This window comes from Lampetra planeri, chromosome 9 (genome assembly GCF_965212315.1).
Source record: "Lampetra planeri chromosome 9, kcLamPlan1.2.h2, whole genome shotgun sequence".
In the NCBI taxonomy this organism is placed as follows: domain Eukaryota; kingdom Metazoa; phylum Chordata; class Hyperoartia; order Petromyzontiformes; family Petromyzontidae; genus Lampetra; species Lampetra planeri.
In genome coordinates, this window is record NC_136115.1 from 5,894,447 (window position 1) to 6,118,732 (window position 224,286).

A 224,286-nucleotide genomic window follows, 5' to 3' on the forward strand; every position below is an offset into this window, starting at 1 on the left:
TGTGCCGCTGTACTCTGATGTTCAGAGGCATAGCTAGGATATTTTGCGCCCAGGGACGAACTATAAAATTGGCGCCCCCCCCCCCCCCCGTTTTATCACATTTTCCTATTACATCGAATAAGGAATAACAATTTAAATTTTAATGAAACATTGTATTTAAAGAAGCAAATTTATATAAATTATATTACATGGCTCACTCAGTCACTGTCGTAGACTCGTTGACATAGTCTACAAAAGATTAATTTTTCTTGATTTCACTGTCGCAAACTGGTCAATCACGTAATCAAAATCAGTTTTTTACAATGTTTCTCTTTCAACGCTAAGAAGAGCAAGATCGCTGAGACGATCTTGTCCCATTGAAGCACGTAAATGCGACAAAATAAGTTTCAATTTGCTGAACGACCGCTCACAGCTTGCAATTGAAACTGCTATTGCAGTGAAATTCGGAAATATGTCGTCTCCATAAAACACAATAAAACCAAGAAGATCCAAAGTAGTTTCTGGTAGAACTTCATTCAGGTTACTGAGCAGCATTTTTCAATCTCCAATTTCTGTGAAAAGTTCGTGGTCATTGATGTCGGTGTCATAGAAATTTACAAAATCTGTGCAATTTCGACGAATTGCAACGACATCTGTGTCAGATAGAAGAGTTTTGACGTCCAGCAGAAATCCAAATTTTGTGTTCAGGTCTTTTAGTCGTAAAAACCGTGTTGACATCTCCTGTTGAAGTCGATAAAATACGCTCTTCATAACGTGCACAATTTCTTCTTCTGCTGAAAGTCCTGCATCTCTTGCCAGTTCTCCTAGCATCTTCCGACGTCGCCTAATTCTTCTGTCCACATCGATCCCCCAGGCTGTGCTTCTTGTTTTGGCGTTTTCTACAGCAACTTGGCTCAAATCATCATGAAGCTTGACAAATTCATGCTCCAAAGATTCAAGATCAGTTGCTGCTTCCGTGAAATTCATAGTAGGATCCTGTAAGCACTTCTGAACACGATACATTTTTCCAAGAATGACGTTCCAGAAATGTAGTAAAACTATCAAGTTAAAATTTAATATGCATGCCTGTAACTGTTCTGCATCCCTTCTGGTTTCAGGCGTCATAGTTATATCCTCCGATAATTTGTCTAGCAGCCCTACTAGTTCATCCAGTTCTTCATAGATAGCTTTAACAGCTTCTGATCGTGCACTCCAGTGTGTTTCAGGCCGTCGTAGTTTCTGCCACCAAAAAACAGGCCAGTGACTAAGGCTGAAAGACTGCACCTGTCTGTTGTTTGGGACGTTCTTCCATGTAAGTTCTTAATAGGCGCGCGTACCAAAATGTAATTACATGACATGTAGGCTGTGTGTGGCGGGATATATAAACTTTTGGGTTGAGGTGTAGATTTGTGCAGTAGTTTCAGGCTGCCGCGCCCGCCGCAATAAGTTATAATGTAACATTGTAAGCCTCATTTTGGCGCCCCTTTACCTTGGCGCCCGGGGACATATGTACCCCCCTGCCCCCCCCCCTAGCTACGCCTCTGCTGATGTTGTAGGAGAAAACATTTAGTTAAAAGTCTAGTTAATTAAGTAGAACGTGTTGTCTATATATATTTAAAGTTGCGCATTTTGATGTGACGTCACATTTCTCAACCCCCCCCCCTCATCACACATCGTCACAAATGTCTGAACCCCCCCCCCCCCTAGGTGCGTGACGTCATTTATGGACGGCCCCTTATCTGCACAGATACGCCATCGATCTACAGGCTTAGCATTTTTCTTGCTGGCCTCATAGCCTCTCGGGTGAGTGTCCCTACATGATCTGTATGTGGTCCACTATGTTACGTACTGTGCGTTGAACCTCTTTCACACCGTACGTAGCCAACCATGCTAATCAGAGACACGGGAGAAGGACAACAAACTCAAGACAAAAAATAAGTTCTCAAGATATGAGTTTGTGGCTACCTAATATCGGAAGGGAGAGCGTTCCAGACGGCCGCAGAAGCGCATCCAAAAGCGCCCGATGTAGTGAACCGTCTTCGTTTGATGGCAAGCCAAAAAGCCTCTGCTGGTGAGGATGACCGGAGTTCACGTGATGATGATTTATTGCTCCAGCCCCGGCTACGCCACTATACGAGGCTGTTGGGAATGCTTCCATCGTTGGTGCCAAATCCTAGCAGTTAATTGTTGTTGTTTGTTTATATATGTGGCTCAGGGCAGCCGCTGGAGTCGAGCCGTGGATTGTTTACAGCTTGCGGCGAATTTTGCTCCCCCTGAGGCCAGGTCACCGCCCCAATAGCGTTTGCATCGAAAGTGAGTGCCTGCATGAGCGGCTAACATGCGCAACATGTTTAGAGGCTACAAACCTCCCGGAGCTATGTGGTGGGGCAGCCAAGGGCAGTGGAGCAAAATCTATTATCCTGCACTGCTCTGTGGCTCACTTTCACCGACCCGCACTGACCAGCGTGATGAATCATCACCTGTACGGTGACATGGCCCTCACGAACCGCATGGCGTGTGGAGGAGGGCTCCCATCTATAGATAGTACAATTGCCCACGGATGCCTTGGTGCACGTGGAATTATATCGTGCCTGCCGCAAACAGTATTTCCATTTCGAACATGCTGTCCAATTTAATTGCGCAAATGAAAACTTTATTTAGGAAGAATGCATGTGTTGTTTTCTTCCGAATTCGTAATGCAAATGTAATTAATCTTTGACTTATTGAAGGTAGTCAGATGGTGGTCGGATGGCATTTTAATTGTTGAACCTTTGAAATTGTGTGGAATAGTATTTCCAGCAGTTGATTAAAAATCGATCTTCACGCACATCGCTGTTCCTTTCATTATCAAGTTCATCTATTCTAAAGAACTCGAACCTGCTATCCCTTTTTTCATTATTTTCATTCTGATCCGCCTTCAATATGTTAGGTATAAATATTGTGCTGTTTGCAGTTGTATCCCTCCGACAGATATCTATAAATGTTTCCCGAATGTGTGATACAGTACATGACGTTCGCATTGCTCATATTTATCCAGAGCCCAACTTGCGGCCTTTTTTTAAATTAATTCCTTCAAACAATTTCCTGCAGTAAATTCCAATTGACGTCATTACCATCAACATATCTGAGACGGTTAATAAATCTCGTGGTTCATATTTTCTCCATTAACATTCGTGTTTTTGTTTCATATCATATCGTACTCCAGCACGTAGGTCAGTGCGGGCTGTCGCATATCATGATTTGCAACAAAGCCAAACAATAATAGCTGAAATGTATTTTTATATTGTTATATATTTGTATTTTACTGATGCACGCTCTTCCTGATTTTTTTTTACTTTTCATGTTTTGCAATCAGATTTTGGAGGATCTCCCTTTGCTTGCCTTAAAAACAATGCTTCTGAAAGTATGTTCTCCCAGAGGGCCGTGCGGGTTGATGGATAGTGTAGTAATGAAATTTGTATGTGGAGGCCTATTGTCTGCTTATTTATTTTGTTATTTATGTTCTCCACAACGACACGAATGATTATTCAAGACGAGATATCCAGCTGGAAATATTTGAGGCAACAACGCCTTGTTTGCTAGGCTGGTTTGGTTTAAGTGTAGAGTTCACTAAATTTAGAGATTAACAAAATCTAGTTCGCCAATTAGCCAAAAGGTTTGTATCCCTTGGATTTGGTAATCCTCATTCCCACGTGTGCTACATGACCCCCCAGGTGAATGATTATGCGGATTGAGAAGCGGCCCTTACGTAACTCCCGTGGGGGTAATTGGGGCTTGTTTTTTTAAATGCGATTTTTTTCCCTTCCGGTCATGGTGTACGTGGATTAAGTATTAACACCAGTAATACTAGTAGTCTTATGGTCGGAGAACACTCAAGAAATCCTCATGGAAAGTTTATTTTTAATAATTAAAATTTTCAATTATCGATGTCCTTTAATTAGCGAGCTTAGTGCATTTGCAAGGGAAGCGAAATACCGTATACGTTTGGAAATTAGTAAGTATAAGGCTCTCTCACTTCTCGCAATAACATTTAACTGATGTTCACATTTAATTTCCTCCAAGGTACTGTATAACAGAACAACCGAATATTGGGTTGAATTGACCGGCTTTGCAAAGTAAAGCCACTGTAGTACCGAATTTGTAGCTTTCAAGTGTGTACACGAAATCAAGATGCTTCAACGGAAATTCAAATTCAGTACATTTGATGTGCTGCTACTCAACGGACAGCACGTTTGTCTCAACGCAAAAATGTTCGATATGCCAATTACTAATTTTCTTTGGATTGTTCGCTTTTGGCGTTTTCTGTTCTGACACTGGTGAGACAAGACGATAAAAAAGGCTGTCTCTGGTCTAGACCAATCAGTTGCAAATATAATGCATATATTACAATATGTAACATGATTTTTGTTCCTGGGTAGTGTTATTTCGTAATTGCTTCTGCCTAAAAAGTATAGAATATGAACGATTGCTTTTGTGACCAGAACAGTGAAATTTTGAAATGTACCCCTTTTTTCAATGAGAAAACTAGCGAATTTGTGTTTTCGTTCAGTCAGAAAAAACACATGAATCAAAATTAACATGTATTTATACTATAGTAATACTAAAGTAATAATTGCCCTTTTCCTGAAGACGACCGCTTCTGTTGCGATCGAAACGTCAGTTTTGTTATTTTCTTTGAACCTATCTCCGTGACTTTACCGAAAGACCCAAAGAATATGAATTCCTGTAGTCACGAAAGCTTTAAGTCAAGATTTAACCATAAACTCACTGAGTTGTGAATCCGGTTTTAATCATAGGTTGCTGCATTCGAACACAGGGGGAACACTCAGTGGGTGCCTATTCAGTGGCGAGCTCAAGAAGCGATGCGCACATCTAAACGCAAAACATCTTCCAAGGGTAATGCCTAAAATGCTTTACTGTGAAATGCTATAACATTAGGTTTTTGGTTGTGATAATACCATTACCAGTTTAACACGTAGGCTTTCGTGACTAATACTATCCATTATGATAGCGCACTATTGCCCACGTGAAATTTTGGCATGTTTAAGGTCTCCTTTATAAAAATGTAATGCAAGTGTGCATTATTCAAATCACATCCTCTGGCATTTCTCATATAAAAGATTGCCAATATTGTAGGTTCCCTTAACTAACGTAACACAAAGAACAGCAAGATTCCATGCACAAAAAATTTATTCATACGGTTTATAAAATGCCGGTTCAAAATACCATGCAATTTAAAACACAAAACAAGAGTTATGTACATGCAGTGCTGGATGGTGTTCAAATTTTCCAAGACTTGGGGAAATGATAAATGACCATTAAGTCATCTTCCTTGATGAATATCGTTTATGAAATTGATTCTTAGCAACCATCAACAAAATTAGTATTCTATAAATACATCTGGAGAAGACACATTACACCTCAACGTATATAACATGCCTATTCCACAGAAAATAATTGAAACCATTGATGGAAGTTTAAATTCAGTTTCACACTGAATTTTATATCGACATGCAATATTCTTCACAAATTTGGAGAAGCTGTCCATAATACTGTTTCAGCCATGCCTTCATCTACATGTGTGCATTTGCATTTTCCTCAACATGTTGACATTCCAGATACATCTGTACATCATCAGCACTCAGCGAATATAAACATTATGAAGCATAAAGCAACAAAGTGTTAACAAAGGCTTTTTGTATATATATAGCATTCATTCAGCTATATCCCATAGCACTTTGTGTATCTGAAAATGACATGCAGTTAAACTTTTTTTTTTCACTTTTAGGGCAGGTAAAAATACCTGCATTTTCCATAACATATATAAAATGCAACTTTAAACATAAAATGCTTGGGTTGTGTAGGACATGGGATTTCATTTGCTAAGCATAAAGTATATCATTCCACAAAATAATGGGAAGGTGTTTGAAATCATAATAGCAAAATTAGATATGACCTCTATTTTTTACACAAAACCCTTAAAAAAGTTTCTACACAATAAAATTATAAACAAAAAGAAAACCAACTATAATACAGACTTGGCAACAACCAATTACAATAATACACCTGAGGCGAGCATACATTTACACAACAGATTTTTTTAATCCATTTTGGCATTTTAAAACAAAAACTTAAGACCATTTGAAACCTACATGGCATAAAGCATTACAAAATATATGGGGGAAAAAAACACATTAAAAGGGTCTGTAAATAATTCAGTTGCATTTTTCTATACCATCAACACTATGCGTATAGGATGAGGAACGTTGGTACAGCATTTTCTATTCATGGGAAATTCCAAGTTTGAAAACTTTTATTTTGGTAAATCTGTATGCTCTTTAGTGAAGAAGTAAAAATCACATTTACCATTGTCTGTTATATCTTAAGTGTAAAAAAATGGATATGTTACAGTTTAGAAATGTTTGCTTTTAAAATTTAATTAGCAACTGTAGAACTGCCAATACATTTAAAGTGTTTCATATATATACTGTATATATTAACTTAAACATCTCAAAGAACAATAAGCATAATTTAGCATTTGAAAGTTTGACAATATTTTTTTATTTTATGTAAAGTGCGATGCCACCATAAACATATGAAAACATTAAATTAGATATTTTATATCAGCATCATTTAAACATTCTAATATTTGTTTACTTTTTTACACCTGATACACTCCGAAGGCTTAATGGGCACTATGTATGAAGAAAATGTTTATACATTACAGTAGTTATACTATTTTGAATTAGATGTTAAGATGTTTTTCTATTCAAATAGCATTGCACAGAAAAATGCAACCAATGGTAAGTGCATTTCACACAAATGCCTTACGTGGTGGGTGTTTGAATAAAGAAAAAAAAATTCTGTACGTGAATGTTTTGTGACTAGAATTTTTCCGTCTTCAAATGGGCCTACAGTACATTGTAAACATAAATTTAAAGTAATGAGTCTGCACTGGCTGTTTACCCAAAATGCATTGCACAAAAACACATGTCACAGACCGAACTCTGCCTACTACACTGGAGTGTTTGGAGCAGTTTTGGGACACTTTTGGGACACGTTTGGTCCAGACTCGAGATGATCTATCCCCATACGCTTTGTGTCAATGCACCAGGGTGGGTACTGTTCACAACATGTTATGCCAGAGATCCTGAAAAACAGAAATAAATGTGGTCTAGCACCATTTCCAAGGTGGCTGGGGACTCCCATACAGGTATATTCCTAGCCAAAAGAATGCCGAGACCTACAGTCCACTTCACTTACGAGTAAACCACAGGGCTCTTTGACGGGGACATGTCGATGGTTGCATGCGAGTGCGAGATCACACGGATTTTTTTTCCTGAACCAAAATGCAAAGCAGCAGAACGCCCATCGTTTGCATTACTCTGCATTCCATTTACAATGCACTTTGTTTCATTTATAAAAACCTGCACGATCACACACACTGGCATATTTATTCTGAAATAAAAGACCATGGGTAAAAGTGCCTTGTGCAGACACCATATTAGTGGTACAATGCTCACCTCCTCTTCAAGATGATGCTCAGAGCTACAGCTTGCATTCCTACATCTCCACAGGCTGCGGCAGCAAGTGCCTCCCACAGCTGCACTTGAAGCAAAAATTACAGCATATACCAAACACTCACTAGCATAACAAGTTAATACAAATTTGATTAATTGAATTGACTTTCATTTGAGTTATTTTTGCTATACGTCCATACATTCCGTTTATCCCATGCCAATTCAAATCCCATTCATCTCATGCTAGTTAAAAAGCCCTTTACACATTCCCCCATCCTAGCCAACATTTAGAGAAATATAGTTTATTTCTGATTAACGCAAATATGGCTTGTTTGTTTGAAGTAATATACTTGCTACAAAGATCTTAAAAAGCAATTATCGACTGATGCTATTTTAGAAAAAGCCAGGATGTCGGCACTAAAGTGGGATTTACATGGAAAATGGGGCAGCAAAGGCTCCAATGGCAGGATTTGGATTCAGATATGGCAGGACGAAGCCAAAAGAGGTACCATGGAGTAAATCAAGGGAAGTCATTCGGTTAACATTAAAAAAAGGGGAATAAATAATGTGGGCATTTCAGCTAACTCATAAACAGCCTATCCTGGATAGGATGATATCTTCCAGTAATACCTATATTGTATAGGTCCATGCACATCCACTGTTTGCCAGCTGGTTAGTTCATTACTATTACAATGTTTTGGTGACAAAAGCTAACAAAATCTGCGCTTTTACTGAGCACAAAGAGTAACCATCATCAGTGACAACTTCCTAATTATACAAACCACCTGTGTGAAGTATATTTTGGAAAGATAATTTTGACTCAATGGACTAATTTCATAAGCAAGATTATGTAATGATATAAAACGTATTCTTTGGCTCTTTCGGTAAAGCCACGTATATAGAAAAAATAAAACAAAAATATCACGACACAGTCGTCCTCAGGTGAGGACGACTGTTTGTGTTGCGATTGAAACGTCGTGATATTTTTTATATTTTTTTTCTATCTACGTGGCTTCACCGAAAGACCCAAAGAATATGAATTCCTGCAGTCACGAAAGCTTTAAGTCAAGATATAAAACCTGATAACATTACCTTACTTTCCCAGGATGTCCTTTTGTTAGTGTAGTATCTCAACATATGAAACTCATGCTCTGTCTGAACATGGTAGAAACAATGCAGAACACTAGCACTGAGCATCATTCGTAAAAGGCAGTTTGTATAAATAGAAGACTTGTTTCCCCCGGAAAATCCCATAGCATAGGTGCCACATACGTAATGCCCCATTGTTTTGACATTTCCTGGTGTTGCCCTTTGTTGAGCTGGGGCCGCCTGCCCCAGATCAGCTCCTGCACTTTCAGACAGAGCAGCAACGGAAGGGCATTAAATGGGGAGAGTGCAGAAAGGGGATGACGGCTGGAGTGGGATAAGGGAAAGGGGCAGAGGTAAGGAATAAAGGGGCAGAGGTGGGAATAGCAAAGCTGTGCCATCAAAGAGGCCTAACTGCACAATCCTGACATACAGAGGGTGAATGAGCTGAGTGAGCTTAGCGGTCTGACATTAGCCCCCTGCGACATCACTGGCCATTGCGGCCGCCTGTGCTGTTGCCGTCTGTGATGCTGCTGTTGTTGACAATGCTGGGGCTGCCGTCGGGAGACACGCCATCCTTGCGTGGCGGCATCCGCTCGTTGATTCGGTCCAAGCCCTTGGCCTCTGCAAAGCTGGTGATCTTCTGCTGAGGCGTAAAGCCTTTAATGGCTGTCCAACACAAAGCACAGCCAACAAGAAACAGAGCATTACTACAGCATTTAACAAGTTGTCTATTGCAAAATACTTTCAATAGTCTGAGCAATGTTTTACATATCCTGGTTTAATAAAATTAGTTTTTCTAAACTTAAGACTACTGAGTATGCACCAATAATTACGTTTGCATGAAAATAGCATATTTCAAGGATTTCATTATGTACGTAAAATTGTAAAAATATATACTGGATTACAGTTTACAATGTATATAATATACAACTTATCATTACTTTTCAAAGGCAAAATATGTAATTAACATTTTATAATGAAATACGGCACACTGTCTACTAAATATCCAGGGTATGGCTCTTAAGAGTCCAGTAGAAACTCAGACCTTACCATATTTTCAGTGGATAATTTTGGACATGAAACAAGATTCTAATAATTTTCTTAAAATTATGATTTGGGTAATATACAGGAATACAAAACAAATTCTTGTATGCCCTCTGCTAGACTAATAATCTTATGAGAAAACATTTTACGATTATAATACTTATTTGTTTTATTGGCATCAATTCAGCAAGGGCAGTGGGGGTGGCTGGTATGGTCTGGATGAAAAGTTTGCAGCAGGACCTTCCATTCGATAGATTTTTTTTCTTAAAAAAAAACTGCTTCAGGTTATACTTGACCCCTCAATGTTACAGTACCCTGGATATTTAATGTACAAATTCTCAATAGCCACAAACGTTTGGTAACACCCATGCTACATTGAACCTTGTAAATAACGGTGACTTTCTCATGAAGAAATGCACTATTGCCACATTAAGGTGTTTGCGCATTGGAACCAAATACCCACAATCTAGCAGCATTACAGGACTATTGCTGTCAGTTCCATAGATGTGTATAAAATAGGAAACGGCAATACATTACTGAAAATATATTTTTTATGTTAGAATATGCATGTAGATTTGTTCTTGTGATAAGAGTTTATGCGCAAATGAGATATCTTTTGAAAATATATTATTATGATGCCGTTTAAACCAGTGGTGAGTGAATGCCCAAATTAAAGCTCTTTATGCATGTATGGTATGGGCATGCACAACACTGTGCACCAAATTCTGCTGCCGGGTTCATCTAAGCCGAGATTTTATATTATGCTGAATGTCGATGCAATTTACATATATAGCCGCAATCACCAAAAAATAGGTGCCCTTGAGACACCAAACCAAAATGTCAATAGGCATTTTTTGAAATGTTACATGTGGATAAAACAGTCATCACAATACATATTTGAGTAAACACTTGTAAATTACAGCAGAACACCAAAAAGTCCCAAGAATGCAGCCAGCCTATATATGTTCATTAAAAGTACCCAACTTCGAATGCAAGTGAATGCTATTATTGTAGACATCTTGCAAGAAATGTAATTTCAATATATTTGAAATAAATACTATACTTAAATATATGAATGTATTGTTTTCAAGAACATAGTTTTGCAACATTTGCTTATACTTAAAAAAAATTTGTAATGTAAATAGATGGCGTACTAAACTTGGATGAATGCATTTTTGAAACTATATATGGCATTAATGTTGGCTTTATGCAATTATATTTCCAAATACACTGCATACAGCATATATCCATACATTTTGCTGTTCTGCTTTCCTGAAATAATTTAAATATCAAAAAGCAGTCTACAAGCAAGGCATTCTGCAGGCAACAAGCATGCATTGTATAAACTATATTAAGTTCTAATACACATGCTATACGTGCAAACACTACTGCATGACATGCAACACAATTCTAAAAAAGTGATCAATTTTTAAAACAAAAAAGCAACGTGTTTTGCAATATTTTTCAGATACTCAAAAACGTCTATATTAACACATGCAATATGTGCACAGCCATGCACAAAGTGGCCATGCAACAAGGTTGAATGACTGAATGTATAGGTAAACATGTTATGCATTTCGAAGTGTTCATTTAAAACCAGTATCTCATGAAAAAATAAACAAGTAAGACCACCAACAATAACACAGAACTGGAAACGGGTTAAAACAATCGAGTCACAGCAAATAATTTATATCAAAAACACCCTCTCGATTATTTTATTAAATGTCGCTCTTCCCCCAAGCCTACACCCCCCGCCCCCTCCCCCCCAAATGTGAAACCTCCCCCATACCTTTGTGAGCCTCAACAGCCTCAAAGGCAGCTAAAGAGAAGTCAGCGATCACATGCAATGTAAATGAGAGACAATTAATTTAGCAACAAATTACACCATACACGTATGATGCGTAGAAAATGCAGACCAAGACCAAGAAATAAGACTTTCAGAGGTAAAACCTACAGCATAATTCTGAAAATATCTTAAAATACTCTCTGCATATGTCAAATACAAAACAATACACAATAATTTATACAGAAATAAAATAGCATTTACAACATGCTGAAATAAATCATGAGGAAAAGGGGGAGGGGGATTTAATTGTTTTCATTTTATTTTTTGAACTATTTTCAGGAGGGTCCTGGTAAGTTTCTGCAGTATGAGGGGGCAAAGTTGCTGTGTAATCCAAATTCAGTAATTTTTAGGTATTTTTCTAACATTCGGATGTTTGGCCAAAACCAGTTACATTGTATGTTTTTTATTAGCTGAGGGAGGAAACTGGAAAACCTGAGAACACACAAACTCCACACAGAAAGGTGTCCAGAGTTGGGAATGGAGCCCAGGGCCTTCTTGCTGTGAAGGAACTGCAACACCACCCCTGCTATCCAAACTTTGTAAATGTGCATTCTTCATAAGTTTAGATTTTGTGGCAATTTAGGGCGTTCAATGGATTTACAAATGAGAACATAAGACTTTGTCCCACAGCGATGTATCTTATGCTCCAAATTTTTACTTAAATCTACCACACTTTTAGAAACAGGCAATTTGCTCGAAATAAAAAATACAGTAGAAACCTGTAAAAAACAGAAAATATATCATATTCTAATCATGTAAAGTATTATTTTCCTTAGAAAATAACACAACTGTCATGTGATCTTATCATGTTAGTTATTATAGGCCTCTACTGTATTTTAAATCGGAATTAAATTACACATTAAACTGCACAAAAACATAATATATGTTTGCATATATTTAAAAAACAATCCACATAGACATACACAGGTCAGAGTATCAGCTGGGAAAGAAAGGTAGAATCAGATACAGCATAGAGTATGCAGCTGAAATACAAAACTTAAATATTGGACAAGCTACTTGTGAAAAAAGATTAAACATGAGCATTTATGAAAAAAGACAAAAGTTCAACTTGTTTACACCAGGTATGACAGCATAAAAAGTGTGTTTCTCAATTCTAAACTTAAGTGAAATAAATTTAGTTCACTAGTCAGTTCTATTTAGTATCAACACCCTAGTTCACTTATTTGGCAGCCAGTATGTGAAGCATTAAAATACATTTTTTTAAAATAAGGTGACAGTAACATACCTGTAAACAGTTAAATTCAATGAGTAGCACGAAATACCAAACTATTCCACGTACAGGAATTCTCTCATTTTTGTTGGAGTGGATGAATCAAACTACAGCAACACTTTATTGCAAACAGATTTAACGAGTGTAATCATAAACACTCTTTATAGGGCCATGTCCTGGTGTTGCTGTTATCAGTGCATAGGCAGCAAAAAGGCTTGGGAACACATGCGATGCTCATTGTGGCAAAGGGCGTCAAAGGCACATGGGGGGGGGGGCACAACATCTGCTCTCACAGACTGAGTTTCACGTCAGGTATATTTTACCTCAAAACAATTGCTTGGGAGTTGTAAAAACTAAATAAAACTCGATGTAGTATTTTCAAATGATTTATTTGAATTTAAAGACACCTGAAGACTGCTTTTTGCACTCACAATATACAATGGAAACTACTTCGTTTGAACTTCGTTTGTATCACCAATTGCAACAAAAAATATTGTAGGGCACCCTCTGTATAGAATGCTCATCGATTGCAGTTCTCTTTGAAGTGAATTCTGCTCATTTCATAATACAGTTTTAGACAAACGTGATATAAAGCAGGTTCCAATGAATACATTTAACAGGAATGCATTAGACATGTTCTGTAGCAAAAAGCAGCCTGGAATATGCAAAAGAAAGATGTGTTAGACAAAGTCAAAACCATAGGCACTTGCCAATTATTATTTTGTTAAGGCAAGAGGAAGCGGAGTTCTCAGAGTAGCTTGAATGGCTCAGAATCAAGTGTGGCAGTCATGTCCAATGGTCGAAAAGGATGTTCTCATTCTGACTCCAGAAATGGACGGTGGCAATCGTGAAACTTGTCGTGTGAGAGCAATTGACACAAGATACAAGCATCAGTTTACGTACCGCTCTGCAAGGTCTGGCGTCCTCCAGCCAGTACTCCAGAGGGCAGCATGCCAGTCGGGGTCAAGCCTTTCAGGGTCAACACGCTCTCGCTCTCCTCTCTGCAGGCACAAGAATCAACATGAGCCTAAGCCAACATATTAAAAACTTGGGACTAAGTGATAATTTAATATAATTTTAATGGGTCCATTGTAGGGGAAGAAAAGAATACCCAAGGACAGGTACGATTTTATAAAAAAAAGTATTTGCAGCTCATAAATACCACAAGTCGATATGTATCGTTACATGTACGTATTGTTATGCCTGGTCAGCACAGGCATAAGGGATATCATCATACACAAGGGACACCTATGGTGTTTATAATTAACAGAGGCCGGTCTATACACTGTTAGTTATTGTGCTGTGAAATGTTCAGCCTATCTGGAACAAAGGCTTAACAGACACTGCAAGGAATATCATCGAATAAATGTGCTTAAGTGGAGTGAAGAGATACATCAAGACAATTCTCAGTAAGTGCTGGGAACGTTTACATTGTAGACAATCAATCAATATGGAACGGAGTGAAAATTTGTACTTATGAGGTGTTTTTCCAAGGGCTATTTGCCATAAAACTCAGAAGGTGCATTTCTTTGAAAAGTGTAAAAATTGTGCCCTAAATTTTCATTCAAATAATTGTGCCAAATCTTATACACGTATAATAGTCAACTAAAGTACCATGTTTTCTAAGGTAAATCGTATAACCATGCAAAATGCTCTTTATGGGACTTGAGGGAAACCACCCTGTGCAAAATGTACATAGGTACGAACTTCCACCACAAAACTAGACACTTGGCTCGCATCAAAAGCAATAGCATAAGAACTTACCGGAGAACGGAAAACATTTTTGCCATTTTTCCAATTGCGCGGATTTTGTTCCTGATGACCTCTTTGCGTGCCGCGGTTGCAGTTGCTTAACGACAGAAACACAATGAGAAAGAATTTCAGAAGTTGTGCATCAAACTCGCTTTTCAAGTGAAGGGATGAGTTTGGATTAGTGGACGGTATGAGCTTCAGTCACCAGCACGACATTTCAGCCTCCTGTCAGTGAGGGCAGCAGAGCTATTGGGTAATCCAGAGGTCGCCAAACACACAGCCAGCACACACATTAGTAATACATTTTCAAGCACAGATGTCATGCTATATTGGTTAGATGGAAACATAAACATGAAGCCTAAAATGGAGAAAAGCTGTAAAAAAATTAAGCATATGTTTCAAAGCCAAAATAAGTCAATGGGTTATGGCTTGTCTTGAAAATCCACGTGTAAGGAGGAAGGGGGTGCTGCATTTTGAAACCATGCACTGTTTTCCCGAGTCGACAGAGATATTCTGGAAATAAAATAGGAAACGTTAGAAGTGAGTCAAGTTTGAGACAGCCCAGAGCTGTGCAAAGAATGATGGTGTGCGATGGTTAGCCCTGTAACGTACAGCAGCGGCAAGAGATTCAGCGCTAGCTGGGGGGAAAAAAAAGAGGCATCAAAAGCGTCACTCAGCCAGACAAAGCTGTGAATGCAGCCAAAAAGTCTGGGTTCCTCTCGTACAGCTAATTTATATTGTTAAAAACCCCCCACGAAAATTACCATTTGTATCTCCAGGTTCACTTTACATTACTTAACTATAACGGTGTAAAACTTGATTGCTCCAATTTTTTTTTTAAAGATGCAGAGGTTTATATTTTCTATATTTGAAAGGTTACCTTTTCACTAAAATATATTATTTCTATTTACATTTTTTTACAGAAGAAACTGCTTAATACCATGCTGTTGAAATTCTAAAAATAAAAAAACCCATCATGGTCATTGAAAGATAGTACAGGAATATCGGGACATACGATTCCTTTAAAATATAACGTTGAAATTAAGCAGGTTCCTTTGTGAGAAGGAGGGCCAGATTAGATCTGCCCAAGTCTGGCACATGCAGGTTGCCGTTGGTAGTCATTTGATGTCTTCTTGGCTGCTGTGTCAAAAGGGCACCCATCTTACCATGATGATATGGCAGTAAATGTCTGGCCGGTCTGACCAGCCTGCAGTTACACACACCATTCCAGTCTGAGGAGATGAGCTTCCTGCCAGCACCTTAAACCAGCACGCAAGATCAAACACACACACGCGTAGTGTGTGGTTTGTCGGAGCCACAGCAATCAGGCAGCGCTGAGCCTGCGCACTTGTCCAACACATAAGGGGCCCTTGGTTGCCAAATCGTTGGCCTTCCTAAAAAGTTCTGTCCACTGTAACCAATGAGTGGCTGGAACACTGAGGTAGAACATAATGTTTGGTATTATTGTAATAAGAATTCTGTCCATGGCTTCATAAACATTTTATTTCGCAGTCTTCATAGAATGGATGTTTTCTCATTTGCAAAAACAACTGAAATGGCAACCAAATTAAGTTAATTTTGGCACTTCCACTTTTTAAATTATCTCTTTCCTTTCCTACGTTTTCTTTGGGGGGGGGGATAGAGGTGAAAGTGTGGAGTTAATGACAGATGTTTCCTTGCTTCCATAAAAGTAATAAAGGTTCTAAACTGAATTCAATCCTACATAATGTGTGCCTGATAACAATATAAGTTTCCTTCCAAATGTTTTTTTACATAATTTTACTGCTGCACAAAATTTGGAGTTTAGATTAAAAACAAATGTTTTAAGGAAATAAAAGTGAAGAATATTTCATAACTGTTAACTCCTTGGCCAACAACATGATGATTACAGCATTATATTAAATTTGCCCCTCCAGTGTATGAATTACTAATGTTTAAATCATCAGAAGCTGCAACACGCAAGGATGTTAGCTAATTTGCCATACACAGCCATTTAAGAGAAGGGTAAAAAGCGGTTAGTGAAGAAAACTAGAGCAAAGGGATGTTTTGATATAAAATCAGTGTTTTCAATTTACGTCCTCTTTGGAATATTAACGTTTGACACAAATGATGCAAGGCTATGTTAAAATTCATTGCCATCTTAAAATGTGCAATATTTACGAAAGCTGTTTTTAATTACATTATGTATTAATTCAACCAGAAAAAAAACAATTATGGCCCAGTCACCTGATTAAGTTAGAACTTGTTTAATGTTCATTGTTTATTACACGCATACTTTAGTTATACAAAACATGATATAGGGTCCCTGTTGCCCATGTACATATGAAACAAACAGAAAATGGTGATTCTGGAAACTGCCAAATACAGTGACCCACTTTTATGCAAAGGCGCTTCGTTTACGTTCCATTTAGGGTTGTACAAGGTGCACATCACCTGAGTGAAAACCCTGTGCACATTACTTTAACTCACGTGGAATATTGCATCAACGTCCATTTTCGTGTGTGAAACCACGTGATTCATTGTACACATCCTTCCATCCAAGCTCAGCGCAGTGGATAACAGACTGCCCTCCACTGCACACGACTCCAGATCACTGCAGGGTATTACAGCTCAATGGGGACAACTGCGGAGTAGCAGCATTGGTAACTGAAAAACATTTTGATGCCATGGTGGCGAGGTGTTTTCTTCCTCGCCTGGTATGCAGGGCATGGGTTCGATCCCGACCCTGACATATGTATATTTCGAGTTTGCCTGTTCTCCCCATGGTTACGTGGATTTTACTCCGGAACTACGATTTTTTCCCTCTACATTATTTGGCTACTATAATATTCCTACGTATGACAAAGCCACTTCGATTAGCTATCATATGGGTGGCCAGGGCGCCTCTAAAAAATAGCTCATAGCTCTCTATGGGCCTTACCTGGAAATATAAAACATAGTTTAAATCGAATATATGAAGGGTCTAAATGAACACTACAGGACAACCCTAAAACCTGAATTTAAAAGATTAACCTTGCCAAAGCAGCAGTACATGCAAACTTCACCTCAACAAAACTCAAGGTTAATAATCAACTGTTTAAACTACTGCCCAGAGATTAAGTGTACATAAATTAGGGACAATTCGTGCATTTATATGTATGCAAGAACGTGTGATGGATGAATTTAAAATGAAGCAACGAAAAATATCTGTAATTTGCATATTTAAAATATTTGTGGAATTTGTAAGATTTATAACTATGAAAATGAGATTAAATAAAAATCTTGCTATTACATAGATATTGGCAGCAACATTGTGTGTATGTTAAGATTAATGATGTGGTGCAGGCATGTTCAAACATTTATTAAAAAAATTATGATCTTGAATAGTAAGTAAATTCCCAATGCTCAGTGTAAATGTTTGATTGGCAGGAAAAAACTCACGAAAGGATACATGCCAACTACTTCTCCTGAACATGTAAATGATAGTCTCACATATTACTTACTTGTTTAAGTGACAATCTTGCATTTAGGAATGCATTTCAGTTACGTTTTGGTGTAGTTTAAGAACCCATGTTAAAACCAAAAATAGTTAAGGCTTATAACCACCAAGCTTTTAAGAGACTGTTGCTTCAATGAAACATGGACAGAGATAAGGAAGGCCTGGACTGCGTGTGCATTCAATAAAAAAGGCTGCAGGCCTACTTAAAGCGAAAGTGAAAATCTCCAGTTAAAATCAAGCCCATGAGGCACTCTTGACATGTACCTTTTGTACAGATGAGATCAAGGACTTCTTCTCACCAAGCACACAGAAAGACATGACGAAAATTCAAGAACCCAACCAAACAGCACAGGAAAGAATAAGTGCAGTTCACGAAAAGCAAAAACGGATGTTGAATAATCAGGAAAAGCCAAGCACCAAGAACGCAATAAAATGGAGATGCAATCAGTTATTGAAGGGACACAAGAAGATTAAGTTCACCAAAATTTGAAAACAAATAAAAAGCAAATCTGTTTGCATAGGCTTTTATGTTGAAATACTGCAATCATTCTTCAAGTAAACGCGACTGGGGTAATCCAGATATTCAAAAGACATCATTGCACTTCTATTTAGCTCATACAATTGCATTATAATAAAAGGCACCAAACAATACAGGAATCCAAGAAATAGATTAATGTTGGGGGGGGGGGTCCTCTGCTTCTTGTCACAATCCAAAAATTCTGCCCAAAATCCACAGATGACATCTGTGAAACCATAACAAATAAGCACAAGAACCTATGAAGAAAAAGCAAGGTCGTTCCTACTGGGAAACTGGTGTTGGTTAGTGGTTAATATGACAATGCATGGTGATATTACGATGACAATAAAACATCCATTACCACATTCAGAAAGAAAGACACTGCTGCAGTTCCATGCACAACCAGTCTTCATGCTTATGTTACTGCACATTGTAAAGTAATGTGTTGCTCAAAGACTTAACTGGTTAGCAGGATGGAAACACATTAATTTGGTCCAAGAAAACACTTTACAAAACTGATACTTATAAAAAGCAATGGGAAGAAATGTAACTTGTGCTGCAGGCGTGAGGTTGTAATAAGTATTTGCAGCAACACAAAGATACTTTACTTTCAAGGCTCAAAACTCATTTGTAAGTTGAGGCTTCAGGCCACTGCAATTCACAGCAGGGTCTGTCTCAGTGACTCTCACTTGGTTATAAATAAAGTTTACATCACACCTGACATAAGCATGCGGTTACTTCTCAGAACATCACTAGCTAAGCCAACGAAAGCTCCTGATGTTCACAAATATCAAAATCTAAGTGTCTTGATAATCAAGTCTCCTTGTCTGCTCCAAGTATTTTTCAAGCCTCTGACTTTTAAGAAGGGTTTGGTGTTAATATAGTCATAAATCATACCTTATTAAAGTATATTTTTCAGTAAAGAAAATTTGGTTAGTATGAAAAAACAATAAATTAATAAAAGCAACGTCAAAACATGTAAAGTAAAACAATGCATCCACACTCTCACACACACTTATACTTGGAGAATGTCAGTTGATAGATTCATGCAAAATATGAAATAACTTTAAAAGAATTAATTGCATGGCCTAAGAGACATTCTACAATTTATTGCAGCATTGGTTCAGCATTCGGTGTCTCATCAAGAGTCCGTCTTGCTTCCACAGTCTTGCTTCATGTTATAACTACTCAAGCATATTTCAATCAGATTCATTTATGCAGATGACACAAAAAGGTGAAGAAAAAAAGGGAGTTGTCTTACCATCAAACGCTTCTTCACCTTCCGTCGTGAGTTCGTCATCAGAACAGATGTTAAGAACATTCACCAGCATCTCTGTCACTGAGTCAACAAATTGAGAGCTTGATTAGAAACACGATTCTACCATACAAGTCACTGTGCCTGCCAATTGTTAATTTTGTATTTCATGCAGTGCATATGGATCTACTCTGGATGGCCATGCAAGCGCGAGCTCAGCTCTTCAGATTTTGACTTCACAATTATTATGATCAATTTAGGATTAAGCAAGGAACCAAACATAACCTTCTAATTAACCCTCTTACCTATAAAAGTAATTGTTTGTCTGTCTGTGTGTGGACGCCAACTTGCGACGGATTTAACTCACAAACTGTGGGGTTTATGTTTATAAAGAAGTACCTAGATACCATGCCATAAACCCCGGGGTGAACCAGCGCTATTTGTATTTCACATCCATCAACTTTAAAGTAGTACATTTACAATTTAATTCTATTCATTATTATGTTACTACGCTGAGCGTGCGCCAAAGCACGCATCTGCGCATGCGCGAGAGAGCTGACCCGTGGTTGCCCTAGCAACACACACGCGATCGGTGGGGGTAATTTTTCTTTCGCGTTCAAAATGCAAAAAAAACACAGGACTGAGGTTAAATTTTCACACTGTGATGTCCTCTTCTCCGCCCCACAACCCCAATGTGTGCAGTTACTACTATAGAGTTGGTCGATGCGACTACTATAGTCCGTAGATACGACTGTAGAGCGGGCGGGGGGATGGTGGGGGGGTAATAGCGGCCCAGCCCCAGCCTGCCAAGGTGCCACCTCGGCCGGCTGGGCAATCGAGGAGAGGCCGGGGGCTCTGCACGGGACTAGGCCTCACAACGGTACTTTGTAAACTTACTAGATACTATTATAGAGTCGATATATACTATTATAAAGTCGGTAGATACGACTATAGAGTCGGTAGATACTACTTTCGTCAGTAGATAATACTAGTCAGTAGATTCCCCTACAGTCAGTATATACTGCTGCAGTGTCAGTAGTAACGACGACAGAGTCAGTAGATACTGCTATAGTCAGCAGATACTGCTATAGAGTCAGCAGATACTACTGTAGAGTCAGTAGTTACTACAATAGAGTCAGTAGATTCTACTGTAGGGTCAGTAGAAACTACTACGGTCAATAGATGCCTATAGATTCCGTAGATACTACTACAGTCACTAGATACTACTATAGAGTCAATAGATACTGCTTTCGAGTCAGTAGATGCTACTGTAGAGCCAGATACTACTGTAGAGTCAGATACTATGATAGAGTCACTACATACTACTCTATTGTATGTAGGGTGTTTAGGTATATATGTCTACTTGGGGGTAAAAACATTTTTTCAAGGGGGGGTCATCAATTTTCAGAAACCTTTGAGATCAACTATTTACCCCCCACTTTCTATAACTTTTTGGACTTCTTCAAGCCTCTTATAATTTTGTTGACGGACAAATGGACAAACGGTACGCCGGGCTTTCACAATAGCTTAGTATTTGTGTCAATTTTATGTTTTTAAGGAGAAGTTTTTAAATATATTTTCCCCTGGGCAACGCCAGGTACTTCCCGCTAGTAATACACAAGTAGGTATTACTGCATTACATGTACCTAATACGTAAACAGAAATACAAATAGACAAGCACTACAATAACATAATACCTATATTGAAAGGTTCTGAGTTCAAATGGTCTTGATTTCATTCAGGTTGACTGTTATAGAAAAATATTAATGAACATATAAAAAGCCCTGATACAACCGTTTTTTTACTCCAGTTATTATACTCAGGATATGCAATATGAAGTGCAATTAATACATCAACAAATTTTGAAAAATATACCTTTTTCCCCAACAAATGGCAAAGACCACGTGAAGACATCCATGAAATTGGGCAGCCAGTATGGGTGTGGGGAGCAGTTAAACTGCCGGATGTTCATCACGTTGTTTTCATATTTTAATACCGCCGCTGTGGATTTAGGACACGTAAACATCACATGTTATGTTCAGAGTATCACAAACTCAGCCGATATTAAAATTAGCAACACATCAATTCCATTTACATTGTAGATGTATACCATCTTTCAGAATAATAAAATGAAACATTCTTAAATTATCTTTTTTATTAACTCCACAAATAGACCAGTTAAATTTACAAAAAAAAACTGTCTTGGATGGTCTGCTGTTTTCTCTTAGGCTGTTGGTGCAACAATTATTGACAGGAAATTGTTTGCGGAAAAACATGTTCATGTAAATCAATTTCTATAATGACATTTTCAAAATTTCCCAATTTACATTGCCCTTTTTGTGTATTATAATCAGTTGTAAGTGCATTGTTTTCATTGGTGTACACAGAAAAGCTGCAAATATAACGTTTGGAAACATGGAAATATGCAATTTGCCATGCACAATAAATCACAAATTATATCAACAACAGCCAACCTGCTTCAGAACACTTGATTTATTTGAAACATTGAAGTGTGTTGTATTTTTCTGGAACACAATCCTATTCGAGGAATCCCATTCCATTGGAAATTCTATTCTATTGGGAATCCACCAACGAAAATTCTCTAATGGAGCCTGTGGTCTGAATACTGAATAGTCATGCCAGTCTTTTACAGCGTCTCTCTCATATCAGGTAGCAGGTATAATGAAATGGTAGAATGTTTTGTCCACACGAGATAATGACACTTGCCATTTTCATACCAAGCAGTGGACATAACAGAAAACAGAATATTGGTATCTAAATATGTAAAATTTGAAATATTAATCGTGACACTGTGTATTTCAAATGCTATTTTTGTTTCTTTCTAAAACGAATGTTGCTACTATCCATTTCTGCCTGCTAGTAAAATTATGTCTGCGCACTGCTGCAGAATGCAGCAACTCATAACAAATGTGATAACTGTTTATATCCATCGCAGAACTGGCTGTGCTGGGTATTGAAAGGCTGACACTGATGTCATCCTGAAAGTATAACGCTGTTCAAAAGGCTTGCACAGTGCGAACGTGTATTGCATGAAAATAAAGCCATCACACAAGAACCTTCGCCGGATCAAACAGTAGCATGAAGCCATCTTGATGATTCCAAGATGTTAAAACCGTAATTGTGACAAGTTGTGTTTTTCAGTGACCCCATTGTAATTAAAATCTGTACAACTGTTGATGTAAGTTTAGTCTTTGCAAGTAAGTTTTATATACAGCTTATAGCATTAAAAACAACTAGTTCAATCCTAGAATTATACTGGATGCACTGCATCCAGCATATATATCTTGGCTCGTGCCAGAAAATAATGCTCTTAGGTTGATGCCAGAAAATAATGCTCTTAGTATAAACTTATGTGTGTATGCAAAATTTAGGGGGGGAAACCCTACTTACCCTTGTTATTGTAAACATCTAAGTAGTTTGGTGCAGAGAAAATTGTAATAAGTGATGGAAATCCTGTTGTTTGGCTTTTCCTGTACATTCGATACCTGTTGATAAACATTTACCACGGTAATAAAAACACAATTACAATTTTTTTTTATGTTAGATGTGGAATACCAAATAATTACCTCCTACAATTATACATGAAGTTCACTGGTTATCTTAAACAAAACACAAAAAGGCTTTAAAAGGTTACTTTCCACTCTAAAGAGCATTCAAGCTGTGCTCATCTCATGTTTTTAGCCCTAAGTCAGTGGTATAATTTCCACATTGCTATCACAGGGACAAGTGACAAGAGCGATAATGGGTCAAGCCCCAACTAGAATTTGAATTCACAATTTTTTTTTTTATTGTGAGCCACTTGCTCGACAGCCAATCCACTAGGACGGTACTCCTTAACCGAGTTCAGTATTATATAGACAATCAGTAACTGAAGACTGGTAAGTGACCAAAATGCATAAATGCAGATCATGGTTTCGAAGCCTAAGCTTCTAAAAATTCCAATCCTTAAAAGCAAGGAGTATATTGAGCTCCTTATAAATTCAGAAGTGCATTGTTGCCAAAGAACTAAAATCATTCAAACAAAAGTGCATTTTGTCGTCAAAAAGTACAAATTTGCTGATTTTTTTTTTTAAAGTACTTGCCATATTTTCCTTCTATATATACAAATGTGGCCGTGCCTTGGCAGTTCAAGCACTCGGGGAATGGCTTCTCGCAGCAGTGTGTGAATAACATAACTACCCCTCTATCAGCTGCAAATACTATTACATACTATGAGCCAAGAATGTATGTGTCCTGTGCATGACGTCACTCCACGAGGCCCACCCCCCACATGACGTCACTCCACATGAGGCTAGCCCCGTGTGACGTCACTCCACATGAGCACCTCCCCTGCGTGACGTCACTCCACATAAGGCCCACCCCCCTCATTATTATTCATGAGTGGGTGGATTTTTACACTCACGCAGAGGAAGGTCGAGCTGAAGTAAAGACGTTTATTACGCAAAGTCGCTTCAAATGACGTTTCTTTACATAAAGTGACGGTAAAAAATACATCTACGCAGCACACTGCTACATTCGTACGTGACGTCACTGCAAAAGAGGCCCCCCCCACCCCTCTTCATTAATATTCATGCCCGCGTGGAAATTTACACCAACGCACAAGAAGGTCGCGCACTCCACATGCCGCACCCCTCCCCTCATTAATAATCATGAGCGGGTGACGTCATTCCACATGCCACACCCCTCCCCAATAACCATTAGTGGGTGACGTCACTTCACATGGGGCAACCCGCCCTTATTAATAATCATGAGCTGAACAATTTTTCTATTGAATATTTCAGATTTACTGCAATATACACCCATCCTTGGACAGGCAAAAAAGCTAGTAATTTATAGTGCTGTAATATATCACAACTTACCCTGCATCTTGTGCTTCATGTGCTCTTATAACTGACAACAAGTTGTTGTTTTGCAGGAAATCGCAGACTGCCGGATAGCTGAAAGATATTAAAATGCACATTGAACATTACTTTTAAAGAAACCCATATCATGATTCAACTTTATCACAAGCTATATTCTACACTTAGAATAATGCTACCTTCAAAAATCAAATCTTTTTATTTTTCCAAATGTAAGAAAACCACAGCGTTTAGATCTCAATTATCCATGGACAGATAATCTAGGTTGGTAAGTGTGCTTGCAAATAACTAAATTAAATATGTTATGCATACTGTATTAATTTTAACCTGAACAGAATTAAATAATTTGCAAGTAATGGTCAAGCGACTGGTCTTTTTGGTGTCCATTGCAACAGTTTTTGTCAAACTATGCTAGAACATTGGAATGCAATAAATATATAAACTCTATCCATAAAATATGAACCCTTTAAACTTAGATAAATAGTTCAAGATTTCACAAGCTGCTTGCACGAAACACCTCATTGATCAATACGCATTATGCTGAACGAGCTCCAAAACGATGCGACATTATGAAACACTTGCCCTGAGGATCGTACCTGTAGAAGTAGGAGCAGCCTCGCACGGTGTTGTGGCAGAAGTACTCCTGGGTCTTTTCATTGCCGAAGTCCTCGGATGGGTCTGACCACAGCAGGTCACACATTGGGCCAAATGCAGGCGGTTCCTTGAATCTATCCAACTGGGAAGGCAAAGTACAATCCAATTATATCAGTATATATTTTATAATGTATACGAGTAAACGAATATATGAGGACACACTTGGATTGAACATCCTCAAAAAACCTATGTAAAAAACTATGGGATGGAACCAAGTGACTACATCTTAAATTTATTCCAAAGAACCTGTTGAAGTATAAAGGATCCAGTTACTATTTAAAAGTACACGAGTAAGTATTTAAAACATGCTACAATTAACATATTTAACATCAACAAGAAAAATGTAATCCTATTAAGACAGTATTGTTCATAACAAATTATGAACTGCAAACTAAAGCAGTAATTGACAATTTGACTCATCATTGAGCCCATGAGGTGTAGCCAGTACGTGAAGCCACCGGCATAGCAATGTAAGCACTGGTTGGGCCTAAAACGTAGAATACATGCATGAGCCTCATCCAAAAGTACATTTATGTTATGCAACCATGTAACAATATCCATTATGGAGGAGCATTCTGAACAAATGTGTTGAGTGTTATTGACAAATGTGTTGATTTGTTTATTCTTTATGCTTGTGCACCACTGCCAGTATCAAATTGTTTTTTTTTATAAATTGCAGCTTCCAATTGTCTAAACTTTAAACACCAAAAAATGTAACAGATAAACACAAAGTTGATTTTAAAAGCTACATATAACAAACAATTTTAATAGCTTCAAACAGCACTGAGAGTTTAAGTCATTACATTATTAATAAATACTCCTTTGACATGCTTCACCGTCTTATTTTAAGGCTACACACATAACATACAAAAGTTATATTTTTGCCATGTATTTGTTTTTATTCTTCTATCCTACCATTAATGGTTCAATAGAACAATGTGAAAACTACTATTGACCTTTGGATTCATATAGCGGGTGACCTTAAAATGTATGTATAATGCTTCCAATCCAAATCGATTTATAAGCACGAGCAAATCGAAAACACTTAACATGCTATAATATACAGCACAAAACATAGTAATCCGGACTTACATTTTAAATTTGACCTACTACCCTAGAGAAATAGGCCAATGACGTAGAAGTTCCAATATTTATTTACAAAGCAAAAATGTATAAATTGTACACCGTGACTAAATTTAATTGTACCATCCTTGTTTATAATAAGAAGCTTTCTACATATGGTGAGGTGGTTTGAGGGTCATGGCATGTGTCTTGCATATCCCAGATGTATTGCCAACTCCAAACTTGCAGTTTATATATTGTGCAGGTTAAAACATAACCAGTTACTTAGCTACACTCTCCTCCTACCCTCCAAGGAATGATTGTGGAAGCTTAACTTTGTTAGAATATAGCACACAGTATCCTACTCTATAAATGGTCTTCTCCAGTGTCTGTAAATGGAGATGACAGGTTTCCCAGAGGACAGACAGACGTGCTTAGTGTAACTGTGTCTACCACGGGATTGGGTTTGTAACTGGCAAACTCTGAACTGTCAAGATGTATACTGCCCTTGTGACAACCCTGCAAATCCTGCGATTAACCTCAATGGTACCCCGATTAGATAAATGAGCTTACACTTGCTTTTACAAGTAGCCACACACCAGGTGAAACTATTTTAAGGCTGTAGATTACTCCATCCAGTCGAGTAAAGAGAAATTACGTGTTCTAAATAAATTAAAATTTGAGCTAATTGGGGAGGAAAGGGTATATCTAATGATTCACATTATGCAGAACAAACTAGAGAGAAATTGCTAGATCAATTCTGCAACAATACACAAGAGACTGAAACAGTTTACGTTCATCACATCAAGGAAGCTGTACATTTCCTTACAAGCAAACTATAAATTTATTTGATGAAAAACAAAACAAAATGCTCAACAAGTCATAACCTATTAAAAATGAACTTTTGATGCATCTTCAGCAAACATAAACCCTCAGCAGTATGTCTTGTCAGACTGTAAATATCAGTGCATGCATGTTAAAGTGGCACACACCATTGTAAAAAAAATACCATAAATTCCATGCCGAGGTCACACTTGAAAGCTTGTGTTAACATTAACTTGGTATTGGCACTTAAAGGGGGTTCACTACTTCAAAACCGCCAAAAAACACAGAAAGCAGGAAATATACCTTCCTGATATCTTCCAGGTTGTGTACTTCTGGAGAGAGGCCTCCATGCACACACAGGAACTGCTGGTTCATGAGCGCTGCTAGGGGGAGGCAGTCGAAGGCGTCCATGCAGGCATCATACACGGTCTCTGTGTATTTAATCTTGCCTGAACAGGGGACACACACATCAGTTACGAAACCTGTCCACGCAGTTGCATGGATAATGAGGCAACGTCTTTTGCAAACACACAATGTCAAGTACAAACAATATGCAATACTTTGATATAGTTCTAATTATAGCATACTAACAAATTGCTTCAAGTGCTGTTATAACCAAATACTTTCATTATTGCTGCAGATATATTTATGGGCCCTTAAATGAAACATTACAGTTAATTGTATGGCATTAACATAGGCTACTTTTTATAATGTATTAGGAAAATAAAATTCTGAGCACAATGAAAAACGTGCTCAGACACACTAAACAAACACAAGCATGCATATAGCCACTGACAAAATGAAATGTTTTCTGCACATGAAATACATCGTTTATATTTAAAGTAAGATATACTATATTTACATTCAAATACAGAATGTATAATTATTTAAACTACTATTTCCTCTAGAACATATTTTAACATTGATGACTCATGTAACCTTGATGTTTGTACGCTTACACTCCTGTTTGAAAGTGAAGTACTCCGTCAGGTGTCGGCATTCGTGATTTCCTCTTAACAGGAACAAGGTGGTGGGGTATAGAATCTTCAGGGCCCAGAGGTACAAGACACACTGAACACAAAGCAAAACGACAACACACCAATGTCAGCACTCAAACTGTGACGACAAAAGCTGTTCTTATCAAGTGAATGGAGATTTAAATTAAGTTTTGTACCTCCGTAAAAAAAAACCTGATTTGAGTCATTGTCACCACAGGAGGCTACTTATTATGCACATTAGCATAATCCCACAGGGCTATGAGAACGTTTGCAGAGTAGGCTTTTGAGGCAGGCACCAAATGTTGCCCCTGCAACCTGGTATACCCCCCCCACTCTCTAACCACAATCCCTGACTGCTCATTAGCGGAGCAAGATTTCAGCAAAGAAAAAACAATCATGAAATAATAATGCTCCTCCCCCGAGAACAAAAATGGAATCTGAAGGGGGAGAGTAAAAGGGAATGTCCGAAACTCAAATGCAACGGTGCCAATTTTTCCAAAAAATGAGTTGAAAAAAAAAACACATGACATGGACATGAACAAAAATAACGCATATCCCTTGAAAAACATTTGAAGAAGGAAACCTTGAAAAAAATCGCCTTAAATTTAGATTCCCGTCACAGGGATGGATGGGTGGGAGTCAAGTGGAAGGCGCATTGACTCAAATAACAAGTTTTTTACGGAGGTACAAAACCTATTTTTTCTACGTTAATGGCACCATCCAAGAACCTTACTATGTACATTTGGAAATATATCACCGATAACAACACAGAATAGGGACAGCTGCGGACACAACTGCCCTCCCAAAGAGGCATCCTGCCAAGACAGGGTATAGAAATAACATCTCACAAATGTATGAGACTACTTTGATGTTGCCACTTTGTAAATGGTCTCAAACCGCACGCTGGAAGCCCTTGCCAAGGAGGCTGCCACTGCCCTGTTTGGAATGTGTCCTAAGATTTTGAAGAGGGACCTTCTATGCATTGGATAATGCAGTCTAAAATAAACTATTTTTATTTTACTAGGTAAGGCCCATTCAGCTTTTTAGCTCCTTTGCAGACACGACCTGATCACCAATGATAGCCCAAGGAAGTGACTTATCATATGGAAATTGATAGCAGCCAAATACTCTAAATGCATGTTGATTCTAAATGCATGTTGATTCTAAATGTGGAGGTAAAAATATAGAGGACCCAGATAGAAAAATCCACGTGACCACAGGGATAATGTACCAACTCCAAATAAACAAGTGTCAGGGTTGGGATTTAACCTAGGGACGTGCGGTCAGGGGAGGCAAAGCCTCACCTGTCATACTCCAATGAAAATAGCTGTTACAAAAAGTAAAAAATAAAGAATAATCAAATCAAATAAATATAAAGATTTTTCCACTGATCTGTGTTATAAATGTCATTTCTGTACGATTACAATATTTTTTATAGTCAAAATCGCCAAATTTGTGGAGCTCCGCTGAAAATACAAGAAGAGACGAGAGGTGAGGCAGCGACGAAGTCAGCCTCCCCCCCCTCTGATTGCGCAACCCCTCAGTAACTGGATGGAGCGCGGGCAATAAGCGCGTGTCTGTTGCTAGCTCAGCATTTCACCAATGTAATGTTTGTAGACCCCTTCATTTCATGTCCTCGCCTTCCATACTCCAGGTAACTTATTTCACGTATGTGTATAAAGATATTTAGGCTCGCTGGTCTTGTCATGAAACTGCAATGAAAAAGCACCAGGGGAGGCAGCCATCACATCTGCCTCACTGAGGGGGACGTGTCTAACACGCCCCACTCAGTGAGGACACGCCCCTCCATGAGAACACGCCCCCCTCAGTGTGTGAATCTGGCTCTCACACTCGCCAGTGCCTCCCCAGTCATTGATCTCACCGCACGTCACTGATTGAGCCCACCACCTCCTGTATACCAGGTGAGGCAGTTTACATCTCTGAGAGACTAAAATTCACGCTTTAAAGGCAGTGTTGACCCTCATGACCTGACTATATACAGCTATACAGCAGAAACAGCTGCCTAGAATTATGCCAACTGGTGGTTCTTTGAAGATAGAAGTAGAACTCTGGCCACATCAAGTGTGCGCAGAGCTCTCTGTCGTTTCAGAGATGCAGATCCTACTGTAGGTGGAATGCGGATACCCCCTTTGGCACCGTGTCATGTTTGAAGCCTACAAAGGGATGGTGACCAAGTAATTGCCTGGGAGCTTTTTCGTTTAAATATGTTTGACATTAGATTAAAATAAGACAGAGCTTCATGTGGGTGCTTGAACAAGATTGGGATATCTAATATATTGACAAGTCGTGAATTAAATAAATTCTAAATATGTATGGGAATGAGCAAAAGGATGACATTTAGCATAAATATAGTCAGGTCTATGCCAATAAATATGAAATGTGAATCCAACAGCAATAAATAACGAGGCAAAACATGTATAATACATTTAGTTAAATGATGACCTCTGGGTGTTGATAACCAGTCATTTAAAATCATAGATCATCCCCTATTAAGTGGTGCAGTAAATAAGCACGAGCCACCTTGAATTAATTCATAATTAGGGAGGCGTTGTAACTGCATATACATTGCAAATGTTTTTGTCCATTTTAGGTAACTGTTGAAAGTTAAACTGAGAAACAGTATACACGACTAAAAAGTGTGATTAAATGTGGCTATATGCCACTCAAATTGTGTTTGATAAATAACCAAAGATGTAGAATTATGCCATTAAACATCAAGACATTGGAGAATTGAGCGTAGGTCCAAGAATCAAACTTCATTAATTCATAAATATGCAGCTAGTGTCAAACAATAGAAAACACCCCTGCCATGATTTTAGATTTTTATTAATTCCTTTATTAAATACATATTTGCGTATAATCCACAAGTACAGAAACATAAAATGGTCTTAATTATGTAGCACTTTAGTTATTTAAACAGTAACAATTTCAGTAACCTTTTCTATTTGTTTAGTATCTGCAACTCCATTTTAACTCTCTTCGCACAATGCGCTGATGTGTGTACTGAGGCTCTGAATGTATTAGGTAACCTACTCAGAGAAATTACATTACAGAATGCAGCAGTAAAGACTTAGTTTGGACTTAAGTGCGATTTATAAAGTAAAAACAATAATCATGTTCTTTGCTCGTATTTAAATGTCTCAAGTCACATTTTTTTATGTTATGAAATTCAAAGAAAAAAGTAGAGCAATCTTAATTGATTACTACCTTGGGTTTTTTTCAAGCGAAATAAAACTAATGCAATTTGAGTTGGTAAATTGTCAATGTGACCAAATTTCAACATTTCGATTTAAAGCGTTCATGACTGCAGGGATTCATCTTTTTGGTTCTTTCGGTAAAGTCACGTAACTTAACCGAAAGACTTTACCGAAAGAACCAAGAAGACAAATTTCAACATGTTGTGCACTAAAGGAATCGAAGGTAAATCATTTATACCACAGCGTAGGTTGCTTTAGGATCACAAAACAACAGTCCACAGTACTTCAACTTTGTTTGCACATCTATGTGGTATTTTCTTTGCAGGACACTGTCAACGCCAATTCTGAGCACTATACTGTGCAGCACACAGAGTATGACAACTTGTACAGCACAACCAAACACAATCCACCACGGATGAAAAGTAACAGAAATCACTCAAAGCATTTACAGTTTCTTGGAAACCAATTCTACTTTAATAGCAAATCTTGATGACAATTCCTTGACCCTAAGCCCTGTGATGATGGGCATGATGGATTGTTAGCTGCTTTATTGTTGCTGTGCCTAATTGATCCAATTTGTCTTCTTTCCAACAAATTACTCTAGAGCTATATTGCCCTGCTGGGAGTACCATGGCTTTAAAATAATCAATGGTTGAGATTAGCATGCAGCTAGTATAGTCCAAACTTATAAGCAACTAATTTGTGTAAAACAAATATGGAAGAGGATATTTGTTTACGTATGCATTTGGTTAAAATGATTTTTTTATGTATATTCTATTCAGGACCCTAATTGAAGTTATAATTTTTCTAACGAAGTGTGTTTCTGTGCATGATATATTCAATGACACAAGAAAGATATAAGGAGCACGTTGCAATGCAAGAAAGTGACTTTCCAATATTTTGTTTGAAAATATGACACAACGCTAATAACAGTCAGATAAAATGCAAAAAATGTGACATCGGTGACCAATGCGTACAACACATTCGTGTTGGAGAAGCAAAATGTTGAGACTGAAGGCCTAATCTTTTTCAACCTAAGTTGGCTACTGACTGAAAGAGTCCTGCCCTTCAGAAACCATCCAACTATACAGATAAAACAATATTTGGAAGAACATAATGTAATTTTCATGAGGGCACATCATTCTATATCTAAGGACAGAATATTAGTGGATGTGCAGTGACCTTTCACCCTCTGATGTAGAAGGATCTGTAACCCTAGGAAGACGGCCAATCCAATTAAATAACATTGTGCAACATTTAACGATGGCGTGGTTTCCCTATCTAGTCCTTCCAAATGCATGTAACAGCGATTGATAGTCGTTGGATGATTAATGGAGAGCTGTGGTTGGTTGGTTTGTTCCTGCAGGGCAGTGCGATAAACTGTCACATGAGATTAAAATAGGAAATGAGGTGGCGGTGCTTTTTACTTCGATTAAGGTAAGTGTTGCCGTGTGTGGATTATAAGTGTTATAAGTATTATTCATGGTTGCACAAACCCATCTTATGGCAGAGGCTAAGGTTACAATGCTTGTCGCCCATGGCAACACAGCATGTCTCATTGTGCCATAGATTGTGGCATAGTCTGTGCCATGTTAAATGTTCAAAATGTGAGAAATTATGTATATATAAAATGCCTGAATTACCTGTTGACATCAATAGCTGCCTCAAGTGGCAATTCACTCAAACAAATGTATTCAGGACTTAATTAATCGATCAAGCAACTATTCAAAAATGAATCCCCAAAAAATGTCTTGCTAAGTGCCAACGAGTCACACCATTTACACATACCAATAAAGAGGACCTGTTTGACTGCAAGTGATGTACACTAAATCGCTGAAAATCTTCAGTGAGTGAATTTTGTTCTCCTTACTCAGTGCTGTCCTTGTGTGCATCTTTACAGACATGCATCTCATTCTAAGAGTACACTAATTTGTAATGGTGGCTCTTAAATGTACAGAAAAGTGCTTCCACAGGCCTTTCCTTATGAAATCACCAGTGGGGGTTAGGTGAAACAATTTGCCGGAGGTCACGATGCATTTCTTGTGTCTGAAACCACGAGAAATGATGGTGACTTCATTTTGACTTCCAAAGGAATATTACAAAGCTAGCAGTTGAAGCATTTATGACAGCTGGGAACATTACTGAGAGAGCTCAGCTTATGAAAGTCAAGAAAGTTTTGTTGCAAAGTGAATTCATTTGACTCTAAGGACCCTTCCTATTGAAAAGTAAATTATATAAATTTATTTTTTGCAACTTGCAGTGGAAAAACACTTTTGATGAAATTTTAAACTCATTAAAATCATGCCATATCTTAAAACACAATTAACAGACTAGAGCATGAATAATCCACTTTGAAAAATCCAACAATATTAGATGTCAATATAAAAAAAAACATTTGAGCGACTGACAGTCCATCAGCAAATTCCATTGTTTCCATCAACCCATTGTTGATTATATTATTACTGTTATAGATTTCTGAGATTAGGAACAAGGTTTTAAGATGGAGCTAAAATGACTAAATATGCTTGCTTTACCATGTTATTTTATTTTTTCTAGTTACATGTACATTTCAATATGATACACAATCATGATAGTATGCAGCTAAGTATTAATCATAGTTTTAAAAAAAGTTTGGCACTTTTTAGTGGAAATTGGAAATTCAATATGCTTAACTTTTGTAGGTATGAGGATAGTTGTGGCGAGTAAATCATGTTACATCTTCAATGAGACACTGCTATGAATTTATTTATTGAAGAGAAGGTTGAAAGGGATGGAGAATGGGTTCATGGGCGGGGACAGCACCATTAACTATCCTACTCCACCTGTCAGCTAAATTAATATTCATACATGTGTGTGCCTACTCATGCCTATGAAGCAGAGCTTGAGACCGATGTAGGAGCATGCAAGCCACTGCCTACACATTCATTAATATACATGAAATGGGATTCATAACAAACATCTATACAACTTCCTTAAGTTTCGGTGGCAGCAACCAAGATTTGTGGGAGCCAAAAAAAAGTTAAATTAGCTGTATAAACATTGTGCACCACCGGCCTGATCATCTGCCTTGTTTAAAATCCTATTTTGGTACATTTATTTATGTTGATTAAGGTATTACAGAATGACAATTTCCATGAGAGTGATAGTTAGAATACCCCAGCCTTCGATTGCTATTAACTGCTTTAAAAGCATGTGAGAAATTGGTGTCCAGGTTCACAGACTGAACTAGTTTCCCACATCTGCTTGGTTCTTTCGGTGAAGTCACGTAGAAGAGAAATAATAAAACAATCAAAGTAAAACATAATAAAATACACTTCTCACTATATAAAACATAATTTTATTACGTTTAATTTTTATTATTTTATTATTTCCCTTCTACGTGACTTTACCGAAAGAACCAAGAAGATGAATCCCTGCAGTCACGAAAGCTTTAAATCAAAATTTAGTCTCCCACAGTGTGGATATTTAAGCATATATGTCACAAAACCACCACGGATGATGTTACCACAATTTTCATAGTTTGTAATTGCAGAAGTAGACATTTCCGAGTTTCATGCAAACGGATTTGTAAATTATCAGCAATATACCATCGGTCAAGCTTTAATCAGGTAACTCATATTACTACAGATTTAAAATAAATAAATTAGTAAACTCACCTCTATGCTAAAATATCCTCTGTCGACATAGTCTCCCAGGAAGAGATAGCGTGTGTTGGCAGGCGAACCACCAACCTCAAACAGCTTCATCAGGTCAAAGAACTGACCGTGAATGTCTCCACACACTGGAACAAAAGCACAGCTAAAGTTAATACAAAACTTAAACTCGAATACACGTCATAAAAATGCAAAGTATGAAGCTACTTATGTCCAGGTACAGTGCCAATGAAAATTATACCGCTGGACACTTTGAAATTGTACGCATTACTCCTTGCTTAATTAGAGAACGGCACGTGAATTATGTGCACTCCTATTTACATGCTCAGATTAAATTCCACAGTGTGGGACAAACATGGGGTCAACCAGATTTTATTTAGTCTGGCAAGCCTAATAGAATTAATGGGATATTCATGTGAAACTATCAACAACTAATTTCAATGTATTGCACAGGTACAACATTCCCCTCTAGGAAAACCCCAAGTAACTCATTTTTATAGCATGTGACCTTGTGAATATAGTTACAAAATTAAAAATTCAATCAAAATAGGATGGCTGCATGCTTTGGAGATAATGATTTGAAAAGTGCTTTAACCTCAGTGGTTCTGGGTTCAAGCATTGATGGTGGGTACAGAAAACAGTGTTGCCTTCTTAGATTCATATACGATTCCCAATTATTGCAAGTTTGATGACCTGGGACTCGCCACTATACAAAAATGTATTAAAGTCTTAATTTTCCAACCCATTTGCTGATGTTGAAAAGGTCAAAGAAAGCATTTATAAGTGTTGTTTGTTTAAAGATAAAAATAAAAAATTAAACCAATGTAGCTTTAAAAGTTTCAAATACAGCAGGTCCTGGGATCTCTATGCCCAGCTCTAAGATGTGAACCTTGCCCTTTCAACAGCTGGTCTTATTGGGAGTTACACCAGGGGCTTCGCTCTGGAGCAACGCCAATAAGTCTGGGAAACACGACCTCCGGGGGCCAATTGGGGGTGATGAGCACTTCCGAGCGCTCCCTCACTGCTGATCATTTATAGGACCTTGGGAATCAAGGGGAAATAGGGGGGAGTAGGTAACCGAGGCCGCCGGCCCAATTGCCCGATAGGTCATTGGTCACTCGGGCACCTTGCTGCCGGCATTTGGACGCGAACAACTTCAGCTTGGTATTTCCCCCCCCCACCCCAGAGGAGAACCAATCCAACTCCAGCCTCCTGAATCTCCAAGGGATGCAGAGCCCAATCACTGGGATCGAGCCTTTCCCGGCCCAGCCAGTCCACTGTCTGGTTGTCGATTCCAAGTTGATACAGTAGTGTAAGACCTACTGTATCAATTTATTGAATCTTGTCGATCCCTGTCTGTTTACGATGGCGAATGCTGTGATGTTGTCAAGTAGATTATAATCTTTCCCGAACACTAGGCCCTTGAGCCGCTCAAGTGCCAGCCCAATGGCCATGAGTTCAAGGAGATTTATGCTCTCCCATTCTTCTGCTCGGCACCACTGTCCTTGTAGGGTTTGCCTCTGGCAGCATGCTCGACAGCCCCATAGGCTGGCATCTGTCTCCAGTACAATCTGTTCCCATAAGAATCCTAGGAGGGACCCCGCTTTCCAGCTGGGTCAAATTCAACCACCACTGGAGATCCCGTTCCGGCTGGTCCGGACAACAGAACCCATTGAAACATTTCCCCTCGTAAGGCCCCCCCACCCCCCAGTTGTCTAACAGGCAGCACTGAAGTGCCCGCATGTGTAACCTAGCTCAGTTTAACTCAGCTATTGCAGCCATGTGGCCTAGGATTACCCGGCATCTGCTTGCTTGGCCTCCCTTTTCCTGATGCCAGCAATGCTGCCTCGCTTCTGAGAAGGGACAAGGTTTCTGGCCGTTTAACACAAAGCCGTGCTCCTGGCGTACTCGCACCACGTCGGAGACACTTTACTAGTGCGTTCTCTGAGTCCGTCCGTATCAGTAGGTAATCTAGGTAAGGATACACATGGTTGTCTCTGGCTGTTAGGTGGGCAACTATTACTATGACAATATTTGTGAAGACCCTTGGGGAGGTCCATAGACTGAACAGTAAGACCTGGAATTCCCAGTGGTCTCCCTACATTAAACTAAACATTTTTATTCTAACGGGTAAGGCACACTGAGCTATATAGCGCTTTTTCAGAAGCGACCTGGCCACAAATGATAGCTCAACAAAGCGGCTTATCACGTGGAAACTTATAGTAGCCAAATACTCAGGAACCTGTGGTCTTGCTTTCTTACTGGCCCACACCTCAGGGTGTCTAACCAAGAACAAGGGTCCAATGCTTGTAAGATTGCTAAGGGGGAGGGGGATAAGGAGGGGAGCACCTATGCCTAAAGGTGTAAATCAAATGAAAGCATACGCAAAAATGAATGCATTTCCCGTGTTCCATTTTATTAATACTCTGACTTTCCTGTGATATTGAATATACAAGCAAAATTAAGGATTGTAAGTGATTGCAGGAAAGCAGCTGTTGAAAGCTTAGTTTAAGATATATCGTCAGCACAGATCTTATTAGTCTTACAACATGTTTCTACAGTTTAGCAAGATGAGATAGATTGTAGCAGTTGAATCTAAAAAGCGATTAAGGCGAGGCACAAAAATGTCCTTCGCGGTTGGGTTGACTGCTAATGAGAATCTTATGCTTGTGACATGTTCAGTCTCTAATTGGTGTTCACATGACATCCTCATCAATCTGCAAAGCTATAGAAGCAGTCTACAGGATTGCACATTGCTTTTATGGCATTCAGCTACAGTGCACAGCTCATGTGCACTGTAATTTAATCTCGGCTTCCAGAAATCGCAATCCGTTATCCAGCCGCTGGCAATGTTGCACTCAAAGAGGCCATGGGTTTTAACGCCTTTAAAATGTTGAGTCATGATTATAATCGTCCTTGAAGGCTAAAGAGAACGACAAGACAGCATTTAGAGCATTAAGGAGTTAACTAATGCTTATAATAGATTGCCATCACAGGCAACATTGGTATTTATCAACATACGCGGCTTTCATCTTAATTTTCATCCCACATGTAACACGCAATGTAAAAAGCCTATGAGCAATGCTCACAATACATATAGAAAACTACATACAGTATTCAATCAAAACCTTGAAATGTGAAGCACAATGGTCAAATAAAACTCCAGAAAGGCTCCTTCATCTTCAACGGTTAGACTGAGCCAGCAAAGGGATTTGAAAATTGGAGTTGTGGTAATATGCATGTGCAAATGATAAATCTGGTGGTGGAACTCTGCTGCGAGGGAATAAAGGAGAGAGAGAGTTGCAATAGCCAGGGTGGAACATGACAAAAACATGAATGAAAATCTCAGCACGAGAGGGGGTCAAAAAGTGACCTATGTGGGAGACGTTGCATAGGTACAGGTCCTGCAGAGTTGAGAGATGTGAAGAGAAAATGAAAGCTTAGGATCAAAGATAACACAAAGGTTTTAGACACGGTGAGTTTGATGTCCAAGCACAGCGGGAAAACAATCCATTCAACTCGACTACCTGCTCAAAACTCGACATTGTAAATGCTTATCTTAAAATACACATTTGTAGTAAAATATCCTTTTAAAATACAAATACCTATAACTTTTGGATGCCGAAGACTCAATGGGGCTCGACCCTCCTCGACCAGAGTCGATGGAGAGTAGATAAAAAATCAGAATAAACAGCAAGCCAGCAGTTGAACAAAAAGCAGGAGATCTATGAAGCAGATGTAGTACACTTCTGGACATTGCTGCCGAGTCTCAAGGGGCGTGTGTTTATCTCTTAAGAGAATGAAGATCTATATATATAAAAGGGAAATTTGTGAATGTCTGTTCGAAATGTTTAGCATACTTCCCGACATGCAACAAACTTGAAATTTGGCATGTGGGTAGCTTCTAGATGGTACACAATGCATAAAGTATAAAAATAGACTTTGTATTTTGGGCAGGGGGCGCAATAATGGATATGAGCAGTGACATCACATCTGTGATGTCACCCGCATGCGGCAGCCATGTATTAATCCAAGACAAGAATCCAAGTCACAGGCGAAGCCGGGTAGTAAAGTTAGTGTAGTATAAAGGAATATTGGTTGTTTCGTGTTTTGCTTTATAATGGCTAAATTAAATATATTACTCAATTTTTGTACTATTTCAGATTTACCAAAATGTACACCTTCCTAAATTCATTGTCATATAATTTACATTACATATATGTAATTTTTTTGCAATCCTAACTCTTTAAGAGGTGGCAAGTGGATTACATCAATGTGCAACAGAATATATAACAATGAATATAGTTTAAAGTATGCCAGTCACAATGTTCAAAGTAATGAAAATGTATAAACATGTCACCCGACAAGTTCCAGCAGCATGCCCAAGTAAGGTATGGCTAATAGGCTACATATAAGCTGCAATGTTAAAGTGAGTTGACACATTACCTTACGAGTATATTTTCTCATAAAAATGTTTATAAACTTTACACTCACATTGTAAGCAAAGCATTACACTTGTGTCACTTGAGAGGATCAACGCAGTTCTTATTTTTAACAAAGCTAATACGAGTGATGGTTTGTCACAAATCTAATCTTCGCTAATTAAAACCTGCCCGATAAAAAGCCAAATCAATACGGTCAAATTCGCCTTTCAAGTGTCCTACGCTGTTACCTTTCTCCTCTTACCTCCACGCTTCCTTGCATTCATATTAACCCATTTACCTTCAGGCACACTAATTCCCTTCCTGGCCATCGTTTTCATTCTCATCGTTTTCATCTCATGCATCAAGCTGACCTTTTTTTTGAGTCGGCGTGCTCCCTTTGTTTCTCTACGAGACGCCAAGCTGCAACGTCCGACCACCACACATTAACGATTCCCTTTGCTTTGTGATGCCCTTGCAACTGAAGCCTCCATGTGTGGCACACAACAGGTGACAATGGATTTGATGGATCCTTTTAAGTTTAAAAGAGATTTTTATGGTTCTAATCAAGTTGTCAATTCCAGGCTGTTCCCATAACATTGTTACGGGGCAAAAAAGGTCAGCGCACATTTCCAGCGTGTCCATGTAAGGTATGGGTAAAAGACTACATAGAAGCTGAAATGGAAACGTCAGTAACTCCGTTATCTCTGTTGGTTTGAGGTTCATATTTGTGGAAACGTTGTGTTCTAGCGTCTGTCTGGAGCGTGTTGGTGACCACCGTGTTAATTATTGTCATTCAGTTTGCATTAACTAGTCCATGATGCTTATATTTTCCAAAAAAAGAAAAACCCTGAGTGAATGGTTTAACTGAAAAAAAATACCCACGGGTTGTTCATTTCTTACAAACAGCTGTGATGATAAACGTTACAATTTACAGAAATATATACATCCATGCAATGAGAAAAACACAACAGGCATTTTAGACTACATTTAGGTAATCATACCAACATTTACAGCGTGAAATATAATCACGTCGATAAATCCATTTGTAAACATTTACTAAACATGAAACACTGCTGGATGCGTCTGCGTGACAATAGTGACTTCATAATGGATGACACACTTGTCAGGTCATTCATTTTAATGGTCACATGGCTTGCCTCAAGGGTTTGGGGGAGTAAATCTAATTTAAAAATTCATGTAATCAAATATTTCAGTCAGATAAGTGTGTCGGTATCCAGTGAGCATGTAACAATTCACTGCCCCCCAGCAATTTAGGATTGTGATTTAAAATTGTATTTATTTGTCAAATTTGTACTGCCTTGTTTGTGCCGTTTCTGATTTTTGTCTATATTGTTTGTAGTTTTGTGTACACTATCAGCCAAAAAAATGTGTCTTAGTAAAGGGGCATAATTGGGAAAATTATGGTTGTATGTGTGGAACAAACGTTGCTTGAGGAGTGGTGTAAAATGATGCAATAATCCAAGCTCTAAAAAACAAAGGCCAACATTTTTAAAATATACAAATGAAAAAAAACTAAGATGAAAAGCTTCACTCTGAACAAAATATATATCAGAAGACAAATCAGGCAAGGAGATATATTTTTAACAAAGTTATTAAGAGGGACATTAGAAAATGTTGTCAGAAAATTGCATTGCGGAAATAACAGTAAAACATACACTATAAAATATTAATGTTATTCATATTTTCACAACGCATGGAAATGAATTCGACAATCGGTTTGAAAACTCAGGAGGGAGGACTACCAATATGGGCTCCAGATAAAACAAACCTGATTTTGGAAACAAATTCAGATGTTTGCTAGAGGAACACAGCAGGAATACATATCCGAGTAGGTTAATTGGGATCATAAATATGTAAAACAAAGGCAGGTAAGTAGAAAACTGAACTTAATATTGAAACACAACATAACAATGTAAAAAAAAATATTTCTATATGTGCATATTACTCTCAATGACATGCACTATTTTTTTCTATTACATCTAAAAACTACGAGGAATAGAAAGATGACCGCAGAAATAATAGAACACATGCAAGTTAGAAATTAACTGTGAAGAAATGTGGGCTTGGGAAGGGCATGTCACTAAGTGATGATGGAGGCAGGTTGAGACTGGCGAGGAAACTGCAGCCACTGGAATAGGCACTCCAGAGAGGATGATCACCACAGAGAAGCGAGAAAATGTAGCTCGTGTGCAGGAAGCTTGATGAATAGTTGCATCCAGACTATGGGATGGGAATGACTTGGGGAGGTCTTTTTTCCAGCAGTAGAAGTTGACTGATGGGAATTTTACTTTGTAGATAGTTCTGTTTGACAAACATTTACCACCTTAAGACAGTTTACGTGACTGACGCTTGACACTGTGGCCTTAAAGTTAACTTAATAAAAATGTAAATTGATCGCTATGATTATGCAGTTAACTCTTAACAATCCGTGGACGGATTACCCATGATTGTAAAATAAATTTAAATCGTGAATATGGTATTCCACACTAATTGAGCCTGATGGTTCTATTTTTAGCTGCTACTAACTGACTCATTTATCGATTACTTCAACAAGCGAAAAAACACATCTTTACAATTCTACATGAGAAAAAAAACATATTTTAGAGCCTATTTTGTATTGTCTAATCCGTATTTGGTAAATCTGGGACGACGCCACCCCCCACCATTACTCCACATAAAAAACACAACTCCTCAATTTGCAAAAGTATACAATTGTATGTTAGTGCAAATACACACATTTTGAACAACTGCACCATCATACATTGACACAGTGATTTGTTTACATTAATTTTCAAGATGTATAATCCTCTAAGCTTAAAATACAAAGTAGAATGTTAGGCGTGAAATGTGCTAAGTATATTACATTAATTGTATTTTACGTCTAGAGACGGATTATGACACAAATGCCTGTGGCTACATCATGCAGGTTTATCCATTGAGAACTCCAAGCTGGGTCCCTGAGATCACAATCCATTGTGCTAGCTCCTTTGCATATACTACATATTACCCAACTAACGCCTACATCCATGTGTACAAAGATAAATAGACATTTCTAGGACATCAGTGAAAATAACTAGTGCGGAAGTTCTGAGTGTGTGCTACATTGCCATCTTTCTAAAATAAACATGTTGACACAACCTAGCTTTATTGTGAATATTTTCACCCCAGGAAATGTATTTCATTTCGGGATGTTTAATACAAATGTTGTAAGGACGTGCAAAGAGCAGGCAAAATAAATGTTGCTGGAGTAAACTAGTATTTGAGTAGTGCTATAATGCATCAAAAGAGGGCTGTGCAACAAAATCCATAGTTTTACTGGACAGTATTCCCCAATGTCTGTGGCTCCTCCGTTCCTTCACTAACCCACACAGACCAGCATGGTGGAAAAAAAAACACACCATGACCACGCGGGTGTGGGAAAGCTTTCATCTAGCAGTGGAATGACAAAAAACGGCTGTATATGTACTGGTATGGAATTACAAGTACATATATATTTAACAAACAGCTAAAGTTATTCTTTTTCAGGTTGCCGAGTAATAATGTCTATTTCTCAGGTGCTTTTTGAGCAACTATGTATGCCGATAAGATACTGCCAGTTGTATATTGACTAATAACACATTGTAAATTTGCAGGAAGGTCATTATACATCACACTTTTGGATTATGCAATATTTATTTTTAAAGATGTGTTAAAACATATAAAACCCAAGGTTATGCTGCATGTAATACTCCAAAAGCAATTTTTTATTTTTTTATTTATAGAGAATTAATAATCAAGTCAACCACTTACTTAGGGTGCTGTGCCAAAAAAACATCCACAATCTCAGAATAAGCAGGAATGATTGGTAACAAAAACACTCATGCTGTTGCCCTCATCTGTAACTGTTCTCTCGTTGGATGACCTTGGTCTAGTCAGGATGACCGCAGAAGGAAAGAAGTGTCATCGTGAAATACTTCAGCTTGCATTTCCATTGGCAAGACTGGGCCACAAGCATATGGTAAACAACAACAGGTGTGAGGGCAAAAGTTGTTTGCTGCTTCATTCAGTGCTCTGAAATATTGGGCGAGACAAGTTGACTTGGTACAATGTCTTAGTATAACTTCCACCTACGTTCAACTTCACCGAGTACCCATTGCTGCAACTAAAACCTTGACAAGAATAACTATTGTTCCTCTGCTACCACTGTATTGTATCATAACACTCCTGCTGGCCATAACTCATCCACCCTCACTGTACTTCAGCTATAACTCACTCAACAAATGAATTATTTAATATGGCTCACAGCCAAAGAGGTGGTATTTATTACGTGTATTGCTTGGAGCAAGGACTTCACAACTGTCATGGTTTTTTTTCTTCCATTCTCACCTCATAAAACAGAAAAACATTTCTTAGCAAAAGGCAAAAAAAACGGAACACACCTGTGACAGGAGCTTCAATGTCAATCATGGTTTTCTCTCTGCGTAGGATGGAAGCACCATCATTGATGATCCTCAGTGCCACATCCTCCTCCACACGGCCCTCTTTGACGAGATGATTTTTGAGGACATCCACACGCGGCTTACCGTCGCTGTCAAACACCTCCTTCATGGTGAGCCGGTGGCTCGGGGGGAATGGTACCGCTGAGAGGAAGAAAAAAACAAAAAATAAGCAATCATTAACATTCCTTCCCCCTTTGAAAAAAGCTGATATGTAATTCAGTAGCAAATTCTCTGCACTATCATCTCAGCAGGAAATCCCTGAAATTGCATGAACAATAAAGTCAGTAAGTATGATACAGAGTAATATAGCGTAACAATGTTATAAATTTTGATTTAAAGCTTTCGTGACTGCAGGGATTCATCTTCTTGGTTCTTTCGGTAAAGTCACGTAGAAGGGAAGTAATAAAATAATAAAATAATAAAAATAAAACAATAAAATTATTCTCACGACGTTTCGGCCACAACGCAAGCAGCCGTCCTCAGGTGAAAACCAGGTCCGCCAGCTTCGACGGACCTGGTTTTCACCTGAGGACGGCTGCTTGCGTTGTGGCCGAAACGTCGTGAGAATAATTTTATTATGTTTATTTTTATTATTTTATTACTTCCCTTCTACGTGACTTTACCGAAAGAACCAAGAACAATGTTATATTTATCATTATTTTTCAAAACTCTTACACGAGGGCATCAGTGTAGTTAAAAAATCCTTCATTATAAAATAAAATACGGAATTGATTATTAATTTCATTTTCCAACACGTCAGGCTCCCTGATATCACCACGTGAACAGGTCTACGAGTCACACAATGGCAGACAATTATAGATTTTAAGTTATTGCAGAAAAATGACAGGTGTAGTTGGACAAGGTGATAAAGCTCCCCAATGCAATGACTAAAGATGGTTTAGTCTCCTCCTGATGCTTTATTTTTCCAATTCCAGTTGTGGCTAAAGAATCATGTCACATTGTACCAATTCTGTGAACCTATTTTAAAAATTACAATTGCTAACATTGCGGAGCTCTGTCATCAAATGCAACCTCACCATTACCATCTTCACTACTGCACTGTTGACAAGTGGCAGAATAATGACTTGCATAGACTTCCGATACTTGAAAATGAAACAATTTGGCTCACAATTGCTTCAAGAATGGAAACATAAGTGGAAACTAGAGAGTTGAAGTGTTATTCCTATAATTCATGTGTCTAATACAAAGTCGTGCTTAAATATAAGCCTAACTCCAGAACTACTAACAGAAATGATAACCACTATCTTCTCGTTGATAATTGTTTTTTTACCCTTCTATCTGGCAACAAAACTGACACCTTTTTTACAAGGAGTCATGTTTACATAAACCACAATACCTACAGTCATAATGCAAACAAAAAACATAACTCTGATAATGTGCACTGTCTTTGAAGTTGATTGGTCCACACCCGAGACAGCTTTCCTTAGAGCCTAATCTCACATGGGTTGGACCAGATGACGCCAAAAGGCGCACAACTCAAAGACAATGCACCATCAGAGTATGAGAGCTCTGGGATAAGCATTTACACCATTGGAACCTCATTTGCCAGTAAAAAATATGATAATTGGTTTTTTACCCTTCTATCTGGCAACAAAACTGACACCTTTTTTACAAGGAATCATGTTTACATAGACCACAATACCTGCGGTCGTAATGCAAAATTAAACGCCTTGTATGATACGCACATAAAAAATGGCCAAATTCTTGGCTGCCAGTGTGAAAAACCTCTAGCCCTGAGTCCTCTGACTGCCCGCATCGCATCCTCAATTGAGTATCTCATATTTTTCTGTCCCGATTCCACATAACGCTGCTGCTGCAACACCCACTGAAGGCACTTGGCTTCCATATACAGTGATCTTAGTGAGCCGCACCACAACTTGTCCATTGTCTTCACCTCCTTTGCAATTCTACTATCGCTATCTGTGATATTCGACATGACTCGGGGCCACCGCTGGGGCATAACCTACGCGAGGTCTGCCCGGAAAACACCTCGGCCAGCATCTGAGTCGACCGGTGGAACGTACGCCAACTTCTGAGAATGCCATTACTTTACTAGCAGGTATCCAATCTCCAAGACTAATTAAGGATTGATTCTCCGGCCCAGCCTAACCTATTCAATGAAGATTACTTCTTTCCGTTACCCATGAAATCATAACGACAATGCTCGCACAACCACCAAGCGGCTGTGGTAAGCAGTCCCAACTCCACATCCACATGACTAAAAACCACCATTGTAAATGTAACCATCAATAACCATAAAATGTGGTTAACATTCACCGCTGCTCCTGGGGCTGCCCTACAAGGCGCCACCAAACCATTCAAACAGCTGTAATATTAACGTTAATTCACAAACAATGATTGTGCCACCGAGCCACAAAAACAAACTAGCTAATGATCCAATTAATTAAAGAGGAAACGCAATGAATGTGATCATGCAGCAATAGCATCGACACATGTCGCTGTTGGTCCGCAGCAAAGATACAGCCGCCCTCGAGCTCGCACGAGTGTATTTCCTCTCGCTGTCTTCACACCACGAGGCCACCTCGAAGGCAGTGAACCATTCCGACATGGATGCACAGCCTGCAACTGCTTACCGCATGTACGGTACGTGTAGGACACTGCCTGTGATCTCTGGGGCAGAATGTTATTTACTTTATTCTATTATTCACCTTCTTTGTATCGTGCAACTGAAAGATTGTTTTTGGACTCTCAGAAATACACAAGTCCAGCTGGACTCACTGGAGATCACAGAGAGACTGTTGGTGTTCAAATCCATCTTTGCACGTTGCTGGGGGGCGCTTATAGGAAGATGATGTGTACCACTTTAAGTTAGATTAAGCCACAAATACCTGTTATGTCATTCATATGTTGTTGGGTTTGTCACATGCCTGTGGTGATTGTATAGGGTATTATATAAGCAAATTGCTCGGATATTGCCCTTTCTTAATGTCTGCAGGTGGACAGAGCTCATTAAATGGAATGGTGAGTGATAACACGTAGACAAGTTTGAGAGTGCCAGTTCAAAGTGTAAATGAAAATAATAGATAAGCTTCCTTTGATTGAAATTTTCGTTGCATTAAAAATTTGTGCTGCACGTGCCACTTGCATTTTCACCAATGTTAATGGTAACATAAGACATGTGATATGTAGACTGTAGAGGTCAGACATTGCATTCGAAGCACTAGCACAATGGAGAAATGGTCAATTCCCTCCCAGGCCATTTAAAACCACCAAGCATTACTCCTGGTGAATTGATCCAAAGCTCAGTGGATCAAGTGTCTGTTTTCCATTACAAAGAAGCAAAATGGGCCAGTGGCCAAAAGAAAAAAAACATATTCTGGGTAGATGTGGTAAAATCATTCAGGAGAAATGACAAGAATTATGGATTATCAATTTTAAGACCCTACTTAAGGCCAGAGTTGGCTGTGGTCTGAGCATGTTGTCAAACTGACACCATTACACACAAGTTAGTTGTTTGGTTTATTACAATTGCGTCTCATGACTGATCCAAGCACAATTTTACCAACCTGGTACCAACAACATTCTAGGAATATGAAAAAAGTAAGAATTGCTTTGATCAAAATGTGAGTTTCACCGACGTGCCAACCATGCATTTGTGGGTACATGGCAGCCACGTGCACGGTACATAATCTCACCAGCCTCTAGGGTGTTAGTATTGCCCTTTCTTAATGTCAGCATCAGCTTATTGCTGTAGCTTTAGAACCAGTCAACAAGTGACTTGCCCCACTGCTACCCAAATAGAAGAACTTTAGTCATGTAATTTACTCACAATTCAGTTTCTCCGACACGCACACAAGACTACATTCGATCACAAGTTTACTTATGTATTTATTAATCTATACCACTATACCACAGGATCTGCAATTAGAAGGCCTATCAAGGTAATCTTGGCACATCTTAGTTACCATCATCAAGGTGCTGCCCTGCAATTATTTGCTCACACCCTAGCAGGAAGTTTGCCCGACTCTTCCACACTGGCCAGATGCCTTGCAAGAGGAGGGTGTTGTCCACATTTCACCCCACAAGGGACCTGCTGATAGACTGTGATTGTGGTGCACTGATTTCCACTGCTGGGCGGTTAAGAGGGGGCGATTTAGGAAACTTGCCCAATGTTCCAACTGCCGCGCCGTGAGATCAAATCAAACTGGTATTGCATCCTTAGAATCTCAGTCAGGAAGGTTGATTTTTTTTATTGAAAGACATGTGCAGTAAACTGGTAACACCTTTATTCAAGTGATTACCAGAAATACCAAACATTTTAAATCAGAATTCAATTATCTTGTAGAGAGTTCAGTATTATTTATGAGCATGCACCGGTTCATATATAGGGGGCGGAGCTTGAAAGTGCATCATTTTTACATCAAACAAACCATCTCCCACATGCTCATTAATATTTATGCCATGTATGTGCATGACTAGTATATTAATGAGCAAGCCATATACAGCTAACAGCGTTCATTTCATTTTCATTATTAGGTCTTGATGGCAGGGTCCAAAACTGGAGAATCCAAAATAAGGTAAAATTGGTTGGAATATCATTGGAAACTTGCCTGCTGGACTGCCTGGTTTAATTATGTGAATATCCTTTTTTTTATTGTCAAATACCATTGGCAGAGCAGTAAGTGAAATGGTGCTTTTATTCAGCATTAAACATTTAATTTCAAATACGTAACTTCAGCATATTTCCCCAGTGAATAATATCTGCATTCATTAATCAATGTACATTATCACCTGTTAGACTATTAACCTAATTTGTATATCATTAAGGCAAGGTTGAAAAGGTTGATGGGTCCACAACTTCCGTAGGCGGTGCGCGTCTCTCTAAATCAAACTGGATGAAGCTGACATTTAAATAAAAACGTCCCCCAATTATACATTAAGCACTGATGAAAATGCTAATAGCTTGTAATGACAAACATAATAAGCTAGCTCAATAAAATGTTTTTTAATTCAATCGCACAATGCATGTAAAGAGTTGCACAAATAACTGCTAATCGACTAAAGTATTGTTGTTGACATTTTTTTTATTCATAGAATATTTCTTATATATGTTATTTGCTGTTGGAACTTAACTTTTCCAAGGGATTATATAACATCCCCTTTTCGGAATTATTGGTGCGACCAAAAAAAACACATTACAAGTATCACTGCCATCACGCACATGCTCACTACACGTTTGGCTACGACTTGCCACAAAAATTCCAGGAGAAACCCATGCAGATCAGGGGGAAAACACAGAAAGGTGCAAGAGTTGGTTATAGAACACAGGCACACCTTGCTGTGAGGCACGAGTGTGACCACTGCGCCACTATGTTACATTACACAGTACAGTAACTTATATAAAGGTTATTGAGCATTCAAACGTGTACAATCATTTTCGTAATGAAAATAAATTCTGCAGTGTTATACTCATGTACAAACTGGGAAGGCTTAATTCAGGAAGTTTAACTGCATTTGTGTACAAAGATGGAAGACAACATATTGTAGAACTCTGAACTTTATATTATACATTACCAACACTAAATTTTGCCTGGACACACATGGGCAAGCATAAATACACATATTACCAAATGAGTCATTTATGTTTTACTCTTTCTGCAAAACTTGAATGAGAGCTTAAAATGTGAGCCAAGTTATAACCCGATAGTGTTAGCTAAGGGTCCCCTGGCTAAAATAAACAAATAGCTGCACTTAAAACTGGTAGAAAGAACCCTCAGAAAAAGCCACCATGCCTCTAGAAATATCTCTGCCTGCACACGCAGTACAATACAGTGGTATATTTATAAATCCAGTATCAACCAAACATGCAGCCATAATCAAATAAAGGGAACTGATCAATTTAATAAATACGGTGCTGAGGAGAACTTTATACCATTTTAAACACAGAATGTATCAGCACATAAATGCATATTTCAGAATGTTTGCAAACACTGCTCTCAAACAGTTAATTCATAAAAGGCATACTATTACATTTCAAGGCATTCATCTCTCCCAGGAATCAAGTATCCAAGCAAATTGTGACGATGGCAATAGGACACCTGCAGTATGCAAGCATAAAGAGTCACCTGAAATTCAATTCCAGAATTTCATTCCAAAACTATATGGTACAGAAGCTATAGGTGGCACACTCTAGATGTAGTTCCATTTGCAATGATCAATATCTCAGGATATTTTAGGAGTGAGAAAACATCACTGCCCTGGTGCCTGCATTCAAATATCATATAAAATTATTCAATTGTCCAATATCCATACAGAACATTTATGAAGGATGTAGCATCTTAACATTGTCTATTAGACATATTTGGTTTGGAAATACCCTTGTATAATACAGGATTTACCAATCATATTTACAGAATTCTGGTTTAGTCTGCCCAAAACAAGTTAATCAAGAGAAATCCGAATACAGGAGCTTTATGGTTTACACACTGTGCCCAGTATTTAGTGGTAATGTATACTCACATCATGAGCATTATGTACAAAATATGGGAAACATTTTACCACAAGACTCCACATGAAATGTTTCAACAGTGTCTTGCCATTTGTTGTTAAGTATTCTCAGGTCAACACTGTCAGGTCAAACTAATAGCATGGACGATGAACTTAACAATACCCTTCAGAAAACCTAAGCAAGAATTAATTTGTTTTAAAGACACAAGCACTTCCTCAAAATAACCAAAGAAAGACAACCGAACCTAGCAAGCCCGTGTACTGATAAATTGCACTGTATTGAGATTTGTAGATGTAATGGAAGAGAACATTTCTAATCAAGGGGACATGCTTAAAATTTGTAATGGATGTCAAAATGAAAGTAATAAAAATAATTGGTGAATTAGTGATCATTTTATAAAACACCTAATCCACACGTGAATTACGTAATATTTGGTAAGCAAAGGCCATAACAAGTTTTTAGAAATAATTGGGCACGCATGTGATAGATCCATTAAGCATAAATAACCAAAAGCACCGATATACTGAGCAAATCTTAAACGCATGTCCAGCATAAAATATGAATTCTAAAGTTGAAGAAATGGGAAAGGATACTAAATCTTTCATGGCTTTTAATGTTGCATTTACATTTAGGAATACCTTATGTTTATTGACATTTTGCCATGTAAACACGTTATTTAATATTGCAATCGCTGTTCATAAATGGATTCATATTTTCGGCTTGAACGATTACAATTAAGTCATGAAAATAGTGTACAGATTAATTTACATATTGTGCAAAAGAAAATGCAGTACAAAACCTGACAACTTATTCATATTTAATGTGGAAATATATAACAAAGTAAAAAGCACAGATTTAACTTGGTAAGTTATGACGTTACTTATTATATGCAGAATATTAAAATGTTACTCAACCATTCTACTTTGAACCATTTTAACTTTTAACTCATAATTTTGGCAACAAATTTAGAAGAATGCAAACCTAAGCCAATAACTGTCCATAGTTTCTGAAGATAACTACAATGCCAAGTAATTTGCTTGCATATGCCACAGTGTAAAAAAATTATTCAGTGGGATATAGCAACAATGTTTCAGAGACATTCGATTGAGCCATCTTTACAAACAATACTTTGGAAATCACAGCTAAAGAAATTGGTAAATACACAATGGTGAATGTTTCCAAAATCCTGTAAACCACCTTTCAAAATATTAAATTGTACTTCTATATATGCATGAGCAAGCATCAATTGTTCGAAGTATAATTTGCTTTTTTTTAATGAATACACATTTCAGAGTAATGCAAAAACTGGATTATACCAGGGGTGAAAAACATTACGTGATGCTTTTAAACAGTAAAATATTGCTGTGTAAATAAATGTCATGGAACATATTGTATTTCACAGCGGTAAAAGATATCCAATAAATAAAATGAAAAACCTCGCATGGTATCAAAATACTCATAAACATGTCACAGCTGACTAAACTAAACTTGGGGGACACGAAATGGAATGGTTAAAAACTAGGCTAGTCTATTTAGCAAAGTCTAACTGCTTTAATAAAAAATATACAATTTTAGAAAGTTACAGTTAATCACCAAAAGCTGTAGGCACTTTCACTTTATAATTAAGTAAATGAAAAAGTATCCAGTAATACACTGCTTATTTTAATTAAAGTAAAAACATTATGACGCAACACAATTGATAAACAAAGCACAAATAAACTGTAATCATGTATGCCAACTCAATGTGACTTCTAAAAATGTTGAGTTCCTTTATAAAACAACTCATAGTTTTGCCAATTGGGCCCAAAGATCAATTTTAAGTTGTAGGTATTGGCACTATTTTCATGGAGAACATGAAAAGTTGCCACCATTTATATGAAGAGGCAGCATCATTTCAAAAATGGCACAGTTGTTGCTAAGATTAATCATTAGTTATATTTAAAAAAACTTTATTAAAGGTGCCACTAATCAATGATGCAATTCACCTCTACTATAATACAATACACAACAAATGGCCGTTTAAAAGACTGGGAAATACGAGAGGCAATTAATTCAATACAGCTGCCCAAGTCGTAAAATTTGTTTATTGAATAGAAATCTCACATGACATGTCTTGTTTGCAGTACTGTGTCAGTGGCGGTGTACACATTATAAGATTAAATGAACGGAGCTGAAATAAATAGCAATGGGTAAACACCAAAGACATGAGCACATGTTGGAGACACACAGTACCATGTATTACAAGTGGTTGTTCTACATTTGCATCAGCTTCAGTCATTATTACCGACCATGCAAATCTCCATATCAGGCTGAAGGGGGACCAAACAATGGTTGATCTATAAGAGGCCGTTATATAATTAGGACCTCACTGATGGTCATTAAAACTGACGACTATCCATAAGTCTCGAAATACATCAGCAGCACCACCTTGTACACCACCACTATCACAATGTTACTACCTTCATCCCACCATAGTGGGTACTTGGTGAAAATCCAGGCAGAACACTGCAATTACCAATGCAAATCTCTAATCCCCCATGAAGGGACAAGGCTGATCGTGGCATTTCCGATAAAGCTCGAGTCAAATACCGCACGGATTTTGAGTGACGTGTGAAGAGATGTAGAGGAGAGGACATCATAGGTTTAAGGGACCATGTGCAATCCACAGGCTCGGTGACCAACACTGGACAACCAGTGACGTACAAGGCATAAGAGCAAGGGTGCTGGCCCTTATTGCCTTGATCGAACCCAACTACTCAGTTCATGCCATTTGGGGTCATGCCTCAACATCTACAATTTGTATGAGGACATTAACAAATTTCTACATTACTTGTTAGGAACATGCGTTCTCGTCTATCCATACGAGCCCATACGGGCATTTGTCCCACATCGATCTCAGTCTCACATGGTACTCAACTGAGAATTCCCTTCAGTGACCTTAAGACTCCTGCAATTGAAGAAATGGAATACTCATGAAGTACTTGCTTTTGAGCACTGGCTGAATCTGATGCACGTGCTATCCACTCTTGAACATCTTGGGGCTCTGTTGTAGGGCTTGCTAATTCCTTCCTGTACTTTCCATCAACCATTCTCTTTCCTTCCCATTTTTCATCTCGTCATAGCCTTCATTTTCTCCCCTTTTTCTTTATCTTGCTCTTCTTTTGTGTCCGAGATCATAACTAGAGGTCCTTCTGTTAGATATGTTCATGCCAGTCCATTTCATTCCATCTACCATTTTCCTGTACTTAACAGAATGTTGTTCGTCGTTTCGTAAGTGGTACCCAAAGGTGACCAAGAAGATATACATGCACAATTCAACCACCTGATTGTATAACGGACGCATAACCACTTTATTATCAAGAGCTGTAGAGGTAAAAGGGAATGTGATGGTGGTAGAAGACCTCAGTGGGTGTGTGGCTGAGATAGCAAATGACAACCAAGGAGTGGGTGGACATGATGGGTGATCAGGATGTGTAGGTGTTGGTAATCAGGGAATGAAGGGGGTGGGTATACTGCAAGTTAACATGATTCATGCTTGTGATAATGAAGGGTTATCTGTCCGAGTTGAGCTCTAAGTGCAGTGTGTGAGTATAGAGGTGATAGGTGCCAGGAGGTGGTTAAGAATGTTGGTTGTCAATGGCAAAGATCGATTATGTGTTTGGTGAGTGACGAGCTGGTGACTGGTTTTTTTAATTTTGTGATCCTAATGGGAGGCCAGAATGGTGATTGTGATCCGTGAATGGTGGTGGGTGGATGAATGTTGCGAGCATGATGACCAGAATGGGTTGGTTGGGTGGATGACAAGTGGTGGTGGGCTCCGAGGATGGCGACTGGCGTCGACCACGACAGGCTCGCGCATAACCATGATGAAAGATGGTGTAAGCAACATTTCCTTCTGTACGTTTTATTTAAATACAATATCGCATACGCGTTTATGTTGTTGACCCTGACGGGGGGGAGGTGACCGGACAGGCGTTATACACGGTATGCGGCACGGCCACCCTCCTGAGCTACGTTTGCTCACTAACCCACGCAGGACAATCCACGCCACACGCAGCACAAGCCACACGCAGCACAAGCCACACGAAGCACAAGCCACACGCAGCACAAGCCACACGAAGCACAAGCCACACGCAGCACAAGCCACACGCAGCACCGTCTGTAGCGAGCGAGAGACGGAGACACACAGAGTGTGCGGGCGTGGGCGGGACACGCGTGCTGTCCCCAGGCTCCGGGCTGCAAACGGATTAAGGGGGGGACGGGGGACACGGCGTAGGCGGCCGAGTGCCGCAACACAACACCAACAATGACAGGCGAGGAGGGCTGCGCACACACGATTCCCACAGTCGGCCCTAAAGACTGTAGGGGGCAAGTGCTACTGGGCGAGCGAATATTAAAGGGCAGCATTGTACACCAAGGGCGGTGGTGTGATCAGCAACACACACACAGCCCGACTGCATTTGTATACTCAAGTGTTTGACGTTTTATACCCCACGCGAGGTACTTACTCATTTGCAGCCGAGTCTACCTAGACGAGTCTAAATACGTCTTTCTGCTAACATCGACTGACGGCTATCCGTGGATCCTAATTCAAAAACCGAGCTGACGGGATATCACCACAGCTCCCCTTCTTTCCACCACAAACGAACAAATGCCCCCGCAAAAGGTGCACGCACACACAACAGGGCACGAGCGAGCGCAGTCGAACACCACCGCGACCATCATCATCATCATCTCTTTTTTGTGTTGTCAGCAACGAAAACCCAAGGACGCCAAAACGTCGAGCAGCAAATGAGTATGAAGGACCTCGACGCTATCACGGCAATTAAAACGCGAAGGAAAGCGAGGGAGGGGGTGGTGGTGGCGAGCAAAACACCGCGCGGCGCTCCATAAACAACGGTGGGCACCGCTCCCGTCCGCCCTGAGGCTCAGGGACGCCGACCACATTCCGCGTAGCGCATAGGCGCCTCGCTCCGTGTTGGCGCTCCCCATTGGCCGAGGGCGGCGGCCACGCGGGCGTCGCAGCCAATCACGCGCGACGAGACGGCTCGCGTCGCCCCGTGCGCGCTACGATTTTCACCCCGAGGCGAAAAAGGCGAAGATGGGAAAAAAAACAGCGCGCGCGGACGACGACGATAACGGCGCCGCCACTCACATTTCACCACCCGGTCGGTGGGGGACAGCTTGCCGCCGTCCTTGGTGGACATGATGTAGGGGTGGGGTGGGGGAGGAAAGTTGCGCTCTGCGCTTTAACAATTCTCTCCGCTTCGCACCGCTCTCCGAAAGCGACGCCGCCGCCGCCGCCTCGCCAATTCAAAATGGCGACGCGACGACCACAGTGCGCGGCCGCGCGGTGACGTCACGCGCCGGCGGGATGTACCACCACGACACGCGGCGCGGGGGGGAGATAGATAGGGGGTGGTGGGGGGGGATAGGGTGGGTGGGGGGGGATAGGGGGTGGTGTGGAAGGGTGGTGGGGGGGGTAGGGGGTGGTGGGGGGGGATAGATAGGGGTGGTGGGGGGATAAGGGGTGGTGGGGGGATAGGAGGGTGGTGGGGGGGATAGGGGGGTGGTGGGGGGGATAGGAGGGTGGTGGGGGGGATAGGGGGGTGGTGGGGGGGATATGAAGGTGGTGGGGAGATAGGGGGTGGTGGGGGGGATAAGGGGTGGTGGGGGGTCGATAGGGTGGTGGTGGGGGGGATAGGGGGTGGTGGGGGGGATAGGGGGTGGTGGGGGGATGGGGTGGTGGTGGGGGGGAGAGGGGGGTGGTGAGGTCACACACAAACTCTGAGAGTCACAAACCACAGTTGGACACCCTTAAAGAAGCGGCTTGTCCGGTGCGCGTGCTACAAAGGCATAAAGGAGGCACTCAGTATAATAATATCCGGCATTTATAAAGCGTCTAAATGTAACGCCATCTAAAGGCGCTGCACAAGTGCTACTTCATGTGATAAAGGTTAAGCACTGGGAAATCACCAGTGAAGAAGAGTAATTTCCCGAAACGTTGCCTTTTGACACGTGTGTTGAGTTTGCTGTTTGTACTCGTGCAAAATTGCAAACGCAGTATCGCAAAAATAAGTGATGTGGACGGTCTAGCACCTACCATGGGAATGTTGCATTTCCTCCCCCTGAGTCGGGGCCACCAGGTGAGATGAAGTAAGTGAAATCACGATGATTTTTATTGAGACTTGACCCAAGCCCAGTGGTGTAGAACACTACATTATCAGCTCAGGGGGTGCGGTAATAATCGCCCAGGTGCTGTCCCCTAATATTTTATTCATCTCGCACGGTCACATCCTAGGCTATTATATATATCGCGTCTTCCTCTCGCCTGATCACATCTTTACGCTCACGGTCTCGAACAGTTAGCGCTGTAGAGGCGGCTCTATCTTAGCAAAATGTATCCAACTGCAGCTTCGTTGTACGGTGATTGTCAGGGGGGGGCCCAACTCGTACCTTTGGCCACCAGGCGGAGCCAAGGCCCCCCCCCTGCCCCCACGCTCGTTACGTTGCTGCCGAAGCCATCCTCCGTACGTTTCAAACAAAAAAGACGAAGATCCCCCGTGTAGCCTTAGTATATTGTAGGGGCAAGTGCTGTTAGCGAGCACACGAGGGGGTGGGTGGTCAACACCACGCCCGGCCGCCTTTGTCTCCCAAGTGGCGATGTTTACACATCGCACCAGGTAGTCATTTGAGGCTGAGACGACCTAGGGGAGGGCCAGGACCGGAATCGAACCTGGGTCGTCAGGTTCGTAGCGCTAACCGCTGCGCCACCGCTCCCCACTCAACCTTTGTGCATTATGGCAAACATACGTCAGCAGTCAGTTCCCTAAGTGCATCATCATCTCTTGTCTTGGGTCACCATTACAGTGGCGTTTGAGCAAATGTGACCGACCGAGAGCAGCTGCAGTGATAGAGAGACAGACAACTGTTGACCGCGTTCGTCCTTATTAGGACTCATCAGTACAGAGTCGTCTCCAATAACACTGCCTCAAACATTAACACAGATTTCATAGGTAACTTTTCTGATAATGGCCCTTCGCAGCATACATGAACGAATGTGTTAAGTTTGTTTTGTTAATTATGCTTGTACACCACTTTGCAATGCAGATATCATCACATATATTTGTATAGTCAACATTGAATGGTCACTGCTGCAAAGTTTGCCCCTGGACATCATATGTAAACTAACCCATTTTTTTGTTTTACCAGGTAAGACCGACTGAGGTATACAAATCTTTTTCAGAAGCGACCTGACCATAAATGATAGCTTAACGAAGTGGCTTATTGCGTGAAAATTTCTAGCAGCCAAATTGTCTCTAAACGCACGTTGATTTTAAATGTGGAGTGAAAAACGGAGGACACGGAGACAAATCCACGCGACTACGGGGAGAACATGCAAACTCCAACTATACAGGCGTCAAGGTCGGGACATCTGTGAAAAAAAGCTTCATAGCTCATCACATTCCTCCAGTATAATTACATATTATGGAAATATAACCCACGGCCTCCTGCATACCAGACGGGGGCGTTAGCATCTCCCCACTCGCACACTATTTTGCACTCCTATAGTACCGTATATGATGGGTTTGTCATGTCGTTCACAGCTTTGATTTACAGATTTCATCCATGCCAGCCATCAATTCCCCATAACCCCTTCCAATACCTCCTCTTTGCAGGTGGGGGCGGGCAATTGTGGGCGTGGTCTGCCGGGGAGGAGGGCGGGGCTTGACGGGGGGAGGAGGGCGGGGCTTGACGAATGGGGTTCGATGCAGTTGCCTGCCCGTCGGCACCTACCATGTGGCGCGAGTTTTGCGAGGGGTGTTAGTAATTGTTAAAGAAACCTTCGAACGCTCGCTCGCCGGAGTGGAGTTGGAGGAGGAGCTTGTCCGCGGTGTCAAGGAGCGAGCGCGCTCGCCGTGTCCCCCACGTGCCAGCAGGGGCCAGCGCGGTGTGGACACGCTGGGTGCACGCACGTGTTGTGTAACGAAGCAGTACACGGGGGACTGGGCCCCCCACCCACACCCACCCCGCCCCCCCCGTTTAAGAGTACACGCTTACACAGATTTAGTACACGTGGTTTGCTAGTGGTCACTTTGACTTTTTGTTTTTTTTTGCTGAAAGGAAATTATGAACGTGGTTATATTTTAACGTGAAATGCAGTGTTAGATATTGGGGTTTTATTATAGAGTTGGAATTCTTTTTTTCGTTTTAGTTACAAATTTGATCGTGAGGTTTTTTCCCGCAAACAGCAGTGATTTTTTTTTGCACATTTTTGTTGGCCTATACTTTACATTTAAATGTGACCAAAACCAGGAAGTTGGCATTCCACCAATGCACTTGGCTAAAAACTTGCCAACCAACTCGTCGTGAGCGGGGAATTTCCCGACGTTTGCGCTTAATGACACAATTAAGCTCATGGTTACAGAGTACACATATCTAAGCGCCGTGGTGTTTGTTTTAATACTTCAAGAGATTAAGGGGGAGATTGAGAAATAACTACGGCAAGAACCAACAAGAACCAGGAACAACCAGACGAATGCGAGAATGGAAGGTACCGGTTGCAGTCTTATCGAGTGTGCGACTTTCTAAATGGAATGTTTTAATTATTGAAAGTAATTAATTAAGAGTATGGTTCGGTATTGACATTTTGTGTAAAGGGTTCGCATGAATCACCGGGGTCTTGTAGGTTAAAATAAAAGTATTGAAACGGAAACGTCACGTAAAGATGCTTCAGTCTACAGTAATAGCCAAGGCACGACTGCATTTCAAGCGAACTCGTTAATAACTTATCTTTAAAGTGAGATACTCTGTGACGTGTGTTGCCAATACTCGCACGTAATTGTATGAAACGTAAAAAAAATGTTTTTTTCCCCTCTTAAGAGTTTGTAATGTTACGTCTATGCGGATCGATACATACAGCAGCAGACAACATTGTCCATCAATATCAGACGCAACCATCTATCATCAGAGTAGAATCTACAGATGTACGAAGTATAATGGAACATTTGTCAATGTGGTGATGCAAAGCGTGCTGCCCTTTTTAATGAAACCATAAGTGATAGGTGTCAACTAAGTTTGCTTGGTGTTTTAGCATTCCAAAAAACACGATCGTTAACAATGGGTTTTCCCCCTTTACGCTGCGATACAATGTACATCACTCACATCATTTGTATTGATCTGTTTTGGAGGTTGAGTTGCCACATTTTTCACCTTTGGGGTGGTAGGTCGTAAGGGTTTTTTTGAAGGCTCAAATCTCGCCCACTCATAACGCAACACCAATTACTGGTGGCAATTACAGCACAGTCAGAAAATGCCACTTACTATACTTAAAAAAACAAAGTTTACTGGCTCCACGCTCTTTTGAGCATTGATTTGTGCTGTTGCACCGAGTGAAAATTCCAATGTCCACATGGCCATTGCCAATCCATTACACTGTGTAACAAAAACATATCTTTTTTTCGTTCCTGGGTAGTAAGTGTTATTTTCTAATTGCTTATGCCTAGTACAGAAAATGGTTATTATTTCCCACAAACTTTACATGTGACCAGAACAGTGATATTTTTTAAATGTACCTATTTTCAATGATAAAACTTGAATTTGTGTCATTGTCATAAAAAAAAATTATCCAGCAGTGGAATTGCTGAACCAGCTGATCCAGCAGGACGACCGCTTGTGTTGCGATCGAAACGTCGTGATACATTATTTTTCGTTTTATTTTTCTACCGATGTGACTTTACCGAAAGAACCAAAGAGTATGGATTCCTGCAGTTACGATAGCTTCCAATCAAGATTGATGAGGAGTACTTATGGTTTGCCAACTTTTATATGGAGAGTTGAGTATCATCAATTTTTTAAGCGGTGGTTCATTTTGAAGGTGGCTATTATGTTGTGTTAAAGGTGGATGTTATTTTTCCAATTGGTTATATGTTTAAAAGAGCAGTGGGCTCAGAATGGAGGCTTGTGGGACACCATAGTACAGGAGTTTCTGAGATGACAATCCAGATATGGAAACATAGACGAAGCGATTTGAGAGGCAGGAGTAGAACCAGGAGAGAAGTGTTCTGCAGATCGCTACAATGTTTTGGAGGCACTCCAGTGGGATGGAATGGTCACTGGTGCTGGAATCAGCAGTGAAGTCTAGGATAATCAGAAGTGAAAAGTTTCCACAATGAAGAGGATAGATTAACAGTGAAATTGAGTAATGTAAGATTAATGATCATTATAATCAGCCATGGTCAATCCACTGCTTGACGGAACTGTCACCATGTTTCACAATCTTGTAATATAATAGTCCACCTAGTACCTGCACACGTGCTGAATTTATCGCTCCATATCCACAGCGGACTGCCACTACATCATGATTCTTGACCATCGGTCATTATACCTTCTAGCGTTGTGTCCTGCCAAAGTCCACTTATTTTTATTAACAGTTTGCATGATGCTGATAACCTGCATATGTTTTGTCATACAGTACACGTTACTCTTTCTTGCTTGTCAATTGCATTCCAAGAATGCATGTCTCCACGCTTCTTTGGGCAATTTGCATTTAGAATTCCATTTTTGTCAATAATGACCATGTTTCTAAACAGAATCTCAAGAGATATGTTGTACTGCTGTAATGTTGCTTCCTTTGGTAGAGTTTCAACTCACTGTGCTGATCTGCATGTGTCCATCCATTGCCCATATTGTTGTTAGGCAACCAACATGATGGGATGTTTTATTGTCAGTAGAATACTCAGTGATTTTTTTTTATTCCAGCAGATTCATAATAAAACAAAGCTTTTACAGGACATTCCGTTTTTTTTAAGTGACACACTGCTGGCACATTTGTGGGATACGGCACGCCTCTAAGAATGTGCAACTGTTTCAAATGTAATTTAATTGAATATAACGGGAATCAAAAAATGTAACGTGACGCACAAAATGTTGGCAAATATGAAACTGTCCTTTTTTACCATAATGCTGTCCTTGACTAAATTTGAAGTGAAATGCAGATTTGTGTTTATCTCAGGAATCTAAACATTTTTTGAAAACATTGTAAGGTATATTTGTGATATGGATCACAGCATTAAATTATTGGAGCGTTTAACACATGGTGTTTGTGTACTGATAATAAAATATTAGCAAGAGGAACCCTTCATTTGGTGGCAACTTTATTTCTGCAGATAGAGGAAATACTGCACTGTATTTTAAGAAGGAAGCATTTTTGTCTCCAACTTCCCATGGGGTATATATATACTTTTTTGTACAACCTCTAGACTTCCATTTTACTATCCATATGTCATTGATGTATGATGCTCTTCTTCTCAGGTATGATTCATATAGGTAATTGAAGAAGTGATACGTTGATGTACACCAACATATGTCTGCTGTGGAAATCTCCAGAATGAAAATTGACAGCCCATGGCAGATCACTCGATCTCAAAAACAGTAGTGTGAAGATGGCCTGTCACTTAGGGGGTGCAACAGCCGTTAATGAATCAATCAAATCCTTTAGAACACAACCAGCCCTAACTGTCCACTGACCCCTACCAGCATATACTTTGAATAATTCGTGAAAAACGTACATCTTAATTCCACGTATTGAACACGTAAGACATTTGTCTAACACTATAATGTAATGACGGTTTACTAAATATTATGCAATTTAGCGTAGCACTGCATGAGCCTACCCCACGTCACGCCGTGATTGTCTCGCATAGCCCCTGGGGTATGCACGGCGTGTGCCACGTGTGTGAGGGGCACCCGCGAGGTGTCCTTGGGGACGTGTCGCTATCGTCATGGGGGGTAAACGACACGTAAAAAGTAAGCACGTTCTTTTAGTAAATTGTGAAAAATCAAACTGTGCAGTAATCGTAAACACACATTGCCTATAATATATCGTTTTATCCCGATTCGTAATGGGGGGCAGGGGGTACGAAGCAAAGAGTTGAACCACTGTTCTAAAGGACTGGTGGCGTGGCACAGATTCGTGTAATGAACCAGGTACCTGAGTTCAATTCCTGGCCATGGCTAACATCCAATCCCAGACATAGAGCTGGTTCTGACCCTGCTCTTTACCAACTCAAAATGACCTGTGTGGTGAAGTATGGTCGAACAGCCCCTGTAAACGACATTTGCAAAACACACATTGTTACATCACCTGGTTATGCATTACTGTCGAGCAAAAAAAAGAGATGTAACGAGTACATATTCAGTGCAGATATCAGTCCACCGAGCAGCTCCAAGGAAACACTATGTTTGCTTCAAGCATTCACCATAAAATCCTGCTTATCTGAGTTACAGGAAGTTGTCTCTCTTTTCTGTCTCCGTGTTGACAGGGACAGGCAGCTCTTCCGTGGTCATCCTGTTTGACGAGAATGGATACCAGTGGGGCGACTACATGGTCCAGTTATTAAAAGCGAAAGAAACATGCCTTCGCTGCCGCAAAATATCGCTCGATGGCACGCCGCTGTCACGCGGCGACTCATCCGCCATCGGAACCGCTTCCTGCCGTCTGCTAATACTCACGGACGGCCTGATGGAGGGCCTCACAGACTGGCCCATGAGCAGGTACGGCATTACCGTTTGCGGCATCTCTCCCTTTGCCTCTTCCCTGACGGCCGCTGATTGATGTTCTCCTTATTTTGGTGCCATCAACTTCTGGTCACGTACAATTGTTCTCCATTTTGTCCCCGGTGGTGGTAATTGCCTAAGTTGCCAGTTGCTTCATGCAGACCTGGTTCGCGCTCCCCTCGGATGGGGTGGACCAGTAGAGCGGCAGAGTGGGCCAACAGAGCAGTGATATACCGCTAAGGAGAGGCTGGGCCAAATGGACATTTGGTTTGGCAGTGCCCACCCAAGCACCCCCTAGCCCCAGCCCTGGCTATAAATGTAACCAACAGTTTCAGCTGAAACTAGGGTTGTCACCCGTGTATGGCTAACCATCGAACAAAGAAGGTCACTGCATCACGCGCTTTCAGATGCACTTCTGCGGCCCTTTGGAATGCTCTTCATTCCGATATTAGGAATCTGCTGGAGCTATACACTTTTCAATCTAGATCGAAAACTCATTTCTTGAGAGCTGCATTTTGTGTTAAGTTTGTTGCCCTACCCCCGCACCTCCGATTAGCATGGTTGGCTACGTACGGTGCAAAAGAAGTTCAACATAAATAGAGTACTGTAGTATAGACAGTTAATATATCAGATGGTTCTCCTCAGCATTGTTTTGACTTGTCTCTTTAAATATCTTGCGAGACATTGACGCCATTGTCCCAAACGTGTATTTATGACTTTGAAGTACAATTCATTCGTTCATGTTTTATTAAATTTAAAAGCCTAGGTGCAACCCACAGGTGGTTTAACTGATGTGTGGAATATGGAGGCAAAATGTAATGTGCACCATAGCTGGGCTCCCTAGCAGAGATATGTTGAATCTAAGCACCACCTGGTTGGGGATGCTACCTTGAAGTCAATGACTCAGGTTTCCACTTATACTGTACCAATAATCTCCAATGTGTGTAACAAAATACATAAGCCTGACAATGCGGCTCCTTCGCATATCTGTCTCTCCACATGAGTGCATAATTTCAACAGTGGTTCAACACAATCAAACACTGGGCTGGCTTTGACATAGTGTCTCATCAACAGACTCTAGCTTGCTTGAACCAATGTAGCTGAGATTATTGAAATGATGCACTCCCAGAAGGTTATGTGGCTGATGGGTTTGTGTAAAAAGTATTGGATTTTCACGTGGAGGGCCAGATATATGCGAATAAGGCATATTGTCTGCTTATTTATTCTTACATATATTCCCCACAACGATGCATAAGGTTATTCTGCGTTACATATACGAATGTGTGCAGTCTGAGACTGATAAACTCAAGGTAAAGCTTGAAGCAATTGTTCATAATCAACGATTTTTGGGTTTAGATCGCGTTATTTATAAATGTGTCGTAACCCTCCACCACCCGACACGGCCAATCAGTAAAAAAAGTGTCACGTTGACAAAAGACAAATAGTTCACTGCTTTAGCCCACCGGTGTGTTGAAGCGTGAAACCACAACATTTACAATTTGAGTACGACGTTTCGCTGGTAATTGCATCCAGCATCATCGGGCAATTCGCCAGAATGGTGAGGCTCTGCTGTGTCTCCCGTTCTTATATAGAGCAGCAGCAGGGTGACGTCATCATTAACTCATTAACTCATCAGGTGCAAAGATTTGAGGGGGGGGGTTATTGTAATTATATACTTGATTAGTAATAAGGCTATTGTTACGATGCGAGTTGTAGATTAGTAATCATTTGGAATGTGTTCTATTGTGATTATGCTACATTAATAATCAGTTAGTGCTTGTTTCCCTTATAAGGAATTGTAATGCATCTTATTTAATAATACGCTTCCAGGCCGCACTAAGCCTGTAGCTGTCTGAGCGATTAAAGTTATTTCTGTTTCTCTCAATCTCAATGGATTCTCTAATTAGTCTTTGCCAGTAGTAACTAGTTTTACACAACACTTCAACGTTGTCAAAATCAATTGAGTGTCCCTGTTGACAAGCATGTTCTGCCACTGCCGACAGTTGTGTTTGCGATAGTTTAATATTTCTCTGGTGTTCTTTTAGTCTTACACTAACGTTACGCCCTGTCTGTCCAATATAGCATCTGCCACATACACAATTAATCCGATATACACCTTCTGTTGATAATTTAGGTAATTCGTCTTTAGTGCACGTTACTAATTGTTGAATTTTGTGTACTGTACCAAATCTTACTGTAATGTTTTGCTTTTGCAAAACACGGGCTAATTTGTCAGTTACTCCTGAGATAAATGGTATTTTTATTGTTTTAATAATCTGATCGCTTTCAGCAGTGTTGCTTTGCGATCGTGATTTGGCATTTAGTGCTCAAAGCAACACTGCTGAAAGCGATCAGATTATTAAAACAATAAAAATACCATTTATCTCAGGAGTAACTGACAAATTAGCCCGTGTTTTGCAAAAGCAAAACATTACAGTAAGATTTGGTACAGTACACAAAATTCAACAATTAGTAACGTGCACTAAAGACGAATTACCTAAATTATCAACAGAAGGTGTATATCGGATTAATTGTGTATGTGGCAGATGCTATATTGGACAGACAGGGCGTAACGTTAGTGTAAGACTAAAAGAACACCAGAGAAATATTAAACTATCGCAAACACAACTGTCGGCAGTGGCAGAACATGCTTGTCAACAGGGACACTCAATTGATTTTGACAACGTTGAAGTGTTGTGTAAAACTAGTTACTACTGGCAAAGACTAATTAGAGAATCCATTGAGATTGAGAGAAACAGAAATAACTTTAATCGCTCAGACAGCTACAGGCTTAGTGCGGCCTGGAAGCGTATTATTAAATAAGATGCATTACAATTCCTTATAAGGGAAACAAGCACTAACTGATTATTAATGTAGCATAATCACAATAGAACACATTCCAAATGATTACTAATCTACAACTCGCATCGTAACAATAGCCTTATTACTAATCAAGTATATAATTACAATAACCCCCCCCCTCAAATCTTTGCACCTGATGAGTTAATGAGTTAATGATGACGTCACCCTGCTGCTGCTCTATATAAGAACGGGAGACACAGCAGAGCCTCACCATTCTGGCGAATTGCCCGATGATGCTGGATGCAATTACCAGCGAAACGTCGTACTCAAATTGTAAATGTTGTGGTTTCACGCTTCAACACACCGGTGGGCTAAAGCAGTGAACTATTTGTCTTTTGTCAACGTGACACTTTTTTTACTGATTGGCCGTGTCGGGTGGTGGAGGGTTACGACACATTTATAAATAACGCGATCTAAACCCAAAAATCGTTGATTATGAACAATATTGGTCGCGAAAGCCTACGTGTTAAATTGAAGCAATTGGTTCATCTGAAGATCTAATTGCTTTACCTTACCCTTGATTGACCGCTTGAGAATATCCCTTCTTCCTCATAGCTACTATTCTAGTCCTCTTTCGATCAGAGCTGTTTGCCAGTTTTAACTTCATCACTCTCACTTGAAAATGCTCTTTTGTTAGAATTGACCAGCACGATACCCTTCATGAAGGAGTCATGTTCGCGTGAGAGGCAGTTTAAATCGGCTTTCAAATGTAACTGGGACAAGAGCACTTCAGATTAAAATTTTCAGGAAATATATCAATGACTGGACTAAATGGAAATTCGTTTTTTTTACAATAAAATGGAATCCTTTCACTTTTGAGTTATTTACTACTAAGAATGTGTTTTTCTCTGCCACAATGGAAGCTCAGATTTGAAATTGAAATACTGTCATCGTTTTTAAATAATCCACTCATGGTTACAGCACACAACTGTTCAGTATTGCCATACATGCCTGGTGTGCATATGAAATACAAAGGCAAATATCTCCCATATAGCCTTAACAGACTGTAAGAGCAAGTGCTGTTTGCGAGCACCTATAAAGGCCGGCGCTGCGGCATACGAGGAGCTGGGTGGTCAGCACCAGCCTTTGTCTCCCAAGTTGCGATGTTTACACACTACGCCAGGTACTCATTTGAGGCTGAGTCAACCCAATTTAGGGGAGGCCCAGGAGCGGTTCAAATAATCGCCAATGGTGTTGACTGTGGGCAGGAATCGAACCCAGGTTAGCGGGTTCGTAGCGCAGCACGCTAACTGCTGCACTACCACGCATGAAATAACACACATACACAGACTGTGCAGTCGCAAGGCTCCCACCAGACTGATTTATACACACATTTAATATGAAAATAGAATAAAATCTAATTTTCAATAATTGGCTTACCTTATATGCAATAACATTATACGTTTGCATGTGAAGGTCTGATTATGGAATTACGTTCGGTACATGAACTAGGTGGTGGAAGTGTTATGATGAAGGTATTTTATCGTACTTTGTTGTGCTACTGATAGCATACACAAGATGTATTAGTCACCAAATGCTGTTAATTTTCTCCCTAATGCAGCCACATCGGGCGTTTTCCTCTGTTTTCATTTAAATAAGAGGAATGATTTAAATATCGGTCAAGTCGCCTTTATGTTCATTTACAGTGTCACATTGTGAAATAAACTTCTTGTGCCATCTGTTTTTACGCTTACACGATACACAGACACCACAACTACACATCTGTTTAGCACTGTTGGCTACATACGGTGCGAGAGAAGTTCAACATACATACAAACATAGCATTGTTGCACTCATCACTGACATTTACAAAATAAAGATCTGAAATTAAAAGTTTACATTTCGAAATGTTCACGACAGAAGATAAATGGTGGACAGGGAAGAAGCCAACACGATTGCAGGCATGACGCGTTGGAACTTCCCTGATCTCGGAAATCACGGCGGTAATAAAACGTAGTTCCTGGAAATGTCACTCCAACGCGAACCCGGACCTTTAGTGTTTGACCCTCGGCAATAATGGTTGCATAATTGTTAGCTCTTTTCCTATATATTTACAGTTTGAAACGTGATAGTTGGGTTTTTTTTTATTACGTGATAGTTGTTGTTTTGCTTTTCTATGATCTCCAGAGGCTAGTTAGTGTGCAGGTGCAGTGCTCGGTCCATTAGTCACTTGGCCTCTGTCCAACGTGATAATTAATGCGAATTAGGCTTCCACACTCTAGTCCAGCATGATATCATGGCTTATACACATATGACGACGATGATGACATAGCTGATGAAGGTGATAAATGAAGACGACGATACTGTAAACAACGTGTCCTTGATATTGATTTTGCTTCTCCCAACGATGAAAAATATGTAGATGATGCAAAAGAGGTAGTGTTCCTGGAACAGGCACGCCGAGTCCTAAGACAAATTTGTGAAGTGTGTTTTTTGCACGTGGGAGGAAGCACGGAACACCCCTAATACAAAACAGGCATAAAATGGAGCAACACTCGGAAGCACAGATACATTCAAGCATCCATTTGTATGCAGAATTACCTCCCCCCGGGCTATCCAGCAACCCAGGGGGTTGAGATGTTTTATACATCTCCAGAATATCCACCAACCCATTCCTCAAAAATATGAGGGGATTGTAAGGAGCACTGCACCAGCGACTCAATGAGGACTGAGTCGGCCTAGGAGATGTTCAGAGCAGATTCTGAATGCGCTCAAAATGGCCGGCAGTGAAACCCAAGTCGTGGGATTCGTAGTGCGGTGTACGAACCACTAGATCTCACACGTTACACACACAAACACCTCTACACCCATGCACAGGTGCACATATACATGCACACACGCACGAGTATAATCTTAGACAGGTTCAGACATGCAATGCACGCACACGCAAACAGTTCCCCGTGTAACCTCACAGACATAAGCCACAGGTGGTGGACTTGGATGGTGGGACGAGGAGGGGAGAACTATGCTTCGAAGCTGGCACTCTTGAGTTTGATTCCCAGATGCAGTTTACATAAGTCGTGAGTGATAACTGATCTTGTCCTTTGACACCCCCTCCCCTTTTACGAACCCACATTGGTCAGCATGGCGAAGTATGGTCAAGCAACATACACACAATTTATATTGTGTAGGGAGGCTTTCTTCCAGCAGTTGATTTGGAACAAAGCTGTACATTTGTCCTCGAGTTGTTTTTGCTTTGACCAAAGGGGTAAACAGCCGTTGGCTGTCAGTATGTTGACTATCGATTTAGGCATTTCTGTTATCCAGGCGTGCCGTCCTTGTAGGCTCTATTACTGTCCGTTTTCATCATTGAAAATGTAATTTACACCACTTTATCAAGACAGTGCCTTTGATCTCTGTATATGTGGCGAATGGTGGCGCAGTGGCTCTTACACTGTGGTACGAACCTGGTCACCTCCAAGTTTGTTTGATTCCTGGCCCTGACAAAAATCAGTAGTTGCCTGCACAGTACTGAGCATCTTCCTACGGATACTCCATCTGAACTTCCGAAATGGTTCGTGGTGCGGTGTGCGCTTGGGAGGATAAGGATGGGTGGATCAGGATGGGAGCACGATTGGCTTTCCTGGCGCGTTAGTGAGGCGAACATGCAGACATCAATACGGCCCCCGATACTGATTAGCTGTGTGAATCGGGCCAAAAACTACTTAATGAATGATGTGGGAACACGCATGTGGAAATTCCGACGGAATGTCGAAATTTCCACCTTATGTTATGAATTCTGAAGGGAAAAAACGTTAAAGTAAAAATGCACCGTGAATCAGGCCTTGTGTGTTCCTCCATCTGCATTAAAAGCAGTTGCTTTCATGATACCCTCAAAACACATCATTTGACTGCGGTTATTACAAACTAATTGTGTTTACAATGAGGTCTGAATTGAATTTGATGTTGTATCACATTTCAATTAAAACGCTTCTGGAAATAAAATGTATTTTTATTCACTGATGTGTATTGGAATACAGTACAGTCATTTGTTGATGTACTGGCTTATCAGTAATTCCACTCGTTGCCAGATTGCTTCTATTTTCAACAACGTATATCACTGATCTGTGCTTGAGCACACTTTTATAATCCATCCTCTGCAATGACAGTGACCATTAGCCAACCACAGTGCAGTGTTAAGATTACATTTTTCATAGGATGACAGACTCCCATCATGTTGTGATACTAACTAACAAAGTGCTGATTGTAGTAACAAAGGATTACAGAAACCAAGAGAGATGAAATGGTGCTTTGTCAGACAGAGGCTCTTTTCTGCATTGATTTTCATTTACAATTGAAATACTTTGATATGGGAAATAATGATACAATGAGATGTTCCTGCCCAAACGATTAATATAATAAATGTGAAATTTTGAACAATGCAACATTCAAAGTGTACTTTCAGTTACCTGTTGTGAAGTTACTACGTTATATTAAACACCCTCACCATAATAGAGGTTTTTGGGTTAGATCGCGTAAGTATAAATGTGTCGTTAAACCCGCCACCACCCGACACAGCCAATTAGTAAGGTTTGTCACGTAAACAAAACGTGCCAATTCGTTACCTACGGCACTACACTAGTACAGCACACCGGTGTGTTGGAGAGTAAACCCACAACATTTGCAATTTGAGTAAGGTGACGTTTCGCCAGTAATTAGAACCAGCATCATCAGGTGACAGCCAGAGTTGTGTTGGTGGCAGGTTTAACGGTGGTGGCGGGTTTGACACATTTATCTATTTACGGGATCTAACCCAAAAAAACGTCTTATGGATAATATTGGTCGCGAAAGCGTGTGTGATGATTGCTTGTGTTGCAGTCGAAACGTCGTGATAATTTGTTTTTGTTTTATATTAATATTATTTTATTATTTCCCTTCTACGTGACTTTACCGAAAGAACCAAGAATATGAATCCCTGCAGTCACGAAAGCTTTAAATCAAGATTAAAACACCCTTGTTTTTTTATTTTGCTGTTCAAATTAGAAGAGTGTTATTTACAACCAAAACAGGAGGATTGCTCAACTCTGGCTGTAGCCTGACGATGCTGCTTGTAATTATTGGCGAAACGTCGTACTCAAATTGTAAATGTTGATTTTGTGTATCCTTGTTAAGCCTAACCAGACGTGAGGATAACTCTTTGTGGTTTTGGGATTATCCGGTCAGTAGGAATGAGGTTATAGTCGCATGGTTCAGTTGTTGGTCACTTAAAACTTTTGACTTTCCTCTAAAATCATGGTACGGAATGTATTAAAAATACATTAATAAAACGTTAAGGGATCGTGTTGGTGCACAAATGAAAACATTCGGTAACATTCGATGGGCTCACATTTTGGGCAATGGTCATTCTTTACAGGGCCATTGCGATTGTTTTATTCAAATAGTTTTTTTGGTAAGATGCACGTCACACATTTAATCACATTTTCATGGTGACTGATATTTGTGTACTTCATTGTGGCTTTTCGATATGATCGCCAATGCCATTTAAAGCCTGGTACCCGTTTAAGCACGATTGGTTGGGTTCATATCTTGAAAGTGGCACCATTGTGGGTGTTCTAATCTATCTGAGCCATGTGTTTGTAAAAAAAAGCCATAGCGTTCAGTAGGTTTTTTTTGCGTGTCACCGTTCACATAAGGTAACACTGTTAAAGTGAGATACAACATTAAAGATTGTATCTGTAAGTGTAAATAATTTCAGATGCTCCTCCAATTTTGATTATTGTAAAATTAGTCGATGGTGGCCTCTCTAGTTCTGTACAGTATTTTTCATTTGTTGCAATAACGTGCCTTCCTTTAACCTATTCTACGATTCACTTTAATCATTTACAGCAAAAAAAAAACAGGAGCAGATTGTTTTCCTTAAGCGTGATAATCTAAACCGGTTAACTCGTGTTGCTGGTGGTGCGGAGGGGAGCAGCTGCTAATCTCCCAGTCGCAGTTGTTTTTTTTTATGAAGGGTTGAGAGGGTTCTGCAGTGCACTTCAAAAAAAAGAATCGAGTAGCATTAGTTAATTATTTCCATTTTTATTTTATTTTAAATATAGTCCGGTATATACAGTACATTACTCATCTCATTTTTCCACCAGTGTAGAAGGACCTTCAGTATCTCAACGGACTGTAATGTTACCGTAATTACATTTGTCAAATGAAATCACAAATCAGTTGCTGTACTTTTCAACCTTTTGGTATTCGGTGTACGTGGCCTGCCACGACCATCGGATCATTTATTGGCATTCATTTACCGGCCATTGTGGATGGAGGCGGCCACATATTGAAACCATAACTGGTTTTGTGTTGCTGCATTCCCCTTAGATTTTTGGTCATCTTCCAGACGTTGTTCACTCTCTTGGCTTGGTATTCGATTGCAAGTCGTAGATTCAGGGATTATCACCCCCTTCTTCTGACAGCAGTGCATTTTCAGCCACCTGTTTGCCTTTCACGATACAGCCGTAGTTCGTGCGCCGTCTTGGATTACAGTTTTTCTCGTCCAATTCTTTTCTTGTCCCCTTTGAATTTCAGTGCTTAACATGTACACATTTGCATGCTTCACTTACCATATGGCAACAAAGTTCCTCATTTATATTTCCTGCCATTAAGTTGATACGGCCTTTGGAGAGGCATGCGTATGTTGAAGCGCTTATGTTGTGCATTGAGGGGTACTTTTATTGATACAATTTTTACTCTTTCAAATTTTAACTATCATTAATAATTGCACAATGTTTAAATGTGCTTCTGCCTTCGTGTTTTATGAATTCGTTCAGGAAACACAGTGCTTTCCTAACTCTATGGCCAAGATAAAAACAAATATATTGCTTTTAGAAGGACCACGGTGTATCCAGAAGAGCATGTATCGTTGGAGCTTAGCAGAATTGTACTGTGCTAAGGAAAATAACGACAATGCTGTAAATTAAATCGATTTATAGCCAAACGGTCGTGTACCTAGCACGGCCATTTCAGGCGGACCAGAATAAAAATGACATTTATATAAGAGGTGGTTTAGAGCACGTCCGAGTGCTTTTATATAGAGTTGAACTTGATAATTAATGAAAAGTAACTTACAAATGTGCCCTGAGAATAACGTTTGAAATCTGCGTACGACATGCGTGCTTGAATTTACACTGACACAGAAAGAGGAACACACGGTTTAGGGAACATACACAGGTTAAATATATAGTTTAAATTGTTGAGAAAAATAAGTGGGCTCGGCAGGACACATCAACTAGAAAGGTTAATGGACGACAGTAATTAGCCAAGGAACGGAACGTGTCTGAGAGCACAATGAGGAAGTGGAGTGATGAAAACGGCTTGTGTTGCAAGTGGTAGGTGTATTGATACATTTCAGAACTGCGAGACATTGGCAATGGTTTTGGGGAAGGCCTTTATCCACCAGTGGATTCATCACCGATGCTCATAATGGTAGCGCCGCATTCGTCGCTGAGGCAGTTTGTTGTGGGTTCACCGGTTTAAGTTCCACGGCTGCCTTGTCACCACGGTAAAGTTTGAACAAGTTGGGCTGCGAAACCAGAAGTTAAAGACTTGGTGACATCCGTTGAAGGTGTGGGACTGCTGTATGGAAATGCAACACCCTGAATATCAAACGTGAAAATTAGCAGAAATTAATGGTCTTATACACTGTAATAGCAGCTCCTTGTGTGCATTGACCAGAATATTGACCGTGTTTTATTGGACATTCACATGATTATAAAGAAATAAAGTCGCTTGAAGTACTGCAATAGCAACTTATGCAGGAGTTGCACTCTGTTTCCATATCTTTTTAATGCATACATTTGTAAATAATCCGTTATTTTCTTGGCGTTTAATTTGTCGTTGTGTCTAGGCAGCACAACATATCGCACGAGTGCTGACTTCAGCTTTACATCACCATCACAGAAAACACAAGAATGCAAACAACACGCTCAGTGCAGGGGATGTTCATGTCAGACGCCATGGTTATATTCGGTCATGTTCACCTCAAGTCAGATTGTTTTTGTTTGCCCCTTTTATTCACTGTTGTTGTTTGGTTGTGTACACCGCTGCACTGGAGATGTCTGAGAAAAAAATGGCAAAACTTGAAAACAAACGAAAAGCAGTAAATATAATATTTTTTTGTGTATACTTTTTTCATTTGCTGTGCCTTTTTATTTATCTGTGGGCACCCCTCTCGGATTTCATGAAAGGTGACTCAATTGCCCTATTATATATGCCTTCATTATTTCTTTCTGAAATTGAGTTTATAATTTACACTTAGGCAACAAGATATTATTTCAGAGCATATACACTTCATGACTACAGAAGCTGTGAATATTTTCATAGCCTAGAAAGGCGCATTTTGATTTGTTGATCAATGTCTGGATGCAACAAAAAAATCACCAAGTTGTTATTCAAGATACTTTATTTATTTCACCTTTATTTTACAGGTAAAACAACCCTTGAGGTGAAAAACCTCTTCCAGAAGGAATTGGGTTGAAAAAAATATTGCACGGTAGAAATGTTAACACAGCTGATCTTGTTTCTTCAACAGCTGTTTTATGTTGTGAAGCGTTCAAGGGAGGAGTGGATGTTGCAGTGTGCCTGATCACCTATCACTCACTTTGATCAAAACATGACCTTGATGTAGCAAATGTTAAAACACTCCAAACGCTACCAGCCTCTGTATAAATGACAACAATCAGGACTCAAAAAGAGGAGTTGGCCCTTTGTCATGGACCTTCTGCAAAATAGATAGAGAACATAAATCCAAAACCCAGCACTCAGTTCATCTATCTTAGAACAGGAAAACAGACAGTGACCATTGTTCGGAATAGAAACATAGAGAGATGGCAGCAACGTCAACTGAGTGTCGGGAGAAATGACCGGACTTGTGCCTTAAATCAAATTGAAGAAGCTGAAATAAGAGCGTTTTTTTAAAGAGAAAGTGTCAAATAAATTAGCAAAAATCCAAGACGGATACACACGCTGATTTAAATTAAAACATATTTCTAAATTGACAAACTGCAGAACTGCATTGTGGAAGGTAAACGTGCGTTTTTTTGTGTCACTGTTGCCATGAGTTCAGGCCCAAAGGCCCAACATGCCGAGAGGTCAGCCAGAAACATCACTTGTTGAAGGTGCATGAGATAATAATGAATGATTTTCTCCAATTGTGCACGGTTATAAGAGCCTGGGGAAAAGGGGCAATGGGAGGAAATTCCATACTCGGTCAGTGTGAGGAAAGAACGATCAAGAGGAGTCATTTTGACCTCTATAATGGTGATCGAACACAGAGTTATTGAGATGATAAAGTCAGTCTGATATGTATGTCGAACTTATACTGGTAGGAACCTCCTGGTTACACCAGCCCACAGGGGATTATTGTGTCCGTCAGTCGTGTAGGGAGGGGCTGGGTAGGGTGGGGAGGGGCTGGGTGGGGAAGGTGGGGCTGGGTGGGGAGGGGCTGGGTGGGGAGGGTGGGGGTGGGAGGGGTGGGGCTGGGTGGGGAGGGGAGGGGCTGGTCACCCCGTGGTGCCCTTATAAAACTCAACGTTTAACCTACTCACGCCGGCTTGTGCCCGCCCTCGCAGTCGGCCATATTTGTGGAATACACCACGCCGCCGTTGACCCTGGCCATTGACCGAGCAACCCAACGTTCCTACCAGCTCCCTCCGCAGGAATGTGTTTTTGCAGCATACGTAGCCAACCATGCTAATCGATGGTACGGAGGAAGGACAACAAATTAAACACAAAAAAGCAGTTCTAAAGAAATGCATTTTCAATCTAACTTTAAAAGGACATAGCTCCGGTGGTTTTCTAATCTCAGTAGGAAGAGCATTCCAGACGGCTGCAGAAGGGCATCTGATAGCAAGCGATGCCAGTGATGGTTTATGCTCTTTGACGAGATACCTAATCCTCAACATGGGTGGAGGAATCCACTTAGCATAGAAATGTCATTGTTAAGTTAAGCCCCGTTAGTCACGTTCCTTAACGGTGTTAAGAATGCATTTGCATCAGGGTGTAAACCCAAATTAATTACTAGTCAACCAACATGCTCCTGCATATATATTTTAAATGATTTGTTTACCTTTCCTATACTTTACACTCCTATCGTGTTTTCGTATCGTTGGTTGTTGCAACGTTCTGACTCACCCCTACTGGACATCTGCGACAAAGAGCTTTAGAACTCATCGGATTCCCCCAGGAAAGATAAATACAGATTATGAGATTCTGACCTTGAGTGCTGAGACGCCATGCCTTTGCTGTCCCCATCAGGGACCTGCTCAAGTTGCTGGTGCCCCCCAAGAGCGTGCTGCTGCTGCTGTGCGGGGTGAGTGAAGAGGACGCCCAAGGCCTGCTCGCCACCCTGCACGTGTCTCACCGGTGGACGATACTGTCCTGCGAGAGCGCCCCAGAGAGCTTCGTTGCCACCATCACCGACATCGTCACCGAAGGTAAGGGCCCTCCCCCCCCTCCACCCCTCTCTTCTCACGATTATGCCCCCGATTGTCACCCACCCACACGCAATTTGATGATTTGATTTCGTGAAAAACCTTTTGCAGGCAGGTAAACGTACGATAGAGCCGCTTTTTGTGTTTAGTTTGTTGTCCTTCCCCTGCACCTCTGATTAGCGCAGTTGGCTACGTACGGTTTCTTCACTTCTCACTACTGAGTAAAAGTTTTCATCCATTCCTTCCTCTCTCTGAGTTGTTCCTGTCCAGTAATTCCCTCCAAAATTATTCCTCTCGCCATCTCTTTCGCTGCCATCCTCTGCTTTGGCCTCCTCCCATTAGCCATAAGATTCATTCCAATTATTTTCAAGGAAACCGACTACAAAATAAGATTGAATCATTTTCAATTTATAATTTACAATGAATAAAGATAGGGATATGTATTAGCACGAATATTATACAATAATAGTCTTTTTACAGTGTATGCTTGTGGTCAGATGCAGTTTCCTATATTGTCTAATTTATTGGGACCGATGCATTGTTTTAATGGTTGAATTTGTTTAAATTAACGGCACTTGCCAGTAATAGTGTGTGGTCTTGGACTAAAGGTCACCGGATCGATCTCTTGTCGTGGCATTTTAAACGATTGACAAGTTCCACCGGGCAATATAAATGGATACACCACAGTTATAGTCAGTCGGAAGCTTGCATGTGGTGGGGTAAAGCGTGGGTATTCACATCTTCCAAGAGCTCCCTGTGGTGGAGACCCTTCGAGCAGTAGTCTAAGCAGGCGATTGCAGGGCTGCACTTATACCTCTGAGAAGAGTAACCCAATGAATGTATTCTGCTATCCAGAGCCATGGTATCACAGATAATGCATTGGGAATAAGAGTATTTTTTAAAAATCATAATTATAAATCATTTGCTTCTGCCCGACATGGTTACTCCTCTTTGGTCACAGATCAGAGAAGTTCCACTGCATATGAAAGTGTGAACACAGTGCAGTGTAGCTATACAACGCGCATGTCCCTACCTATTACTCGAGGGTGGTCTTGTGCAAAGTTAGGCAATTATTACACGCTAATTAATACTGGTAGGAACCTCCTGGTTACACCAGCCCACAGGGGATTATTGTGTCCGTCATGCAGGGAGGGGCTGGGTGGGGAGGGAGGGGCTGGGTGGGGATGGGAGGGTGGGGAGGGGCTGGGTGGGGAGGGCAGGGTGGGGAGGGGCTGGGTGGGGAGGGTGGGGAGGGGCTGGGTGGGGAGGGGCTGGTTGGGGAGGGTGGGGCTGGGTGGGGGGTGGGAGGGTTGGGAGGGGAGGGGCTGGTCACCCCATGGTGCCCTTATAAAACTCAACGTTTAACCCACTCACGCCGGCTTGTGCCCGCCCTCACAGTCGGGCATATTTGCGGAATACACCACGCCGCCGTTGCCCTGGCCATTGACCGAGCAACCCAACGTTCCTACCAGCTCCCTCCGCAGGAATGTGTTACATAGCAGCATATGCAAATAATGTTGTTATTCTGATAATTTGTTAAACGACTGTTCATTTATCACAGTACTCTACTATAATTTTTCAATCATTGTTGGTTTGTTAATTTACTTTTTGTTTTAGATTCCAATATATTTTTTACATGTTTTAGTCATTTACATTATAAGGAATTGTTTAATCATACATTCATTAAAAAGTAAACATGCTTTGAAAGTATCTTATGAACCAAGTTGCACAGAGGGACTTTGCATGGATGACAGCTGCTTCTCATGTGGCTTCCAACAACAGGCTCTGTGTAGAAGACATTTGCACTCATTCCACACAAAGGGCTTGCCACAAATTAACCACAATACCTTGCTAATCTCCTAAAGGAGCATAAACCATCACGTGAACTCTGGTCATCCTTGGCTTGCCATCAAACAAAGATGGTCACTGTAGCCTGTGCTTTCAGGTGCACTTCTGCGGCCGTCCGGAACGCTTTTCCTTCGGATATTAGGAATCCACTGAAGCTGTGCACTTTTAAATCTACATTGAAACTAATTTCTTTAGAACCACTTTTTGTGTTTAGTGTTTTTGTCCTTTCCCCGCACTTCTGATTCGTATGGTTGGCTATGTACAGTACGAAAGAAGTTCAACATATATACAAGCAGAACTGTCCGAATAATTACTTAGGAATTAAATGTGAATTACTATACGGTAAATTAAAAGTCGGGAGGAGCGGTGGTGCTGTGCAGTGCACTGCGCTATGAACCCAGCGAACTGAGTTGGATTCCTGGTCACGGCTAACATCAGTGGCGAGCAATGATATCTGGATCTATCCTGGGTCCGCCCACCTTCACCAACAAATACTGACCAGTACGGCGAAATATTGTCAAAAAACTTCCATAACTGACATAACATTTAAAGGCCTTCATCCAACAATATGTTGACAAATGGCTGAAAATTATTATCTTCATTATATGGCAAATTGCACGTGCCCATCCGTCTGTCACACTCTGCATCTCCAAAATGGTACATCAGAGGAAAAATTTTATTAAGGGTATTCCCAGGAAGTTGTAAACTTTCAGCTGACAACATGTTGTCCCTAAACTTTCCAAAAAACAACTTGGTACATCTAATAACCTGCCATATGAACATGATAATAGCACTGGAACGCACCTTGCACTTCAATGCTCAAACCGTGTGCAATGAACAATGAACAATGGTTACGTACCCAGAGAGTGTCATTGACATCTATTACAGATTTCACTATACAATGTCAGGTTTAATATGCCATTCTGTAATGCATTCCGTTCAATAACGGAGAACATGACAAAGGTACTATGATCTTATTCTTGGATTTTTCGGTAAGTCACGTAGGAGGAAAATAATAAAAATAAAACATAATGAAATAAAATTCTCACGACGTTTCGGCCACAACACAAGCAGCCGGCCTCAGGTGAAGAACAGAGCTGTCGGAAAGACAGCGTCCTAATGAACACTGCTAAGCTTGGCACTATGGTACTATAATCTTTTTTACCTATTTCCCAAATCAGATCCTACAACATACAACATTTCCTGTAGAGATGTTTTGGCCTATTTGAACCAGATTTTGTAGGAGACTTCAAATATAACCAGAATTCTTCAAAGCTCTGAGTTGGACCTCCACAATACTAGTTCCAAGCAGATTCCCAGTACACTTTCAAATCAGTGCTGTTGCAGACACGTTTCTGAGCGAGAGGGTGACTTCACTTAAATTTTATCTGGCGCAAATGCACAGGCAGTGCTAGTTATTAATTTTATGATAAAATAAATGTTATGAAATTAATGTGTGTGTAGGGATTTTATATTAAAAAAATCGATTGCATTAAGCTTTGTCCAAATCCATAACAAACTTAACTGCAGCACTTAATAACCCATATATTTCAATACAGTACTGCAACACAATTTCAACCAGCCTCTATATCTTCTCCCGCTGCATGCGTATGAACACACACTTTAGCACGAGGTAAATATAGCAATCACGTAAATGTTTGATAGTATTTATGATTAATTCATTTGCATTTCCCTGGGGGTGTTGGAGGGAGGTGAATGAGTTGAGGTTCAGCTCCTTGCAGGTTTCCTGTTTGCTTTGAAAAATGTTGTTTCCCCATACTCCCTGAGTAAACCACGGGTCACGTGGTACGTGGCAATGACTTGCAATTGTAGGTCAGACGAACGCAATCTCAGCTACCAATTTCAGTGTTTTGGGAAAATAACGATTTTTTTTAACTAACACATGAGCTGCTCCTCTGTGCCATTTGGGTTACTGAAATATAATTAAACAAATATATATAATATGATTAAACTGCATTTACATTTATCCACGTTTATATTTTACATTTGAGACACACACCATTGTTCTGATGTTGACGGGGTGAAAGACAGTTACTGTCGTGCCATCTGCATCTTGCATATCGTAGATGTGGCACAGGCAGTTAATAATCCAGGGGGGTGTTGCTTTGTGCAATGTGATCAGTATTGGTGGCTTTTGAAACAGTTTGGTTCGACTGGTGGACATAAGTGCTTAAATGATGATTTGATTTATAAATTGTATAAACATTTATATTTTCAAAATAATCGTTTCATCGACTCAAAAAAATAACCTGTAATGCACCCGATCTTGTCAGATCTTGGCAGCTAAGCAGATTTTGGGCCTGGATAATTTCTTGAATGGTCGACCACCATGTACGTAATGTGATTATAGGCTATAGTGCTCTGTGGTGAGTAGCAGAGGACAGTGCATTAAAATACACTGTTGTAATGTACTTCTAAGTTCCCCTATCTATGCTCCCCACCTTCACCAACCTGCGTGGTGAAATATGGTCAAGTGACTCTGCACGGCCTGCACAGCAATGATACCCACATCCAGCAGTGGATTGGCACGTTAAATCCATTCTTCGGTATCCTTTCAGAAATAGAGGACATCAATCATCGGCCTCCAAAATGCAGGAAACTCACTGGAGTGCACACCCAGCGTGACGAGGTGACAGCAAGTGATAATGATGACATCATCAGTTCTTGCCTACCTCTACTTGAGATGTTTAAAATGCACGTGTCGATCCTTGTGTGTGGAATTTATGTTTGCACACGATGCCACTGTATTCAGACACCACTCGCCACCCATATTCGCCATGGCTGGGAATGAATCTGAGTTTGACACGGTTCAATGCAAAAGCGCAGTGCCTACTGCTCCCCCAAGACGTTCATTACCAGTGAAAGAAAATATATTTTCAGTTCACAAAAAAATGCTTAAATAACAAACTCTAGTTATTCACGGCATTTTCTTTTCATGAAATTGCATCCGTGCGTACGGGAGTTTGATGCAATGCTTTATTTGCGGGAGCAATGCGCACGGTGAAACATAATGGTTGTTCAGAATAAATTTGGCCTGACAAGTTCACGTTCGCAACATTGCACTGTGTTTCATTTAATGCATCCATGGTGCTTCAGCTAAAAAAAACATTCTCTAAAAGGTTGCTCAGCTCACTTCGGCTAGAAGTGTAAAGCCGTGTGCACTATCAAATCTAGGGCATGTTGGGCCAGCTGTCCTGTCAAGCGGATGTTAAAGATCGCGTGACACATTTCGCATGAGTGCGTCTTAGCGTGTCAGTGAGCGTAGAGTTAACCACCTCCTGCACAATTAGTCATTCTCTAAAAATAACAAGGTCTGCCTGCAACACGTTGATAAAACTGCACCGTGTTTAATAGCCAATGCTGCATTTAATGCAAACTGTGTGTTTTAGTGGGTACCTTATATAGTACAGTAATGCACTACTTTCTCTTGATACGATTGCACGCCTGAGCAGATGGACAATAATTCAGCTGCACTCTAACACAATTAAAATTGCATGAAAATACACACAGTCGTGCAAGTATCAACGCAACGAGACTCTTGGAAATCTGTCTTGGGAGTGAGCGTGGCCACGATTATTTACGTAGCTTGCAAAATGCAGCTTGCATGTAAACTGCATTTCATTGATGAAGAACATCCATTCTCAGCCATCTGTAGGAGCAATATTACGAGGCCGCCTTCTCTCCAGATGGTAAAACTAGTACTTATGCTTTGTGGGAAGCCCGCTTGTTTTCGCTATGAAGGAAAAACCCATCTGCCACTTTCTCATTAGTGGTACCTTAAAAAAAGATCATAAAATAGTTGAGTATTTCAGTAGTGAATAAAAAAGTGGCCATATTAAAAAAAGAATGCAACATTCATGCCATTAGTATTTTATTTCACAGTGATTCTCCTAACTGATTTGCTCTGTGCATGCAATGTGCTATTATTTGGGTTTATCCGTGCATATGCTAATTTTATATGAGCGTTAGAGCAAAGATAAACACAGGAGGTAGGGTTGCCACCTATCTGGGCTTTTTCCAAGATTGTCCTCTTTATTTAAGGCAGCTCTCCTGGGATACTGTAATTCTTGCCGAGCCATTTTGTAAGTTGCGTAAAAATGCATCATTTAAATCAATGCATTTATGCGTACTGTTCCCCTCTTTCGGTGCTGTGACACTTTCTTCTTGCCACAATATGTTCCAGTTGATTTGGTTGCCAGAGTTGGCAACACTAATAGTTTTAGTAGGATGAAGTTTCCACCATTTTCAAGCCACTCCTCTTATTTGACCAAAGGTCAAATAATGGGAGGCTTGTAACACTTCTGGGAAACCACTTTCAGGGGACTCGTCTTCACAAATGGATTCAGGTAATGGGATGAATATTCTGACACTTCGGAAGGCACTCCTCTTATGTATGCGGCGATGGCTTGGCTAATATAATGAATGTAGCGAATGTTATTATAGCAGTTGTGTGGATGGTTTAAGGCCAAGGTACACCATGCCATATTTTTGTAATTACTGGGGTGCACTCGAACTGATGACTATTTATTGCATCACTGTCAAGACGCATTTAGGACGCTGTCTTCCCGACAGCCATGTTCTTCACCTGTTTTATTTTTATTATTTTTTTATTTCCCTTCTATGTGACTTTACCGAAAGAACCAAGAATATGTCAATACGCTGTTGCGTCATTATGGTCATGATGCCACTGCATACTGTCGCACGGGATTGAGCTGGATTTTTATTATTTTTTAATTTTGCAATCGTGTGCGATGGCAATGCATCATCCAATCAGTAGCTTAGTCTTGTAGCCACGTCATGTACATTTCAGTGTGTATGTGGGTTTGACTTGGTCTGTTGTAATATTGTATGTGTGGGAAGTGGTCGTGTAGTGGTTAGCTCGCTTCGCTACAAATCCAGCGAACCAACCCGAATTAGATTCCTGCTCATAGCCAACATCAGTAATAAATATCGGAACCGGTACCGGGCTTCCCCTAGGTCGACTCAGCTTCGAATGAGTACTTGGTGTGATGTGTAAACATCGGCACTGGAGAAACCAAGACGACTGGGCGTGGTACTTGCCACATCACCTACTCGTGTGCCGTAAGTGCTCGCTAACGGCCACTTTCAAATATGAAACTTTCAACGTTTGTGTGTTTCTAAAATCATTATTCGAAGACATTCTTCTCCAGCTCAGCGGTTGAGCGAGCGGCTTGCCATCCAAAGGTTTGCGAGTTCAAATCCTGGTTGTGGTTTGACTCGGGTCTTCCGGAGTCAATAAAATGAGAACTCATTTGTGGTCAAGTCAAGGGTGATTGTCCTATATAGAGACTTGCTTACACCATAGGAATGTGGAATTTCCACCACTGGCCCAGATCTACAAACAGGAGGTGAGCATCACATCGATGCTCATTCGAGCGGGAAATCACTTTGACCTTTTTAAAGGCTTGAAAGTGTATTTAGAGTATATTTGTGCACACTACATGCACTTGTAATGCGAACCATGTGGTAGTGAACTGAGGGAAACAATGGGTGTACAGTATATGTGAAAGATATTGGTCTTGAATAATGATCAGTGGGACATTTGCATACAGACTTCCTTGTTATTGTGGAACTTAAGCAACATGAAAACTGTACACCATTCTACCAAGGCTGCCTTTTTTTTGTTCCATGAAAACTGCTGCGTAATAATACGCATTTTGGAGAGGAAAAACAGAGCCTTCTTATTATTGGGAAATCGTGTTCTTGGGTCGTTACTTTAATCAAATAGTGTAACTGCAGTGTTGTGCCTTCCTATCGCAAGATGAGCGGCACAAAAAGACGCACGATGGCACTTCACCGAAATCTCACGGTAAATTATTTATCAGGGGGGCTGGAATTAGGTTTGCAGTTCGTTGAACTTTGGACGCAGAGTTGAGCCGGGCTATCTTTGCCTGCATGCAACCAAATGAGGAAGTGTGCTTACGGAGACTATAGATCGTGAACTTTATTTCACCCACAAAATGGTGTGGTGCAGAACCCCTGCATTCCAAACTGGCTTCCTGCCGTGAGATTATGTCCACCAATGGACACGTGATGCAAAATGTATTACACTTGAAAGCCTTTGAAAGCATATTGTGCGCACTTTGCTAAATGGATTCCCTTAGTAATTTGTGGCCTAGGAAATGACAATGGGTTGGTTAATTGTTTGATATTAACTCTCGCTTTAAATGTAAATCATTCGCGCAACTGATATCTTTACAGTTTGTAGTAAACTGTATCCTCTATATATATCAACACATTGTAACGCTGCCCTAAAAGGAAACAATAGGTGACGTTTCAGGCAATGGCTCTCTTTCATAGAACATAAAGAAGGGCCTTTGCCCATAACGTAACCTATTATAGGGCCCATCTTTATGCCGAAAGTGGCACATTTTATTTATATTTCTTTTGAGGCAATGTGTCACCGACGAATGTGTTGAGGAGTTTTGTTAATTATGCTTGTGCATCACCGCCAACGTAGCATCACCAATTAATGCATATACCGTGCTATACATATACACACAAGCGTACATTATGTAGGATTTCGGTAAATATTGCAGCGTACAACACAGCCTTCGTTCGTAAAACATGGACATGCATCACTGCATTCTATTGTCAGCACTTGCACAACACAGGTGCAGTGGCTACACATGACCTCCACGCTCCATTAATAAACCCGGCAGCCGACGCGGCCACTGCACGTGCACACACTGTGTATGGCGCTCGAATTTAAGTCGCACTGGGTGACCCAAACGTGCAATACGAAAGGACAACGTGACAGCACCGGGGTTTCAGCGAGAGGTCACGCGTGATGGATGAATGAACACTCTTATCCACCGCACTCGTGTTGTGTGATACAAGGAGCTCAACCGATTCCACGGTCCTTCCCATTTTCTGTGGGCCCTGCACTTTTGTTGCGTTGCGGTTGTTGCGGATAAGAGGAAGGGGTCGTGCATGGGTGCTACATTCAACAGTAAACACGAGGGGTGTAGGTGGGGGGATGAAAATGATGATGAATAGGAAGACAATGATGGATAAATACGATGAAGTGGATGCAGAGGATGATGACGACAGTGCAGTGATGATGAAGAAGATGGTAATGATGATAAGGAAGACAATGTTGCGTGAGGATGTTTGACGATGTTACATTCAGCCATGAGATACAGGCCTCTGCACATTTATACGTTACACTACACTGTGCCGCACAGTAGTAATCCTATTAACCTTGGTGAGAGAGTGTTTTCTTGCCTGACTCTTAAGATTTACTTTCTGCACTCTGCGTCCATTATTAATGTAGCAGTTTCTTCTTTGTAAAATGGTTTAGAAAAATGTTAATATACACTACATTATTTATATTTAGGGCTTTGGTTTGTGGAACCCTGTGGTAAATAGCAGATTTACAGTTGCAGCACTTTGCTACGTGCAAAATGAATTCCACTCTCCGTGGTTAACCACAAAGTGTATTGCGGATAAGGGCACCACGGTGGCAAGATGTTGACTACCTCGCCTGGTATACAGGAGGTCGTGGGTTCAATCTCTACCCTGATGCCTGCATATTTAGAGTTTTCGTGTTCTCCCTGTGGTCTCGTGGATCTTTCTCGGGGTCCTCTGGTTTTTCCCTCCAAATTTAGGATCAATGTGCGTTTAGAGTATTTGGCTACTGCTATACATTGCCGGATGATAAGCCACTTCGTTGGGCTATCATTTGTCGCCAGGTCGCTTCTGAAAAAGGGCTCTATAGCTCAGTGGGCCTTACCTGGTAAAATAAACCAAAAATCGTCTTGAGCCTTAGCATAATTTTCATGAGTCATAGGATGAACGCTTTTCTTTTCCAAGAATGTGCTTATCCATGACGGGGTACCCTCCCCCTGGCTGTCACAGAAGAGGGAGGAAGCTGCTAGCCGTGGACAAGTGCTGTGTTGACATGACGGTCACTGGGGGGAGTGGCAGCTGTTGTTGTATTTCTCTGGTCGTGATGTGACGTACAGCTGCCGCGGTTTATGAAAACGCCCACCATTGCACACATGCTGATTTACGGATCTCCAGTACCCTGCATGTCAAAATCAGAATCACTTGTTTAGAACTGAAGGAGGAATCCGATGAGCTATGAAGCTCTTTTTCAACAGATGTCCAGTCACGGGCAGATCAGCAAGTTACAACATCAAACAATACAAAAAACACGATCGGAGTGCAAAAATAGAGAAAAGGTAAACAAGCCACTACAAATAAATTAATATAAATATTACTATAAAGTATACAATTTAAATATGAATATAAAGTATATTAATACGTAAAGTATATACGTACAAATTTCATAAGCACATACATTCCTGCAGATTATTCAACACTTTGACAAGGCTACAAAGACAACAACAAAAGCAGTCCCAGACCACACTGAGACAACACACGGTGCCTCAATAAAACGGCACATATGTTGTTATACTTCACAGTTCAGAACTTTAATGATGGTCTTCACGTGCTGTCTTGCTAAACTTGGCTGCAATGTCCCATTTCCAAACAAAGAAGAACAAGAGGGGTCAATTTAAGGCCTGCTCGTGCTGTGTATTTCTCTTTAGAGTACGTGGCATACTGACACTGAGAATACATTCTTGCGGAGGGAGCTGGTAGAAACGTTGGGTTGCTCGGTCAATGGCCAGGGTCAACGGCGGCGTGGTGTATTCCGCAAATATGCCCGACTGTGAGGGCGGGCACAAGCCGGCGTGAGTAGGTTAAACGTTGAGTTTGATAAGGGCACCACGGGGTGACCAGCCCCTCCCCACCCAGCCCCACCCCCCACCCAGCCCCACCCTCCCCACCCAGCCCCTCCCCACCCTCCTCACCCAGCCCCTCCCCACCCTCCCCTCTCCACCCAGCCCGACTCCTCCCATTTTTGGATGCACGACGGACGGACACAATAATCCCCTGTGGGCTGGTGGAACCAGGTGGTTCCTACCAGTAACATGCAACCGTGTCAGACTTCCTTCTTGTGAATTCACATCAATCAGGCGCTTTGCAGCCCATGTGCAAATTCGATGGCATTTTAGATCGAAACACGAGGTCACGATCTGTTTAGCACCTGTGTGCTAAACAAACTACAGCAACAAGCATCTAGAACACAACAAAAATGCATACAATATGTTTTTGCATATTGCTAATCACATGTTTTGCATCAGAGCAGATATGTGTAAAAAAATGGATAGCACAGATGTGCTGATTTGTGAGATTGTTTAAATTCTGTAGATTGCAATGTCATGATATATACCCAGCATTAGAGATGGAAGATGCCTATGATTCCACCCTGCATGATTCCTGCAGGAAATCTACTTTGGAAGACTCATGCATTACAATGGGATTCTATTGTGAATCCAGCTTAGCTAAGCTTTGGCAATGCTTGGCTTAGCTAAGCATGGCCGATTTCAGATGGTGAGAAAATCTATTCTTACTGATTCCAAATAGGCAGATTTGCCTTGAAATGCATAGCCGATGCCATCTAAACTCTGGCATGGAGTTCAGACGAGAAAGAAGGGCCCTCAGGGCCTGTGTGGCGAGTAGAGGCCTGCCCGGATACGGTAATTACCCGCACCCATGCACGGCTGTGATGCATGGACCAGCTAATTATATAACCAAGGCTACACATGCAGCTGCCCCATGTTTATGCTGCGCTATACAGTTAGCAGCTCTGTGCAAAGCACCTCCGATTAGCATGGTTGGCTGCCTACGTGCGGTGCGAAAGAAGTTCAACAACATACTACAAGTTCGCAAAGCCTAATAAATATATTTGTTGGGAGGTACTCAACTATTAAACATATTCTTTGGGTCTTTCGGTAAAGCCACGTAGATAGAAAAAATAATAAAATCAAAATCACGACGAAGAATATGAATTCCTGCAGTCACGAAAGCTTTAAGTCAAGATTTAACTATTAAACACTTCAGAATATGTATACTTAGGGCAATTATTGAAAGAGGGCCAGGAACAATTAGACATTGTATAGAGATTGGTAGGGGAATTGTGTGTGAGTGATGTGTGATATTTGCAGTGAGGGACACTTTGCAAAGAAAGTCACAATTTTTTGTGACTTCCAGTTATTAAATTATAATAACGTTTCATTTCTGAGACTATGCTTTCAAATACCAACTTGAAAACCTCGGTAAAAGTTTTTAAAAATGAAATGACAGGAAAGAAAATGTTATTTCATTTTTTTGTAGACTCAATATTTGGTGAAATGTTTGGTGAAAATATGAAATTGTGGAACTAAAACATGGTATATACATGATTACCTTCAGTTTAGATAGTAAAATATTGTAATTTAAACTCTTTTTTTTTAAGATCACAGGTGCCGTATTGTTATTGACTTTTTGAATCTCACACAGCTCCACATGAACTCAACGTGGGTGGTCTTGAGCAATTATTCGTAACAATTTACCAGAATTACCTGCATCTCAGATTATCAAACGATTTCACTTCATGTTGCTCGCTCAAGTACGCATGATATAATTCACGTACGAAACGTTTTCGTGTGAAATTGTCAGAAATGTGCTCGCGTTTCAACATTCCCGGTTTGCTCAAAAACCGAATCATAACGTCATATTTTCCAATGTGACAACTTGATGTGATTGGCTATGTCGAGTGGTGGTGGGTTATAGTTAAAAAAAATTGTTCTTGCAAAGTCGACCTTCAACAAGGTCCGCTCCTGCAGAATATATACAACTACTGTACTTTATCTCTCTTTAGGTATTCCCTATGGTCTGTTGTTATGCTACATTCAGCTGTACGATGGGTGGTCAAAATGTTTTGAGAATGATACGTTAAGATCACGTGTTCAATTACTTATTACTCCACTGGTCTTATTACGACTCAGCATTGAGATTCAATGTGTCCTGTAGCAAAACATAATTGCATGGTGCAAACTTCTTATTTGTAAGGATTCAATTACGGTAATTGAAGGCTTTCAAATAAGTCGACACCAACGTTGATGAGGCATTTTCTCAGCGCTGCACCACACACTTCCTTTTAACAAACTGTTCTGCCCGTCCTTCTTGCAGTGACAGCCTCGTGTGCGGCGACACGGACAGTCGCTTGCTGTTACTCTGGCTGACAATGTGAAGCATTTGCTTAAGTGTGCACAATTTTTAAATACCGATTTAAATCTGTTTTCGTGCAGTGTGCACTTTTGCACGCCCGTAATGCGCAGCCACCGAGACTGCCCTTGGTCAGTTGCTTCTCTCCGGCATCGTTTACACCGTCGCTCGTGCCGTGTTCAAGAGCAAAAATATTAAAAAGCAAAAGAAAAATTCAATATCAGCTTTAGCGTCAAAAATATTTGATTTCATAACTGTTTTCTAAAATGGCTTAGTTTGGTTTATGTTCTTATGCCTTATATGAATAACGTACTTCACAATAACACGTTAATATATTTCATTCTTGGCAACTGATATGAATAAAAAAGTAAAGATTTACCAAAAAAAATACTGTATACAATGCATCATTGGAAATGTTGCTGCTGAAGCTGCACTAAACAATATAGTGCATTCAATGAATTTCCGTACAAATACTATCTTGTTTTTTACACCAGTAATTAAAGTTTTACACTGACATTAAATTACGTGAACTGATTACCCATTATTTATTTAAAGTTAAAAAGTAAACCCACCATCAATGATTCATAATAATTTTTTTGGTTAGGCCACCTAATGATCTGACCAAATATGTGTCATTAATACCCCTCCACCACCCAACAAAGCCAAACAAAGTAATTGTCACGTGGTGTACAAGCGTTTAACAATGCAACAATTATTATCGTTTTAGCTCACCCGTAAGTTGAAATTCTCACATTTGAGTGTAACAATTATATATGTTTCAGTTGAAACTATTGCAAACATCATCAGGACCAGACCCAGAAAGTCAGAGGAACAATCCTGGAAGTCAGAATCACTGTGTCACCTGGCCCGGCTTGCTCAATAATAATTACTGTATTATACTGGTAGGAACCTCCTGGTTACACCAGCCTACAGGGGATTATTGTGTCCGTCCGTCGTGCATCCAAAAATGGGAGGGGTGGGGCTGGGTGGAGAGGGGAGGGTGGGGAGGGGCTGGGTGGGGAGGGGAGGGTGGGGAGGGGCTGGGTGGGGGGTGGGAGTGGTGGGGCTGGGTGGGGAGGGGCTGGTCACCCCGTGGTGCCCTTATAAAACTCAACGTTTAACCTCCTCACGCTGGCTTGTGCCCGCCCTCACAGTCGGGCATATTTGCGGAATACACCACGCCGCCGTTGACCCTGGCCATTGACCGAGCAACCCAACGTTCCTACCAGCTCCCTCCGCAGGAATGTGTTGAATGAAGTCAAGGCTCTAAGGTACTGAGCCAAGCTCAGTGTTACTCAAAAGTTCCTACCGGCTCCCTCCGCAGGAATGTGTTGAATGAAGTCAAGGCTCTACGGTACTGAGCCAAGCTCAGTGTTACTCAAAAGTTCGGCGAAAGAAGTGGGCCCTTAAGTGTCTCTTGAAAAGTAAGTGTAGTTTGAATGCTGTGAATATGCAGAGGGGCGATGGCATTCCAGATGCCAGGGGCTGCCGACGAGAAATGACGCCTCACAGTGATGGTCAGGTTTTTCGCATAGAGGAGGAGATTGTGAGTTGCGCTGCAGAGAGTTCTACCATGAGCTGTCGTGCAGGGTGAAGAAAGATTCGGTGGACGACCAAACGTAGAGGTGCGATCTTACAGCAGACCCTACTGGCGATGTGGAAGCCAGTGGTGGATGAGTAGAGTGAGGTGGAGAAATCTAGCTGAGGATGACAGGCACCGAGGATGATGCGGGCGAGATAGTTTCTTGAGATTATTCGATTAAAATCGAACATGGACGGAGTTGCCGAAGTCGAGGCAGGACTCGCTATGCTGCAGGCCAGCGTGTTGGCGATCTCGGTGGTGATGGGCTAACGTAAATGACAGAGCCCTCTGAGGTGGTCGTTGCAAGATCTGATGATGTGGTTGGTGTTGCTGCCGGAAGGATAAGGTGGAGTCGAGAGTGACGCCGAGAAACGTGATGTGATTCAAAGAAATGGATAGTGGAGCCAGCGATTCAAATGCTAGAAATGAGTGTGGAATAGGCAATCAGATGTTAAACTAGATATTAGGCATTGCAAATTAATGTATTATTAAATGCCAAGTGAATGTAATTAGAGCATTATACAGTGACATTTATGAGCCATGAATTTAATATCTCTATGACTCATACTATTTGTGGAATTTGGCCAGATATCCTATGTTTCCCATTATTTTGTGATCGGCCTTCCTATTATCCACCTTTTTGTGGAAAATATGAAGAGTACGGAAGGGCCATGAACATTTGCTGAATTCACCTAGGTATCTGTGATATTTCCATGAATCAGAGAGATACATGTACGTATGTTGAACTTCTTTCGCATCGTACGTAGCCAACCGTGATAATCCGGAGGTGCGAGATGACAATGACGATTCACGAATATAACCCGTCCCCAGCCGCCATTGGCAGGCCATCAATGATAGATGACGGTGAAGAAGACGAAGATGGAGCGATGATCCTCTGTCACTGCCGCCTGTCACTGCCGCTAAGATGGCTTATTGGGTGAGATAAGTATTGGAGTGGCATCCATAGGTCAGTGACTATGTGGGAGATAAACACTGTCGTAAACTGTACTGTACCCACATGGTGGGAGGATATATTCAAGGATGATTGCGCAAACAGCTGTGGGACAATGATGATTGTGATGAAGGCAGTGATGGAAGAAAATGGATGATGATGAAGACATTGATGATGATGAATGATGATGAAATTAATGCTGTTTGGGGCCGTCAATAAATGACGTCACACGATTTTTGACGATTTTTGACCCCCCCCCCTCGTCACACGGCGTCACAAAAGTCAGACCCCCCCTCATATATGACGTCACAAAGCTCTGCCCCCCCCCCCCCCCAAAAAAAACATGCTTCAAATCGCTTTAAACTATTGTCATTGTAGTGCGTATTTAATGTGCCGCTGCACTTTGATGTTGTAGGAGAAAACATTTATTAAAAAGTCTATTTAATTAAGTAGAACGTGTTGTCTATATTTATTTAAAGTTGCGCATTTTGATGTGACATCAAATTTCTCAAACCCCTCGTCACACATCGTCACAAATGACTGACCCCCCCCCCCCCCTAGGTGTGTGATGTCATTTATGGACGGCCCCTTTGGCTATGTTTGACACCCTCGAGGGTGTCAGATCCACTGTCATCTCCAGTTAGCACTGATGCTGCCGGAGATGCAAGATACAACGCATGATGCCGTACATTGCAATAAAGTAACCCCCTGTCCATGATTACTGTGGCATGGCAAATTCATTCCATTTGTGGATAAGAGGATTGTTTTTTTGCGGATATTATGAAGAAAACTCCTCGAGTGCACATTTATGAATCTTCAGCAGGGCTCCTGCCCAAGTCTTCGTAGATTACAGGAATAATAAGTAAATAAGGGCCTTCAAAATACAGTACCGTGCTGTAACAAAATAACGGGAAGTTAGTGTGACATTTTTCTCGATACGTGCAATATTTTATTTTAAAAGACCTTCACCACTACCCCCTATAGCAGCAGCATCGTGATACATCAGTGTCCATTGCGTCACCTTGCCTGTGTCGCACCTGCGATCCTCATCCAGTGGCGTCTGCAACCTCAACTGGGGATGGAGCGGCGGTGTTCCCACAGCTGCCCGCTAGCTGCCCGCTAGCTGCCAAGCGGACATGTGCGGGGCCGATGAGGGCATGCTCGCCGGCAAGCGGTGTTGTCACTCCATTCACGTCTTCGGATCTGTGCAAAAAAAGTCCCAAAAATCAATACTAGTGCACATACGGTACTGTACTTACCCGCTGAACACGAAATGTTTTGATAACTTGAAATCCTTTTAGGCTCTTCATTTTTACCTTATTTTTCCAGCACTGACCTGCATGTACAGTTTGAGATAGTGCACTGTGCCGATATATTGGTAGACTCTCTTGCCTCGGGTTTTTAAATTTAATTATCGTTGCTTATTCATTTTTTGCCCAAAGTCGTTGTTGCAAAAAGCGGTAGTTTTTTAAATAACCTCTGCTCTCTTGCGGTCCTTAAGCTTTTACCGTGCATTTAAAGAGACCTGCCTAGGTGTTATAAGGCATGGACCCAATTCGCAGTGGACAAATGTATCATGCGATCGAAGTTACAGCAGGGATGGCTTTTCAGCTGTGACGAAAGTGCACAATACCGTTCAGGCATATTTACAACCAACATTTGTCCTTTCGTGCCTTTATTTGCTCATATACAACGTTCATTTGACTGGCCTCGGAAACTGTGCATGTCGATGACATCATACTTATCGAGGATTTCTGTATTGATGTTCGTAATTACTTCCTGCTAGCCAGATATTTGTATTTATTACTTACTGTTATGGGAACTCATTGCATCTGCCGCTTGATCACAATGCACCTTTCGTTGCAGCCTCTGCAGCACTTGATCCACACGAGCCACGTTGTTGACGTGTGCGTGATATTGCATTACATTCGCTGGGTCACACCGTGTATTGTGTTCCCAGTAATGTGTGATTCTCAGCCAAGGTTTTATGTACGGAGGTGTATAGAATGAAAATGGATGAGTGTGCACGAGTGTTGTGACTGGCGAGCACAGGCATATTTATTTCAACGCACTTGTAATGACTTGCCATGTTATGGCGCTATAGAAATTGTCATTGTACTTGGTTATTTTAAAAAGTTTTGCTGGCTGGCTGGTACGTGGGTGGGCACGTGCTCGGTGGTGACGTCACCTGCATGCCACAGCGTTGAGCCGGGTTCGTGCGTGCTGACGTGATGCCTCAACCGCAGCCTTGTATTCCACGCAGTGTTAGTTATTATTAATAATACTACTACATTAGTAGACCCATACAGCCTGGCTCTTCCCAAGCTGCATGAAGGCACGATTTTGGCTGTACATAAAGTATAGTGCTTACCCTTTTTCTTGCTTTTGTATGGTAACACACAAGTTGTTTGCCTCTCAGAATGCTTTTTGGATGTGTCCATTTAATATCTGTGACCTATAAACCATATATGTTCATGGCTTTGTGTGAATGCACTTTTTTTTTTCGTAAAACGTATTGAAGTGCTTTCCAGCATCTTCAGTTGTGCTTAACTTGAAGTTGCTGCCACTGAATGTACTGTATTAAAGTCCTCAAAGCTGACTAGGTAGCCACCGAAATGTGTGTCGCATTTCCCCTTGGATCTGACATTGTCTGCTCTCATCCGCCCAACAGCCCACTGATAATGTGCTACATAAACACCGTACAATTGCAGTGGCGTGCAATGTGTGAGCCAAGTAAAATATCCTGTGACATCGTGAGCACGATTAATCGATTTTGCGATGCCAGTGTGGTCAAATTTGGAGAATTTCCTGCTATCACTGTCCTAAATTACTCAATTTCCCTTTCCTTGGCACTTGCCAAAGTTCACTGCAATACTACTATACACGGTTTGGAAATATTTTGTCTGGGCCAAACTGTGTACCAAGTGAATGATAACAACGTTCACATTTTTTAATGCGTTACTTGTGGTGGCGTGTTTAAGTGTTGTGTGCGGTGAGGTTGTAATATGAGTGCGTAGGGTGTGTGGGTCGCACGGATGGGTGATTCAAAGTGGTTTCCTTGTTATGGGTGAGATGGTGTCGGGTGGCTAATGGCACGTGTAAACTGAATCAGCGATTGCATAAAAGCATTATTGCACAGAACTGTACGGTATCTGGGAAATCCACTTCTCAAATATTTTCCTGGTCACCCTAACAGTAACACAAAACAATCATTTAGCGTCATGATGGGGAACATAAGTGACAACATAAATAAGCAGACAATAAGTCTCCGGCCCCACATCTGTCCATCCACATTTAAAAATTACGTATATTTATACACATTTCATTAGCCACATGGCATTTGAGCCTATATAAATATCTGGCAGTTCCTCACCATTTGTTCAAGCAAGCATGACTCTGCCAGGTGAGACATTGAATGTTTAAGGCCGTCGAGAGGTGTCATTTAATTAATTGGTTTTGTTATTTCGGTGATATGTCACTCTTGCAATTGAGACTATCCTGCGCTCTTGAGCTGTCACCTGGTTTAACAAAATACATTTGAACTTGGAAAAAAAAATCTTTGAACGTGAGATATGCACTGCCAGAAGGCCATGTAGTTGAGAGGATGTATATAAAATACTTACATTTTTAATGTTTGAGGGGCATAAAAAGGAAGGAGGCCCACTGTCTATCCTAAAAGTAATCTTTCAAGTTTGGTGTTCAAGATGGGTAATTATCTCATTCAACTGGACTTTAATTTACAGTGCAGTACTCTACATGTTCTCACACCATGTGAATTAAGGGTCAATATGGGATGGGTGTGTGTGTGTAGACTGACACTTGAACAATGTGGATTGACAAACACACATCTACAAATACCCAAACTCATTGCTGACTTTACAACCCAGTGAGCCAACATCCAAGTCAGGGGTTCTCAACTGGGATAACATATTTATTTAGGGGGGGTGCAAGTATTATCAGGGGGTCAGTGCATCATAACTCTACGCTTCGGGTTGTCCCGTCCAGGTGTTGGCATCTGTGCTTGGGTGGCAGGAATTGATTTATACCGAGATCTGGTGGTGGTATTGTGTTGAACTCGATTACAGTTTACTGCATAGTTGTGATAGACTTAGGCCAGGGGTTGGCAACAAAACAAGAAGAAGAGCCATTTACTTTCGAATTCGGTAAAAATATATATATATTTCAAGATGCGGTGAATACGAGACGGTCCTTCGTAAATAATGTCACAAAACAGTCCTTAAAGAGGCGCACACGGCTCCGGAGCCACGTGTTGCTGACCCCTGCCCATGGTAATCTGGACTTCCATTGTGAACCGGACTTCCATGGTGAACTGGACCTCCGTGGTCAGGGGTCAGCAACCAAAATAACAAGAAAATAAAATTTTCCCGAATTTCAAGAGCCGCACTGCAGTCCCTAAAATAGCTGCATGCAGCTCTGGAGCCGCAAGTTTTATGACCCCTGACCTAGGCCGACTGAAAAATATGCGGGTTTAGTGGAAAAGGTGGCAGCCTTACCCACCACACCCTACTTCCCAATGCCCCAGCTGGGCTGATTTTATCGAAGGCGCAGGCAGAACTATGTTTGAGTTACTTCTGCATTTACTTAAATATACAACTCGACTCACATATAACAAATGGTAATGGAATTTGACACAGGTCTAAGTTTATAATACAGGTTTTTTTGGGTTAGATCGCATAAATATATAAATGTGTCGTTAAACCCGCCACCACCCGATACAGCCAATTAGTAAGGTTCACGTAAACAGAACATGCCAATTCGTCACTAGTACAGCACACCGGTGTGTTGGAGAGCCAAGCCACAACATTTACAGTTGGAGTATGCCGTTTCTCCAGTAATTACAACTAGCTTCATCAGGCGACAGCCAGATTTGTGGAGAAGTCCACCTGTTTCGTTCCTTATATAGAGACGTAGATGTGATGACAACACTTGTGCGCGCTTCTTGCTCAAAGTTGGGGGGGGGGGTGATTAATGAAGCAACGTACATTATGCATGTGGATTATGCGAGCTCATTGATCTTGTACTTACTTCCTGTCCATTGTGTGTACTGAAATAGCCGTACCAACGGTAATTCCTATTAAACTATGGTGGCCTGTATAGGCGTGCATTTAAACAATGTATTATTTGATGGTAAAATGACGCACAGCGTTTACCTAAAGAAAACGGACACTGATGCCTATCTGAATGCAGAGTCACACCATCACCCCGCACAGAAATTCGCTCTCATCAAAACGCTCATTTATCGGGCTAAGAAAGTGTCAGATGGTGATCGTCTGAGAAGTTAAATTAAACATGTTAAAGAAGCGTTGATATTGAACGGTGGCAATGATTTACAAATCAACAGGGCATTGAATGCCAAAACCAAATCAAATAACACGAGCATTGAAACTGCCCAAGTAATTAAAACGATCAGAATACCGTACATTGCGGGAGTAACTGATAAACTATCCAGATGCTTGGAAAAACAAAACATCCGAGTCAGATTTGGCACGGTACATAAAATACAGAAATTAATATATGGTACAAAATATGTATTACCGAAGCTATCAACAGAATGTGCGTACAGGATTAACTGCACGTGTGGCAAATGCTTTGTTGGGCAAATAGGACGAATGGTCAGCACGAGACTAAAATAACACCAACGAAATATTAAATACTCCCAAATACAACTGTCAGCAGTAGCAGAACATGCATGCCAACAAGGACACTCAATTGATTTTGATAATGTTAAAGTTCTGTGCAAAACAAGTTCCTACTGGCCAACTGTAATTAGAGAATCTATCGAAATTGAAAGTAATAAAAATAATTTTAACCGTTCGGATAGCTACCGACTTAGTGCTGCTTGGAAGCGAATCATCAAATAATACATTGTTTAAATGCATGCCTATACAGGTCACCATACTTCAATAGGAATTACTATTGGTACGGCTATTTTAGTACACACAATAGACAGGAAGGACAAGATCAAAGGGCTTGCATAATGCACATGCATAATGTACGTTGATTAATTAATCCCCCCCCCCCCCACCATGAAACGAAACAGGTGGACTTCTCTCCAAATCTGGCTGTTGCCTGATGAAGCTAGTTGTAATTACTGCAGAAACGTCGTACTCAGATTGTAAATGTTGTGGCTTGGCTCTCCAACACACCGGTGTGCTGTACTAGTGATGAATTGGCATGTTCCATTTACGTAACAACCCTTACGAGTTGGCTGTGTCGGGTGGTGGCGGGTTTAATGAGACATTTATATATGTACGCGATCTAACCCAAAAAACTTGTATTATGGATGATATTGGTCGCGAAAGCCTACGTGTTGAAGGTCTAAGTTTACTTACCACACCTTTAAACAGTTTAGGATAATTTACACCATCAAATAGCACAGGTCAATGGGTACCGCATTACATACATTTAATTTTCAGATTCTATAAATTATTATAGAATGTGCATATTTGTAGTTATATTTTACAAACAAGCCTTGACTTATTGTTGCATACTTCATTTCAGGGACGCTGCCCCGGTGTAATAATTAGCAGACTGGACTTACAATCCAGAGGTTCGCAGATTGTTCTCTCAGTACTGCAGTTGAAACAATGGTGAAAGTTGTTTTTCGAAAATCCTCCCACCTCTGTCCACTTAGCAATATAAATTGACATGCCACGTTATATTTGTGTGGTGGGATGAAGCGTGGCTACTTCTATCTGGCCAGTGTGGAGGAGAGGGCTAAAATCCCTGCTCGAGGGCTTCTCTTGAGCCCGCTTGCGTGAACACCTCTCCGTCCGCAGTGGTGTGAGCAAGCAATTGCAGGTCTGCACCTCTATATTTCATTATTATGTAACATTGCAATGCAGTGGAGAAATGCACTTTGCAGGAAAACAAAACAAATAAGATTCACAATGACACATTTCGAGGTGCCGTTTTCCAATGTGTTATTTATTTCTAGAATATATATTAATGCACCCAAGACATGCATCGCAATGTGTTTTGGCCAATTACACCAATTAAGTGGATATCAGGTTGCATTGTTGTAAAACAAAGACGCGAAGAACGCACACACGCACACTTTAATGCCATTTGTTGACGTAATTTGACTTTGGCGTGTGGGGTTGTGTGTGGGAGTAGAGGAGGATGTTGAGTAATGACCCTGTGAGTCTTTGGCCCAGCCGCCAGAATTTTAACGGGGAGAGAGTGTGATGAAAAAACAACGAGCCACAATGGGTCGTATGCCATCGTGGTGTGGGTGTCTGTGTGCGAGCACATATGCAACACGCGCATCAGTGTGTGCACGTATTTCATGAGCGCATTGTTTGCACATATTTCAGCATGTCCTCTTGTATTCTAGGGTGAATTCAGTGGGTGGGGGTGGTATTTTCGCTAAAGTAAGTTTTTGTTTCCAGTGATAAATGCTACTATCAGTCTGCTATTTTCCTTGCGTGTACCTTACTTTAGAAGATGATGTTGGCCCTATTGAAACACCAGGCAGTCATGAACAGGGCCATTTTCCAATTGCCTAGTACGGTGGGGTGAACTGCGTACAGTGGACTTAGATGGAATCAATAATGTAAATATAAGCTTCATTGGGTACAATATATAATATATATAGTTTTCAATTATGCAAACACATTTTATGAAAGCTGCAGTTAAGAGGTTTAAAGAAAGCAGATGATGTAAGGTTATGCTGATCGTTTTATAAACGATTAACAGTCTGATCCATTTCCACAGTGGCTGAGATTTTAGAATTTTAGAACAGTCGACATTACTGCAGAATGCCTGATGAAACCATAAACTAGCTCCAATGGCCACCACAAAGACACGTGTGATCTTCATCCTACAAACAACTTGGACATTTTAGTTATATCCTCAAAACTCTCGTCCCTCCGTCATTGCTGTATCCCCTTACCACAATGATCATCTGCTCTGCTCAATCCAGGCCGAATATTCTCTCCAGTGCTCCCTCCGCCACTGTCTGCAGACTAATCATCACCTTCATCCCACGTCATTATAGATTACCTGCTTCCATATTCAGATCAGTGCCTTATCATTGTCCCTCTCCCTATCTCCCATATATCCATCTCTAGCTAGCCATGATTTTGGAGTCTCACATCTATGGACGAGTTGATTTCAAATGGACTCTTTATGCATAGATCGTCAGTGATGGTTTATATTGATAGAAGGCCCCGTGCATGGCTCCAAATTTTCTCTGGTAAATATTTGCAACCCGCCCCCTCTCCTGTTGGCATTGCCATTCTAAAAGAAATCACTCGCCTCCTCCATCAACACTCGCGAGACAACTTAATCATTGGAGGGGACTGGAATTTGTTCATTTCCCCATTATTTTAATCAAGATTCCAAGCCAAAAAAGAGCAATGGAATGTTTGCTCAGAGATCAATTAACACAATTCCCCGGCAAATTCAATTACATATCCCTTGAGAACACTTTATCCCAACGAGTATGGATTTCACACACACTTCTCCAGAGCCCACAGAACAGTTTCCAGAATAGGTATTTTCAGATCCCTTAAATCTGATTGAGAATCCTATTCAAACTAATACAAATATCAATAATAATACAAATATCATGCACAGATTGCATTAAATATCTTCCCGAATTCGGAATTTCTTCCGCTTCAATTGTGCCAATTGGATTGCTGTTCACCGCAGAAGCCAGAGGTACTTGATCTCATTATGGAAGAAACCTAAAACATTTTTGTGAGATCTCCCGGACTTCAAATTCCCCAGTTCCGCAGAATATTGTTTGGGATACTCTCAAGCCCCCCTCCCCCCTGAGGGGGAGGTTTAAATCAATTGGGGTACAGTCAAAAAAAGAGAATGGGCAATGGACACGATGGCAACTGGACTCCAGGGAATACATGAGTGATGCAAAACACATCCGGTGAAGTAATGCTAAGAGAGGTCAGGAAATTGAAACTTTGATTGGATCAATTGCTGACTTAAGGCTCCTTGGTGGCCACCCGGAGATTTAGAGGATGACATAACCGCTCTGACTGGCAGAGGTCTTCCATGTTGGATCCAAAATTGTAGACTAAATGACCTTCTTGAGGAACCAGACTCGACAAATATTTGCGAAATCATCCAAAAAGAAATCTTCAGTTCCAGAAATATTAACAAAAACATGTACCATTCGAAGAACTCTGACATAAAGCAAATTTGAGAAATGTGATGTAAGGCGAGCCACCGACCATCACCTTCCACTCTAATGAAGACATTCATGGAATTAGCCTTAATGTCTCTACATCGATGATCTCCTCATGGCAGTTACAGAGCCAGAGATGCCTAGATGTTAACGCCCTCACCTGGTATGCAGGAGGTCGTGGGTTCAATCCCAACCCTGAGACCTATATATTTGTAGTTTGCATGATCTCCCTGTGGTCATGTGGATTTCTCTCTGGTTTTTCCTTCCACATCTATAAACATGCGTTTAGAGTATTTGGCTGCTGTTAATTTACACGTGATAAGCTACTTCTTTCAGCTATCATTTGTGGCCAGGTAGCTTCTGAAAACATTATATATAGCTCAGTGAGTCTTACCTGGTAAAATAATTAAACATAGTGTGAATAAGTCAGAATAAAAGACCTCTGACCCCTTTATCTCCTCAGCTTAACCCCAACTTACGACCCTTATTGTGGTGAATGTGGTGTAAAATAAATTGGTTTCGAATTACTAAAAAACCTTTACAGATTTATAACAATATTTATCAGTCTTAATGGAAATCAAGAGGACTCCTGCCTGGAACTCATTTCCACTTACATGAATTAGTCACATTAATGTCATAATGATGAATATTTTGCCGTAACTACTGTTGATTTCTCCGACGATCCCAGTTCAGATAACAGACTGCTTTTGTAGGCAGCTCAAGTCTAAGGTATCTTCTTTTTTAGGGTACCCTAAGCTCCCACGGGGCAAAGTTATGATATTACCTAATTCTAAAGCTCGTCAGGACTGGCACTGCCAGATCTTAATACCGATTTTCATTACGTGAGAACTATACCCAATTGGGCTTAACGCCACTGAGAGTCAGGGTCTAATGTCGACTGGGTTTTTGGATTATTCCTCACTCACTGGCTTCCAAACACATGTTTGTTACCGGGAGGGAAACTGATGGGGGAATCTCCCTCATTAAACCGACAGATTTTAACCTCGCTAAACAAATTAATGCTATTTTACCAAATGTTATTAGTGAGAGCACTTCCTTTAAATAAAGCGGCCCTAGAAAACAAAACAAACTCCATTGTATCAAAACTCAATATGCAGTGAAGTGGAGAATAACGTGTATGGCTACATGATAATACAAGGCAGAAGCCAATTTATTAATTTAATTACACAGAATGCTGTACTACAGAGCAGAATGCATGATAAGAAAATATCCTTCATTTAACCAGCAGATGAAATACACCCATTGAGACAGAATCAGAATCTTTATTTATACTGGAGGAACCCGATGAGCTAAAAAGCTCTTTTCACTGTAGTTTCACAGATGTACAGTAGTTTCACAGATGTCCAGGAGACACGTGAAACATTGCTTCTTTTTCAGGAGCAACCTGGATTACATCAAGATATGGGGCAGGTTCTATGATGCATCGTTTTGAAAACAACATTGCAGGATAGCAAAGACCTAGATTGTTTACTTTGCGTGTTTGTTCCTGTTATGCATAACATGATTATTATTATAGTTACGCAAAGATGGAGACTGGCATCAGCCTGGCAAATCCAGCACCCATCACTAAACTGAGAATTGATCATTATTATTGGGGATGCTGCTACCATGGTGTAACCCCTTGCACACTGAACTTGCAATCCATTGCTCGCCGGTCAATCTCCCGGTGCGGCAGGCAAAACAAAAACCCCACCTCTGTCCACCCAGCAGTGTCAATGGGCACACTACGGTAAGTGGACCGGCAGGTTGCCTGTGGTGGGGCAAAGCGTGGGTACTCCCACCTCTTTCCAAGATGTCTGACTAGTGTGGAAGAGCAGGCCAGACACTCTCTAGAGTGGAGGGCCTCTAGTGAAAGGCCTTCCGCCAGCAAAGGCATGAGCGAGCAATTGCAGATCATTAGATTATTTCAAGTCTGCATTGGCTTGGAAGTATTAAGCCAAAATACCCTCTAGACGTGCTCTCAAATCTTGCTGTAGCGGTGGGCTTTTTGCCAGCAGCAGCGTGAGCGAGCAAATTACCTTTTGCGACGATTCACGACGATTGGCTTTGGTGTGTGGGATGTCTTACAAAAATGTGGGGGGGGGGGGGATGACCGTAAATCCTCAGGTGGCACTGCCGATGAGCTGGACTCGGGGATGGACTCGAAGACGGACACCGACACGGACACGGCAGCGGGGGACGCGGGGGAGTCAAGCGCCTCGCCCCGAGGCAATGCCACTCTCGTGCTTCCCTCCCGCATCATGTGTGGGGTGAGTGTTGCATCAACCCCCTGCTCCCCTCCGCACTGTCGACAAACATGCATGTGTGTATCCACAATACCTATCGTTGCCTGGATCAGCCATTTATATATAGACGTCGGCAGTCCGTCACGTGGTGGGTAAATGCTTGACTAAAAAAGGTGTTGACTCCACGGGAACTATCTGCAAATAATAATTGAGTGTGGTAGATTGATGGCGAGTAATTTAGTCCGTGTAGGCCAAGCGTTTCAATTTTATTCTTGGCTTCTTTCAAACACAGTGGCTTCGTAATGCCAAAATCTACATAATGTATAGATATGCCTATTTTAAAGAAAATCTGTATTGTATATTTAGCACAATAAATAGCCAAATAAAATGTTCATGAAGAAATTGCCATCGGACCACTACAGTTTCACCTAAGACATTAACATCATCTTAATGGGATGGTTTTGAGGCACAGATGTGCATTTAAGATTACAGGAGAACTCTTATTCTGTGGCCATGTTACCATCCCCAACTGCTATTATCTACAGCACCTAAAGGGTCCGTGAAAACGCCTATCATTTATACCTCTATTCTTCCTATTATCCGTGACGATCTGCATGTTTTTTCCCCATCCGGTATTGCGGAACGAATTCCTGTTATTTTACGGACACTGATGCGGATAAAATTACGTGACCTCCTCCTTCTCATGAGCATTTCGACATTTAACGAGAACACTCCTTGACCCATGGGGAAGGGGCGGCAGTATAGAAGTACAGTCCAATCATGGATTTATTTTTACACTGCCCCCTGCTCCCCATTATATAACCCACAGTTTAAAACACCAGTTGTGCATTGTGGCCACCCATCTAAGCACATTCCCAGCCTCAAACCTGCTTACCTTGCGATATATGACGATATCAGGCACATTTTGGGTGATTTGGCTATTAGGTTAAGTATAGTACAGTATTTAAATACTGTCGTGTTTTTTTCACTGAAGTTATTTATTTGGTCAGATATTTCTCAACATTGCCAATTTGTACCGTGAGATGTGAATGGGTGGGTATTGCATGTACACCGCCGAGCGTAGGTCAATTTGTCTTGCAGCTTTGCTGCAGAGTTTTCCAGCCTTGTCTTCCCCGAATGCATTCTGTGCAAGTGTATTTGTGTTGAATACGAACAAAACATTGCGCACCGTAAAATTATTACAGGAATCAGCATGGCAGCTCTCCCGTAAGAATATGGTGAAACAAAATCAACAATATGTAAAGAAAATGTGTTTATAACGAGCCTCAGCAATTTTATTTTTTTTAAAGCCGAAAGTAATAATCTCTTATACTCTCAACAGCTACCTTTTGGGGGAGAGGAAGTCAAGTCGGCGGAGCTGATTGTTGCTGTTAAGATCCCACATTGCTCTAAATAGCATTGAGGATGTTGTTGGCGTGCTGATTAAACTATGCCAACAGTTATAATGTAGGGTTCCATATTCACTTACATTATTAACAATGCTTGTGGCAATCTTTTCCGAGGTTTACCAACACATCGATTTTACCAACATGTTGTTTGTTATGATGAAGAACGAGCAACTAGTATAACCTTAAAAACATATTGGTTTTATCGATGAGACCATTACGTATTCATTAAAAAGTATGCGACTGTGGTCATCCAGAACAGACCATACAACATATAACGCAATTCCCCCGATCCACAAATACGAAAGAGACAATACAGCGATACACTCCGCTGCTCTTGACACGGTTATCTAGGCTTGACCACCTGAATGTGGCATTGTAGTCGTTACTCTGCATCTACATCAGCAGCCGTACGAAAGAAGAAGTGTCACACTCTACATTTACGAGCAAAAGACACATTTGAACAAGGGGCACAGTGTTGTACTCCAGGCAAAGAGCAATATGGTTCAAATAAATCCACACTTTTCCTTTTTAGACCTTCCACACACACAGCACGAAGCAACGTGTGGCTCGATTCAATTTAAATAACCAAATTAGAGGATTTTTTTTGTCATGCTAAATCAATACGCTTCTTAGTTAACCCAGTTTTCCAGACTGGACCCGGCAGTACATTTGTGACCCGATTTCTTTAACGGCCACTTAGCCACAGCACATTAATTAATCAGAGACTATCAGATGTGCATTTAGAGAAAAGCGAAAGGGGCAGCCGTTATTTATTTATTTAGCTGCACAACACCCACACCTACTTGACTTAAAGCTTTCGTGACTGCAGGAATTCATATTATTGGGTCTTTCGGTAAAGTCACGTAGATAGGTTCAAAGAAAATAAAAAAAAATAACAACAAAAAACTACGAAATTTCGACGGCAACACAAGTGATGACGATCGCTTGTGTTGTGATCGAAACGTCGTATTTTTGTGTAATTTTTTTGTTATTTTATTTGAACCTATCTACGTGACTTTACCGAAAGACCCAAGAATGCCACACCCACTGTTTAGCATTTCACGAGATCCTTGCTTAGCCACTATTCCTCATTTGCTGCAATGAGTATAATCGTTCGTCCTTTGTTTCAACTGTAGCCCATCAGCCGTTTAGATGGATGGACGATGGTAAGGTCACTTAAAATAAATTAGATTCGGTTGTGGCGATGAGTCAGCGAAATTTCCGCCTCCCGCTGCCGTGAAACACTCCCCATCTGCATTTATGTTTTACGGTGGATAAGTGTGACAAGTGCTGTCTCTCTTTGCATCAAGATAACTGCTGCCACAATATTATGATGAATGGCGGCACTTTTTTTGGGCTAAAGTAGTTGCTGGGGGTGGATGGAATGAGTGCAGATGTAAGCGTCACATAAACCCCCAAACGCGGTTTAGCTCAGTGGGTGGGATGCTGTAACACATTCCTGCGGAGGGAGCTGGTAGGAACGTTGGGTTGCTCGGTCAATGGCCAGGGTCAACGGCTGCGTGGTGTATTCCGCAAATATGCCCGACTGTGAGGGCGGGCACAAGCCGGCGTGAGTAGGTTAAACGTTGAGCTTTATAAGGGCACCACGGGGTGACCAGCCCCTCCACACCCAGCCCCACCCCTCCCACCCCAACCCTGCCCACCCAGCCCCTCCCCACCCTCCCCTCCCAGCCCCACCCTCCCCACCCAGCCCCCCACCCAGCCGCTCCCCACCCTCCCCTCCCCACCCAGGCCCACCCTCCCCACCCAGCCCCTCCCTGCACGATGGACACAATAATCCCCTGTGGGCTGGTGTAACCAGGAGGTTCCTACCAGTATGAAGTTTCTGCTGTATTTGCTAACACAAAAGCCACACCTCGCTACTGGCCATTTAGTCACAGCAAGGGAATTAAGAGAAGTGACGTCAATTTTAATAACCACGTTATTCTGCTCAATGAAGTACTGTACAAAGGCTTAACTTACGTTTTATTCAAATGAGAAATGCTTATACCTCCAGTAAGCCTCACGTAAAGTTTATAATGACACAATAGCAGTGGTAAAAAAAAATCTCCTACCCATAAAAAAACTAGCTATGTACAGACAGGAAATTCAGGCCCATAACTAAATTATTTGCTCATCCATCATCGTGGCACACAATGTATCGTTCAGAATTTAGTTCCCACACGCTGACTGGCACACTTACCACAGAAACGTCATTATAGTTTTGTATTTGTAAAGTGTGTGCTTATATATATATGCAATATAGTACTGTCGTAGTTTTATTTTAAAATGGACTTGTAACAAAGATTGCATTTTCCCATCTATCTGTATTCATTCATTATTCCCAGTTATAGGTAAACAGTTGTACTTAGGTTTAGAATTATTTCACATCAAAGAGGGGTATTCCTGCCCAAATTAGTGTCACTCTCGTTCCCTCTGGAGCCCTGAGCAAGTATGAGAAGTTCCACATTGCTATGGCAGGACTCAGTCTACCCCATGGGACAACTACTCTTGCCATAAAGTGGTCCCTATTTTGTTTACCCTGGAGGAACAAAGCGCTGAGTTCTCCCTTGGCTGGAATTTGCATTTCCATCCTTGCAATGACAAGTCGCACGCTTTACCCATATCCCATACAATGTTCCGCATAGAGTATACGACTTAATTCTACATGCACTGCGCAGCAGCGAGGACGAATGCGCAGAAGAAACAGAACTTTGAAACTTTGATAAGCGCATCGTGAAGAGCTCGTCGAGAGGAATAAATTGCCGTATTGTTCGCCTTCAACAGACATAAAATGACGTCGCAACGCAGTTTATGCGAGAGCCGGGGGCTTATGAGACCACGGTGTCCCGCCATAAGGTTAATTTATAGCACCAATATAATCTAAATAATCTCACCTACCAAGGCAGTGAGGTTAACAACCCGGGCTGGTGGTGGTGATGCCCTGAAAGCTACGGAGAAGTCCTGTAAAATGAACGCACCTATTTTTCAATGAGGGCCAACGTCTCTTCACAGGCATTTTTCTGGTAGATAAGTAACTCAAGTACTCGTTTTATTACCGTAGCAACCACTCTCCATACATACATTATGTAAACATGTTTCTACATGGTTTACGGTAGTTTGTTAAAGGCTTGTATTTATGGGAGTTGAGAAACAAAGTTTCATACTTCGATTTAAAGCTTTTGTGACTGCAGGGATTCATATTCTTGGTTCTTTCGGTAAAGTCACGTAGAAGGGAAAAAAAAATCATAAAAATATAAAACAATAAAATTCTCACGACATTTCGATTGCAACACAAGCAATCATCATCAGGTGTGAAAACCACACACATTTTCTTGCTGTGGTTTTCACACCTGATGATGATTGCTTGTTTCAATCGAAACGTCGTGAGAATTTTATTGTTTTCTTTGTATTATTATAAAAAAAAAAATTCTCCCTTCTACGTGACTTTACCAAAAGAACCAATAATATAAAGGTTAATACATTAGAGACTTTAAAAAGGATTATATTTTGTCAGTGAAAACTGATATCCCATCCACCGCATGGATGGAGCAATGCAATAAGCTGATGCAACAGGTGCTGGATGGATCGTTGCATCACAACACTGTGAGGGATGGTGATGGCTCGGGAAACATTTATCCAGCAGTGGATTGAACACAGCTGCTGAGGAAGTATCATTATTGGTGTCATACTATTCTTCACTTCGAGAATATGTATACTTCCTGGCAGTGGCACGAGGCATTAAGTTGTATCCTGTCACTCCCCCAGCATGCAATGTTTACATAAGCCTGCTTTGAGTATTTATTGTGTGTGCTTATGGCAGTGGCACACAATAGGTTAGTGTTGGGAGGACTAACATTGAGGCGGACATGCTGCCTGTGATAAAACCCACCTCTTTTTTAAAAATATTGGCGGTCTGAAAAATAGGATAATCTCAACAATATAAAGTGCTAAACCTCTCAGCCGGTGGGTCACGGCGTTTATGTGCGCGGTGGGACGGAGTCGCCAAAAAAAAATGAATTCCGATTTTGACTTCCGTTTATTCGGGGTCCCGGGGTCCCGCTATAAGGTTCAAATGCCCAAATGATGGGCCACCTTGTTGAGCTATCATTTGTGGACAGGTCGCTTCTGAAAAATAAGTTTATAGTGTACCTAAGTAGGCTTTGCCTGGTAGGATGGGGATGGTTTAGTTGTATCTGTAAGTGTTTGGGTGAATTGCTTACCTTTCTTGTACTTTGGACTCCTATCATGTTTTTGTATTGTTTGTTATTGTAACATCCTTACCTGTCCCTACGGACAACTTTTAAAGAGAGCTTTATAGGTCATCGGATTCCTCCAGGATAAATACATGTTCTCATTCTGATTCTGAGGTGAGTGGTTTTCAAACCGCAGGTGAGCATCTAGGGCGGGAAGTAAAATTATTCCACGGAGTGCATGAGGTAGTCACACAAATCTTTGCAATACATGCAGTATTTTTGTTCCCATTTCAATGTAAAACAAAAAACTGTACTTCCATTAAGAAGCACACCACTGGAAATGTACGTTCTCTCCAAGTTAACCTCTACTCCCAGTGCTTCAAAGTCAAGGAATGAGGCAGGAGAATGTAAAGGTGGGGGTTTGAGGGAGGCATGACACGCTCAAACAGTCATTGGAATCAATACGAAGGCTTCAGCTGTTACATTTTTTACAACTTCCGGTTTAGAGTGTCCTCGCATTCGGGCGACTACTGAATAGAAATTCCGCCACTGCGCTTCTCTCTGTGTCACGAAATTGTGTGCACATCACTTACATTCAAAAGATACAGTGCCACTTACTCTATGGGAGAGTCTATTTAAAGTGAATGTGATGTTGTTGCTTCCTACCCTTTATACAACGCAGTATAACTAGAAACATGTTGGTTTATTTTCCTGTAGTGTAGCATTTAGTACTTTAGAATTTCAAATATTGTATTTTACGCTGTATGTATGTTGACCATCTTTTGCACCGTACGTAACCAACCATGCTAATCGGAGGTACAACGGAATGACAACAGACTAAACACAAAAAGCAGTAATAAAGAAATTAGTTTTCAATCTAGATCAGGGGTCGGCAACCAAAATAACAAGAAGAGCCATTTCTTTCCAATTCGGTACAAAATTCAGTATTTCAAGAGCCGCAATGCATCTATGTACATACTGTACATACGTACATATCGTCAAGAAGCAGCCCGTAAAGAGCCGCATGCGGCTCCGGAGCCGTAGGTTGCCGACCCCTGATCTAGATGATTTAAAAGTGCATAGCTCCAGTGGCTTCCTAATATCAGAAGGAAGAGCGTTCCAGATGGCCGCAGAAGCGCATCTGTAAGCGCGCGATGCAGTGACTGTTTGATGGCTAGCCAAAAGCTGTTTGATTGCAAGCTGCTGCGAGGATGACCGGAGTTAGTGTGATGGTTTATGCTCCTTGACGAGAAAAAGTTTTAAAAGGTCGGATCGGCAGTACGTTGGTAAGCGTAATAGGCTCTGCACCCTGTCGCCTGAATTCAATTCCCGCCCAACCACCACGGTGAAGTATGGTCAAAGAACCCAAAGGACTGACATGGCATGGAGTGGCCTTCATCCAGCAGTGATTTGATAAAAGGTTTTAAATGATCATTACATACTACACTTTACTTAACATTGTATATGCATCGTTTGGCAAAATGTTCCATGACCTTCTCTCACATCTACGCATATCTGTAAATGTTTATTTCCATATTTCTCTCCATCTTAGCGTGTGCCATTATCTGCATTTGTATAGCTTCGTGTCTCGTCAAAAATATATCCCAAGTTATATGTTTGTCTCTTTTTTTGCTCTTTCACCTTGCGATTGCATTTTACAGTGCACAGTATGATTACCTGGTATTCTGTGAACAATCCGTAGCTGGGTATCTCGCATGGGGGGGTACTGTTATAAAATGACAATGTACCCGGCTGTCTTGGCTTTATTGGCCATTCTGGTTCTTGCACCCACATTCGCGAGTGTAAGCAGTAATGAAGGATTATTAAGTAATGAGTGTTTGCTTCCTGATTGCGGGTAATGCATAAGCTTTTACATCTACTGCCTCGCTCAGCCCTTCTGTGCTCTCAGAAGCTGTTTTATGAAATATTAACTCGTTCAGCAGCAGTTCTTTTTAATAATAAAGGGAATTGTTTATATCTGTACGTGTCTGCGGGGAGTGGAAGCCAGCTATGCATTTATAAATGAGTCCATTAATTTATTATTTGCTGTCACTGAACGGAAAGAAAGATTTGGACTTCTTGGATGACTGGCCTCCAGTACGTACAGAGTATGATCCATTTATAGATAGCCTACCGATTTATAATGACACTCTTGCTGTCAACAGCTGATTGATATTGTCGAAGAGATGGCTCCGTATCTTACAGAGGAGACTGATTTATAAGATTTAAATTTCATAGGCATTCAAAGAATGTTGTTTTCTATGTATTTTCCCCCTATAATGTTCGTAAATATGACTAAAAAAGTGGTAATGAATCAAAATCCCAAACTTTATTATTTATGGGTAAACACATCTTATTTTAATCAACTGACAATTGTACCTGTAAGTTCCCTTCAGCAACAACTTTATACCTTAATTTATGTTGTGACTGATTCAATAGTTTTGCAGTGAGATACATAAGCAGACTTTGTCTCCTTAATGTATCTGGGAATTAATAATTTCAGCAGCATTGATTCAGTACAAGCAAATTCACGGCACTAATAATGATATTGCGCTTTCACAATGATTACTTGTGTATTGTGCAAGACCAGTGGCTAACTTAAGGACCACTGTGGCTACAAAATAATGGTCTGCTATATGTCGGAGATAGTTTCATAATACAATTGTGTAAAGAAATATGCTTAATTTGGAATTGCATAAACAATGCAAAACATATAGAAGACATGTAATTATAAATGACATGATAAAACACCTTTCTACAAAATACTCAAAGCGCTATAAATCACAAAAATATCTAAATAAATACAGCATTGTGTAAGGGGAGGAAAACCTAAGAAGTGTAGGAGCTAATTTAGAGAACCAAAGAAGACAGCTGAAAATAAATACAATACATCTCGTATTGCATAGACATCACAGCATTGTTATTGGAAGTTATCTTGAAAGTTAGGAATGGTAAATGACTGTGGATATACCATTAGGTAGAACATTTAAGAATGCAGCTTGTAAATTGGAGGATACTTTTTTTTGTACAGCACACCTGTGTTATTTAAAGCACCCTGTGCTAATTTACTCTTGAACTTAGCAAACAGTAATGCCACTAAATGTATTTACTTTTCTGAAACTGAAAAATAATTGGATCACTCTCGGCGTTCCAAGGAAATTAAATATGGCAATGCGGCAGGTCAGTGGGCTAAACTATTACTGACTACAGAAATTGCCACATTCGGTAAAGTAACCAAAATATCGAACTACATTCGAGTTGAATGATTTTCAGTGACCTACTTTTGCACGTCTACAAATAGAATGGCCAATGTTTATGTTGGAATACGTTGTTGTTATTATAGTTATATGAATGATTTCATTAACAATTAATTGTGACATCAGTTGAATCTCCAATAAATGTACTTCATTTAATACATATTCTACATTTAGTGAGGCTAGTATTTTCATTGTGCAATAATAAGAATTCAATCAATTTGAATGGAATTTATTTCATAACTAATAAAAAGGAGGCAAAAACATTGACGATGAGAAACATCAGCGGAACATCAAAGATTTTGTGATGCATCACCAGGGGGTTGCACTTTTTAATGCATCATCTCCATACATTACCGTGTTGCAGTGTTGCTTGGGAATTTGTATAGGATTAGGTATAACAACCTTTGATAATGATAATAAACATACTTTAAGGACATTATATTGTGCCACACCTGTCTAATTTACACAATTAACGATTTAAATCCTAGGCCACTACACAGCGCCAATGAGATGACCCCTTAAATGTGACCCTCCATTGTGTTAGACTTGTGACATTTTTGTAAATATCTCATCCTCAGGTGGTAGCATTGTGTGTTTCTTGCAAGCGCCGACTACACAAGTTCCCGCCAATTCTTCAGATTTTTCGCCCCCCTTCTCTGCTGTTATTATTTCTAGATCCCATCGTGCCAAGTCTCTTGTCTACTCTGTCTCTCCAGCGGGTCCTCGGTCTTCCTCTGTCTGTCTTTGTTCTGCCGTATATCAGTTTCAATTGCATCTTTTTTCAATGTCACCTGTTTGTGGTATCGGTCCTAAATAGACGCACAAGCCAACGTAGTTTCTTCTTTATTGTAATACTGACTGCCTCTTGTCCCATTCTCTTTCCAATTATGTTGTTGCCTAATTGTATTTTCCAGTTTTATTCAAAGGATCTTAGATAGGCAACGCTGTTAAAAATGTATCTAAATCATCTGCACTCGTTGACCGAATCCCTGCCAGATGCCATGCCAGTGGTGAGAATGGTTTGACCATACTTTACCTTACTTGTCAATATGGGTTAGCTAAGAGGACTTTGGACTAGTTCAAATGTAACTCTTTCACTGATATTAACCCCCACTGGGAATTTAACTCAGGTGGGCCGGTTCATAGCTCATTGTACTCACCACGACTCTACCGCTCCACCTTCACGATGTCAATTTCATGTAATGCTATTTAAGGTTAGTGATGTTTTGATTATGTTTTTATCTCGTATATAAAAATATCAAATATTGTTTTCATGAAACAGGAGGCTAACAGTGCATCGCTGAGCACTTAAATCGTTAAAGTATGAATTCGACCTGCATTAACCATGTGGTGACATTTTCGCTCACTTAATGACATTACTTGTTTACAAAAAGAAATGCGTATATTCATAAATATATATTTGGGTAGAAATAAATTGAATAGTGTAACGTACTTCATGCAATCATATCTGTCAGTCCATACTAAAGACCCCCTCAAAGCAACTGCAGAATATGTATCACTGAGTACTTATTAATTGGCTGTGTTGCATGGAAGAGGGTGTAAGACACACATTCTATTTCGACTTAAAGCTTTCGTGACTGCAGGAATGAATATTCTTTGGGTCTTTCGGTAAGGGTCTTATTGTTATTTTCTTTGAACCTATCTACGTGACTTTACCGAAAGACCCAAAGAATAGACACATTCTACTCACGATATATGACCCAAACCCCATCGTAACATTGGTAATGATAGCCTGCAGGCTTAAGGCTCTCAAGGTACACAGAAAACCAGCTTCATTGTTACCACTGGCCAACATCCAGGCATTATCATTACTACTCTGCTCTGTTTAAACCAGGGGTGGGGAACGTCTGGCCCGCGGGCCGTATAAGGCCCGTGAAATCATTTGGGTCTGGCCCTGCCAAAGCAACCACAGGCGGGACTCTAAATTCAATAAATCTCAGGAGCAAACCTGGAAAAGCAGTTGCGAGTAGCAACATTATCAATACCAGCTAGCATCACACGCCTCACCAAAGAGAAGCAGTTCCAGCCATCACATTACGGGTGAGTTAATTAAATGTTTGACCAAATATAACAGGCTAATTTTTAAGTTGATAATTTTGTATGCCCCGCGAATGATGTTATAAATATCCAAATGGCCATTGGCAGAAAAAAGGTTCCCCGCCACTGGTTTAAACAGTAAACAGTTAAGACGTAAACTGTCAGTGTCTTAAATTAACAAATTAGATTTATTCTTTAATGACTTGACAAATGGGCATTTCAAGTGCTGTAATTAAATTAATACTGCATTTGCTGCCATAGCAGGTTTAATTTTAAGTCAGTGACAGAGTACGTATACAATTCTATAATAAGTGTTGCTTCTGTCTCCCTGTTTCACCAGTGAAACGCCTATTATGCCATCATTAAGCACAGAGTGAAACCACAGCAAAACCAGCCACATGTCACATTAGAGAATGACCCACATGTGACATTCTGAGATTTTTACCCAATTCGATATTCTCGCAGAGTCTATAATAAACAACAATAATAAGCAAATTTGGTACTTTCACCATTCTCATCGCACATCGGCTATCACGAAGGCGCTACGTTTGTTCTTCGCAAACTTTGCGGAGTACATGTCCGTCTTGCGTCCACTGCAAAACTGATCGATAGTCACAAATCCAGAAGGGAGTTTTGACGACGGGCAGTGAGCTCCACTCGCCGGATCAGACACTCCAAAAGCGTGGGGGGCCGTATCTCGATGTCTCGGTGCGTGAGACCAGCAGGTCACCGTGCACTGCCAAGCCGTAGTCGACGACGATGAGTGGCATCAGCAGCCACTGGCACCGCACGCAACGCACTTCAGCCCGGGTATGATTTGCGCAAACACTTGGTTTGGTGCAAACAGTTTAGTGATGAGCATGCAGAGGTTGTATTTGATCCGCTGCTTGGGGCTTGCACATACCAGTGACTCTAGACTTCATGGTCTTGCCTGTGCGTTTCAGTGATTGGTTCCCTCTGGGAATTTGGAGAAGCCCAAAGGAAGCGTCAAACAGATTTTTACACGATTTGCTTTTTTATTGCAATTATTAGTGACCGCGCTGATACTGTCAACATAAGTATACTTTCATGGGCTGCCACCTGGTTAGGAATTAAACTTATCAATCTATTTAACCTGAAAAGCATTATAACCTGTCTGAAACACTGACGGTTTGTTGGGTTTCTTTCCAGAATTGTATTCGTGTTGTGATAGTAATGAGATGTTCACGTCTAATTATTTTGCAGCTTAGAATTTGTTTGAATAGTCAAGCAGCTTTGATGGCTTTGATGGCATGTTAATAATGTTGCATATCTCTTGCCTCTGTAAACAGTTGAACATAACTCAGATTAAATAAGGAGACTGGTAATTGCATATTAAAGTTGCCTGACTAACTAACATTTTTTTATTGCTGGGCTCACAGGTAAATAGTGCCCTCAAGCTGGTGAGAAATAATATTGTGCGCTACACTTGATGGAAACTCAGCGCTCACTGAATTACACATGCTGTAATCCAGCTCACTCACGAGATAGATTTTTGAATGCCATTGGCAGTAAAAAAATAAATCTGATTTCGAATATTATTTCACCTCAGCATATGCCAAATGGCACTTTTAAATTGAATAGTCACATAAGAGCTTGTCAAATGGAACTTTTTAATTGTTAAGGAATTTTTTAATGTGTATTTTCCAGTAAGTGGAATAATCTCACAATATTCATATATTTTAGTCTGGTATTAGGAAGCCAATGGAGCTATGCACTTTTAAATCTAAATTGAAAACTCATTTCGTTCGACTGCTTTTTGTGTTTAGTTTGTGGTCCTTCCCCCACACCTCCGATTAGCACGGTTGGCTACGCATGGTGCACAAGAAATTCAAATACATATAATACTGTATTGTAATAATCTTTAAGCTATTAATAATATATTAATGGTGGTCACAAACAAATGTATGATTGGCAGTCATTGTGAAAAAATTGAATGAATATGCTGAAATGTAATACAGATAGAGTGTGTATCAACACGCCTGTGTTATCTCTCAGTCGAATTTCATGAAAATAAAGATGCACACTGCAGTAACTGCAGTAACTGCAGTAACTGCAGACCCTTGCTTATTTGTGTAGATTGTGCTCACAGTATATATTGCATCGCCCTCTGACGTGTTTTCGGGCTTACACCGCATGTTGTTCGGCACGATGTCTGTCGTTTCACTCCACGTGCTGCGATGAGGCCTGGCATTATTTGTCAGATTTTTCCACTGCCTGATTGGGTTCCTGGAGATGCTCCCAGCGTGTGGAGCGAAACGTCGGGACATCGTGCGGAGCAACACACGCGGCACGACCCGTAAACACATCGGAGACCGCATTACGGCACACCCGCAAACACCGATACAGTTGTGAAAATAAGAATAGGTTTTACCCTTTATGACAATAAAACAGGTGTTAAGATGTTCAAACACCAAATAGAAACATTTTGCAAGTAATCCAGTCCGCATTAACCTATACACTTGCAGTGGCGTTACGTCACTTTCTTTAAATGTTCCGCGTTGCACGTTGGACATGTCTGTGCAGCAACAAATGGAGCTGCACGTGCTACTTGGCAAAGAGCTTGAAGAGCAACCATCGCTCACATGCAGATTCATGCACAAGAATCAGCCTGCACTGCAGGTCCCTGCCCAGCGTGTAAACCCATACACCCTTCGCTGTACAGCACCCGGTAAGGTCTCCTTCGCACTCTCTTCACGAGACATGACGATACCCACAATGCAATTCAATCACCGTGGTACTTGTGCAAGGCTAGATGTTCTTCGAGGCCACTTGGGGAGGGCAGATGGTCCATCTGCGATTCACATCTGTCTGTTAACCCATAAAACCTGGGTCTGTCGAATACCTCCCTGAGAGGGAGCCTTTGATGTCAACAAACCCACTCATGCTGGCTTGCGTTGATTGCCAGAAAGCGATAGATAAGAGGCGGTTTCACTTTCTGCCGTATGACAATGTATTTTCGAATTAACAGCTATTCAATTATTCCTTATGTATTTTGGGGAACTTTGCTGTTGACCAACAAATCATTTTTGGCAACTTCATTTCAAGACAATGTGCACACTTTTTCGTGTTCCTCTCAGGTAATATACTTATACATATTTAATGCTGCCCTGTGTTTGCAGACTTGCCCCCAGGTACTGTGCAAGTTGCCGTGTGCTCTGCTGGGGCCGTCCGAGAAAGTACCTCCTTGACGTACTACACGGCGTTGCAGGAGGTTGGGGACATCTTGGGGGACGTCAACAACCCCATTGCCTTCATGTGCCAGGTACCGCCCTGCCAGTTGGCCTATGCTTTGCGTTTTAGACCTGCCTGATGCGTTTGATTATATCAGCGCGTTAATTAAATGTCCCCGCACTGCTGAGCACAGCACCAACCCACTCTGAGGTCGTCCTACGTAAACCATTACCTTCCTTTCATGCCTTTAAATACTGGGGAGTATATGTATGTGCAATCCACACATTTTTACATCAAATAGCCGGTTTATGAGATGGCTATTGGTAGAGTGTTAACTTTGCAACAGATGGATGCAGGAGCAGAGGGCGAAGTGATGAGCAAGTTGTGGTAGTTTTAGAGGTATTGGCTGTAATAATAATTTCAACTTCTAACGTGCACAGTAATTTCTCAGTCTCGTAGGTAGTAATTTTCAGGACTTTGTCAATTCAATCCTGGATGAAAGCCTCAACATTCCATGTTAGTCATGGGGATTGGTTGACCATACTTGACCACGCTGATCATTATGGGTTGGGGAAAGTGGTAGCCGTGGTCGTTTACATAGACGAGTGAAGGTGAGAGCTGTGGACTAGTTGACAGTATCTTGCTCATCTCATCAAGGAGCATAAACCATCACGTGAACTCAGGTCATCCTCCGGTCATCCTCGCATAAGCTTTTGGCTGGCCATCGAACAAAGACGGTCACTGGAGCTATGCACTTTTAAGTCTAGATTGAAAACTCATTTCTTTAGAACTGCATTTTTGTGTTTAGTTTGTTGTCCTTCTCCCACACCTCCAATTAGCACGGTTTCCTACGTATGGTGTGAAAGAAGTTCACCATTCACTTGCCGCTGGGAATCAAACGTTTAGGTGTATGGCATTCATAACGCAATGCACACACCGCTCACTACTATACCTCATGCAGAGAAGGAAAATAAATGTCGTTATTAAAATATAAACTCACTCCTGTACATCTAAACTAAGCTAAAAACAATGGTATACGTGCACATAATGCTCTTTTTCTAACTTCGGGCTTACAATCAGCAACTAAAATGAATAGATTGTCGGGGGTGAAATTTGGGGAATTTTTTAATAAATGGAACCTACAAAGAAAAAAATAATTAAGAGCCCTCAATAAATATCGCCTCAACACATACCTGTGAATGCAGGCCCTCATGGAGCCACAAATTAGTATTGAACCACCTTCCACATCTTCTGGTGAGTTTAATGCATAAGAGCCAGCATTATCTTAATTGCTGTTAAAAAAAAAGCTGATAATATTTGTATCTGCTAGAGAACTCTAATACGTTATAATGAATAATTTGATGGAATAAAAATATTAAATACTTGCCTTGTAAGCACAGGTCAACCATATTTAATGGTACCTCATGTGTATTGCCGTAGTTTTTTTTGTCTAGATACTAAATAGCTCTGGAATTCTGCCATGGCATAATGGTTAGCACACTGGACTTGCAATCCAGATGTCACTGGTTCATTCTGCCTGGCGTGGCAGTTGAAACAATGATACAAGTTTCCTAAATCCCTCTGTCTCTGCCAAATCCAGTTATTTTACAAAATGAGTCAATCGCGGGTCACATTTGGTGGGGTAAAGTGTGGGTATGCCCACCTCTTCCAAGATGTTTGGCCAGAGTGGAAGATTAGAGCCAAATTACACTCCAGAGGGGGCTCTCTAAGGGTTCTCTATAGCCCTCTCAGGAGCATAGGCCCTTCCGCCAGCAGTGGCGTGAACAAGAAAATTCAGGGCTGCACCTTTACCTACCACCTATGCGTTGACGCAGTTCTGTATTTATATACCATTGTTGCTCCATGTGATACTGGCCATTCCGTTAATTTGCATGTGCAGTAGCTATGTATATAATAAAAAAGACGTTTAATATCGTGTTTACATTATTCTCCTGAGAGATATATAATCTTATTTACATTTGTATAATGGGAAGATTGTGGGAAAATACAGTCGTGACACAGACATGAGGAATATATTTCACACCCATGTCTTGGCTATTGAAAACAATAACAGCTCTACATTAGGGAGGCTAAGCCATATGTCATATTATTCCTCACTTAAAGGCCCATTTAAGCCAAGGCCCTACTGGCATTGATTTGGGGGCCTTCAAATCAATTGAGGTGGAGGATTCTGCCGCGTTAATGCCCCTTAGTAATACAATTGCTAAAATAATAACAAAGAAAAGGTGGTGTATATGACTTTAATTGGCTATAGTGCATTTGGTGAGTGTCTCTGCATATGTTGCCTTGACAAACACACACTGCCTGCTGTGCTTGCGAGGCCTGGGAAGGATAATTTTAGTATCCAACAAAAATATATCTTTCTTGCTTATGTAAAACATTACAACTCTATCAGCTAGACAGTGTTGGTCTCTTTCCATTGTTCTTAAAATAATTTATTTCAAGTCATTTGAATAGCTACAGAAACTTTTGATTGGCTGTAATGTAATTTCACAATCTTTTAAATTAGTAATGCTAACACTGCTCAGGACTCATCTTACAAACTTACTTGGCGCAAAGCATCGTTGGAAGTCAGTTTAACACGTAGGCTTTTGCGACCAATATTAATCATAATAAACGTTTTTGGGTTAGATCACGTTAATTATAAATGTGTTGTAACCCTCCACCACCCGACATGGCCAATCAGTAAAAAAAAAGTGTCACGTTGACAAAAGACAAATAGTTCACTACTTTAGCCCACCGGTGTGTTGAAGAGTGAATCCACAACATTTACAATTTTTGAGTACGACGTTTCGCTGGTAATTACATCCAGCATCATCGGGCAATTTGCCAGAATGGTGAAACCCTTACTTGCTCCCGGTCTTAAATAGAGCAGCAGGGTCACATCATAATTTAACTCATTATTACGAATCGTTGGAAGTGTTTTCTTTTATTGTAACCAGGATGTGCGGCGGTGTGGCGTGATTGTCGTGGGACGTGGTGCGGGGAATGAAGTGGGGCTCCCACCGCTGTCTGTGCAATTTCCCAACGTGGTAGCCAGGAACCTTCTGCCATGGACTTCGGGTTGCAGCTGTTGTCCCCTGCTGCACTCTAATAGATGACCAATGCGAGAAATTATCACGTATTTTGATTATATTGTGCTGCTACTACTTTTGTTACTCCTGCTATTATGGATTGACTCATGCAGCTAGCGAAGGATGCTAGGTTTAGTAATATATGTTGTGTATGTCGCTATTGTAAACTTTCAATCACATTTCTTATGATCACTGTTACATTGTTTTTATAGCATTATTTTAGTAATTTCTAGAAAGGTTTAGTTTAGCCTGATTTTTTGATATAGTATAGAGTTATACTGAAAATGTTATTCTATATTGTATTATTATTGTTATTGTGATCTAACATCAAAATGGGATTTTTTTGCACATTTTTGTACGCAGCATAAACAAATGGTGCTTTTTCTGGAAGATTTTATTATTTTTGTAGGGGATGTTTCAATTTGCGTACAGTAAATTTTAAATGTGTCTTGTCATTTTATTGTTTGTTATGGTTGCACCCGAATCAAGAGCCGAATGGCTCACAGGGTTATTCCAAATAAATGAAACTGAAAACTGAAAACATCGACGCCCACTGCACAGCATAACTGCCAGTGTCTGCGCGGCAAAAACAAATGTGGAATCGTGTGAGGCTGTCAGAAATTATGTACGGCACAGTCCCGTATTGCTGCATATTCAAACCTGAAATGCATTTCATGCTGATTGCAGGTATTTTTAAAACGCAAACATGATATTGATGTTGACAGTCGATGTGGTTGCTGAGCGGAATACTGACCACCTACATTGTTTTATTCTGGGTCAAGAAAAACATCTTCACGGCAGCACATGTCTTGAATGCCTTTCAGATAGCACTTTGGACACGAGGTTTTTTCTTTTCTTATTCTTTATAAATTAATCACTTTGGGAGCCTTGGGGATAAGTGCCTGGCAATGTGGATTTCATTGCACAGCACTATTAATAAAAAAAAATGCTGATCTTTGAACATCTAATTTTCCCTTTTGGCTGTTGTAATGAATAAAGTGGAAATAGCTGGACATTTATGGGCCTTGTCATTTCTGTCTCTTTGCTGCTAATGCTCTGCTAATAAAACATTCCTTTGCAAGGTCTATGCATTTAAATTAATTTGAATATATACTATATCCAGAAAAACAAGGACAAAGATCCCCCATAGCCTTAACAGATTTTTGGGGCATGTGCTGTTAGCAAGCACCTATTAATCATAATAAACGTTTTTGGGTTAGATCGCGTTATTTATAAATGTGTCGTAAACCTCCACCACTCGACACAGCCAATCAGCAAAAAAAGTGTCACGTTGACCTATTAAGGCCAGCACGGCACACGAGGGGGTGGGTGGCAAGCACCATGCCCGGCCGCCTTTGTCTGCGTAGTAGCGATGTTTACATATTGCACCAGGTACTCATTTGAGGCTGAGTCGACCTAGGTGGTGCCCAGAACCGGTTCAGATAATCGTCACTTTTGTCGGCCGTGAGCGGGAATCAGACCCGGGTCGCCAGGTTCGTAGCGCAGCGCTTTAACCGCTACACTACCGCTCCCCTATCCAGTATACACACACATACACACACACTCAAACCAGAGAACGTCATGCACTCAGATTTGACCATTTAGTGATAGGATGGTCATGTTCAGCCTTTTTTTGGATGAGGGCTCCCCCACCATGAGCATCGTGGAGGTTTATTTGACCTTAATTCACCACGCTAATCAATGTAGCTTAGTGAAGGCATGAAGTATAGACTTGGGATTATCAGACTGCGCAACAGCAGAGTTTGCTGCACGGTCCTCTGCTGCCCACCATGTAACCCATGTGGACTCTGTAAACACCTGTGTTATGCACAGTGGTCACCCATCCACGGACGATCCAGGCAAAAAACTTGCTTAGCTTTCGAAAAAAAAAATATTGAGAACATTCGGCATAATTTGATCATTGGCGGTGATAGGATTAATCTATGAAAAAATATTTACCAAGCTTATACATACACTCAATTCACCGAGGGCTCTGGGTAAAATCACTTTGAACTTGAAATAAATAAATCGCAGTAAAAAAATGTGATTTGTGGGACTCAAAGTCTCGCAGGCTGTTCCTTCGCTGAGATCAGAGTAATGGACAAGGAGTAAAGCTTGCTGTAATATTGTTTTTAATAATGCCTGATAGTAGCTTTTGTATGCAGAATGATAATACGTAAATTCATGTTTCCATTTACTTGCAACTTTCCTCCATTTAAGAATAGGTGTTGTCAAGTCAGCTTTGATTGTAAAATAACCTGATAAATGTTATGCTGTGTAATGGATTGGTTGCCTCCCTACTATATGCATCAGCAGAAGTATTCTGCTGAGCTCCAGACTTTGTTCCAGTTCTTACCCAGGGACTCTGCCATGATGAGCATTCCTACGTGTACTCGATTAGCATCACCACTCCATGCCAAGGAGCAACTCGAGCCAGATAATTACGCTCTGGAAGGATTTAAAGAAATCTCTTAAGTGCTGTTTCGTTTGTGAGAAAACACCCTAATAGAAGTCAACTGGTCCACCGCCATCTGTAACTGCCATGCTTAGAACTGTGTGAAAGTACTGCCATATTACAACGTGCATAGACTTGCTTTGCAAAGCCAACTGGAATACAGTCCCTTTGGAATAACAGCACATTAGAATATTATTTGACTGCGGAAATGCTTCCATTATAATCTGCACTATTTCAAACACAAAAACGACGTGGTGCTGGTCTGCAGGCTACATTAGTGCATGATGCATGATGTTTACGCACATTGACGAATGTAGAGGTCCTGCACCAATCTTATTTTGAACACACAGAATTGGCTTAATGGGCACGCACGTTGCCAATTAAATTTATCCCTGTGCGTTCCACATCCAATTACTTTAGCAGCCTCAAATTTGTCAAAAATGATGGCGTCACGTAATGAGGCCTATTGATAGTTTTTCTACCTTTGTAATGAAGCAATAAATATTATAAATGGACGGTTGCACAGGGTAAAGCCACCCGCGCTGCGCCTTATATGCGAAGAATAATTCCTTGGCTGTGTAAGTGCAACAGCGCAGATAGTACATCATGGCTTTGCAATGTACACCCTCATGCATCCTCTTCTCCCATAGGAAGATCTGTGTGTAGAACTATCCCGTGTGTTTTGTGTGCGATAGATGATACATTGTTTTATTTGTAAACATAATTCTACGGGACTCTGCTGGTCAATGCATTCGAATTTATTAATCGTTATGCATACAACAATTTGTTATTTATTTACTCATACATTATATGAACATATATTCCTCAATTTTTATTGTATTATTATGTTTATTCAACGATGTGTTTTCACAGTTATATTTAAATTATATGCATTGAAATATGTTTAAAACATTAATTGTATATATTTGAGGAGCTTCATAGCAAATTTGATCTCAGCTGCCAGTCTGGGGATGATGTAAAGACACACCCATGTCAGGGAATATCCCTGACAGATGATGCCATGTAATTATTTCTTGAGCTCCTTAATTAATAACAATAATTCACAGCCCTTTGTCAATCGCTAATGGATAGAGACATCCCCACACTGTGTCAATCGTGGGAATAGTTCCACCGTACTTCCCCGTGCTTGTCAATGCAGACTGATGAATGGTTGGTCATTTACCACTAATGTTAGCAATGGCTGGGAATCGAACTTAGGTTACCTGGTTCATGAGGACCCTCGTTCCATCATACTCTTGCAAAAGGTCACTGCAAAGCGCTGTCATGTTTCTCATTATTTTTCTAACATATAGTGGTATCTTAACTCGCTAAAATCGAGTATATAAAATTGATAAGTGATGGTATACTATTGACGCGACCATCGTTAGGAGTATCTCCCAGCTCATACAAGTAACTGTATACTTCCTAACTCAATCCTATACATATAAATTACATATGAACACGTGTTTTAAAACTCATCACTGTTTGCCCAAATGCAATAAAGTACATGAAATTCAATAACCACATCATTACAAATGCAGTCAATTGGATACCTTTATCAGTGCACTGAGTGCTTACAGTATGACCATCAAAGCAAGACAATCTATGCTCCATACAGCGAGGATGTTTTTTTGCCAGTTGTTTGTAAAACACAGGGAAAGATTTACATTGTTTTTAAGCACTTAATACATTGCATGGAGGCAGTGCCTGCCGCATTATCTGCAAATGCACCCATAATGGCATACATTCTTTGCACACACACTTGGCAATCTAACATAAATTCGATTCCACTGAGGGAGCATTTTAATTCGAAAAAGGTCTGATCAAATTCCGTATTAAAAAAAACAACAACTTAATGTATTTGTTATAGTCCAGTATACTCATTGATCTTTTCACTTAAACTAATGCATTTTTTGGATAGGTCTTCAAATATCAATAATTAACAATCCTTTGCCAATCCACTGTTGGATGAAAGCTAATTTCTTTAGAGCTGCTTTTTGTGTTTAGTTTGTTATCCTTCCTCAGCACCTCTGATTAGCATGGTTTTCTACATACGGTGCGAAAGAAGTTCAACATACATACACATACATACAGGTTGACCGCACTTCACCCGGTCATTTTGTTTCGTACAGGGGTGGCGCGGTGGACAGGACCCAGAACTGGTTCAGATCTTAATCATAGCTGGGAATCATTCTAAGGTCACCACGTTCGAGCACAGTTCGCTAAGCACTCTGCCACTGCTCCCCGAATTAATGATGATAATACATCAGAACTTTTTGATAAATGTTCTCAGAGTATGCAAATGATACCACTCACGTAAATATTGCATTGAATAATTAGCTCAAGTCAGGCAATGCATAAATAATGCTCTTTGTAGATCATCACAAACAAATGTTAACTGTTGTACCTTAACATCAAAGGCTATGAATATATTTTGAAACCTGTTTTGAAATTATAACTTCAACACAGAAAACTGCTGTGGATCTCTTTTCATCTAAATCATTATTAGTATAAATTTAATTTTTGCATACTTGACCACTGGGTTTTATTTGCTCTATACTGTAATAAGTGGTGGAGGTGGGGGGGCAGTGGCCCTATTAACCTGGCCACCTAAGTTCAATTTCCAGCCAGGGCTAACATAATTTGAGTGACATCTGCACCTGTGCTGCCCTTCCCACCCTTCACCATTCCGCACTAACCAGTGTCGTTAAGCATTTCATGGAATATTTGCCGCGTTGGCGAGATGTTAACTACCTCGCCTGGTATACAGGAGGTCGTGAGTTCCATCCCGACCCTGATGCCTGTTGTATATTTGAAGTTGGCATGTCTCTCCCTGTGCTGTGTGGATTTTTCTCTGGCTCCTTCAATTTTTTTCCTCCACAATTAGAAACATGCGTTTAGAGTATTTGGTTGGTATAAATTTCCACGTGATAATCCACTTCGTTGGGCTATCATTTGTGGCCAGGTCGCTTTTCAAAAAGAGCTACATAGCTCAGTGGGACTTTCCTGGTAAAAGAAACATTGTTTATAGGTAGGCTCTGTAAATTATTAACAATCTCTCTCAATCTCTCTCATTGTGCCATATCCTTTCTCATAGACGTACACATGTGTGGCCTAAATTGTGATGCACGTTAGTTTGTGACACAATATGTACATTCGTCAATCCTACGACAAATACCATGTTGTCAGAGTGTGAGCCAGTGGAAACCTCAGAACTTTGCGCATGTACTCCTTTACCTAGGCCACTGCAGATGAATTAGACCTTTACATTTGGCAGTGAAGATTCATTCGTGTTACTTGTGGTGTGCCACAGCAGTGGCAGGAATCCTAATACAACCGCGACACATTGCGTATACATTACGATACATTTACTCTTATGTGGGAGTATAATACCGTCCAAAGAATGTGTATAAATGCTGCAATGTTATTTTAATTAATTTGGGCACGTGGCAAAGGGGGTAGTGTTCAGCCTGCAAGTCGGAAGGTTGTTCGATCATATCCCGGCCAGGGCGATTGACTCAGCTCTTCATCCCTCTGAGGGGAAGGGGGTCGATTAAACTGTACCGTATTTTGGAGAGGTCACGAGTGTTGGTCCTCAGGTGATGACTCACCCCGACCATAGGAATGTGGAATTTCCACCACTGGTTCAAGGCGGTAAACGTGAGATGAACACCACCCCTTAATTAATTGAGCAGGGAAACAACTGTTTGCAATCAGAATTTCATATTGGAATTAAATATTTCAAAGGTATTTTCCAATATGAATATAGAACTAAAAAATAAGAACTTCATTTCACTATGGTATCAATTTATTTTTGCTTGAAAAAATATTCAGAGAACAGTGGATTGTGAGTTTATTTCCTAATGGTCTTACTATTTGAATAACTAAGCATATAAAATGACTGAAAAACACTGCATGTACATAATGTACACAAATTTTATGCAGAGTTTGCAAAGGTACATGAACCACAACACATGTTAATGGGGGAATTTGCTTTTGAAGTTGTAAAATTGCAGGTGTTAAAGGCTGGACACCAATTTGGAAAATGCACAGTAATGTCTAGGCACATTAGCTGTGTATGACTAAGCAGGTGGATGGGAGGGACAGGCTGAACTAATATGAACCTTATTGCGGTACCCCGGGGTACCATAGTACCCCGGCTCTTGCATAATGTCCGTGATGCAGTCAATTTTAGTCTGTTGATGGTCGGCAATGCGGAAATCGACTCATCTCGACGAGCTGTACACGACGCACCACTACGGTGCGTACGAGCGTTCAGGGTTTCAGCGCAATCGTCCTCGCTGCATTTCGACATCGTGGAGTAGCACCGATGTCGGATTGATTGGTACCCCAGTCACGGAGTTAAATACACCCCTGGAAAAAAAATGTCCAGAAATAAAATATTTAATTGCCTCGGCCGTTTTGTATTATTCGGTACCCCGGGGTACCGCCATAAGGATCATTATTTCTTCACTCTGCAGACGTGGAGGTTTGGGAGGCATGGGAGGAGCTGGAAAAACCTTGGCTTGACAGGGGATGAGGAGTTGTTGTGAGGGCAAGACGAGAGGGGGAAGGATGAGGTAGGCCATAGTGTTGGCTGGAGGGCAGAACAACAGCAGGATGAGAGATAAATCTGCAGGACGATCAGTCTCACGCATAGGGCTTTATAAACCTCAGGTGTTGACTGCGGTGGGTTACCGTAGAGCATGTCGGTGTGCTGCGCAAATATCTGTGCTCGGAGGTTCAGTTTAGCAAAGCGATGTGCAGACCATTTAAGTAATAACCTAATAGTGCAGTGTACGCTGGGCGTATGTCTTGAAAATCAGAATGAAACGTACGTGATGAATTTCGTCAAAAATACAACGCTTTGTGTTGCAAATGCGAATCAAAATGCTACAGATTCACGCGTAAGAGGTTTTTACGTTAAGTTCAAACATGTATAAATAGATTTGCAGAATGTACACGAATACAACATTGTATTATAATAATAAAAACATTGATGTATTATGTTTACGAGTTACACGTATTATCTAATTTATGGGCTGCATAGTTAATTTCCATAATGAACAAGATCCTGATATGTAATATTCATGTAAAACTGACATGTTCACGGCACGCGAAGACTTAGGAGTCGGCTGTGGGCTTGCATCGTGATAGGTCTGCGTCATTTGTAAAGTTTTTCATGATTAACAATGTGTTCTATTTCATTCTTAAATTAGTTAAACGAGTGACAGATCGGCTACAATATAAATATCACCTTCTCATAGTAAACTATTGCAGGTGTCACAGTACACTGTCACAGGTGACATCCTACCTTCCAAAGATAAATATAATTAAAGCTTTACGCTCTAGACTTTGATTTAAACTGTCAGGCCATGTGGGTAAACGAATATGATGATTACGAATAAGATTTTTACAAGCCGAGTACATGTTTAGTGAAACGTATTTATTTTTTGTGTTGTTATACATGAAAACTGAGCAACCATGCTGAAATCATGAATTAACTGTGTGGGTCAGGTGACCCAGAAGAGTGGGAGGGAGGGTGTGTGGATTGTGTGTGGGGGGGGAATTTCGTGCTGGTTTAATAACAGTGGCGCAGCGCTTAGCATCAACAATTCAGCATTCGACTGCTTGAGCGGGAATATTTAATGCATTTTCACACGTGCCCTGCCACAAGATAATTTATTGCCAGGGTTTAATCACCGGGGAAGTCTCATTTGTTGCCGACAATGTCAGGATGTTTATCCCAGAGCTCTGATTTACTCTACCGTGGAGCAGGCTATCCCTCCCATCGCCAGGATTCTTAATGTACCGGTATATTAACCCTGCCACTCTCAATTTGTCTTCACTGTTTTGACACTGGACGAATTTTTCTTGAGCTTTCACTGAAACAGTGTGATAGCTCACCATCATATCTTGTCAGGCCGTTTTTTTATTGTTATAAATCTGCGTACAAAGAACGAAACGTGAAAAAGGTACCTGTATATATGTTTGGAATGTGTGATATTCCTACGGATTGCATCAATATACACAGCTTATTGTTTTGCATAGCAATAGGTTGAGGAGGTATGTTACTGGTGTCTATCGCTTTGAAAACAATATATAATATTACGTGGGACAGCATTTGTAAGTTATTTTGCATGAAAGAAAAAGAACCACCTTTACCAAACCGGCTTTTTTTAAATTAATGTCTTTCTGCTAAATCCATCCAAATCCAATGAGGATGTTTAAATTTAATTCAAACACATGGATCATGGAACAAGGGCAAATTAGAGACACCATAATGAATAATGGTAGGTTTTTACCCTTTTAACTGGCACAAAACTGACACCTTTATTCAAGGCATCATGTTTGCAATGACCACAACACAAGTAGTCAATAAAGCAAACAAAAAGAAGCAACTCTGATAAGGATAATAATATGCACTGTCCTTGAAGTTGATTGGCCCACACCCGAGACGGCTTTCTTTAGAGCCTAGTCCCCATTGGTGTAGGGCCAGATGACACCAGAAGGCGTACAACTCAAAAACAGTGCAATATCAGAGTATTGAGAGTTCGGGTGAAACATTTACACTATGAGATCTCTTTTACCAGTGGCAAAATATAATGGTAGGTTTTTACCCTTTTAACTGGCACAAAACTGACACCTTTATTCAAGGCATCATGTTTGCAATGACCACAACACAAGTAGTCAATAAAGCAAACAAAAAGAAGCAACTCTGATAAGGATAATAATATGCACCAGTTAAAAGGGTAAAAACCTACCATTATATTTTGCCACTGGTAAAAGAGATCTCATAGTGTAAATGTTTCACCATAATGAATGTTTCTGAAAGGAAGTGGGTCTTGGGAAGGCTACATCCCTCGAAGGGATGATGGCCACGGCTGGTGACCAAATGGCAGCCGCAGAAGTGAACATGCCTTTGAGGACGACGATCACAGAGATGGAGCAATGCCATCAGTTTATGTCCAGAATTGAAATCGATTAAGGCATTAGCATTAATCCTTTCTTAGTCACCCGTTCCTATTGATTGAGCCCATGATTTGTCACGTCATGATGATGAGTTATCAGAGCATCATCGAGTACACATGTGAAAGAGGATAGCCCTGCTGCAGCTACGTGCTTTTAACATTTCACATGTCACCCAACTTTGGAAAATTACTCACGATCTGCTCAATGTTTCTAGGGGAGAGGAGACACAGCCGAATTCTAAATCAGATTAACAAAAGCTCCTTTATGTTAAGTCTACTTAACTCTATACAGTACTGTATTTATATTTAATTCACTTTATTCTTACAGCCACTTACATTATTGTAAAAAGTATATAAAAATATAAAGTGGGCACATTCTTTAAATGTGCAGCTAGAAAATGTCATTTGGCTTGAATAAAAAGAAAAGTATAAATGCACTTCTGGGAGACTTCAAGAGTAATAGCTAATTATAAGTGATAAATTAGCTCAGAGAAGAGAAGTTAAACTTTGTACCTTTGATTGGTGCGATCGGAAATGGTGATTGATAGCTATGAGTACAGTTTCATGAAGCCTATGAGGTGTTTAATACGTGTTTTATCAATTTATTTATATGGAGTCAACACTGTCTGAGTGATTGCATCCAATATATATGTTTATATTGATATAAAATTGCAGGCTTTCATTTAGGAACTTTTACAATTTGTTTACGTGAGTATTGCCATGCCAGGGACATTTAATTATACCAAAGGACCTTTTTAACTTACTGGAAGTTTCATCACCACTGGTCAGGTGATTATTTTTTAGGGGATTCTCTTCATCCATCTCTTTCTCTCTGATTGATAGTGGACAGTATTGGTTCGGTCAGAATGCAAATTGCGTGGGATAAAAAAAACATGGTTTGTGGGTTTAGGGTTATCAAAAAGCTTTTCCTCCAACAGCTACTTATGCATAACGATCCCTATTATTTATGTTTTATTTCCCACTGTGGTTCATAACCTGTGAGCTTTGCTCAAATGTGATTTGAAACTTAGGAAAAATATTCTAACTACTACACTGTATTGACAGTTGGCCCTTAAATATCCACAGGTGCAATTAAAACGCTATTATAATTGGAGGGGGATTGTGTTACCTATTTCCCACCAAAATTGGTTATAAATACCCAGAGTTTTTCAACCATTATTTGGGCGAATTTGTGAAACAATCGTGCACTTTGTGATACAGCATTACAGGTGACATTGATGTTAGATACATATACAAAAGTTTTCGGGAAGTAACTTTGAAATATTGTACAATATTCATATTATGGTCACCAATGCTATACCAAATATCCTTGTGGGCAAGGATTTCTATTTGGACACAGTTAATGCGTTGGAAGATGGGAGTACCCGTCACTCCCATGGCTATATTTCAACACTCCTTCAAGCTATCAAAAACCACCCCCATAGTGTCTGTGTCTTTGCTCTCTGGAGTTGGATTTACTGTAGTTCAACCTGCACAACTGGTATACTCCAGCACACTCCTCTGTATGAACATTTTTTCAATACCATCCCCTTCGTCTACCCTGGATAGACTGAAAGAAAAACAACCTGGGCGACTGAAACGGATACGGTTCTTGGTCAATGTTTTATAACCAGCCCCATCGTTCTGTGCATGCTGAGCAGAGCACATTAGTGGATTGCCTGGATTATGGCCATGTTTATTTCAACCATACATTACACACCATTAAAAAAAAAATACCCTGAGATTGGTAAATCATGTATGGCATGTGAGAGGCTGTCGTATTGGGATGACCTGATGTCTTTGTACCAACAAGTGCTTATCACTTAGCGTGCTCAGATGATTAATTATTTTAGCCACTACATTAATAAAGCCACCATCATTAGCAGGTTAAGAACGACCACCACTATTTACAACATGTATCAGGTTTGCAGAGCAATTAACAAGCATCTCCCGTATCTAAAATGTATGTACATTTCATGCACTGGGGTCAATAATTTACATGGTAGAGATGTGTAGGGTCAATATTGGTTGCAATCAACAATCATCTGCATCACATGGCAGCCATCTTTAAATACAAGATAATTGGTCATATAAAATAGTGATATTCAAGCTTCCTTGCCCCCATATATGTGGATATGGTCATTGAAAGAAGTTCTCTCTGTCAATTAAAATTACAAGCTTTAGGTATATGGATTACGGATGTTGGCCATTTTAAATCCAAGAAGGCTAACAATAAGACTATTGAGCTTGGCCTCCTTTCTGAAAATGTGTAATATAGTTGATTCAGTATATTTATGAAATGTCATGTTTCATCATCTAGAGTGCACAATTGCTTCATATTATGTCACATGTGCGCACCACTTCTTCATAAATGATATGTCGTAATCCTAGGCTACAAAGTCCTGTATCCAGCCAGCGAAGCCAACTGTGCATTGCAGCCAATTTGATTAGTGACATCCAACAAAGTTATGCATTTCTTTTAACAGAGGTATTGTTTCATACTACCGTATGTAAAATGCATTGAGAGTGTTCTTGGGAGATTTCAAGCTATCAAGGATATTGGTGACATTTCGCAGGCAAAAAAACCTTTAAATTTTCTCACAGTATTTTTGTGTTTATAGCAAATGTTTTGTCAACCACATTTGTTTTTTTAGCTTAATAATTGGCTTAGAGTGTGAGGGAAATAAATACATTTCAAGAGGGATATGAACGAGATAAGTCATAAATTGTGTCTCTGTGGACCAAAATATTTCCTCTGCAATGTAGCCCTTTGTCAATCCACTGCTGGATGCACACCATGTCAGTTATGGGGGTATTTTGTCCATACTACACCATACTGGTCAGAACCCTCGTAGGGCAGTGCACTTTCAATTGTGCACTTAATATGCAAATCACTGCAGTTATTGTGGTGGAAGAACAAAATGCAATGCAATTAAAGCTCATCCTTTAAATCTCGTTTTGCCTTTTTGTGGAATTTTTTTAGCAAGAATAAAATGCATGCGTGTGCCCTTTTTGCAGAAGGTTAATGTATGGTTGCAAAGCACATTAACTTATTACATTTAGTGGACATCTGAGGATTGCACTAAATCAGCAGATGTATGTCACAGTTGAGACTGGCTTGGAATCGCAATAGGTTCGCCGAAGATCTCGAGTACATAAACTGGACGTGTAGTTCACCAAAAGTTATTTTTTTCCTCCCCTGTCCAATAAACCTGTCATAATGAGATTGTCATTCGCTTGCAGCCTGTTTTTTTTTTACACGCAGAAACTTATATTGTAAAAGCTATGTGTGGAAATGTCTTATCGTCACATACTCACTAGAATATTATTTAAGTTTTTTGTGTTTACATTATCAAAATTTAGCAATATCGTGTGCCCATACCATCTTAAATGAGTAATATGGTCAGCATTCACATGTTTAACTCCCATCATCATCATCATCAGCCGCACCCTATCCACTACTGGATGAACCCCTCTCTGATTATTCAACATTCACCTCCCGTCTCACGATGTAACGATCCACGCAGCGCCTGTAAAATGGCTTCACCGCTCTATATCCACCATGGTCGTCCTTTCAGGCGTATCCTTTCCTTCACCTGTCATGCCATCATGAGTCGCGACCATCGGCCATGGTTCCTTCCAGCGTTGTATCCTGCCCAGTGCTAATTTAAGTCAGCATGGTGATGTCTCTAACTTGTGTTTGTTCTCTGATCCATGTCTTCCTTGTATATACGTTGAACTTCTTCGCACCATACATAGCCCACCATGCTAATCGGAGGTGCGGTGTTGGTGTTTGTACACCACTGCCCTTGATTGATAATCTCATTGCGTTTTCGTTGTGTTCAACCCAAACTGGGAGAGGAGACGAGTAAGCATTGAGATGACAAGGTAGGGGATGACGCATGGATTTGACGTGCAGAATGATTTTCCTTGAGCGCTAAATGCTGACAAATGTGTCAATTGCTTTATTTTTCCAGGTGATCTGTTGCCCTTGGTCGTGGTGTTTTCACGCAATGTGTACATTTATCTTAGCACCTAACAAGACTTGTTTTATGAGCATCAATAGTGTTGGGAATTGCTAAACAAATATTAGTTAAAGCACCGCCGTGGTATCTACCACCATAAAGATATTTGCCGGCACTCTGTGCCGTGATTGATGCATATGAGAAATGTACGTTCCATCTGATCTCGGCTTGACAGCATCAACTTATCAAAGCTCAACATGCTTTGTGCGGTGTTTCTGTGATTCATGTGCAGGAGATGTGTTGACAGATTGCATATAAACAGTATTTTTCTGCTGTGATATGCATTGTTCGTAATATTTATGTATAGTTCGTGCTTCCTGGAACAGATAGAATTGGAACTGTTTTTAATTGATAGTTATCGTTTATGTGGATGTACAGTGATCATCCTAAAACATTAATTTCCAAATACTGTCAAAGGTTTCATGTAAGAATCGCTTTCATTGCCATTCAGAACTGTAATTCATTGCTACTAAACTATTGTTAATTAAGGCAGAATATTGACTGAAGTTGCACCTTCTTTGAAATCCACATTTTATCCATTCTACCCTCGAGGGAAAAGAATATACTTTGATGAATTATTTATATATCCTTTCAATCAAACGTGGCCCCCTGTTTCCCACAGTAGCATGAACATTATGGGCATGGCTGACCTCTATTTTTATAAATATATATCTGCAGTCTTGCATTACACTCGCAGTGTTAATTTCCCACGCTTTTGGGAATCGCATCTGAAAATGTGCTTTAGCAGGATTTTCCCCACAGCCATACACAGAGCTGCTAATGAGAATACCTACAGTACTCTCCATCCCTGTCAATTTTTGTTTTAACTCTGGAAATGGATCGCTGGGATCCTGTTCTTCTTTTAAATGCCAATATATGATATGTATGGATGTGGCCGATGCAACAAAGCAAGTACTGGGACTTTTGTAAACTTGAAAGAAAACAGTAGCATACGATTGATAATTGTTGGCAAGCGGCTGTGGTCCTAGTCATGAATTTACACTCACCTTGAACTTCTCTAATTTTGTCTGCTGTTCATTATGCCTTGAGCTAGGTTATTTAATTCAGTGTGTCTCTCTCCCTGTCTCCTCATTTTTCCAAGCTTCTGCAGCGTGCCACTCATTGACATGCTAATTTCTCTAACCCCTCCCTCTCTCTCCGCCCCCGCCCCATCTCTCTATTTCTGCAGCGTGCCACTCATTGACATGCTAATTTCTCTAAACCCTCCCTCTCTCTCCGCCCCCGCCCCCTCTCTATATTTAAGGCCTCGACACAGAGGCGTGGTTTCTCTGTGTGTCTATGTATCTCTGTGATATTTGTTTCTACTTATATGTCTGTCTATATGTCTCTGGTTCTGTGTTTTATCTCTCTCTCAAATTTAGCATTCTCAGGAAGAACGTAATCAACCAGGTAGGGTGTTGACTATTATGTTATCCGACTCTCTGTTGTATTACATTAAATTTCTAAGTATACCAGATTTGTGTTTCTATTTCATTTATACCTGATGATTGCTTGTGTTGCAATCGAAACGTCGTATGCTAGTATTTAATTTGTTATTTTCTCTTTATACGTGACTTTACCGAAAGAACCAAAGAGTAATTCCTGCAGTCACGAAAGCTCCAAATTAAGTATGCCTTGAGCAGTTCAGTTTCCTCCCCAAAATGTATTTTCACCCACCATTTCCTGCAAGATGAAGAAAAGGGATTGTACTTTCATGAACGTAATTTTTGTAGAAACAGATGTTTTTTCTTCTTCTAACAGACCACTTGTAAATGTTCTCAGTCTTCGCATAACAATCAGAATATTCTTACAATCTTTATTCTCTCCAACGTTTCATTGTATGATTCAGTAAGGGACTGGGAGAGGTCACACTTCCATACACTTATTTTTAGTTACTAGCTTGTTTGCCCGTCCTAGGACGGAAGCTGTAATATTTAAGAAATAATTGAGCAGAGTATAATCGTATCTTGTGTAAATTTAATAGCAGTGAATCTGGCACGAAAGAATGTCATCAAACACTTAACTGCATTTCACTGTAACACTGTATTAATGGCAGTGAATCTGGCACAAACTATGTCATAAAACACCTCACTTCATGTCACTGGAGCAATGTATTTAACTGACCTTCAATTTGTTCTAATTCACTGCTCTGATACTTTATTCTCTTCTGCTTTTGGTCGCTGGGGTTGAAATAAATTGGAATTCGATAAAATATCTGGAAAATCACCGAGAAATGTCTATTTGACCATAATGTAGAAGCATAAATTAGACTTGCCTTTTGTCTCAAGTGCTGAAGAAATAAATAAAGACACCAAATCCACTTTGTTGCTGCGTATATACTTTTATTAGATTCACTTTCAATAAAAAAACATCAAAGTTGAAGCGAATTTGCGAATTTTTGTAATTTCTGCTCGACCTTCTGCATGAGTGTAAAAATCCACCCACTCATGAAAATTAATGAGGGGGGGGGGGGGCGTGCGGCATGTGGAGAGACGTCACGCGCGTTACACACACACAGATATTCTTGGCTCATTACAGTAGTAATACACTTTAGATACTGCACTGGCTTATTAATTTTCATCTTGAATATGCCAGCAGAGAAACTATCCCTCGGTGAGCATGATGACTAATACGGCCATGACACAGGCCGCTTCTGTAGAGTTGCTGTAATGTGTGACAGTATTGGATTGTTTTGATTCCCGGCAGGCCTTCAAGATTGAGCCACATGACCCGGAAAGGCTTGACATGCTGCTCGCAGATTCCTTACGGGAAAACCTCCCTGCCTCCAACTTGCACCTTTTTGGAAATCACCAGCTCTCCAATAATAATAGTGAGTTGATACGTGATGCATATATTTAACACGTCCACGTGCCATCCTATGAATATTGTTTGTGTAGTTTTAAGATAATTATTTTGTTGATAATTTTTTGACATTGTCAAGTATCATCAGTCTACATGTGTTTAAGTATTAAATTGTTCTTGTTCTAATGTGTTTGCTAAAAAAATTTCATTGCTCATTCAATGAATTAATATGGTATTGCATTCTTGTGTTGTTTTAGTTAATTATTCACTTAATAGTTACATTTAACATATACGAGAAAATAATTTCTAAAAGTCGGATGGGAAACTGACCTTGATAATAAAGAGCAACACACCAGTGTGCATGAAGAAGAACGTTTTGAATCGGTGCACATTACTCGCTGTGACAAGTGGATCGCAAACATGGAAACCAAAAATAAAATAGAACAAAAGCCTAAACTTGCACAAAGACACGTGGAGGGAAGCGTTCTTAGATTTATACTTAGATCGCACCTCCGATTAATTATCACGGTTGGCTACGCACGGTGCGAAAGAAGTTCACAACTTACATACAAAGAAGACGTGGATCAGATAAAAAAACACCAGCTCGGGATATTGTCATGCCGAGTGTTAAAATATTACTGCGCGTGGGATTGGGCAGGATGCAACGCTGGAAGGAATCATGGCCTGATAGTCGAGACGAACAATCCCATGACAGCTGAAGGCGAGAATATGCCTAAAGTCATTTGACAGCTGCTGCGTGGATCGTTACATCGTCAGACCGCCGAGGGATGGTGAATCCTTGGAGAGGGGTTCCTGCAGTAGTGGATAGAGTGTGACTGATGATGATGGGAGTTACACATGTGAATGCTGGCCATATGTTTAATTTAAGACGGTATGGACACACTATATTGCTAAATCTTGATAATGAAGACGTGAAAAGGTTTAATAATATTGCAGTGATTATGTAACGATAAAAATGGCTACAAATAGATTTTCCAATATATATGGTATGTGCATTGATACATTCAATGCATATGTTTGAAAAGAGCTTTAAAGTTTGCGATTTATATTCCTATGCTACGCTAATGTACATTACACCTGTATTTTATATATATATTTTATTTTAAACAAAATTTAATGGAAAGCAGAGCTGTGGATTATTTATTTTTATGAGAATTTGTGATAAACTATTCTAGGCTCACGATAGGGTAACCTCAGGGTTAGGATGTGAACGGGAGCTGCCCTTGGCCTCATCACACAAGGTGTCACCGTGAGAGAGGAGAGACCCATTCTTTCCCATTTCCCCTTCACACTACCCCCACCGTTCCGCTGCATTCTTAAATAATAGACTGCGACATGCAATGGAATAACATCGACCGGATTACCGAAAGGTGGGCCCTATCGCAGCACTGGAACATCAAAGAAACTGACTTCATCCCCCTGTTGCCGCTCGCCGTCATACACGTTGCACAACACGCGACACGTGGATAGTTTTGACTTAAAAAAGCGCCCAGTTTCTTCGCCGCAGGTGACTCATATTTCAATGGACTGCAATTTGTACACAGATTTCAAACAATGTCTGTTCTTGCGGCGAATGGCAAACGCTTGAGTTTGCTTAGACATCCATCCACTGTGAAACACTCAAAGGAGTTTAAATTGGACAGTCTTGAGGGCAGACAAGCCTGAGCTTAGTGTGTTATAAGTGAATGCCACGTCAGCAAAAGTTTGAAACAACACAGTACAAAAAAGTGGTGTAATTCATGAGGCAGCAGATGCACACGGCAATAAATGAGGTGCTTTTCATTGCCAGATTGTTTGGTTTTGGCAGACTCCAGTTTTAGCCACATTTCTCATTTTAGAAACAGTGCTCTATAGAAAGTTAGCTGCAAGATCCTTTTCTTAAACATTGAACAGGAAACGAGGCGTTGTTTAATTCAAAGGTGTGCTCTGAAAAAGAGGCTAAACCTAAAGTAAAAACTCATCTTGCATTTATTACACATTTATATTTGCACACATTATAAACGCACTGGATACTTAGTGAGGGTTTTCAGAAATAATCAGTGTGATATGTAAACACAATAATATCCATAGGGTTGGGTTATCTGCTTTGCTTCCGTAAGGAAGGTTTGTTCGAGACTTTGGCCAAATTAACTTGCTCCTGTCTCCTCCTCTAGCACTAAATGTGTGTCCTCTAGTGTACATGTACAGCCTTCCCTATGCCATGCAGGTGATGAGGGTTATTTAACTATACATCATACTGGTCAAGAAGGGTTGGTGAAGTCCAGTAATATATTTAGTTTCACTTGACTGCCCACCACATAGCTCCACAGTCCAGTCACATCATGTTATGCAGAGTAGTCACACGGCCAATCACTACCCACGCCCGCTCAACCCTGCTTAACTTCCGACATCTGTCAAGACCTGCACGCGCTCTGGTCATAGGCTAACCTGTGACGCTATGCACATTTATTTATATGGTGGTCACCGACACACTCCAGTTAAGTCAGGTACTCATGGGCTCTGTCCCTGTGCCAGACACCCACAAACGTACTATAATTTGAATCTTCCATTATTATTATTACTACGTATGTATATTGAACTTCTTTTGCACCATGCGTAGCCAACCCTGCAAATCGGAGGTTCCGGAGAAGGATAACAAACTAAACACAAAAGCATTTCACAAGAAATTCGTTTTCAGTTTGGGTTTCAAAATGAATAGCTCAAAGTGGCTTGCTAATATCCGAAGGAAAGCGTTCCAGACGTCCGCAGAAGCGCATCTGAAAGCACGCGTGATGCGGCGACCGTCTTTGTATCTCAGGTAGAGCAGGGCTATCCGACAGGTAAGCTGTGGTGCATCCATATGCTCGGTGGGCAGACACAGGAAGATTTTAAAAAACGTACTCATTGTTTCAATTGCCTCATCGGGAGAGTGAACCTACGACCTCTGTATTGCAAGTGGCATGCGTGCACCGTTGCACCATGGCAGCGGGAAGCCTTAATCACACTCAAATTTGCCCTTCTCATACCTTGTTAAAAAGTATGTTTAGTGACAAGCCTTCATTAAGCCTTCATTGTGTCAAAAGTTGTAACTTACACTATATTGATAACGGATAAAACCACATTGAGTGAACCGGCGAAGACCACTCAATTTACGGTCACATATCACGAAACATTAAAGTACTCTGTCGCTAAAAGCACACAGCTATGCCCTTAGCCATGGCAGTAAATTACGTCAAAGAGCCACATTGGGAGCCACCTGTGCTGTGTGTTCTGCCCCATGCAGCCCAGCGAGAGGAGGAACTGCCCACGCTGATGCATTTTGCGGCCAAGCACGGCCTGCGCAACCTGACAGCGCTGCTCTTCCAGTGCCCCGGGGCCGTGCAAGCGTACAGCGTGGCCAACCGCAGTGGCCTGTACCCCAACAACCTGGCCGAGCAGCATGGCTTCCAGGACCTGCGTAAATTCATGGACGACTATGTGGTGAGGCTCACCGGCCGGGCACAAGCAATCGAGGCGTGATCCGCGCAAGACCATACCGGGCTGAAAGCTCGAGTTGAACAGCTTTGTAATGCAGCATTGTTTAAATAGAGAAATGGACAGGACGGGGGATAGAAACGTCGGACGTTCTGCCGGAGAACACGCGGTACTACCCGGAATTACATGGAAGGGCTGAACAGCACAACCGAGAAAAGCCACGTGGTAGTATGACTAAGTCAATCGGCCCATTGAATTTTCTGCCACTGGGTTGGGTGTAATTGATAGGGTAATTTACTTGCTTGCACATTTAGCCGCATAGAGCAGAAAAGCCCAAATGGGGAAATTAAAAAAATAAAATTGAATCGATTCTCATGGTTAAGCCTCAGATTATTAGGGATATCTCTGCCCTCAGCATATTTAATACATGAAGTAATAACAGGCAACATTGCCTGAGGAGCAAGTGCTGTTAGCGAGCACCTGTTAACGCCAGCCCGGTGCGTCAGGAGCCGGTGGGCAAAAGTCTCACACCCAGTTGATTTTGTGTTCAAGTGATGTTGTTGATGGTGCATACCGAGTACTCATTTTAGGCTCAGTTAACCTAGGGATATTATCTCATAAATTTAGATGAATGGTAATTATTTTATCGTGGTGGAATATTTACGGCTTTAACAAATAAACTTCTTTAAATAATGTACCAGGATGAAGACTTAGATACTCAAGATCAAAACGCACAAGTCTCCCAGAAAATAATTTGCTTCAAATGAATTCATATTTTCATTAACAAGGCTGCTTTACTGAATTTAAATGAGAGGAAATGTTATGCTTTATTTTGTAAAACATAAATATTTATATCTGATCTTAATAATTGCCTTCTGTTTGAAATGGTCAAATTATTTGTGATCATGCCTCATCATCATTAGCCACGATCTATCCATTGGTGGATGAACGCCTTCCTCTGCCATCAATCTTCCAGCTCCTGCACACGAGCTGACATCATTGTTCCATCTCCACAGTGGATGTGCTTTCCGGCATGTTCAATTTTCTGGCTGTCTCTGTGCCATTAGTCTTGACCCCCAAAACTCTCTTCAGGGTGCCTAAGAGGATTCAACATCATAAGCATCTCAATGGAAACGTCTATTCAACTCACATAAATGCATAGTATTCGCCCAAACGATGTATAGGTAAAAGCACACGTGCACGTGTTTATGCACTGTATATTTATTTTGGGACAATTTGTATCCACTGGTAGTCATTTGCAGTGTTGAAATCAATGTTCTTCTTCTTGGTTCTTTCGGTAAAGTCACGTAGAATGGAAATAATAAAATAATAAAAATAAAACATAATACAATAATTCTCACGACGTTTCGGCCACAACGCAAGCAGCCGTCCTCAGGTGGAGAACAGGTCTGTCGAAGAGACAGAGTCTGAATGTTTTCAGACATAGTCTGAATTTTTATTGTTTTATTTTTATTATTTTATTATTTCCATTCTACGTGACTTTACCGAAAGAACCAAGAAGATGAATCCCTGCAGTCACGAAAGCTTTAAATCGAAATCAATGTTGTTGGATAAGCATCTAACATAGTTGGCATAGCACAACGTGGTGTGACCGGTCGCACAAACACATAGGCAGGCTGCTCTTTGTTTCCCCCCGTGCGTATATGCGTTCACGCACTGCAGGCCGAGGCTGCACGAGGCAGCCCAGATGCCGATTCAGGCGAACCTGGTTTTGTTGCATGGCCTGGATAAGAACCATGGTCACGAAAATCAAAGCAGAGTGTGCAAGCTATTACAGCCACACAAACAACCATTGATCTCCTATTTACTCTTGCAAAGCTGTTGGAACAAGGGTTGTTAAAAAGTACTGTGAGCGCCAGTGTGGCCAGCAACCGTATCGAGCCACCTATTAACTTCCCAGTGCTGATATTCTATTCACAAACCATACCGGGTGCTCATTTGAGATTGAGACGACCCAAAAGGAGGCCCCGAGAAAGTTCGGATACCATGTGGTACTGATGATGTGCATATTATCTCGTCTCATTATTTATTGAGCGCCTTTGTTCAAGGCGCCGGGAATCAAACTCAAGTTGCAGAGCTCATTTCGGAGAGCATGAACTGCTGCACCACCACTTCCAGACAAATAATAAGATCCCGGTATAGTCCTTAACAGCCTTTTGGGGCAAGTGCTGTTCGCGAACACCTATGAAGGCTTGCATGGCACCCGAGGGGGTGGGTTCCCAGCACCACACCCGGCCGCCTTTGTCTCCCTCGTGGTGATGTTTTCACATCGAATCATGTACTCATTTGAGACTGAGTCGACCTAGGGGAGGCCCAGGAATGGTTCAGTGATTCAGTGGTTCATTGATTTTGACCGTGAGCGGGCATCGACCTGTACTAGTGACGAATTGGCATGTTCTGTTTACGTGACAACCTTTACTAGTTGGTTGTGTAGGGTGGTGGCAGGTTTTAACGACACATTTCTATATTTACGCTATATAACCCAAAAACCTCTAGGATTGCCAGGTTTTTTGCGCAGCGTGCTCACCGCTTCACCACAGCTCCCCACCATATCACACACACGCTGACGGACTCCTCCTTTTGTACATGCTGTATTTGTTTAAAATGTTTTAACATACGTTAACTGTAGCAACATAACTATATTGACTTCTATAACTGATGCGCAACCTGATTGATAATGCTGTGGGCATCTTAGGATGTGTGTGCTCATGACATGAGACAGATTTTTATCTCAGAGACCATTATGGCTTTTTTATCTATCAACTATTATGCTGATCAAATATGCGATGCTGTTGATTCACAGTAACATCAATTAGGCAGCAGTTCAAAGGTAATGAGATAATTTTGTATGGCAGCAAAGTTTGATAACTCCTGCCTGGCAACTTCAGCATTTGCTCAGTTGAATAAATATTATACAGCCATTGGTACAATTTATTTCTGCATTGGGACAGAGCCATAAGCAATCCCTCTCAAAAGCCAAGCTGCTTATCGACTATGATTTTGAACATTGAATTTAATATTACTTGTGCTTTTGTTAAAGGTACTCAATGCAATTTACGATAAAGTTGGGTGGGAGATGGTAGTGGCCTTCAGGTGGCCCACCTGTTAAGTGTCTCATCGCATGACTAATACCATCACTTAGATCTTTGCCACGCACTAGAAGTGTACGGTAATATTAAATCCGTTTACATTGCAATTCATAAATGCATCCTGCAGCTAGTAATTTAACGGACAGACAAGACATGCAGCTAAACATATTGCGTGAGATATCAGAAACTTGTATCATCATGTCTCGCTTATTTTAACTACCGCTGTGCTTATCTTGAATGCATGTACATTTCTCAAACTGAATTATCACAGAAAGATAATGTCACGTATGATAAGTAAAAAAAAAATCTGACAATTTTAACAAATCGTATATATGGCGTCATCTGCTTCCATTTGAATAGATAGCATCCAATGACATTAACATAATGTAAAAAAAGCCAAATTTTTTCATTAAATATTTTCGTAAATTTTATTTTTAAATCTTTACAGTGCTTGGTTTTCATGTCTCTCTTTTTTCACACTTAAGATTAAATACTGTATACCCTTATATAATACCAGATGCATTGCAAGGTGTTGGGAATTTGTCTTAGAACGTCATAACATATTAATCGACTGAAATGAGAATCACAGTATGTTGTATGGCATCACAGAACTTAAATTTTGTTTTGGTTACTCTGTTATAAGGGGATTGGCACAGCTGCTATAAAATAGTATTTAAACTATATGCAGAAAAAGGCAGTGTTGGATCATTACAGTAATGCAGCAGAGTGTGGGGTTCTGATAAAGGTCTGGAAACATTTGCAAATTAATATAATTTTTGCCATTTTTCACCAATCACAAATAAACAATGACACTTCTGGATTTGTAGGGGTGGAATATTCCATTTAATTGCTATTCGGCGTTTATTCATTGTACATTTCAAAGCAAGTATTTCCTTTGAGGTGGTAAATGTCTAAGTGTTCAATATAAAAATGTCAAAAGCTTTATTCTATCAAACATTTTTCGAAAATATATTCGTCATTTATGCTGCAGTTGTTGGCTTTATTTTCCGTATGTAAAACCAAGCATTAATGGAATCAATTACATTCGATGAAGTTGCTAGATTGGCTTTAATGAAAGAGGCTTATCGGCTTAGATCTTCAGTGCATATTAACTTGCATGAGGCAACCCGTATTAATCAGTAGGACAGCAGTGTTACATGTGCCGCATTGGGCAAAAACACAAACCCGAGCACGCAGTTTGCTTCGACTATTGATGAATAACAGAGTACAAACATACAACGTTTAAATTGCAGAGCTCTTCCCAAATTTAATTTCTTGGTTTCCAAAATTTCAAGGACCTCAGTTCAAGTCCCATTCTCCCACGGCTCCACTTTATAATTGGATTCTATTTCAGTTGAAACCCTTAAATCCCTAGGTTGACTCGGTCTAAAGTGTAACTCTGGCATAGCATGAAGGCTAGGGGGATGAAGGTGTTTTCCCATAGTGCTGGTCTTTTGACCCCTCATGTCCCATGACTGCCATAATAAAGAGCTTGCTAAAAGCAGAGGACAGTATGCATGTGTGGACCTTAACCTGCCATTTCAGAACAGTGTTTGAAAAAGCTTAGCCTTACATAGTGCGAACAAAAGTTATTTCTCCCGAGAAAACCATGTTATAAATGAACCGCACAGAGTTATTAATAAGACCGCATCACCCAGAATGCACCTGATCTCATTAGATCTCAACAGCTAAGCGGGGTTGAGCCTATATAGTGCTTGGATGAGCAACCACTGTACATCAAACGGGTCTTTTCGGCTTTTGCCGGGGCATTATTGTGGGCAGCAGAGAGCTTTTGCTTCGAATTCAATTGTTGTACTATACTTCTATGCTCTCCCGTCTGTACACCACACATTCATCAATCTGCATTGACCTGCATGGTGAAGTCTGGTTGAATAACCCCTGTGTGACCTGCACAGCGTGGAGAGGCCCTCATACAGCAATTAATTGACAAAAGGGCTTACACGGTTAAATAAGACGTAGTTTGGTAGCTTTTATTTCAAATGCAGTAATGTTCACTGAGAAACAATTAGTTGATCGGCAGGCCACATGTGGTGGACTCTGAATTCGTCCAAGACGTCTCGCCAGCATCGAAGAGAAGGCCAAAATACCCTCACGGGGCTCTCTAGAGCTCCCCATAGTTGAGGCCTCTCTGCCAACAGTGGCTTGGGCAAGAAATTGCAGGGTTGCACCTTTAACTAATACACTGAGAATTATGAACGAGTAAGGCATACGTGTTTTACTATCAGTGGCAGCAGCAATTTCTACCAATGCAAGTGCGGAGATCCTACACTAAACTCAGGTGCTATGCAACTAATTTGATGACGTAAGTTGATTTGTTATTTTTCATTTGTAATAAATACTCACACTTGTTCTACTCAAATTAAAAACACACTGAACGGTGCTGCTAAATTGCATTAATTCGGTGGAGGTGGCTCATTGGTAGAGCGAGTGACTCCCAATGAGAAGGTTACGATTTCAAATCTGGAGTTGGGTTGACTCGGCCCATCGTCCATCCATGAACATGAGTACCGTCTTGTGGCGATGTCAATTGGGGTGTTGACCAGAGGTCGCAAACGGGTTTTGATTCCTTACCCGTACCCGGCCGCACCAGGGTCGCAAATGGGTACCCGTACCCGGTCGGGTACGGGTACGCGTTCACTACCCGTACCCGTACCCTACCCGAAATGAGTGACAAACGGTTACTCACCAGTGACTCACGGCCTACCCGTACCCGTACCCGGCCGCACCAGGGTCACAAACGGCTACCCATACCCATACCCGGCCGGGTACGGGCAGCCGGGTATCGGGTAGGGTACAGGTATCGGGTACCCGGTTGCGACCTCTGGTGTTGACCCATTGATAGACTGGCCCCTGACATAGGGATGTGGAATTCCCACCACTGGTTTAAGGCTGAGATGAGCACCGTGTCAATGCCTTCAAATGAGCAGGAAATCACTCGGCTTGTTTCTATTCATCTTGTAATAGCTCCTGCAGCCCTGCTTATTGAATTAATATGGCTCCAGTAGCAACTAAACACGGCCGTTGGTCACCTTCTATCTCTGGATTTAATCAAACGATTTCTAATAGCACTCCTCCAATCAGCCTAACAAAGGCTTTGGTGATAACAAATAAATGTTCTCTTAATTTAATTAAAAGGCAAAAAGGTACACAGTGAGTTTTCAGCAGATAATAATACAGAATCAAGTAAAATTGTAAATTAAATCTTTAAAAAAGCCAGTGCTTTCTGTTACTAATTGCATTATATTTACTGCTCGCTGTGTTTAAAATATCACTTTAATTAAATAACACGCACTGTTGAAATCCCACAACTCATTGTGAGATCAGTGTGTAGTTATTGTATGGAAGCCTTTCATTACAGTGCAACTTTTAAAACAAGACGCTTGGCTTAATATTTTCATTTGTTCCTTAATTATAAAAACAATCCATAAGTCTCTTAATCTGTAGGCTCCCGGTGTGCTTACAAAGCATTGCAAGTGCAAAGTGGTAAGGAGTGAATAGTCCATTCTCAGAGTCGAGCAACATCATCAGGCGCTCAATTTGAGCAAATCTGTGTGAGCTGTCAGTTGTTTGTTTTTCATTGCATTTTACATTAATGTGCCGTTTACTACTGAGTCAATCAAAGCTTTTTTCCATCTCCGCCCCGTCACATGCCCTCACTCTCCCATTCTTCAGGTGGTAATTGAGCACCGTTCCCAAGCGGAGCCCGAGTGTAGGAATTTTGCTACAATTGAGGGTTGCTTGTCCCTTCTCATTTTCGTTGTATTTGTCGTATTGAAGCGTACACTTAAAAAAAGCAAGCATTGCAATAAACACGAAGAAAAATGTATTCCTCTTGAAGCAAAATTCATCATCTCAGCCCTCCGATGTGTTTTTGGATCCTATCGCGTGTTGTTCGGCACGGTGTCTAACGTTACGCTCCACTTACATGCTGAGAGCTTCTTCAGACCCTGAAGTTCCTGATGTCATATGCTAATCAACACGTGGTACAACCCGAAAACACAGCATGACCGTGAAAGCCCATACAGTAGAATACGGTATATCAACTCCTTTCACATTCGTCTGTACTATAGTTGTGATATGGATTTGTTTATATTGAATAAGATGTGAGAAAAAGCCATTCAATGTCTTGACATTTGAGAAGCTACATATTGAGTTATCTCGATACTCTTAAACTTCTGTATTGTAATTCCAGTTTCTGTTCATTGAAATAGGTAAACAGATACAGTAGTCTAAAGATATTTCTCGTATAAGCACAACATTTTGCCAAATTGCATTGAACAAAATCTGCAACTTGTTTTTATTTTTACGTGATCCTCATGCAAATGGAGAGTTTGGAGCTCCAGGCAATTAATATAAAGTTAAGAATGTACAAGTTAACTTCCTGAGAAACAGCTCTTCAGCACAGCTGCTTAAAACGTTGTTTAAAAGAGGCTATGGTAATATCGCATTAATAAAATAAATCCTCTAGCCAGCTGGGCATTTATTTCTGTAGCCCAGCGTGAATCCAGACTTTTCCAGCGAGAATCGGAGAGTGTTGAATAGAGGCATGAAAAGCGATGTACACACTATGTATTTGCACATTCAATTTTTTTCCTTATGTTGACCCAGATTACAATGACATTTGGAACATCCTTAGCATTCAAGGTAGCGGTTTGTTGGTCCTGTTATCATGCCAAATTCACGTCATCAAAAGAGATTTGCATGTAACTTGAGAGAGATTACATGAGTATCAAACCGATTACATATATTTTAGCAAGAATAGGCTCCGATGTAAGTTTTGATGATATTGTTGTGCTGCAAGCACTTAAATAATTAAAATTAAACATTCCCAGCAGAAGGAGAATAGTTTGACTTCACACCGATGTTGAGTTTTCCGCCTCAACACAGAAGTGTATGTGAGCAAATATTCTGACACTTAATAGGTGAAATACAATGATTGACTCTGGAATGGAAACGGTCCATATGGGTGACCCTCTGCAGGCCCTGTGCTTTGATGTGTGCACATAAGCACGTGACGCCAAAGCATGACCCTGTGATGTAGAGGGTAGGAGAGGTGGACGTCTGAGCAACACATTTAATGGGTGAGATCAACTGCAATATCCTGAGAGAATATCTGAGGTGTCACAGTAGTAACAATAATAATAATACTTTTATTTGGTTTGTGTAATATTGAATATGTTTTACTGTTCAGTGCTTTGAGCGTGGGAAAAGCGCTATATAAATAAAATGCATTATTGTTATTATAGCGCCATTCATACCAACAGCATCTCACAACGCTGTACATGAATTATTATATATAAGGATCATACCCCATATACGCGATTGTCTACATACGGCGTGAAAGATGCCCAACACGCACACACCAAGCAAATGAAAACCCTACTACTACCCAGCGATTTTTTTTAATAAACAAATTAAGAAATTGCACCAAAACAAAAAGCACAAAAACAAAGTTATCACAACAAATAAACTAGTCCATTAGGTAACATCCCAGACCACAATCCCGCCATGTGAAGCTAAACATATTAGAATGCACATGTAAAGTAATTAATTCCTGACAGGTATATGTTGAAAAATAATAAAATCCACAATGTTAAAAGTCTGGTGCAAGGCAAGTTAAACATCTTAAGAGTAGTGTATTTTTAATTGCATTCGAGACAACAGTTATGATTCATACTGAATGTGCACAAATGTATAAAACTTGTAAAAGTCCAAGTGGAGGTATAGCTAAATAATGTGCTTGTGACATGCATAATAGCAACAGTATTATCAGACATCTTATCCATTTGCCTTATAATCAGACATGAATGAATGAAATCTCCATCATCATGCTAGTTAGTTTGGTTTTAATGATTAGTAAGTGAAATAAAATGTGATTTGAAGCTTTCGTGACTGCAGGAATTACTCTTTGATTCTTTCGGTAAAGTCAAATTTAGAAGTTTACTAGGTTTGTTTTCGACCTGATGACGACTGCTTGTGTTGCAATCGAAACGTCGTATTCTATTATTTATTTTATTTTATTTCTACGTGACTTTACCGAAAGAACCAACGAGAAATAAAATGTGTTCCACAGCATATTAATGACGTTTTGTCAAGCTACATTCAAAATTAGACGACATGCCTGTTTTACGTAGAGTTGATTTTCACGGTTTTGTGGAATTCCAATCTAGAATTCCAATCTAGAATTCCACAAAAACCAATGCACCTCACTCATGCGCAATTTTATCACCCAATCCACTCAGCCGAATGGGTGGAGCCCCATTGTGGCGGGAAAAAAAACCCGCATGCAATCGTTAGCCGGGGACAGTGCCGATGGAAATTGGGGCCGAGAGTGCTGACATATAGCACAATTAAATCCGCTGATGGAGCCAACCAATCACACTCCACTACACATCACACACACACAACATGCACACACACGTGCGCTTGTCTCACCGTGTTCATCTTCATATTCACCGTTATCTTAAGCACAGTCTTCGGCACCATCAGCATTGTGCTTAAATAGCACTAAGCCATCTTTGGCTTAGTACTTCAATTCTGTGTCATGGTGGAGGTTGTTGTATGTGCAGAAGCAGCCTTAAGGCAAATTGTAAAATGCAGAAAACGGTGGATTTTATGTGAAAACGGCCATCCCTTCTAGTAGAAAGTGCTGGAATAATTCGGGCCCTACATGTCAAAAGAAATGGCCATGTGATGACTTCGATACAACACTTTGTGAAGACGTTGAAATGTAACCCCGCATTTTAGAAATGCAGCGGGAATGATGAATAAAAATCGATTAATTGGGCTATCAGAAAAAAAGCCTTATGAAAACGACTGCATTCATGTAAACAAAGTGCTTTCTAAAGCAAAGATAAAGCATTCCATGCCTAGATGATACAAACACATTCCTGCGGAGGGAGCTGGTAGGAACGTTGGGTTGCTCGGTCAATGGCCAGGGTCAACGGCGGCGTGGTGTATTCCGCAAATATGCCCGACTGAGGGCGGGCACAAGCCGGCGTGAGTAGGTTCAACGTTGAGTTTTATAAGGGCACCACGGGGTGAACAGCCCCTCCCCACCTAGCCCCACCCCTCCCACCCCCCACCCAGCCCCACCCTCCCCACCCAGCCCCTCCCCAACCAGCCCCTCCCTCCCCACGCAGCCCCTCCCTGCACGACGGACGGACGGACACAATAATCCCCTGTGGGCTGGTGTAACCAGGAGGTTCCTACTAGTATAAACATACTCATAAATCACACAGGCCAGAGTGGCAGAGTGAAACATCCACTGCATGTACTTACCTAGTCACTCCTGCGGTAGAATGCCGGTGCTTCTCCTTTCCTGTGAAATCAATAAATGTCAACAAAAGAAAAAAGATGCATGGGAAGCACAAGCGAGGGCTTGCTTGGGCCAGTCCAACATTAAAGCTTGCCACTTACTTGAGATGGGAAATGTGAATGAAGGTCAGGTGCAACAGCCAGTAGTTATTGTCACGGAGTAACATGCACGGGGGTATGGGGGACACTGGATTGCCTCTTTATTCCTACTCGAGAATAAAACTGCACAGGGTTCGTTACAATTCTGTGAATAAACACACCTTAAGGAGCATTTATTGTTCGTGGAATGTAGCCAATGTGGTCATTAAGCAAGGAAACATTGCTCCTTTGTTGCAGATCGAGTATTTAATTTAATTAGTTCAGTAGCTACTGATTGTCAATACATGCCAGCAATGTTCTATATAAATACAAACTTACTATGAAAACAACGATGAAAATATAACGCATGTGTACACAAATTTCAAAATTGTATTACAATCATAGGAGGATTAATTGTAAACATTGATAAAGTGTATGGCTACGAGTAAATAACGAATTAAATGCATTCTCTAACACCAATTGCTCTCATTTGACGTAAAAGAGCTGGGTGTGATGGTAATGATCGTGGCAAGTATTGCATTTTTTTCTAATCAGGTTTGAAAATGTAGGAGCATTTTATGTTAAGTTTTGAAAATGCATCATCATTAGCAGCTATGTTTAATCGACTGCTGGATATCCTACCGAAGCCACCACTATGCCTCAGGTTCATACGATGTAACAATCCACCTGGCACCTGCACATGAAACAATTACATCGCTCCTTCTCCTCAGTCGACGTCCCATTCCTTTGCTGCCACTCGGTCATTACTCTTGACCAATGACGTCGCCTGCCCAAACCCACTTACTTTTATTAACAGCTAGAATGATTTATTTAACCCGTGTATGGTATCTAATGAATGTGTTCCCCTTTGTGTTTCTCACAATTCGAAGCGTGGATTTCTCCATTCTTCTTTACACGCTTTGTTCTTTTTTATGTGCGGATCTTCACGTCCATATTCATCGCTTCCTTTTACCCCCGTGTTATTTTTTTGCTCACCGTTGACAATATTAAAATTGTCAAGTTGTTACGTCGGTGAACTTAATCGTACATTAGTGGGTTCATAAAAAATAATAACCAGGTCTTTATATACTGTCACTGACAGGAACACGTTGGCATCTCAGCTGACTGATCTTCGTGAGGTTTTGAGATCCACATATGCAGTGTCTTAAATATTATTGGTAGGCATGGATGGGCTAGTGTGTTCAGATCAATAATACATTCTGAAATATGAATGCCTATGGAATAAGGATTTGCATTTATTTGGCTTTTAATTTCTGAAGCTTCTCAAAGCATCTGAAATATTAAATTGAACTGACGGATTGCCTTTAGATTAGTCTCTATTGATGATACAGTCATACAGTAATAATAACTACATTTTTTGGGTGGCAGGGTGGCACAATGATAACACTCTTGCCTCACAGTAAGAAGGTCCTGGGTTCAATTGCCGGCTCAGCGCTGAATAATTACCTGCAATATATTCAATTTGGAGTGTACAGAGCAACATCGCCCCCCTACTCCTCATAAAACATGGCAGGACCCTCTTGAAAAAGTCATGAGACTCAGTGAGGCATTCTTTGGTTGAGATACATACATGCATAAATAATGAATACATCCATTTGACTTCAAGACGAGCAGTATATACATGAATAATTATTCACTTGTGTCAACATTTACTAAAACTAGGGATGCTTAACCACTGAAACTATTGAAAAATAATGTATATATTTTCACATACAGTATGAATATTCTCAGCGCATCCGTGTCGTTGTGTAAGTGCATTGGTAGTCCGCGTTCTAAGTTTTAGATGTTTGTGTGCTCAGCACCCTGGACAATATTCATAACACAAAGTGATTCCACAAAATCAAAATGTTTTGGCATCTTACACTCGCTGTTGCTTATTGCTAGACACATCAGGACTTGCAGGGGGATTGCAGGGTGCGTAGTCTGTTTGAGAGAGATTGAGTGCACCGGTAGGGTAATCTGGCATGCAACCCTTAGCTTGCCTTCATTTGTATTCAGCAAACACGAGAGAGCACTGTAGCTGCGAGCGTGTGTGGTGTATATTGATGTGGTAGGCTTACAGCGGTGCAGGAAAAAAATCAATGGCATTGCTTCCAGGAAGATAGCTTTACACCCCCCCCACTCTCCTTCACGTTTGCTATCTCACTCTTTAAAAGGATCTTCCTTTCAGTTCTAGATTTGAAGCTTTCGTGACTGCAAAGATTCATATTCTTAGGTTTTTTCGGTAAAGTCACGTAGGTAAAAAATTTAAATTAATTAAAGTTAAATAAAAATAAAATAAAAATCACGACGTTTCGGAGGCAACACAAGCTTCCGTCTTCAGGTGGAACCGTCACAGCACGATAGCTGTATCAAGTGAGATAAATTCCAAGAACACAGTATTTGTATATATACTGGTTTCAGTTCTTGCAAACATTACCCTCGGTGGAACCACTCGTAACATTTGGCGTACACGAATACTCTTACAGGTTGATTGCTACGGGCGGAGAGAAGCGTGCGGAAGGGTGCTTCTCAACCCATGGAGGAATTGTTTATGTTAGAATGATTAAGGCGTATACATTTCCAATGGGAATTGATAGAAATGAGGCTTACTAATTTCTTGCAGTGGCAAAAGGAAATATGCGTTCTCAGCATTATCAAAGCAATGAATAACAACATACGCCACTTTATCAATCCATTGTTGAATGAGATCACACCCATCACGCCTTTCATGGGGGGTCATTTGACCATACTTCACCGTGCTGGTCAGTGCAGATTCATGGCGCAAGTGCCACCGATAACCCCTATTGTACAACACAAAAATCAAGTTGTACAATTGAAAAAAAAATGCAATTTAAGAGGCCAGAATTTAAGAATACATCTATGTTAAGATATGACGACACACGCATAATATGCACGCTTAAACACAGACACACACACTTTTGCATATGGCATGTACATTTTTATAGCTAAGAAAGTTTAGCTTAATTGGGAGAATCAGCCATGGGGGATTAAGTCCCCAGAGTAAAAAGGTTCAACCTTTTAACTTCAGACTGTAGGTTTCTCCGCTCCTGATGAATAAAGAGCTTTTAACAGCCATCAGAGGAGTTTAATTGGTGAGTCACTGCACCACTCTCGTAGTCTCCTTCAAATGTTTGTTGCTGTTTCTGCTTGGGATTCACAGTATTCTTCGGTTGTTATTCAGTTACTCACACATACAGCAGTGTTGATTATACCGAAAGATGTTTTAATTATATTTATATCCTATATGATATGGCCGCAACACATTGCATGAAAGTCATTGTTTCAAAATTGTATTCAAAGTAAAAACTGTGCAGCCAATGCTATTATCGCCTTTAATATACAGCGTGGTGTATATTAATTTTGATCAAAAGGGCATATGACAGCTCATACAATTGCAGTATATTAACTACGAACACCAGTGGTATAATGGAGTCATTTACACTTGAGGAAACATAATAGGGTTACGGTAAAGCCAGCCTTAACAATTGCGTGCATAACAATGCTTCTCATTTGTCTAATTAGGCATAATCAGAGCTGTACCTTTACCTCCTGCAAATGGTGCTCCTGACATTGCTATGCCAGCGCTTAATCAGACGTAATTTGATTTGCTTTTTTTACCTTTACACTGCTTCATTAAACGAAGACCGCTCTCTAAAGATTGAACGTGCTCATTTCAGCCAACCTACAGGACCGATCCACCATGCACGAAAGCGTCAATAACACAGTCCGGTTACGGGCGCTGTGCTTGGTTTGCTTGAAAATATAGATATTTACGTTTAAAAAAACCACACCACGCAGCAGACATGAAGTGTGCAGACCCCACATAATGGGATGGGGTCGGTTGAATGAAGCGGCAAGCCACATTCACGGATGGTGGCATGCCTGAGGCGTGTGTCTTGACCGGTCTGGATGGGAGTTGGATGGAGGGGGGGTGCAAGCAAGCTGACACGCACTGCGCAATTTATGATCTGATCTGGGCGTAGCTTGAAGGGGGTGGCTGCATGGGCTGAAGGAAGTGTCGGGAGGTTGCAGGACCGATCCATTATTGCATTACCAGGCCCGTCACTGGGATTTCGCGATGGCTCTTCGATTTGCAAAATATAATGCCACGGGTGCGACATGTACAAAACGAGCCAAGAGCGTCGAGTAATGAGTCTGGAGGTGGGGATGCGGTCGGGTGTGGGTGACATGCCGGGGGCGTTTTGGAGGAAGAGGAGGAGACGCGTTACCGGATGAATTTGTCTCGCTCAAAGCAACGTTGTTTATCAGACGAGATGGTGTGAGGGTCATTTAGACTCTGCAAGCACCACTTGGACAACAGCTTAAATAACAATTTTGGCAGCCATGACACGGCAATTCTCCTGCCAGAACGGTTTCTGCCTTTATACAGCCACACACTCACAGGACGCACGTTTAATAGAAAGTGTATTGCTGTTTTTAAAGGGTCCAGATTCGCCCACGATAATTTACCACTGCAATTAGCACCCCCAATATGATTGTAGAACTAGACATGGAGATGTCTGCGCCCTCTCCTTGTTGTTACTTTTCGAAGACCCAGGAAGGCACTGCAGTGGATATGTTAATTGATGGAAAAGGTGATTTGAACGACTTTATTTTTGTCATTCCTTGTAGACATTTTTAATTCAGCACTTTACCAGCATTTTCGATGTTTGGGGTGGGGGGAGCAACGCCCCACCCCAAACTGGACACTTTTAATCATTTATTTTCAGTGGTTTAAATTTTGATTAAAAATAAATCAATTATATGCACCCGGGATTCCTAATGTGAGGGACAAAGCGAACCTCTGCACCCGCCCCAAATGTAGAAGTCAAACTCCGCCTATGGGTAAAAGACAGAAAACTGTGGCATCCAATGGTACAAGAATGTGTGTTTCTACACAATTCTAGCTTTACACGTAGCATTGTAAATATATTTACAGCCATTCTTTCTAGCTGCTGCTTGGTGAAGCCTCTCCCCACACCATGTCGGCGATGGGGGTTGTTTGATCATACTTCACCATGCTGATCATTGCAGGTTTGTGAAGCGGCAGGTCTAGTTCGCGTAGCAATCACCGCCGATGTTAGCCTTGGCCCGGGAATCAAACCCAGGTCTTCCGGTGTATTTTGTCCAAGTTATGACTAATGTGTGGATAAATGTTGCTGTGCAATGCTCTGGTTTATTGCACGCTGCCTTTATCCCCAGCCCGGTCACAGATGTTGACGTGCCAGCTGTTAAAACACAGCTGTGTGTGATTGCATCACTGTATCATTTTATATACCTGGTTATGCAATTTCTAAGGTGTACATAACAACGAATAAACATTTTCTGTCGCACGATAACGCTTGTGTTGGTGTGACACTCTCATGAAAAGAGTATCACTGTATGGTGGTAGCTTGCGCTTGCATATTAACCTAGATACAAATGATTGTAAACAAATTGTTCCACCCGTTTTTCAGTCCAATTCTGGATTGAGGGCCTTCCTATGCCGTGTCGGTCATGGGGGGGGGGGGGGGGGGGCGGTTGCCTGACCATACTTCACCACGTTGGTCAGTGCGTGTTGGTTGAAGGGGAAATCCAGAATGGTTCCGATATCACTCACCACTCACGTGATCTGTGGCTGGGAATTTAACTCAGTTTGCCCGGCTCATTGTGCAGTTCAATAACCAACGAGCCACCACTCCACCCCAAAAATCATTAACCTCACCCATGCATTCCTTCTGAAGGTGTGTTATAGTTTAAATAAATTGACACGTACCATGACAATTAGTCAATAAACGGGAATACATCTAACAACTTTAACCTCGCACGGTGCAATTTGCGTATTGATTTAGCACACACACACACGCGTACAACTTTTACTTCCCTGAATTTGCACACATTTATGCAGAGTTTTTATTTATTATTCTCTCTGCTGACCATTTACATATCAATGAATGGTTGCAGTATGTACAAAACAAACACTTTATTCACAGTGGTGCATACACAAACACCTTCTCTCAAAATTAATGCATTACACACACGTGGGTTAGCCTTTGAAATATTCAAAATAGTAAACGTGTGTAACAAGCTGGAGTAACACTTGTCGGTAATTGGACTCTTTCCAGTCCCATAGAGCCCCATTGTTTATAATTCAAAGCTACGCATATCACATCAACCACACGCATGGCGAGTTTCCATATTAAAATGTTCAATCATCAATCAACATTTTTTGCTGCTTCCACATACACGTTGCACGCTTTATGATAATTAATTTCAGCAAGTAATTGAAGGAATCAACAGAGAATGGTGCGAAGTTTGGCTCAACCTAAATATGGACAAGTTTAAAGGTCAGGTCCAACAGGTTCGCCAAATAAAATAATTGTTTTTTATTGAAACTAACATTTTCCAACAGTATTGTTCTTCAGCACTACCACCTCTCATGGTTTTTATCGTACCGTGCATTTGTTCACCATCATCATGAGAAAATCTATTTTACACCGCAATAAGTGTAAACCACATCAGATGCTTTTGCTGAATTGTTGTACTGCATGCAGCATAAGCTTGAATGTTGTGATATATGAAATACCAATGAGGAATCTCATTGCTAAATCAAATTTAGCTTCTAATTGAATTGTTATATTGTGGGAATAATAAATATATATCCTGAATTAAATAATACAGATTGATAATGTTATAACCACATTTGTACAGGAATGAAATATGCAGTGCAGTATATGCTTCCGTATCTGTTTAATAAATACAGTGGTATAACAAGATGCTAAACACCATTCTTAAGCGTTGTAAATAATAAATATGCACTCCACCAACAATGTGTGGAGGTCTTAATTTTGGAGCTTTCGTGACTGCAGAAATTATTCTTTGGTTTTTTCGGTAAAGTCACGTATAAAGATAAAATAATAAATTTAATAATTTATTATTTTTCGGTAAAGTCACGTATAAAGATAAAATAATAAATTAAATATTTTTTTAAATGACTTATTATTTTATCTTTATACGTGACTTTACCGAAAAAACCAAAGAATAATAAATTAATTAATTTATTATTTCATCTTTATACGTGACTTTACCGAAAAAACCAAAGAATAATAAATTAAATGTTTTATTATTTTATCTTTATACGTGACTTTACCGAAAAAAACCAAAGAATAATAAATTAAATAATTTATTATTTTATCTTTATACGTGACTTTACCGAAAAAAACAAAGAAAAATGTGTGGAGGTGTAAAGTTCAAATCTGCTCGGTTGTTTGTGTACCCCAGGTAATAGAGAGCGGTCGTTCATTTGAAAGATGCACACCACAAATTTTATTCCTGCTTTAAATCAATGGAATTACTGCGTTGCACTATTACATTTTTTGGGGAAGTTTTCTCCACAGGGAATAAAATACGATCTGCATGTGTGCAACGATGAAGCCGGGCAGTAAAATACCGGTGCGACGTTTTCAATTGAGTCTTTATTCGCTCAACAACTTCATGCTGTCATGGATTACAGATCCTTTTTTGAGATAGATTGCTTGCACTCGCATTCATCTCCACACAGAATGACATATTTTTGCCGATCGGTCAAACAAAGCAAAGAGAAAATACTTGAGCAAATTCTCAGGTTTTTTCGGTAAAGTCACGTAGGTAAAAACATTAAAATTAATGAAAGTAAAATAAAACAAAACAAAATAAAATTCACGACGTTTCGGAGGCAACACAAGTCTCCGTCATCAGGTGGGACCGTCACAGCCGAATTAGCTGCATCAAGTGAAGCAATGATTCAAGATGTAATCCCTTATAAGCAAGTTGAAGGGAGGTGGAGAGGGGGGAGAGCTTATCAGGCTGTGGTAGCCAATGAATGGAAACGTATCGGGAGGGAGGAGGAGCGGTGATCAAAGACTGCACGCAGTGCTCAACACAATGAATGGAGACGTGTCGGGACGGAGGGCGAGCGGCGATCAAAGACTGCACGCAGTGCTTAACACAATGAATGGAGACGCGCCGGGACGGAGGGCGAGCGGTGATCAAAGACATCACGTAGTGCTCAACACAATGAATGGAAACGTGGCGAGCGGTGATCAAAGAACAATGAAGAGATTACTGTTAAACACTGTGGATGTTAACACTCGGTGAAGTAAATTAAAATAGTGCCTGTCAGATAAGATGGTCCAAAAAGTGTAATTAAGTCTTTTTTGCGTGGTTAATAACATCTTTCCAGTGATTACTGAGTTTGTACCCATCATCACGGTTGAAATTATGTCTGTGTTTGTATATTTGTATGGCTTCGTGTACAAACCTTTGATGGTAGCCCGGAGGTTTGCAGAGAACCTTGGTCTCGGAAAAGACAATTTCATGAGAGCCCGCCGAGTTGTAGCAATGATCGGCAACGGCCGAAGAATCAGTTCTGCCGTGTTTCAGATCTGACTTGTGCTCGCGGACACGATCAGCAACATGACGTTTTGTTTCTCCAATGTAGCAATCACCACAAATGCAACTCAATTTGTAGACTCCAGGATACTGTAAGTCAGGAACGACATCCTTCACAGATGGAATCAGATCACGGATTTTATGCACTGTACTGAATCGGACTTGGATCTTATGTTTGTTTAGAATTTTGGAGATCTTTTTGGTCACGCCTGCTATGTATGGTAACGTGATAGTTTTGGTCAGAGTTTCATGTGGTTGTTTCTGTGTGGTGAATCATTGCAGTCACGAAAGCTTCAAATCTAGACTTGAGCAAATACCCGTGAATTGAAAGGAAACAGATGCAATGGCCAAACTGCACACGCAAATGGTTATAGGTGTTTATTTATATTCTTTGTATTTGCTTGGACGGCAACAGCCATTTCATGGCATGGCATGGCCACTAAATCTCCATAACAAAGGCTCAGTCCTTTGTTATACAGTCTATTCTTAGTCTTAAGCCTCACCTTACCATATTAATAAAAAGTGTGCCGTTCCTGGCCCTTCCCCCCTCAACCATTATATATACGGGGTGGTATTTCTTGTGTTCTCTCATTTACTTGATACAGCTGTTGTGGCTGTGACGGTTCCACCTGAAGACGGAGGCTTGTGTTGCTTCCGAAACGTCGTGATTTTTTATTTTGTTTTATTTTACTTTTATTAATTTAAATTTTTTTACCTACGTGACTTTACCGAAAAAACCTAACAATATGAATCCTTGCAGTCACGAAAGCTTCAAATCTAGAATCATGGCCACTGTGTTAGCGAGCGGTATACCAGTGCCACAACAAACTCGTGGATGTTTGGGTGAAGCAGTCACTTATCTCACGTCCACAAATCACTTTATATTAATTTTGTTAGATTACAGTTATAAAACTAATGAGTGTTTTAATTAAATTCTGGTGCTAATGCTTGTGCATACAATTACGTTTTTTTTATTGTGCTCCCAACTGCTAAAATAAAAAAAATGCAATCCCAATTACTTCCTGAAATCACAGAGTGCCTTTTGTAAATAAATAAACACTCAGGCAATACACACATAATTCACAGTCCCTGTAATTATACAAAGTGAAACTGCCAATCACGCAAGTTCACTTAGATGACACATTCCAAAAATGCACACAATATTATCATAAATTGAGCTTATGTGTTCCCTTGCCTATAGCGCTGACTCACTACAGTGCTAGCATTACTTTATGTTGCCAGTTTTTTGCATGTTTTCTTTATTGTACAATAATCTTGAATCTTCCAAAGGACCTACTCTCACACAAAATATCATGATCTATCCCAAGTGTAGTCTTGAAATATATTTTTGTTCAGTTGGTATGCTAAAATAAGCAATTATTTGCAAAATACTTTTTCGTGAAAAAGAGTAAACATATGATGCATACATGCAGACTGTGACAGGATTAAGCCCACATTCTAGGACATCATTTGTGCAGGATACTATGGTGCATTTAATGATACATCACTTCAAAAATAACAACCAAATAAGCCTGGAGCACGATCAACCATTGTGGCTAATTGTATTAAACCAGTAGCATCTTAATAATTACGGTTCATACTTAGCATTTGCTGCAACAGTTGTATAACAAACGTTTGCGAGTTCGCCAAGGTGTATGAAATATGTTACTCGGAGAGATCGTTCCCAATTTAAGTTGACATTTTGATTTTTTTATGGATGCACTGAGGGGGTAGACACGAGGCAAAGACAAATTAGCAGCAGCATCGCAATTCTGAGCCCTATTAAACCATTGCTATTTGTCTGCCGATGTTTAATAACATGACGCTTAAAGGCAATTGTCAAACACATTATGCAGCGTGAGAAGCGGATGCATAAATGGCGTGCCTCATGAAGGCAATTACTTTGTTTGTAAAGGGGGAATTAATGTTTTAAGCTGTTGGTCTGCGCGAAGGTTGTAAATTATAAATACTCTTTATTCTTGTGCACTATGTTTGTCTCTTGAGTGACGACCACGGTACGGTAATCAGATCCCAGCCTCCCCTTTTGAACTCACCAAATAGCGAGGGAGCACGCTGACCTGCCGAGTCGTGCCGCATTTAGGAAGGCGGCGAAGGAGCGAATGGTGCCCTCTCCGCCACGTGGCAACCACTTTAGACCTGCAGGCGCATAGCTCAGTGGTCATTTTACATGTTTGGCAGGTCGTGTTTGAGCGTCATTGCCATATGCTTGTTAGTCTTAGGGTTGCATCCTTACCCGTTCGACACTACCCTCCCTGTTGTTGTCCCCGTTTAGCGAAAGCACTGTGCTGCATGAGAAGCCCAGCCGACGTGTGTTTGACTGCTGATCACTCCAGCCTCCTTACAACAGGCCACGTAACCCTGGCTGTGAAGGACACAAGGCACGGGATCAATGCAGTTCTAACATTGACATGAGTCTTTGTTCACTTTCTTGGAATTTTCTGGACCACGAACAGTCCGAATATAGTTTCTTGGCGTTGTTAGACGATGGGAACCGGTCAGTGGAATAAGCCACGTGGAGAGGCGTGCTTAGGCAGGGGCTTTGATTTGTTCACGCTCTGCGAGAAAGGTTGAATCCTTGTTTTTTAATGCTACCACTGTTTATGTCGCGCAGCGTAAGCCCATGAGACTGAGGTAAGTGTCATAGGGCTCAATGAAGGGTTACGTGCATGCACGTGTGTGTGTGATGACATGGGCTTCCTAAATAAATTAAGTGTTGTTTAACTGCGGGCAGAGTGCGTCTCTTATGCTGAAACTAAATGGTTTGGAAGCCCGTCCGTAATTACAAACGTTTGCGTGTGTGGTTCATTGCGCACCCCTTTCATTGACGCCTGAACTCTTTTCCCAGGTGCTATGCCGTATTATTCTATTTTACCATAGCCTTTTCAGTTTGAGAGGCCGATGTATAAATATTATATTGCGTTGTATTGAATACAAGAGGTCTACGACCAAATCATCGGGAAGGTGGCTGATGTCATATTTCAAAAGCTAAGCAGGAGTTTATCCTGGATATTACTTGGATGGGTACCAACCATGCATAGAGCAGGTAGTTACGGGCCCCTGTGGGGCAGTTACGAGTACCAGAGGGCAGTGCAGCAAAATCCACGATCGTATTGTGCTTCTATGCTCTCATTGCTATGATCTTTGCCTTCATCAACCAATACTCCCCGGTGAAAATTGATCAAGTAACCCCCATACCTCGTTCGGCATAGGGAGATGCTCATCGAGAAGTAGATTGCAAACAAAGGGGGTGTGAATGGGCCTTGCATATAATGCATGATCTTAACCGTCACACTTTTGTCTGGTTACCTTTTACATGCACGATCTTAACGAAGATATCTTCTTGGTTCTTTCGGTAAAGTCACGTAGAAGGGAAATAATAAAATAATAAAAGTAAAACATAATAATATAATAAAATAATAGAATTTATTATTTCCCTTCTATGTGACTTTACCGAAAGAACCAAGAAGATGAATCCCTGCAGTCACGAAAGCTTTAAATCGAAATTTAACGAAGATAATCATGCGCATCCATAGGCCCGTAGTATTATCTGGCGGGAAAGACGGTGGGAAATGCCCTCGCCCGAGTGGCAGGCTCGAGGCATTATGTCGCCGTGTTCTGCAGGCTGATTGATTTTTCAGACTCTTCCTGCCTGACTCTGTATTAATCACATCATTGCTATGCGTGTCAGATCCTGCCAGCCCGAGCACCTATGTTTGTACTGCTAGGCTCACAGTATGAGTTGCATATTGAACAATAAACACAAGTAATCTTACATACAAATTATAGCTAGGGTCACGTGGCCAAGGGGACAGGTTATGGGTGTGTTACATAGTGAGCTCTGTATTCCCAAATTTAATTAATAGGGTTGTAAAATACCTATAGGAGAACATCGGCAGGTCAGTCGTGATTCAGTTAAATAAAATATATTGATACAATTTTTCTAGGTTTTTGTTGTCAAAGGTTGTTTGAGAGCACAAGGATGTTGGAAGTTTAGCAGAGAACGTGATGTTAAATATATGTCTTCTTGGTTCTTTCGGTAAAGTCACGTAGAAGGGAAATAATAAAATAATACAAATAAAACATAATAAAATTATTCTCACGACGTTTCGGCCACAACGCAAGCAGCCATCCTCAGGTGAAGAACAGGTCTGTCGGAAAGACGGCTGTCTTATTTTAATTATTTTATTACTTCCATTCTACGTGACTTTACCGAAAGAACCAAGAAGATGAATCCCTGCAGTCACGAAAGCTTTAAATCGAAAGTTAAATATATGTTTAAATTATCAGTTTCATCTTTCGATGTAGTCACTAAATTATCAGAGCAATAACATTTTTTTAAATTGTATAATTGATCAGCAATATAGGAGCTTAAAATACAATACACTGTACAGTATGTGTAAATATTGTGGTAGAATATGGACTTCACATTGTCTTTATCAGAAAAGTCGACAAGTTTGATTTAAATTACTATCATATTAGCACGATTTTAAATACTGTAATGAACATTTTTGATTTAAATTGAAATAATGATAAATGAGTGTGCTGCATTTGGCACATGTGTGTTAATGGTTTCTGAGGGAAAGTAATTATATACACGCGTGATTATAAAAGTATTTTAGTTTGAGTTATAGAGGATTAAATTAACATTGTGTATTACTGCTTCATGCAGTGCATTACTTTGGCTGCTTGATTAGCTCATTTCCATTATCCCAGCGAATCCATTAGCTAAGTCATAAGTTCATGCAGTGGCCATTCAACAAACATTCGAGATGTGTGTGCTGTACACATCTGTCAGACACCCAGGAGGCCTCAGCATTGGCGGTGAACACACAGCACCCAGTGGAATGTGGCACAGCTGACAGCTGCAATCAGTGACTGACATATTAGTTAACTGTAATTGGGATGAACTTGTCCCCAACGCAGCAGTTGTGGTGGTGGGGATTACTGCAGCGAGGGCCAATGGCTTAAGCAAATTGCATGCTGGAAGGTTGCTCTCAGTCCTGGGAGAATAAAAAAAAGAAAATATATCGCAGCGTTAGAATTTCCCCTGCTTATGCATTTGCATAACGGTGACGATTTATGAGATAGCATTTACATAAGAAGCATTGCAGAAATGCTATTTTGTTATGTTGCTGTCAGCCTGTAATTTCTCACTGCTGTCCAAAGGACTCCCTCGCTTTCTTTCATTCCTTCCTTACCTTAGTTGTCCAGCAGTGCCCTCCGAAATGTTTGATTTAATCTCGCCATCTCGTCCACTGTCTTTCTCTCTTGACTCTTTTCTGTCAGTCTCCAATTTAAATGTAATGTTATCTCTCGTCCTCGTGTGAGCTGTTCTCATGATGTGCACTGTCCCACGTGATTTTTTTTTCGTGCAATTTTGTTGTTGTTGCATACCACTCTACAAATTAAAGCACATCATTTTGCAAAGGTGTGTTTGTTAATATATTATCACCGTCATCATCGGCCATAATCAATATGTCACCATCTCTCAATCTCATGCAATGTAACAATCCACCTTGCATATGTATGACTACAATATAATGCAATTCTAAATCGCATAAGAAAATAGTAATTTACATTAATTAAACACCGGTTAAAAGCTGTGCTATCAATCTAAACACTATTTATATATAAAATGACAAACATTAAGGAACTGCTTTGGCAGTGGTATAACAGCCCAACAAACCAAATAACCTCTCCACCGTTGTTATTAACACTGCCTTACAGATGAACGTAATGGGCTCCCATGGAGGTTTCTTGCTGTTTAACGTTATCATACTGCATACATTTTCCTGTCAAACGACATTGTTAATGATGACCGGCAAGTGTTATAGTTTTTTACATAAATAATAATAATAGTGGGAATAATCACAATATTTTGTATGACTGTGTCCAGTGCTTAACGTCTCAAAGGCATTTAGATATTGAAATAACCATTAAGGAGGTGGGTAAACTTACTCAGTGGAGGGTTAATGATGGCCAGCAAGGAACATAAAGGAACATTTAACACTTTAATTACCAAGCTTAATGAGCCTGTGTTTAAACAAACAACGGGATACAGCATAGAGGTCTCTGAGCAATAACAGTCTGCCACAGATTTTTTTATAAAATGTAATCGTTCACATGCGCAGTCCTATTGCTTCCATGCATTTAACAGGCATCTTTGCATTCATGGGTATTTTTTTATGGGAATGTTTTTATTATTTTTTATATTGTGGGGCGATAATGTAATTAAAGGCGCTAAGGTCTAAAATAAATCTTCTACGTGTGCCCAATGTGTGTGCATCGCAAGAGATACCCCACGATTCGGTTAAAGGCAAATTTGTCCAGGGAATAACTCGTCTTTTTCCTTTTAATTTTAGTGCGAATTGTTGGGTACGTGTAGCGCACGAGTATTCAGTGCCAGTAATTTTACTTGTAACACCACATCCCAGAAGCTGTTGTATTTCACATCAGCTCTCTTTCCATCATTCCAGCATCAAGAGACATCAATGAATTTGACTTTCTCGGAAGAAAAAAACCTTCCATGGCGTTTTCTCCACACTCAGGCACTCAGTGTAACCTGTGGAGTTTTTTTGTGATCTGTCAGTCTTTCAGTGAACTTTATCACGTGGCCAATACATGAAAGCCAGCAAGACCTTCACTGTGATTTACTGGCCGTGCTAGGTTGCTGGAACCAGAAGAAGAAAAAAATATATATATCTTTCCCATCCTTCTTTGTCATTGGCTTGAATGGAAATAAAAGTCGCAGCTGAATCCAGGCCTAATGAAGTGGAACTTGTGAGATAACTTAATATTTAATGTAAGCTGTTACGACAGACATTGAATTCCAGTTAATAGGCATGTTGCATTTCAAGCATTTGCAGTCACAAACAGAATAAGCATTTTTCAAGTCTTTTTATTGAGTAAAGAAGCCATTTTTCCAGTTGTGAATTCATCTGAATTGGTGATCATTTAGCATGTTAAATTATATTTTAAACACAAAAATAGTGTGTTCACCAGTCAAGGATATGAAGTGTTTCACAAAGCTCGTTGTCTGATCAGCCAACGATTATTGTATTCATTACTTTTCAGCTAGGATTACAGGAACTCCTCTACTTACGAACGAGTTAGGTTCCAGAGGTCTGTTCATCACTCGATTTGTTCATAAGTCCAACTTAACTCCTGTCGATTTCAAACATGTTGTACGACATGTACACTAAACACGGAGAATGGCTTTAAAAATTGTCTAATCTCCTGTATATGTAGATGCCACTGGTTCGTCATGTTCTGTAGATGCAGATACCACTGGTTCATCATGTTCTGCAGATGTAGATGCCACTGGTTCATGATGTTCTGCAGATGCAGATGCCACTGGTTTCTTAATGTTCTGCAGATGTAGATGCCACTGGTTCTTCATGTTCTGTAGATATAGATGACACTGGTTCTTCATGTTCTTAAGAAGTAGATGCCACTGGTTCTTCATGTTCTGCAGATGTAGATGCCACTGGTTCATCATGTTTTGCAGATGTAGATGCCACTGGTTCATCATGTTCTGCAGATGTAGATGCTAATTCCCTTTCGTGCTCGTGTTTCCTCTCTACTCTCTTGAAAAACTGACCAAGCGATGTCTGCAAAATTGCTCTCTCTTTTTCTCTTCATAAATAAACTTACGCTTCTGAGACATGATGGGGGTTGATAATGTTCGTGAAAAGCAGACAAAACGTCGTAGTGAACCTGCACAGCGACAACGTAACAACAACAATGGTGGCAGCCCAGGCAGAAATGCTGGGAATGCTGGGTAATGACATCGAACAACCACTGCCATGTTTTACGCGGTGATTAAACTTACGACTCTTGGTCTGAACAAGTTTGTTCGGATCTCTGAAAGTTCTTAAGTCGAAGGTTCGTAAGTAGAGGAGTCCCTGTAGAAAGCTTCCTGGGATGTTATATTTTGGGAAACGTTTCACCCGAATGAACTACTCGACAACACCAAGCGCTACTTGGCATCTTAGATGAGTGGGGCTCTCCAACGGTGGATGAGGTTAGCCATGCGTTCAATGTTTTTCATAAAATGTCCCATTTTATTTGGCGCGGTGAACCCAGTATCACCACCCATTCATCTATGTATGTATGTATTCAAGTTGAACTTCTTTCACACCGTACGCATACAAGGTGCACAAAGTGTCCGCTACATGTATGTCTTTGGTGGAGTGTCCCTTTTAACATAATCCCCCGCTTCAGATACAATTTGCATAGAATATGTATATTCGGTGAACGTATGTGTGCAGGAACATGCAAACGAGCTCGAAATGAACCTCCAGTGCCTTGTAATAATGTTTGTAAAAAAAACGTCACGCCCGCTCTTCGTGCATGTTCAAGTGCTATACCGTTTGTAGGGGAGAGGGATTTAGCAGTTTTAGCATTGAGTTAAGAGAATGTAGATTTTATTAATTGGTGATAGCAAGGCATTTCAAAGTGTAAGTAGTATTGTTTTCTCTTCGATTGCTCGAATGGGCTGCTTGTGCTCGCCTGCATTTCAAAAATGCAGAAATGTGTGGGCATGGCGTGTTTACAATGCAACTTTTATTATTGCACAAATCATGTTTTTTTATTATATTGTTTGCTCCATTGAGACAACATTGATGTCATTTAACATTGCAGATTCAAATTTGGAAATAATATGCTCGTGCACGTGTGAAAAGATATATATACTCGTGGAATATATGTGATCTGAGAACTGTAGAAATTGAAAGCAATTTTTGCATGAACACATAGAATAATTGCTATTCTATTCTGGTGTGTGGCGATATTTTCACGAGTTAGATGCCAGTCTGCAAGCCATGATGAGCGGGAGTTTTTTTTCTTCCATTCCTTCATTCAAAGAGTGCAGACTGCAATGGTTTACTATTTGGTCCATGATTTGGGTTGCATGACCAAAGTCGCACGGCTGTGGCCTGTCTTTAAATTACCATTTATGAAGGAGATGCATGCATCGGCCTGTTTATGCTCTGATTTATTCTGATAATCATATCAGTTAAATGACGAGAAAAACCCCATCATCATACCAGAAACATAGTGCAGGCCGGGAAAACAACAAGTTTCAAACAACAACACAAAGACGCGTGCCAATAAAACACTCGGCCTTTGTCGTCACGATAAAAAATCCCATCGGCAGCTTCTGAAGAGTCCCCCAATGTGTTCCTCCCATTGTCCCAGGTCACCATCGAAAGAAACATGAGCAAATGTGATTGACTGCCAAGCAGCAGCAGCAATGCAGAGGTGGACAACTTTGATGGACTAGTTCCGTCCTCTCATCAGTTGCAGATTTGATTATTGTTGGCTCATAGTGTGGCAGTAAAACTCTGCCATATTTAATTTGGAGCTTTCGTGACTGCAGGAATTACTCTTTGGTTCTTTCGGTAAAGTGCCTATGTATGTCTCTCTCTCTATGTATCTCTGTGATATCTGTCTCTACTTATATGTCTGTCTATATGTCTCTGTTTCTGTGTTTTATCTCTCTCTCAAATTTAGCATTCTCAGGAAGAACGTAATCAACCAGGTAGGGTGCTGACTGTTATGTTATCCGACTCTCTGTTGTACTACATTACATTTCTAAGTATACTAGATTTGTGTTTCTATTTCATTTATACCTGATGATGATTGCTTGTGTTGCAATGGAAACGTCGTATGCTAGTATTTAATTTATTATTTTCTCTTTATACGTGACTTTACCAAAAGAACCAAAGAGTAACTCTGCCATATATTGCTTCCAAAGGCTAACTTTGCAGCAGTTAGCTTTGGTGAGCTGAAAACACGAGCAGCAGGTGCCTCAAGCAGGTGGCAATCTGCACCTCAACCTGAGTATGGTGGCTGATAACATAATTTCTGTTGCCACCAGGACATTAAAGGCATCCAAACCAATGTAGGCCTATCACCCCACCCCATACATCTCTTTTATCTATCCACTGCTGAATTAGAATAATGGTTGTTTTTACTACTTTATGTTGAGCAAGTTGTTACGTTGATGGAATCAGTGGGTTGGAACTCACGATTAAAAATGAATTGTTATACCAGGCGATACAATAATGTATTAACTGATCTTTGAATAGCTTGATCAGATAACACAGGGCATAACCAATGTGGTGTTTCATCAGTGGCAATGTAAAAACGCTATTTTTATGCTGTGATTTGTTATTTCAAAGCCACACATGGTATAAAATTGAAGGTTGCCCCATTAGAACCAGAACTTTTATTAGACGTTGATTTTATAGCAGTAATTTTAATATAAATGGCACGTGATATTTAAAATTCATGAATTATATATTGAACTGCAAACATATATCAATAAAATAGAAGAGTATTCGTTGTACATGCATTTACCTTCAGGGCCTTTTGCCCTTAGTAATGATTTATTTTTGAATAAATTAACTAATTAAAATGTAATGGGGATTCAAAAGCTCTAATTCTTTCCATATTGTTCCAAACACAAGAATGCAGGCTTTTTTTTTTTATTAATCAGAGAAGAGCCCATTGAGATGCACATCATCTTTGACAGTAAGACCTCTGTGTATTTATCAAATCACCAAAAGGAGTAGAACCATTTTGGACCTATTTATTTTAAATCCAGGACACAGCCGCTCCAATTGAATATCCTGACAATGTGAGAGCACGTAAGCAGCTTTGATAATCTTACCGGTAAAAATGATCTGCAATATACTCACTGATGGAGCTTAATATTGAGTAAGATAATATATGTAAATTAAAAAAAAAATTATTCATTTGATCACTTCCCACTGTCACTAGATATATCATTAAACAAAGTATTCATGGAACTGATCTCTGCTCATTCCAGATGGCAATGTGACCCATCTCCCTGCACTTCATTCTGTTCATATATATGTACTCGTGCTATCTCTTCTACGGTTTTGCCAGTCCTGATGAAAATTTGTGGATGATCTATGACCACAATATCTTACCTTAGATTGTGTTCCATGTCAAGAGGCTAAAATAGTACGCGCAGATCGTCTGAAAGCCGGTAATTCCCATATGTTAGTTTGTGCCAATGACACCGTTTGAACCTTTTGACCATTTTTGACGAAATTTTCGGGAATGGCCCAGGATCACAATACCTTGCCTGGGATTGCTTCTAAGGTCAAAAGTGTAAAGGCTCGGGCTATAATGCTCCAGGGAGCTGTTGTTAGGATGACGTGCGTGTGTGTGGGTAGGATTAAAGGATGGATGAGAGGTTGGTGCTGGTGGAAATGGTGAAAATGCATTTGGAAGTGGAAAGAGGGGTCTGCTTGTGGGGTTTGGCAGCATTTTTACAAATTGCCGCAAAGTTCGTAACCCATTTGGAATCTGGGACAATTCAAACGCACTGTGTTCCCCATCGTCAGGGTTAATCTCCCCAGTCCTAGTTCCTCTCTGGATAGAATACAATTTGCACAATTTCGGGCCACTCTGGTCAGTGGGTTTATATCTTGAAAATAATATCAGCACGATACTCGTCTCTATGACTTGGAATCCATCCATATAGGCTGCGTACATTTTGAAAAAGTCACTGTGAAAATGTATTTTCTGTTACATTGCACCCATATAAAATTGCAAAGACCCCGCGGGCTGACTCAACACTGCGGCCAGAATTTATATGGCAATTAAAATAATTCGTGAATTAAATTAGTGCTTTTTATCCCTTTTTCAATCCACTGCTGGGTAAAGGCCCTTCCCATGCACCATGCTGGTCAGTGTGAACTGATGAACGAGGGGGACCAGGATCACTGACGTTAGCCACGGCTGGGAATTAAACTTAAGGATTTTATAGCACAGTGCGAAAATCACTGCACTGCCGCTCTCTCCACGGTGTTTTTTTAGAGAATTTCCAGAATATGATTCGACGATAAACAATATATAATTAACTGTATACTTGTTTTGTGCAAACAATACATTTTGAGCCTCTAGCCAAGTGCATCACGGTGTGATTAATGACCTTAAAGCTGGGGTTTTATTTTACATTTTTATATGAAAAGCATCAAAAGTTACGTACTTTTTTTCTTATTCAATGCAATTTTACAAACGACGACTTGCCCTGTGGGTAGCTTTCAATCATTTTGTCGCATGAAAATGACTCCTGAACTCTTTTAAAGGCAATCTGAAGTCGATATTGATTCCCCGGCTCCTTACTAATGATGCTGCAAGTGAAACATGAAGAAATGATCCATAAACTGTTGGTGCTGCATTGTGATGTAAATACGCGATATGTATCCACAGTTGGTCATAACATATTGATTCACAGGAAAGCAGAGTTTCATTTTAATACGATGTATTTTTTGGTGGGCAGCTGTCGTCGTGTAATGGTTAGCATACTGGACTTCCAAAGGTCGGCAGTTTGATCCCACGACGTAGCAATTGAAACAATGATAACTTTTCATAAATCCCTCTTGTGTTTAATTTTTTTTGTCATTCCCCCCACACCTTCAATTAGCACAGTTGGCTATGTGTGGTGCGAAAGAAGTTCAACATACATGCTAGCAGTACACCGCACAGGCTGTAAATCAACAGATTAAGCGTGGGTAATTCCACCTCTTCCAAGATGTCTGGCCGGTGTGGGAGAGGCCAAAACACCCTCCAGAGAGGTTCACTTGAGCTCCCTCCAGTGAACCGGGAACAGCATCCTCTAGAGCCGTCCCCGATTGGAGGCTTTTCCCCCCCAGCAGTGGCACGAGCAAAACAATTGCTGGGCAACATATCGAGGCTGTTCACCTGGCTCTCAGGGGAAGATTTCCAAGTAAGCCTGGCTCTTCATTTGTTCCCGTGAATGGTAAAAAGCAATTTCTCATCGGTCTTTAGCAGCAAAGAAAATAATAATGTTGGCAGTGGAAGGGTGACTTGGAAACTGTGGTATAAATTTTAGCCAAGTACTCACATGCCCACTAGACAGTGGTCAATTAGAGTACTGTATAGTCATTTATTTTTCCTATTTTTGTAGTAGTTTGCACATTTTTTTGCTAATCATGTGAATAGTTGAGGAAGGACCATACATCATTTACTAATTCATAAATTCATAAATTATGTATCTTAGTGTCAGACCAAATCACAGAGAATGCGCGCTCAATCTCATCAGATCGCGGAAGCCAAAATCTGGGTCGGGCATGGATAGCGCTTAGATGGGTGCCCATTGGGCATAAGAGAGCTGTCGTCGGCTGCTGCAAGGCTCCATTGTCATCCGTGGGACGTGTGCAGCAAAATCCACTGTTGTGCTGTACCAAGATCCAATATTTAAACTGCCCGCCTGCACCCGCACCTACGAGTTAGGTGAAATATGGTAAAATCACCACCGTGACCTGCGTGGCATGGGGAGGCTGTTGTCGAGCAGTGGATTTACAAAAAGGCTGGACACACGTATCTTCAGTACTTATTTTCGATAAATAGCTGAGAACCAAGTAGCAAGACAAACTCGATTTTGTAAGGAGACTTGCAGGATTGTGTAGGTATGTTCACGACTGTTGTCATATTTGTGAAAATTGTGATAAAAGGGAGTTCCTTTATGCTTGGTAGCATATGCTCCTACAATATAAATGATGTACTTGTTGAGCCATGTGATTGGAATGAAGACATTTCCCATTGTTGAAAATAGGAATTGTTGATATAATTTGTTTTTAACTTATAACAATAACAAAAAATAGGTTGTACTTTGCACCGTAGCTTTCACTGAAAGAAAAAAGCCTACAAACTGCCGCGCTATTATCAGAAAACAACAGTTGCGTGGGTGAAAAAGACAATCTTGACGTTTGGTTGACAGTTAAACATATGAAGAGTACTCCCGTAAGTAACAGATGTCGCACGTTGTGTGTTTGAAAACAGGAGGCGATAATCGATGAAAATGAGAGCGAGTACATGGCCATGACTCCAAGCAGAGTTCCTCCCACCCCGGCGCCCGAAGACGAGGAGCCATACATCGCCATGGGCCCCGGCATCACCGGTACCTTGCACGCTGCTAATAAGACGCGTCTCCTACTCTGATCGCTGAGTGACTCATTATACCGAAAAAAATCGTCGGTGCAAGACTCCAAACTCATTTATTATTTTACAGAATTACATTTTATTATTGCAGGAATTTTGTTTCCAACTTATTACATCGTACTGCTGTCATGGATGAAATGGTGTGCTCTGCACTTTGCTTCAATGGTAGAATAAAATTAACAATTATGCTTTTATACTAAACTATTTTATTTACCAGGTGAAGCCCACTGAGCTCTTTTTCAGAGGCGACCTGGCCACACATGATTGTTCATCGATGAGGCTTATATCACTTGTGGGAATTTATAATTGCAGCCAAATAATCTAAACGCATGTTCATAAATGTGGAGGGGAAAACTGGAGGACCCAGAAGAAAACCCACGTTACCACGGGAAGAGGGAACACGCAAACAGGCATCGTTAGGGTCGGAATGGATACCACGACTGCCTGTGTACCAGATGAGGGAGATAACATCTCGCCACCATGGCACCCCATTGCTCTTTTGTACGTTATAAAATGTACGTGATAAAATGTACATTTTATAACGTACACATTTACAGCCCTGTTGTCAATCCACTGCTGGATAAAGACTTCCGCATGCCGTGTAGGTCGCTGGAGTTATTTAATCATATTTATCCTTACTGATCAGTGCAGGTTGTTGAAGGTGGGGACCATACACGTGGTATATTAGTACAGTACAACACTGTTTTTTGTTGCATTGTCCTCTGCTGCCCAGACATTTAGCACAGCCCCACAGCCTGCCTATCACACCCTGGCATGCATGGTGATCACCCATGCAAATATTATCCAGGCTCAAGCCTGCTTAGATACCGAGATCTGACGAGGTAGGACACATTCTGGGTGATTTGGTCATAGGCATTTTTTTTTTATCATAGACCACTCACAATGCCATATGCCAATCTGACATTGAGGATATTGCGACAGTGAAATTAAATAGAAACCCTCATGATATATAACAGGGACTATGATGCATGTGACCTATGGCATAAAATCATCCCATGGTCATATATTTTCACATTATGAAAAGTTATCCTAGACCTTTTCCCACTTTACCTTGGCCCATCTGTCCCTTTTACACACAGGGAATTTGATTTTATTAATAATTATCATTGTCCACATTTTCTACATTGCCGTATGGACATAGATAGCACTGGCCCGTGGATGCAATGTGTTAACATTCGTTTGTGGACATCAAATGCATATCTAATTGAACAAAAGCAACTTAAAATGTGACTGGCACTCATTAAAATTCCATTGTTGATTTTTTTACGGAAGTTTATTTTATTTTAACTAATGCAATGTGGAGACATCCTCATTTTGGTGGCAGGAATTTAAAATGAATTCACTGAATTTCGTAGTCCCTGTGGATCACTGGTTATAATGATCAACTCAATAGAGATATCAGCTTATTTTAATAATTGTAGAGTGTTAGCCATCAGCGGGTATAGCAAGCAACTGTTAATATTGATCGACCAATTGTATAAATTATTGGTCAAAAGTAATACTTTTCAAGAGAGCACATTTTGCTAGAGTACATTTTTAAATGACAAGGACATGTCCATGTTTAGATGAGGATTACAATAGTTGCCTACTGAATTAGAAATCTGTTGAAATTATATTTTATGAATACTGTGAAAATCCAATTTTAACTCAGACGCATTGCCATAAAAAATTGCTTTGTATTAAAACGTGATGTGTAATATAATAAAAAATGAAACATCATAAATGTACATACATGTAATATATATGCCATCTTTGCATCACGAAGGCCCCCTTAATTAATGTAAACTGCCTGTGTAAACCACAGTCGTAGGATTACATTTAATTCGCACGAAAAATGTTGCATTAATGAGTTCATTTTCAGATAAGAGCCACCTGAAACTGTCGAAATCCGAGATAATTTCAGTCGCGCTAATGTGCGCGACATTAGGCGTGTCATTTTGTAACGAGCAGAGGAAATTGGTAGGGGGTGGTGTCACGCGTGTTGTCTAAGCACAAGGGTTGTGCAAGTGCATAATTTTCTCAAGTCCGGAAGCGGGGGTGAAGCCAACGCAAGCCATGGAAAATTCCCACTGGGTAAAAACAAAAAAAATGCCCATTGGGGGAGATTTTTTAAAGCCCGAGACAAATTTTTGACTCGAGCTCACCCTCTTTTGGGACTTCCCAGGTCACACAGCGTCATAGCAACCACGTCGGCGGTGAACCACAAACGCGTCCTGTTGTTGCCCAGTTCTGCTGCAATATTTTGGGCCGCTTCTGTGTTTTTGATGATGACGGTGGTGATGATGACGATGATGATTATGAGGTTGGTTCAAATCAATGCAACAGGTTTTCTGCCAAATATGGGCCCTGTAGGCGCGAAAAAGTGGGTGAAAGATGGGTAGGCTGATACAAGCATTATGAATGACTCACTGTAACATTTTCCTATTTGTGTGTTTTTGGTTCTTTTTGTATGCACTTCTGTGTTATTTATCTCTTAATGTAGCCAATGTGTACCAACAATACAGCAATAAAGTTTTCTCTCATATTACTTCCTACCCAGGACTTGGCAGTCAATATTCTCAGATAGGATTAAGAAGGAATTTAATGACTCTGCGTGGAAAAAAAATGCAATGGGTTGTGTGTTTTTTTTGTTGTTGAAACCAAATGCTGAAGTGTGAGAATCCCCTCTGGGCCAGCAGGCAGCTTTCCATTTCTCCATCGCCGTGTGTGTGCTCTTCACAGCTGAACATTAGCGAATAAAGAACGAACACCATTTTCTGCATTAGTAACACGTAAAAGGTAAAATGTTGTCTAGCTCACACCGCTACTGCTGACAGGGACTCCACCAACAGAGAGCTTTCGAGAGCCCCTCTAGAGGCTATTTGGCCTACTCCTCCACACTGACCAGACGTCTTGGAAGAGGTGGTAGTTACCCTACTTCACCTCACCACGTGTGACCTGTCAATCAACTAACTGTGGTGTGGCCATTCATACTCCTGGATGGACACAGGCAGGGGGAGGATATAAAAAAAGAAATTGCAGCATTGTTTCAAACGCCAAGACGGTTAATCGAATTGAAGCGCCCGGCCTCTGGCTTGCGAGTCCAATGCTAACCATTAGAACTAGTACAGTGTTAACCATTACAATTAATGGCAGCATCTGGTCTGTCATAGTCGGTTTAAAAAATAAACATGCCGGGTGACTCGATCGATAGGCATTGAATTCACTTGGCATGAGAACTCTTTATGTGTTGAGAAAACAACATTCGCTGTTGACTTCTTCATATTCTTGGCTTGAGTAAAGGTTTTTTTGAAGGTTGATCGGTACACACCGCACGCATAAGCCGTGAAAAAGGGCCATTGCTTAAAATGTCACCTTTAATATATTTTCTCATTTTAAGGCCACAGAGTTATTGACAAACTTGTTCATTTTTTGTGTTATTTGTGCTGGGGCACTACTGCCATCAGAGCAGCATCACCAACTTAAATTTGTAGTATAATGGAGTCTTTAGCCACTCAGCTGGCAAGCGTGATCTTCTCATTATGTGGCACATTCTTTAATGACAACTGTCGATGAAACCCTGAATTGGAACAAAACCACGATGCTTGTTGTTTTTCCAGTTGTAAATCGCGTCAAAGCTGACGGATGGTGTTTTGATCATTCCTATTATGATTGTTTTAAAGGGTGGCTTGTGGGTTCACTCAGAATGGAGGGAAATGTCTAAGGGTAGTCTGGGGAGTCATCGTTCTAGAACAATATATTTGGCGTCCTTGAGATACCACAGTTATGAGGAACAATCCTGGAACTACATCAAAGCATTCACATAAACACAGTAATTTATTGAAATGTATAAGTAAACTAGAGGAAAGGTCTTTTTTTTGCCCTAACTACACGCGGATGTTATATTCGTTGCTTTAGGTTTGTGTCGTACATTTAATGAAGGTGACAATTTATTGTATTATTGCTCATTAGTTAAGGTTGATTGAAACATTTTGTGATTTGCAACAATAACTTTTACTTTACTACAACTGTTTGTCTTATTATGATAATAGGGTTTTCCCCTTTCTGGCAATAAAACAGGTGTTAAGATGTTAATAGACCGAACTGAAACCTTTGCAAGGAATCATGTCTGCATTATCCACATATACTTGCGGTGAACATGCAAACATAAAAACATGCTCTGACGGTATGTGCATTGTCTTTGAAACTGATTGGTCCACACCAGAGACAGCTTTCTTTAGAGCCCAGTCTCAAACAGCGTTAAACCAGAGGACGCCAAAAGACGAACAGCAAAAAGACAATGTACTATCAGGGCATTAAGAGCTCGGGGTGAGCAGCTACATGGTCTCTGGTGTGGACCATTCAGTTTAAAAGACAATGCACATACTGTCAGAGCATGTTTTTTTTGTTTGCATGTTCACTGCAAGTATATGTGCTTAATGCAGACATGATTCCTTGCAAAGGTTTCAGTTTGGTGTTTTAACGACATAACACCTGTTCTATTGCCAGAAAGGGGAAAAGCCTATTATCATAAGTTAATACTGGCAAAGGAGGTCTTATGATGTTTGTCTTATGTTGGAACTTTTCAAGCACGGTTAATATGAGAGCCGTATTTAATTTAAAACATAAGCACATTTTCGAAGAAAAAAAGATCAATCATGATTTCTCTTGTTTACCCAAAGAAAGCATCACCGAGTCTCATGAATATTTTCCAGGAGGAGTCCTGTCAAGTTTTTGCAGTCCGGGGTGATGATTGCTAAAACTATATATTCCAATTGAGTAATTTGGAGGTCTTTCTTTTAAATGTGGATCATGACACGAGTATACAACGGGATGTTTAACTTCCACTGTGATGCAGACAGCGCATATACCGCAGCATTAATCAGGGTGGCCGCCGGGTTCAAACCGTGAACCTCTGCTACATGTGGAGAACATGCTACCTCTGGGCCATCACACTGCTTTTATCCACATGAGTCAAATTGTGCAATTTATATACGAAGACACCTGTAGCTGTACGGGGCGGTGTAGCGGACAGACATCACGTAACCTATCTCTTCGTGATGTTATTAAAACTCAACTTATTGCAAGCGGGCTTCAGGGAGGGAAGAAGCTGCTCTGACCAGGTCCTTACACTCTCTACCAACATTGAGACAGGCTTCCAGAGCAGCTAAAGACTGGAGCGGCTTTCATGGATTTGTCATCGCCATACGGCACTGTCTGGCACGAATTGTTTGCTCCTGAGCTTTCAAAAACCCATCCAATGCTACAAGACTCTCAGCCTTATCAACACCTTAATGGGCAACCACAAGTTCTCTGCATCCACTTAGGTGACCAGACCAGTTTAAAATGGACGCGCACCAACGGGCGGCCACAGGGATCAGTGCTCACCCCAGTCCTCTTTGAACATCTACACGGGAGACTTGCCCTGCACCAAATCTCTGAAGTTCGTATACGCCAATGACAATGTACTGCTGACGCAAACAAACATTAGAGTAAGCAAGTAGGATGCTCACAAGCGACTTGGACCTGCTGGAATGCTACTTCTAGAGCTGGCGCCTCCGCCCCAATCCAGAGAAGACGGCTGTGTCATCGGCATTCCATCTGAACAAACTAGGCCACCAGGAAAGAACTCAACATTTCCTTTTGTGGAAAATGCCTTATCCACGAACCCCACATAAAACCCCTGGCCATCATCCTTAACTGGACTCTCGCATGTCGCCCTTATCTCACCAACACGCGCACCTCCGATTGGCATGGTTGGCTACGTATGGTGTGAAAGAAGTTAAACGTACATGAATACATACAACACCGGGAAAAAAGTAAAAACAAAGGTGAATCTAAATCTTGACTTAAAACTGCTAGACCATGAGGCAGAGCAGTGTCCTGCAGCAGAGTGGACACGGGCCACTGTTGCACTGCATTGTTCTAGCCGTGCTCCCCCATGACTTTCCAGCGAGTTTCTGGATGAGGTTGAACCTGTATTCTTTGGGTCGTTCGGTAAAGTCTTCCTGATGACGATCGCTTGTGTTGCGATCGAAACGTCGTAGTTTTTTCTCTTTTTCTTTGAACCTATCTACGTGACTTTACCGAAAGACCCAAAGAATATGAATTCCTGCAGTCACGAAAGTTGCCGCTCAGCGATCGTAGATGTACAACTGAACGCCGCAATGAGGACGGTGTCATGGACCCTCAAGTCCGCGCCAACAGAGTGGCCCCGTTGCTGTCCCACGTTATCCCGCCTGCCATCCGCCACGATGCCACCATGCTACGTGAGATGGAAACAATTTAAAGCAACTTCGACCTTCCAATCCACAAATACCTCGGCATTAATATTACGCCGGCCATTCTGGGAAACAGCAGCCAATGTCTATGCAGCTTGCACCAACCCATTATTCAGACGTACGGAGTCGTGGGACGCATGAAACACAAAGAACCAACGCCTCATTACTGACCCAGCAGCAGAGGTCCCTGGCTTGGAGCTCCCTCTCAGACAGTGGACAGCACTCAACTGATTCTGCACAGGGGACATGGGCGATGCGGCCACCTGCTTCACAAGGGGAAGATGAGGGATGACCTTTGGTGCGACAACGACCATGAGTCCCAGACCGTGGAACGTATCGCGTCGGCCTGCCCAGATCTATTGCGGGAGGCGCTTCCATTCCTCCACTTAGCATCTCAGGAAGTCACTGAGTGGATCGCCATACTCGACATGCCATTGTAAGCTTTTCCCGTCATTCGAAAGCAGAAGAAGAAGACTGCACGTATTGACAGAAATTGTGGATAATTATGGAGAATAGTAATAGGGCCACGGATAATAAGAGTGTTTAATGACCCTAGAGCTCCTGTGATTAATAGGAATAATGGGAAATAGGGTCATGAATAGGACGAGTTTTGATATACTATGCATTACCTTCGTTGTACATGCCAACACTGTTGTGTAAAAAAAAAGTAACTACCAATTATTTGGCAGCTTAGACCCATCCACCTCCAGGAGGAGGGATTGAAGCCATGAAAATTCACTTCACATGATATTCACATGATATTCACATGATATTCACATGATATTCACAGTATGGTTTCAAATGAGCCTAACAGCACAAGGGAAGATCCCAGTGGCAGGTTTTCATGATTTTTTTCAGGTTCTATGGAAATGTCTAGGCTCGGGGAGCCAAATCAGAGCATGCTCTAATGAGACATATTTAAAAGACCTTTTGAACTGCGTGTCATGTGAGGAAACGACAAATGGGGCGAAGAGAGTTAACCTTATGGCAAATAATGCAAACAATGATGAGTTGTGTAAAACTGGTACAAAGTGGTTTGAGACCGTTTTTGTTGAAGACTGCCTATAAGTAAAGTAGCATTGCGACTGAAACAGAGGTTATGTACTGTGAGTGTTTTTTTTAATGTGTAAGCCACGTTGGTTAATCTTCCAATCGAGCAGCTTTCACTGCTTAACTTAAGAATCAGCAGTGAGTTAAAGTTGCCCCCATTGGAGCATTCCATTTGCGAGTTTGCAGAGGATTAAATTTTAATGCCGTGAAGATATGTTGATTTGAAACATCACACTTAATAGCACTCTGCGTCTACGTATTTTCATCATTACAGGTGTGATGCCAACTCCAACTTCGTTCATGAATTATATATAATATATGAACCTAAAAATGCAATCATATACAATATTTACTCTGTGCTGTTAGTGAAACAAACACATTATTTGCTCATCTGTAAGTAATTGTTAACAATGATACTTAGGTGTAGTTGATATGATATGTCTCTTTAGATAGACAGATTTCTGGTTGGAGATACAATAAATATCACATTTATTCCACCCGTTGTCGAAGGGAACAACGTTCCATATAACACACTGCACTGCGTAGATACGTGTGCAATGAGTTTTTGTAAAAATGTGAAGATCCTTGTGAAATGTTAGAGTTGAAATCCCCCCCCTGCACCACACACTCAGAGGGAGTCTATTGGCAGAATTCAGCACCTCGGCAAACCTTGCACACACACACACAAAGGCAATAGAATAGCATATAACCAGCTGTTTGGATAGGTGGTGTTAGCCAGCACCTAACGGATGGCTGGCTGGCACGGCGCTCGAGGGGGTGGTGTTTGCCAGCACCACACCTTCCCAACGAAGTGTCGTCCACCCCCCCGCCAATGCCTTTGCTTACGATGTTTACACACACCAGGTACTCATTTAAGGATGAGTCGACCACAGGGAGGTCCAGGATCGGTTAAGATTTTGGCCAGGAGCGGGAATTGAACTGACATCGCCGGGTTTTTAGTTAAGTATCCAAACCATTACACCACTGCTCCCCAAACAAAACAAAGATCCCCCAGTATAGCCTTAACAGACTGTTGGGGCAAGTGCTGTTCGTGAGCACCTATGAAGTTCGGAATGGCGAGCACCACGCCAGGCCGCCTTTGTCTCCCTAGTGGAAATGTTTTTTACACATCACACTGGGTGCTCAATTGAGGCTGAATCGACCTAGCGGAGGTCCAGGTCCGGCTCAGATAAATCATCGCTGGTGTTGCCGGTTAACCGCTACACTACCGCTCCCCACACACGCAGACACACAGATGCAGCCACGCCACGCACACAACATTTGAACCGAGCCCTGACCTTCTGCTCTCTCCCACATTCTCTACCTTTTGCAGCCGCCTGGTCATTCTGCCCAGAGGCAGCCAGGGAAGGAAAGGTGAGGTTTGGGAGGTGTGGGCAGGCAGGCTTACGTAAATGAATAAATGCAGATATTATTTAAATAATAATCCAAGAATGTGTGTGTCCCGCGCGTGATGTCACTCCACATGAGCCCCCCCCCCCCCCCTGGAGTGGTGTGTGAACATCACCACTGGGGAGACAAAGGCGGTCGGGCGTGGTGCTGGCCACCCACCCCCTCGTGTACCGTTCCAACCTTCATAAGTGTTCGCTAACAGCACTTGCCCCAACAGTCTGTTTAAGCTATACGGGGGATCTTTGTTTTTGTGAGAGTGTGAGTGTTATTTTGTTTTTAAGGGTTTAACGATCCCCCCCCCAACACCCCTAACTCCCCTTGCCTTACGAATGGTGGGGATTCAGGGTCACCATTCAATTCCAGAATCAATTATCTTGTTAACGCTGCGTTGAATGCAGCGTCCTCTAGTGGCTGCACAGGTCACGAGAACCCCATTGCATATAACGCATACAAATTGTCAGTTGGATTAACTATAGTTCAATAATGGTGCTGTTGATTCTTCTCCATAGAAGAAGTGTAGGGTTTGCAATAGGCTGTTTGACAGCAGGCAATTATGTGTATATTTTTTTTACTTGTATTTGTTATTTAAATTTTAAGTTGTTTAAGAATAGCGAAATCACTTAGCGGAGGTGTTTTCAAGTGCCGCCGTTCAGGTGAGTCAACATTCACGGACGTTGGTTGGACACACGGATGGGCACAGATGGCTTGATACATGTTTAATATGCAGTGTGTACCGAATGGGACCTTTTTTGGCAGTATCAGAGTATGAAAAAATAAGAATAAGTTTTACCCTTTCTGGCAATAAAACAGGAGGTGTTAAGATGTTCAAACACCAAACAGAAACCTTTTGCAAGTTTTTGGAACCCTCTTCTTGGTTCGGAATGACATTCAGACGCTGTCTTTACGACAGAACTGTTCTTCACCTGAGGACGTCTGCTTGCGTTGTAGCCGAAACGTCGTGAGAATTATTTTATTATGTTTTATTTTTATTATTTCCCTTCTACGTGAGTTTACCGAAAGAACCAAGAAGATGAATCCCTGCAGTCACGAAAGCTTTAAATCGAATTTTTTGGAACCCATTACACAAGGAATCATGTCTGCATTAACCACACGCACTTGTGGTGTGCACCGTTTAACACGCAGGCTTTTTCTGGGGTTTGCCAAAATTCTGGAAAACCGTCTGATGAAGCTGGTTGTAATCACCAGCGGAACGTCTTGCTGAAATGTTGTGGGCTTATTCTCCAACATACCGGTATGCGCAAGTAGTAACTAATTGGATGTGTCGGGTGGTGGCGGGTTAACGACACATTTATATTTAAAAAATGAAATTAAAATGAATAAAAATAAAAACAATAAAATCACTGATTTTATTGTTTTTATTTTTATTCATTTTAATTTCATTTTTTACCTACGTGACTTTACCGAAAGAACTAAGAGTATGAATCCTTACAGTCACGAAAGCTTCAAATCTAGAATTTATATTTAAGTTATCTAACCTAAAACACTTTTAGTGTGTATTGTATATGCTTATGTAGGAAAAGATTGAAACATTTTCAGGCACATGACTTTCAATTATTATTGTAGCTATAACATGTATAGTTGCTGCTGAACAATTAATACTTGATTATTATACAACTATTATTACTAATTCGAAGGCACACTTTTATTTGCATGACCTATACCAATGTATATACATCTGTTAACTAAAATAAAACCCTGGACTGATGTCTATCAAATCATTAGACAGCTGATGATTCACACTCAACTGCCGCCACCTCAGTGCCAGATGTGCAGAGTGCTCGCTTATCGAGGTGGCTGACAGCCAGACACATTCAGAGGGGCAAAACAAAGAGCGGAGAGAAACTTTGCTTTCACCGTGAAGTGCTTATTACGCATTATGACAGAGGCATGTGCGTGCCTGCTGATGACAGCTCCAGAATGCCCTGCTTGACTCACTCACTTCTAGATTTGAAGCTTTCGTGACTGCAAGGATTCATATTCGTAGGTTTTTTCGGTAAAGTCACGCAGTATATATACAAGGACTGTTTTCTTGGAATTTATCTTACTTGATACAGCTATCGTGCTGTGACGGTTCCACCTGAAGACGGAAGCTTGTGTTGCCTCCGAAACGTCGTGATTTTTATTTTATTTTTATTTAACTTTTATTAATTTAAATTTTTTACCTACGTGACTTTACCGAAAAAACCTAAGAATCTGACTCACTCACGTTGTCTGGCGTACAGGCAGCCCGGCAGCCCGTGCCTTTGCTGAATACGTTCACTTGGCTCCGAGAAACGCACACGGCATGTGACCTCGTCTCACTTATGTCTGAAAGATTTCCGTCTCCAGTTAATACCTATGCTCTTTCTCTCTCTCTCGTAACATTAAGTTAATAATTGGGCGTTTTATAAAGAGTATAATTGGAGCCGTTTGTTGCCAGGATAACAAAACAAACTCCTTCATGGAAAGTTTTGTAATAGTTAAATACAGTTGCATTTCAGTTGGGTAATACATGAAGTGATTAACTATGTGCTTGAAGTAAATACAAAGTCGTGTCAACCTACGCAAGTCATTGACATCAGTGTAAGGTACACGCGACCACTATATAGGATCATTCTTATCCGCGGCTCTTATACACGACTCCCATTATCTGCGGCAGCTATATGGCCCACGGAAACTCCTATTATATGTGGCCCTATTCTTCCTATTAACCGATATTATGCACGACTTTTTCCACTAGTCTTTGAGGAATGGCATCCTATTATCTGTGATTTTTTAAGTTAAGAGGAGTCACGTTCCAAATATCCTCAACGGTTTATATTCGGATGAAGTAAAGATGCGGATAAGAGGATCCGTGATATTGGTCCCCCCACATTACGGTTTACAAGATAAATGATGTACTATTAGTACGGTAGGAGTAAATTGCTGTTTTATTATCTGGAGTGGGACTTGAAGGTTGTAAGAGATGAGAAATTCCTAAAGATTTTGCATTCAATTTATACAATCCCAGCCTGGAAGATTCCCGCATGCACAGGGGTTACGATTCTTCATTTGGTGAATTCCATATAAAATCACCAAGCAACTTAATAGGATCCTAACAGGAATTCTGCAATTTAATAGAATTGGTTTCTATTGTGAATCTTGCTTGAATAAACTTGGGCTTGGCATCGCTAAGCATTGCTGATTCCAACTGGCCAGAATGGCGATTCTGGCTGATTTCAGGTGGCTCGAATTGACACTGAAAGACACTGTTAGGGCCTAGAGCATAGAAACGCTCTGATTCCACCTCAACTCTAGAAAGGAGGGAACATAGGGACTGAATGGTCATTTGAGGGCCATTCTAAGTACACAGCCTTGCCCATGTCAATGCTGGAACTAATGGTCAATGCTGATGACAGCCAACGGGTATCAACCAGAATCACCATTGAAATATAATGCAGAGGCATCAGGCGTATGTTTTAGTGGTACTTTTCACTAGGCCTGGCCAGGTCCCACAGACCCTCGCATGTTATCTGAATGCCACGCTGGAATCAGGGTGGAATCAGGCCGGAATTAGGCCAAGTCTGCACACAAGATATTTGCAATACACTTGAATGGTAATTCTGGGTAACGGAAAACTGGAATCGGGGTTGATTCCATTGTTATGGCTACTCCCTATGTAAAAAAGGTTTGATGGTGATTCTTACCAGGTCGGCCATTTCCTTGGCCCCTGCCTTATTGCCCGCATGCTACATGAGGTTCCACACAGCCTGGTTTCATCATGATTCCACGATTCTGCATGTCACATAATCCCATCGGGAATTATGTGATTCCGGAAATTTAATTGCAGTCTTAGGCCAGGATTTGTGTACATCATATGATGTTAATTTTAAAAGTAAAAATTCAGCAATGTAGTATATACAGAACTGTATAAAATCTACTGCCAAGGTATGCATGCACTCTCCTATCTTGTTACATATGGATAAGTTAAATGCATTTAAAATCAAAATCTAGTCCCGTAATTTCACCAGACATATATATGGCAGTCACATTGTGCTCGTCTGTACATACACTGGTGTGGCATCAGTAGTTGCTGGTGCTGAGATAGTGCCACCCAATTTAAATATTTCCGGGGATGCGGTTGGACGTGTGTTTTGTTGGTGCAGCGAAGCAGCAAAGCCTCCGTGCTCTTGGCAGAGAGAGAGCATGTTGTGGCGTACCTCTGCCTTCCGACCCGTTTGGTTTGTTCGGGCTCACGCACTCGGACGCGTCGCTTCGTAACCTCCTTGAGGGCACGACTGAAGAAATGCAGTCGGGCCCGCCCAAGGCACGGCCTGCAAATACAGGTCAGAAGCTTGAGATTTTAGCACACACACACGTGCACACGCTCTTTCAACTGGCACTCTAAATACCTTGGACAAGCATAGCCAAGCTAAGGGAGTTTGGGACGCAATGTTAAGCCATCTGGGAGGCTGCACCATAGTGTTTGGTAAAGGCAAAAGTGAATGTGCTCATTGTGTTTTTCTTTATTCATGGCTTGGAACATTTGTCAATGAACTGATTTTGTCCTACTGCAATTTTGTGTGTCGCACCATTAGCACACCGTCCAAAACAACTGTTTTGTTTAGCCAACGTGTCTTGTTACGTAAATGAGCTTATATTCAGATAAGAAATGGTACTGAATATGAAAAACACAGCATTATTTATGTAACACACAACCCTCGTCTGTGTCTCAGGGTAGATTTGGTTAGTGTAGCTATGTTAATAAGACTATGTGTGTATGGGACAAAACATACTCCTTAGCTGCTCAAAACACACTCCTGGCTCTCGCATAAACTGCATTGCGACGTCATGTCTGTTGAAGGCGAACGATACAGCAATCTATTCCTCTCGACGAGCTCTACACGATGTGCTAATCAAAGTTTCAAAGTTTTGTTTATGACTACGGAAATTTTGGCAACGAAGAACGAGAGGATTGATTTCCGGTGGGTCGCGGCGTTTATGTGTGCGCGTTGGGACGGAGTCGCCAAAAATGGATAAATTAATTACGATTTGGACTACCGTTTATTCTGGACCCCGGGGTCCCGCCATAAGGTTCAAATACTAAAATTCATTACGTTTCTGTTCTTAATTTTATGAAACTTTCCTTTTGTTACCAGACTTTCCGCAGTTCAAATATGTGAATGATGAGAAGCCCCTTCAACGTAGAAAGATGCGGATTCAATGTACAATGCACATCTTGGCATTGTTGGCCACAGCATGGCCACACATGCAGTTATTTTGAGCTGGTGATCAGCATAAGGCTGAGCGCTTTTGTACTTGCAATGTACATCTCTAATGTGTTCTTAAATCTGAACTCTCATATTTATGCTGACACACTACGATTCCTTCACGTGAAATATGTTGAAAACAAATGTTTTGTTCTAACAATACACCTCAGTGCATCCCACACCAAATATCTGTTTCCTTTCCCAGAAAATCAAGAATAGAATTTATTTTTTCCAAAATGTTTTGGCCATTTGTTTGTTATTCCGTAAATATGTCATTACAATTTATTTTAACCGTTTTTAAAATGTATGGGTGATAATGCTGTAACTAAGAACACTGCCAGCAGAACGAGAGCCATGTGCAGCCGTCTGGAATGCTCTTCCTTCCGATATTAGGGAACCATTGGAGCTATGCACTTTTAAATCATCTCGATTGAAAACTCATTTCTTGAGGACTGCTTTTTCTGTTTATTGTCTTTCGTCTTTCCCCCGCACCTCCAATTATCACGGTAGGCTAGGTACAGTGCAAAAGAAGTTCGACATACATATTGAGACAGAGCATGTAAAAATAATAATTATCTGTTTGCAATTTTACCACTTATGTCTCTCTGCACTTTTGGAATGCATGCAACGTGTGAAGAACTTCCTATAAGCAGAGCCACATAATTAACACAATTACATTGTTTTCTTCCTCTAAACAAAACACAAAGTTAACTATTTGTTTAGTGCTATGTATTTTTTTAATTAAGTTAGTTTCTTTTTACCTCACATATTTCGTAACAAAGTAAGTTTTGAATAAGGAAAAAAACTTTAATAACAAAAGTCTTGAATTTCCCTAGAGTATGGTTTCCCTAGAGAGTTGGGTTATAACTCTATTTGTTTCAGACAAATATGTATAAACGTATTGATGCTCCACTCATGTTTCTTGTTTTCCTGCGCCGAGCTGATATTGATATCCCATTTAGTGTAGGCACTTTACCTTCTTCCACTCAAATTTTCATAAAATGTGTGAAAGTTTTTGCCATTGATATTTTGGTGTTAGTTTAAGAAGAAATTTGGTAATGTAACTAACTTTACTAATTTTAAATTTTAATCTCACTGCATTCGCAAAAATAATAGTAATACATTTTTATTATTTTTTATTATGTCAGTAGCATTTTATTTTCAAAAAGATTTGTTTACATATCACCATTTAAAATATCATCAAACCATTCAGACAACTGAGGTGAGTAATGTTATGATGATAACGTTGCTACAAGTGGCAAATTACTTTTTTGCATATCACAGGATACAGTTGGCCTGTGTACAGTATTACAAAATGATAATTCAAGCCTCTGCTATTCAATACAAAGCTTTTATATCCATAAATTCACTTTAATTATAAAAGAAAACTACACAGACCTCGCCAAAACCAAGGTGAAATTATAGCCTAATTGGTGCACAAGAAAGCATGACATTCATACATCAACATAAGAAAGGCAACCAGGGCATCTTGAAACAAATTCGATTCTCCGTGAATCAAATGTATGGTCTTAAAGAAATGAGCGAATCACCCTTTGTTGACACTAGCTATTTAGAACAACAGATTGAAAAAGTCGTCGTCCAATCACATATGAATATGAATCTGAACCTTGAGTGATATTCAGATGAGAAAGCCAGAGCCAATTGTGTTTAGGAAGCTGGAACGCCACCGTCCGAATAATTACATAAAGAAAATCCCACAAAATGTTAAAGCCAAAGTTCCTGTTGTTGTGACTTGATGGGTTTGAAAACCTTATTGCGGCCACTGGGACATTACGTTGCATTTTGCAAGTGGATGCCTTTGGGGCATTTTAATATTTAAAACAATGATTATTTATTCATGCAGCAGTGTGGTGTGTACTGATTTTAAAGGGCAATGATGCATTTAACAGAGAACAAAATTTGTACATAATACATGGCACCACTCTTTTTTTTGCAATAGAAATGAAGAAGCTCGGTTTATTTTTTATTGATGCAAAGAAATTGTAACGTATCCGTGGACCACCACTCAATGTTATTGCGACCCTAGTTAAGGTCACTAAAAGCAATATTCCTTCACGTGGAAACCGTAGTACGTTGTTGATCTAACAAGGACCTGAAAGCAGGTATCTCATTTATTGTTTGATGTTTAAGGCTACTTTCAATTCAATCATAGTGTTAATATAACAGCTCCGGGGCATCTTCTTTCTCGCTTTTGAACGTTATCACCGTTGGAAAGATCTGCTCAAGAGATTTGAACATCTCATTTACAGGGGTCGTTCAACCCCTTCGAAGAGATACAACGAAACGGCATTTTCATTCCGGTACCTTATATAGCCCTGCATAATCCTCTATTATTGTTGTTATTTATATCAGAAAAAAATCACAGTTACACAATCTTACAATTCCCTGCTCCATGTGTTTCCCTTAAGCATATTTTTCCCACTTTTATTGTTTACATTAACGGGCTAAGTGTCTCACTAACACAGCTACCGTTGTCCCTTTTCCTCGATGTGGCGGGAGCTCTTTTTTTTCTAACAGACTATAACTGGCTGTGATGTTTCTGTGTATGTGTCTCTCTCTGTGTGTCTCTCTCTATTTGTTTGTCTCTCTGTATGTGTCTCTATGTGTGTGCCTCTCTCTCTTTGTGTCTCTCTGTGTGTGTCTCTCTCTCTCTGTCTCTCTATATGTGTGTGTCTCTCTCTGTGTGGGGGTTGTCTTCCTGTGTGTGTCTCTCTCTCTGTGTGTCTCTTTGTGTGTCTCTCTCTCTGTGTGCGTCTCTCTCCATATGTGTCGCTCTTGTTGACATGCTGGTCTCTCCTCGTAGTTGCTCTTGCGGGTTTTTTGTTGTTGCCCAGTTCTCTGACATCGACATGCTAATCTCATTCAGACGCTGTCTTTCCAACAGACCTGTTCTTCACCTGAGGACGGCTGCTTGCGTTGTGGCCGAAACGTCGTGAGAATTGTATTATTTTATTGTTTTATTTTTATTATTTTATTATCTCCCTTCTAAGTGACTTTACCGAAAGAACCAAGAAGATGCTAATCTTCTCATTGGCACAGCCCCTGGTTGCTGGAGCCGTCTCACATTGACATGCTAATCTCTTACATTTACATGCAAATTCGATCTCTAGCTCCGCCCACTCACCCTTGGGTTGAGCCCACCTCAAGCCTATATAACCTCGTGTTGCAGCAGCTCTTTCTCCTGCTGTGTTTGTCTCACCTGATGACGGTTGCTTGTGTTGCGATCGAAACGTCGTGATCTATTAATCTTCTATCTATGTGACTTTACCGAAAGATCCAAAGAGTATTGTTATGCGATTATATAATTATTTCCCCACCATATATGTCCCCATATATGTTTTACTGCTCTCTTAGATTATGGAAAAGGTGTCAAACCCAGTGCAAATGTGTATTCGAAATAGCAGTGGATAGAGCATGAGAGAGGTATGGATTGAGATAAGCTTTGAAGAGAAAATATATGCAGAATCAAAGAGGCAATGCGATTGAGAGCGCACAAAAGGCAGAGTCTAGAAAAAACAGACGCATGAGAACCGTTTCTTTTTTTAATGGCAGGAAAGTACTCTGTGACGTTAAGTTTTTCTGTCCCATCAAGAATGTTTTCTGAAAGTTTCACTGTACTTATAAAAAAAGTCGATACATAGGCTCATTGACCTGCTGATTTTCTAAATCATGTCACACAGTATTTCATGTTCACCTTAGACCACTTGGAGTCCTTTGATAATGTCCTCGAGCATTCCAAGAATGAAGATTTGAACTGCCAGACGCTTGCAATCTGCTGCTCAGAAAATATAATTTTAATCACTAGGACATCCAGGCAGTCCAGATGGCATTACAAGTGCATTCCTAAAAGGAATATGTTGCTGAAGAGTATTTACATTAAGTCATGTTCCCTACATTAGCAGAGCAGGTGCTGATATATATAATATACACACACACATATATATGAATACCAGGGCTAATATGTATACATTTATATTGCTTTTTCTAGGTAGGCTAGATAGCTGCAGTGATGCTCATTTGATTTTCATTTGATTATTACACTTGGCGTGTGTGAAAAGACCCACGTTCAGAGGCAAACCGGTTTGATTTATTGGTGACCCCCAGTTATAGCACCAAGAACATCTCGAAGCTGCAAGTGGCTCCGGATCGAGATGCTGTAGGAGTTTTTCCCACTGTCTGATTAATGTTCTTCATTTACCATTCCCCCAGAGTGTAGCCCCAGCTTTTGACCAGCAAGCAATTTCCACACTGCTCTGCTCACCGACCATGAGCTCACAGAGTTGAATTGGCTCTAATCCAGTACAAACACGATTTTTTGTTAAATACTGTATATATATACATTTTATTAAATCATGATGTTCGGAAGATCAATCTTACGCGAAACATTTTACCGTAAACATGTTCCATTTTCTTTTTTTGTTGTTGCAATTTTCTCACCGAAAGCAGTTTACCTGTAAATTGTGTAAATCTTTACATTTCAATGTAGACCAATTTGTGTGTATTGAACGTGCATGGTGACTTTGGTTGCTTTTTTATACACTTGGTCTGGGAAACTTAAAGTTGCGTGATGATGAATCACAGATAGGGAAAGGGGTTTGAGAACCACTAACTCAACAGGGAATAAAGCAACAATAGACAGCCAGACAGCATGGCACACTTTCTCTTGCGATAGTCACATAAGTCAAATGAGGCGTTGGAGGTAACCGGAAAGTAGAGATGGTTGTCAGCACTGGCTGTCAATCACAACGGGGTGAAGATATTGAGCGAGCGGCACGATTTGGCCCTTTGGAGATGCATATCCACGAGCACCGTCAACCTCACAAGAGAAGAGGGTTTCTCTGCAAGGTTAATTGCACGGTTATGATTCGTCAGACTTTAAAAAAAGTTACATCATATACAATAAAAATTTTTTTATATTGTGCTCCTCATGCAGAGCATCCTAGGGTTCCTTACAATATACGTGCGTGCACTCTATAATTGCTCCGTTTATTTCATATGTTTTGGAATGTATTGTATTTCCCAAAAATTGCACAACTCAAATGCACGAATCCTATGTTTTCCCCCACTGTTCATTGACCTCTTTTAAGTGTAATACGTTAGTAATGAATATTAATAACTGTAACAGTACGGGCATATAAACAGCCATTAATGTCACGCAAAGATGACTGTAATCAGCTTCCCAGATGTTGAATGTGTGAATAGGTAGCATTTACAATGTTTAACGTATATTGAAACTCAGCTTATCCATGTGTTGTGCCAAATCCATTTAATTCAATGTAGCCTGAAGTGATTCTGTGCTCACTGTTGAAATAGGTAAATTGTTTGTGACATGCAGAACACTGAAGCTCAAGTTGCGTCTCCCACCAGTTTTTCACACGGTGAAAGTTGCTCATCACTACCTTGTTGAACATTAAGAAATTATAAATTTTGTGGCGCGGATCATTATCTTTTGGAGCTGGAAATGACATTTCCCCATTAATGTTAAGCTATCCTTGAGTAAGCACATCCTTACACTCGCTGGATAGGGTTTTTTTCCCATGAACACTTTCAGAGTCAAGAAGCACTCACCTAAATTTCGATTTAAAGCTTTCGTGACTGCAGGGATTCATCTTCTTGGTTCTTTTGGTGAAGTCACGTAGAAGGGAAATAATAAAATAATAAAAATTAAACATAATAAAATAATTCTCAGGGAAGACAGACCTGTTCTTCACCTTCCCGACAGACCTGTTCTTCACCTGAGGACGGTTGCTTGCATTGTGGCCGAAACGTCGTGAGAATTATTTTATTATGTTTTATTTTTATTATTTTATTATTTCCCTTCTACGTGACTTTACCGAAAGAACCAAGAAGAAGAAGCACTCACCTGTTTGCTCCCCTTCAGAGCATTGATCTCCACGTCGTGTCAGGCGGGCTGCCGGCACAACCGCTGACTATAAATTGTTTCTTGCTAATCTGCTCAAAGCCAGGTTTAAACCATTCAAGGACAGCACAGAGTCAAGACGTGAAACCCATTGACCTCAGTTTGAAATGTAAAAGTCTGTTAAAGGCCCATTTACAACATTTTAAATATATATGCGACCCTTAAATTAGCACGCCAGAGGCGAAAAGGCAAAAGCATTAACACGTTAACATAGTTAAAGCACATTTGTGCTTGTTTATAAATACATACGAGCCTATCGCAAGTTTTAAACACTCTACTTAAATAAAACAATCAGATTTGCTCGTACTTTATACCATTGTACATGTAGTACTTCATTAATACTGTTATTTAAAAAGAAAATAGAGCACATACTGAATCAAAGTGTGCAAGGAACACAATTGTATTTGGCATTTGTTACGTTGGAAAAAAAACTCTGATGGTTGCCGCATTGACTGTGCTCTCGCTTCTTCTTCCAGAAGAAAGGTCGCAGCAAAATTTGCCGAAAAGAGCCTCTCTGAAGCCTGCAAGGTCACCACCAGCTGTTGCCCAGCACCAGCCGGAGAAAGGTTTTGAAGGTGAATGTCTATTCCTTGTACAGCTTCATTACTGTAAATGCATTTTGTTGCTGTGATGCTCTTTAGTTACAAATAATACTGGCGATTCATTTGTAGATACCCATTGGTTTATAATGACCTTCTTTGCTTTCTTCTCAAGAGGCAACAAAGGAATTGTGAAATTGATGGCTCCGTATCTTACCAGGGAGAATGTTACAAGATTTAATGAATGCATTGAGATTGGTTGTTGGCATGTAGAGGCGTAGACATAAAATGCAGTTTTCTCTGTGCTGTAACTTTTCCCTGTTATTTTAGTAGGGTATCTATACATGGATCACGCCGTATATTTTGCATGGGTCTTGTGAATGAGTGGAAATTCGACTGCATAACAAACAATACAGGAAAGGATGCACTCTTAATTTAATTTGTACCACAAGGTATGCATTACTTCCTAAAGTCTAACGTATTGCAACACGCAATTAATACACAAAATGTATGCTTTGTCTAGAATGAATTTGATATGTACATGACAATATTTGTAATAATATTGCAGAGGCAGCAATAAAATGTTCATGGGTGCAATATCATTTCATTGAAGTCGCGCATATTTAGGTACTCGGAATCCAGAGTTTGTGAGAACCTACGTTGTTGTCATCATCGAGTTCGCTTCACACTTTCTAGATTTTTTAATTCATATATTGGACAAGATGAGGTAATTTACATAATCCGTGGATGGTTCAGAAACAAAAATCCAAACCGGCATCCATAATAACCTAAAGCAATAACCACCGCTATATTACGTATCATGTACAGTTTGCACAGCATATTCTCATGCATGCAAGTTTCTTGGCAAATAATATAATAATTACGGTCAACTTGTCAATACACTGCTCAGCGAAGGCCTCGCCATGGCGTGTCGACCACGGGAGGGATTTGATCGTCCTTCACCATGCCGATTAGTGCGTGTTTGTGAAGTTCGGATGGTGCCCAGACCCCGTTCAGATATCACTTAGCACTGACGTTGACCTCAGCTGAGAATCCAACTCGGGTCACTTGCTTTATAGCGCAGTGAGCCAACCACTGTGCCACTACTCCGCCCCATTGAATAATATATATGTGTACCAAGGAGAAAATAATTCCTGCTTTAACATTCTATTTATTTCCTGGCGGTTGTTGGTCTAGCTGTAGGCAGACGGATAGCACGTGGTAGCATGGCATGCTCTGATGCTGAGCAGTGTTGGCTGTATTATTGTGTCAGTGTACCATCCCATTGTGATCGCCTGATTATAATTCCCCACCTCTCCCATCTTCAACTAATTTTACTTGACACCAAGCAATCCATAGCAATTAGAATGTACCATAATTGTCCTACAAACAATTATGAAATTGGTTGGATGCAATGGTACATTAACTTGAAATAAACTGCTGGCATGTCACTGGTAAACATAATAGATGCAGATGTTTTGCTTAGGTACTATGTACAAATAAACAATATATAGGCGTGGTCATTTCATTAGCATGAGATACAAAAATGGAAATATTTTAATATTAGTAATTACCATTTAATTTCAGTTTTAATTATGTGTAGATCACGTAAAACACTGACTTATTCTACGATCAAAATCATAAACTGAGCAATATTGGGACCTGTAATTCACATAGCAGGCTCGTGAGTGAAGTATATCATGTACATTCGCTTTAGTATATGGTCTTCCATTTACTCTACACTATTAACCAGATTCTGGAAACTACAAATAAGTACTGCATACCTTTATTCCTGGCTATTACCAAATATGAATCAGCATTTGATGCAATGGATACGGCAGGAGTCATCCAAGCCAAGGTCTTACAAATAAAATATATTTTTAGGAACTCTACAAATAATTTAAAAAAACAAGGAAGCACTGCAATGAGATTGCATAAAGAGAGCTGTATAATTGAAATAAGGATATTCAGAGACATATGATATTTTATAAGAACTGGTTTGAAGAATTAAAGGCAGACACACGAATGGAGAGACTGTTAGCCACGTCAGATTTGCTGATGTAAATCAATCATAACAAAAGAGATAATTGAAGGGCATAACAAATAATGCTGCAAGTTTGGACTCGACAAATATGAGCAAAAACAAAAAGATGTTTGCTAAAGAAATAAAAGTAATCGTTGCAGGGACACAAGTAGAAAATAATAGAGTATTTACAGCTGGGGCAGTTGTTAAAGTGTATTGGGATGAAAAGTATGAAATCGAGGTGAATATAAGAGCAGGATTGATCACTTTTGGAGGAAAATGTTTTGATCATAAAAATTACCATACCAGTACTGTGCACGAAGACGAAACTTTTCAATAATTGTATAATCACAGATATGACACGAATGAGAAACACGGGCACAAACAAATAAAATTGAAAAGAAACGTACAAAGAAGGGATGGAGAGTTGTATGCCCGAAGTAAAATTTGAATGATACTGACAAAAACAGTGATATCATATTCAGTGCTAAACTAAATCCATTTTATTTTACCATGTAAAGCCGACTGAGCTATTAGCCCTTTTACAGATGTGACCTGTCCACACATGATAGCTCATCGAAGTGGCTTATATCACGCGTGGCAATTTATAGCAGCAGCCAAATAATATAAGTGCTTGTTTTCTAAACGTAGAGGGCAAAATTAGAGGATCCTGGGAAAAACCCACGTGACCACAGGGAGAGAGAACACGCAGACTCCAAATATACAGGTCTCGTCAAAGTCTGGATCGAACCCATGACCTGCATATCAGGGGAAAGAGATAACGTCTCACCACCGAAATTAAGTGGGCTTTGGCAGGATACATTGTTCAAAAGGAATGATGCCCAATGGATGAGACTGGAGATGGAATGGCAACTTAAGCAGAATATACGTTTGCGAGGATGGCTAGCATGGAGCGATGAGATCAGTTCATTTGCAGGAGTGAATCGATTGCAGCATTACAGGACCATGTGTGATGGCGATGGCATGAGCAAGTTTTCATCCAGCAGTCAATACGGAATGGCTGATGACGATGCCATTCTCTGTGCACTGGTATTACAGGAGAATCACTCAGTTCATTTTACCTTTTGTTGAAAAATTGTATGCGAGAATGTTCCCATTTTTTTAATCTTTTGGATGAAAGACAGAGATATATATATTCACACACATGCACACAGCATAATGTGTGCATTCTTCGTTGGTGGCATGTACAACAACATTGACAGTGTTGAATTTCCCGAGGTTGCCGACTTGATAGCAAAACCCTCATCTACAGTTAACATCATGTCTTAACCATGACATGCATCATTTCTCTCTTATTTAATTATACACCGGCATATGTTTAAGCATGCTAGAGTTGTTGGTAATATTTTGAGGATGCTTAAATATGCAGCGTGAAGATGAATCATATTATCAGTCGTACACAGGATGTGTTTGTTACCTACGTGACTTTACCGAAAGAACCAAAGAGTAAGTAAATTGTAGATTTTTTTTTATATTTGTTTAAAATCTCTTTAATTCGCTATAAGAATTTTATAAATGCATTCAGTTATTAAAATTATATTGAGTTTAACATGGTGATAGCCTATATGACCTCTACACGTTTGAAATATTGTAACTTTGTATATGAGTGCGTTTGCCATTTTCAAACGCATACATTATAGACGTGTTGGCACCATGACCGATGTTGATTTCTCATCCACACTGTAATCAACCCACAATTGTTTTCTTTAAAAGTAATTGAAGAGTTTGTCCGGGAGGATACTTTTTAGATGAGAAAAGATCACCTTGTCGCGTATCTTTCGCAGCAAAGCCATCAAGAGGTGCATGCCAAGCTGGGTTGTAAGGTTACAATGACGCTGGTATTTCAATCCGGCGAAAAAAAGGGCCTCAAACATCCTTGCGATAATCCCACACTCATGAAATATCACTTAGCAGGCCAAACGATACTCATAAAAAATACAACTCACTACAACAACAACAACCCAAAGCTAGTTTGTTGTTGACAAAATAAATATCCATTCGTGGCTTTCTCACCAACGGCTCCCTCCTCACCCACCTCAAGTCCCCCGCCTCAAGCGTCCAGCTTCGAGGGTTTTGTGCCGTGTTTTTTTTTATTCTTTATATCTTCGGTTACGAAATTACAGAAAAAAGGGCAAATTGAATGCTAAAAATGGTAACGGGTGCAATGGGTTATGAAACCCCCCGGGGACACAAGGGGGGGGCGAGCTGTCGGCGAACTCGGCGAGCCCACGCTCAAAAGCATCAGCTCACAACCACAATCAGAAACGAGTCCTGAAATTGGTTCATATACGCAGGGTGGTGCTCTCCATTGCCTGAGTCAGCCTGAAATGTTGGACCCAACGCTGTGCTCAGCCTGGGGGGGGGAGTGCGGCTTGCTGAGCGAAACCGTGAGTCATCGGTCCCTCGTGTGCCGTCGGAGACCATGGAAACGGGGCTCTCGGCAACCCGGAGCATGCCCCGAAAGGACAACTTTATTATAAACACTGCAGTGGCATGTTTAGCACCAAGTGGCTTCGAATAAGACTACGGGGAGCGTGTGATATAACATTAGGATCTTATGTAAAACAGCAGTGATGGTTTTTGTATCGTGGTCATTTTACAATTGCCTTTCTGTGTACTGTGAATAATCTTCCATTGTTTTAATTCCTCTCTCTGCTGCAAAAATGTTGTTATTTTCAAATCAGAAATGCGTCAAGATAGAATGGAGGCATACAATGCATGTGAAGTGCATTTGCATGAAATAATTGTGAGGTTTTAACATATAAATATATTCTATTGGATGCTCGGCATGTCATGTGTGTTCTGCTACAGGATGTTATAAGCTTGGCTGATGTATATTTTAGCAATTGCATGTATATTTAAGATAGTGTTCTGCATGATTGATTTTTTTTTCAGCAACGGGACCATATGTTTAGGTGTCATTACGTCCACGTATGGCATTTGTTTATTCGCTCCAAGCGTAAAACTAACCACGAATTTGCGGAACACTTAGAGAAAACAATAACTCATCGGAAACGGCACAACAAATTGCTTGCAAGCTACCATTCGCCCACTGGTCTCCACTTTGCATTTGCATTCCGTGCCTTGACTACGGCAACCTGGGGACACGTTCAGTGCAGAGGTCTCCTGAGCGAGCGCTATTACGACTGATAATGAATGCCAGCCATGAGCACTGTTTTCAGCTTGCCCCCCCACCTCCCTCTCCCATTGCAGTTGGCGCCCACTCGTACTGAGTGTCGGCTGTCACCCATGCTTGCCCGCCTGTTGGCTGCCGTGCAGATTTGCACAGTCCTGCTTGGGTGTACAATGTTCATTGGCCATTAATGTACGCCTCCGTAGCGTGGCATTGACAAATTACACGGCAGGTGAAGGTTGATTCCTTGCACATTTGGAAATTGTATTCCACTCGTAATTTTCCCACACGTTACGTGTAAGTCACTGTAAGTAACTGTTTAGTGTACAATGTGATATGTTTACTGTTAGAGCTTACTAGGGCATAAGGCAGTCATTTAACAATTAAACTCAGCAAGATCTGTAACATCTACCCATGAGCCAGTAGACTAAATGACCCTCCACTAGGGTGACAATTATTTAAATAGAGCACAGAGTAGCACCCCATCAAAACCCTGGAGTACAGTGGTCAGCATGAAAGTAAGATAAATTAGATGACACTAATTGATTGAAGAAGGAAGTTTTAGATATAGTGTTAATTATACGCAATAACTGCAGACCAATTTTAAATATAGTTCAAAGGAATTACATATGCTTAAATTCTACCTTCAATAATTTTGTTTTGTCACTGGTCTCTTGGCATTTTGGGAATTTGGGCCTCTGATAAAAAAAAAACCCCATAGATAATTATATTAACATAATCTAAAGGGTGACTGTAAAACATAGTACTGTGTACAATTTCAGCAAGTGTCTTGTACTGTTCCACATTAGTAACGTGTTGCTTTGTGCTTTTTACCACGGCGTTTTGCAGATGCGTCTGCCAACCAGGACCCAACGCACGACCACTTTGCGGGCATGAAGACACCCGGGCAGCAGCAGCTCATCACGTTGCAGGAGCAGGTGAAGGCTGGCTTGATCTCCATCGACGATGCGGTCATTCGCTTCAAGGCGAATCAGATCGACGAGAAGCGCCGCATGGCCTCTTTCAAGTTCCATGAGGTGTGAGCATGGCCACGTTCACACAGGGGGCTTCAGTGGGTGCAGCCTGGGGCCTCACATTTTGTGCCCAACCCCCCCCCATCCACCACAAAAAAAATATACACTTAACTATAATGGTTGAAACATAATAATGTAGAATTTTGATTTTAAGATTTCATGACTGCAGGGATTCATATTCTTGGTTCTTACGTGACTTTACCGAAAGAACCAAGAATACAATAATGTAACACAATGTATGTATAAGGGGTGCCATGGTGGCGAGATGTTAACTTCCTTGCCTGGTATGCAGGAGGTCGTGGGTTTGATCCCGACCCTGATACCTGTTGTATATTTGGAGTTTGCATGTTCTTCCTGTGGTCGCATGGATTTTTCTCCAGGTTCTTTGTTTTTAAAGTATTGAATACATGCGAAACCCTAGGCCCCCATCAAATGTAATCCAACCTTGGGTACGTGCATCATTGTCAATGCAGTGCATGCACCTATGTTGAACTTCTTTCACACCATACATAGTCAACCGTGCTAATTGCACATGCAGGAAAAGAACAACAAACTAAACACAAAAAACAGTTCTAAAGAAATGGGTGTTCAAACCAGATAATTTAAAATTGCATAGCTCCAGTGGCTTCCTAATATTGAAAGGAAGGGCCATCCAGATGACCGCTGAAGAGCATCTGAAAGCGCACAATGCCAGTGAACATCGTTGTTCAATGACTAGCCAAAAGCTGCTGCTGCGAGAATGACTGGAGTTTGCATGATGGTTTATGCTCCTTGATGAGATAAGCAAAGGCAGTGACGTGACTCCATTATCAGCTCAGGGGGTGTAGTAATCGGTCAGGTGGAGCCCCATTATTTGATTTGTCTCGGCACGGTCGCATCCTAGGCTATTGTATATCGCGGCTCCCCTCGCCTAATCACATCGTTACGCTCACGGTCTCGAACATTTAACGTTGTAGGGGCGCTCTATCTTCGCAAAATTCAGCCACTACAGCTCCGTCGTACCTCTCTTCAATTCTAGATTTGAAGCTTTCGTGACTGCAAGGATTCATACTCTTAGGTTTCTTCGGTAAAGTCACGTAGGTCAAAAATAAAATTAAAATTAGTAAAAGTAATAATAGAAATAAAATAATAAATCACGACGTTTCGGAGGCAACACAAGTTTCCGTCATCAGTTGGGACCGTCACAGCTAGATTTACTGTATCAAGTACAGCAATTTAACTATTTTACTAAAAATAAATTTTACTATTTTACTGTACCTCTCTGCAATATTGCGTTACTGATCCAATTAAATTTAAATAAAACGTGGAACGTTAATGAAAAAATGTTCATAGAAATGTTTTAGCCGCATTTCAAATAAGCGTTTTGTTCTTTTACACTTGTTGAAAACATATCGCACAGTGGTTGTCAAGGGGGCCCCAACTCGTAGCTTTGGCCACCAAGGGGGGGGGAGCGAGGCACCCCCTGCCCCCACGCTCGTTACGCTGCTGCGGCGAGACACTGGTTAATTTGTGACCAAGCACTTTGTGTGTAAGCGGCGTTGCAACGCGGCGTGGTAACTCAGCGGAAGGAGGTGCCCTCGTGGTGTCGCACGCTTGGTCTCTGTGTCCACGGCTAGGAGTTGTGGGCCCTAAGTTCCAAGGTCTGTCTCACCCCCTCCGCCCCCCCCTGTACGTAGCGACATGCTGTGAGGATCGCTGTCGAACAAGTGAAGTGTCATTTGTAAGGGCATGTTCAAGCTGTTGACCTTTGGGTTTAAATATCCTACGACCTTGCTCTCCAATAGTTGGTCATTGTGTTGTTATTCTCTGGATAATTGAATTGAAAAAGCACTGGTGACTCCTTTTAAATCGGGAATATTTTCATCCTAATGGAGCAAGAAAGCAGTTGAAAGGTCGTATTTGTAAATGTACTAAAGTAATGAAAATTTGACCTATAACATCATATGGCTGGGCCATGGTGGATTTCTAGAAAATTACACGTTTAAGTATTTTATATGATGCCAACATTTATCTATTAAAATTATGTTTTTTCACTATTTGCCTGTGTGTGTAAGTAACACTCAAGAGCATTGCTTAACCAAATGTTAACCTCACATTTGTCTACATAATTTGAAATACTTCAATCAACTAGCTGTCATTTCGTTCTGTTTTGTTTTGTATCGTGTTTTGTGGCATGAAGCCTCGGGAAATTATTTATTTAGGAGGAGCTGTCTAGGGTTATTTTTTAAAATGAGTATGAGGTTGACTGTGTCACTTGTAACATAATGGATAATTGTGCTCTTTTTAAATGACTGTCATTCACGTAATTTATAGAAAGTGCTTTAATAACTTTTTGGCCTGCGCACTTCTGTCGTGATTTAATTAGATTGCACAATGGGTTTTTTTTCTTTCACTTATTCACAAAATAATGGAATGCAAAAAATGTTTGCCAAATGTAATAAGTAAAATAATAAAGATTTCCTGAAGTTATGTTTGGATCTAATAAAAATTTAAAACACGACTATTCTATTTCATCACATTTTTGTTTCTTTTGCTAACGTGTTCAATTGTGGTATATCCATGTAATGAGCATGTTTGATGGATTCAATCTCAAGTGTATCATTTACACAGGTGATTGGAGAATACATTATACTTCTGGCTCATTTATTATATAAATATTACATAATATGTAATGAAAGACACTCATTATTTCTTCCCTGACCAGTGAGATGAATTAATTGCGTTATGAATTGAAACATGATGACGAACAGGAAAGTATAGTTAACGTCGCTCATTTGTAAATTATCATCAAATAAAATGTTTCTAGATTTGAAGCTTTCGTGACTGCAAGGATTCATATTCTTAGGTTTTTTCGGTGAAGTCACGTAAGTAAAACATTAAAATTAATAAAAGTAAAATAAAATAACAATCACTTGATACAGCTGTCGTGGCTGTGACGGTTCCACCTGAAGACGGAGGCTTGCGTTGCCTCCGAAACGTCGTGATTTTTATTTTATTTTACTTTTATTAATTTTAATGTTTTACCTACGTGACTTTACCGAAAAAACCTAAGAAAATTAAATGTTCTTAATTTGTATAAAGCTGTTTAATATTGTGTACAATTCGACACAGATCTAAGTTTATGTTGGCGTGTTTTTTTTTTATATCTCCAGGAAAATCTTAAAAGCATCCGGGAAAGCATCGCCCGGAGAAAAAAAGAACCCAGTCCAAGGCAACCAGGTAACGTGTGGGTCCACTGCTCAGGATGTTTTCATGAAAAAAAGACTCTTGAGACGTGAAGATATACTGTGATGAATACGAAAAACTCTGTGTGGTACATTCCTCATATGTAACCGTATATGGAGTCGCTGCCAGGTGCCTTATCCATGGAATGCTCCTCCCCATAACTTAAGGGACTGTCAGTGGGTTGAGTCTTTTAGGTCGCGTCTTAAAACATTTGTTTTCACTTGCATACACGTCTGTGTAGGTTACGTGCCTTTTGTATTGCCTTACTCCTTTCTAGTTTTATTCAATCGAATCTGTTAAGGGTTGGGTTATATGTAAAGTGCTGTGGAGGTCTTGTGTAAATGGTGCTGAAAAAAATCGAGTTTTTGTGAGTTAATCTCAATGTATTAATCACTTATTTCTGTAACATAATGTACATATACAGCTCATTTATCTATCCGCTGCTGGATGAGGACGTCTTCAAACCATGTGGGTCATGAGCATTATTTAATCGTGCTTAACCACGCTGGTCACTGTGGGTTGGTGAAGAGAGAAATGGAACGTCACGTATAATCACTCTCCTTAAAAAAAAACTGGAATTCCATCACATGCCATAGCAAAGTTGTGAGCAAGTGATGTTGAGATAGAAAACACATCTGTCAGTTTCTTTATAACTTAGATTTTCGCTTACATTCTCACTCAGGTGCTGAATCTGTACGATTGTTCTCAGTGACAGCTTGCTTCCACTGAAGGAAACTGCCATACATCAATTCCAAGCATGTATGTTATCAATAAAAGCAACACGAGTTTCACCGTATGGCACGATAGCTAAAAAAAACAACTCGCGTGGATATATTCCACTCGAGAGAGGTGTTGAGTAAAAATAAATAAGTCCATTTATTTCCACATCTGAAGGAAAAAAATATTTGTGTACGTGTAAGTAAGCTTTGATATTACAGACGGTGTCTTTTGGCCATTTACTAGCATGCGGCAGCTTGCCATGGATATGGCTTTGATGCGCAGCCAGATGAATGTCCCATGCAGTTCACTGCATGCTGCCCCATGCAGTGACGTAAGCACATGGCACAGATCCTGAAATTACAATTCATCCAGTTACCCTTGAGCTCAAAGGTGAGCTGTGTAATTTAAACCTATAAAACGTTTTGCATGTGTAATTTATTGCCCCAGTGAGTGCAAGTTTGCTACTGCGTTTGTGCATGTGCAAAGTATGCAATGTCATTCAAATGAACACAACAGAATGAAAAGATACCATATTTTTCCAAGTCACCAATATGAATGTTGGGATTTCATGGTTCACGCAAATTCTATGGAGATGTATAATGCTGTTATCCGCTATGGGCATGCCTCACTCGGCCTTCTGGAAACACCCTGGATGAGAGGCATGCTAGCTCCACATGTGAACTGAACATTAAATACAGGCTGTTTATTTTAATGGGTGAGTGCACCTCATAGGCTTTTATATATATTTGCACAAACACAGGAATGTTGGGTGAATGAAATGTGTGAACAGCCCTTGCCTTGGTGTCTCTGCTCAGAACATAATGTCTCTTTTTTTTTTAAAGAGACGTTATGGATAAAGTCCTTCACACACTTTTGTTGGTCACGGGCAGGGGTCAGCAACCTGGGGCTCCGGAACCGCGTACGGGTCTTTGAGGGCTGCTTTGTGATGCTATTCACATTGCATTGTGGCTCTTGAAATATTGATTTATTTACTTTTACCAAATTTGAGACAGAAAAAATGCCTCTTGTAATTTTGATTACTGACCACTGATTATTGGGGGTTGTTTGACCATACTTCACCACGCTGGTCATTGGGGGTTGTTTGATCATACTTCACCACGCTGGCCAGTGTGGGTTGGTGAAAGGGGAGCCTAGGATTCATCAGACAGCACTCACCACTGATGTCAGCTATGGCCAGGAAACAAACTCAGGATAAGGAATGTTATTAGTTTTTTTTTTACCACGTGCAGCTTGCAAATTTGTGCCCCGTCATGATATCGGTGTTACAATGCTGACATCATGTTGTCCTTTATATATTTATATATAACACAAAAAACTCTTATGGATTATATTGGTCGCGAAAGTCTACGTGTTAAAATGAAATAGAGGCTTGCAGAGTGATTTACTCATAGTTTCTATTTTTGTAACCAACATAAAAAAAAATTGTGAACATTTTAAACTGCTTTATTCTTGGTTCTTTCAGTAAAGTCACGTAAATAGAAAACAAAAAACAAAAATAAAAGCAAAAAACCACGACGTTTCGATCGCAACACAAGCGGTCTTCCTCAGGCGGATTGTGTTGCGATCGAAACGTCGTGGGTTTTTTGCTTTTATTTTTGCTTTTTTGTTTTCTATTTATGTGATTTTACCGAAAGAACCAAGAATATGAATTCCTGCATTCACGAAAGTTTTAAGTCAAAATTTTAAACTGCTATTCTGGAAATCAATTCAACAAAAAAATGTCAGTGCAGTAATGTATTTACTTTGTTACTTTTATAATGATGCAATGTGTGGACTATTTGGCCATTTAAATACGAACATCATTAGCAATCCCGGTCTATGTGTGTCATTCATTCATTCATTCGAATGAATGCCTCTTTGGTTGAAAAAATGAGATGCCATTATGTATCTTCCACAGTGTGGCTATTATTCCCTCTGAAATGGATTTGCTGCACAAATAACATATTTTGGTTTCTACCATGTGAGGAGTTATAAAATAACTGGATTATATGTAATTCGTGAAAACTTTTCAGACATGTAAATCCACAAATGGTGGATTTACATGTCAAAATGGTATTCAAGATAAGTTCTGACAATAAAACAAAAACAAGTTGATTTATGTAAAAACTTTAAATTTTTACTGCCTTGAAAATAAAAAGTCATGTTTTACTAAGTATTTATATATATATTTAATTAATTAAGATGCAACAATAAGTGGTGGGCAGCGACCGCGACGATGGTGGGTTTTCCACCAATTAAAGGTCGTTGCCCATCACTTACATTAACATTAGCTGCCCGCCCATGCTGCTGACATTTGGGCTACGCCCATTTCAAACCTTTATTAACAGTTTGCCTTCAGAAGCTAACCCCCTTTTCCTAATGACGACCGCTTGTGTTGCGATCGAAACGTCGTAGTTTTTTGTTATTTTCTTTGAACCTATCTACGTGACTTTACCGAAAGACCCAAAGAATACAGTCTACATTTGTATTTGTCTTTTTTGAACGCCTATTGCTTGGCCACATTTTCTACATTTTTGTAGCCGGTGGTCTAAAACAATCAAACGACCACACGTGCAATTCTTTGGAACTTGGTCATCTGCATCCTTTTGTAATGGATTTTCTCACCATTTTTTGTTGTCCTTTACAGATTTGAAAGAGGATATACCTGTCGGCCTGTATGAATCTCTGCCGTCAAAAGAGGTTCCTTTTCCGAGCCAAGGGGCGTTCCGTCACCGTCCCATGCGTGACTCTACCTCCAGCACGACAAGTGAGACTCGTTTAGAATTGATGCAGCGTGTGGAATGCATTTGCCGTTTAATACTGTAACATTATCGTCACCTCCGGTGGTACGTTTTGTGACGCGTTCACATGCAAGGGATGATCCACTGAGGATGAATCAGCCTGGTCTCCCATGCTCACCAGATGGGTCGGGACAATGTTTGCATCTTTGCACCACCTACAGCGGTGACTCACTTGGCTTATTGCCGAGTGCCCATATTGCCTCATCATATGTTATCATACATTTATATAGCGCCTTAACCAAGGCACTGTACAGTGGACTAACAATAGTAAAAGATGGTTGGCTAGATGAAAGGAGATGAGTGGATGGGATATGTGTAAAATGAGGTGGTGGTGGTGACGATGCGTGGAATAAACGAAGATAGAAATGGGATGAGTGGATTGCTGATGAGTGACCATGGGGAGTTGGGAACAGGAAAGGCGTTCGTATGAGTGGAGAGGACAGCAAGGAGAGAAGGAAGTGTGGGCAAGAGAGAATAAGTGGTTTAGGGAGAAGAGTAGAAGGTATTGAGAGAGGGTGATTGTTTGACATGGGTGGACTGTTTAAACACTACATAAAGGTTCACACCACAAACTTAAACCACATGTGTGTGCTTGGTCTGCTGTGACGAAAACCAAATTTTCTATGTATTAGACAATTATACATTACACATTCTTCAATTAGAAGACAGCAATTAATGATGATGATGATTATGGTGATACTGTAAGAGGAGTCATTGACAGCATTTATGTATGTAGGTGCACGTGCTTGTTATGTCTTAAAAAAGACGATAAATAAAATAAAAAACCTGCAAATTATGAGAAAAAACAACGGAACAGGAAAATTCATTCAGGCTGCAAAGACGCAGAAATCAGCACGCAAGGATGTGCTGCTGCTCACAAACAGCAGGAAGGCACGACTCCCATCATGCCTTGCATGCCATGTGACTCAAATGACATGTACGATGCTCTTACCCTTGTCTAGATCATCAGCTCAAAAGAGAGCTGAATGAGTGCCCGTATTATTGTTTAGACTACCAAGTCTAAATTTTTTTTAAATGTTCCTATCCCATCAGGCAGCAATGAAGATATAACTACACAGGCTGCACTAGTTTGCTTTGTTTTAGTATGATATATAATAACTTAAATAACGTAATGTTGATCATTGTCATCATTTAATATTTGTACTCCAGTAGCCACGGGCATCCTCGTAAACTAGTAAACGCGATGATATCATTATCTTGCTGGACTCCTGGCCATGCAGAATGGCTCACCCCCAGATTGCAGAATGTGCTTCTATTGCGCGTATAAATCACAAAAACTGATGCATCGCCACTAGCCTGCGATGTTCTTATAATAGTGGTACAATATACAGCACTGCACGTAATAACCAAGCACTGTGGTACATAGCATTTATGAGCTAGCCTTTGTGCAATAAAATTATAGTCATATCTCCAATATGACACATTTATGTAATTTTAATTGGCCCAACTTAAAAATGTATTTAGACCTCTAGTTTAGTGTATCTGTGTATAAATGATGTATGGGGACAGAAACTGAGTGTTCATTGATAACAAAAAATTCCTCTTTAAGCTTTTGATATTTGTGTGGAAGAAATAGCAACATTCATACATTCACCATCAACCTCACAAATACCTAACCTACCACCTATTTCTTTAGAAATTTTAACTCAAGCGTTTTCACATTGTTTTATACAGGGCCAGCATTCTGACATTGGCAACGCTTTAATGTTTGGCTTTAAAACATCATATGCAATTTTTTTTTCCAGTGATTTCCGGATATATTTGAAATGTTAAATTGCCCACGGAAAGGGGGACCAAGGTTAAAACACCATCTTAAAGGAAGAGCTATTAAAACATATTAAAAATACAATTTGCCAACCGGAAGGATGTAATAACTTTAAAAAGAAATTGTGACCTTTATTCAGAAATGACTGTGTGTGTGACTTCAGATGGGTTGGAACTTCACGTGGGGAGCGATAGTGTAGCGGTTAGCGTGCTGTGCTACGAACCCAGCGAACGAGTTCGATTCCCGCTCATGGCAAACACCGGTGACGATTATTTGAACCGGTCTTGGGCCTCCCCTAGGTCGACTCAGCCTCAAATGAGTACCTGATGCAGTGTGTAAACATCGCCACTGGGGAGACAAAGGTCGTCGGAAGTGGTGCTGGCCACCCACCCCCTCGTGCGCTAACAACACTTGCCCCAACAGTTTGTTAAGGATATACGGGGGATATTTGTCTTCATTGTCAAATCGCCCTGCATCCAGCCAGTTACCGTGGACCACAAAGGCAAACAACAAATGACGGAGCGGGAATGTAGCATGGTGGTAATTGTTACCGGTGAGTTGAGCTGTAATGCTCAGCGATTGTGGCTGTCTACCAAGCACTTGCATGTAGAACGGGAAGCTGATCAGGTGAATATGATTCCAGATAAGGCTTTTGAAACCAGTCCGCTGCTGCTGCTGTTCGACGTTGCCATGCAGCACTTGACCTACGTTGCAGTCTGTTATCGGCTACACGGGGGATCTTTGTCTTTGACGCCACCATGTGTTTGCGGCTGCTGCTACATGAGCCACCTGTTCTACAGCAAGCTTATGTCTCTGTGATGTTTTGGATACATTTTCATCTATTTAAATGAAAATACTCGTTCCGCTTTACAATTAAACAAAACGTGCGATACTGCATTAGCAGTGTTGCCCAACAAAAACCTCAGCACGTGTCAGAACATCTGCGAGAAAGAGCAAAATAAAACAATCACCTTTCCCCCCCTCGTTATGGCAGGGTTACTGACGAATGTGAGTTTTATTTTGTCATTTGTGCATTCCACTTGTCTTTAGAATGTGTTCAACATGCACATTTTCTAGCAAAGTGTTCGACTGTATTTTAATGATAACAATTTGTTTTAACCCATAGCTGCACGTGTTCTCATTATAAATTGTGCGTCTCCGTTCTGAATTTGTGGGACATCACAAAAGAAGTTGACATTGTATCGACAAAGCGGTTATAAAATATGGATAGGGGTGGTTGTGCTGCATGTGAATTGGTAAGAGATTGATTTTAACAAGCAATACAACTTACTTGGCATGGAGGAAGCCATTCCCCGTGAGTGCAGAAAAGCTCGAGATCAATTAAGATTTTGCTATCACTGTATAATATCGTTATAGCAGAATAAGCAAAATATATACATTTAAATGATACACCTCCAGTGATAATAACAATGCATTCCGAATGGGCATACAGCACTACATACTAAAAATGAATTTACTATTAAAAGCTTGACAAAGCTATCTTATCAGAAAACATTAAAAGGCAACGTCTCAAACAATGGCCCTTAAGTACATAAATACAGAGGTCAGAGAGATAGAGGAGATACGAGTTGGAGGCCACACCTTTACACCATTGGACCTAATAAGAATCACATTTTTTTATGTTTGCTGATGGACAGTTTTTAAACTGACATGAATAGTTACCTGGTAACTGTAAATTGGCATATTAATTTAATTAGTGTCAGTTCCCATTGGTGTAAAATGCATTCTCCAACTTATCCGCTCTGTTTCTCTGGTCCTCCGTATTTATGCGCTTTGAAGGACCATTCAACAAAATGTCATCTTGCTTTTATTTGTCCTTCTAAGGCCACAGTGTTATTGACGGATGTGTTGAGGATTTTTGTTTGTTATTTGTGCTTTCACACCACTGCCAATGCAGTATAACCAATTTTTTTTATTTCATCGGAGCATATTGCACAAGTTACATGTCTCCTAATATATGTGACCAGAGAGGTAATGACATTCTGAAGCGTTGATATCGACACGCACATGTGGACGAAGCAGCAATTAGAGCTGGCCTACGTACAGATAATTTGCAATTAGCAAGATAAATATTGCAAAATGTCGTCTGAAACATGTGACATGAAAAACCAGGAGCTCTTTACAACAAACTAGAGCATGTTTACAGAGGGTTTCTTCAGAGAGTTTTCAGTCCTGAATTAACCCAATGTGTCCATCATTTATCCAGTTTCCCAGCGATGTATCTTTATAATTAGAAAACTAAAATATATTGAGAACCAGGAACTGAATTTTAAAGGCACATATTAATAAAACTTCACGTCACAATATGTTCATAAAATCATGGGTTTATATATGTATACGATATATGTAAATTATAATTTATGTTTATTAAAAAGATGAGTGTCGTTACTTTTTTGTTCGTGTTTCAATTAAATTACATTGATACGGTTTATATACAAAGCAGAATATTGTCTCAATTTAGTTTTTTTATGACTATTCCTGTCAATTATTGCAAAGTGAAATAGAAAATTCATGAGACCCAAATGCATTAATAAATACACGAACGTATAACAAAAATAAAAAATACTTTTCCAATATTGTGAGGTTGTGAAATGTGCATTGCAACTCCCTATTATCTCGCTGCAGAATGACTTTGTATCCAATTAATCCCAAACATCACAAGCTCAGAAAGCATCCGAATGGTTCAGTACCCCACTGCGCTTAGTGAGTGTCTCATAGACTACAGTGCATGCTGTTAATGGGACTCTGGGCACTTGCTGAGCCCAACTGCAGGCTCAATACTAAATAACCGTTACCAAAATAGAACTATCCATGGTGCATTGCTTAACACCTGTGTTGGCTCAGGGGACTCTTATTTCACATGCATAAAGGCGTGGCCAGTAACCATAGAGAGAGAGCCTCGTATTTTTGGCACACGGTTGGGTTTACCCGGCGCTTAATATTCTCTGGCACAGAAATCCAGTACTGCTTTGAATTCCATCGTTGCAGCAAGGGGTCACCGCAGCATTTCCCCATATAATCTCCGTATTGAGCTGCGGAAGGGGAATTTGACGAGGCTGCCTGTACCCCTTCAACTGTTGAGGGCATTGAGTAATTACGAGTGGATTTTCCATAAAAATGTGGCAATGCCATGAGGGTATTCAATAGATTATACTTGTGCATGTACTTTCTCATCCTCACCAAGGATGGTCTCACACAATGGTGATTAAATGAGAGCTTTAAATTAAATGCATTTGACTTAAGAGGCAAGCACGCTATACTTGTTGCCAATCAGCCACCCTCTACGATAACACTCAGCATTATTTTACAAAATCAGGATGCTTGATAATCAGACACACCTTAACGCACGTATTTGCATCTCGTATGTTTTCTAAAATAAGACATGAAATATACATAAAACATTTCAAGTGATGTGTCATTGAAAAAAAGTATATGCAATATTAAAACACACGCGGGCCTGGCATCTGAGGATGTCAGTAGCTACGTACCCACTGTTGTACAATTACTATAATGTTGATTTATACAATGCAAATGCATTTCAAGACTCTAGACAGATATAATGGGAATACTTCATTTTTTATTACAGGCAGGCAGTCAGACATAGGTAGATAAGAAAGAAGATATTGGGCTTGAACAGGCTCCAGGGAGTCAACAGCACAGACGACTGGGTAAGGCGGGTTTCCGAGTATGGGGCAGCAGAGAATAATGAGCCACCATCTGCTCAAAGTTAAGATTGGCCGGGGGCTTTTGACAGAAAGCCTTAATTGCGGTAATTGAGAATGCGTGGAGTAGAGTGAGATGAGAGGCCGGGGCAAGTCGATGGAGAATATTTTAATACGGTGTGGATATGATGTTGAAGTTGATTGAGGACTGGATTGAGAGCCAGTGGGAGGGTGATGTGGGTCTCATTTTTGGATGCAGGTGAGCATTCTGGCAGCATCAATTTTAAATCATTTGAGATTTGGATAAGATGGATTTGGGGTTGACCCCATAGAACAGAGTTTCAGTAATCGAGTCACGATATGATTAGGATCTCAGCACAAGCCGAGGTAAAGAAATTGATTCGTCTTGTTTGCCCATCCAAGAATGCATTTACCGCCTCAAAGTACTTGTTGCCCTTTTGTCCTTACAGAGTTGGATGGAGATAGACAATTCTCACGATTCCTAGCACTGAGTGTTACTTTCTCCCAAGGTGGAGTCCTAAAGCGCGCGCGCGCGTGTGTGTGTTGTGTTGCCCTGTGCCCACAGGCTCCGTCAGCAGCCGCTCAAGCACTCGCAGTTTGCAGAGCCTGAGCAGCGGCGCAGAGGCAGACATCGAGGTGACTGACATTCTCACTTCCCAAGCCTCCGAGGGAGTAAGGGGACAGAGCACTGAGCGCACACCATGGTTAGCTGTGTTGTCTTGTGTTGTCTTGTTGGGTAAGAGTCGATTTATGAACAATCACAGCCGGTGCCGTTGAAGAGAGCAACCGGCCAACTTTGCCGTTTTAATCCGAGAAAACATTTCACAACAGCATTCATAACAAAGGCTCTGGGTTTCAATTGATTGACAGTACTTTTGCCAATTAGATTGATTCCTTACAAAACCGTCCAGGACCACAATTTAAATTGTGTCTGCAGAGAGCACAATTACACAGTTGCTGTGGTAAGCATTGCGGTGTTTTAAAATGTTGCCATCCCCAGTGCTGCTGCTAAACAAATGATTTGGCATGCTGCTGTGTTGTCAGTGATGCACAAACACATTTAACAAAAAGACTCAACACACTTGCCAAAAACACTGTGGCTTTAAAAGAAAAAAGTTTGTGATCGGCTACATTTCGAGCAGTGGTCCTTGTGCTACGAAGAAGAGCCATTGCCTAAAACGGTGCCAATTACATATATATATTTATTTAAGGCCACAGTGTTATTGACAAATATTTGTAAAAAAAATTCTACTGCTACCGACATCACTCAGTGTCTCCATTCACCATGATGCATGATGACACACTCGAATCTACATTCAACATGCCTAACATTGCAATCGCTGGTAGTTTAACTGAACTCAACTGTGGGTCAGTGTTACCTGTTTGGTTACAGTATTCATGGAAGACAGTTTCGCATCCATACGTGTTGTTGTACATGTGTACAGAAGCTGTGATGGCAACTTTTTAAAGCATACCTTCTCAAACAGAGGATAATTATGCACAAAGAGAGTGGAAGAGAGCATTAAATACATTTAGATCAAGAAAATGAGAGAGAGATAAATACGCAATATGCAGATGATCAAAGACAGGAAGAAAACAATATAGGCTCTGCAATATAGTACCCTAATCATACATTCCAGAGTATCGCATGACAGCTGTTAGTCCAGTGTCAGACTAGGTCTCCGCAACTTACAGGTGTTGAATCCGCTGATAAGTTACTCACGATGTGTCATAGACCTAATAATGCGGCAACCTATGCTTTGAAATACATGAATATTAAAACATCCGTGTAACTTTGAACGAGAGGTGGAGTGGCCGAGACTTGTGTATTTCCAATTGATTGTGTGTTTTGTTTTCGTCGCCGGTGACTGGGAAGCTCACAGTTTTGAGCCAGCACTTTTGAGTTTGAATTCTGCTTTGTCAGCCACTCATGCTTAAACTGGGTTCTCAAGTTTACCAAGAAGTCGAACTTAGCTCAGTTACTGCACAAAAAACACACCAAAGCATTAGATATGTTTTTAAAAAAGTAATTGGATGTATTTCGGCCTGGAATTTAAGAAGAAAATAGTTGTATTTGTAATGAACCCTCTGGAACGTGTGAGGAAGGAATGTATGTATGTTGAACCTCTTTCGCACCCTACGTAGCCAACCGTGCTCATCGGTTGGCCATTGTCTGACACAGGGTGATGCACCGCACACTCAAAGAGTTCCAAATGGAAAGGTTCACTTGAAATGTAATTAGGAGAAAAGAGCAAAAGTATAAATACTACATCTACCTTTTTCAGAAAGAGAGAGAGAGACCACTACGTGGAGACTGGTGAATGCAGAAACCAATCTGGCCTGAGCACACTGTTTACTCAAGAGCTTGCTGGTCCTGGTTATCTCAATGCCGAATGCTTTGTGGGAGAACTTAGCAAGGCAGTCACATAATTTGCACGTGAATTACAGAGGCTTTCTGATGTAGATGTGCAAAAAATCTATTTCGCTTAGAAGTACATTAATATTGCAATAAGTGAGTCACCTGCTTTGAGTGTTGATGAAAAAAGTTGCTTATTCCAATGATGCATTATGTAACAAGAAAGTTAGGTTCTCTGTGTATGAAGAATTTATAGTTTTTTTGTATAGATTTGTATTGTTTACATTAAGTTCATTTTGGGTTGTATTTTCATTTCACCTTTGTCTATTGTGAACAGAAACAAAAAGACCCCAGAGGATAATGATGGTAGCCCTTATATTGTTAAATAACCCTTGCAAGGGGTTGCTTCCGTTGTGTAACGGTTGGCACACTGGACTTGCAATCCAGAGGTCATCGGTTTGATTCGATTCGTTCTCTGAGTGTGGCAGGTTGAAAACATTGGTGCAAGGTTCTTAAATCCCGCTGCCTCTGTCCACCCAGTGGTATAAATGGCTTCCCCACAGTTAGCCGCGTATGGTCGGGCAAAGAGTGGCTACTCCCACCTCTCCACAAAATGTCTCGCCAGCAATGAAGAGTTGGCCAAAAACACCCACTAGAGTGGCTCTTCAGAGCTCCCTGTATTGGAGGACCTTTTGCAGCAGTGGCGTGAGGAAATAATTGCAGGGCTGCACCTTTAACGCCGCGGTGGCGAGATGTTAACTACCTCGCCTGGTGTGCAGGAGGTCGTGGGATCGATCCCGACACTGACGCCTGTTGTACATCTGGAGTTTGCATGCTCTCCCCGTGGTCGCATAGATTTTTCTCCCAGAGTCCTCCGGTTTTCCCCCTCCACATTTGGAAACGTGCGTTTAGAGTATTTGGCTGTTTAAATGTCCACATGATAAGCCACTTTGTTGAGTTATCACTTGTGGCCAGGTTGTTTCTGAAAAAGAGATATATACAGTGAGGGAAAAAAGTATTTGATCCCCTGCTGATTTTGTACGTTTGCCCACTGACAAAGAAATGTTAATGGTAGGTTTATTTGAACAGTGAGAGACAGAATAACAACAACAAAATCCAGAAAAACGCATGTCAAATTTGTTATAAATTGATTTGCATTTTAATGAGGGAAATAAGTATTTGACCCCTCTGCAAAACATGACTTAGTACTTGTTGGCAAAACCCTTGTTGGCAATCACAGAGGTCAGACGTTTCTTGTAGTTGGCCACCAGGTTTGCACACATCTCAAGAGGGATTTTGTCCCACTCCTCTTTGCAGATCTTCTCCAAGTCATTAAGGTTTCGAGGCTGACGTTTGGAAACTCGAACCTTCAGCTCCCTCCACATATTTTCTATGGGATTAAGGTCTGGAGACTGGCTAGGCCACTCCAGGACCTTAATGTGCTTTTTCTTGAGCCACTCCTTTGTTGCCTTGGCCGTGTGTTTTGGGTCATTGTCATGCTGGAATACCCATCCACTACCCATTTTCAATGCCCTGACTGAGGGAAGGAGGTTCTCACCCAAGATTTGACGGTACATGGCCCCATCCATCGTTCCTTTGATGCGGTGAAGTTGTCCTGTCCCCTTAGCAGAAAAACACCCCCAAAGCATAATGTTTCCACCTCCATGTTTGACGGTGGGGATGGTGTTCTTGGGGTCATAGGCAGCATTCCTCCTCCAAACACGGCGAGTTGAGTTGATGCCAAAGAGCTCCATTTTGGTCTCATCGGACCACAACACTTTCACCCACTTGTCCTCTGAATCATTCAGATGTTCATGGGCAAACTTCAGACGGGCATGTATATGTGCTTTCTTGAGCAGGGGGACCTTGCGGTCGCTGCAGGATTTCAGTCCTTCACGGCATAGTGTGTTACCAACTGTTTTCTTGGTGACTATGGTCCCAGCTGCCTTGAGATCATTGACAATATTCTCCTGTGTAGTTCTGGGCTGATTCCTCACCGTTCTCATGATCATTGCAACTCCACTAGGTGAGATCTTGCAAGGAGCCCCAGGCCGAGGGAGATTGACAGTTATTTTGTGTTTCTTCCATTTGCGAATAATCGCACCAAATGTTGTCACCTTCTCACCAAGCTCCTTGGCGATGGTCTTGTAGCCCATTCCAGCCTTGTGTAGGTCTACAATCTTGTCCTTGACATCCTTGGAGAGCTCTTTGGTCTTGGCCATGGTGGAGAGTTTGGAATCTGATTGATTGATTGCTTCTGTGAACAGGTGTCTTTTATACAGGTAACAAGCTGAGATTAGGAGCACTCCCTTTAAGATTGTGCTCCTAATCTCAGCTCGTTCGTTACCTGTATAAAAGGCACCTGGGAGCCAGAAATCTCTGATTGAGAGGGGGTCAAATACTTATTTCCCTCATTAAAATGCAAATCAATTTATAACATTTTTGACATGCGTTTTCTGGATTGTTTTGTTGTTATTCTGTCTCTCACTGTTCAAATAAACCTACCATTAAAATTATAGACTGATCATTTCTTTGTCAGTGGGCAAACGTGCAAAATCAGCAGGGGATCAAATACTTTTTTCCCTCACTGTAGCTCATTGGGCCTTACCTGGCAAAGTAAAAAGTTGAGTTTAGTTTACCTTTTGACCTTTAAGGCAAATTGTGTGAGAGGCAAACCGCTGCCTCGTATTGTATCCCTGAGGTCATGGAGTGGTCGGTGGGCTCGTTGAGGCCTGGTGGGGCCTAAATCTGCTGCTCGTGTGTGTTCAGGATGGTGAGGGCGATATGCCGCACACTATGAAGGAAAAGCGGAGGACCTCGGAGCTACCAATGTTGGAAAAGAAATGTGTTCCTCCTCTACCTGTGGGTTCTAAAAAAATGAGCTCCACATCCCCAACTGCGACCGCACCCAGCTATCCACGTCCGCACTCCGGCTCGATGACACTACAACCTCCGCAGATACAGCATAAAGCCCCTCCTGTCACACCCAGGCCTCCGCACACCCTCTCAGCCAAGTAAGTGTCACCTGCGCACGCTCTTCCAACCAGGTAGACATCACCTGCACATACTCTCTAACCAGGTAGATATCACCTGCACAAAGTCTCACAACCAGGCAAGGTTCACCTGTGCAGATGCAGGAGCACATTTCACATTTGTTTAAATGTTAGCTTATCAAAGTCCATGCTGGACTGTAAGCTTACAGGAAATAATCATTTTTTCTCACAGTTTGTACAGATAATAGATGTTGCATTTCAATTTAAACAATGTTGATTTTAAGAACCCAGTCCTGACTACTTGAAGCATTATTGTTACGTTAATCTGTCCTCCAATCAAGTTAGAAATAATTTATTATCATTAATTTAATATGTGTCCTAAATGGTGAACGTGGTCAGCTGGCTAGTATTTAATTTTCTTAACGACAGGTACGTCACATCAATTCATACAGACATAAGACTTACAGACGACTGAGAAAAAAAAGCAGTAGAAACCAGCCATACAAGTGGGGACACCATATCTATAATAGAGGTTTTTAGGTTAGACTGCGTAAGTATGTGTCGTTAAACCTGCCACCACCCGACACAGCCAATTCGTCATGTTTGTCACGAAAACAAAACATGCCACTTTGTTACTAGTACGGCACACCGGCGTGTTACGGATAATTTTGGTTGAGAAAGCCGGCGTGTTAAACGGGTGCACCATATTCTTGGTTCTTTCGGTTAAGTCACGTAGAAGGGAAACAATAAAATAATAAAAATATAAAACAATAAAATTCTCACGACGTTTCGACTGCAATACAAGCAATCGTCATCAGGTGTGAAAAACACGGCAAGAAAATTTGAAAAAAGTGGCGTTTTTTTCTTAACGTCAGCACCACGGACAGCGATTTTGGCAGTTGTTCAGATGGACGAGTCCATCTATGTTCGGAAAAGAGGAGGGGGAAGAGGAAGAGAATGGAATTCGGTCTGAAAGTCACCGTAAGCGTGAACACAATTAATTAAGACCCGAAATGGTTTATCAAATCCTTCCAATGGTTGCTAAGCCAGAATCCATCTTCTCGGTTGAAATTGTCTCTGTGTTTGTATATGTGAATAGCCTCATGAACGAATCTCTCATGCATGTTGGGGTAAAGCATGTATACTCCCACCCCTTCCAGCACGTCTGACTAGTGTGGAAAATTATGCCAAAATGTCCTTCTGAGTGGCTCTCTAGAGCTCCCTCTAGTGGATAACATTTTTTTTGTAATCTCAAGTTCTATTAGGTGTCTGGGTGACTCGAGTGTTTGTCCAGACAAAAAAAGAGAGTGACATCTGTGTTATAGTGTAATTGTATAATGATAATAAATCCATTTATATATTTTTTTTATTAATTCCAGTTAATGTAATCACGTAATGCAATTTAGCGATTGTCAATTGGCGATCCTATTTTATTGACATTTGTAAAGTTCATAATAATAAACAAGCGTCAATCGACGTGATGAATCACAATGGGCAGTGCAAGCCCGCCTCACCGGATGAAATTAAGTGGTAAACAAGCTTTACAATAAACGTGTTCATATGAAAGTGGGTGTGTGTCGACTCTGGTGGCAATTGGAAATTTCGGCGCAATAGGTCACTCCTCAATTTGGAATTCCGAGCCTCGCTTGATGCCAACAACTTGTGTTCGTCAGAATTAATGAGCTAAAACTAAGCATATATCATCGAGGGGATTGAGATTGGGGGTTTCGAGAGAGGGAGCAAGGGCCTTGGGAGTGAGAGGCAAAGATTGTGTTGTCAAGGGTGGAGAGGGGGGCGTTAAGGGTGGCTGGGAGTCTCAATCTCTTTCGAGAAAGCGCCCATTGGAATGTATTGAAGAGGGAGGGTGTGTTGTAGAAACCCCACTTGATGGAATTTTGCTCGAGCCTGTCTTCTCAAAGAAATATGCTGCGAAATGAGTTCACGACAGTGCACGTCACCGATTTATATTAAGACATCAGTTTTTTTTTTGTCACAGCACGTAAGCTGTCCCCCTTTTTTAAAGTAATGTATTCTTATTATTTTGATAATCGGAATACCTTACCAGGAATAACACTCAAGATGAAAAATCTTGTTTTTTTGTGGCTGTCCTCAGGACACGGTGAAATACCAGAGCAGCCACCGGCAGTGCAATTTATAATCAAGGCACACCCCGGGAGATCCGTGCAGGGCTTGTCGCGTTTACTGTGCCGTACTGCAGATAAAAGACAGCCGCAGTAGAAACGTAATTTTCCTGATGCTGTTTTCGGACATTAGTGCACAGGATGTCTGTGCAGATTGTGTAGCGCTTGAAAGTGCATATTTCATCGGCTGCCTGTGCACATTATGCAATGCCTGAAAGTGTACATGCATCCATTGCCCTTCTTTAGCACGAATTGCACAGACGTTTATAAATCTACTGCTGGATGCAGGCCTCCCCATGCATTTTGATCTTGCCGATTGTTTAAACATACTTCAGCATGCAGGTCAGTGTGGGTTGGTGAAGGGGTTGCCCTGCTCTGTTTAATATATCACTCACCACTGGTGTTAGCTGTGGCCAGTGATTGAACTAATTTCGACAGGTTCATAGCGCAATACGCAAATCACTGCACCACCACTCCACCCTAGAATATAATTAGTCATATCCAAATGTATAACACGCACACAGTGGATGTATTTACTCGATTACAGTTTCTCAAAAAGAGTACTTGTATATACAGAGTACGTGATTTTATATTGTTGTGGTAAGTAAAGGTTTGGCCCTGCAATTGCTTGCTCATGCCTATGCTGGCGGAAGGCCCTCCACTTGAGGGAACTCTAGAGAGCCCCGCTAGAGGGTATTTGGCCTACTCTTCCACGCTGGCCAGACATCTTGGAAGGGATGGGAGTACCCACCCTCTACGCCACCACACGCGACTTGCGTGCGCAAAGAATTGGCCTCTGCAATAAGCGAATGCCTTGCCAATGCAGTCTTGAATAAAACACGTTCTTTGCCGATGAGTTACTAGCATCCACTGCAGTCATTTCCATGCTGTGTGATCGCCGCACTGCTGCTTGTTTGTTTATACGAGTTCCCTTCTTTTCAGGGGCCGAGAGGCACCAGCAGCAGCAGCAGCGGCGAGTGCACAGCCCGGAGGGACACCACCCCCCCTGTTACCGCGGGGGAAGAGCCCACAGTCACCCAGGCAATGAGCGGGAGGTACAGTCAGGCATACCAATGGGGCCTTCTCCCACATGGAACCGAATGCAACTTGAAGGGTTATTTTTATGTTGTGTTGGGGTGTAATTGCAAAACTGTAGTAGTAATAATAATATGCAATGTTCAATGTCGTGCTAATTTAAATGTGAAAACAAATCGATGAAAGCGTTGCAACACCTGTTTTGATTGCACGAGATATATCACACGCCAAGGTTGTGTTTATGTAATGTGCGCGCACCGAAGCTCACACGGATACACGGGGCCCGTGTGTGTGTGTGTGTGGACTGCGGTTGAGCCGAAAAGTCAATACAAAAGAGGCACCTCTGGAGAGCTAATAACCTGGAAATACATTCACGGAATAAAAGTACACACTAACAGGCTTCTCATTTTCAACATTTTAAGATCGATCCACTTCAGCCTCGGTTTTGGTTGGAGGTTTCTACCCAATTTTTCTAAAAAATATATCACGATGTTGGCATTAGATTTTTAAATGTGAGGTATTCTTAAAACTCGTTCACAATGATTTATATATATAAAATCTTTTTTGTGCCAAATTAGAGCCCTTCATTATCGCTGTATAGTTCCCCCAAAACCATAGGTTTTTGCTTATCTGTAAAACTGCCCTTGCAAAAAGTCTGACATGTTCTACACACTTATATAATTCACGAAGGCATGCATACTATAATATAAATGAGACAATCATCTTTGCAAAGTTTTGCGAAAAGGTGAGCAATTGTAGCATACACCGTGGTGCTGCTGACATGCAGACGCATGCCTCTGTCAGCGGAATGGTCACTCACCAATTGAGAGGTCCCAGCGTTTTTTTTACGTTTGTCTTTTTTCTTTAAATCATCTGCGTGTACGCATGTCTTTATCTGACCATTCCAGATTTCTCTGGGCTGTGCGTCATGGCAATAAAACTCACATCCATGCAGATATGCAGCCGCTGCGCTGGATTATGAAAGTTAACATGACTCAACAACATATATGATATATATACAACAATATGACTCAACAACATGTGAGCAGGCTTGGTTATCACAGCGCAGGCAGTCACCGATGAGGTTATTTTGTCAAAAGGATCCACGTGGAGCGCACAATATAGCAACCGCTCACCTTGTCTCTCACACAACACACAACATCAGTGAACCGTGTGCGAATTTCAGCACTTCGCCTTCAAGTGAAACGTGGTTTTACAATGCAGCAGACGCTTTTGATTGCACCTGCTGAAAACGCAACAAGTCATCGTGGGTTTGTGCCCGACACAGCAAGTGCAGCTGAGTTGTCAACATTGTGCATCGTGCCCATGACTTGTCTGGTGTCACGTCGTGAATTCACTCTGGATCATGTTTGTGAATAAATTCACATCATGTTTTCCCCATGCCTGTGCCTGTCCACCCAGCAGTACGCATGGGGACACCAGAGTTAGTCGGTAGGTAGGTCACTTGTGGTGGGGGGTAAAGTGTGGGTCAGATGTCTGGTCAGCATGGAAGAGTAGGCCAAATTACCTTATCGAAGGGCTTTCTGGAGTTCTCGCTTGTGGAGGCCCTTCTGCTATCTGTGGCGTGAGCCAGCAGCTGCAGGGCTGCACCTTTACCTTTTCAGTGTCTGTAATCGGACTTGGCGCTTTTTGCTGTCCATGTTGTACTGAGGGATTTTACACTTTCCTTCAACAACTATGCCCTTTTCCAATATGTAATTGGTCAGATCTAATAATAATCATCATAATGTTGAACTATGTTATTTAGGTCCAACAAACGGCACAGTACTATGCACAAACATAAATTAAGATTTAATCTTAAAAATAACGGCCACAATGCCGGAGATGGTGGGATATGACCAAACACGAGCTTTGAGGGATATACAGCTAGATGTGTTTTACTGAGCATGGCATTCTTCACATTCCTCGGCAAAACAATGAATGTTGGAAGTAATAAAAAATGCACCCTCAATGTGTAAACCTTTTGTACGAGATGCAGCTTCGCTATTGCAGCAGCTCCATTCCTCAGCTGTCGGTGAGGTGGGGTTTGTCGCAACACAAAAACCAGGTCCCAGTTTCCCAGTGTCGAGTTAGCAATGGGGAACAATAGCTGCCTCCGGTGCCCAGGGTTGGACACACAATGGCTTAAACATTTTAAACGTCGTCGTCCCCGCCCCCCGAGAGTTGCGTGACTATTGATGTATATGGAGATTAATCAATCTGTAGGGCAACACCTATGGGCCCACTTTTTATGGGGCATGAAACATAATGTTTGCGGCCCTACAATGGGAGTGTAATTTTTTTCTCTCAAAAGATTTATGGAGGATCATGGGACCTGCTTTGCCAGTACCAAAATATGAGAATAGGTTTTCCCCTTTTTTCTGGCAACAAAACAGGTGGTAAGATGTTAAAACACCAAACTGAAACCTTTTACAAGGAATCATGTCTGCATTAACCACAATACTTGTGGTCAGAATTCAAACAAAAATATACTCTCGAAAGAAAGCTGGTCCATACCAAGCTGTCTCTTGGTATGGACCAATCCGTTTCAAAGACAATGCATATATCATCAGGGTATGTTTTTTTTTGCATTCTGGCCACAAGTATTGTGGTTAATGCAGATATTATTCCTTGTAAAAGGTTTCAGTTTGGTGTTTTAACATCTTAACACCTGTTTTGTTGCCAGAAAAAAGGGGAAAACCTATTCTCATTTATGGAGGATCATTAACAAAATTGTCACCTTAATCTTCCTGCACCCAGATAAATATTTAGTTTTTATGTACCAATGTTATGTGTAAACGTGCATTGAATGTTATTTGTATAATAAACAGTGGATATTTTGTTAATTTTATTTTATCTCTAATAAAAAATATATTGCAAACAAACTGCTCTCAGAAAGTGTATTTGCTTTGCGTAAACAAGCATTATGGCCTCATGTGTCTGTTGGTAATTTAAATGGCACTGCTTAGGCCTAAAGCAATTAAGAACAATTAATTTAGCAAAGGGTACAGTTGCCGAATAAGGCACAATTTAAGAGACGGTCGAGCATTCTGGCAAACTATATGGCTGAGACTTGAACAAAATTAATATTCCTCTAAACTATACACAATGCGATGACTTCACCGTGTGTGTAGTCACGAGTGACCAGGCTGAGTCAATTCACTGCACTCAAGAAACTGATTTAGTTCAGAATCCAGAATCTCAGAAGTCCTGATCTCAGCTCTAACTTTGACTTCTGAGTTACGAGTTCTGGCTTTGCTCTGACTTCTGATTTACTTGGCTACCAGGCATGTTAACTTTTTTTTCGAAAGTGTAAAACAGTAATATAAGCTTTGCTTTTTTAAAGTAAAATCAAATGGATTGGTGTACATGTGAAAAATAGCCCGTGTTATCGAATGTTATACGTCAACTTTTTGTGATGTCTTCTGGTGTCATCTGATGAGGCTGTTTATAATTACTGATGAAACGTCGTACTTGAATTATCCATAACACACCGGTGTGCTGAATCAGCAACGAATTGGCATGTTTTGTTTATGTGATAAACCTTACTAATTGGCTGTGCCGGGTGGTGGCGGGTTTAACGACATATTTATGCAATCGAACCCCCCCCCCCCCCACCTCTATTCTGGTGATTTACTTGTTGAATTGTAACTTGCAATTAGCTCTGCCTGTGCATAAAAAAATACAAGAAAAATTGCGTTGGGTAGGACGTGTGCAAGATGGAGGAGAGGGCAACTTTCCAAGACAGGCAATGGAGTGGTTTCCACGAGTCCGGTGACC

General features: G+C 40.7%; 2 protein-coding genes across 8 annotated transcripts; one reads left to right on the forward strand and one right to left on the reverse strand.

Moving 5' to 3' along the window:
• Positions 1–8,488: 8,488 nt before the first annotated feature.
• LOC144720622 (serine/threonine-protein phosphatase 2B catalytic subunit beta isoform-like) lies at positions 8,489–55,745 on the reverse strand. 3 transcript variants are annotated; one of them, XM_078597494.1, is made up of 16 exons: positions 55,570–55,745; positions 43,865–44,065; positions 35,005–35,129; positions 28,092–28,203; positions 27,436–27,581; positions 25,188–25,327; positions 24,592–24,669; positions 23,123–23,217; positions 21,587–21,712; positions 19,718–19,795; positions 18,204–18,230; positions 15,628–15,720; positions 14,474–14,558; positions 13,613–13,710; positions 11,422–11,451; positions 8,489–9,254 (listed from the first exon to the last, which is right to left on the reverse strand). In XM_078597494.1, exons 1-16 carry the CDS (start codon positions 55,619–55,621, stop codon positions 9,073–9,075), a joined length of 1,668 nt encoding a protein of 555 aa, XP_078453620.1. In that variant the 5' UTR covers positions 55,622–55,745; the 3' UTR covers positions 8,489–9,072. The 3 variants fall into 3 exon arrangements, with proteins under 3 accessions (XP_078453620.1, XP_078453617.1, XP_078453618.1); XM_078597491.1 differs by lacking the exons at positions 15,628–15,720; positions 18,204–18,230; XM_078597492.1 differs by lacking the exons at positions 11,422–11,451; positions 15,628–15,720; positions 18,204–18,230.
• A 2,531-nt stretch (positions 55,746–58,276) lies between these two features.
• LOC144720623 (phosphoinositide 3-kinase adapter protein 1-like) lies at positions 58,277–223,391 on the forward strand. 5 transcript variants are annotated; one of them, XM_078597496.1, is made up of 17 exons: positions 58,277–58,968; positions 62,738–62,969; positions 76,077–76,255; positions 103,031–103,173; positions 116,614–116,758; positions 117,210–117,352; positions 136,514–136,637; positions 139,893–140,089; positions 172,906–173,023; positions 185,951–186,130; positions 193,475–193,570; positions 199,561–199,748; positions 202,898–202,964; positions 206,338–206,457; positions 212,547–212,653; positions 217,107–217,351; positions 220,414–223,391. In XM_078597496.1, the coding sequence occupies exons 1-17, from the start codon at positions 58,962–58,964 to the stop codon at positions 220,517–220,519; spliced, it is 2,397 nt and encodes a 798-aa protein (XP_078453622.1). In that variant the 5' UTR covers positions 58,277–58,961; the 3' UTR covers positions 220,520–223,391. The 5 variants fall into 5 exon arrangements, with proteins under 5 accessions (XP_078453622.1, XP_078453621.1, XP_078453623.1 ...); XM_078597495.1 differs by having other exon boundaries at positions 58,278–58,968; positions 193,472–193,570; XM_078597497.1 differs by having other exon boundaries at positions 58,278–58,968; positions 193,472–193,570; positions 212,547–212,617.
• The last annotated feature ends 895 nt before the right edge of the window (positions 223,392–224,286 follow it).

Coding starts and splice junctions, on each gene's coding strand:
- LOC144720623 (XM_078597495.1), top strand. Junction 199,749..202,897: donor CCTCTTTCAAGTTCCATGAG/GTGTGAGCATGG, acceptor TTATATCTCCAG/GAAAATCTTAAAAGCATCCG. Junction 202,965..206,337: donor ACCCAGTCCAAGGCAACCAG/GTAACGTGTGGG, acceptor TGTCCTTTACAG/ATTTGAAAGAGGATATACCT.
- LOC144720622 (XM_078597494.1), bottom strand. CDS start 55,621: ATGTCCACCAAGGACGGCGGCAAGCTGTCCCCCACCGACCGGGTGGTG. Junction 44,066..55,569: donor CACCGACCGGGTGGTGAAAT/GTGAGTGGCGGC, acceptor TCTTCCTCTCAG/CGGTACCATTCCCCCCGAGC. Junction 25,328..27,435: donor ACCTGGAAGATATCAGGAAG/GTATATTTCCTG, acceptor TTGCCTTCCCAG/TTGGATAGATTCAAGGAACC.